Genomic DNA, 231210 nt, shown 5'->3' with positions numbered 1-231210 from the left:
GTAGGGGAGCATTTTATGAGTGACCTTAACTCCCTGAGCTTCAGCAAAGCTTATGGATAAGGATGAAAGGAGATAAAATGAGGAAGTGTTTAACTTAAGAAGGGCTAATTATGATGGGATAAGGCAGGAACTAGCGAGAGTAAATTGGAAACTGATGTTCAAGGGTGAAAGTGCAGAACTAATGTGGAGGAAGTTTAGGGAGCACTTGTATTAGTTTCAAGGGTAAGTTAAAAAAATAAATAAATGCAGAGTTGTGGGTATCTGGAATACTTTGCCAGGGATGATGGTGGAGGCTGCAACATTAGGGGCATTTAAGAGACTCTTAGTCAGGCACGTGGAAGAAAAATAGAGGGTTACGGAGTAGGGAGAGTTTAATACTTTTTAAGGAATATATGGGTTGGCACAACATTGAAAACCAAAGGGGTAGTACTGTGTTGCAGTGTTCTATTACTCTACTCATGAGACTCCTGGCTATTACAATCCAATGCTGAAGAGAGATCTACTATCTCTTAGCCAAATACAATCCACTGAAGGAACTCAGCAGGCCCAGTCACATCAGGGGGATAAAAGGAATGATATTGGGCAGGGCTGTTTCGTCAAGCTGCAAATGCAGAGAGAAGGCAGTGCAAAGAGGACAGGTTGGGAAGAGCAGGACAGGGGCGCATGTGGGATTAGTGTACCCACAGGAGAAGCAAAACATGATTGAGAGAAGCAGAGGATTGGCAGATGCCAGAGAGGAAAGGGAAACAAAAGGGGTCAGATGGAGGAAGATGGGTCATTCAGCATGGAATGGATGATTAGACGACAAAGGCTACCAGTGTTGGAATCTGAGAAGAAGGGAAGGTGATAGTGGTAATAAAGAGGAACTAGATAGACCTGGGAATGGGGGGGGGGGGGGAATAAGAAAGAGGGAAAGCAGAAGAATCCAGTGGGGAATTGGGGAAAGTGGATGGGAATGGATTGGTGAGGGGGTGTCTGGGTGGGAGAGGGGACAAAAAGAAGGAAGAACAGAAAGGGGTACCAGAGGTTAGGGGTGGATATAATCACAACATTTAATAAGACAGTTGGATAGGTGCATCGATGGGAAAGATTTGGAGGAACGCAAGCCATAGACAAGCACGATAAGCTAAGGGAGACAACTTGGTGGACATTGGGTCAAAGGAATTAATTTCCTCAGATTATATGGCTGGTCTAGCATTGAGCTTCTTTAATGTTGATAAAACAATGCTCATCCAAGCAAGTGAAGAGTATCCCATCACACTTGTTGGGGCTTGCAGAGATGGCTGACTGGCTTTGGGGATCAAGTGTTAGCATAATTTTCCATTCAGATTTTCAATGCCTGCAATTTTTAAATTCTCACAGTTCATGCTGCAGCAGACTGGAACTCTGTGACAACTTTTGTTTGACGCAGGGAAAGACTTCAATGCAATGATAAAAATGCTCCTGGGAATTTTCTGGCTCACAAATGCTCAAAGTGGAGAAGGAACTTTCAGAATGGAGCTGAGAACCTTTGGAATACATTGGCAGCAAGTAGATGCTCAGGGTAAATGGCAGAAGTGTACACCTCACAAACTGCACATCCCAGTTAGTCACCTTCTGTGATGAGCCCTAATGTGGGACCTGCAGACATCATCAGTCATCTCAGAACCCACTAAACGATGGCACTGTATAAGAATTAAAACATCTACCACAGTACATGCTAACATTTTAAATTGATTTTTTGGTGCTGATTGCCTTTTTTTTTCCAGTGTGTGTTGAAAATGTTGAGAAATTATCTCATAACTTCAGCAGATCAAAAACCCACTTTTGCACAAATGCAATTATCATTTGCAATGAGAGGCATAGAAATAAAAAAGAGGAATTGTCAAACAAATTTGGTTATTGCATTAGCCAGTTTAAAACAAAATCAGATTAGTTTGGTGTCTCTGTGGAATTAAAGACTAATTTATTTTAAGGAAAATTATTTGAACATTTAAAAATTTAATCTATCACTTTTAGAAGGACAGGGAAAGACAGATTAGGTATTTTTTTCCCCCATTAGGGGGAATTAGGTAATGGTGAGTGTTCATTTTCCAATTAGTGAGAAAGTGTGATATCACATGATGCACTGTCACATAACCAGGGACAGGCTGGTTGAAAGCTGGATGACAATCCCTGCATGTTGGACCAATAGGCAGAATAGTCTTTACACCATTTGACCTCATTTATTTATAACACAGGAAGCTCCTTGGTTTCAAGCTCCTGACATAGACATCCTGCGCATATAAACAGTCTCTTATAATATTAAATGAAAAAGTCTAGTACATGTTCATTCCTTCGAACCTTTTCTCTCTTTTTTTCGTTCTTATCTGCTCTATTGCTTTTGATGCCATTTGTTACAAATCTATGGTGGTATGGCGACCACGTTAAGCAACTTTTGTGCATTTTCTGACCTGTGGACAAAATGTGCACATCTGTGCAAACAGTACCCATTTGTTACTTGCAGACAGCATGTGAAAGAAACAGAAAATGATGGAAATGGTCAGTAAGTTGAGCAGTACCTAAAAATAAACTGTTAGTTCCAGATTGGTAAACTTAATTTTAATGCAGAAACATTTATAGCAGTGGTTCTCAACCTTTCTCTTTCCACTCACCTACCACCTTAAGTATTCCCTATGCCATTGGTGCTCTGTGATTAGTAAGGGATTACTTAAGGTGGTAGGTGGGTGGAAAGAAAATGGTTGAAAACCACTGTTCTTTCGTCCCTAATTGACTCATTATGTGCACGGTTTCATAACTCCAAAGGAAATGGGCCAATGACAATTTTTCTCAAGCAAAATATTTCAGTAATAATTGGGTCTAGAGCAGTGATTCTCAATCTTACCTTCCCAAGCACATACTACCTTAAGCAATCCCTTACTAATCACAGAGCACTTATGGCATAGGGATTTCTTTAAGTGGTATGTGAATGGAAAGAAAAAAGTTGAGAACCACTGATTTATGGGATTTAAAAAACAGTTTTAGAGATACAGTGTGGTCATTGGCCCTTCCAACCCAGGAGTCTCCATCACCTAAATAACCCCATGTGGCTAATTAACCTACAGGCTGGGAGGAAACCAGAGCACCCAAAGAAAATCCACACAAGAACGTACAACACTGGATTCAAACTCAGAGTGTTGGTGCTGTAATAGTATCCAGCTAGCTGTACTGCTTAAATATTCCTTCTTTTAAACTAACGAAAAAGTGCAGACAGGAGGAGGTAAACAAGCAGGTTTTCTCGTCCAGTTTAACAGGATGCCAAAGCAGTTTATGGGATCCAGTCAATATTGAGCACTCGCAGGGCAGATCCTTCCTCACCATAAACTGCTGTGCGACCGTCTCTGCTGGGTCTGACAAGCTGGGGGGGGGGGGGGGTGGGGCAGGAAAACCATGATATACCTAGTGATGGAGATGATGGTGACTGTGGTGTAAAGTAAGATCCTGAGTAGGACTAATGCACCATCAATTACCACAAAAGACTGAGCTTGTGAAACTGATAGGCTTTTACTGACTATGGACTGGAACAACAACCAACCTCATTGAAGGCTATGCTCAGGCACTCGAAGGAGCAAGTAGCCTTGATTAGGTGAGCCTTGATAAAAGATGGCAGAAGTATGGTTCGCACTTGGCGCAGACCTGGCAGAATTTGGTCATTGTCCTGATTTCCTCAGAGGAGTATGGTAGGTTCTGTGGTTTAATGAAATGGAAGAACCTAGTCCAATCTGGGAAGGCAGAGGTTGTTATGGAGGGTCCGCATCTTGTCCATTTGGATACTGGCACAAGTCCTGCGGAATAGGGCATCTAAGGGCTCGTTAAATTTGGGAGGCCAGTTTAGGATACTGTAATTATACGTGGACAGTTCGATTCTCCACCTGAGGATTTTAACCCTCTGCTTATTATTCCTCCATGAGGAGGGTGAAACGTTTGCCAGTGAATTAGTGCCTCCAGTGTATTCCACCACCATGATGGCCGGGGCCTCCCTTTTGACTGAGAAGTGGTGGATTTCAGGGCCTTGGAGAAGAAGGTGACAGGTCTGCCTGCTTGGTTGAGTGTGGCAGCCAGGGTGAAGTCACATGCATCAGTCTCCACCTGGAAAGGCATCTACCGCATGCATCGCTGCCTTGGCAATGTTGTCCTTGATATGGCCGAAGGCTTTGCAGGCTCTGCCAACAGGGGAAAAGAGGTGGCTTTTATTAATGGACAAGCCTTGCTAACAAATTTGGGGACCCACTGAGTGTGGTACTAGAAGAAATCCAGGCATCACTTCAGGGGTTTGAAGGTGTGAGGGAGGGGCAGCTCCAGTAGAAGGTGCATATGGTTGGGATTGGGGGCCAATAATACCATTTTTGACCATGCAGACAAGAATGGCTAGTTGGTGGAACACCCATTTCTCCCTGTTATAAGTAAGATTCAGGAACTCTGTGGCCCAGAGGAATTTTTGAAGGTTGGTCTTGCAGGTCATAGCTGTAGATGGTCACATTGACAAGATATGGAAAAGTGGCCTGCAGTTTATAATGGCCTACCATATGGTGAATCTCCCGCTGGAAAACGGATACCCCATTGGTGATTCCGAATGGGACATGGAGGAAGTAATAGAGCTGGCCATCCACCTCGAATGCAGTATACTGGTGGTCCTTCTGGTGGAAGGCCAACTTGAGGTAGATTGTTGAGAATACCCGATATTGTGCAATCTGGTTAACCATATCAGATATGCGGGGGAGGGCGTACACATCAAGCTGCGTATACTGGTTGATGGTCTGGCTATAGTCTATGACTATCTATTGCTAATCTCAATGATGCCCTTGCCCAACAAATGCTGAACCTCTGACTTGATGAATGCTCTGTCTGCAGTGCATTCTTGCCAACTCCTGGTGGCCTCTGGCTTGTAGTCGGGGGTGAGGTTCGCGACACCGGTGGAGGGGCGATCTTGAGGGTTGAGAACCCACAGGTCATGCATAGAGGGCCGTCTAGGAATCATTTGTTGTAAATGGTGAGGGGGGTGGAAATGGGGGCCATCGAACTCCAATGTAACACTCTTAAGTTGGCACACTGTAAGTCTAGCTCCAGGAGCAGGGCCGCAGAGCTGTGGCATGACGAGGAGCCTGAAGTGTTTGTAAACTATGCCTCCAACTGTCAAGATCACCGTGCAGGACCCATGGGCACCTGCCATATGGGATTTTGATGCGAGTGATATCTTATGACTGATTGGAAAGGCGTTTAGCAATATCAAGGTGAATAAAGCTTTCCATACTTCCTCTATCAAACAAGCAGTTTACTTGGACATCCATCATGGACCCAGTGAGTTCACGTGGTCCTTCTTGGTTCAGAGGGATGGAGGCCAATATGGACCATTGTCTGAGTTCAGTAAGGGCCCAAGTTCCCAAGATGGCCACCTTCACTGTACCCCCACAGTGCTGCAGGCCTGAGAAGATGATGCCGGCCACAAGGTTCAAAGTGGCGCCCCTATGACTTGCACATTGTGTGGCTGGTCTGCAGAGGGGATGGCATCCATTGCACTGCCTGGGGTGGTGGCTGTTAACACATGGCGCAGGGAAGTTTCGTCGGCGGTTTAGACTGGTGGACTTTTGTGTAATGTCCTCATTTCCCGCCTCTTTGGGAGGGCAACGTTTCCTCGGGTGTTTGCCCTAACCTCAGAAGTAGCATTTTGGGCAATCTCCCATCACCGCTGCTGAGGTCAGGTCACTAGAGGATTGCGACCATTCACTCACAACGCAAGACAGTCCCCTGTCCCTAGATAACAGCGCCTGCGACAGCCAAGAGGTCGTCCAAGCTTTGGAGGGCCACCTCCCATGTCTCTGTTAATTCAACTGCCCCTTGCGAGTATCTTCTGTTCCAGGAGTTGGTGTCTTATGTATCCGGAGCAGATGCTGGTCACATAGGTGTCCCAGATGAGGTCCTCCACGTTCTGGGCAGCCATCATGGCTTTGCAGTTGCACAGACTGCAGAGGGCCCTGTAGGTACTCAGTGCTTGACTCATCAGGTCACTGCTTTCTGGTGGCCAAGAGATGCCATGCATTGATCTCATTCACCCTTCTGCAGTACTGGACCTTCATTGTACCCATGGCCTCCACATACAATTTGGCATCTTTGATCATTGGGAAGACCAGGGGTCCTACTCATGAGAAGAGGAGCTTCAGTCTGTCCTCATCTGTGTTAACAATGTTCACGTCCACTGTCAGAAAGTCCTCAAAGCAACATTGCCAGAGTTCGAACATGTTCGGGTTATCAGAGGATCGGGTGTCTATATTGAATCTCTCTGGTTTCAGGTATTGCTCCATTTTCTTTGAAAAATATAGTCAATAAAATTTAAACACTATCAATTACCACACAAGACTGAGTTTGTGAAACTAATGGGCTTTTATTGACTATAGTCGGGAGCAACATCAAAACCTCATTGACTCATCATGGCAGGAAGACTGGGGAGCATGCAAAGGGGTCAAGGGTAGGATCAGTCTTGGGAAGCATGTCCAGCCAGCCAGCAGCAGCCAAGTCACAGTATATCAGTGGTTTTACCACAGGACTATATCAGGTTGCTTGGCTATGTAGTGTTAGACAGTTCTCCAAATTTTGGCACAAGCTTCCTGATGTCATTGCATTGACATGAAGGCTCCAGGAGAGATCCTTGGAGATATTAACACCCAGGAATTTGAAGTTCCTGACCCTCTCCACTACTGAGCCCTCAATAAGGACTGGGTCATGTTTACTGGCCACAATTACCTCCTTGGTTTTGTTAATGTTGAGCGGAAGATTTTTGGCATGACACCACTCAACAAGTTCATCTATCTCCCTCCTGTGTGCTTTCTCATTGTCATTTGTTATTCTGTTGTCAACTGTGGTGTCATCGGCAAACATGTAGATAGTATTGGAAATGTACCCGACGACGCAGTCGTATAATGAGTAGAGAAGTGGGATCTATCTCCCTCCTGTGTGCTTTCTCAATGTCATTTGTTATTCTGTTGTCAACTGTGGTGTCATCGGCAAACATGTAGATGGTATTGGAATTGTACCCGACGACGCAGTCGTATAATGAGTAGAGAAGTGGGCTAAGCACGCATCCTTGAGAAGTGCCTGTGTTAATAATCAGTGTGGGGGAGACAGTTTCCAATTCATACTGACTGCGGACTTTCAATGAGGAAGTCAAGGATCCAGTTGCAGAGGGGGGTGCAGAGGTCCAAAGTTTGAAGCTTCTTGACTACCACTCAGGGAATAATGGTATTGAAGGCTGAGCTGTCATCTATGAAGAACAGCTGTATGTATGTTCGAGGTGATCCAAAGCTGAGGGGAGAACCAATGATATTGCATCTGCTGTGGAACGATTGTGACAATAGGCGAATTGCAGTGGGTCCAGACCTTTCCTTAGGTCCATGTTAATTCTGGCCATGACCAGCCTCTCAGGGGCTGGGACACAGCTGACACTATGCTTCTCTGTACTTGATGAATTTGGTATATCTGTTTTATAGGCTTGAAGAGAGTGAGTAGTATCTCTGTGATTCCACATATTAAACTGCAAAGTGTATGAGTCACTGTTTTGAGTTCTATCGTATCTCCCACTCCAATCAATCCATTTGTTCTATTCCAACTCCAGAGAAAGTTAGAAATCACTGCTACAAACTTCCTCCTTGTTCTGCAATAGACTTTGGCCAGCTTGTGTTGACTGGAAGTATTTTAACACAAAATTATTACAATTTGAACAGGCTTAAAAAGGCCCAGTTTCGGAGTAAGGCCGCATTTACACAAGCTACAATTGCACACTGCTCAAATGTTGTCTCTCCTCCTCTCACACACCTGTCTTCAGACTCCAAATACTCTGTACTTCTATGACTTTACCAGGTAAGGTCAGGGTGTAAAAGTGAACAGAACAGTTCCATTGCTATTTTAATACTCAACTTCCCAAATATTCTGAGTGGTTTCTGACTCTTCAAACAGCAACTCATTTACATTTTAAACAAACACGTCATACATCTCCAATCCACCAAAGGTGGTACAAATCAATTTTAAGACTCTTCTCTTACATTATATTTAAATCTTTCCATGACCTTGCTCTCCCAATCTTCAGTCATAAACACCTACAATCCTTCCACTGAAAATACTGACAGAATTGGTTGGAAGTTAATTTTACACAGCACAAGTTCCACCCTTGTTACTATGTTGTTCCTGTAGTCATGCAGGAACTTGTCGAACAGAAGTGTTCTTGGAGTACAAATCTGAAGGTTTCTGATCAATGCAGAACAAAATTGGTGTATTACATGTAAAAGAATGTTTAGGTAGGGTCCATGTGGTGTTGGATTGGTGCTGGGGTGTGGGGTGCTTATTGTTGACAGGAGCTAGAAACGTTGGTTTCAAAAGTGCAACTTAGCTGCAGGTGATAGTTCCTGACCCATACAGAAGTAACACACAAAGATATGTAGTGGTTAAAGATGTGTTTGTAAACTTAATCAATAGAAATGGGTTCAGGAAAATATTTCATTAACACTAATGGGTTATTGATGTTGTGGAAGGCAATCGCCCTATAAAGAGACCATAATACCTCCAACCAACATTCTGAGTATCACTGGGATGGAAGTAATGTGTTGCTAGGTTTTATACATATATAAAATATAGTGATCATCAGACCTATTGAAAGCAGATCTTCCAAATTCAAGGTAGAGTTTATTCCAGAATAATTGTAATAACATTCAAAGGTGAAAATAAAAACAAAGTTCAGGTCAGGCAGCATCTACAGAGAGAAAAAGCAGTTCAGGTCAATGACTAGTTCAAGCCACCGACTTGCCATGTTAATGGTTTCTTTCTTTGTGGATTTTGCCTGACATAAGTTTTTACGCATTTTGTGTTTTTCAGATTTCCAGCATTCACAACTATTCACATTTTAGAACAATGATTCATCTTGCAAAACAAAATTAGAAACCAAATTGGGAGGAAAGTCAAATTGATACAAATATGCCATAACTGTTGAATTGGACTTAAAAAAAATCTTTTAGGAAATTTGAGACCAAATATGATCAGTTCATTTGGAAAGTTAACAGCAATGGTTTCAATATTTAATTCTGCATTGAAATACTAAAAAAAAATCATGTTAAATTTGTGAAATGAACACATTTAGTGAGTTTTATTTCTCATGTATCTTGTTTAAGTTCAGAGCAAATTTGAATTACAAAAGATATTCAGTTGAAAGATTACCGCAGTCTTTCATTAAAGTGAATCGTTAAATCAAAATGGTTACATATCACTGAGGAATTAATGAGTTGAGGCACAAAAATTGGCAACACCACAAGAATCATTCAGTAATAGGCAAAGATGACTTTTCTTCAACAAAGTTTGACTTATTACAATTATCAATATATGTATGCAAAACTATACAGTCCATTATATTCCCTGAAGTAAATGACTGAGACTAAATGCACCCATTTAACACAAAATTAGAAGCAATGGACCTCAATTAGACTTGGGGAAGAGAATTGCAATGAAAGAGACGTGGTCATGAAACAACTCTTGTTATGGGGAAAAAAACCAACCGAAACATTGTACCTTGAAGATGACATTTTGACCACTTGCAATACCGATCAATGTAATTAGCTTTGCGGCCAACTGCTTTTTGTCTAAGTGGTCACAAATGGAATTAAGTTGTCAGCAAAACCAGAGCATTACAAGCCATGGAAGCACCAACCTAATTACAGAAAGTGCATGTATGTCTTTCAAAGTGATGTTTAAAGAAAATCTGAATGTCAGAGTGCAAATGTGAAAATAAAGTCATATTTATACATTCTGGTTAATTTTAATGCTATCAAAACGTTCAGATTTAGAAAAATTACATCATTACATCCTTTTCATTAATATTTGAATAATCTGATTTTTAAAAAATCAATATAAATTGAAATATTTAATTCTTTTTTCAATAGCAGAAAGTGAAAGCACATTTTCGCAGTAAACCAACTTAACCAGAACTAAATCTGAAAGGTTTTATTGCAGCATTGAACTGCAGGCCTATTGTAGAGAAGGATTACTTTTTACTTTTCTGTGACTGCTCTCTTTTCAAATCTTATCCATGAGTTATCTATAGCTGCACTTTCATTTGTAATTCTAATTTTCCTCCAATACCTGCACAAGGTACTTTATTTACCTGAAGAACATTGGCAGGATTTTAAGTAATGTATAATTGTAGGATCATCTTCCACTGTACAAAAGGAACATTTCAAAAAGCATTTGGAAATAAAACCAACATGGGTTTGCTAATTAGCCAGCTTTGTGTCCATGAGATACTTGAATATAGGAAAATGTAATCAGTCAATTCCAATCATTTAAACGATTGTAGAAATAAGATTTTAAGATGTAGTGCCAAGGTTAGTAACAATTATGGCCAAGGTTTTGAATCCAGTTTTTTTTCAAATGTTGCCATAATATCACTCTGCAGATTCATGTCAAAGGTTGTTGTCATCTGTAAAAGGACGGGAATACATTTGTGAATAACATTAATCTCCAACAACTCTAATTCCTAAATTTCCCATGGTGAAAAGCATTCCTGGTGGAAAGGTGTTATCTTCAAGCAAAGTAATTATTTGGGAATAAAAGGAACAATTTGAAATGTCTCCAACTGCTACAAAATTCAGATTGAATTTCCAAATGATGGTTTAAATTATTGGTTAAAAACGTTTTGGAGGATATTTATGAAGAATTTTTACTGTTGTTATTTTAGTATTCTCGTAATACTAGACAGTTAATGTCTATCTATCACTCAGGTTTTAATCAGGTGTTTGCCTTCTGTAAAATTAAAATTGCTCCATGTTTTAAATAGCTAAATCAATGTCATACAAGCTAGAAATAGAGGGTTTATTAGTTTAGTTTTGCTGGTCAGTTCATGACAGTTTAAAGGTAAACAGTTATTCAGATAAAGTTATGGAGAGTCTAGTCTGACCAAGGATCAGACAAGGTCCTGGAGCATCTAACTAATGGCAAGGAGGAGGTATTGGCAGTCTTGGAGTGCATTATTGTGGACAACAGTCCACGACATGGTTAAATACATCCTCTGAAGCTGCAGAAAGCTAGGAAAGAAATTGCTGAAATATTTACATAATCTTTAGTCTCCAGTGAAGTGTCAGAAGACTGGAAGGTAGCCAAAGTTCTATCTTTATCTTAAAAGGACAGCAAGGACAAGACTGAAAAATACAGGCCACAATGACCTTGACGTCAGTGGTTAGAAAATTGGTGGAGGGGAACCATTTGGATAGGGAGGAAATCATGTTTCATGAATTTGAGAAGAGTTTTTTTTTAAAGAGGAGATGGAGAGGATTGAGGAGGACAGTAGCAGAAGAATGTTTTTCTGATTGGTGACCAGAGATCAGTGCTGGGTCCACTGTTGTTTGGGGTAAAATCAAAAGTCTGCAGACACTGTGACTGAAGTAAAAACACAATGCTGGAGAAACTCAGCAGGTCGCAGCTTGAAGATTATTATTAATGATTTAAATGTCAGTGTAGTTAACACAATTATAATACAATTTCAGTTCTGTGTCACACTCCCATTCTCATGTCTGTCCATGGCCTTGTGTACTGTCCCACCAGGACCTCCTGTAAATTGGAGGAATGACACCTGATTTCCAGTCTTGGCACTCTCCAGCCAGATGGCATTAACATCGATTTTTCTGATTTTTGCTAACATGCTCTCCTCTTCCTCCCTTCCCTTTCTATTCAAGCAGTGCCATTAGTTAGATATCAGTGGGATGATATCGCCTCTTGGCATCTTGGTGCCTCACAGTTCAGCGGGCAGCAACCTCCTTTGAAGAAGACCGCAGAGCCTACCTCACTGACAAAAGACAAAGGAGGAAAAACCCAACACCCAATGCCAACCAACCAATTTTCACTTGCAACCGCTGCAACCGTGTCTGCCTGTCCCGCATCGGACTTGTCAGCCACAAACGAGCCTGCAGCTGACGTGGACTTTTACCCCCTCCATAAATCTTCATCTGCAAAGCCAAGCCAAAGAGATAAGTGACACTGTTTGACCTGTTGAGTTTCTCCAGCATTGTGTTTTTACTTCAACCAGTGTCTACAGACTTTTGTGTTTTACCCCTTTTAAATTAACACGAGTACATTTGCAGATGACACCGAAATTGGTAATGCAATGAACAGTGAGAAAATATATCTAAATTTGCAACAGGATCCAGATAGGTTTGGAAGGTGGGTCAAGTACTGGCAAATGAAATTCAGCTCTGACAAGTATTAGGTCCTGCACTTTTGTAAGTCAAACCAGGGTTTGGTCAATGGTAGTACTGTGGAGAGTGTTGCAGATATAGTGACTTAGGGGTTCAAGTGCATCATTCTGAAAGTGGCAACTCAGGTGGCCAATGTGGTGAAGGCAAACTTGCCACACTTGAGAAAATTGGGCAGTGTACTCAGTGCCAAAAGTTTGGAACTTGGTGATTCAACTGTTCAAGATTTTGGTGAGATTGCACTTGTAGTACTGTGTGCCATTCTGGTTGTCAGAAGGACATCAATAAATTGGAAGAGGTGCAGACGAGATTCATCAGAGCCTTGCTGGGACTGGAGGGGTTGAGTTATGGAATGAAGTTGTTTAAAAGGCTGAGTCTTTATTCTGTAGAACGCAGTAGACTTGGAGGTGACTAAGGTTTATAAAAATAAATACACATTCTTACCCCAAGGGTAGATTGATCTTAGAACTAGTGGGCAGAAGTTAAAGTGAATGAGGAAGGGTTTAGGATGAACTTGAGGGAAACCCTTTTCACTTAGAGGATGTACTGTATCTGGAACAAGCTGTCATAAGAAACTATTGGAGCCAGCAAAATTTTGACTTTCAAAAAACATTTGGACAGATTTATAGATAGGAAGGGATTGGAAGGATATGCAAACAAATTAAACTAGCTAGAATGCCAACTTGGTCAACAAGGGTAAGTTGGGCCAAAAAGCCTGTTGCATGCTGTATGATTCTGATTGTAGTTTAATATTCAAGACCAAATCAATACACCATGAAAATAAGAACTTAAGAGAAAGAGAGACGGGGGGGGGGGGGGGGGGGGAAGAGAGAGAGAGAGAGAGAGAGAGAGAGAGAGAGAGAGAGAGAGAGAGAGAGAGAAAGCCATCTGGCCCATCAAGCCATGACATCATAACTAAAAGCAGACAAAAAAAAATCTGGTCTGAATGAAAGCCACCACATTGGCAAGTGGTGACCATGGAGCTGGTCACATGTTTAGTCCTTGGTGGTCTCTTGGAACTTTTGTGCAAGAGACACAAAAGGTCACCATTGTAGCAGAAATCACAGATCCATAGCAAATATGGACAGAATCAAATGGGACACCAAAATGAAAATTGTTGGAAACATTAGGCAGGTCAGGCAGCCTCTGTGAAAAGAGAAATAAAGTTTCAAGCTGAAAATCCAATTCTGACAAATGGTCATGAACCCAAAATGTTAAAGTATTTATTTCCACAGAGGCTGCCTGACTTTTTATGCCCTTTCTGTCTTTTCTTTTATTTGAGATTTCCAATATCTGCAACTTATTACTTTCAAATTAAAACCTAATCAAGCTAAAGAGCACAAGTTGGTTGAACAGTCACTGCTACTCACTGCTTGCTTCCTCCTCCGCTCTTGCTCCAGTTTCTTGGCCAGCTTTCTGTCTTGTCCCCCAGACTCTTTTTGCATTTTCTCCTTGGCTAGTTTCTCACAGAGGCCATCTTGATCTCTTGGAGTGGGCTCGAGGACAATTTCCTTTTCATGTTCTCTGCAAATCAAGTGTCTCTTCAGTGTGACTTCGAAAGGAATGTAACATTGGTGCACAAAAGGAGGGGGCTATTCAGCCCTTAAAGCCGGATCAGCATTCAATATGCTTATCGCCAATTATTTATCCCAATTCCCTCTCTCAACCTATATCCCCATCCTTCAATAGCTTTTGTATTGAGATATCTATCCATATCCTTTTTGACTATATTCATTAACTGAAGCTCCATCGTCTTCTGTGGTAGAAATTCACAAGTTCATGACCCTTTAAATTTTTTGTCTCTTTATTCAAGACTGACCTCTCATTTAGATCCCCAAGCCTCAGGATACATCCTCCATACATCCAGTCTATTGACCATCATAATTTTATTTTATATTTCACCAAAATCCCCTTTATTTTTCTGAACTAGTCCAGCAGTAAGAGAATCCTGCATCTGGTCTGGAGAACCTTTGTAGTGTTCCCCCCATGACAATATATTCTTTCAAATACAAGCAGATAAAACTGCAGACAGTATTCCATGTGTGTTCTCATTAGGGCCCTGTAGAATTGTAGCAAAAGATTCTTGCTTCTGCGCTCAAACTCTTGCAAAGACTACCATACCTTTCGTCTTCTCAACTCTTTGATAGCACTGTAGGTTTGTTTTCTATGACATTGTGCATTATGATCTATGAGTCACCATGTCATCTGTCCTTTTTGCTTTTCATATAGATATACATACCTGTCCCGCATTGGACTCGTCAGCCACAAACGAGCCTGCAGCTGACGTGGACATTACCCCTCCATAAATCTTCGTCCGCGAAGCCAAGCCAAAGAAATAAACATTTTGAATAGCTGGGCCCAAACATTGATTTTGCAGCACTTAACTGTTCCCTCCATCTACTTTTAAATTCACATGGGTATATTCCCACTAATCACAAATTAACTGTGTCTCAATCTCATGTAGTTTCTTTCACTTCCCTTATTGTTAGATGATCAATATTGATGAGCTGGGAAGATGCTGTCCCTCCTACTCAATGGTTATATGATATGATGGCATGTCTAACTTTGGGGGAAAAAAAATCAGATGTTTCTCTGATAGAACAGATTTAAATTTTTTTAAGTTTATGGGGTCCTTTATGAATTTTTTGCATAATTTACAAGATCATTTAGATCTTGTCTTGTGAGTTTATATATAAATATATATATAAATAAAAGGTAGTGAAATTGTATATAATTATGAAATAACCAGAAGAGAAGGGGTTAGAATTTGTAGTATAGTATCAACTTATCTATTTAAATTTTTTTTTTCAATTAGCCATGTTATAACTGATTACTTGATTATTTTCCTTTTTTGTTTGATTGTTATATCTAGTTTATATGTAACAGCTTTTCTTATGTCCTTTTTCATATTACCTCTTTATATTTAGATAAATATGGCTTCCATTTTTGTATTATAATTGCAAAATTTAATGAAACATTGAAATAAGGACTCTGCTCAAAGTTATTGAGCCCCATTCCCTTTGAAGCAGTCAAGTTTATTTGGTTTCGTCCATACTTCTCTCCCAGTGACTACATAAAAAACAAAATCTTATGAATTCAGTTTGAGAACCTCCTTAAAGGAGCTGTGGGCTGCAGGTGAGCCATACAGTCCCCCTTGAGAATGGCTGTTCTCGAATAATCTACTCAACAATATGGGTCCAAATAAAGAATTTCTCAAGGAACTCAGCAGGTCAGACAGCATCGATGGGCAGAATGGTCAATGTTTCAGGTCGGAACCCTTTATCAAGAATATTACATAAAAGGGGAAAGAAGCTGGGGTTGGTCTGAGAGGTGATAAGAGAATAGGATAGAAGGTATGAGAGGTGGAGAGACAGGTGGAGGGAGAAACCATAAGGATGGGAGTGGAGAAAAACAAGAGAGAGAAAAAAAAACAAGTACAGGAGAAGAACAGAGGGAACAGTAGTATCAGATAGGGAGGGGGTTAATAAAAATTAGAAAAATCAGTGTCCATGCCATTAGGTTTAAGGCTGTCTAGGAGGAATATAATGAGCTGTTCCTCAAAGTTCATATTTAGCCTAACCCTGACCTTGGATGAGGCCATAAACAAATGGGCAGCACAGTTAGCGCAACACTATTACCCCTCCATGAATCTTCGTCCGCGAAGCCAAGCCAAAGAAGAAAAGAAAAGATTACACCACCAGCAACTGGGTTCGAATCAGGAGCTGTCTACAAGGAGTTTGTACGATCCCTGTGTCTTTGTGGGTTTTCTCTGGATACCCTGGATTCCTCCCACCCTTGAAAACATATGGAAGTTGTAGGTCAATTGAGCAATTGGGTGGTACAGGCTCCTGGGCTAGAAAAACTTGTTACTGTGCTGTATGCCTGAAAGAAAATGTCATTATAGGAATAGTGAAGGGTAGGTGGGGAGGAGTCAAAATGATTGGCTACAGGAAGTTCAAGTTTAGACCCACAAATGGAGAATGACCAACATTTTGGGCCTGGGCCCTGTGTCAGGGCTCTGTTTTGTGTCCCTTTGATGTGAACAATGGAAGGCTGGGTACCTGTAATCAAATGGTTTAGTAGGAGCCCAAATACATAAGAAATGGATCCCAGAAGCAAAAAAGTTAGAAATGTTTCAACAGAACTTAACTGTTAAACCTGAAGAACTGGAGAGTATGGACACATTTAATTAGGTTGACCTCTATAACCAGTATAATGGGCAAATCAAGGCTTTGTGTTCTGAAAGTGTATCAATGAATTAAGTATGATTCACTGTCTTGAAGGCACTGACACAAGAATATACTTGGGAATAGTGTAAAGAGTGTTCTTATCCACTTAACTGTACTATTGGTGCTGTCAAAGGAAGATGACTTTTACCAGTTTACAACTTATTCATTGGGTAGAACATTACCTTTTTCGCTCTGTTGCTTCATTTTTTCTTTTGCTCTCAGTGAGCTTGAGGGGCTTTCTTGTCATTTCTGCCTGCTCTTTTGAAGCTTTTTCACAGACTTCTTTTGGGAGTGCTTCTTTCCTGAATGACTTGAAGCTTTCACTGGAAGATTTTATCACCGATGTGGGTGCCGCTACTTTGCCCAAACTTGGCCCGGAATTCACAATCTTGATCTCGACTTTCTAGTGTATTGAAATTAAATATTTTGTGAAATTGAAAGGGAAAAAACAACCCCAAATATTTTGAAATTTTCAATATGTTAATTAATTGTTTGCATTCTGAGTCACCAGGACATCTTGTCATGCACTGAAATCAAGAAATAAAATCTGACTTTAGCAAACACAAGTTAGCCACCATTTGTAAAATGAGAATTTTAAAGAAGTAGTGACCAATGCCAGATGGCAGGAGGACTGGTGTGACAGATGCGTCATGTCAAAAGGGAGCTACATTCAATTAATAAAAATTGAGGGAAATTATTAATTTGCAGTCCAGATCAAACTACCAACTTGTTATTAAAACTCAATTCCATACTGAACAGATAAAACAGGTAAACTATTTTATTTCTGTCTTAATTCGATAATTTTGAAACAAAGAGATCCAACCTTCTTTGGTTCAAGTGAAGCTTTCGACTTGGACACCACTTTAAAGTTACTGATTGTTTTTGTTTCATCCGGACGGACATGCTCCATATCTGAAATATTTAAAGTGTTAAAATTATCATACTAAAATAATAACATGCAATAGACAATCATAATAAAGCAAGCAACATTTGAACATTCATCCGAATCCTTTATCGATACCATTGACAAGCATCCATTCTCAACAGGGACTAAACTCCCCCTGGGGGTCATGGACTGAAATCCTTAGTAAAGGTGGGGGGGGGGGGGGAGGGTGGGGAGGCAATGTGTAGTAGGTAGCATGGAAACTATGAATTAAGTATTTTTTGGGAAAGGAAGGACTTTGCTGTATAGTTGCCAAACAATGCAAGATATTTTTCTGAAGTTGAAGGCATTTGGAGACAGCCTAGATAGATGTGGAAAATTAATGTTTTCAGTGTGTTCCTTGCTTTGATATGATTGTTCTTGACAGACGTGGAACTAGCTTTGGCTATGAATTTCCTTCCGCGTAGTTTTCCGCTTTTGTTCTATTGCCTTTGATTCAAGGAAATGAGCATGCAGGCTGAAAGGTTTTGCTCCATATTTCATGGCTGCAAGTTTTCATGATGGGTCATGAACACTGTGCCTACCAAGCTGTGTGCATGCGTGCACGCACATTTAGCCACCAGCACACAAAGGAAATGAATGTGCACACAAAAGGGAGTTACCTAAAAATAATGTGGTCATTAATAATTATAATTATAGAAAATAATCTCTTAGCTAACTGTTTCTGTTAACTCGTTAGTCAATTTTTCAAATATGATATTTGCATATCACTAATTTAAGCCACCTCACCTTTCCTGTTCTGGTTTGAACAGTTGCAGCATGGCTATAGCCATGTTTGATGGATAGTCAGGAAAATATGAACTATTTTATAACCGTGCAAGACTACACCCTTCTCACTGTAGTAACTGTAGAGCATCACTGTGGGGTGTATGTATATGTACAGAGTGTGTGTGAACACTTTCCTTAAATTGTGGAAGGTATCAGTAAGTAAAGTCTCTTTTGTTCTTTGAATCTTGCACCTCTAAGTTATTTAAGAAGTCTCCCAAGTAACACAGAGACATAAAAAAGTGGCAGCGGTACAGAGAACAAGAATAAAGCTATACAATTGATTGTAAGTCACTGAAATAAGAAGGGGAAGAAGAGAAAAAACATTTCTGGAAAAAAAATGGCTGGAGTTACAGCAGTTCACCCAGTGATGCACTGGGAGGCTTAAGACTTTGTTGAATTGTTTAAAATGTTTCTGCAGAAGTGAAATTTATCATTCAAAAGCTATTTTAAAAACGCAACAGCAGAAGAGAAGGTCAGTTATCTACTTCTCTGGACAGGGGAGCGAGGCCTTAATAGCTGGAAGCTTTCAGAGGTGGAGAAAAATAATTCAGAACAGATATTTGCCAAGTGTGCTTCTCACCTTGAACCCAGGTCTAATCATAGAATTAAACACCATGAATTTCAAGGATTAATGCAAGAGACTGATGAAACGGTTGATAACTTTCTCACTAGACTAAAAATTGTTGCTGCAAAATGCAGATTTAAGGATATAGAGGAAAGATTAGTTGATCAACTAATATAGGGGAGTGCCCATCCTGAAGTGCAGAATTCTTTTATAGGGAAGGCTAGCTGGCCGAAGCTATAGACACAGTCAGAGCCTTCGAAGCCACAAGGACGCAAGTGAAATCCCTATCTATGTAGACCCACTACAGCAAAGAGAAGGAAGAGTTGATGCTGTAAAGAACAGAATCAGGAAAGTGCAAACCCCCCAAGATCTGCAGGAAGTGTGGCAGACAACTCCCCCCCCCCCCCCCCCCCATGACCGAAACAAATGCCCTCCATATGGTTCTGAATGTAGGGCCTGTGGTAAAGCAAACCACTGGGCGAAGATGTGCAAGTTTGGTATGAAGAAAACAGTAATATCAGTGGAAAAAAAATACAAGGAGAAGATCCACCACATAAAAGGAAACAACAATGAGGACTCCAACAACCAGATACTGGACATAAAATCCATACACCTTCATGAGATGTTGGGTGAGATGAAAGGAGGAAGCAAGTTGCACACAAGGATCAAAATACAGAGAACAATCCAGAACAAGACTATGATATTTAACCTAAACGTGAAGCTGGATACTGGATCACAAAGCAATGTCCTTCTACTCAGATTCTAATGCCAGATGTTCCCAGAGAACATAATAAAAGGGTATCCAAAAGATGGTACATTGGAAAGAGCAAATGTCACATTAACGGCCTATGGTGGACCCATGATCAAGCAGATTGGGAGAGCTAAGATCAATGGCTGCCATAAGGGAAAGAACATCCTCTGTAGGCTCTATGTGGTAGACGCAGATATAACCATATAACCATTTAACCACTTAAAGCACAGAACAGGCCAGTTCGGCCCTACTACTCCATGCCGTAGCAAATCCCCACCCTCCTAGTCCCACTGACCAGCACCCGGTCCATACCCCTCTAGTCCCCTCCTATCCATGTAACGATCTAGTCTTCCCTTAAATGTAACCAATGATCCCGTCTCGACCACGTCTGCCGGAAGCTCATTCCACATCCCCACCACCCTCTGCGTAAAGAAATTTCCCCTCATGTTCCCCTTATAATTTTCCCCCTTCAATCTTAAACCATGTCCTCTAGTTTGAATCTCCCCCTTTCTTAATTGAAAAAGCCTATCCACGTTTACTCTGTCTGTCCCTTTTAAAATCGTAAACACCTCTATCAAGTCCCCTCTCAATCTTCTACGCTCCAAAGAAAAAAGCCCCAGTCTGCACAACCTTTCCCTGTAACTCAGACCCTGAAATCCTGTCAACATTCTCGTGAACCTTCTCTGCACTCTCTCTATTTTCTTTATATCCTTCCTATAATTTGGTGACCAAAACTGTACACAGTACTCCAAATTTGGCCTCACCAATGCCTTGTACAAGGCATTCTAGGTCTGGATAGCTGCTGAGAGTTGCAGTTGATCTCTTTCAATTATGAGATCCAGATGAAGAAAATATGCCAAAAGTACACAACAAAAAAAAGGAAATGATTTCCACAGAAGTATCTACTAGGTCATGGCACACAGTGGAATCAGACTTGTTCACTGAGATTCAAGACTGGTATTTAATTGCGGCCTGTAACTACTCTTATTCGTCGAAAGGGTGAAAGACTTGAGAGCATCAAATCAGAAATGAGAGTGCTCCTTGCTGAACAAGGAATACCCAAGCAAGTAATATGTGACAATGGAACACAGTTCACGTCACAAGAATTCAGAAAGCTGCCTGCAGACTATTGGTTTGTTATCACTATATCATCCCCATACTACCCCAAAGGTCATGGGTTAATTGAAAGACAAGTGCAAACTGTGAAATGCACGCTAGTTAAGTGTCACGAAACAAAAGAAGACCCATACGTCGCTCTTCTATCATTACGAGCAACATCTTTTGGGGCTGACGTGAAGTCCCTGGCAGAACTTCTAAATGGCAGGAGATATAAAATAACTCTGCCAAGCAAAATACACCCTCCAGAAGACCAGGAGAAAACCAGAAGACTGGCTGACACACAAAGACACCAGTATTATAACAAACATGCCCAAATATTACCAGAACTCTTCAGACAAAATCTTCAGACAAATCATTTAGAACTGAGATGAGGAGGAATTTCTATACCCAGAGGGTGGTGAATCTGTGGAATTCATTGCCACAGAGGGCAGTGGAGGCAGGTTCATTAAATATATTTAAGAGGGAATTAGATCTATTTCTTCAGTATAAGGGTATTAAAGGTTTCGGAGAGAAGGCGGGGACGGGGTACTGAACTTTAAGATCAGCCATGATCTCGTTGAATGGCGGAGCAGGCTCGAAGGGTCGAATGACCTACTCCTGCTCCTATCCTCTATGTTTCTATGTAGAGGGTAGCATGTGCATATTCAAGAGCCAATGTTGAAAACATGGACCTCAACAGAGGTCATCAGAGAAGCTGAGACACCAAGATCATATATTGATTTCTGGCAATCAGCTGAGGAGGAACAGAATTCACATCCAACCGACAAAAGATGTGATGAAGCAGAAAGCTTTAATACCAGCAAAGCCTGCAACATCAATAGCAAGTGAGGTATCGTGAAGAGATCACAACCACAAATGCCAAAATATCGACACAGCAGTCGTTAGGTGAAGCACAACAAGCTCCATCACCTACACGGGGACCAGCGACACAGAGCCCAATGGTCGCAGCCAAATCCACAAGATGGCAAAGCAAAATACTGCTGCCAGTACGATATCAATAAGAACTATTTAAAATAGTTGTGTAAATAAACTAGTGTACAATTTCAGTTCCTTAAGTTTCACTGAAAGAATGTGATAAAGAACATTAAATTTTTTTCTTTATCTTGAGGAGGTATGTTATATAATCAGGATAATGTGAACTATTTTGTAACCATGCAAGAATACACCCTTCTCACTGTAGTAACTGTAGTGCACCACTGTGAGTCATATGTCTTGGAGTGCGTGTGTGAACAGGTTCCTGTGATGGTGGAAGGCATCAGCAAGTAAAGTTTCTTTTGTTATTTGAATCTTGCATATCTAATTTATTTAAGAAGCCTCCCAAGTAAAACAGAGACATAACTGTTCATCTTGTAAAGTTTACAAAGATTGGTTTTAAATTCTGTAGATAGTGTGCTGAGTTTTTATTGAAAATATTAATTCCCTATGTTGAATTCAAAAGAACCAAAGGATGTGAAGCACAAAACAATTGCAAGCTTCAAACTTACATTTGCTCAAACATTTTTTTGTCACAAGAACAAAATTTGCACAAGGTTTTTTGTGCATACTGACTACTACAAATTAAGGGGAACATGGGTTGTGAATGTATGTCTCCTTCTGCTATCTTTTATTCATTCTTTTCATAAAATTTCTGCCACCTTTTGAGTTAACACTTATAAGAAGTGCTTTTGTTCTATAACAGTTAATTTTTGTTACTTTCAGAAATAATCTTACCTGTGAACTCCTTGGCAAAAAAGTGTCACCAGTTTTTAGTGGAATAATTACCATATGGTTTCATTACATCACCACAAAACCCTTCTCTGCCCATAGATTTGAATTGTTTGAATATATTTTCAAATGAAAGGATGAGCTCAAGAAAGCTGAAACAACATATGGAGACCGTGTACAAAAAGAAAGACAAACCCTCTGATTACTTTAAAACCCTTGGAGATAATTTCAGAAGGCCAAAACTCCATATGATTACGGAGACATAACAGAAATTAGAAAAGGGTCTTCTTGCATCATTCAAGATGAGCGAATTGATTGCTAAAAGTGGAAATCTCCCAACATCACTGAGTCACTAATTTTGTCTTTAGTGTTCATGATAATATCTGACATCATGGATATAAACGCCATAGAAACTATTCAAGCAATTTCTTTGAGTAATTCCACTATTTCTAAAAGAACCGAGAAAGTAAGGGACATTAAAAAACAATTAGTCATAGTCATTTCAGTAGAATCCAAGAAATTTTCTTTACAATTAGATATATCCACTCTGCAAGGAAACAAAACTTTTCTCGTGGCTTATGCCAGATTCTGGAATGGAAACAAGCTGATGAAAAAGATCTTGTTTTCCACGAAGATTAAAACTGATACTAAGAGACTATTTTCGAAGTTAAGAATTACATAAACAAGAACAGTATTCCACTCAAGAGCACATTTCCCTGTGCAACTGATGGTGGCACTTCAATGGTTGGATGACAAAGAGGGTTCAACAGACTCTTGAAAAATGTTATAGCTTCAGTATTTACGATTCATTGCGTCATTCATGGGGAACACTTTGTGGCTAAAAACCTGAGGACATTTAAAATCTTCAATTTCAATTTTCACAAAGACTATAAACTTTCTAAAATCATATCCCTTTCAAGACAGTCTATTTGGGCAACTGTATGAAGAAAATGACAAACTTTTCCAGATGCTGTTTCTGCATTATTGAGGTGAGGTGTCTGTCCAAAAGCAATAGTCTTCGTCATTTTGTTATACTCTGGGATACGATGGTTTCCTTTCTTTCTCATAACAAGCATGGAGTAAACTCATTGATGCAAAGGTGGTGTGACAGATTGTTATATTTTATATTGTATATAGAAATGTTTTAAAGGAGATAAATTGTGGGTTTTTTTTAGTGTTGGTCACAAACAAACACTTCACAACACAGATCTCATTTAAAATGCCAGAGCTCTGCTCAAACCAGTCCAGGCTCCCAGTGCCTTTGTAAAGACTATGGAAACTGCTTTGCTGAAGGACTTCACAATAGGTGTTAATTGGACATGCTGTGGAGTAATGGATTATTATTTTGGAAAGCAACAGATGAATGGACTCAGAAGATTGGGTCTGGTGCCACAATCTGTCTAAATGCAGTTTGCTGTTCTAAGGAGATCAGGTGGTTTTGCAAGCAGAGAAAGAGGAGACCAAACACAGAGAGAGAGAGAGAGAGAGAGAGAGAGAGAGAGAGAGAGAGAGAGAGAGAGAGAGAGAGAGAGAAACAGATTGACTGCTGGTTTTCTGCAGTGGCTTTTGGAAGCTTGTTTGAAACCGCATTTTGAAGATGGTTGCGAGTTCTTAGTTCAGCCTGTTCAAAGCCCTTGTGGTCCATACAAGAGGAGATGCCTGGCTGTATAATGTTTTGCCTGAGATATAGGAAACAGAAAAGGAACTCTGTGGTGACCTGAAAGACCTTGATGGGTCAAGTTTCTTTACCAAGACACTGAAGTGGCTGATCGGAAGGAATCAATTTGTGTGTGTCCAATGAGCAACAAATCTCTCCCTGAAAACCGACAAGAACCTTCCTGAGCGGTAACCATTTACCTTTCAAGCACCAAAGCCTTGTGAAGATTCATAATGTTAAAATCTGTGTACAGTATAAGAATTGTCTGATATTGGTGAATTTGGAGGAGTGAGAAGTGAGATTGGACTGTGAATCAAAGAACCTTTCTGAACTTGCACACACATTACATACATGTGTGGTTAGAATTAGTAGGGGGTCAAGTTAGGTTAAGTTAATAGTAATAAGTTTGATCCTGTTTCTATGTTTAAAGAAAATTCAAAGTAACTTTTGTTAAAGTAACCTTTTGTCTTGGTGAATTTCTATTGCTGCTGGGGTTTGGGGTCCTCTGGACCCATAACATTGAACATATTTTATCTGGCCGATACTGTGAGAAACTCAATTTATAGAACAAGATCTCACAGGGGAAACATAACAACCTCACAGAGTAAGGAAGTCAATCCTTCTCTCCTCAAAAAAATCAAAGTCAGCAATGTCAGACATAGGAATTTTTAAAACCTCCAAATCTGAACAGGAATGCAGAGTCCCTGAAGGATGATGACATTACTGTTCAAGTCAAACACCTAAAGCAAATAAGCACAGATCTGCAGGAAACATTTAATGTCCTGTGAAACCTCAATATCCCATACTGGAAATTAGATCCATTTGAGGACAAACCCACCAATGTTGACATAGAAATTCAAGAGAGGTTGATGTAATTGCCTGCTGCAAGTTCAATCAATTTAAAAAAGATTCTTGGGTTGAGTGATTTGCCAAATAGATTTTGAAAACTATGGGAAAAGGCATAAATATCGTTCATTGCCATTCCCTCAACATACTTATTTTTGTGTGGATTCAAAAAGGTGGGCAAAATCCAGGAATAGACTTGATATCACAATAAGACTATCCAACTTGAAGCCGGTCATCGAAAGATTTGCACAGGAACATCAAGCTCCAATATCGCATTAAAATTTTCATATTATAAAAATTAGATTTTAAAGTTTTTTTTCATTACGTTTTCACATCAAGTTTCACACCAAGGTTCTCTAATGACTCCTTATGTACCAACCATTTGAAGAATCTTTATATATTTTTGAAAATGCATGTCCATGTTTTCCTCTTGGCTGGACTAAAGGCAGGAATCATACTGACTGCAGATTAAATAATCGATTGCAGTCTATAATAATGTTCAAAATAAGATGAGGCAAAAAATTATTTCTTTACAGTGTTTAATACTGGTTTTAGGCAATTATTATATTTCACGCATGGGAACTATTAGCAAACTCAAAATTTATTGTTCATCTGTAATCATATTTGAGGTGATGTTTGGGAGTGGTTTTCTCTTCTGGCCCAGTGACAATGTTGGAATGGAACTATTCTGCCAGCTGAAAAATAGTGCACAACTTGCAAATTCCAGTTGATAATGTTTCTGTGAACTTCCTGCTCTAAATGGTAGAGATGACCAGATTTGCAATGGTGTCAAAACAGTCTTGAGGATTTGCTGCAGTATGTTTGCATATGGTATATGCTGTAGATAATGTCTGTGGGTACAAGAGAGCTAATATTGAGACTGCAGCTTGGGGTGCCAATCAAACAAACTGCATCGACTACCCTGCAATTTATTGAATGTGGCTCTGAATGCAGTCGTTTGGATATTCAGTACTAAAATAATAATCTGCAATTACCACCTTCTGGACTCGCACCTTGTAGTTCATGGAAACAAAATGAATACAGTAAAGCATCAAGTCCAAGTTTCACTCATTGCCATGGTATTTGTGTCCCTAAATCAGGACATTAAATATGGGAGAACTATGGAAATCTTGGTGTCCCTCAAGACACCTGAGGAGGTTTGTTTCCGGTTGGAGAGCACTAATTCTATTTGTAACTCCTCAGTTAATGCCACACCTTTAAGTTGGTTATAATCATTTCATCATTAGGTGCAACAACTGATTATTGCTTTCTCCAGTTTAGTGGGTTGGATGAATTATGTCTTGAAGACTTTTTCAACAACCAGTATGTTCCTCTATTTCCAAGTTTATAACCTTTCAATAACTTAGATTAGGATATTCTATTTCTGGATGCAGAAGCAACTTAACATCACTATATACCTTTGAGTTAGCAAGGCTGTTTCTGTGGCAAGGCATTTGGAAATGATTGAGTATAATCTGATAGCCTGCAGGATTTACTAGCACTGTCTGATGCAACAGGCCCTCATGGTGAATCTTCTTTGGCTGCCTGTATACAATTTTCTTGCCCATAACTATTCTCTTCAAAAATATTCAGGAGTGTTCTGATCAATGTTTTTGGAGTTATTGTTTTAATTTGCTCAATTTCTTTCTCTCTCTCTCCCCTCCACACCACCATTAATCTGAATTAATGGATTGCATTCAGGCTTCAAACAGATGTCATTGCCTGTTGATTATAATTATACTGTTACCATATTCTGTTGGTTTCATAATATTAGTTTTATGAAATAAGGCCTTGCTATCTTCAATTTCTTACCTTTGATTATAATGCAAGGTCCATTCTAACAATGCAAAGGATTGTTTGGCCATGAGTGATAAAATGGATTCTATCATTTCAACATTTTTGTGTTTTGTATCTGGCATAATAATGAAATGATTGTTTAAATGATTTCAGTGGATTTTGGGTGAAGAACTAGGAATTGCTAATAACTGAGGCTTTCCTTGGCTTGAGGCTTTGAGTGTAAAAATTTAATAGAATATTACAGCTCATGATGTTGTGTCAGCTCATGTAAACGTACTCTACAAAAATCTAATCATTCCTTATTTTACACCCACAACCCTACATTTTGCTTGCATTTATGTACCTATCTAAGAGCCTTTTGAATTTCCCCTATTGTACTAGCCTTCACCATCACCCCCAGCAATGTATTCCAGGCATCAACCAACCACTCTCTGTGTAAAAACATAGCTCTGATATCTCCCCAAACCTTCCTCCACTCATCTTAAATAGATGTCCTCTGGTATCATCATCCCAGGAAAAATGTGCTGGCTGTCCGCCTATCCAAGCCCCTCAATCTTGTATACCTCTATGGTAATCTCTCATCTTTAGTCACTCAAAGAGAAAATCCCTGATTGTCAACCTTGCTTCACAAGTCATTCTCTAATCTAGGCAACATCCTGGTGAAGCTGCTCTGCACCTCCTCTTGAGATTCTGCATCCTTCCATAATCAGGCAACCAGAACCAAATGCAATGCTTCAAGTGTGATTTAACCAGAATTTTTTGAGCTGCAACATTACCTCACAACTTTTGAACTCAATCCCCCAACAAATGAAGGCCACCATACCATATGCCTTCTTAACCACCCCATCAACTTATGTCGCAACCTTGAGGGATCTATAGACATGGAGCCCAAAATCTCATTGTTCCTCCATGCTGTTAAGAATCCTGCCATTCACCCTTTCAAATTCAACCTTCCAAAGTGCATGACTTCACACTTTTCCAGATTAAACTCTTCATCTTGTCAATATGCTGTTGTAATCTATGTCAACATTCTACACTATCCACAATACCTCCAACCTTTGTATCATTTGGTCCCTCCACAGAAAATGGCAAAGTAATATAATGAAAGAAGTGCATCAATAATGATTTCTTTATATAAATTGAATCTTTTGGAGACAAGTAATGAAAATCACTGGATGAAAAATGGCACATTAACACATTAAAATTACTTTATTGAGGTGTATAAAGTCAAGAAAGGTATCAGAGTTGTGGAGCATTTAATTTGTGACTCCCAAAGAAGACTTTTCAGTGCAATGACAACAGCAAAGACCCATTTGAAAAAATTCAAACTGGAGGAAACACTAAAGATGAAGTTGGGAAGTGGCAAGCTGAAAAAAAACAAGGTAATTCAAACTGTGTTAGTAATTGGCATGAAGCTAGATGTGCGAACAAAATTTGGCAAAAAGGGAACAACTTTTCAAAAAGGAGTTGCAATGCGACAGGGAAACAGAGTCAAAAGTAACAGATAAAGGGCTAAAAGTTTTGTGTTTGAATGCATACTGTACAAAAAATAAAGTGGATGACACACATTGGCAGGAATGATGTGTGGTCATCATGGAGTTGTGGCTAAAGGATGGATGTGATGGAGAGTTCCTGTCCAAGGATATACAATGTATCAAAAGGATAGGTAGGTAAGCAGAGGCTTTGGCACTGCTCTGTTGGTAAAGAACAACAATAAATCATTAGAAAGAGGTGACAATGGATCAGAAGATATAGAATAATTGTAAGTTGAGTTAAATGGCAAGGGAACAAAAAAAATTGTTGTCAATTATATACAGACATCCAAACATGGACACTAAATTACAACAGCAAATAGAAAAGGCACATCAGAAGGGCAATGTCATGGTAGTTAAAATTTTAAGATGTAAATAGTCTAGAAAAACCAGGTTGAGAATTTGTAGAAAGCCTGTAAGATGGCTTTTTAGAGCAACTTGATGATAAGCCCACTAGAGAATCGGCTGTACTGGATTGGTTGTTGAAAGGTGATTGGAGAGCTTAGAGCAGTGGCTTTCAAACTTTTTCTTTCTGATCACAGTAATCCCTTACTAATCACAGAGCACCTATGGCATAGAGATTATTTAAGATGGCATGTGAGTAGAAAGAAAAAGTTTGAAAACCATTAGCTTGGAGTAAAGGAACTGTAAGGGCGCAGTGATCAGAATATGATAAAGTTCAATTTGAGATTTAACAAAGAGAACCTCAAGTCAGTGAGGTTTGGGTTAAACGTGAAAAAGTAAAAATTTAGGGAGATCATTATGGGGAACTTCTTCACACAGTAGTGGGACTGTGGGACAAGCTGCCAGCTGAAGTGGTGAATGCAGGCTCAATGTTAAGATTTAAGAAAAACTTGGACAGGTGCATGGATGGGAGGGGTATGGAGGGCTATGGACTGGGTGCAGATCCGTGGGACGAGGCTAGTGCTTTTAAAACTTTTTATATGCCATAGATGCTCTGTGATTAGTAAGGGATTGCTTAAGGTGGTATGTGAGTGGAAAGAAAAAGTTGAAAACCACTGTCTTAATCGTACCTAATTGACTTGTTATGTGCATGGTTTCATAACTCCAAAGGAAATGGGTCAATGACAATTTTTCTCAAGCAAAATATTTCAGTGGTTTTCATCTCACTCCTCCAAAACAATATCAACGATTACATCGGGACTGCCTCATGCACCTGCAATGAGCTTGTCAACTTCATCCACTTCGCGTCCAACTTCCACCCTGATCTCAAATTCACCTGGTCCCTCTCCAATAACACTGGATAATCCTGGATCTCTGCCTCCATCTCAGGAAACAAGTTCTATACTACAAACCCACTAACTCCCACAACTATTTGGACCATATAAAGATACCCTGTCCCCTGCAAGGATTCCATCCCTTCTTTCATTTTCTCCATCTCTGCTGCATCTCTACCCAAGATGAGGTCTTCCAGTTCAGATCTTCAAAAATGTCTGCCTTCTTCCACAAACATGCTTCCCCTCCATCACAATCAACTCAGCCTTCATCCGCATCTTCTCCATTTCCTGCTCATCTGCCCTGGCCCCCTCTGCCCCCAGATACAACAAACATTGAATCCCCCCTCACCCTCACCTACCACCCTGCATCCAACACATTATCCGCTGGAATTTCCAGCGCTTACAACAGGATCCCACCATAAGACACATTTTCCTTCTCCTCCCCTCTTGACTGTCTGCAGGGACCATTCACTTCGTGATTCCCTCATGCACTCATCCCTCCCCACCTATTGCATCCCCTCAGCACCTTCCCCTATGTCCGCAGGAGGTGCATCATTTGCACCAACACCTCCTCCCTCACCAAGGTCTGCGGCCTCAAACAGGCCTTTCAAGTGAAGCAACACTTCACTTGCGTATCCACAGGACTTATTTACTGCATTCGGTGCTCCTTTTGTGACATACTCTCCATCGGAGAGACTGGTCGCAGATCAGGAGATCGCTTCTTTGAGCACCTCCTCTCCGTCCACAACAACAGTGACCTCCGAGTAGCCAACGATTTCAATCCTGAGTCATACTCCCAGACTCACATGTCTGTCCATACTATCCCGCCCAGACCACCCGCAGACTGGAGGAGCAACACCTTATTTTCCATCTGAGCACTCTCCAGCCAGATAGCATTAACATTGACTTATCTCTTTCTACTAAACCTGCTTACTTTTTCTTTCCCCTCCCTCTTTCCTGTTCTCCCCTCCCTTCCCCCTTACCCTCCCAGCCATCCCTCCTCCCCTCATTGCTGCAGTCATCTCCCTCCTTTCTCCACCCATCATCTCCTGCCTTTGCCACCCTCCTTCCCCCCCCACTCTTTTGTTTGGATGCCTGTCGGCATTTTCTCATACCTTGATGAAGGGCTCAAGCCCAAAATGTAGGTTACTTACCTTTCCCTTTGCTGCATAGAGGACCCTGTTTGACCTGCTGAGCTTCTCCAGCATTTTGTGTTTTTACTTCAAGCACTGTGCTTACCGATTTTCGTGATTTACTCCAGTGGTTCTCAACCTTTTTACCCACTCACATACCACCTTAAGTAATCCCTTATTAGTCATAGAGTACCTATGGCTAATAAAGAAAAAGTTTGAAAACCATTGGTCTAGGCACAAAAAGAGTTCTGCACAGACGAGAAGGACTTGTTTTTTGTGCTGTATTGTTCTGTGTGTCGGTATTTAAGTGGAATAAAGGGAATTACAGTGACATGAGATGGGAACTGGCCAAGGAAGGGGGCACTAATAGGGAAGACAGCATAGAAGCAATGGGTGAAGTTTCTGCAAGAAAGGAGGAAGATGCAGGATAAATACATACCAAAAAAGAGGAAATATTCAAATGGAAAAATGTCACAACTATGGCTCACTATAGAAGTCAAAGACAATGCAAGAGCAAAAAAAGAGGGCATTGAAGGAAGCAAAAAATTAGTGGGAAGATAAGGAAGTTCTTAAAAAGTAAAAAAACTCACAAGGAGGAAAAAAGATTAAGTATGAAAATAGGCTATCAAATAATATCAAAGAGGACACAAAATGTAAGAGAGAGAGTAGATATAGGACTATTAGAAAATGATGCAGGAGAAATAATAATGAGTGGGAGACAAAGAAATGGCAAATGAAGTCAATGAGTATTTTGCATCAATTTTCATTGTGGAAGACATTAGCAGTGTGCCAGATGTTAAAGGGAGTGCAGTTATTTTAAGGGAGAAAGTGCTCAGAAAGCTGAATAGTCAAGTTTCCTGGACCAAATGGATTGCACCTTTGGGTTCTGAAAGTAGCAGTGGTAGCGATTGTGGAGGCATTAGTATTGAACTTTCATGAATCAATAGATTCTGATATGGTCCTGGAGGACTGTAAAATCACAAATGTCACCCACTATTTAAGAAAAGAGGGAGGCAGCAGGAAGGAAATTATAGATTGGTTGGCCTGATGTCTGTGGTTGGAAATATGTTGGAATCAATTGTCAAGGATGGGGTTATGGAGTATCGGGAGGCACATGACAGGATAGGCCAAAGGGAAAAATCTTGCATGACACACCAATTAGAATTCTTTGAAGTGACAAGTAGGCTTGATAAAGGAGATGCTGTGGATGTTGTGTATTTGGATTTTCAGAAGGCCTTTGGCAAGATGCTGCACATGAAGCTTCTTGACAAGATAAGAGCCCATTGAACACAAGGAACATACTAATGTGGGTAGTGCATTAGCTGTTTGGTAGGATGCACGGAGTCGGAATACAAGGATCCATTCTGGATGACTGCCAATTTCTTGTGGTGTTCCATAAGAGTCAGTGTTGAGGCGGTTTCTTTTTATGTTGTATATTAATTATTTAGATTATGGAATCAATAGCTTTAATGCCAAGCTTGCAGATAGGAAGGTAGTTGGAGAAACAGGTAGTGTCAAGGAAACGGAGGGTGCAGAAGGACTTAGACAAATTAAGAGAATGGGCAGAGAAGTGGCAAATGTAATGAAATGCTTGGCCTGTATTTGGAGGAATTCAGGAGAAGGAGGTGGGATATCAATGAAACATTCTGAAAGTTGAAAAGCGTTAACAGAATAGATGTAGAAAAGTTGTTGCACATGGTGGGAGGGTCTAGGACAAGAGGGCCTAGGAGAAGAGGGCACAACTTCAGGATTGAAGGGTGTCTACTTAGAACCGAGATGCAAAGGAATTTGTTCAGCAAGAGGGTTGTGAATCCGTGGAATTTGTTGCCATGAGCAGTTGCGGAGGCCAGATCATTGGGTGTATTTATGGCAGAGATTGATAGGTCCTTGATTAGTCAGGGAATCAAAGGTTATGGGGAGAAGGATGGGCAGTGGGACCGAGTGAGAAAATGGATCAGCTCACGATTAAATGGCGGGGCAGGCGCGAACGTGCTGATAAAGCCTGTTTCTGCTCCTATGTCTTTAACTTATTTATTTTTGACACTGGTGCATAATTTGGTACTTCATGCTGATGTTGAGGTTAATAAAAAAATTTCTGGCTGAAATAGTTATCTCAGGAAAATAATCAAATTGAATAGTTTGTGATTTTTTTCATATACGACTTACATAAATTATTTGGCATTTGCTTATGTAATGATTATTTATTCAAATAAATTGAATTAGCTTAATTCAACTCATATTTTGTTATTATATAAATGCAGTAATATTATAATTCAACAGCAGGTGATGATTATCTAGATTATAATGCTGCACCAAACTTGTACCAAATGTCTTCGATGGATGCCTACCTTGGAGAAGTTTTCTTTCTCTCTTCAAAGGGACTTCGGAGAGAGTCTCTGCTATTGCCACTGCTCTCAAGCTCTATGACCTGTCAGCCTGTGTTCCTCCCACTTCCAAATCACCCCCTTCCCCTTGTTTCTCAGCACTCCAGAAGCAGCACACAGGCCTGAAATTTTGATTGCCTCTACTTGCTATGGGTGTGGTTTGACCTGGTGAGTTTCTCCAGCACTTTTGTGTACTGCACTAAACCTCACCATCTACAGACGTTCATTTGCCATGAGGAAAGATTAATCGAGCCAGCAACATCTCTGAATGTACTTTCAAGATTTCTATTTCTCTACATTAAAACAATTGAACATTCAAAAATGATGAATATCTAAAGCAGAAAACTTACTTTTCTGTTGTGTAATTGACATCAGATCATTGCTTTTTTCAGGAGTCAGCATGGTCTGATTAATTGGAGAACATTTAGCTTCCTCTTCTATATTACATAATGAATTTGGTTCCTGGAAAACAACACTCAGTAAACCACATTTAAGAATTAAAGATTTCAACTTGCATTAATTTTGTAAGGTTCAGAATTGATTTTCTTTACTTCAGGGTGAATGGATTGAAGAGAATAATTGACTGATGAACGTGCAACTTTCAAAAGAGGTGGTGACTGCAGTGGTGATACGACTGGAGAAAGTCCTTAAAAAGAAAAAAACAAATTGAATGTTAATTCAAACCTGGCCAGAACATCTCCTAAAATTTCAAACTGAGTAGGTTTATATTGGTTATGGCTAGGATAAGTTTCCCAGAGTCCCTATCAATAAATTAACCTGGAATTATGAACTAGGAGGATTAAAGCTCCCAGACTTTCAAAAATATTATTGGGCAACCCTATGAAGTTTGTCTCCTCCCTCTTTGATGGAGGAGACAAGTTATCTCAGGTAAAGTTGGAACTGCATAAAGTTGGTGAGAAGATAGTAGAAAATTTTATTTATAAATGGAATTCTAAATTATTATTTGGTCCTAAGGAAACCCCCTTACTAAATCATTATTACAATTTAGAGTAAACTCAATGGTCAAATTGGTGTTCACCCAAAACACCCCCAGCTCAAAATAAATAAATTCTGTTAACAATTGATAATAAAATTCTTGAAACTTGGTCTCAGAGTGGGATCAAATATTTCAAAGATTGTTTAGAGCAGGGACAATTTATGACATTTGAACAAATCAGGAATAAATTTGGAGATTTAAAAACACCCTTTTCCTCCCATCTTCACTCAAGATCTTATTTAAGGGATAAGTTAGGTCCAGCACCGACTTTACTTCAATGTACTGAAATAGAGACTGGTTCGAAAGGGGATAACAAAGAAATTTATCTCAAAAATGTATTTCTTACTTCAGGCAGAAGCCCTAAACAAAGGCTAGATACGTCAAGAGAGAGAGATGGGAATCAGATTTGGATATAGAAATTGATGTATTTTGCTGGTCTGACCTGTGTCTTCAGCATTAATGTAAAGTACAATAAATTTTTTTTTGCATTAGCTCCATCTTACTTTGCAAAAATTAAATAAATTGATATCTGAATTATCCAATTTATGCTTTTGATGTGGTCAAGATATAGGGACCTTTTAGCATTTGATCTGATCATACCCTAAAGTGAGATCCTTCTGGGAAGATTTGGGGAATCTCTTGGATCAAATGACTGGAAATCAATACCCTCAGGTGCCCAAATTGTTTTTATTGGGGGAATGAGCAAATAAGACCTAAAATGAGGTTGCTGAAATATTAATTGAAATTTGTTAAGCATGTTTTAGCAGTAGCCAGATAATGCATAGCCATTACTTGGAAATCTGATTCCCAAATGAGTCTGACCTGTTGGAAGTCAGAAATCCATAATTGTGTTTCTCTGGAGTACATTATTACAACCTCAGAAATTATTAAATGTTTTTAAGAATATGGAACCAGTATTTAAGATATACAGGGGTAAACCTTTGATCATTTGCCCCCTCCAATACCAAATATCTCCAGTATTCCTAGTGTTGTCAATTCTGCAACATTTATCCCTTAAGGGAGGAAATAAGCTCTGGATGAATCACGTAATGTTTCATCTGAACATAATTAATGCTTTTGGAAAACAGATGATTTTAATCGCATTATATGGGATAATTACCTATTTCTTTTTTTCCTTTTCCTTTGGGCGGTGGGGGGGGGGGGTCTTTCTCTTTTTCTGTTTCCTACTTTTCTTTTAAGGATCAGCATGATGTGTAATTTTGTATTCATAAACAATAGTGCAGAGTTTGATGATTATGATCATGTGTTGATTCTTCTTTCTTTGCATATCAACATGTAGTTTGTTTTTGGTATTTTATTGTATGTTTCTTTGATTTTGTTTGTTTTGTAACTTCATGTTGATTGGAAATTAAATAAAGGAAAAATATTAGTTATGGCTACATCATTGCAACTTGTTTAAAGAAAACTTGTCAAGTGAGTTTTTTCTTTTTAAAATCATTTTATTGAGTTTAATATAATAATCCATATGCAAGTTATTAATAAAGCAAAGCAACATATACAGAGCATATAATTAAAGTAAATGCACAGTGAGTTTTCTGTAGAATCCATTTTCCTCCTTTACTTTATAATAATACCTTCCCTTGCGTCTTGTGATACCACTATTCTATTATTTTTCAATATGCATATTAGAAAAGATATCCAACTGAAGAAAATATACTATAGTATTTGCAAAGAGTAACATTTCTTTGCCAAGGAAAGTAACCCCCTTCAGTAATCATCTTGTAGCCAACACAGGAAAGAAATTCAGAATCTAGTGGTAGGGTGCCATGATAACAACCTTGCTCTCAAAATTTCAATAAGACAAAGAAGATGATCATCGACTTCAGGAGAGGAATCCGAGACCCTCTCCATATTCAGTCAAAAATGTAGGTAGCTTCAAGTTCTCAAGAATAAATATCTCTAATGACCTGACCAGGTCATATGCATCTTGACAATGATCAAGAAAGCGGACCAATCCAGCTTATTTCTTAGGAGGAAGTTTGGCACGTCCTCCTCAACCTTCACAACCTCTATAATTGCAGCATACTTGCTGGATGCATCACATCATGATACAAGAGGGTCACTGGAAGAAACAACAGGAGTGAATTCAGCTCAGAACAAAACAAAAAACCTTCCTCCTTTCCATGGACTCCACATCTCCTGCTGCCTAGGAAAGGCAGGCAATACTGAAAGACTTATCATACCCAGTCACACTCTCTTTTCCTTCCTCCCAATGGGGAGAAAGATTAAGAGCATGAAAACAGACACCAACAGTTTCATCCCTGCAGCAATCAGGCTCCTGAATGAACCCCATAGTAAAGTCTGTGTGCTGGTGCTAATTGATTTTCCTTTCCTTTCATTGTAATTCTATATTCTGTAAATTCTACTGGAAATAACCTGGTTTGTTGTAGAAGAAGCCCTCCCACTGCACTAGGTTTTTTTGTGACAAAGAAACAATCAGCATCATGTTCCATCTATAAATTAAATTGATAGTTAGAGTGTAAGTTAACTTGTACACATCCAATTTCTGACAGGAATGGGAGAATAATATTCTAATCTTAGATTTACTCAAGGTGTGGACTTGCTTTAAAACAGACAAAGTTGAGAATTCAAAAATCAACATAGCTGATCTTTAGGTTCAGTTCGACAGGTTTATATTTGTATTTAGTCAAGTCATAAAACAAACTTTAAAATGATACAATTATTACTACATATATGTTCCCAAGATCACAAGATTCTCAGAACCAAAAATGAATAATGCAAGAACTGAACTGGAGCGCAAGATGGAAAAAATAGCATTGTTCCTGTATCAAAAGCTATTTCCATTTACATAGACACAACCAATGTGGTTGGAGTACTCCTTTAACATTAGACTTGTTAGTGGTGGTATCAGAATCATGAGACAAGTACATTTAAAACATCGTCTTTTCCAACATTATCTCAGTTCATCCTTTCAAACAATCGTATTCTACAAGGCAAGACTTCAATTTTGAATTATGAGAGAACAGAGAATTTGGAGGATCAAACAGCATCCACGAAGAGAAATAGTTAGTCAGCAGTTTGATTTGGGATCCTTTATCAAGATGCGATAAAGGGTATTGACTATAAATGCCGACTAACCATTTCTTGCCAATGGATGCTGTCTGACCCACTGAGTACCTCCAGTTTCTCTTTATTAACGAGATTCTAACATTTACAGTTTTTGTATTTCCTGAATTTTTAATTACTTAATTTCATGCAAGAAAACGAATTTGCCTTGAAATGGGAAAATCACTTGTTGAAGAAATAAGAATAGAGGGATCCTGCAACTATGCAGATCAAGATTTGCAAGACCAGCCTCAGAGTTTTATGAAAAAACAAACCATGATCTCAAAATAAAAATCAAGTAGTACAAAATACTAAATAATATTATTCAGTTATTTAATCACAACAAATAATTGTGATATCTGTCTCTGAAGGTGACATTATTCAAAAGGACGAAACCTTCCAAGGGCAAAACCTGATGGTGGACCGGATAGGGTACTGAAAAATTTGCACCAAACAATGAGTCGGAGTGTTCATGGACATTTTTAACCTCTCATTGCGGTAGTCAGAGGTTCCCACCTCCTTCAAAAGGGCATCAGTCATCCCAGTACTCAAGAAGAGTAGTGGGAACTGCCTCAACGACTACTGCTCAGTAACATTAACTGTGATGAAATGCTTTAAGAAGCTGGTCATGGCCAGAATTAACATGCAAAGGTCTGGACCCACTGCAATTCGTCTACTGTAACAATCACTCCACAGCATATGCAATATCGCTGGCTCTCCACTCAGCTCTGGATCTCCTCGAAAACAGCAAAATTCATACACATGGTTGCTTTTCATCGTCTACAGCTCAGCCTTCAATACCATTATTCCCTCAGTGCTGGACAAGATGCTACAAACTCTTGTAGGCTTCCTCATTGCTGTTTGTGATTCTGCCGACAACTGTGGTGTCGTCGGCAAACTTGTAGATGGCATTGGAATTGTGCCTGGCCACACAGTCATGGGTGTATAATGAGTAGATCAATGGGCTAAGCATGTCTTCTTGGGATCCGCCTGTGTTGATAATCAGTGAAGAAAAGACCTAGAGTTTGTAGCTTCTTGTCCAGCACTGAGGGAATAATGGTATTGAAGGCTGAGCAGTAGTCAATGAAGAGCAGCCATGTGTATAAATTTTGCTGTTTTTGAGGGAGATAGATCAGCTCATTGAATGGTGTCACAACAACAAATTTGCTCTCAACATCAGCAAAATCAAGGAGATGACTGTGGACTTCAGGAGGTGTTCGGGGAATGGGACCCAGTCCTCATCAAAGGCTCAGTAGTGGAGAGAGTCCAGAACATCAAATTTCTGGGTGTCAACAACCCCGAGGATCTGCCCTGGAGCCTCCACGTTGATGCAATCACAAAGAAGGCTCACCAGCGGCTATACTTTGTGAGGTGTCTGAAGAGATTTAGTATGTCACCAAAGATTCTCGTAAACTTCCTCAGGTGTACCGTAGAGAGCATTCTGGCTGGATGCATCACTGCCTGGTACGGAGGCACCAACTCTCAGGTCAAGAATAAAATCCAAAGGGTTGTTAACTCGGCCTGTGACATCACTTCACTCCATAAAGGACATCTACATGAGGCAGTGTCTTTAAAAAAGCAGCCTCTATCCTCAATAACCCCCACCACCCTCTTCACTCTGCTACCATCAGGATAAAGGTACAGGAGCCTGAAGATGAGGCACAAGATCAACTTCTTCCCTGCTGCCATCAGAATCCTGAATAATCAATAAACCAAAGACACTGCCTTACTGTTAGTGAACTATTATTTTATAGTATTGTTGTAAGATATGAATGTCTGCTCTATGATGCTTCCATAAACACCGAATTTCGTGACTTGTTCATGACAAATTCTGAATCTGATATAGTATTAAATAGAATTACTTACATATTCAATAAAAGCTAGAGTACAATGTCGTTCAAAACTTTTGCAGTGACCTCACTGATATTCTAACAGAAGTTAGTGATGGACAGACTCTTAAATTCAAGACTCAAATCATCTGAAGACAGTTGAATTGATTATGGATGTTATCCATTGGAGAAGAGGTTTAATGGTGTAATCCTAATGATAACATGGATGATGTCGATTGAGAAATAAATCTACAAAAGGCTATCAGATTGACATTAAAAACTTTCCGGGAAAGGGAATTTACCAATTCTACCCAAAAATATTTTTTCCATAATTGGTTTTTTAATACCAATGACAGATCAAGTTATTAAAATAAATTAAATATTAATTAATCTTGCTTTAAGCAAATCACAAGGAGAATTAAATACAGTTTATAAGCCTTAAAATTGGGAATATGATTGTCACAACTGATTATATGATGACCATATTTTTTTCAATCATAGCTCTCAGGTCCATAATTAATGCACTGTAGCTGGAGAATAGCAGTGCAACAGGATTCACCTCAAGTGCGAGGAGGATGAATTCTGATTAAAGATTTGAAGGTGGTAACTTGATTTAATGAGAAGGACAGAATGTTGAAATGCATAGGAAAAAGTAAAATATATTGGCCCAAAATTTGCTGCCAAAGAGTCCATGACACTTGCCATTATTGTGCAAATAAGTAAGGCAATTTGTAGCAAAAATGCACCAGGAATTGTAGTTGATGAACTTCCCTGTGCTCCATTGGTTCGTCCAAGAGCCTTTAATTTTGAAATGTTAACAATTATTAATAAATTATTCTGTTTGTGAAGCATAAAGAGCATAAAGCACACCAGCAGGAATGCCAGCTAAATTGTGGAATTATAGAAGGTGGTGAAAATGTCCATTATGGAATATACGCAAATTATAAAATTGAAAGCAAACAAAGAACACAGATAAGTTAACCAGGTCACTATCCTTCATTAAGGTCTCTATCAATATGCCAGCAACTGGTGATGTAAAATTAATTAGACTAATAAAAAAACCCAACCTGACTCACTGCGTTACCAGGAGACAAGCAACTTCAGCAAATCTGGCACCAAGATTTCAAATAGCAAAATAATTGTGGCTTCATTTAACCATTGGCCTGAAAATGTTTGGTGACCTCAAGTTATAAAATGATTAGATAGATAGATAGACATTTTCTTTTTCTGGGATGTGGGGAGAATTAAAAAAAAAAGTTAAACAACTTGAACCGAATGTTTAATGTTCCTTCAGCTGTGAACAGAGCAGAAAAGGATTACTGAAAACCAAAATTTTTCTGTACACCAACCAAATATTGAACAGACCTTGGCTTTGACGGTTTGAAATGAGATTCGGATGTTAAGCAGCAAGGATAGCATTTTGAAACAACCTCCAAAACATTTCTTTCATGAAAAAAAACAAGGTAAACATTTCTTTCAAATAATTTCAATGAGGATGCTCTCTAATATTATAGTGAAAACTCAAAAATACTGGAGGCACTCAGCAGGTCACGCAGAGTCCATAGGAGGTTCATTCAGGTGCCTTGCCGTTTGGCGTGGGTGATCATGTCTCTCCATCCATCACAGTCCCTAACCCTCCAAATTGTAGTTTTGCCTCCCCTGTTTCTAACCACGGTGTTAATCCATCTCTCATTTTCATTCTCTGTCTGCCTCGGCTTCTTTTGCCTTCCAGCTTTCCCGTTGTAACTAAATGTTCTAATGTATCTCTTCGCATGATGTGTCCAAAGAATTTTGATTGCTGTTTTCTGATTCTTTTAAGTAATATATGTATGTTTTGTTTTTGTTCTTGGTAGAACTTCTTAGTTTATTATCTTGTCAGTATATGATATGGATAACATTCTTCTGAGAAATCACATCTCTGCTGCATTGATTCTTTTTCCATTGCATTTGTGATGGTCCATGACTCACAGCCATACAGCAATATAGGAAGAATGGAGTAGCTGAGTGTTCTAAGGCAGATGTCAGTTGGTATATTCTTGCTTGTTGGGATGTTTCTCATTTCTATAAATGGTGTTCTTGCCATCATAGAAACTGTGTTGCAGTGCGAAAAGATCAGATGTAGTCGAGTCGAAGATCAGTAAAAGTTGTTTAGTCAAACAGCCACACACAGCTTTTTAAAACATTTGAAGTTTCAAATGACGTCACTGCATTGTGACATCCCAACGTCATCCAGAACCTCCCAAGCCGGTTCGATTAAGCCTCCGGTGAGCCACGATACCTTGCTTTTATGTCTATAATCGCATTTGCCATCAGATGTTACCCATGATCCAGGGTACTTGAAGTTGTGAACTTGTTTCAGGATTTCATTTCCCAATACGATCCTACAGTTTGGAATATCAGGTTTTACCATAGGAGGTAAAGATGTATAACCAATGTTTTTGGCCTGAGCTTTTTCAAGGTAGGGTTTTGTCAATTTTTTTTAAGGATTCATGTTACGGCAAAGAGCAATCCATACAGTTTTCCAGGAATGCAATACCTCTTTAACAGAAGTCTACTGTAATTACAAGCCAGGCTAATTTGAAGTAATTACCCATCCTCCCAATCCCTTCAATAGTTCACTTCACCATTTCAATAGTCACCCCACTCCCATGACCCCTCTCCGTGCCATTCCAAGGAAATGGGAATCAGCATTAGATGGAATCTATAGGAATCAGTATTCCTGTTGCGATAAAGTAGTTATGATTATGAGTTTGTCATAAGCATTGTTATTGCAACCTAGACCAGCAGCAATAGAAATTCACCAAGACAATGGTATCTTCAAAACAATTTTATTAATAGCATAACACTTTTTACTTACCTCTAAACTTGACCCCACTGTGTCTGTGAGGGTGTAAAAAAAAAACACAAACTAAGTTTAGGCATAATTCTAAAGAGAAAGCTTTTGTGTTGAAACTCGGTCTTTTCTGCTGTTCAAAAATTCTTAAACTCAAATTCTTGTAGGTTTGTTTTCAGAGAATTGTTTCCTCCTTTGCATTGGAGGTTTCAGAACTTGTGTTTTATTCCACGATGATTTCAGAAACCTGGAAGGGGTTATATGAAATGGTCATGTAAAAATGGACACAGTGAAGCTGTCTTCTTTTCAAAGAGATGGCTCTTCCTTGCCACTGATTTGTATACCTCCCATGGTAAAGAGAATACAATAAGAACAATACCTCTTTCCCTAGAGGTTACTACATTTCTGACTTCAGATGTTTCTTGATGCCTTTCTGAAATGTCTTTATCACATGACATCACTGCTGTCTTATGTTTCTTCAAACCACTTCAAGAAGTATAATTCAAAAGCAAAGGACTCCTCTTGGACTACTGGTCACTGAATCAAAAGTCCTCTGTGTACACAGATGTTTCTCTGAGTAAACATCATTGTCTTCAACATTTCAATGGACAATCACTCCAGCTTCCACAGCTTCCACTAAAGAATGATCCAAGCTTGTTTACAGCTGGACATAGGAGACATTTCAACTCCCAGAATGGTATTCTATGTGTAGGTGTCTGTGTGTCCATGAATCCAACCCCCAAAAATAACTTTACTAAAATATAGTTTATACTAAAGATTAATAATAACACAATTTTGTCACAATTGTACAATGCACTGAAATTCTTGCTTGCTGCAGCTGAACTGGTATTTTGCTTAAAAAACTACAAGTATGTACTTAATTGAATTTAAAAGAAACAATAAATACAAAAAGAGATAAATATTCAGATATCCTAGTGAAAAAATGAATTATTCAATGAGGATTCTCCTCTAGCATATCTGTGGTAAATATTAATGCTTTGGGAAATGTGGAATTCATTGGCACAGACGGCTCTGGAGGCCAAGTTGTTGGATAGATTTAAAGTGGATGTTGCTAGTTTCATGATTAGCAAGGATATCAAAGGTTATGGAAGAAAGAAGGAAAATGGAGTTAAGGAATTATACAACAAATTCAAATGGCAGAGCAAACTCAATGGGCTGAATGAGCTGCTTCTATTTTTAATGGTCTTGTGGTGTTTCCTTTCCATGATAAGGAGGTAGGAAATATTTAATCTTGATCCAAATTTGTAGAAAAAGCCAAGTGTTAGGTAAGTATAGCAAATGGTTAGCATGGAATAACCTGCATCCTTGTAAAAGGATGTTAATTATCTTTTGCCATCTTAATATGCAGTAATATATTTGTGTTTGCACCACAATGCATTCACAAATACAAATCAATCTTTCAAAAATTTAAAATCAAATTGAAGAATCCAGTTCAAAATTACTGTTGTACCCAAGTAAAATAATTACCTGGTGGTGAAATAATAATCCTTCCCGGTCCAAATAATGGAACAAATTGTTGTGACTGAGAAAGCTGCATTTTTGATTGGTGGCTATCTAACAAAATAGGATGACTACATATTTGTGGTGATTCAGGTTCTTTTCTGACGTGTAACGCATGGACTTGAGGAACAGAATTCAATGCCGGTTGATGCATACAGCAGTTCAACTTGTAATTTCGATAGCTGTACTTTGGGAAGGGAAAAGACAAGTTTAGAAACCCAAAGCAGATCTGATAATTCCCATGATGTTACTGTTTCAAAATTACCATTTCTTCCTCATTAGTGAAAATATTGTTACTGTTGGTCCTCTTCTGCTTTGGTTTGCTTTCTGTAGAAATGAAATGTTAAACACAGAACATTAAAAACCATGAAATAATGAAGCGATATGAGTTACATTGTAAATGGTAATTTCTAAATGGAGACTGAACCCGATAGTCTTTCAGATTAAACACTATTTTGTACAGATACTGGGACTGTTTACAGGTTATCTGGTTAAATCATGATACAAATCCAGAAGACGTGGCTTGATATCAGGCTTCATTCATTGAGGGCTATATAACAAGACAACTGCTTAGTACCAAATTATGCCAGAACTCTGAAATTGACCCAATGCCTTCTGGGGTACAGAAAGAGCAAAAATGAGTGAGGAATAAAAAAATTAACATGCACTTTACAACCAATGCTTTTCCACAGTGTTGGAGGCATATTCATACTTTTTAAAAGCATATTCATAACTTCGGATTTCTTCAGGTTAAAGATAGAAAAAATACATGTATAGAAAGAGTGATTCTAGAGTTATAAATTTGTTATTTTAGGATAATCTCCCATCATGGAAATAAAACAAGTTATAGTAATATTCTGCCACATTTTAGGTACTAAAACGGTTTCTTTGATATCATACTATGAATGTAAATGGAGTCACACATCACATTTAACCATTTTTAACTCATACCACAAGTTACGGCAGCATTGCTGCTTTATAAAAAGTGTAGATTTAAGACACCAATGTTTGTTTACAAATACAGCACCAAATAGTTCTAAGCTATTATTATGCATTCATTAATGCAGACAAGCAATCATCAAATGTTATTGTCCAACTTTTGGATTTAAACTGGAACATGGATAGCATACAGAGGACAGCCTCATTATCCTCATTGATACATACAGTAATAAAATTGTTATGTTTTTCATTATCCCCTTTTCAAAGTGTAGATTAATGCTGGAACTTTTCCCTTTAATTTCCTTATCACTGACTTTAGATTCACATCCCTGCAATTACACAGCTTATCACGAAACCATTCAATGATAAATGGATTACATTTGCTATCCTACAGTCATGTGGTACCTCCCCTCTGGCCAGTGAAGATTTATAGACCTACCAGGGCCTGTTGAGTTGCATAATCTGCCTGAGGTGCATCAGGCCTTGGGACTTGCTCAGCTTTAAACTTCCTGCAGCGGCAGCCAGGCTTCACGTTCGAATCGTCCCTGTAATGCCGGCCAACCATAAATCCCAATGAGATGGCACTGGACCCCTTCCACCTTGGGGACAAAGCCCGCGGGCTAAGAAATGGCTGAACCAGAAGTGTCTTAAAAGTGGTCTTAAAAAAAAGAGATTAAAACACTGCTGATTATAACACGAGTCAGCGTTTTCCTTAAAAGGCATCACATTGGTGACCCCAATGGTTCAGTCGTCTCTGAATCCAACACAATGGCCGACGAACCAGTGCTGAGTGCAGTTGCCATTGAGCTGTCAACATTCTGGCCAAACAGACCATGTGCGTGGTTCATTCAGGCAAAGGTACAATTCAACCTCTGCAGTATCACCAGCGAGGCTACAAAATTTTGGCACCTTGTCGCATCACTAGATGAGGAGTTGGCCACTAAAGTTGAAATTTTCCTAAGCAATCCTTCGGCAGAAAGTCAGTACAAGGCTTTCAAGGCCCACCTCCTATGAAATTTCACCATGACCGAGCTGGAGAGAGGAACGTGTCTCCTACATCTTGACAAACTTGGGGACAGGACCCCTCCGAGCTAATGACCAAAATGCTCACACTAGCCGACGCACACTCCAAGTGCCTAATGTTCAAGGCCACATTCTTAGAACGCTTCCCCCGTGATATCACCTTGTTCCTGCCCAACCCAGACTTTTCTGATCCTCAGGCTGTGGCAAACGAAGCGGACAGACTATACAGAGTTCCCAAAAATTCTGTTGCAACAGTCCATCAGGCAATCGCGTCCAGCAGCACGACTACCTTGTCCATTTCAATAACTGCCACAACCTCAAGACAGGCAGGAGGGTCCAAAGGCAAGCAGCAGGACTGGTGGTGTTTCTACCACAGAAGGTAGGGCCGGAACGCTTGCCGCTGCATCCCACTAGGCACTTACTCAGTTGATACCAAGGGAAACGGCACCACCAGCTGCCAGTAATGGTCACCGCGGTTGGCAAACACACAGGCCTCTTCTGCGCTGTTGACCAAATCTCTGGTTGAAGGTTTTTAGTCGACACAGGAATTGAATGGAGAATCCTATCACCGAATGCCTTTTAACGAGAAGCCCAGACTAAGCAGTCCAACCTACTTGTGGCAAACAAGACACCGATACCCAGATCAGTCCATTTGCTACTAGGAGACTAGGCTTGCACGATGATGATGGTGGTCATGCCGATATTGTTGGGATGGACCAGGATTTTATGGTAATTCCATACCAGGTTGACATTCAAGAACACTCAGGTGCCATGCAAGTTGGCCGTAAAGTCCTGTATATGAGGGATGGGGTATCGGTCCAGCATGGTCACATCATTGAGGTGACTGTAGTCCCCGCATTGGCATCAACCCCCGGAAGCCTTCAGGACTATGTGGTGGGGGGGGGGGGGGGGGGGAGGCCCAAGGGCTATCTGACCTGCGGATGATTCCCAGCTCCTGTATTTGGGAGAACTCCTCCTTTGCCAGTTGTAGCTTCTCGGGGGGAAAACGTCTGGCTTTGGTGTAGAGGGGGGCCCTGGGCCGAAATGTGGTGGCGGACACCACGTTGGGGCATGGTGGAAGTGAACTGTGGCTGCAGGATGGCAGGGAATTCATTGAGTATGCGAGAGTACTCATCCTTGGGGGCGCTGATGGAAACTATTCCTGGGCCGCACATATTTCTGGAATTGAGCAGGACGCATTGAAGTGTGCGGGCATGTACCAACTGCTTTGATGTCCATCAACAGGCTGTGCGCCTGGAGGAAATCGGCTCCTAGCAGTTCTGTGCCCACCATGGCCAGTACGATCTTCCAGCAAAACCTGTCCTTGCCAATCTGGATCTGGGCGCTGCGTGTACTGAAAGTCTTGATAGAGGATCCATTGATGTTGGGCCTCGTGCTCGGGTGCAGTTCTCGAAGGCGGTCGGGGGCAGCACACTCAGCCTTGCTCTGGTGTCTACCAGGAAACATCAGACACTGGTCTTATCGATCACGTGCAGGAGGCTGTTGATGCGGCCAGCCATCCCAGCCATCAATGGCGGCTGGCCGGGTAATTTCCCTGAAACGAACAGGGCTACCTACACTTGTGGGCTTGGGCCCACCAGTATCGGTGGTAGAAACACCAGGTGGAGTGGGGCTCTTCTGGTTTGTGTTTGGGGGGTGCCTGTGTCCGGCTGGGACCAGGGCAGGTGAGCTGGCTGAGGGCTGCCTCATTTTCTTGTTTGGTCGACCAGAGCACGTCCGTGCGGGCTGCGACTCTCCGTGGATTTGAGAAACCCTCATCTGCCAGCAGGAGTTGGATGTCCTCCGGCATCTGCTCAAGGAAAGCCTGTTCAAACATTAGGCAGGGTCTGTGGCCCTCTGCCAGCATGAGCATCTCGTCCATGAGAGCAGAAGGGGTTCTGTCGCCCAGGCCATCCATGTGTAGGAAGAGCCTAAGTGGTGTGCTGCCGATGGGAGAGGCCAAAGGTCCTGAGGAGGAGGCTTTTGAGAGCGAAGTATTTACCTTCCTCCGGTGGGTTGTGGATAAGGTCTTCACCCTGGCCGTGGTTTCTTCATTGAGCACACTCATGACGTGGTAGAACATCGTGGTGTCTGAGGTGAAACTGCACCTGCCCGAACCAAGTGCATGGCGATGTGTCCAGAAGGTTGGGGGGGGGGGGGGGGGTGGGAAGTTTCTCTGTGACCGTTGCTGAATCCATGTTGGGAGGCCAGAAAACTGTCTGGTCTTGCTGTGGTCACCAATGTAGTGGCAGTTACTAACTTTGAAACACATCACAGGACAAAGGGGTTTCAGTCGAACCGATTTATTCAAACTTCGCGCACGCCCTTTAAGGGTGGCGTGAGCTTCGCCCCCGCACTGGTGGTGACTTCATCACATTCGTCTGAGGTACACATTTTGGCCTTAGCCACGAGGCACTGAGGTCCCCCAACGGTGCCATCTTCCCGCAGCTGCCCTGCCAGTACGGCGATACAAGTGGGGCCGGTTCGCCACGAGAGATGTGTGATGCAAAACTTCAATATTAATTAAATGTTTGAAATTTAATGATTGTGAAAAAGATTAAAGAGCTGCAGCAAAAAAAGTTAAGGAGAGAGAAAAGGAAAGCCACCGGAAGTTGAAGGTGAAACAATATTTTTTTATCCTGATATTAAGTGCTGCGTTAATGTCGCGTATAAGGGAATTTAATCCACTGAAGAACACCCTTTGGAAAAAAGGATACAAATTTGTACTGTGCCAACCAGCTAATTTGAAAATTATGATGCCAAATGGACAAAATAAGTATTTTAATGATTTCAAAACAGCAAAGAATTTTGTGAAAAATTACCAACTTTGAAGCTGAATTGAAAGAAAATGAGAGAACTTCTTTAAACTTGATTCTTTAATTCTGAATTATGATATTATTTCTTCCTGTGCATTTGTATTTGTTTAATATTAATCCTTTTGAAAGTTTAATTTTTTTTAAATTGTTTTGCCTGCAAGTTCAGGAGGTTAGCCTCCAGAATCCATGCATACGTGTTTATTAGTCGGTTTTCCCACTACCTGTAAAATAGAGGGGATGGAGAAATTTTTTGAAAAATTTACACTAAAGGGAGGGTTTCTCACTTTTTTCCTTACTTTATATTTGTTTTCTTGAGATTTCATACAATTTATTTGGGAAGTGTTGCTGATTTTGGGTACTATGTTCGAAAGAAGTGAAAATGGTTTTTGAAAGGAATGTGTTGGGGATAGAAGGGGTGAAAACATAGTAAGGCTTTTGTGTATGGAACATGATAACTAAAGATTTTACAAATGTTACAATTTTGCATTTTTAAAAATATTTTTGAAATTCAGAGATTTTTTTAGATCTGGTAAAGGGAAAAAAAATCCCTTTTGTCTTGATATTAGTCTTAAGATTTTTTATATTCTAAATAATAATATTTTTTTCTGCAAATTGTTGTTAGTAGTGGCCCTATTTTGAGAGAAGGTGAATTACTTATGAAAGGAGTAATGATTGGGGGCTGGGTAGAATAGATTTGGGTTTTAAAGTCAACATGTAATAGGGTTTATATGAATTTTTACAATGAATTTTGAATATAGATGAGCATTGTGACAGATTATAGATATGTTTTTGGGAGATAAATTGGGCAATTCTTTTTAGTGTAGGTCACATGCAAACAAAACAGATCTCATTTAAAATACTGGAGCTCAGCTCAAGTTAGACAGGCCAACTCCAAGAGCCTTTGCAAAAACTTTGGAGAATGCTCAAGACACTTCACTAATTGATTGTTGTTTTGAAAAACAACAGATGAAAGAACTTAGAGGTATAGATTAAGAGCCGCAAGCCGTTTGCTGTTCTAAGAGGCTCATGTGGTTTTTTGCAAGCAGAGACGGAGTCAAACAGGCTTTTCTCTGAGAGAGAGCGATAGCTCAGTTCTGCAGTTTTACAGTCAACAGAAGGCAAGTTTGTGGAAAAGAATCATTTGGAAGACGGCTTGTGAGTGCTTAGTTCAGCCTGGTCAAAGCCCTTGTGGTTCATGCAGGAGGAGAGGACTGGCTGTCTAATGTTTCACTTGAAATAAGAGAAACAAAAAGGAACTCTGTGGTGAGCTGAAGGAAGAGGTTATCATCTGGAAAACCCTAATGGGGCAAGTTTCTTCGGCAAGACACTGAAGTGGCTGATTAAAAAGGATCAGCTGTGGGTGTCTAGCGAACAACAAATCTCTCTCTGAAAACCAACAAGAACCTTCTTGAGGAATAACCATTTACCTTTCAAGCACCAAAGCCTGGTGAACTTCATAAATGTTAAATTCTGTGCACAGTATGAGAATTGCCTGCAACCAGTAAACTTGGAGGAATGAGAAGTGAGATTGGACTGTGAATCAAAGAACTTTTCTGAACTTACACACATGCACTTAGAATTAAAAGGGGGTTAAGTTAGGTTAGTTATGTACATAGTGATAAGTTAAAGTTTGATTCTGTTTTTATGTTTAAAGATAATTAAAAGCAACTTTTGTTTAATTAATCATTTGTCTTGGTGAATATCTATTGCTGCTGGGTTTTGGGGTCCTCTGGGCTCGTAACAATATGATTTGGAATTTATGATTTATATGATTACATTATACAATTAATTTTGAATATGGATGAATGTATGATTTAAAAACTTCAAAATAAAATTAAAAAACAGAAAGGCAGCAAACAACAGTGCCATCCACACTTTACGGTACTCAAACCATACCCCTGCAGTTTGGAGCCAATAAGTTCACTTGGACATTTATACTGGCTGTGGTATCCCAACCATTGCTTAGGGTGGATTTCCTCAGAGGCCACTCACTGCTAGTTGACTTGAAGGGGTGACAGTTAGTAGTTACCAGGACTTTTCAGACATTCTCCCTGGGGGAGGCCAAGTGACCTGCCCTGTACTTGGGTTCCATAATGTATTCGAGGAATGACTTCACAAGAGTTCTTGCGGAGTTTCCAGATATCATAACGGCACAGTTCTCTTCAGCAACACCAGAGCATGGCATTTTACACCACATCGTCATGCCTGGGCCCACAGACTGCTGCCTGACAAGCTCTGCCTTGCAAGAGGAGTTTCGGAAGTTGGAGATGGGAATTGTGTGCAGATCCGACAGCCCATGCATCTCCCCACCTAACATGGTGCCTAAATCACCAGGAGGATGGAGATCGTGTGGTGATTACAGAAGGCTGAAAGACGCCACCACCACAGACCACTACCCTGTGCCCCATATACAGAATTTCACTGCCAACCTGCATGGGGCTCGCATTTTCTCAAAGATAGAACTAGTACACGGGTACCACCAAACCCCAGTGCACCCAATGTACCAAAGACTTCTCTGATTATGCTGTTTGGACTTGGAGTTTCTTAGAATGCCATTTGGTCTGAAAAGCGCAGCACATACATTCCAATGGTTGATGGATGCGGTGGGGTGACACATGGAGTTCTTGTTCATTTACTTGGATGACATACTCATTGCCAGCCACTCCAGCTACAAAAACCTACAACACCTGCATCTGCTCTTCTGCTGCCTGCACAATTTCAGCCTCGCGATAAACCCTGCCAAGTGCCAATTTGGGTCATCTACCATCAAATTCCTGTGGCACCGCATCAACCGCCACAATACCATACCATAGCCGGCAAAGGTGGAAGCCATCCGCCAGTTCAGCAGACCCAACACAGTTGAGTGTCTGCAAGAATTTGTGGGGATGGTGAACCTTTATCGGTGCTTTTAACCTTCAGCAGACTGCATCATGAACCCTTATTTGAGCCCTCCCGGTTGCTGATGTCAACGGTTCACCCATGACTTTCAGAGCTGGTTCAAACTGCGCTTAGGTGAGCCGCCACATGCCCCCCCCCCCCATCCCTGGCCGCCCCCAGAGCCAGCAATTGGAGGCAAAACGTCTGGCGCCTGCGTTTGCTCTGGTTGTTTGGGTGGGCATCCTTGCCTTTGCAGTGCAGGCACTGTTACTGATCGGTCAAGGTCTAGGTGTGCTGGTTTGAAGCGGTCGATGTGGAACTGCGGGCACAAACTCTCCAGGCACCATGAGTGTGGTGCCATGTACCAGCTCTGCTGATGAACACCAGGTCCTCTTTGGTGCCTTTTGTATGCTGAGCAGCACCCAGGGTAGTTAATCTACCCAGTCTGGCCCATGGAGGTTTACCATCAGGGCAGCCTTGAAGTGCCTCTGGAAGGGCTTGACCAGGCCATTTGACTGTTCCTAGCAGGCATGACAGTGTGGTCCACAGTGCAGATGTGAATTGCGGACCCCTGTTTGAGGTGACATGGACCAGGAGGCCGAAACGTGTCACCCAGATGGAAAAGAGAAATATAAACAAAGAAAGATATATAAACAAACCAACTCTCCAATATGGGGGGAAGAAGTCCAGGAATAATGTACAAAATCCTTAACTGAGTTTCTAATTGAGTTTGTTGTTAAGGAGTCTGATAGTGGAGGGGTAGCAACAGTTCCTGAACCTGGTGATGTGAATTTTGTGGCACTTGTATTTCTTTCCTGTTTGTAGCAGCAAGAACAGAGCATGTCCTGGGTGGTGTGGATCTTTGATGATTGCCGTTTTTCTCTTAGCAAATGGATCTCATCATATCTATATAGTATTTATGTGGAAAAAATCTCAAATATTTAAGAAATAAAAAGATTCATTCATTTTTAAAAAAAATACATCAATTCTATTATTTTTCAGAAAAAATATATACTCCAGGAAGGATGTGGAGACTTTGGATACTGTGCAGAAGAGATTCAGCAAGATTTTACCTGGATTAAAGAGCATTAGCATGTAAAAGTTAGTCTAACTTGAATTGTTTTCTCTGGAGCACCAGAGAACAACGGGGCTAATGATATCATCATTAGTATTATCATTGATTGTCAGAACCTCACTACCCCCTCCCCCCAAAGGTGAAACTGTCAAATACTAGAGGACAGGTTTAAATATGAAGGAGATGCCCATGCAAGTGTTTTTTAAATATAGAGCTGTGGGTGCCTTGAAAGCCCTGCTGGGGAAGGTGGTAGGAGCAGATACAATAGAATGTTTGAGGTATTGAGACAGACCATGAATAGGCAGGGAACAGAGGTACAGATCACGTGCGAGCAGATGGGATCAGTTAGATTGGCATCATGCTGTAGCCACGGTGGGATAAAGGAAACCACAAGGCTAAACTGTGAGATTAAATATCAAAGAAAGTTGCCAACAACAGAAAACATTTATGTAAAAGCTTGGAGTTTTAAAATAATAATTGAAAAATCTCCACATAGCAAAAATAGATTTTCCAGGTACTGTTTTGCAATAATCACATCTTGCCATACTATTAGAAATTTATTGTCATTACTAACGTACAAAATTTAATAATGCAAAAATTCATCAACTTTTGCTTATCTTAAAGAAATGGCCCAAAAGTAAGTGTCCATGGATTTGTCCCCAGTGCTCCTTCAGGAGCAGGCCTCCTGTCCAATCCATCGGTGAACCTGAATTCCCAAATCTGAACCTCCAGTACAATCAGGAAGCTTTCAGCACCTGAGGCCCCTTCGGGAACCCTTCTTGTCTTTGACAGCTTCTTGAATCCCATTCCGACACTTGGTTCTCACAGAGCAGTTTTGACCGGCCCACAGCCTGATGCGAGTCCTTCAGTCCCCACCAGGCTGTGCAGGTTCTTCAGCCACTGAGCCTCTCACTGGTTCATTGCTGTGGTCACCTTCCCTCTATAATTGTCTTCCAGGATTCTCCTTCTGAGTGGGGGGGGGGGGGGTGTTCTCCCACTCTGGTTCTCTGCATCCACTGGAGTCTGCAACCCCTTGTTGTCCAATATCAAGCTTGAGCATCAAGAGTCAAGCTTGAGCATCAAGAGAACTTGAAAGGCAAATCCATGGAAGAGTAGAAAACTCTTAACTGCAGCTTTCCTTTCACTGAATTCAAATTACTCTTTTGTAGATTTCAGATCTTCTGGCACCATGAAAAAGAATGCTGATAATTTCACTGTTATTAAAAACACAAAATTCTAGACAATTGAACCACTGTCTTCAAATGGGAGCATCTGCATACCAAATTCTGAATCATCAATAGTCTAAAAATAGCTAAATGAGCAATGCTACATTATTGACCAGTGATAAATCATATCCAATAAAGAATCTATTGAAAATCTATATCCCTAACCCTCCCAAAAAAACCCAAAAAAATTATAATCCAAACCACTCTACAAAACACCAAAAACACTCCCCATACAAAAAATAGAATACAATCAAATGGCTTTGAGTTCATTATGTGTGGGAAATCTTGACCTGAGGAGTTAAGAGGAATTCAAGCAGCTCTCATTCTGCTCCCCAGCAAGGTTGAGGCAGAGAGAATTGTTATAACTTTACTGTCACCAACGGCAGATCTCCATTGACAAATGCCTGGGGGGGGGGGGGCTACTTTCTGAGGAAGGGAGGTGTTGACTTCTCGGCACATCAACCAAGATCGATCTGGAACTAGTATCACTGCTAAAGTAACCAACTTTGAAGAATGCAACAATGGGTTAGCACTTCCTTTCTCCAGGATGTATGGTTTTACAAGCACCATCATTATTCAGCTTGGCTTGAAGGTGAAATCACATGGTACTGCACTGCCCTGACCCCCAGCAACCTCTACGCCCAAGCTACTCGTATATTCAGCTACCTTTTTGCTCAGTATAAAATCGCAAGAACACAGCACGATTTCAAACATAAGCTTGCACTTTCATCAGTACAGCTTTAAATGGTGTCACAGTCATCAAAAGGAGAATTCGGTCTGTGAAGATTCATTGATCAGAAGGATAACATACAAATGGAATAAACTTCACTCAATATTGTCATCTGGCAGAATGCTTAAAAAAACACTCAACTCGAGCCAGTTTATACGCAAAGGAACTTGAGAAATAGCACCGACTGCCAGACTATCATTAGATTTAAATGCAGCTAGGAAGCAAGGGGTGATAGGCTTTCTTTTGCTTCCAACTGCATTTGAGGAAGCATAATTTTCATATATGCTTTTACATATAGAGACATAAAATTTGTGCAATTAATTGAAAATGAATTTTAAATAAAAATAGCATATTTTGTTTCTGTGGAGCAGTGCCATAACCTTATTCCACATCAAAAGGATAAAGGGATTTGATTCTTTCCTGACAGGCATCACATTCCCAACCAGGATGAATCTGATAGGTAATCATCCTTCGAAGCACCTTCAATTTATTACATTTTAATAGCATAGAGTATACTGTCAGTCCTGAGAATTGAGTTCATGCATGCAATTTGTTGTCTGTAACAATACCCCAAACTCAATTTTGTTGGAGCAATCTCACTGGATTTGATCAGAAACTCTTGTTTCAACCAGGAGTACAATGCACAAAAGATCTGGAGAAACCTCAGCAGGTCACACAGCATCTATAGGAAGCAAAGGGCAACCAATGTTTCAGCCCTGAACCCTTTGATGAAGTATGAGCAAAAAGTAGGCACATGGCCAAATTTTAAAAAGGGGAGGAGAGGACAGTACTGCGTAAATTCAATTGACTAGAAAATGCTTTTTGTTGCAAATCGTTGTACAAACTTACAGCTGACATTTGAGCTCATTCATCATCCAAACCTGATTTCTGGATTCAACCAAATTGCAGAAAATTAAACAGAATAAATGAAATTTGAGATGCCCAACAAACTATCCAGAATCAATAAAGGGATTTATCCAATGATTGCCATGCTGTCCTTAATTAACAATTTTAATGCAAATCCCCAAATTTCCAAAATCATTCCTGTCCTGATATTTTTTGCAAAGCACGGAGAGCGCAAAGTGAATTTGGATTTTATGCGTGTGTTATGTTTCACAGATGAGTCAGTACTGGTCGGCTGTATATAAAAAAAATTCCTGTAGATCACAGAATTTTATTTTCTGTAGTCTCCCTTTAAATGATGAGAAGAAAATGAGGATAATAAATTTCAAATTACTGTATTTGAACTGAGATCTTTGCTGAGGTGGCTCCAAAATGTCTGCAAATATATGGAGGACAAAAGGATGACACAGATAATAATAATATAGGACTAAATAACTTCTGTTCATAAGATAAGCTTTACCTCTGTTCATTCAGAGAGGAGGGAGAAGATCGTTATCAATTTCTATTGCTGTTCCAGCACAATTATAACATGCATCTATTTAATTTAACATGTCATAGAGCTAATTGGCAGGTTCACTAAACTTACTCAAGGGTAAGTGCTTAACTTGCATATATAAAATGCTTGTAAATCGATGTCTTCCCTTTTATTTCCTTCAATTAAAGGGAAGCAGAGTAAAAACTAACAAAAACAGTTAATGTTCCTACTGGTTTAAATAATGCAGGAATCTTTGAAGCTAATTCTATTTAGATATTGTGTGCTGTCACCCATGCATTGACAACTAATTTTCTTCAGTGATTCTGAAATTTATATCAGATCTAACACAAGATAAATGATTTGAATACATTTATTGCATAAACCATTAAATAAAATGTAAACGCCAAATGAAAAAAAATATCCTACATACTGAGTTGCACATTCATTAGACAAATATTAGCAAAACTGAAGCTTTCAGAATATATATGGGTACAAGGTAAGTTTGTCCAATACCTAGAATAATTCCATCCATAATTCCTCATTTATTTTGCAGTCTCCAAAGAGACAGCAAGCAGGATTTAAAGAAAAAGAATTTCAATCAAAATTTACTTTGTCATTAAGCAGGATTTGGATCACAGATTTTAACTTCAGTCTCCAGATGTAACAATAGAATCACAACTTCCATCAACACATCCAAGTTATAAAGAGTTCATCTTGCTGATCAAAGTTCTTGAAAATTTGTAACTATCGAATACAAGAAGAGAAAAAAGACTTGGAATCAGTCAAATGACCCTTGCAGAGGTTGAAAGAAATTAAAAAAAATATCAAAACAGCAGAATACAACCCTAATTTATAGCACTGACACACTGGTATTTCTCTCCCCCGCCCCCAAATTCTATTGAGGCGATAATAGTACAGATCAGGTGTGAATAACTATGGTGGTTGACCAACTACTAGAAACTTACAATTTGTTATCAGAGATAATAGTCAATATTTGCAGTAATCTAAGAATGCAAAGCAAGTGGATTGCTTGTATAGCTTTTTTGGTCAGACGGATGATACAATTGTATCAAAACATCATTTAAATCATTTCCCTGTCAAGCTTGCTGCCTAGACCATTCACTGTGGATTACAAGCGTACATGGAGATCAGGTCTTCGGCTTTCCGGTTGAGAAGTACAAATGACTTCTATACGCCTAGCACTGTATTAACTACAATAACTATTCAGCAATGTGGCAATGTTCTGGCAAAGTTGCCCCATTGACAACAAATCATAAAGAATCACTTATAAATGACATCACAATTTCTACATACATGGAATAACTCTCCTTTCATGCCATTATAGGCATACAGGCTACAAAAATTACAATTTACAAAAATAATATATTGAACATAAAAATGTTAATGGTGAACTCTAGTTAGTCACATAGCAAGTCATAAACATTTTGGCTTGAAGTTTTACTCAACGATGGTTGTTTGGATAGCTGGAGGGGAAAAAAAGCAAGCATTTTTGAAAATACCCAGCCTGTCATCCAAACGAGAAGAAATTACGAGATCTGAATAATAATTAAGTTTACATGATAGGTGAAGATTTTAAGTCTAACCTATCAACTCTTTAAAGATGGGAGCTTGATGTGCATTCTTAAAATTTTCACTTCTCTTTACACACAAATTTGTTTTCCACATTTACAATTGCTCAATTTCCCTTGTGTGAAAAAGCAGACACCTTAAATGTCATACATAATTTTAAAGATGACATGTTTAGATGGAGCGTCGATGGGTTTTTACCAAAATAAAAGACATTACAATGAAAGAAATACACTGATGGGAACAAGACCCTTTCTCCCCCCCCCCCACCCCTCACCCCCAATTCATTATGAAGATCATTTCCAGCCTCCAATATTGTGTCAAGCAGGAATGCAGTTAACCATCTCGGTTTTCTGTAATGACGTCATTAAAAATGCAGCAACACGAGTCATTTTTAGCATCAGAGGTGGGGGACGGTGGCATTGGAGGGATTAAATGTCTGACTGTATTAATGTACATAGAGGTTGCCATCTAACCTGGTTCAGAATCACTGCTAAACGAAGAACTAGATTCACTACTGCCGCTGTCACTTTCAGAGTCTGAGGTATTGCTGCTCTCACTCAATCGGGAAAATCCACTCATCCCTGCTACAGGATCATTCTTCTGAGCTGTTTTAAAAAAGTAGTTAAAGCAGACTCAATCCAAAGATGCAAAGACAGAATGGCACAAATTGCTGTTTTAGCATATCAAGTACAAACCCATTTTTGTTTGGTTCTTTCCGCAATGCAGATGTCCACTCACATCTTGTAATCTCTTTTCCAGTTCTTGCTTTTTCTTCAGTTGAATTTCTTCTTTGGATCTTGGAACTCCATTAGCTACACAACGTGACACCATTAAAAAATAAAATAAAATGATCTATCATACTAAATGGAAAAAAAATTACATACAATTGAATGTCATACTCACCACTAAGCGTTTTATGTTTCTTTCTTAGACATGCCATAACATAGCTTTCCAGTTCTCTTAATGTAGAAGATTTCAAAGTTTCAAAGTCTATTTCTATTTCTTCTGGATTAGTGTCTTTTAAGGATGGCTCGCTTGACTGTATTATGTGGACAATACGCCCTAGTTTGTCACCAGGAAGCTTATTTATGTTAAGACTCAATTGCCTCTTTTCGTCATAAGTCATTGGCTTGGCATAATCGTCTTCTTCCGAATCACATACAACAGAAGCATGCCAGTTCTTTTCCTGTAATCTCCTGTATCATAACATACACTCATTGGCAATTATTATTAGCATTTAAACAGTCATCATGACAAGAATATGCTTGAATTATTTAACACAAATCATATACGGGCAGTGGTTGGTTGCAAACATGCCATTAAAATAGGGTAAATACACCGCTTCAAAAAAGGAAAGTGTCATATCTTGAGGATAATTGACCATCTTTTGGCCATCACTAAAAATTCCAAAGAAGTATTAGTTGCATTTAAGTGCTTAAGAAAAATGGTGGATCCCCCGTAACTGAAAGCAATGAAATCTGCAACAAAATTGATTTTAAAAAAAATCTCAGCAACGTAAAACATGAAATTACAAATCAGCTTATAATATAAATTCTGAAGATTGTTTTATTGTTTGACTGAGTTCCACATGCAGAATTTATTTAAATTAAAAGTGTCCTCAATTATTTATGGTCTCATACTTTTCCATGCAATTATTCTCCTATCCTGTCTGAAAATTAACATCTTGCCAGTCCTGAAAGATCCTGGAAATCCACCTAATTTTTCTGCGCATAATGTCCCAATTTGCCCGACTTTCTCAAACTTGCCTGTTTCTCTAGCAATAGATCAAATTGCATGGGTGATAATATGAACTCAATTCTCATTCAAAAACATTCTCCCTCAAATTCCCCATGTAGATGTGATCTTAATATGCAAAACAAAAAGGCAATCCACATGTAAAAGTGTTTGCAAGGGCAGATGACATTTCTTCTTTGGCAGTCATTCTTGATGGTGGATGACTTGCTTCACAGGTTTTGAGGTAGCTAAGGAGGCCAACGTGGGAAGTGCAGATTTTTGAACATAGAACATTACAGCAGAAGATCAGTCTTTCAGGCCTTGACATTTTGCTGACCTATATAATCTAACTACATAACAATTGAATCCTTCCCTCCCTCACATCCCAGAACATAGGAACATAGGAAGTAGGAACAGGAGTAGGCCAAAAATGGCCCATCGAGCCTGCTCCGCCATTCAATACAATCATGGCCGACCCTTCACTTTTCCTTCATTCATGAGTCCAAGAATCTTAAATATCTCCAATGTACCAATCTTTACCACCAACCCAGGCATCAATGACTGTGTATAAAAAAAAATCTACCTCAGACACCTCTCATAAACTTTCCTCCACTAACCTTAAACATGTGTCCTGTGGCATTGGCCATTGCCACTCATTATCCACCTTGTTTGCCTCTCATAATCATATATACCTCTATCAAGAAACCTCTTATTCCCCCATCTCTCTAAAGAGAAAAGTCCTGGTTCACTCAATTTTTCCCTCATGAGACATGTTTTTCAATCCTGGGATCATCTTGGTAAATCTCCTCTGCACCCTCTCTCATGCTTCCATATCTTTCTTATAATGAGGAAACCAGAACTGAACACAATATTCAAATGAAAATTTTATAGAGCTGCAACATTACCTTGCGGTTCTTGAACTTAATCCCTCAACTAATGAAGGCCAGCACACCATGCGCCTTCTTAACTAACATATCAAATTGGGAATCTTGAGGAATTTTTGGACTTGAACCCCAACATCCTTCTGTTGCTCCACACTGCTAAGAATCTTGCCATCAACTAAGTATGCCATTACACAGGTACTCCACCTTCAAAAATCAATCTCCAAAAGTGTATCACTTCAATTTTCCAGATTGAACTTGGTGCACCAAAGAAGAGGTACAAGGACTGCCTAAAGAAAGCTCTTGGTGCCTGCCCCATTTACCCCTGCCAGTGGGCTTATCTCGCCTCCAACCGTGCATCTTGGCGCCTCACAGTTCAGCGGGCAGCAAACTCCTTGGAAGAAGACCGCAGAGCCCACCTCACTGACAAAAGACAAAGGAGGAAAAACCCAACACCCAATCCCAACCAACCAATTTTCCCTTGCAACCGCTGCAACCGTGTCTGCCTGTGCCGCATCAGACTGGTCAGCCACAAACAAGCCTGAAGCTGACGTGGACATTACCCCTCCATTAATCTTCGTCCGCGAAGCCAAGCCAAAGAAGAAGACCTATGACAACCTTCTACATTATTCACAACTCCAACCTTTGTGTCCACTATAAAATTGTGTCAACTCTTGTGCAAAATGGGGAGGTGTCTGATGAGGCAGGCATAGTTTGGGTGTTTGAGTTCTCCTTCCTCTGCTGTATAGGCTCCTCCCGCAAGAGAGTCTATGCATAGTAAGCCCACAATGCTCTCAGCTTCATACTGAATGCTCTTTTGGTACTTTCAGCAGTAACTGAGTATATCAATGTTGGGGATGTTAACTGTGAAAGGCTTTGCTTATCCATCCACTGAAGCTGAAGAGAGGCAGAATTATTTTTTTTAACATTAGCAGGTAACATAATGGAATCTACCTTGACTGGCAAGCTTTTTCTTGGTAAGGGAATATTTGTGAGGAGAGTTAATGCATTGACGAAGAGGAAGCTGGTGTCAGTCATGAGGCTTTAGAAAAGCTTTTAAGAGTTGGTTGGAAAAGCATTCCTGCTGAGTGGCACTCAAACATGAGGTAAACAATTCATCCAGAAGTACTCATCTCCAATTAGCTGTCAATTTTTCCAAGAACTAGTAAATCCAATCACAATCAAGTTTGGAAGACAAAATCAGGTTTGACAATTCTTGATTACAAAAACACTTTTGTGACTTCTGGTGATGTCATGAAAGCGACAGCTGTGGAGCTGACTTGCTCATTGAGAAACCCTCTTTAAACCAGCCATATATAAAAATAAATACAGAGGCATATGGTATAATTCAAGTATTAATGATTGAGTGTAAGGAGCTGATGCAAGGCTAATGAGGGCAGAGAAAGGGAAGGGAATGACAAACAGGGGCAGATGGAGAAGGCATTTCACCATCACCCACATGACGGTGGCGAGTCTGATAAGAAAGAATCATTAATTCTCTGAGATCCGTGAACTGAGAAAATAACACGGAAGTGGCCTGAGAAGATATTAAATAGAGGCGAGCAAGAAGGAGGATAATATGAAAGATTTAACTTCTGGAATTGAAAAGCAGGAGGGGAAACTGAAGGAAGATAACGGAGAAATGTTCAGTCCCGAAAAATAGGGTGAGGCACAAGAATCTGCGAAATTACGGAGTTGCAGAGGGAAAAGAAAAAGAATTACGAGATGGTATGTAGCTGAACTTTTAAAGAAAACACTTGAATTGCCAGAAGACCTAAATATCTACAGAGAGAGAGAGCACATAGGTCCCTTGCAGACAAGCCGACAGTGGAGCAAGCTCTACCACGATCGATCATAATCATATTTTTTTTGACTATTACATGAAAAATGTTATGTTGCAGCAAGCTTGGAAACAGCAGCAGACAACATGAGGGGGACAGAATGCATTTTGACCAAGACTACTCTCGAGAAATCAAGAGAAAGTGTAAGGAGGTACAGTAGGGGATTAAAAAGCTGCAGGAGTAAAACATCACAGCCAAGTCTCCATTCCCAGCAGAGATCAGGACTCTGGTGTCAAGGCTTTCAAGAGACTGGCCAAAGAAATGCTCACACTGGAGAAGATAGGGATCCTCATCGGAACAGATCCTCGAGAGAAGCTGAGAAGAGAACTGGTCAGTTGACAGCAGAGGAACTAGGGGGCAGAAAGGACCCTCACTCCGTCAAAGGAAGATGTTTGCGTTTTCCTTGGCACCACAGGAAAAGAACTATAGACAGGTATGAAACAAATACAGAAACAAATACAGAAACTAGGGTCAAATGGAAAATGAAAGAAAGGATATTGTCATTATTGAGCAGACAAGGAAAATTATATATATGTTGGTATTTACCATGTTTAAACAATACAAAAAAAGGCTGGTTTTGTGTTTTACTTAAAAGTAAAATCTAAGAGAGGGACTGGAGAGGGTTTTCTCAGAGCAGGGAGTTATACCTGTTAGGATTCCCAAAGAGGGATTTTGAGTAACTTCATTTAGTTGCAACCACACAAAAAGTGGGCTCACCCAGGAGAGATCTCGTCGCATCTCTTCTCCTCTGTACAAGAAGCTGGCACACCAATTTGTTCTGGGTGTCCAGTTGGGTCAGTTAAGTAGGAAGTACCCTTTTTACTCTTCTTTTCTTGCATTAGCTTTGTGGTGGTACACCACCGGCCTATTGCAGGGGGGGACTACCTGTACCTGCAGGAGTGTACCTCTGGCCTACTGCAGGGGGAAACCTCTGTACCTGCAGGAGTGTAAGGGGACAGGACAACACCTGGCCGGCTGACAATCAGTCAGCCTGAAGGGACCAAGCCCCACCCGGTCGGGTGTCAATCACCCTCCGGGATATAAGCCTGCGCCGGCCTCCCGAAGTCTCACTCAGCTACAGCCAGCCTGGCTCTGTTGAAGTCTTTGTGTCTGATTCTGGCTCACAGCACACCACAAGTTTGTTTTGCAAATGTTTTCTTATATATGGAGCAGTATCACAGCAACAGTCCTACAATTTTTTTCTGAGGTTTCACAGTCATATACAGGTCAACCAAATCAAAAAACATAAATGGCACATAAAGTAAATTTTAGGATACACAATGTTGGATAATAACTAATTTAATGTTCACAGACTAAATCATTCAATAACCATATATATAACTATATAACAATTACAGAATGGAAACAGGCCATCTCGGCCCCTCTAGTCCATACCGATTTAATCGATCTCCTCTAGTCCCATTTACCTGCTCCCTGCCCATAACCCTCCAATCCCATCACATCCATGCACTTATCCAACCTTTTCTTAAATGACAACATTGACCTTGCTGCAACCACCTCTTCTGGAAGGTCATTCCACTTAGCCACCACGCTCTGAGTGAAGAAGCTCCCTCTCATGTTACTTCTAAACTTTTGCCCCCAACCCTTAACTTATGACCCCTCATTCCAATCTCACCTACCTCAAGGGGAAGAGCCTATTCACATCTCCTCTATCTATCCGCCTCATAATTTTATATACCTCTATCAAATCCCCCCTCAGCTTTCTTCGCTCCAATGAATAAAGACCCAGTCTACTCAATCTTTCTTTGTGTTCTAGATACTCCAATCCAGGCAACATTTTACTAAATCTTCTCTGCACCCTCTCTACCTTATTGATATCCTTCCTATAATTTGGGGACCAGAACTGCACACAGTATTCCAAATTCGGCCTCACCAATGCCTTGAATAGTCTCAACATCACCTCCAAACTCCTATATTCTAAGCTTTGATTTATAAAGGCCAGCATACCGAAAGTCTTCTTCACTACCCTATCCACATGAGATTGCACTTTCAAAGAACAATGAACCATTATTCCAAGATCTCTCTGTTCCTCTGCATTCCCCAATGTCCTCCCCTTCACTGCATGTGTCCTATTTTGGTTATTCTTCCCAAAATGAAGCATTTCACACTTCTCTACATTAAACTCCACCTGCCACCTTTCAGCCCTATTTTTGTATCATCCGCATATTTACCACTCCATCATCCAAATCATTAATGTAAATGACAAACAGCAAGGGACCCATCACCAAGCCCTGAGGCCCACTGCTTGTCACTGGCCACCATCCTGACAGAGAGTTATCCACCATGACTCTCTGGCATCTACCCTCTGGCAGCCACCATTGAACCCATCTGACTATCTCAACATAAATATCTAGCGCCTGAACCTTCCTTACCAATCTTCCATGTGGAACCTTATCGAAGGCCTTCCTGAAATCCATATAGGCTACATCTACTGCTCTACCCTCATCAAACTTCCAAATCACCTCCTCAAAAAAATCAACAAGATCTGTCAAACATGACCTTCCCCACACAAACCCATGTTAGGTTTTCCTGATCAGTCCTTGCCTCTCTAGATACTTATACATATTATCTCTAAGAATATTTTCCATTAGTTTAAGGACTACCAACGTCATACTTACTGGCCTATAATTGCTGGGCCTACATCTGGAGCCCTTTTTAAATAGAGGAACAACATTTGCAATATACCAATCCTGTAGCACCACGCCCCCCTCTAGTGACTGTTGAAAAATCACTGTCAGAGCCTCCACTATTTCCTCCCTGACTTCCCTCAAGGTCCTGGGGGAATGTTGGATCTCGTCGGGATCCGGAGACTTAGCCACCTTTATATGCCTCAAAAGTTCTAATACCCCCCTCTTTCCTAATCCTTACATTTTCCATAATCAACCCTTTTGCTTCTCTTATTCTACACGATTCCATATCCTTTCCCTTAGTGAATACCGAAGAGAAGAATTCATTCAACATCTCCCCCATCTCATTTGGCTCCGCACACATTTGTCCGCTCTGATTCTCTCAGGGACCAATTTTATCTTTCACTCTCCTTTTGCTATTTACATATTGGTAAAAACCCTCCAGATTTACTTTAACCAGAGGAGAAAAATTCTTAGCCCACAAAAATCTTGGATGAGGAGTTGCAATGATACAGGAAACCCATTTGGTTGACATTGAGCATATAAAGCTCAAGAGAGAATAGGTGGGCCAGGTATTTAATGCCTCCTGTGGGAAAAGGAGAGGGGTGGCCATTTTATTCAATAAGAGTGTAGTCTGCTCTGCAGAAAAAGTGATCCAACACACACTGGGGAGATAGATCATGGTAACTGGTACAATAAGTGGAAAAGATATTTCAATACCGAATAGTTATGCTCCAACAGAAGATGATTCCTCTTTCTTTGGAGACATTGCGAATATAATTGCAAATAATGTTAAAGGTATGATCATTGTCGGTGGTGACTTTAATGCTCCATTAAAGGCATATGAGAGGCTGAATAGATCACCAATAGTACACAAGCATTCAAAAAATCTAAAACAAGAGCTGGGGTTAGTATACCTATGAAGACACAGAAACTCAAAGGGGAGAGACTTTAGTTTCTTCTCAAATGTACATGGGAATTATTCATGCATAGATATGTTTTGTGTTCTTAAACAAAGTATGTATGAAGTTCTGGCTGTCCAGTTAAAATAGACTCAATAACAATCAGTGAGCACGTACTTATAATCCTCACCCTGGTTTTATAAATAGAAAAGTGTTTTAAATATTGGGGAGCAAACATTTCTCTATTGACTGACACTTTACTGACTCAGGAAATTAAACTGTGTATGGAGGAAATTTTTGATATCAATGAGAATGGTAAAGTTACACCATCCATCTCGTGGGATGCCGCTAAAGCAATAATAATGGATAAAATGATTGAAATATGAATAAGAAAGAACAGGTCAAAGTAATCAGACCTGGAAGGTACTAATAAAGAACTCCTAAATGTGTTCCCAGGAGGGAGCAGTAAAAATGATAGCATGTAGAGAAGAACAGAAAATAAAGGGAGTTATTAATAAACTAAAGAATAATGTCCCCAGGGATCGATGGAATTCCAGAAGAATTCTACACATGTTATAGGGAGGAGCTCACTTATACAGATTGCTCAAATAACAATTATTATAGGAGAAGAGAAGAAAAAAAGAATTGCAAATCTTTTTTTTAAAAAAGGAAATTATAACTTAATTGAAAATAAATTACAATTTCTTTCCCTTTATCCTTTTTGGATTGGAGTTTTGTAAATGTTATGCTTTGAGATACTATTAATAATGTGCTTTGGAATTTTGAATTGTGTTCATATTTGATATAATTTCTTTTTTTGACATTTTTACTACGTTGCACATTGTATAATTGTATATTATATATGAAGATCCAGCTGCGATGGGTGGGTTACGTCTCCAGAATGGAGGACCATCGCCTTCCCAAGATCGTGTTCTATGGTGAGCTCTCCACTGGCCACCGTGACAGAGGTGCACCAAAGAAAAGGTACAAGGACTGCCTAAAGAAATCTCTTGGTGCCTGCCACATTGACCACCGCCAGTGGGCTGATATCACCTCAAACCGTGCATCTTGGCGCCTCACAGTTTGGCGGGCAGCAACCTCCTTTGAAGAAGACCGCAGAGCCCACCTCACTGACAAAAGGCAAAGGAGGAAAAACCCAACACCCAACCCCAACCCCAACCCACCAATTTTCCCTTGCAACCGCTGCAACCGTGTCTGCCTGTCCCGCATCGGACTTGTCAGCCACCAACGAGCCTGCAGCTGACGTGGACTTTTACCCCCTCCATAAATCTTCGTCCGCGAAGCAAAGCCAAAGAAGAGAATATGAATAATGGATATGATTTACAATTTGTATGTTAACGACATGCAGAATATCTTATTTACTTCTTGTAACTGTCCATACCATCTTATTTAATTGTACCCTTTGTACAAGTTCTTTATTAAAATCAATAAAAATATTTTAAAAAGATAACATAATAGGAAACACTATGGACATAAAACAGAAATGAGAATTAGAAATCAACATTTGTATTATAGATGAAGTGTGGGAAAAGACATGCCTTAATGGTCACAAGTTAACAAGTAGCCCTATGTGGAGGGAGTTTGAATGGAAAATTAAAATTAGAGTATTTAAGACTCCTCATGTGTTGGCAAGATAGAGTAGCACCTCAGAATTATGCTGGAGAGAATGCGGGAAGATACCTTGGTGATCATACCTGTTGTGTTGGGTTCAAACGCACTCGTAATAAAAACTACCTTGAGCCTAGAGTCACGTTTGAAGCTTGCTTTATTTGACCATACTCTTAGTGAACACTGACATGCGCAAGCTTTTCCCTCCTCCACAAGCCTCTCTCTCCACAATGCGGAAGTCGCGTCCCGTGACGTCATCAGCCCACTTGACACCGCAGCCCCTTTACTTTGCATTTGAAGCCCCCTTTTCCTGTGGCTTCGCCCGCTACAATTACCTTTACGCGTTCAGGTACAAAAATACACAAAACATTTACATAAAAATCCTTCTTGACTGGGTGTTTCATAGTCTCTAGCAGTCTCTTCTCGGTCTGACCTCGTTTTTATTATTTCAGGCAGACTTTAGGTTTCAATCGGTGGAGTCTTTGGACCTGCCTTTGCAGGAGTGTCCATTTCTGGCCAGAGCTCTTGTCGCTTTTCACCTCGAGATTCTGGCATGGGAACAAGATGATGGCGATTCCATCTCAGTGTCCCTTGTGGTCTGCTAACGATGTATGATTGTGGGCTGTGAAGCATGGAAGTCGCTGTACCTTGCGGACTTGTCTTGCTCTCTGCTCTGCACCATTGTTTTAACTTATTGCTGTTCTGCTGTCTTCCTCTCTTAAGTTGCACTGCATCTACGACCAGTTTTCTCATTTCTCGCAAGTCAGTTTGCAGTTGCTTTATCACCTCTGACCGCCTAGCTAATGTGACTGATTTCATGAGGGTGAGGTCTTTGTCGAGTTGCATTCTCTCCGACAGTGACGAATCTCTTCGACCCACTACTCTTTCTTCTTTGGCTTGGCTTCGTGAACGAAGATTTATGGAGGGGTAAAGTCCACGTCAGCTGCAGGCTCGTTGGTGGCTGACAAGTCCGATGCGGGACAGGCAGACACGGTTGCAGCGGTTGCAAGGGAAAATTGGTGGGTTGGGGTTGGGTGTTGGGTTTTTTCTCCTTTGTCTTTTGACAGTGAGGTGGGCTCTGCGGTCTTCTTCAAAGGAGGTTGCTGCCCGCCGAACTGTGAGGTGCCAAGATGCACAGTTTGAGGCGATATCAGCCCACTGGCGGTGGTCAATGTGGCAGGCACCAAGAGATTTCTTTAGGCAGTCCTTGTACCTCTTCTTTGGTGCACCTCTGTCTTGGTGGCCAGTGGAGAGCTCGCCATATAACACGATCTTGGGAAGGCAATGGTCCTCCATTCTGGAGACGTGATCTACCCAGCGCAGTTTGATCTTCAGCAGCGTGGATTCGACGCTGTCAGCCTCTTCCATCTCGAGTACTTCGATGTTGGTGATGAAGTCACTCCAATGAATGTTGAGGATGGAGCGGAGACAACGCTGGTGGAAGCGTTCTAGGAGCTGTAGGTGATGCCGGTAAAGGACCCATGATTCAGAGCCGAACAGGAGTGTGGGTATGACAACAGCTCTGTATACGCTAATCTTTGTGAGGTTTTTCAGTTGGTTGTTTTTCCAGACTCTTTTATGTCGTCTTCCAAAGGCGCTATTTGCCTTGGTGAGTCTGTTGTCTATCTCGTTGTCAATTCTTGCATCCGACGAAATGGTGCAGCTGAGATAGGTAAACTGGTTGACCGTTTTGAGTTTTGTGTACCCGATGGAGATGTGGGGGGGCTGGTAGTCATGGTGGGGAGCTGGCTGATGGAGGACCCACTACTAGTCTATCGTGTAAAAGATCAACATGCAGATCCCCATATTCGCAGGGCTGTAATGAACGTGTCTACTGTGTCTGCAGGCTGCTGCACTTTCTTGGTGAATTTTGCCTGTTCGTAAATTACATTCTTCTTCGTAACAAAATAATAATCGAACCCTCGCCGTACTGCATCATCCTGCTGCCGCTGTATGCTCATTAAGTCTAGGCCCCGTAGCACGTCATCAGCCTCGTTCCCCCGCCCCTCCCCATGCAGTATACCAGCATTTTCACCTGGCTAGCTTCAGAGGAATTATTTAAATGACTTGCCAGTCTGAAGCGCTCAAATCTTTTTATCCACCTCTCCCACTCCTGTGGCTTTGAGAAATCTAAGGGTTCTGGAGGTTTTATCGTGAAAGTTGCCTTGGAGGTGCCTCCACATGTTCAGGCCCATCCTCCATCTTAGCTCATCTCTTTCATTTTTACTCTTTCGCTGCTCCACTTCTGACACCATGTCGTGTTTGGTTCAAACACACTCGTAATAAAAACTAACTTGAGCCTGGAGGTGTGTTTGTAGCTTGCTTTATTTGACCATACTCTTAGTGAACATCTACATGCACAAGCTTTCCATGCTCATCCCCAGCCCCTCTCTCCACGATGAGGAAGTCCCGCCCCGCAATGCCATCGGCCCGCCCGACATCCCACCAATAGTGTTTCACCACAATACCCATACACCGGCCGACTGCAGGGGGCAACCTCTGCACCTGCAGGATTGTTAGGGGACAGGACAACACCTGGCCGGCTGTCAATCAGTCGATCTGAATGGATTAAGCCCCACCCGGTCGGATGTCAATCACCCTCCGGGTTATAAGCCTGCGCCAGCCTCCCGAAGTCTCATTCAGAGTTGTTGTTGGCTCTGTGGAAGTCTTTGTGGATTAAAGCCTGTTGTACAGTCTTTACTTTGTGTGTGTCTGATTCTGGCTAACTGCGCACCACAATTTAATCCACAAAAGGACTTTTTTCTCATGGCTGCATGGGAAAAACTCCTGAGCGCAGGAAGCCTCGAAGTCAACCCATGCCATCTGGAAGCCCAGACACGCTTCGAGATCTGGTGGCATGCAGTCAAAGCAATCGTTGAGGCACACACAGGAGGCATCCTGGACTCAGATCAGAAGAGACTGGTCCTACTCCAGTCAAAGCTGGGTCCCCACACCTTCCAGACAACCAAAGGCTGCTCCACATAGAAGGACACAATGGACACTCTCGTGAACTTGTACAAGCCCCCCATGAATGCTGTCTTTGCAAGTACCTCCTCAATACCTGAGCCCAGCAACCCGGGGAGACAGCTGAGTCTTACCTGGGACACCTGCGAGAGTTGGCCCGACCATGTCTGGCTGAATCCGGGGTAGGCGCAGAGGAAGTCGAGAGGCTGATTCGGGATGCCTTCATCTGAGGGCTAGACTCGAGGGCTATCTGGCAGAAGCTGCTGGAAGATAGTATCGATACCCTGACCAAGACGGGGGAAGTGGACCAAATCCTGGAAGATGCAGCCCTACACATCGAAGCCTTCAGGTTCCCCCAGGCCCCCTCACACTGCAGCTCCAGACCAAGCAGGGGAAGAGAACATCGCTGCGGCAGGTGCCCGGCACCCCTGTAAGTACTGTGGGTCCTGGTGTGGGTCAGACCGACGATCGCACCAAAACTGCCCGGCTAGTGTTCCCGATGCGGCAAGAAAAGCCACTTTGCTAAAATGTGCCTCTCAAAACCAGCCAGCAGCTCAGTGGCCCACTCTGACCTCCCCACCTCCCCTGCGGACCCCTCCACAAGCGCATGCCGAGCGCCGCCTTTGTCCCCACTATGACTTCTGCCTTCCCCGACCCTGACGGTGCAGCATCTGGCCCCGCTAGTGACAATCACAGCGTGTCCCTCGTGCACTTGGACCAGCCCCCGCCCTCGCCAGCGCCGTTCATAGAAAACTACAATGACACCACTTCCGGCTCATGGTGTGATATTACTTCCAGCTGACATAATGACATCACCTCTGCCAGCCGTGATGACATCACTTCCCCCGGCGCAACGAACACAGCTAGGGAAGGAGGCCAGCCATGCTGCGGGCACCTGCGTGCCGCTGCCATCTTGGGCTGGTCAGAGGCCGACATGGAGGGCCCCCGATGATGACGGGGACGATGTGGTCAACACAGGCGATGACCAGGCTGCCCCACCGATGCTCCCCACACCTCCAAACGTCATTATTTGCCACACACCACACCCCACGATGACGTGGTCAACATGAGCGATGACCAGGCCGCTCTACCGACGCTCCCCATGCCTCAAATCGCCGCACACAGCCGGAGAGTGACAACCCTGATCCCGAGATGGTCCTGGCTGCCACCATTCTAACCAGAACATCCCTCATGACCTCGGGTGCTCTATAATGGACGTGCAAGTCAACAGGCAGGTAACAAAGTGCCTGTTCGACAGTGGCAGCACTGAGAGCTTCTTTCACCCGAGTGTGGGCCACTCCTTGAGATTAAAAGTCCACCCTACCACCTTCTCAATCACCCTCGCCACCAAGGATAAGACTGCAGAGTGTCACCCTTGCCTTCGGGGGGCCCCAACCTCAACAGTGCACCAACCTACCAGCCCCGGCCAACTGCGGCCTCTCCACTCTACGCATCAATTCTCGACGCTCTTGGCACATCTTACCCTAGGCTGCAAGCCAATCGCCGCAAGAAGTAGGTGCTATTGCGCCACAGACAGAGACTTTATCAAGGCAGTGCAGCAACTCCTGGCAAAGGTGTCATAGAGCCCAATAACAACCGTTGAAGAGACCAAGTCCTGGTGGTCAAAGGGGGAAGTAAGCAGAGGATGGTCATGGATTACAGCCAGACCATAAACTGGTACACCCAACTGGATGCCTACCCCCTGTCGAGGATAGCCAACATGGTCAACGAGATAGCCCGCTACTGGGTTTTCTCCACAATTGACCTGAAGTCGGCGTATCACCAAATTCCCATCCACCTGAAGGACAAGCCCTACACTGCCTTCGAGGTGGACGGGCGCATGTACCAGTTCCACCGAGTTTCCTTTAGGGTCACGAATGGGGTCTCTGTCTTCCATTGGGAGATAGATCGCATGGTAGACCAGCACAAGCCAAAGGCGAGGTTCCCGTATCTGGATAACGTTATTATCTGCGGCCGTGTCCAGCAGGACCATGATGCAAACCTGGAAAAATTCCTCCAGATGACCGGGGAGCTGAACCTCACTTACAACAAGGAGAAGTGTGTGTTCAGCACCATCCGCCTCACCATCCTGGGGTACATCATGGCCCAGATCCAGAAAGGATGCACCCATTAATGGAGCTATCTCTTTCCCCCCCCCCCCCCCCTCACACTAAAGGCTCACCATAGGTACCTTGGCCTATTTTCCTATTACTCGCAGTGTGTCCCTCGCTTCTCGGACAAGGTCCGCCCACTGGCCCAAGCTACAACTTTTCCCCTCCCACCCGAAGCGCAGACAGCCTTCATCCACAACAGGCAGGACATCACGGATGCCACGATGCAGGCCGTGGATGAGGACACCTCCTTCCAGGTGGAGAGCGATGCCTCCAAGTTAGCCCTGGCCACTACCCTCAACCAAGGGGGGGGGGGGTGTCCTGTCGCCTTCTTCTCTAGGACCCTCCGCGGCTCCGAGCTAGGGCATTCCGCCATTGAAAAGGAGGCCCAGGTGATTGTGGAAGAAGTCTGCCACTGGCACCACTACCTGGCCAGCAGGAGATTGACCCTCCTCACGGACCAGCGGGCCATGGCGTTCATGTTTAACACTACCCACAAGAGCAAGATCAAGAATGACAAGATCCTGGGCTGGAGAATTGAGCTGGCAACCTACAGCTACAACATCCAGTACCACCCTGGAAAGTTTAATGACTCCCCCGATGTCCTCTCTTGGACAATGACAGGCTGCAGGCACTGCATGAGTCCCTCTGCCATCTGGATGTCACAAGGTTGTTCTTTTCTTTGGCTTGGCTTCGCGGACGAAGATTTATGGAGGGGGTAAAAAGTCCACGTGAGCTGCAGGCTCGTTTGTGGCTGACAAGTCCGATGCGGGACAGGCAGACATGGTTGCAGCGGTTGCAGGGGAAAATTGGTTGGTTGGGGTTGGGTGTTGGGTTTTTCCACCTTTGCCTTTTGTCAGTGAGGTGGGCTCTGCGGTCTTCTTCAAAGGAGGTTGCTGCCCGCCAAACTGTGAGGCGCCAAGATGCACGGTTTGAGGCGTTATCAGCCCACTGGCGGTGGTCAATGTGGCAGGCACCAAGAGATTTCTTTAGGCAGTCCTTGTACCTTTTCTTTGGTGCACCTCTGTCACGGTGGCCAGTGGAGAGCTCGCCATATAACACGATCTTGGGAAGGCGATGGTCCTCCATTCTGGAGACGTGACCCATCCAGCGCAGCTGGATCTTCAGCAGCGTGGACTCGATGCTGTCGACCTCTGCCATCTCGAGTACTTCGAGACGGCGGCCCCGGCCTCGGTCGAGTGAGGCAGGCGGAGGCCCCGATCCGGGCAGAGAGTTGGAGGCGGCGGCCCCAGTCCGGGCACAGGGAGAGCAGCAGCGGACCAGGTTGTACCACTTCATTAAGTCCCAGAACCTGCCATATACCATCAGGGACATGACCGAGGCCTGCCGGGTCTGCGAGGAGTGTAAACCTAGTTTCTTCTGCCTGCCCCAGGCCCATGTCGTAAAGGCCACTCAGCCCTTCGAGCGTCTTGGCATGGATTTCATGGTCGTGGACGAGTACTCACGCCTTCCTTTTCATTATCTCTTCACCATGTTTGGCTACCCTGTTTTCATCCACAGCGACCGGGGGTCTAGTTTCATGAGTGATGAGCTGCACCAGTACCTGACTGTGAGGGGCATCGCAACTAGCCGCACGACGAGTTATAACCCGAGAGGCAATGGGCAAGTGGAATGCGAAAACGGGGTGGTCTGGAAGGCAGTCCTCCTGGCTCTTAAATCAAAAGTGTGGGCTGTTGAGTACTGGCAGGACGCCCTGCCAAGGTGCTCCATGCCATTCGGTCGCTTCTGTGTACTGCTACCAATGAGACCCCTCAAGAACATCTGTTCTCATTTCCCAGGAAGTCAGCGACTGGAATGTCCTTCCCAGCATGGTTGGCGTCCCCGGGACCAGTGCTCCTGTGTAAGCACATATGGACACACAAGGCCAAACCCCTGGTTGAGCAGGCTTTCTTCCTACATGCGAACCACAACTACGCCTATGTTAGGTTTGGCAGTGGCAGGGAGGACACCGTCTCAACCAGGGACGTGGCACCAGCAGAAGCACCCACCATTTTACAGTATCCTTCAGCCCAGGATGATGCCGACCAGGTATACATCCCTGTCCTCCACCAGGGGCCCGCTTCAGCCATGGGAGATGAACCTGCCCCCCCACCAAACCAATACGACTCTCACACATCGACCCTGGCCCCCTTGGCCACCCCTCCTTGCGGCACCACACCAGTCACTCAGACTCCTGCCGCCAACCCCCCTACTTCCCCTCCAACCAGTGACCAGAAGCCAGTCCTATGATGGTCACAGAGACTCCGGCGGCTGCCGGATCGTCTCAATCTATAAATATTGTATTTTGTATAGTGGGTACAATTCTTTGTTACTGCCCCCCCCGGGACAATTTTAAAAAAGGGGGTTAATGTGGTGGTATACCCCCAGCCTACTGCAGGGGGCAACATCTGCATCTGCAGGAGTGTAAGGGGACAGAACAACACCTGGCCGGCTGTCAATCAGTCGACCTGAATGGATCAAGCCCCACCCAGTCTGGTGTCAATCACCCTCTGGGATATAAGCCTGCGCCAGCCTCCCGAAGTCTCACTCAGAGTTACTGCAGCTACAGCCAGCCTGGCTCTATGGAAGTCTTTGTGGATTTAAGCCTGTTGTACAGTCTTTACCTTGTGTGTGTCTGATTCTGGCTAACAGCGCACCACAGAGAGATATTCTTTTCTTTTTAAAATATTTGTATTGATTTTCAGTAAAAGTTTGTTAAATACAATTATGGGATGTGCTACAGAAAAAAAGAGACAAAGAAAAGTACTGCAAGAATAATCATACATATGAATTCCCAAAGTACAACTATAATAATAAAAAATTGACACAATACATTTAAATTTTCCAAACCCCTAACCTTAAACAAGATTGAAAGTTTATGTTGATGAAACAAAGTACCTCACTCTGAAGTGGGACAACATGAGCCAAAATTCTGCATTAACACTGAACCTAGAGATTATTGGAAGGATATTCAGGTGGAAAGTGAGCAAATCATTGAGATAGGCCTACTTTTGGAGCCAGCATATTTTATATTGGGAGTGACTCCAAAGGATATAGATACCAAAAACCAGGCATGTTTACTTGGGGTGTCGCTGTTGATCACAGAGAAGATGATTACAGTATTATGGAGAAATGTAAAGCCACCAACTGTCCAACAATGGAGGGAAAGATTAAAAAGTGTATATTTGATGGAAAGCATGAGCCCTAAACTCCAACTAAGGACTGATGTTTTCAACATCAAGTGGACACCGGTAATACTGTACTACAGTTAACAAGATTGATTAAGGACATAACCTCTCTGCAATCTCAATAGTGGGAAGGAGTTCGACTGACGCACTCTACAAGTAATTGGAGTAATGTAGTCAGATGAGATTGTTATTGTGTACAAGTACATAAAAAAGTACATATATAGGGATGACAGTATAAATTCACTAAGATTTATTCTGACCCTCTCCTCTTTAAGCTTGAAAATGTCACAATGGGCATATGGTTAAATATATAGGTGACTGCATATTAGTTAGAATGAGGTTAATTGGGTACCTAAATCTGTGATGCCTCCAGGAACCAAATTCAATAAAGATTGATGTGCTGTTATATGATTTAATATTTTGTTTGTGAGTTCACATGATATGATTGCATATGGAAATAAAAGTTCAAAAAAATACCCACTTTTGCAGGATGTGCAAGGATTGGTGTTAAGTCTGGCAGATTCAAAAATGTGTATACTCAATCCAACAAAATCATCCAGTTTTGAAGGGTTAAAATCCCAGATACAGACAGACTAGTATCAATCTTACTTGATAAGAGGATTAAGTTTATAATCTTAAATTTTATAATCTACTAGCATTCTGTAGCACATCAAAATTTTCACAGTACATTATTAAAAATGTATGAATGCATATACCTGAAACACGTGCAGCACGGATGGCATAGCAGTTAACGCAATGCCTTTTCAGCACCTGCGATTTGAATCCTGCGGTGTCTGTAAGGAGTTTGTATGCTCTCCCCATGTCTGTGTAGGTTTACCCTGGGGGCTGCAGATTCCTAACACCATTCAAAACGTACTGGGGATTTTAGGTTAATTTGGCGGCACGGACTTGGGGGCCAAAATGGCCTATTACCATGCTATATGTCTAAATGTAAAAAAAATAATTTTGGCTACGTCAACAAGAATAGGTTCAATGGCTACCATCTTCTAGACTCCAGAATGTTGGTTTCAGCAACAACTAATGATGGCAGGCAATGTCAGTATAAATTTTGATACCATCCAGTTTACGACACCTTTTGTAATCACATTTATCAGCAAGATTATATCATTCAACTCCTTATAATCAAGTTTCTAAATTGAGTGCTTTATTTGGCATTTTATCTTTATAAAAGTGCATTCAATTTGACAGCATCTTTCAGGTTATTTATTCTCATTTTAACTTGTACTCTACTGGAAATAAATTGGCCTAATCGTTGCACCATCTGTCTTTCCACTTGAGCCAAGAATTTTTCAACTGTAATTTACATTATAATAGATACTACATGGTCTTCCTGCACCCCCCTCCAATGGTAAATGTGCAATGTTATTTTTGATCATTAAAAGAAATTAAAATGCTTAAATTTTAAAGTTGCTTTTCATCTTCCATAAGAAAATTAAACATCTGATGACTTCAACTGTAGGTTAAATTAAGCACTTTGACATAATTAATATGAGCTTTTATTTAGTTCTTTTAAAAATAGAAATCTAATCCCAACATAATTAAATAATTTTCTTCCCAAGCCACGATTTTTGAAAAATTACTGAAGTGGGTGAATCGAACAAGTTACTTGTCCCGATGTAGGTTCCACAAACATTTTAAAAGGTATTGGATAAGAGATATATTTTGGTAAGTTCTTACATTATAATATCCATCTCTCATCAGTTTCCATAATTGCCTTGGAATTTATTAACCAATTAAAAAAACAATTCAACAATAATCAACCATTGTATTTTCACCCCCCCAAGTCACAATTTATTCAAATGACACACAGTGTTACCCACAATGTCAGAATTGATCAGGCAACAAGTTTGCCAAGCAAAACAGAGTTAATGTTTCAGGTCAAAATCCCTCTTCAGAATTGGAAGGGAGAGAAAACAATATAATTATGCATTGGGAATTGAGAAAATAAAGTGAATATCTTTGAGAAGTCAAGACCAGGGTTATCACAGGGATTGAGATATAGAGAGGTAATCCAGATGATGGATTATGGGATGTAATAGATTTGTGTTAATCTTTAGTTATAAAATATACACTTCTTAGTAAAGTTAGCTTGTGGCTGGATACAGGGTCATGTTCAGGTCATAGTGCAATGGTGTATCTGGAAATGTGTTAAGGGAGTTCAGTTTTGAGTTGTAGCATCCGAAAAATAGAAGCATAATGGAACTGAAATGTTCTTAATTGAAACTCAAGAACTATGTGTGGTTCTTAAAAGCATTTTTGTGTACATTCAGCATTATGCTGGCAGCTGTTTAAAAACTCAAGTACTGTTAGAATGACCCGTGTAAATTTTCCAGAGTCATAACCACTTAAACAGATATGAGGTCATTAGATTTTGTGAATGTGAGGTGACAAGTTGTGTTTTGGACAGAAATGAACTGAAACAGTAGTGATGTTGTGTCACATGATTTCATAGAAACATGTCTGGAAGAGAGAGAGAGACATTTTGAAACCAGTTGGAAGAAACACTACCACCTGTGAATACAGGATTGCTTTCCCTGTCAAGAGAAGAAGTTTCAAAAGCAGTGTTATTCTTATTAAAAGAAGAAACACCCAGTGGTATTTTAAAAGAAAATAGCCACTCTGACTGCTCTTTTAAAAGAGAGGCAGCCTCATGTGTGTCCAGAGGAATGGTCACTTTTGATTAAGTTCAAAACCATCGTGAAAGATATAGACTCAGTAATTCTCAAGGAAAATAGGAGGTGGTTTGTGGAAAATCAATCAAATGGAGGATTGAAGAATTTAGTTCGTATGAAGGAATTTAGTTCATATGAAGGAACACTGTTTTCAAAACAACTCTACAAAAGGAATTTGTGAGTTTTAAAGAAGTCTGATGATTTTATGTTTCAAAATACTTAATTATTGCTTTTAAGCAACAATTTAAAGATGCTTCACTCTTGCTTCATAATTACTTCTGAAGCACAATTTAAAAAGATGCTCACATTCAACAAGATGCTTGAAACTGGACTTTAAAAATGATTTTCAGAATCAAGCTTAAACTTTAATAGTTTGGGATTTAATCACATATACATAAATATACGCATTTATAATAGTTTTATTTTTGTTTGTCCTTCGTAGTCAAAGATGACTTCAAAGTCAAATGGGAGATTGGCGGCTGTGGGTCTGGAGGTGATTGGTGAGGCCAATCTGGGCCCTGAAGGCTCGCCCACATGTGGGACACAAGTGGATGGGTGCTGTCGTGGCAGTGGATGCTGCTCGGGCCTTGCACACAGCGTGCTTTCGTTGCGTCTCGATGATGCACCTGACTTCTGGCCCTCGACTAAGCACTTGCCCTGACACAGTTTCCGTACAGCAGCTGCTTAGGCAATCAGCTGTCTGGCATTCTGACCATATGCCCAGCCCATCTGGCTTGGGCTTTCAGCAGGAGGGGGTAGATGCTGCAGAGCCCAGCTCGTTCCAGGATTTCCGTGTCAGGGACTTTGTCCTGCCACCTGATGTGGAGGAGTCTGCGGAGACACCTCAGGTGAAAGTGGTTGAGCTGTTTGGCGTGTCCAGGTCTCACTGGTGTAAAAGAGAGTGGTAAGGACCACTGCACAGTAGACCTTCAGCTTGGTGGTAAGGCTGAGTCCTCTCTGCTCCCAGACGTTCTCATGGAGTTTCCCAAAGGTGGCGCTGGCCTTGGCAATCCTGTTGTTGACCTCAGCGTCTATGTTCACTGCGCAAGAGAGTATGCTGTCCAGGTAGGTGAAGTTATCGACTGCCTGGAGGTTCTGGCCCTTCACCGTGATGTGCGGCTCCTGGTATGGCTTTCCTGGGGTAGGCCGGTACATAACTTCAGTCTTTTTGGTGCTGATAGTGAGACGAAAGTTGTCGCAGGCTTGTGAGAAGAAATCCATTTCATGCTGCATCTTCTGCTCTGTGTTGGCGTTGAGTGCGCAGTCATCAGCAAATAAGAAGTCTCTGATAACCATCTCTTGCACTTTTGTAACTGCCTGTAGGTGCCTGAAGTCGAACAACCTGCCGTCAATCTTGTACTTGATGTGGATTCCTTCTTCGTAGTTACAGCTTTGTTTGACACCATTTGTCACAGGGAAGGCCTCTGACTCTTCGCCGTCACCCAGAACTTTCACCATTATACCATCGTGGGAACTGCCGGACGATTGTGATGAACTTTCTGGGGGAGCAGAACTTCTCCATAATCTTCCACAAGCCTTCTCTGCTGACCATATCGAAAGCCTTGGTTAGATCGACAAAGGTCACGAAGAGGTAGCTGTCTTGCTCCTGGCATTTTTCCTGGATTTGGCGCGCAGCAAAAATCATGTCCGCGGTTCTACGTTCAGCACAGAAGCTGCACTGGCTTTCTGGGAGCAGACCTTGCTCAAGGTGTTGGAGAAGGCGGTTGAGCAGGACACGGGCCAGAATCTTCCCAGCAATGGACAAGAGGGAGATGCCTCAGTGGTGGATGACTTTCCTCTTGTTTATGTGGACTAAATTTATATATATTTAGAGAGAGAGAGAGACACACACACACATTATATAATGTGTATATTATATAATGTATATAAATATAATGTTATATATATTACATGTACACACATTATATATACATTATATATTGTATACACGCACACATATAAGAATTGTTATGTTATTGATAGTTTAATAAAAACTATTATTTTGAATTTGTCTGGTGAATTTTCCACTGCTGTTCCTTTGTTAGTACTAATAAAATTTTATTAGTTCATAACAGGGAGCTATTATTAAGTGCTATAAATTCAGGTAAATTTCCCCTTCCACATCAGAAATGCCCATTTCAGCTGCAAATCATCAATCTTGTGAGAGTGACGCAGGCCCAACACTAGGACTGTCACAACTCACACAACCTGACCAGCTGGACACATTCAGAACACATGCATTTTACATTTTTCCACATTTTTGTCTATCCACAAGCTCCAATTCGTCTCATTTCATTGCTTTTGTTCCATTTCTTCTTTAACTGTCCTCATTAGCCATCGACTGAACGACTTCTGCAACTTTATCAGTGACATTTCCTTTTAAAACAATCTCTCTTCAACATAAATATAGCTTTCTTTCCCCCTTTCCCAGATTTGAAGAAGGGTTTTTGTCCAGAGTAACCTGACCTGATGAGTATTCCCAGAGCTTTCTGTTTATATCTTCACCTTTACAACATCTGTATTTTTTGATTTTCAATCATTAGCCAAATTCAATTGGGGAAAACATATAAAGTAATTTTGTAAAGTTTGTGTTTAAGAACAAACATTGCCACGAGTTAAAAAAGCAAGACTTATGCTCATAATTATCTAACTTTTTTTCTTAGCCTCCCCAACCTTGTTGCATTCTGCATTAAATTAATTGGCACTGCATTCAGTGCCTGTAACACAAAGTGGAAAAAAAAATCAAAATCTGTTGCACCTGCTTTCCAAAGAGCCTTTCTTTGATTTTTTTCTCTGCGATTGCTTGGATTTTATTTTATTCTGGTCAAAATGCTTTGATTTCTTTTTTTCTTTTTTCTTCTTTTCCTTTCTGACTCTGTTTCTTCTCTTCAACTTAGAGAGTGGACCACGTGTTAATGCTGTGAGTTGTTCATGTACTGCTTTCAACTGGTAGGAATAGAGGAATAATTATATAATATTGATGGAAATTTAACTAATTTCATATTTCATAAGAACATACGAAATAGGAGCATGAGTCGGCCATCCGGCCCATTGAGCCTGCTCCGCCATTCAATAAGATCATGGTTGACTCAACTTCACCTACCTGCCTTTTCCCCATATTCCTTAATTTCTTTTTTTTTAATGTAAAAATATATCTAACTGAACTTAAATAAGTTTAATGAAGTAGCCTCAGCTACTGTCCTGGGCAGATAATTTCACAGATCCACTACTCTGGGAAAAACAGTTTTTCCTCATCTCTGTCTTAAATCTTCTCCCCTGAATCTTGAGGCTGTGTTCCCTAGTTCTGGTCTCACTTACCAGTGAAAACAATTTTCCTGCCTCTATCTTAATCTATCTCTTTCATAATTTTATTTTTTCTAGAAGATCTCCTTTCATTCTTCTGAATTCGAGTGAGTAAAATCCCAGGCGATTTAGTCTCTCCTCATAGGTCAACCCCCTCATTTCTGGGATCACTTCTCTGGACTGCTTCCAAAGCCAGAATATCCTTCATCAAGTATGGAGACCAGATCTGCACACAATACTCCAGGTGTAGTCTCACCAGCACCTTGTATAGTTGCAGCATGACCTCCCTGCTCTTGAATTTAATTCCTCTAGCAATGACAGCCAACATTCCATTTGCCTTCTTAATAACCTGCTGTACCTGCAACCAAACATTTTGTGATTCATGCACAAACACTCCCACATCCTTCTGCACTTCAGCATGCTGCAGTTTTTCACTATTTAAATAATAATCTGCTCTTCTATTTTTCCTATCAAAGTGGATGACCTCACATTTACTAACATTGTATTCCATCTGTCAGACCATTGCCCACTCACCGAACTTAATTTTATACTCTGCAGCCTATCCACATCCTCTGAACAATTAGCTCTCCCACTCAACTTTGTATCTGATGCACCATCAATCACTCAGAAAACTACTATGGAGAAACCAATAGGCTTTAATAGACTTGAGAACATAGCATATGCTTACTGTTCAGTTGTCCAGCACTGAGTTGCAGTGGGCTGTGGAACAGCCACCTTTTTGCAGAAGCCTGTGGGGAGGGGCCAATAGGTATGCTTGACAAGATAATTATTTCTTCTTTGGCTTGGCTTCGCGGACGAAGATTTATGGAGGGGGTAAATGTCCACGTCAGCTGCAGGCTCGTTTGTGGCTGACAAGTCCGATGCGGGACAGGCAGACACGGTTGCAGCAGTTGCAGGGGAAAATTGGTTGGTTGGGGTTGGGTATTGGGTTTTTCCTCCTTTGCCTTTTATCAGTGAGGTGGGCTCTGCGGTCTTCTTTAAAGGAGGTTGCTGCCCGCCAAACTGTGAGGTGCCAAGATGCACGGTTTGAGGCGATATCAGCCCACTGGCGGTGGTCAATGTGGCAGGCACCAAGAGATTTCTTTAGGCAGTCCTTGTACCTTTTCTTTGGTGCACCTCTGTCACGGTGGCCAGTGGAGAGCTCGCCATATAACACGATCTTGGGAAGGCGATGGTCCTCCATTCTGGAGACGTGACCCACCCAGTGCAGCTGGATCTTCAGCAGCGTGGACTCGATGCTGTCGACCTCTGCCATCTCGAGTACTTCGACTTTAGGGATGAAAGCGCTCCAATGAATGTTGAGGATGGAGCGGAGACAACGCTGGTGGAAGCGTTCTAGGAGCTGTAGGTGATGCCGGTAGAGGACCCATGATTCGGAGCCGAACAAGAGTGTGGGTATGACAACGGCTCTGTATACGCTTATCTTTGTGAGGTTTTTCAGTTGGTTGTTTTTCCAGACTCTTTTGTGTAGTCTTCAAAAGGCGCTATTTGCCTTGGCGAATCTGTTGTCTATCTCGTTGTCGATCCTTGCATCTGATAAAATGGTGCAGCCGAGATAGGTAAACTGGTTGACCATTTTGAGTTTTGTGTGCCCGATGGAGATGTGGGGGGGGGGGGGGGGGCTGGTAGTCATGGTGGGGAGCTGGCTGATGGAGAACCTCAGTTTTCTTCAGGCTGACTTCCAGGCCAAGCATTTTGGCAGTTTCCGCAAAACAGGACGTCAAGCGCTGAAGAGCTGGCTCTGAATGGGCAACTAAAGCGGCATCGTCTGCAAAGAGTAGTTCACGGACAAGTTGCTCTTGTGTCTTGGTGTGAGCTTGCAGGCGCCTCAGATTGAAGAGACTGCCATCCGTGCGATACCGGATGTAAACAGCATCTTCATTGTTGAGGTCTTTCATGGCTTGGTTCAGCATCATGCTGAAGAAGATTGAAAAGAGGGTTGGTGCGAGAACGCAGCCTTGCTTCACGCCATTGTTCATGGAGAAGGGTTCAGAGAGCTCATTGCTGTATCTGACCCGACCTTGTTGGTTTTCGTGCAGTTGGATAATCATGTTGAGGAACTTTGGGGGGCATCCGATGCGCTCTAGTATTTGCCAAAGCCCTTTCCTGCTCACGGTGTCGAAGGCTTTGGTGAAGTCAACAAAGGTGATGTAGAGTCCTTTGTTTTGTTCTCTGCACTTTTCTTGGAGCTGTCTGAGGGCAAAGACCATGTCAGTAGTTCCTCTGTTTGCGCGAAAGCCGCACTGTGATACATTACAATGATATACCATATTCACCCCTTGTTTTTAAAGAGTCCTGCGGGGTGAAGTGGAACTTACAAAGTTACACGCTTACAGTTTAAAGTCATAAGTTCAGCTGGGACTGTCGTAGAACTGGTTGTGGCTGCACTGCAGCAGCAGAGTCCTGGACGGTCTCAGGCACCTGTTCATATCTATCAGTATTGTGCTGATGGGTAGTCACCGTGCCTGGTTTACTCTCCCACGGGGCAGAGGCAGGATACCAGAGGTAGGGTGCGTCGTGTGTGTTCAACTGTAAGGAGGGTGTGGGGTTATTTGCAGCAGTCTCCAGGGCCCCTGAGTGAGCCAAGTCCCCGATGGAAACAGTGTCCTTGTGTCCATCCAGAAATGCCATGTAAGCATATTGAGAGTTGGCATGGAGGAGGTGGACCCTTTTGACCAATGGGTCAGACTTATGGTTCCTCTCACATGCCTCCAGAGCAAGATGGCCCCCAGGGATGTCAGCCATTCCAGTAGTGTGGTTCCTGTCACAGATTTCCTGGGGGAGGAAAACATATATTTGTGTGGTGTAGCATTAGTGGCAGTGCACAGCAGGGACCTGATAAAATGGAGGGCCTCCGGGAGAACCTCCTGCCAGCAGGAGACTAGGAGCCTATTTGACTGCAAGGCCAAAAGGACAGTCTTCCAGACTGTAGCATTCTCCCTCTCCACTTGCCTATTGCCCCAGGGGTTGTAACTGGTGGTTCTGCTCGTAGCAATGCCTCTGACCAACAGTACTGGTGGAGCTTGTCACTCAAAGGAAGGCCCCTGGTCGCCGTGGATGTAACTAGGGAAACCAAATAGAGTGAAGAGGGTACGCCAGGCCTTGGTGACTGTGGCAGCAGTCATGTGTGACCAGGGGATGGCAAATGGAAAGCAGCAGTATTCGTCAATGATGTCAAGGAATTACCTGTTACAGTCAGTGGAGGACAGGGGTCCTTCAAAGCTGACACTGAGCTGTTTTAAGGGGCAAGTGACTTTAATAAGTTGTTCCCCATCTGGCCGGTAGAAAGGTGGCTTGCACTCAGCATAGACCTGGCAGTTCTTTGTCATGCTTCTGATCTCATTAATGGAATACGGCAGGTTGAGTGCTTTGACAAAATGAAAGAACCTGGTGACTCTGGGGTGACACATCATTATGGAGGTTTCGATCTGGGTGCTGGCACAAGTACCACAAGATGGCATCTGGTGTCTCATTAAGTTTCCCCAGCTGGAACAGGATGTCATTGTTATAAGTGGTTAATTCTATTCTCCACCGCAGTATTTTATAGTTTTTGATTTTTCCCCGCTGTAGATTGTTCAACATGAACGCGACAGCATATTGATCAGTAAGCAAGGTGAATCTCTTACCAGCCAGGTAATGGCACCAGTGCCGCACTGCCTCAATAATGGTTTGGGCCTCTTTTTTGACTGAGGAGTATCGAATCTCAGGGCCCTGCAGGGTGTGCAGAAAATAAATGCGACAGGCCTGACAGCCTGATTAAGGGTGGCTGTCAGGGCGAAATCTGATGAGTTGCTTTCCACATGAAAAGAGGTGGATTCATCCACTGCATGCATCGTGGCCTTGGTTATGTTAGATTTGATGTGGTTGAAGGCTACACAAGCCTCCTCAGCTGGGGGAAAGACGTAGCTTGATAAGGGGGCAGGCTTTGCATTGTATAATTGGAGATCCACTGAGTATAATAGGACCTTGAGGCTGTGTGGAAGGGGAAGCTCCAGGACTGGTCACATGCAGTCTGGGTCCAGGCCAGTGATGTCATTCTCATGTCACAGCCAAGGATGACCAGGCGAGTTGTGCGGAACATGCACGTGGCCTTGTTGTACGTCAGATTAAGGAGCTTGACTGTCTTGAGAAATCTGGAGATTGGCATCATGGTCCTGCGTGTCATGGCAGCAGATGGTGACGTTTTCAAGATATAGGAAAGTGAGCTGTAACTTGTACTGATCCCATCATATAGTCCATATCCCGCTGGAAGACCGAGACACTGTTCATGACGCCAAAGGGGACCCTGCAGGAAGTGGTAGAGGCAGCCATCCACCTCAAACGCTGTATACCAGCAGTCTTCTGAGTGGATGGGTAGCTGGTGATACGCGACTTTAGATTGATGGTCATGAAGACCTCATACTGAGCAATTTGGTTAACCATGTCGGTGATTCGCGGAAGGGTGTAAATGTCCAATTGAGTGTATCTATTGACGGTCTGACTGTAGTCGATGACCATTCTATTCTTTTTCCTATTTCACAGTTTTGGGGTTCCCAGAACACTGCAGCTGTTGTTGAGTTGTTACTAGAGCTAGTTGAGAGTGTCAGAAAGTTTTCGTGGAGCACCGATGCTGTAGTCCTGTCGTTAGTGGAAGGAGTGGTGACGCATCCCAGGATGGCTGTGACTGGGGTGACTATGAGGTGCCCACATTGTCAATCGAGTAAGCTTCCATATTCTGGAGCCACTTCCAGCATACCTGCCAGCTCATCTGCTCTCCGCAGGCTGAGTTCCCCTCGCTCTAAAAGTCTCTGTCATACGTCATTCAACCTGATCCCCATGACATAGATGCCCCAGATCAGGTCCTCTGAATACTCCGTGGCAGACACGGCTTTGCATTCACAGGCCCTGCTGAGTGCTCACAGGGCCTGGAGATATTTGGTATTTGACTTACTAGGTTGTTGCTTTCTGTTCACCAGAAGGTGTCTAACATAAACAACATTGATCTTATGCAGGTAGTGGCCTTTGAGGGTGTCCATGGCTTCTTGGTACATTGTGGCATCCCTGATCATGGTGTACACCCAGGTGCTGACCCAGGAGTACAGTACTTGCAGTTTGTCAGTTTCTGATCGCACAATGGTAGATGAGGCCTGCAGGAATTCCTCAAAACAGCCAGAGTTCAAAGCTGGTATATGCCTCAGGTGATTGAGGATCGATTTCCAGTTTTTCTGGTTTGAGGATCTGCTCCATTGTAGAAAACTTCAAGTGAATTAAAGTTTGAACCATCAATCACTCAGGAGACTATTGTAGAGAAACCAAAAGGCTTTAATTCACTTGAGAACATAGCATATGCTATGTTCAGTTGTGTTGCACTGAGTTGAAGGGGGGTGTGGAACAACTACCTTTATATAAGAATGGGGAGGGGCCACAGGTACAACTGGCCAATAGGCATGCTTGACCAGATAATTATACATTACAGTAGTTTACCACAGTATCATTTGCAAACTTGGCTACACGACACTCTGTCCCCTCTTCCATTTCATCAATGTAAATGATGAACAGCTGCGGGCCCAGCACCCACCCCGTGGCCCCCCCCCACTTACCACTGTCTGCCAATCAGAAAACACCCATTTATCCCGATTCTCTGCCTTCTGTCAGTTCACCAATCCTCAATCCATGCCAATATACTTCCCCCAACTCCTTTCATCTGTATCTTATTGATAAGTCTCTTGTGTGGCATCTTATCAAATGCCCTCTGGAAATCCAAATATACAACATCAATCAGTTCCCCTCTATCTACTACACCCATTATATCCTCAAAGAACTCCAGCAAGTTTGTCAAATAAGATCTGTCCTTTCTGAATCCATGCTGCATCTGCCTGATGGAACCCCTTTGTTCTAAATGTCTCACTATTTCATTCTTAATGACAGCTTCATGCATTTTTCTGACTACAGATGTTAAGCTAACTGGCTGATAGTTACCCGTCTTCTGCCTACATCCCTTATTAAAAAGTGGTGTGACATTTGCTGTCTTCCAATCTGCCAGGACATGCCCAGAATCCAGAGAATTTTGGAAAATGACTACCAACACATCGACGATAACTCCCGCCATTTCCCTCAGTACCCTGGGATGCATCCCATCAGGACCAGGGAATTTGTCCGCTTTCAGTCCCATTACTTTGCTCATCACCATCTCTTTCGTAACAATTATTTATTTATTTTTTAAATCGAAGCCCTCACCTCCCTTCGCATCCTTATCACCACTCTTTGTCATGCTGGACGTGTCTTCCACCAGTGAAGACTGACAAAATATCTATTCAATGCCTAAGAATATCAATTTCCCTTTCTCATCTTCCAAGGGACCTATGTTGACTCTAGCCACCCTCTTCTGTTTTATATATTTATAACATCTTTTGCTATCTGCTTTTTATATTTTGTGCCAATTTACCTTCATAATAGTTCTTCCCTTTCCTCATTTCTCATTTCGTGGTCCTTTGTTGTCTTTTAAAGTTTTCCCAATCTTTCAGTTTCTCACTAACCTTGGCTACTTTGTACATGAGCTTTTAATTTTATACTTAACTTTATTTCCTTAGTTAACCATAGAAACATAGAAGATAGGAGCAGGAGTAGGTCATTCGACCCTTCGGGCCTGCTCCGCCATTCAACGAGATCATGGCTGATCTTAAAGTTCAGTACCCCGTCCCCGCCTTCTCTCCGTAACCTTTAATACCCTTATACTGAAGAAATAGATCTAATTCCCTCTTAAATATATTTAATGAACCTGCCTCTACTGCCCTGTGTCAATGAATTCCACAGATTCACCACCCTCTGGGTAAAGAAATTCCTCCTCATCTCGGTCCTAAATGGTTTGCCTATTATCCTCAAACCATGGCCCCGGGTTCTGGATTTTCCCATCCTTGGAAACATCCCATCTGCATCCATTCTGTCCAGTCCTGCCAGAATTTTATAGGTCTCTATGAGATCCCCTCTCAATCTTCTAAACTCCAGCGAGTACAATCCCAATTTGCACAATCTTTCCTCATAAGTCATTCCTGCCATTCCAGGTATCAGCCTGGTGAATCGCCTCTGCACTCCCTCCATTGCAAGAACATCCTTCCTTAGATAAGGTGACCAAAACTGCACACAATACTCCAGGTGTGGTCTCACCAAGGCCCTGTACAGCTGCAGTAAGATATCCTTGTTCCTATACTCAAACCCTCTTGATATGAAGGCCAACATACCATTTGCCTTATTAACCGCCTGCTGTACCTGCATGCTTGCCTTCAGAGACTGGTGTACAAGTACCCCTAGGTCTCTCTGCACTTCCCCATCTCTTAATCTTTGCCATTCAAATAGTAATCTGCCCTCCGGTTTGTATTACCAAAGTGGATAACCTCACATTTATCCACATTGTAGTGCATTTGCCATGTATCTGCCCAGTCTCTCAATTTATCCAAATCACACTGGAGCTTCCTGACCTCCTCTTCCATGCACACAATCCCTCCTAGCTTAGTGTCATCTGCAAATTTGGAGATATTACATCCAATCCCCTCATCCAGATCACTAATGTAAATTGTGAACAGCTGGGGTTCCAGTACAGATCCCTGTGGCACCCCACTGGTCACCGCCTGCCACTCAGAAAACGAGCCATTTATCCCAACTCTCGGTCTTCTACCTGCCAGCCAGTTCTCAATCCACATCAATACTTTGCCCCCAATCCCATGAGCCTTGACTTTGGAAGCCAGTCATTTATGCGGGACCTTATCGAAGGCCTTTTGGAAGTCCAGGTACACCACATCCACTGGGTCTCCCCCATCTATTTTACCTGTCACCATCTCAAAGAATTCCAATAGATTTGTCAAGCACGATTTACCTTTTGTAAATCCTTGTTGACTCCGTCCGATCCCTTCTCTGCTAGTCATATGCTCCGCTATTACATCCTTAATAATGGATTCCATCATTTTGCCCACTACTGATGTAAGGCTCACCGGCCTATAATTCCCCGCTTTTTCTCTACCCCCCTTTTTAAATAGTGGGGTAACATTAGCTACCCTCCAATCCATGGGTACTGATCCTGAGTCTATCGAGTTCTGGAAAATAATTCTTAAACCATCTGCTATCTGAATGGCCACTTCCTTAAGTACCCTAGGATGTAGATTATCAGGCCCTTGGGATTTATCTTCCTTCAATCCCATCAATTTCCCCAAGACCATATCCTTAGAGATACTGATTTCTTTCAGTTCCTCCCTTGCATTAGTCTCTGTGCATTAGTCAACCAAGGTTGACTCTTCCCTCTCTTCCTGCCCTTTTTTTTTTAAATCTGGGAATATATTTTTGTTGGGCACTGTGAAAAATCTCTTTGAAAGTCTTCACTGTCCCACCAACTAGTTTGTGCTCCCAGTCCATGCTGCCCAATTCCTCTCTTATCTTGTTCATACAATTTTTGTGAAAAAAAAGACAAAATCTTATTTTTATTTGTTACCATACTTCAATCTCGGCACAATTGATGCAGTTTTTTTTACAGGTAGCCACACTAATAAATCCTTGCTTCAGCCTCCAAAGTTTTGACAGGTCCAAGATATTCCAGTCTGGTGGCCACAATTTTTCAATCCTACCAAACCCCATACATGAGATGGCTTTGGAAGACAAACTGGACTATTCACCATTTCCATACTCACTTCAACAACCCAGGATAAACCTCATCCAGACCTAGTTACAGACTGTGAGCAGAAATATTACATCCATTTTCCTTTTGTTTGAACCAGGTCACCATTGTTACCACAGATTTCACCTAGCTATTTTTGCCTGCTATGTATGATGCCAAATATATATTAAACCCATTCCAGTCAGTCTCCCTTTCTCAACAGTCTGATCTCTTGATCTTTCCAATTTCTCTCAATTCCAATAGCGAACACATTGCAGTTCTCTGTATCTACGCTCCAAAGCTTTATCATAGTTCTTTTGTCCTGCCAAATTAAATTTAGTTATTTGAAAGGGAAGAAAAGGTCCATAAAAAAGGCCAGAAAAGTTATAACGCAGTTTCAGGGCAATCCCTAACCTCGTACCTAGTGACTAAAAAAAAATCTAGTGATTGTGGTGCGCTATCGAACAGAAGCAAAGACTCAAAAAAAGTCTGTTCTACAGGCTTTATTCAACATAAACTTCCTTAGAGCTGGCTGTGAGAATGCTGTTGCAAGGTCTGAGACCGTCTTCAAAGGGCTGGATCTGGCTTACATCCCGGAAGGTGATTGACAGTTGGCCAGGTGTTGCTTTGGCCTCTCGTGCTCTTCTGCAGGTACAGAGGTTTCCCCCTGCAGTAGACTGGTGGTGTACCACCACAGTGATGAGTTTTGATTTACAAATATAGATAGATAATATAATTGATAAAGTAAAAATAGCAAAATTGCTTTTTCCTCTATTACAATAAAGCAAATAGGAGAATAGCAAGGAAAAAGATTAGAGATCTCTATGCACTTATTTCTTAAAATTCTTTGATAACAATTCTATCAAAGTCTTAAAGCTTCTACTTATTTTGCCAGGAGATACAATGCTATTCATCATCTGAAAAGAATTTCCAAGACGTGATTTAAAAAAAAATAAACAGGAAATACACTATTCAAACTGCAAGATTAGTTACACTACCACTTAATATTACTGGAACAAAAAACAGAGTCCTAACTAGGCAGACCATTTTAGTCACAATTGTTCAGCTCTAGCTTACATTTGTCAGAGAGAGAAATCAATGGGTCTTCCAGATGATTAACTGTGTCTTTTGTCTTATACTACACTCATGTTGGCCACTTTACATACATCCACACTCACGTTCCAAAACTTATCATTGCTTATATATTCAATGGGATCAGAGTTGTTTTGACCTCTCCTGTGTTAAAATACATTCAATTTCACACATCCACAATCACATTTCTGCTATCTTGAAGAAAGTGACAAAATTAAAGATGCAATAAGACATTTTCCATCCAAAAATAGGGGGGGGGGGGGGGCTAGAGAGGTGAACTAAGGCAGTAAATGGAATTTGATAATGTACATTTTCGATGTTAGATACCAGAAAGAGATTTAACAATCCAAATATCAAATTAATAAAGATAACTCCAGAATTTACAGCTGTGTCATCAGGCCACTAAAAGGTTAGAGCAAGTAACATTCTGATTTTCTTTCGGGGGGGGGGGTGTGGAGGAGAGAAGGCAAAACAAAAAAAAAAGTTCTTAGTTGACAAAAATAAGAATCATCGGCATCCCAGGAGTGTGGTGAGCTAAATCTCAAAACCAAGAAGGTGGAGTGCAGTACAGAAAAGTGGAGGAAAGAACAAGTTGAGATAAAGGGTACAAAAATGAAATAAATTAAAAAGGGAATCAATTAAACAATATTCAAACCAGTTCTTTCCTTACCTGGACCTGAAGCTGGGCAAGGCACCTCTTTTGCTCTTTTCCTGAGCTTTCAGAGCTACTTTCAGCACAGGAGCTCTCCCAACTATTTTCACTTGATGATTCAGTGATTCGGGTTGCAGATTGGGCCAAAATTGAACTTTTTACAGGATCCTTACATAGTTTTGCAAAACGCATCTCAAATACACCCTGTGTATGATTATGCATGAATTTACATTCACACAAGAGGAAGAGAAAGAAAGACAATATAGTAAGAGGTTAAGCAATGAAGCTCTAAATGGGAATTAATCTACTTGCGCCAGACAAATGAGGAAATTTGAAATAACAATGAAATAATCAATTTCGGACTCTATCCTTTCCCAAGACTGAAACATCGCAAAATGCAAATTAATTCAAAATAATTCAGCTTATATGAACCAAAATCTATTTGGTGCTTGTTTTGAAATCAATTTTTAATAAGTGAACTACACATTTCAGATCAATAGGGTTCTTATTTGTTCTGTGTAAATGTTGTAACATTTAATGTTATTGGTTAGTCTCTCTTTAACATAAATGGTGTGATCAAATTCAGATTCAAATTCATAATTGATCTTGGTACATGTGGAAGGGAAATATCAAATAATCATTGCACCAAAAGATACAGAAAGGAAGCAAACACATTTCTTTTTCTATCATGTTCTCAGTTTAGAAGTTTTAATAAGCTTGGAAGAAAAATTTATCAATCTGGTTTTACTCAGAGGAGAAACAATTGGGAACTTTTGTTCCAGACCTCCTCATCAACCCTGAATCTGTTTTCAGCTAATGGGAATGGATGAATTGAGGGCAGATGGTCAGAGAAAATGGTGAGTATCGATCTGTGGGTGTAGAAGTGTGAAGTGAGACTTGGCTTCTGCAACTTGAGGAAAGATTGCAGATCCCACCTCATGCTTTCCCCAAAGAGGGAAGTTGAATCAAGAAGACAGGTTGACTTTGACAAACATGTATGCCCATATTCATTTTGGATGAATGTGCAAACAAGGAAGTAGAAGACTGCAAGAAAAATCCATACAAATCTGTGTAGTGGTTAAATTTCACCCCTTTTGTAGAGTTCAATATGTTTACCTGTCAATGGGAATGGATTTAAAAAAACAATAATGGAGCTTAAACTAAGATCACACAGAAAGAACTCTCTCCAGCAAGGAGGATGACATCCAAGACAGATAAATACTAAACATACTGAATGAATATTTTAAATTTTTGAATAATATATCTGACAGTCCTACTGCTCAAGACCTACTGTCAAATCTAATTGCCTGAAAAAAATAACAAAAAAACAAAGGAGCTAAAAATATTGTGCCAATACGATATTGGCTTAGACTTTCTCATTTAAAAAAAAAACTGTTGGCTGTATCTTCACAACAATGGAGAAATGTGTGAGCAAAGACTTGCAAGTCCAGAACTTTAGAATGTGCTCCAGTGTTCGGCTGCTCTTCAAGTGGAGAGGCAAGCTCTGCAGTTTCCCAGAAGAGATACTAGGAAGTCTGCCTGCTAAACCACATTAGAGATCGTGCATCAGATATGTTTATTTTTATTCAGTTCTGACTACCATGGAATCAGAGCATTACAGTTTAGATACAAGCCCTCCAGCCCTTTTAGTGAGGGACTATTAACCATATGGAGCGGAAACAGGCCATGTTGGCCTTTCGAGTCCGCACCGGTTCACTGAATGAATATTTCAAATTTTGTGGTACCACCAATTTACTTGCAGAGTGACTATGATTCAGGCCAAAAATCAATTCTCAATTTTCTGTTTACAGTGGCAGCTGCAATCAGTGAGATTGTAACTTCCTAATTAAGTATATAAAAAAAATCTGAAATAAAAACAAAATACTCGAAACAAATCAACAGGCCAGGCAGTGTCTGTGGAAAGAGAAACCCATGTCGTTTCAGATTCTGTACTCTGTCAGAACTGGGAAAAGGAAAATCAAATTAGCAGAGGTTGAGGGAAGGATGAAACAACAACAAAAATACTTCTGATGGGGTGAAGTAAATGCAGCAGTCAGAGTTGGCGTCAATTATGCATTTTTGGTTATGTAAAGTTGCCAATAGCAACACTGTAGGACATGCCCAGATTATAAATTCAAAGAACGCAAGCAGAGTGCTCTCACCTGCAGTTTTTGGCCCATTGCTGTTACTTCATGGTCTGGTGGATTGTACTTGTAACAGTTCGAAAACATTAATCTCACATCTGCAGCAAACCCTTCTCTATCTTTGTACTCTTGGTTGTGTAATTTTCTCTTCCAAGAAAAGATGAAAAAAAAACTATCAGAATCAAGTGCATTAAATCTTAACCCATGACAATTTTAGATGATCATTAAGGTTTGAATTTCCATCCCTGAAAATGTTGGTTACTGATACTGATCAAATTAAAAAAATACTTCCAATGCTCTAAAATGAATTCACTTCAATGTTTATAATGATCAAATTGCAGACCACAATACACATTTTTTCACATGAATGAAGAAAAAATACAGTAAAACAAGAAGCAGGTCCCACAGTGGGAAAAGATATATAGCCCACATTTTGGACCCTAGCCCTTCAGGAATGTATGAGCAAAGAGCAGGCAGGCAACCAGACTAAAAAGGTAGGGGGAGGAGGGAAGAAGGGGCGGGGGGGGGGGGGATGAGGCACATGGCCGTGGAAGCAAGTCTGGGTGAGTACATGGTCATAAAGCTTGAGAGCAGCAGGCAGTGCAGATGGGGAGCAGTGAGAGAGATCTGCTCCACTATTAAATCTCTTTGGTGAATGTGAAGAAGTTTAGTTGCTTTTGTGGTGATATGTAATTACACTACTAGGTCACCAGGGGTCATCCCGGTGACCTTGTATATAAAGCCATCCAGAGCTACAGTCCTGCCTTCCAGGTTCGTCTTGCAGAGAGACAAGACCTCTTAGTGTACATATTAGTTTATTAAAGCTGTCTTATACTCACACTGCTGGTGTGGTTATTGTCAGTACAGGTTACTTCCATACTTTCTCCTATTGACTACATTAAAAAATATATGATTTCAGTCTGTGGCCCCCAGGATACCATATGGTTCCCATTAAGAATGGCTAGTTTAGATTATTGATGACCAAATAGTTAAATGCATAAAAATATACTTTAGCTGGTGTCAGAAAATTTTTTAACATTCGTTTGTGTCCTGCTGTCATTTCTGACAGTGCCAGTATTTATTATCCTAAAGAAGACAATCAAGAGTCAACTGCTTTTATGAATTTGGAGTCACCTGAAGGCAAAAAATGGAGATGCATGGCCGAAATCCTTTTCATGGCAGACAGAAATAAATCAGACAGGTTTTTAATAACAATCTGACAGCCAGACTTGGGAACAGATTCCAAAGTGTAACCCCCCCTGAAAAAAACTGATTTAATCAAAAACATTTACATTTTATAGCTGCCAAAATGAGATTTTAGCTCAAGCCTGAATCAAAGGTCTAGATTTCAGGACTCTGACTGCCAGTCTAATTTCTTATTGACGATACAATTGTAACTGAAATCAAGGCATAAGTAAGAGTTTGGCTGCTTTTTTTCAGACAAACTACAGCTTTATTTGAATATAAATTGATCAGCAAGACACATTTTCAACAACTTATGAAGCAAAGTATTTACTGTTGACTCATGAACAATTCCATCTTGAACAGGATGCATTTGGATCTCAGATTCAAAATGAATCACATTGGGTGAACAATTCTAGAGTAGGAGCAGTCATAGCATTCAAACAACATTTGTTCACATATCAGATAATTTACTTGATCGCACAATTAAATCAAAATCAATAATAAAGACAATATAGATGACACTTTCCAGGTTCTAGTATTTCCTAATTTCAAAACGTGCCATCTTCAAGGTAAAGTGGGCACAATATTCCAAATTACTATTTTATTAATTCAATAAACCAAACTTTGTAGATGCAGCTTTATGTAGCTTTAATTCGTTGATAAAATGCTTAAACATTTTGCATTAAGATTTTCATAACAGTGAGTAAACAAAGCATATACTGTATTTTGGCATAACGATATTCAACTTTAAAGAGATATACAAGACGAAATAAGATGAAAATTATCTCAAGCTTACATTCCCTTCATAATTTGTCGAATAATGAGTTGCAAGATCTTCATCTGCATGGATATATGACATATTACATCATAGTCACTATGGTAACACTGGAAACAATACTCCTTTCAGAGATAGGCACAAGATTAACTATGAATCAAAACTACAAGATTTTAACCTTTACAGACAAAGTTATTAACATTAGACTGTGGCCACTGGAATCCCAGTTAACATGATGAAATAACCACACAAGGCATTTCTAGAGTGAATCAAATGGATTTATCACCTGCACAACCTTTTAAAAGCCAGAATCACGCATTCAACACACGCTGACGTCATCACGCACTGATGTCACATGGCCGGTTCGAAGCCTCCTGGGAGTTGTAGTGCTGGCAGAGCACCACTACATCCCACCCTCCCCCCTCCAGACTGGCAGAAAGGTTTGTCTGTCTATTAGGTGTCAACCTCCATGACAGACGGCTGCTGCAGTGGGGAAGACTTGCCCACATGAGCTGGTTTAAGCCTGTCAATAGTGAAAGACTGTGGCTTCCCTCCAATGTCCAAAATACAGGTCAACCTAGTTTGTCTAAGTATCCTATAAGTTCCTTCATAGGGTGCCCATAAGGGTTGACCAAGTGTTGCCCTTCAGACGAAGACATATTTGCAGGATTTGAGGTCTTCAAGCACTTCTAGTACTTGGTGATAGCCACACACCGTCCATCTATTTTGGAGAATATCTTCACTCCATGCAAATTAACCGGGAAATCCTGAATTTGAAGTATTGGATAATGATCCGGGATGGTGTTATCGTTAAGCCACCTGTAATCTCCACAAGGTCGCTAAGCTCCATGGTGTTTTCGGACCATACGTAATGGAGAGGGACTGTTAGACCTATAAATTATGCCTACTTCCTCCATCTTGGCAAACTCTTCCTTAGCTAAACGAGGCTTCTCTGGAGACAAGCAATGCGCTTTAGCATGGATAGGAGGGACCTTAGTACAAATGCGATGAGCAACTCTGTGCTTTGCAGTGGAAGCAGAAAATTGTAGAGTAGTAATCTCAGGGAAATCTTCCAACAGCTTGGAGAATTCATCCACTGGTTTACTTAACGTTTGAAGGCGCAAAGCAGGGGTGTAGACATTTATCAGAGGAATAATCTGAAAAGTAGCTCCATTAGCCAACACGCTTTTAGGTTGACGAGGAATGAATGAGCCCAAAGAAAATCTGCACCAAGCGAAGGTTGGGATACTACTGCTATAATAACTGGCCAAATGTAGAGATGATTCTTGAACTTGACATTTATCTTCCTGGTGCCAAAGGTCAGAATGTTGTGTTATTATGGTTATGGATAAATATGTCTTTAAAAGAGATAGATTGAGGTGGTTTAGTTTAGTCACACTTCACAAACAGACTAACAATTCACAAAAGAAATATCATTTAAAATGCAAGAGCTTTGCTGAAGCTAGACATTGAAGCTCTAAGGGATTTTGCAGATCTTTCAAAAATTGGGTCTGGAGCCTTGGGAGAGTTTTTTTTATAAGCAGAGAAAGGAAAACACAAACAAGATTCTTCTGACAGAGAGTGAGAAAGAGAGTGAGAGAGAGAAGAGTCAGTTCTGCAGTAGCAGTTGAGGCTGTCAGGCTTGTTGAAAACCTCATTTTGAAGACAGGTTGTGAGTTCTGAGTTCAGCCTGTTTAAAACCCTTGTAGTCCTTACAAGAGGAAATTTCTGGCTAGAGTGTTTCTCCTGAAATAAGGGAATCAAGAGAAACACTCTGGCAACTTGGAAGATGTTATCATTTGGAAAACCCATGATGGGGCAAGATTTTTCAACAAAACACTGAAATGACTGATTGGAGGAAATCAGTTGATGTGTGTCCAACGAGCAACAAATCACTCTCTGAAACCAACAAGAACTGAACGGTAACCATTTAACTTTAAGCACCAGAGTCTGGTAAAGATTCATAAATGTTAAATTCTGTGCACACTGTAAGAATTGACTGATACCAGTGAACTTGGAGAAGTGATAAGTGAATGAATAGACTGTGAAACAAAGAACTTTCCTGAACATATGCACATTACATACACGTGCGTTTTGAGTTAGAAGGGGGTTAAGTTAATAGTGTTAAGTTTAAGATCAATCTTGTTATTATGTTTAAAGAAAATTAAAAGTAACTTTTGTTTAAGTAACCATTGTCTTGGTGGATTTTTATTGTTGCTGGGATTTGGAGTCCTCTGGGCTCATAACAGTTGGAACTGTTAACTGCTTGTAGTTGCAGGTCTAAGGTAGGAGAGCATGTGTCAAAACCAGTGGGTGGAAATGCACCAACTTCTGAACCTGTGTTCATTGGGACAACTGGTCCCATACAAACTGTAGGCTTGTAGGTTTCTTGCCAACCGCCGCAGCCCTTACTGGCGGTTGGCCTGGGCATTTCCTGCAAATGGACAGAGTGGAAGACACTTGCAGGCATTTACTTCCCAATACCTGTGGTAATAACACCAAGACTAGGTGTCCATAAGCTGCTTGGGAGTGATGTGCTAAGAGCGCTAGAGTATGACATGGGGTCAATATCAGGGGGGTTGGTTGTGCAGACTTGTCTTTCCTTGCTGTGCTTTTTAGCCAGTCATAGAATGTTTGCCTCTGTCGTAACAGCCCTTGGGTTTTCAAATGAACTCTTGGATAACAAGAGCCGAATATCATCTGATATTCACTCTGGAAAAAAAAGAGCTGCTAGAGAAACATATTCGGCTGACAGGAACTGCATTTCATCCATTAGTTCTGATGGGACACAGTCTCCCAACCCATCAAAATATAGTAGTTTGGCTGCCCTTTCCCTACAGGACGTACCATACACGTAATAAGTGCTTTTAAAGCATCATACTTGCTGGTATGTGGTGGATCCTGTAGGAAGTCACTGACCCTCTTTGCGACAGCCTGGTCCAGGGCACTGACAAGATGGTAATAACCAGTGGTGTCCAATTTGACTTAGCGAAGGTGAAATTGTGCTTCAGCCTGTTGGAACCACAGTTCAGGCTCAGCTGTTCAGGAGGATGGTAGCTTCACAGCAACAGCTGCAGGGTCCATGATTGTCCAAAAATACGTTTTTGGACTCATCGGGGTCACCAATTGTAGCCACTGAAATCGCGGTGGACATGACAAAATAAACACACAAAGCATTTCTGGAGTAAATCAAATGGATTTACTCTACATCACGCACTAACGGCACATGGTCGGTTCGATGCCTTCTGTGAATTGTAGTGCCATCTTAGTGCTGCCTCAAAACTTAATTATTTCTTGTGTATTGGCATTTTCTACATAAAAACAAATGATTAAAAATACACAAGAATGCAAATATAAAAGCTGCATCTGAGTGCATATTCACATTTAAGATTCAGAAAATGCATTTCTATGAATTTTTAAAAGAATATTTGGAGAAATTGATTTAAAAGTTATTGGACGAATCAGGAAGAGTGCTTCAGATTCATGTAGGCTCTATACACTGCCAACTTCAAAACAAGAGGCTCAATCTGGCCAGTATGAACTTGTCCTTAGCTGTATGGTGGAGTTACAATTCATAAATTTGCAGGGACTAGAGTGAACAAGAATTCATGAGCTATGTTTGAAAACCACAGAGATGACTGTGGACTTCAGAAGGGTGCCAGGGGAACGTGACCCAGATCTCATCCCGGGTATCAACATCTCCGAGGATCTGTCCTAGAGCCTCCATGTTGATGCAATCATGAAGAAGGCCCATTGGTGGCTATATTTTGTGAGGTGCTTGAGGAGATTCGTTATGTCACTGAAGATTCCCGAAAACTTCTACAGGTGTACTGTAGAGAGCATACTGGGTGGTTGCATCTCTGTTTGATTATGGATGTGCCAAATCTCAGGACAAGGAAAAACTCCAGAGGGTTGTTAACTTGGCCTGTGACATCATAGGCACCAGATGCCACCCCACTGAGGACATCCACCTGAGGTGGTGTCTTAAAAAAGCAGCCTCTATCTTCAAAGACCCCCACCACCCAGGCGGAAACAGAGGAAAGACCATCTCCTACCCTCACTTGATTCCACAGAGGATGTATTGAGAGCATCCTGTGGAAATGTATCACCGCCTAGTTTGGAAGCTGTACCCTGCAGAGGATAGTGAAGTCAGCAGAAAAAAAATAATTGGAGAATCTCTTCTCAGCATGAAGGACCTCTACCACACTAGATTCAGGTGGAAAGCCATAAACATTGTGAAAGACTCCACATGTACCATATTTAAACTGTTCTCCCTGCTGCCATCTGGCAGGAGGTTCCGTAGCACGTGGGCCCTCATGCCCAGAGTGAGAAACAGCTTTCTCCCCCCCACCCCCCAAACCATCTGAACTTCCAGTACAGATGTAGATAGTGTACCGTGGATACATCTTAATGAATGTGTTAAGTGTTTTCCTCCTATCTATGCAAATATGGTCCTGGAGAAACATTATCTGGTCCTACCATGTGAGCATGGAATGAACAATAAATAAAGCTGACTTGACTTTGCTACCATTGGGAAAAAAGTACAGGAGCCTAAAAACAAGCACTCAGTGCACAAGGTTAGCTACTTCCCTGCTGCCATCAGATCCTGAATTACACTTCCTTATTTTTCGTGCACCACTATTTTTATTTTTAATATTATTGTAAGATGGTTATAATTCTGAATGTTTGCTTTATGACGCTGCTGCAAAACAATGAATTTCGTGACTTGTTCATGACAATAAATTCTGATCATCTCTTGACTTTTTTTTAATGTTGTTGGGTGAATTCATAATCTTCTAATGGTGCCAGAATAACAATCTTGCTCTTGATGTCAGCAAGATCAAAGAGCTTAATTGTGGGCTTTAGGAAGGAGAGGTGAAAAGACCACACACACCTGTCTTCATTGAAGAGGCAACAGTGGAGAGGGTTAGCATCTTCATCTATGCGACCCTCCACTGATGCAGCATCAATGATTCCAAAAAACGGAAGTTGAGCAAAAGTGAGAGGCTTTTATTCGCAATAGAATGGAGGAACATCCATGCTGGTCAACTGTCCCGAACTGAGGAGGGTGGCTGAGGAACATTCCCCTTTATTCAGGAGTCTGTTTGGCAGTTTGGAAGAATTTTTGAAGATTGGCAAAATGATCCTGCAGGTCATGGACCCAGATGGTGACGTTGTCGAGATACAGGAATGTGGCCTGCAGCTCATACTGATCTACAATGCAATCCATTTCTCATTGGAAGGCCAAGATCCCATTGATGATGTTGAAGCAGACTCTCAGGAAATGACAGAGGTGCCCATCCGACTCAAACCCAATGCATTGGCTGTTCTCCGGGCGGATGGGAAGCTGATGGTATGCCAATTTTAGGTTGATGATAGAGAAGACCCAATATTGTGCAATTTGGTTCACCATAGTGGAAAGATGGGGAAAAGGGTACGTGTCGAGTTATGTGTACTTATGAATGGTCTGACTGTAGTCAATAACCATCCTGCTTTTCTCCACATTTCTTACTACCACTACTTGTGCTTTCCGAGGACTGGTGCTAGCCTCAATGACCCCCCTCGTTGAGGAATTGCAGCACCTCCGTCTTAATAAAGGCCCTGCCCCCAGCACAGCATTGCCTACTTTTTGTGGTGACAGGTTTACAGTCAGGGGTGAGGTTGGCAGTGATGGAGGGATGATTTTGAGGGTAGAGAGTCTGCAGGTCATGCACAATGGGCAATCAGGTGGTTGGCTGTGTGTGGTGGGGGAGGAGGCTGAAAGGTAGGTGAAGCGTAGTGGGCAATTTAAAAATGGATGGTGACAGACAATGAAGGGTGGATGGGGCCCATCGTACTCTATCGTTACGCTTTTAAGGTGACATTGAAAGTCCAGTCCGAGGGGAAGTCATGTGATGGAGTAGTGACCGGTAAGAAAATACCAGCCCTCTCAAGAAAAGTAAAAATAAAGTAAAGAAAAAACAAAGCCACAAACACAGAAACCATAACAAATTAAAAATAAAAGTGTGGAGAAAATGGCAGCAAAGAAAGAAAAACCAAAAACGGGAAGAAAAGAAGAAGGAAGGACGTCGGAAGAGAAAGGTGAAGGCCTTACCTGTATGAGGAGACCCGCCACGGAGAGAGAAGCCCGCTCCCTGAGATCAGTGGAAACCCCGAACTCAGGACTACAAAGATGGTTCACGGAGCCAAACAAAAGTGCGAAGTCAAAAACAACACCGATGGGAGGGGGGGACTATCTGAGGAGTAAATCTCCACAGCTTCAACAGACAAGTATAACACGACAGCAAGACTCCCAACAGGAAAACATAGAAAATAACGAGAACAAGAAGGAAGAGAATAAAAATAGGAAATCAGAGAAACAACAGATGACCAACCCAGAGGAAGAAGACCAACACCAAGACACTTTTAATAAAAATAAGAAGAACAAGAATACCCAACAAAATAAAATAAACAACCCAACAAGAAAACCAGAAGAGACAGAGGTAAAGGACACAGATCCTGGAGTGGACCCAGAAGAAGAGGGATAACATCAAACTCTACACAGAGAAATGGAAAATGAAGGGAAGGGACAGTACAGGAATAATTTTTTTTTAAAGAATATATGGAAACATTAAAAGAATGGCTGACACAAGAATTCAGTGAAATAAAAGGAAGAATAAAAGGTACAGAAGAAAAAGTGAGTAGATTAGAGATGATCATGACAGAAATAGGAAAAAGAGTAGACAAGGTGGAAGAACGAGAAACAGCCATAGAAATGGAGGTAGATGACTTAAAAAAGAAATTGGAAGAATCTGATAAAAAAGTTAAAGAAACACAGGAGCTGTTAGCTCAGAAGATGGATATAATGGAAAATTATAATAGGAGAAACAATATAAAGATAGTGGGCCTTAAGGAAGATGAAGAAGGCAAAAGAGAAATATATTAATTGGATTAAAGCATTATATAAGGGACCATTGGCGAAAGTGACAGTAAATGGATATATATCAAACCAATTTAAATTAAGCAGATCAACAAGGCAGGGATGTCCACTATCTCCCTCACTGTTCGCGTTAGCTATAGAACCACTAGCAGAACTGATAAAAACAGAAAATAAAATAAGAGGGATAAAAATAAAAGAGAAGGAATATAAAATCAGTCTATTTGCAGATGACGTTATAATATACTTAACAGAACCAGAAATATCAATAAAAGAATTACATAAGAAATTGAAGGAAAATGGAAAAGTATCGGGGTACAAGATCAACACAAATAAAAGTGAAGCAATGCCAATGAATAATGCGGATTTCACTAAGTTTAAGAAAGAATCACCATTTAGATGGCAAACACATGCAATTCGATACCTACATATACAACTAAATAATAATTTCGGCCATCTATACAAACTAAATTATCAGCCATTAATGAAAAAAATTACAAGACGACTTAGAGCACTAACTTACCACTAACACTGATAGGAAGGATAAACTGTATTAAAATGAACATCTTCCCAAGGATACAATACCTATTTCAATCATTACCAATTCACCTAACAGAGAAATTCTTCAAGGAACTAAAGAAAATAATAAGGAAATTCTTATGGAAAGGGGGAAACCGAGAATAGCACTAGATAAATTAACAGAATGGTACAAACAAGGAGACCAAACTTTAAGAATTATAGAGCAGCATAATTAAGATACCTATCAGATTTTTATCAAACAAGGGAAAAACCAGATTGGACCAGATTAGAGCTAGATAAAATAGGGGAGAAGATACCTGAACATATACTATATAAGTGGGATGAAAAATTGGTGCAACATAGGAATTCACTAGTATTGCACCATCTGCTCAACATTAGGAAGAAGATTCACGTAGAAAGGAATAAAATAAATTACCAACTACCAAAATTAATAATGACACAAAATCAACTAATCCCTTTCACAATAGATAACATTTCCTTCAGAGAGTGGGAGAAAAAGGGATCAAAAGAATAGAAAATTGTTTTTCAGGAAATAAATTATTATCTTTTGAACAAATGAAGGACAAATATAATATAACTCACGATACAATGTTTGCATACCACCAACTGAAAACCTACTTGAAGGACAAATTGGGAAACAGTCTGAGGTTACCAGAAGGAAGCAATTTTGAATATGTGATTACAAACACAATGATAATTTAAAAATTTATAACAAACATGTACATCAAACTGCAAGAAAAGGAGAATGAGAAAACAAACTGTAAACCTAAACAAAAATGGGAACAAGATCTAAACATAAAGATAAAGAATGAAAAATGGGAAAAGCTATGCTCCAGAACTATGAGAAATACAATAAACATGAGGTTACGCATGATACAATTATAATTGGTTACACAGGCTATACATCACACACTAAAAGTTAAATAAATGGGACAGATGTTTTCAGACAGATGTTTTCAGACAGTATCAGACAGATGTTTTCACTGCAAAAAGGAAACGGGAACAACAATACATGCAATTTGGGCATGTGAGAAAGTGAAAAAATTTTGGGAAGATCTAAACCAGATATTAAATAAAATCACAAAAAGCAATATACCAAAAAACCCAGAGATCTTCCTTCTAAGTAATATAAGAAATAAAGAATTTGGACTCGATTTGGATGGAGCACAAAAAAGATTTGTTATGATAGCCCTAGTTGTAGCAAAAAAATGTATTATGTCAACCTGGAAATTAGAAGACAACTTGAGAATACAACAATGGTACATAGAAATGAATAAATGTATTCCATTAGAAAAAATAACATATAATTTAAGAAATAACATCACAATATTCGAACAAATATAGGAACCGTACATGAAACACAATAGAGAAATCCTACCACGGACCTCCACCACCTAAAATAACAGAAGGAGAAGACAACGTAATGAACTGACTCAGTATGTAAAAGTAGAAGACAAAAATTACTTGTTTATTTTTATTAAGTGACAACATTGTTTAATGGGTTTAATGTATCTTATAGATTGAACTTTGAATAAATGGGAAGGGGGTGAGGGAGAGAGGGAAAGGAGGGGGAAAAGGGGAGAAAATGACTGTATATATTTGAGAGAAAAATGTCTGTATATATTTTGGTCAGTATGGTTCATAGTGTGAAAAATAAAAAATTAAAAAAAAAGTCCACTCCCAGTAGCACGGCAGCGCAGAGCTGTGGCATCACCAGGATTTTAAAATTTTTGCTGTCTATGCCCCGCATGGTCAGAGTCACTGCACAGTATCTGCAGACATCTGCTGTATGTGACCTTGTGGCCAAGGAGACTTTTTAGCTCAATGGCCTTACCACAAGGGAGTAGCGCTGCCCCATGTCAAGGTGGATGAAGTTCTCCATGGTCCCACTATCGAACAGGCAACTCGTCATATCTATCATTGATCTGGCAAGTTGATGGGAACTGCCCTGGTCCAGTGTTATAGAAGCCAGTGTCAGATCGCTGAGTCGGAGAGTTCAGTGTTGAGTCAGGAGATGGCATCATCTAAGATGGCAGCCTGCACACAGCATTCTTAGATCTTGAAGATGGTGCCCAGGATGGCAGCCCTCACGACTCACAAGTGGTGCTGCTGGGTCTCGAGGATGGCGCATCCCAAGTTGGCAGTAACTGGTGGAGCCACAAGGTCAGTTGAGTAGGCCTCCATATTCTGAAGGGCCACCTCCAGAATGCCTGCCAATTCGAACACCCTCCGCAGTCTGAGCTCACCTTGCTCCAATAGTCTTTGGCAGATGTAATTTGACCTGATGCTTCCATCATAGGCATCTCTAATCAAGTCCTCCGTCGCCATCATGGCCTTGCATCCACTAGTGGGGGAGGGGGCAGGGACCGGAGGTACTCAGCACTCGACTCCCTGTGTCTGGTGTAGACCTTTCTCAGGTACTGGCCTTTTAATATTTCCATTGCCTCTGGTTACATGGCGTTCCTGATGGGGCCCAACTTGGGTGTGCAGTACCTGTAGTTTGTCATTCTCCAACTGAACGATGGCTGATAACGTCTGCAAGAATGCTTTAAAACAGCACAGCCAGAGTTCAAAGTTGGTAAAGGCCTTGGGCGATTGAGGGTCTATCTCCAGTTTCAGTATCTGCTCCATTGTCAAGACTATTGCGAGTACAATTGATGCATCATCAATGACTCCAAATGATTGAAGTTGAACAAAACTGATCGGCTTTTATTTGCCATAGAATGAAGGCACGTCCATGCTGGTTGGCTGTCCCGAACTGAGGGGGGGATGCTGAGGAACAGTCATCTTTATTCAGGAGTCTGTGGGAGGAGCCACAGCTTCAGTTGACCAGTGGGTGTGCCCAGACAGATAAATATATACATATAGTGGTTTACCACATCTACTCTTTTCAGGAGCCAGAGGTACAATTCCACGTCTACTTGCCAAGAAGTTGGAGGGGATTTGGTAAGTTATCCAATGATTTATTAAACTTTTAACACTTACTGTGGGAAAATATACTGACTGGTTGCATCACAGTTTAGTTTGGAAACTCAATTGCCCAGGAATTCAGAACTTGGACAAGCTGATCATGGGCACTGACCTTCCGTTGTAGACATCTACGTGAGACACTGTCTCAAGAAAGCAGCCAACATCATAAAAGATGCCCATCATCCCTGTTACAATCTCTTTTTGCTGCTCCCTTCAGGCACAAGGTACAACAGCTTGATGTCCAGTAACTCTAGGTTTTAGAAGAATTTTTTTCCCACCCTGAATTGCTTCAGGCTCTTGAACCTTTGCATAGTACCTTAAAAATAAACTTCTCTGGGACCACCAAATGACTTTTCCCTTGCACTAACTGCAACTAAATATTTATCTATCCTTTGATATTGTATTTTTGTCTTGGCATATTGCAATAATTTCATTCATACTCTTGTAGGTGAATGTTATGCTAGAGCAAACAAGAATTTTGGTGCATCTGTACCCATTGATACTTAGAAAATAACAAATTTTCAATTCTTCCCTTGCAAATAGTTAATTACAATCAAAGCTTTGAGAAAGTTATGATTATGAAGAGGGTCAATAACTTGCATATTCACCCAAAATGACTCATCACCCTGACACTGAAAGCTTCTCTCACAAGCACTCAGCTATGGCTTGCTACTTGGAGAATATTGGATGCAAGAAAGGCTGGAGATGCTTCAGATCCTGTAAATGCATTGAATGGTTGAGAGTACAACAGATCGCAGGTTTTATGTCCACAATTGTTAACGACTTCTCCAGATTTTTAACTGAAGTGAGGCTTTAAATCTCAAACCATTGATATTTGATAACCTGTAGAACGTGAGGCAATTGATATCCATGGCATTAAGTTGAGGAATTAGTCACAAATTCAAGCTGTCAAAATTGTATCAATACTGATCAAGCTGTTCAGTCTGAAATTATAGAACTTAAAAGGACAAGAGATTTTTTTTTGGAATCATCTCCAATTTTCAACCGAGAGGCGAACAGCTTCCGCAAAAGATGGTAAATTCAGGTTCATTTTCAACGTGCAACCCATTTTCTTGCACATTGCAAAACAGGCGTCCTCCATCTCGTGAAGGGTTTCAATCCGAAACTGCCACCTTTTCCCCCTCTGGTGTGGCACAACCTGTAGCAGATAGTTTAATTGCTCAAGATTCCAGCATGTACAATCTCTTGCATCTTCCTTCATTTCCCATGTGCAAATAAGTAATGCAGAACCATGAAATCAGAAAATCCACTGATTTCTACATGTAAAGGAAATGTGGCCAGCCGGTATCAGCAAGGACCCAAGTACATTCTGAGATATGAAATAGTATGCAAATTCCAGAAAAATGATCAGCCAATAATTTTTGAAATGGTTTCTGAACTATTTCAAGCAATGTGTACAAAGGGGTAGAGAACTGGTCATGATTTCCATGTCAACCATTGCAATATTTCTCCTATGTTAATTCTTGTGATTCTTCTTTGGCTTGGCTTCGCGGACGAAGATTTATGGAGGGGGTAAATGTCCACGTCAGCTGCAGGCTCGTTTGTGGCTGACAAGTCCGATGCGGGACAGGCAGACACGGTTGCAGGGGAAAATTGGTGGGTTGGGGTTGGGTGTTGGGTTTTTCCTCCTTTGTCTTTTGTTAGTGAGGTGGGCTCTGCGGTCTTCTTCAAAGGAGGTTGCTGCCCGCCGAACTGTGAGGTGCCAAGATGCACGGATGGAGGCAAGATCAGCCCACTGGCGGTGGTCAATGTGGCAGGCACCAAGAGATTTCTTTAGGCAGTCCTTGTACCTCTTCTTTGGTGCACCTCTGTCACGGTGGCCAGTGGAGAGCTTGCCATAGAACACGATACAAAAATGCACTTGCAGGTATTGTCATGTATTTCTGGCTGTCCAATAATGATAGATAATTTTCTTAATTCCCCACCACGTTTTTCAAGCTATTTTCAAAAACTTCTAGCAAATACAGGATGGAGATAGAGAACCTGGTTAGGTGAGACCAGAACAACATCTCCAGGATCCATATACTTATCCACACACCGGCTTGAATTGATGTGGAGAACCTTCCAAATTTCTCAGAGTCCATATTTTATAAGACAAATCAGGGCAACTGTGAAGAAATATAAACACAAACGCTGGATGAACTCAGCCAGTCTTGCAGAGTCCATAGGAAGTAAAGATATATCGTTGACATTTTGGGCCCGAGTCTGAGGAGGATTTGGTACATCGTTGAATGCTCCATCAAATTTGTACAGTTGCATTGTGGAAAGCATAGCGATTGGTTTGCAAAATTCAAGTATCCAGGGATGCAAAAGGCTGTAGAAGGTAGCAAACATAGTCGGATCAATCACAGATTTTGATCCATTATCCACTGATGCCCCTCCTGGAAGTAATCAACCAGATTGATAAAACACAAAGCTTACCAGATTCATGTAAAACAGCAATAATTACAGTAATACTAAAGCAAGGGAAAGATCCACTCACACCAGCGTCATATAGACCAATATCTTTACTTAACACAGATTATAAGATAATAGCTAAACTATTAGCAAACAGATTAGCAGAGTATGTACCGAAAATGGTAAATTTAGACCAAACTAGATTTATCAAAAAAAGACGCACAACAGACAATATTTGTAAATTTATTAACTTAATTCATGCAGTAGAAGGGAATAAAGCACCTACAGTAGCAGTTGCTTTAGACGCAGAGAAGGCCTTTGACAGAGTAGAATGGAATTATTTGTTCAAAGTATTGCAAAAATTCAGTTTACCGGAGAAGTATATTAATTGGATTAAAGCATTATATAAGGGACCGTTAGCGAAAGTGACAGTAAATGGACATGTATCAAAGCAATTTAACTTAAGCAGGTCAACACGGCAGGGATGCCCACTATCACCTTTATTGTTTGCGTTAGCTATAGAACCACTAGCAGAATTGATAAGAACAGAAAATAATATAAAAGGAATAAAAATAAAAGACAAGGAATATAAAATCAGTTTATTTGCGGATGATGTTATAGTGTACTTAACAGAACCAGAACTATCAATAAAAGAATTATATAAGAAATTGAAGGAATATGGAGAAGTGTCGGGTTACAAGATAAACGTAAATAAAAGTGAAGCAATGCCTATGAATAATGCGGATTTCTCAAAATTTAAGAAGGAATCACCATTTAGATGGCAAATGCAAGCAATAAGATACCTAGGTGTACAAATAAACAAAAATCTCGCCCAACTATATAAACTCAATTATTATCCACTAATGAAAAAATTACAGGACGATTTAGAGCATTGGAAAGATTTACCACTAACACTAATAGAAAGGATAAACTGTATTAAAATGAACATTTTCCCAAGGATATTATACTTATTTCAGGCATTGCCAATACAACTGACAGAGAAATTCTTCAAGGAGTTAAAGAAAATAATAAGGAAATTTTTATGGAGAGGGGGAAACCGAGGATAGCACTAGATAAATTAACAGAATGGTATAAACAAGGAGGCTTACAAACTTTAAAAATTATTATAGAGCCGCACAATTAAGATACCTATCAGATTTTTATCAAACAAGGGAAAAGCCAGATTGGACGAGATTAGAATTAGTTAAAATAGGGGAAAAGATACCTGAACACATATTATATAAATGGGATGAAAAATTGGTACAACATAGAAGTTCTCCAGTATTACATCATCTCCTCAATATTTGGAAGAAGATTCATGTAGAAAGAAATAAAACAAATTATCAATTATCAAAACTAATATTGACGCAAAACAAGTTACTCCCTTTTACAATAGATAACCTTTCCTTTAGAGAATGGGAAAAAAAAGGATTAAAAGAATAGAAAATTGTTTTTCAGGAAATAGATTCTTATCCTTTGAACAAATGAAAGATAAGTACAATATAACTCAAGATACAGCACTGGCATATTACCAATTGAGATCCTACTTGAAGGATAAATTAGGAAGCAGTTTGAGTTTGCCAGAGGGAAGTAACCTTGAATATGTGATTACAGATACAATGATAATCAAAAGATTTATAACAAATATGTATATTAAACTGCAAGAAAAGGAGAATGAGGAAACAAATGGTAAAACTAAACAAAAATGGGAACAAGATTTAAATATAAAGATAAAAAAGGAAACATGGGAGAAGTTATGCTCCGGAATGATGAGAAATACAATAAATACGAGGTTACGCATGATACAATATAACTGGATACACAGGCTATACATTACACCTCAAAAGTTAAATAAATGGGACCCAACAGTATCTGATAGATGTTTTTGATGTAAAAAAGAAATGGGAACAACAATTCATGCAATCTGGACATGTGAGAAAGTAGAAAAATTTTGGGAAGATCTAAATCAGATATTAAATAAAATAACAGAAAACAATATACCAAAGAATCCAGAGATCTTCCTCCTAAGTAACATAAAAAATAAAGAATTTGGAATTGATTTGGAGGGTGCACAAAAAAGATTTGTTAAGATAGCTCTAGCCGTAGCAAAAAAATGTATTATGTCAACCTGGAAATTGGAAGATAATTTGAAAATACAACAATGGTATATAGAAATGAATAAATGTATTCCATTAGAAAAAATAACATATAGTTTAAGAAATAATATTGAAATATTCGAACAAATATGGGAGCCTTACATTAAATACAATAGCGAAAACCTACCGGGGACAATCATTACCTAAGTTAACGGAAGGAAAAGGAAATGAAAAGAATGGACTCAGTAGAATTTCTGGTGTATTTTTATTGAATGACAACATTATCTGACTGGCTTAATGTATCCTAGATTTTATACCTTAAATGGACGGAGGGGGGAGGTAGGGAGGGTGGGATGGGAGGGGGGGGGGGGAAGAAAATGGCACTGTATATGTGTGAAAAGGAAAAAGTGTGTACCATGGTTAATGTGATTTTTGGTGTGAAAAAAAAAGAAAAAAAAAAAAAAAGAATGCAACCAAAAGGTGCTCCGTTCCATCAGGGCTCTTCTATGAAAGGTCATCAATGCCACATTGCATGAACGTATCTTTTCCTTTGCCAAGAAATCAGCAGCAGAGACCACGCCTCCCCAGGGCCAGTCCTACTCCGGAAACATGAGAGGAGTCACAAGTCTGACCCACTGGTTGAAAGGGTCCACTTTCCCCACACCAACCCCCAATACACCTATGTGGCATACCCCAATAGGCATGAGGTCACCATCTCCATTAGGAACCTGGCATTCTCATGGTCTCCACAGACATCCCCAAACCCTTAACCACTCCTAATGCGCCAGACCCATGGCACATTCCCCCAGCCCCAGCAATTGACACGTAGATGGAATATTTGGGAATGTTTTTGTTAAAATTAGAGTAGGTTACATAGACGCACTTTAAAACAGATCTTATTTAAAATACCGAAGAGCTCGGATTTAGTGACTTTACAGAATCTATGGAGAATGCTATGCACATTTCACAAGCAGGTGCTAATTGAAACAATGCCATGAAATGAATAGACAATTGTCTTAGAAGAACAACCAGTGTCAGATTTTCTTGTTTTGGACCTTTTTGCAAGGCTTTTGACCTCTTTGCAAAGTGCTCACTCAAAGGTCATTGAGACGTTATTGTTTACCTAAAACAACAGATCGATCAAAAAGACGACTCCTATTGTTTGCTGGAGAAGGAGTGGTTTTGCAAGTGAGAGAGAGAAGGACATGCTGCTGGCAGTTTGTGTGTGTGACACACATAGCTGTAACAAGCCAGGAGAAGCTTGTTGGAGCTGAAACAGAAGCTCCAGAGTGGCAGATGGCTGGAAGTGCTATCTGTCTGATGTTTCTCTTAGAATAAGTGGAACAGAAAGGAACTCTATGGTAGCCTGAAGAAAGAGGTTACCATCTGGAGAACCCTGATAGGGCAAGTTTCATCAGCAAGACATTGAGGTGACTAATGGTGGTACCTCAGTTGTGGAAATCCTGGAACAACAAATCTCTCTCTCTGCAAACTTACAAAGAACCTTCCTGAGCGGTAAACATTTACCTTTCGAGCACCAAAGCCTGGTGAACTTTATACATGTTAAATTCTGTGCACAGTATAAGAATTGCCTGCAACCAATGAACTTGGAAGAATGAGAAGTGAGATTGAACTGTGAACCAAAGAACTTTTCTTAAATTTACACACATATTACATACACATGCGCTTAGAATTAGAAGGGGGTTAAATTGGGTTAGTTAAGTTAATAGTGATAAGTTAAAGTTTGATTCAGTTTTCATGTCTAAAGATAATTAAAAACAACTTTTGTTTAAGTAATTACTTGTCATGGTGAATATCTATTGCTGCTGGGTTTTGGGGTCCTTTGGGCTCGAAATACACAAGACTCATCACTGCGCACCCACCAGCTCAATGTCGACAACTGCATACAGGCACCCCAGACTGACCAGGACCCCATCACTGCACCACAGTCACAGCCGGTACTACAACGATCACAGCGCAAAACCAAACTGCCCAAAAGACTTAATTTATTATTTTATCATCAACACTTCACCTCGTCAGACTCTTTTTTAAAAAAACAACGGGCAAATCTGGTAAACCACTGTATTTATCTATCTGGGCACATCCATTGGCTGACACTGTATTTATCTATCTGGACACACCTGACAAATTCAGCCCCATTCATCCCTCTTGCAGTTAGGATGTGCCAGTCAATATTAGGGAAGTTGAAATCACCCGTAGCTACAACCCTGTATTTCCTGCACCATTCCAAAATCTGTCTGCTTATCCACTCCTCGGTGTCCCAGGGGCTATTTGGGGGCCTATAAACTACTCACAGCACAGTGATTTCTCCCTTTCTATTTCTGACTTCCACCCACTTTGATTCAGTGGACACTACCTCTACAGCCTCCCCCCCCCCCTTTCTAAAGTCATGATACAATCCCTGAACAGTAATGTTACTCCACCCCCCATCTCTTACCTCCCATCCTATTCCTTTTAAAACACCTAAACCCCAGTACCTACATCATCCAGTCCTGCCCTTCTTACAGCCAAGTCTCTGTAATGGCCACAACATAGTTCTAAATACTGATCCATGCCGCAAGTTGATCCCCTTTATTCCTAATATTCTTTGCATTGAGATGGACACATTACAACCACTATCTGGCTACATTCATGTTTTGTCCCCTGCTTGGTCCTTCCTCACAAACTCAGAACATCATGCTTTTGTCCATGTGCCTTATTTCTGCACTCACATCCTGGTTCCCACCCTCTGCCAAACTAGTTTAAACCTTTCCCAATAGCTCTAGCAAATTTGCCTGCCAGGATATTGGTCTCTTTCCAGTTTAAGTGCAGACTGTCCTTTTTGTCGGGGTCAGACCTTCCCCAGAAGAGATCCCAATGATCCACAAATCTGAACCCCTGCCCCCTATACAAACTCTTCAGCCACACATTCTTCCACCACAACTTCCTATTCCTACCCTCTCTAGCATGTGGTACAGGCAGCAATCCCAAAATTACCACCCTTGAGATCCTGCTTTTTAACTTCTTACCTGACTCCCTATATTTCCTCTTCAGATCTTCATCGCTACTCCAATCTACGTCATTGGTCCCCATGTGGACGACAACATCTGGCTGCTCACCCTCCCTGTCCAGGATGCTGTGTAGTCAATCAGACATCCCTGACCATGCTACCTGGGAGGCAACATATCATCCGGGAGCATCAATTTCATTCACAGAACCTCCTATCCACTCATCTAACCAACGAGTCCCCAATCACAATAGCTCTCCTCTTCTCCCTTTGAGCCAAGGGGCCAGTCTCTGTGCCAGTGACATGAACACCACAACTTGTCCCCAGTAGATCATTCCCCCAAAAGTATCTAAAACAGTACATTGTTGAGGGGAACAGCCACAGGGGTGCTCGGCACTATCTGCTATTTGCCCTTCCCTCTTCTAACAGTCACCCAGTTACTTGCCTCCTGACTTTCAAGGGTGACTGTCTCCCTGAAGCTACTCTCTATCACTGCCTCTGCCTCCTGAATGATCTAGAGTTCATCTAGTTCCCTAACTCCGTCTCCAAGGAGCTGCAGCTGGATGCACCTCTTGCAGGTGTTATCATCAGGAACAATTGTGCTGTCTCAGATTTCCCAAATCCTGGAATCAGAGCATCCCACTGGCCTTATCTCACTGGAATTAAGCTTGTCCTCAGCTCTCCAAAGCCTCTAGTCCCACTGGGTCATTCACACACTGGCCACTCCGCTTGATCTACCCCTCTTTTTGTCACTGCCCCTCATCATTTTTACTCCTCCCTCTGTTTAACTTGCCCTCCCGGTCCTTTTTAAACTGCACTCAGCTCCAGCTGGTTCTCACTCACAGTTCTAATGAGTCCCTTGTTCCCCCCCCTTTCAATGATGACCCTGAAATTATAGATAAATGTACCTGACTGACAAAGTTCCAGGTGGATTTAACAATTCTTGTTACAAACTGTACAGGCTACAAAAACCTGGTTAAAATTCGTAAGACACAAGTCCAGAAATAGGTTAATCAGCCCAATAAGTCTGCCCCACCATTGATTCATGAGCTGATCAGTTTTCCCACGCAGCCCTACTGCCTGGCCTCCTCTCTGCAACCTTTGACAAATGCCACAATGAATCAGGAACTTATCAATCTCGGCCTTTTTTCGCCAGATGATACTTCTCTATGCAAACTTTTCTTTTCTTCTTCCTTTTATACTTGTAGATTTATAGTATCTATATTATATTTTTTTGAGGAAGAGGTTGAGTAGGGTGTGGTAAAAACCACCATGTTCAACTATTTTGATTTTTTGAATTTTATATTATATAAATATTATTACTACATGAAATTTTTAATAATCAAAAAAATCTCTGCTTTAACTACAATATATTTTGACCACTTACCTTTAAAATAAAAGCAGTTTTCAAAACTTACTAGCCAACTAAACCAGAAGCTTTGTGTAACATTGAAAAGATGCAATTATTAGTATTTGCTCAACTGTAAACTGGGCACAAAACAACATATCAGGCAGCATTAAGACACAGTAAAATTTCAATAACTGCAATAGTGTCAGACTAATGAATTTTTCAGTCTTCTGGATCTTATTTCTATTCATATCCAAACCCACTTTATAAAAGTTTCACTTGTAATCCTAGTGATTTTAAAGAAATCAGGGAAACCAGCCTTAGCTCTGGCTGCAGACTCAGCCACATTCTTGACACCACCTGCCTCCCCTTGGTCTTCTGAACCCTACCCCTACTTGCACGCTCGGCCCACGATCCAGATTGGAGCTCTGTCTTACTCTGGACCACTGAGCTTGCATTCTGCACCCTAAGGTCACATTCCTGAATAATGAGCAAGCTTGGTTGCTGGACTATCACAATTGCTCATCAGGGTGCCATTTTATCAAAGTTTTACAATATCTGCTAAAGACAACTCCAAAAACTATAATGAAATAAAGTAGTGCATACAACCTGAAACTTCTTGGGCAAAGAATTTTGCAACCCAAAATCAATTACACCCAACTGTCCTGTTTCCTTTCTGAATCCCATGCAACAGGCATTCAACTCATTCTTAAACTAATAATATGTAGCAGTCTGTGCACGGTGACACAGACTGGCCCACAAAATGGCCGACGAACACAGCGACCACATGGGTGGGGGTGACATTGGCTATCATCCCAGGTGACCTCCTGCATGGCAGGAAGTTAGTGAGCTGTGGCGGAAATGCCGGCTAATTCCAGGCCGGCGACCTGATGACGTGGCACTCTAACGTTAGTGACCAGAGCCCATATAAACGCGACAGCTAGTGCAATAAACCAGTCTAAATTTCAAGGCTTTGGTGTGTGAGTCATTCGTCTCCACACTCACATAGCACAAACACTATATTGGCGACCCTGATAGTTGGGCCCGAAGATGACAGACCAGGTGGAGCAAGCAACCATCTATGTGGTCTCACTCAGGCTCCTAATGTTTTGGGTGTTGCAGCCACACGTGTGGTTTGAGCAGGTCTCGGCTCAGTTCCCGGTTGACACTGACATCGAGATAAGCATCCTGCCCCCCCCCCCCCCCCTCAGGGCTCGACACCCACAATAGCAACCTGGACCCAGCACTGAGGGCTACTAACAGCTCCTCCATCCGAACTTTTGGTACCCGCACCATTCCCCTTCGGTTCAGCAACAGCTGGTTTACGTGGCCTTTAACCTTCGCGGCAGTGGCGTAACTACTCCTGGGGGGGGCGACTTCCTTCGTGCCCACTGCCTGCTCTTGGACCTCAAGGGACAGCACTTGTTGCATGCCAGAACTTTTCAAACTCTACCTCTGGGGAAAGCCACACTACCCACCCCTCATCTTAACTCTATAACGCTTTCTGACAAGTTTGCCCGCATCCTGACAGACTTCCCCTCAAAAGTGACACCACAGTTCTCCGTGGTCAAGCCAAAACACAGCATAGGGCACCACATTCTGACTGAGGGGCCCCCGCTCCCTGCCAGGGCATGCCAGCTCCCTCCTCAGAATATCAGCCTCACTAAGGAGGAGTTCAAGAAAATTGAAGAGCTAGGGATAGTGTGGTGCTCCGTCAATCCCAGGGCCTCCACCTTCCATGTGGAGTTAAAAACAGCAGGGGGTGGAGGCCATGTGGTGACAAATGCCGCCTCAACGTGGCCACCATGCCTAACAGATCCCTGTGCCCCGCATCCAAGACTTCGCTGCTAACCTGCACAGGTGTTTTCCTAGGTGGACCTCATCCAGTTCACCCCAGGGTATCCTCAAGACTGCAATTATAACCCTCTTTGGTCTGTTCAAATTCCTATGCATGCCCTTCAGGCTGAAAAATGCGGCATAAACTTTCCGGCCAGGACCATTCATCTATTTGGACGATATCCTCATTGCTAGCCGCAAAGACCATACCGCCCACATAAGACAACTGTCCACCCAGTTGAGTGAATTCAGCTTAACCATTAATCCCGTGAAGTGCCAATGCGGCGTGGACACTATTCTATGCCCCAGGAAATCAATAAACAAACATGGGGCAACACCCCTCCCCAAAAGGTCAAGGTGGTCCAGCACTTCACCAAGTCACGAGCAGAAAAGAGGCTACAGGAATTTGCCGGTATGAAAATCTTTTATCACAGATTCATACCGGCAGCGGCCTGCATCATGCACCCCCTCTTCACGCTAATGTAGAGAAAGTCAAAGGACATTACCTTGGACAATGAGCCAAAGATGCACTGGCCAACGCCACCCTCCTGGAACAACCCTGACCAGAGGGACCTACCGCTTTGACAGTTGACACCTCCAGCACAGCGGTAGGAGACATAATGGAACAGCTCATTGCAGGCCAGTGGCAAGCCCTGGGATTTTTCAGCAGACACCTCCCGCCCCCCCTGCCCCCCACCCAGAGCTCAAATACAGCGCCTTTGACCAGGAGCTATTGGCACTATACCTGGCGGTCAGACACTTTGGTTACTTTTTGGAAAGTCAACAATTCAAGGTCTTCACTGATCACAAGCCATTGACCTTTACCTTCCATAAGGTATTAGACCTGTGGTCAGTCTGACAGCAGAGTCCTACGTGTCTGAATTTACCATGGACGTAGAACATATCGAAGGAAAAAGAAATGTGGTAGTCGACACTCTGTTACACTCCATGATCGAGTCAGTCCATGCCCTATCCCAGGGAGTCGACGATGTGGCCCTTGCCAAAGGGCAGCAGCAGGACCCTGAGATCCTTGCATATAAGACAGCCATCTCCGGCCTCAGGGTGGAAGGCACCCCTGTCAGCCCAGGTAACCTGAAACCCCTGTGCAATGTCTCCACCGGCAGCCCTCGTTCCATCATCCCAGCCGCATAGAGGTGCCAGATTTTTGATGTCATACAAAACATGGCGCATCTGGATATATGAGCCACTGTCAAGATGGTGGCTAGCAGGTTGGTTTTGCATGGCCTCTGGAAGCAGGTCATCTCGTGGGCCAAGACCTGCACACATTGCCAGTCCTCAAAAATGCAGACTCACACAAAGGTGCCCTCACAGACCTTTGAAACAGCACGGCACAGGTTCAGCCATATACATATCAATATAGTGGAGCCACTACCAGTTTCCTGTGGGGCAAGATACCTATTAACCATGACTGACCACTCCACGAGGTGGACCGAGGTGGTCCCGCTGAATGATACCACCACAGAAACCTGTGGTGAGTATCCAGATTTGGGGACCCAGAGAATCTAACCTCAGTCAGGAGGGCACAATTAAATTCCATACCATGGCATACCACCTCAGGCCAACGGGTTGGTGGAGCTGTTTCACAGGCACCTGAAGGTAGCCTTGATGGCCCGGCTCAAGGGTCCCAACTGGGTGGATGAACTGCACTGGGTCCTGCTGGGGATTTGCACCACGCCAAAAAAAGAATTCAACATCTCTACAGCTGAGATGGTCTACATCACACCTTTAATCATACCGGGGGAGATCCTAGCCCCCACAAACGCCCGGAAGATCCTGCAGCCACCTTTGAGAACTTGCTGCAAAAACTGGGGTCCCTGGTCTGCAACAACCTCCACCACACAGCCAGCACAAACAGAACACCTCCAGGGACTTAAAAGATTTGCCAACATGTGTTTGTGTGAAGTGGCCCTACAGGGTCATCAGGGACAATGGCTCCACTTTCGTCTTCGACATCAGCAGTAAGGGCTCCATACTTAACAAAATGTATGATATTTATCTCTTAAATTGTAAGTAATTTTCTCAAGTGGAATACAACTCCAAACTTCTGCATGCCATCTATCCATTCCCAGATCAGTATCCAACTTCCAAGTTATGGCAATACATTTTCTAGCTACTGCCAAAGCAACTTGAACAAATTTTACTTGATACATATTCAGTTTTAATCCCTCTATCATATCCCAGTTAAAAATAACATTGGATCCTGTGGTGAATCTTCCTCCAATTATTCTTTCTAATAAATTGCACATTTCAAGACAAAAAGGTTTAGACTTGCCCTAAATCCTGATCAATGTATTATGATCTTATATTTGAACAAAATTAATCATCCCTAATTATAACATAATTAAGCTTTATGTACAGCACCTGTTGTTATGGTGCATTTTATAGGGTGGGAAAGTCGGGAGCGTTATCGCACACATTTTATAGGGTGGGAAAGTCGGGAGCGTTATTGCACACATTTTATAGGGTGGGAAAATCAGTTATCGCGCACAATTTATTCAGCGTGGGCAAGATGTAGTGCTATTGTGTACAATTTATAAATACTGTGGGGGGGGGGGTGAAGCGATGGCAGACATTTCCTCCCAGAAGGCCATGTGGCAGAGAAAGGGGTGTATACCCAGCTACAGAGCATTCATGGAGCTGTTTCTCTGTGTTTGGCATTCTGGGAAGTCAGGTTCGCCATTGCTTCCCCCCACTGTCTTTCTAAATTGTGCGTTATAGCGCTATCAATTTTCCCCAGCTGTTTAAAAATTATCTGCTATTGCTATTTATTTCCTCTCTCTCCTGCTGCGACTTTCTCAAGGAAAACTTTATACCTTCATTTTAATCTTTTCCTTCATCACGTTCCTGCACTTACAAAAAAGGGTCATTTCAATCCCACAATGCAATTGCTTGTTTCATATTTGTCTGATTGTAATACCGGCATCTGCAGACTCCAGGAATTGTACTAGGGGTCGAGGCCATCATTCCCCAGCCTGAGATGATGTCATCTGACTCCGGCGTGGAGCTGATTTTCCTTTCACATTAGACACTTTAAAGGCTGATTGGTGGTTAATTCCTGGGATCACTTCCAAGTGTGAAAGGGGCTGCAGACACAGTGAGCCAGTTGATTTGAACTAAGCCTACTTCCTGGAATCATCTCCTGCCATCTTAGACTGCATGACACAAACATAGGCTGAATGCAGAGCACCCAACTTGCTGGTCCTCTCTAAACAAGTCCAATAACTGATCTGGATGACTAGGCCACAAGTAACAAAAGATGGAAACACACAGACCAGGCTTTAGCAGAACGAAATGTTAGTAGCATCAGTGATTTGCATAATGAAAGATGTTACTGATGAAGTTCCTAAATATTTAGGACATTGGGACAATTATAATAACTAAAATTTAGAAAATGGACATTTTTATATCAGTCAGGTAAATTCTGTAAATAATATGAACACGTTATAAACAGAATACAGTTAATAATGAGATGAATTTATGATAGTGAAATCATCTTGGTGAAGATTTTTTTAAGTTTAAGGTGAGTGGAGGAGAGTTTAGTGAAGATGTCAGAGCTAGATTTTTTTAAAAAGTTAATGGGTACCTGGAATGCAATGCCAGGGTATTGCTGAAGGTTGCTATAATAGGGACATCTAAAAGTCTCTTAGATAGGAACCTCGATGCAAGACAAATAGGGAGTTCTTGACAGTGCAGGAAAGGGTTCGATTGATCATGTTGCAGATTTATACGGGTGGGCATAAAATTGTGGGCCAAAAGACTTGTTCAATGTTCAATGCTGTAACAGAATTTAAAAGAGTAATTAATGCAACACAAGGATAATTGGAGTTAGTTAGCCCTACTCTTCCCAGTCATAGTTTGTTGGATAGTTGCATCTCTTCCCATGCTGCTGTTTAAAAAAAAATCACTCAGAATTTTTTTTGCCTGCCTTCAAGATGAAACCAGGGTTTCTTCCCATTCTGCTCCCAATGCATAAATAGAAATGTTTGACCTCATCTGAAGCTGGGGAAAGTGTATGTGCCCTTCTTGCATTTCCTTATGATATTGAATAACTTTTGGCTCATAAAATCTGTATCATTTCTTGTACATCAATTCCATTTCTCTACTTATTTTCTGAAACTTACTCTATTTGACATGATCAATAAAATTTTGCCATTTCTCCCAGTGGTCAGGTTCAAATTATTATATCGAATTAACTCAAGAACCAGCATATCTTTAGGATGTCAGAGGAAACCAGAGCACCCAGGGGAAACTTGTACAGGAGAATGTGCAAACTCCACATGCTTGACAAAATTCTTGGCGGATGGCCCAAACACAAGGAATATCTTGTGTTGTGAAAGAGAGATATGTGGTATCCCCTCATTCAACTCTTCCATCCTTTCTGTACCAGCACCTACAACAAATTCATCAGGTCACTCAGCATTTATGGAAGCAATAGGGTGGTTGAAATTTATCATTGAGAACTTGAATCACTATATATTGAGGGAATATAGCCATTGTCAAGAAGTAGAAGGGAGGGATGACTCAGTGGTTGAAAGCTGATGGGTGAAAGCAAGCAAGGTGGGGATGGAGGGTGAGGAGGGTAGAGAAAAAGGCTGGAAGGTCATGAATGGAACCAGTTAAGGGAAGGGATAAGGGAGAAGAAACCCAAATAAACAGGTGTGCACACAGTGGGCAGATGGAACAAGTTGGGGGAAGACAAAATGAAAAAGGTGAACAAAGGGTAGAGGGCAGAAGTAGAAAAAGAATACTGGAGATATTGAATACCTGACTGAAAATTAAACATTCATACCAGTCAGGTATGGACTGCCCAAGTGGAATACTCAAGATTAAATTGTTATCCAAGTTCAGGACCACAAATAGATGTGCATCACCTGCACCAATTGTGGGTACTGATGATTACTGAACTGACCACCACCTAATCTGCTCAGTCATCTCTATAAAGTTGGATCTATCAACGTAACTGCTGCAAGAGAGAGCAATGTTGAAGGTTCCAAAGATACCACACAATTCTTCTCAGGGATCATTACAAGCTTCAGTCCCAACCAGTAGAAGAAGCAAAGTGACCATCTGAAGACTGCCATAATCAGGTTCTATGACATGAATCTCATCTAACATATCAAGGAATGACAGAACATCCAGATGAGCTAAATAAATGAAAAAACAAGACATGCTCAGAATGCAAGCTCCATATTTCCATAAAAGAAAATTGCAGCTTTATCAGTACCCGATGGCCTTGGTCCAGCAGAAAACATGAAACGTAAAATAAAAGGTAATGGCAACTCTTCTTCATCCATGGATTATTGTGCTATAAAAGCTAAACATGACCCTAACATTCAAGCTTCCACCTTGCTGAGCTAGGAACTCCTCAGGGACAAAAGCAGTTTACACCCTCTAGAACACTTTAAAAAAAAATGTAATACTTCACCATGAACCATGTCAATAATATATACAAATATTCATCCTTAAAATATACACATTTTGCCGCCTTTCTCCCACCCCTATGATGTAAAGCAAGAAAGAAGAAAAATAAATAATAAAAAAACACAAAAGAAAGAAGAAATTGTGTCATCCAAGATTCCATATTTAAGTAGTTTCGTACTTGTATCATTTTAAGAGATGGAGGTCTGAAATTGGCAGTTTCTAATAAACTATGTATGGTTCCCAAATTTGTTCAAATAAAGTATATTTATCTTTTAGATCGTAGGTAATTTTTTTCTAATGGAATACACGTGTTCATTACTATGTACCATGATTGTATTTTTAAGGTTGCTTCCATTTTCAAAGTTATCATTCTGCACTTTTTTTGCTCCTGCGAGCGCCATCATAATAAATCTTTTTTGAGCTCGGTCTAATTTTAGACCTAATTCTTTGTCTTTTTTGTTGTTTAACAGGAAGATTTTTGGATTGTTTGGTAACACCCTATAGAACACTTTGAAGAACCATTTCACAATGACTTTGTCCTCTACTCGATTCCATCTCACAGCCACTTATTTGGACCAGCTTTTATGTTACTCTCATCAAGACGGCCATTACCCAACTCAAACAAAACATCACAGTTACAATCCTCAGTCACAAATCTACAAATTTCCAACCACATGTGAAAATTATGATATTTAAGATGCTCTAACCATGTCCAGCTTCAAAAAGTCATACATAATTGTGATAACAATAGAGGATTCTCGCAGAGCATGATGTTGTGAGGGACCTCCGCTAAACCCCCTCTTTGTGACCCATGAGCTACTTCACAAATCATAGCATGAATTTCATCCATCCAGAGGAAGAGTGGAAATGAGCATCAACAAGGAGTAGCGCTAGTTATTCTACACTTCAGCCTAAAAAAATCCTACGACTCCACTCATTGGAATGGACTGTGGAATGCCCTCCTCAAATGTGATTGCTCACAGAAATAGCCTTAATCTTATACTTGCTCCATGACAGCAAGCAACCTGTGAAACAACTGAAGATCTGCCTCTGAACCAGTCCAAAACAAAGTGGCACCATTGCCCCAATAATTTTATAAAGTTTTCTCACCTTTAACAATTCAGTGAAGTGCAACTAATTATCAGAACCATTAGGAAGCTGTTCAATTAATGGCAGTTACACCCAAGAACAAGGGTTACCCAAATCTCATCGACTGCATCACTGAAGCATGAAATTAGCCTTAAACTCAATATTCATAGGTCAAAACTCTCAATCTGCCTGCAACACCACACAGCTTTTGAACAATATTCATTGTAAGATACTGGAAGACATTGACCATTTCTTTCAAGTTAGTTGGACATTGAAAAAATTCATGAATGCCTTAAATGCACCAGTACCTTTTGTCGATTGAAGAAAGTGACATTCGAAGATCAAGACTTCACACTTGGGTCAAAACACGATCGATTGGGCAACAGTGATTCAGCAACAGGAAGGAGGTCTTTAAGATGGGAAGGTTGCAGAAAAGTTTCAAAAGGATGCTACCAGAACTGATGTGCTTGTGTTACAATTAAAAATTGGATACACCAGGGCATTTTCCCTGGAACATTGGAGGCTGAGATGTTCATGAGGAGGGTCATCGATAAGATGATTGGACACAGGCCTTTGTCCAGGGTGGGGGTGCCTAAAACCTAGAAGGCATAGATTTGAGTTGAGTGGGGAAAAGATTGAAAAGAAACATGCAAGGCAACATTTCTTCCCCTCCCCCCTCACAAAGGACTGGGAATGTGAATTGAGTTTCCAGATGTTGTAATCACTAAGACAGACATTTAGACAGGCACACAGATAGGAAAGGTTAAGAGGAATATGGGAAAGTGCAAACAAATGGAATAATCTCAGACAGACAACTTGGCTGGTGCAGTCAAGTTTGGCTGAAGGAACTGTGATTGTTGAAAAATAAAGAGAAGGACAAAAATGTTGATATGGCACATTCAGACTTTCAGGGGCTCTTCATTAATGTGTAAAGTTTAAATGGGACAGGAAAATTTTAGAATAAGGAATTCATTTTCCCACATTTTCAGTATCTAGATTGATGATTTGGGAGGGGAAAATTAAAGGTAATTATCTAAATTTGCTGAGGATTAAAAGCTGAATGGCAGTATGCACTGCAAGGATGACAGAGGGACTTCAGGAGGGGAGGAGGAAATAGATTCATTAGGTTAATAGATGAGAACATGGCAGCATTAAATTGGATATTGTGGGATCATGGTTCGAAAGAAATAACATCAAATATATTTAAAATAGTGAATGATTGAAAGATGATGTTCAGTGTGATCCAAGTTCCCTTGTCGATGTAGTCTCTCCCAAATAAAGAGGTTTGGCAACAACTGTAGAGTTCTTCTGTCTTCAAGGATGACCTAACCTTGCAGCTATCAGTCCTTCATTCTTCATTCCAAACTCACCCACAACAAGCCATTAAAATCTGAACAATGTTACAGATTATTTACAAGGGAAATTGAATGCGTAAGGCTTAAAATTAAGATAGAGTTATTTAGGTGAGATAACACTGTTGAGTAAAACAGACCAAGGTTAAAACAGGGCCTAGATCAATTGGGAAAGTGGGCAAGAAATAGCAGATGAAATCAGATAGACATCTAGAACAATGAAGCATCACATACAAGTCAACAGGAACATTATAGACAGCTCTAACTTTTCATAATTTGTTTAAAACCAACCTTCCGCCAACAGCAGAATAGTTTTGTTTTAATTTGCCTGATTCAGTACTCGTGCAAGTTGTATTAATCATCTCTGATGGGGTTTCTGTTTTTTTTTTCTTGTCCATTGGTCCAATTCCTTAACAATCCATTACCTGCTTTAGTGGCTCCACACCAACTCCTTTTCCAGAAATCTCCCAAATGAAAAAAAAAGTATTAAAAGTGAGAGAATAAAAACCCTCCAATTTCAAAGCAACATTTAATGAAGGAATTAATGAATGTACCAACCTGCCTCGTAGAGAATCAGACATTAAAAAGCAGAATGTTTAAAAACGTTTGATTCTCATTTTAGGATTGGGTTACAAAAAGAAAGACGGCATAGAAAATGGGTTAACTCAAGAAATAGCTCAAAAACCACCACTTTTCAATTTTATTGAGTGTTTTGCATTTGGGCAGAAGGGGCCAAGGGAGATGAAGTCAACTTACTTTCACCGCACTAAGGTCCATAGGGTGTTTAATAATATCATGGTAATCATGAAGTCCCAAAGCTTCAGTATCCACAGGGTCATAGAAGGGCCAAGCATACGCAGCATGTTTCTTTGCAAACATTTCTTTGAGAATGCTATTACAATCTTGGAAATATTCCATTATTTTTTCTTTCTTTCCAGCTTGCTGCTGTTGAGAATCTGGTAGATCTTTTGCTGGTGACTTGATGGACTGACTTGTTACTTTCCAAGAACAGATTTTTGAAGGCTTTCTTGACATGGATTCACTCCCTTCATTTGAAATTGAAGTAGTGGGTGTAGTAGTATCTGCCTTCCTTTTTACTCCTTTCTTTACCTTAAACAAAAATAATCAATTAAAGTGGGCAATAGTTTTGAGAAGGAAACATCAAACCTAAACAAGTAGAAATAGGCATCTTAAAAAAAAATTCAGTCAATTCAAAATTATTTAAATGTTTCCCTTCCCTTAATTTCAGTTTCTTGAAATACCATGGCAAAGGAACAATCAACATAAAAGTATTTACAATTTTAAATAAATGGGAATCCATCCTTAAGTAGAGCAGTTAAATTATGTCTGTTCTGAATTATTCCTCAATTTAAAACAAAATGATTTATAATTTTCCACAGCACAAAAATTCGATCTCCTAACAAATCCCTTGGCATTAACCAAGGATGAGTTTCTAAGGGATGCTTTTTGCTCGCACTAATGATAATAACACTGCTGCTGGTTCACAGGGAGATTGTGGCAGGCCAGTTAAGAGATTTTGTTCTGCCAGTTTCCAGACCAAATCTCTCAAATGACCAACAGCCACCTTTGGAATTATGTGCCACTGCAGTTATAATCTGGAGCAAAAAAACAAATGGAAACCTGATAGGTAGAGACAGAACTGGCAGCTCAACGTTATAAGGTAAAGGTGCTTCAGGAGGGACAGAGGTGGGTTTAAAAGAAGAGGGGATGTAGCATTACTGGTTAAAAAAGATGTTACAGCAATGATCAAAGGTGGCATTAGAAATGGATCAGCCAATGAGTCATTATGGATTGATTGGAGGAATAAGGCACACTTGATCACCAAGTTGGGAGTGAACTACAGTCTCCCAGATAGTCAACTGGAATCAGAAAATCAGATATGCCAGAACATTGCTTCAGTTGTAGGTCAATTATGGTTGCCATAGGAGAGGATTTTAACTTTCCAAATGTTGATAATGAAATTCATAGCACAAAATGTTTAGATAGGATGAAAGTTCTCAAATGTGTTCAGGAAAGTTTCATTATCAGTAGGTGGAGGATCCCACAAGGGAGAGGTCAACATTTGATCCTACTTAAAAATTAGGAAGGGCATATGGATAAAGTATGTGTGGGTGTGCCTTTGGGGACCAGCAACCATTGTTCTACCAGGTTTAAAAAACTCAAAGAGAGACTGGGGAGGACCAAGAATTAAAATTCAGAATTGGGGCAAGGTCAATTTTGAAATTACAAGCAAAGGATTAGCTTATTAATTGAAACAGGCTGTTTGAAGGAGGAAGAATGTGAGGAAAATAGGATAATTTTTAAAAAAGTATGTCAACAAGAGTCCAGGACATCCACCTACATCTTGAAGTGAAGGATGAGATATGCAGGTGTATGAGGAAAATACAAGCTCTGGTCATGATTCAAAAGTATGCATGGGGCAGATATGAGCAGCTGGGATTGTGTGTAGTTGGAGGAGTTTTGGGAATGGAGGAGGGTAAAAATGGGACAGGAGATAGCTCTAGCAAATAATATTAAGGATGATTCTAAGAGATTTTCTAAGTGCACAAAGGGAAAAAGGGTAACCAAATATATAGGAATCAATGATGTCAATTTTGTGTGGAGCAACACAAGATGGGCAAAGTCTTAAATGACTTAAATTCTCCTCTGTTTATACTGTGAAGAAATGTCAAATGAGTAGAAAAAAACACCATGTACCAGAAGAGTAAAAGAAAAAGAAAAAACTTCAGAGAAAGAAAATATGAACTCTTATTATTGTTAATGTCCATGCCATTTTATTTATCTAACAAAGCATTAAAACTACATAGATCTTTAACATCATACAATGAATATATTTTTGATACACACTCTTTGTTTTAGACATACCCTCAATTTTAATTTTTTATTTTGATGGATATTTTCATATAATTTTGTCTTTTTCCTAATGTTGAATCTTCAGTATGCCAAAAGCATCTCATCTTTCCTTACTCCATGGATGTCTTGATTCTTAGTTGCCCTTTTCGTCAAGTATCATTACTCTCTTCTTCATTAATGCTTCCAGTGTTTTGTCACATATTTAGCTTTAAATTTCTGTTACACTCTGGTAAAATTGGTTTAACTCAATTTAAGATAATCTCCTAATCCTTTCCTGCAACTATGCCAAACTTAGTAGAATTCTGGCGATTGCTCTCAACTGCTCTCCCACTGCCACCCTTTTAACTTGGCCAGGTTCATTATAAAACTACAAATCAGTGTTACCCCCTCTTATTGGGATTTCTACATGTCAAGAATTCTACACTTTTCAAAGGGGTGTGGCTATGCGAAGGATCTAGACAGATGGGTCTTGGATGACCTCTCCGTGAAGAGTATTAAAAAGATGGTTTAAAAGTAAGTTTTTTTCACTGAATGAACAAAATGAACTCGAAGAAGCAAAGACAGCAAAAAAAACAAAATCAGAAACGTCAAGTGAAAGCCCGAAAGGGAGCGGAACAAGAGTGGCCTTTGGACCAGCTGAACGCAGCAGTGCTCGGCGCGAGACTTGAACATAATCCTGGATAAGGAGACTATATGCAATTGTTTCACGAGTGTTGAATCCACAATGAGAGATATGTCAGAGAAGATCTCTGAATTTAAAGAGGCTTTTGATGATTTAATGCAACAAAAGAGCCAAGTGGAAGTTGACTTGGTTAAAATGCAAGAAAAGCTGAAAGAGGATATGAAGAAGTGGGACTTGGATAAACAAGCTCTGCTGGATAAGCTCAAGCACATGGAGAATTTTAGCAGATGCAATAGTGTTCAGATTATTGGTTTGAAAAAAAGGGATTGACTTGGTAAGCTTGTTTGAAACTTGGATTCCAGGACTATTGGGGAAAAAATAAATTCAATGGAAAACTACAAATAGAAAGGGCTTATTGGACCTTCGGACCCAGAATATCTGACAAGCAACAACTACAGCCAGTCCTGGTAAGACTTTTGAGTTACTGGAAATGGGAAGCAGCTTTGGGAGCATAATTTGATTGCTCCAAGCAACACAATGTCCCGCTTAAGATCGACAGCAGAAAGGAATTATTCTTTCAAGGCTTTAGTCCAACTTTGATTAAGCAAAGGAAAGGCAACTGCCATCAAATAATATAAAATATTCAATGATATATCCCGTGATTCGGGCTGTCAAGTAACGGATGGTAATTGATGCTTTATCATGACCAAGGAAGATTATGAAAAGATTAAATATATTAAACAAAAAGATTAAGAAGAATGCTTACAATGGGAACAAGTAAAAAAAAGTTTAAAACAAAAAGTCATGCATTTATTGTTAACTGTTCCTGAAATTTGCACGAGGAGTTCAAGAAAGAGAGAACTAAGTAAAAATAGTAGCAGGGTGCAGACTCCAGCCTAAGGGGAATAACAGTGCTGGAAGAGGAGCAGTTTTGCAAGATGCCGCCAAAGGGAGGGGTTCTTTCTCAGAAGATTTTGCAGGTTTCCAGGAATTTTTGTTTACGTCACCGTCAAAGCAGGGCCACTATGTTTTTTTCAAAAAGGGGAAGATCACTATATTACTTGAATAATCAAAACAATATTTGTTTCAGAACTCATATGAATAAAACATGAAAGTTTATTAGTCTGAATGATAATAGGCTGGTGAAGAAAAGGATCTTGGTACACTTAAAAAACTAAAGGCAGATGTAGTTTTCTTGCATGAAACACCTTTCTAAATTGGAATATGTTATATTAAAAAGAAGATGGGTGGGGCAAGTAATATCGTCTTCTTTCGGTCCAAAGGCAAGAGGAGTAGCAATTTTAATTAATAAAATTATCAGTGATAATAGAAGATATATCATTAATCAAGCCAAAAGGTTCATAATGGCGCATTGTAAATGTATGCAGAATCCTAGATGTTTATGAATATTAACACTCCAAATTATGACAATGAAGCCTTTATGAAGGATACATTTTTTAAAAGCAGCCAAGGGTTCACAAACTATATTAGTCAGTGTTGTGGGGGGGGGGGGGGGGAGAAAATCTGATTGATATTTGGAGGCAGCTCAATCCCTCAGAGAGACTACTCATTCTACTCAAGGATTCATGACTCTCATACAAAGATTGATTTATTTTTAATGTCTGCACAGTTTAAAAAAAAGTGGCTAAAAACAAAATATTTGGTGAGGCTATTATCAGACCACTAACCTTAACTATTGCAATAGAGGAAAAACAAGAAAATGTGTACAGACACCACTTTGCCACTGGTTTTCAAGAAAAATATAGACTCTTAGAAAATGGGAAAAAAAATTAAAAACTAAACAAAAATATTATAAATTAGGAGAACAAGCACATAAGGTTTTGTTCTGGCAAATGAAGTTGGAGGAGTTAGAGGATGATAAATGCAATTAAAACAGAAGCCAACATTCTAACATACAACCAGAAAGAGATTAATGATATTTTTAGACAATATTACACAAAGCTATACAAATCTGAATTATTAGGAGATGATAATGATATGGACGAGTTTCTAGTAAACGTTGAGCTTCTTAAATTAGTGGTGAGAAAACAAATGGAGTTAGATGTCCTTTTGACAAGAGAAGAAATTGAGAAGGCTCTGTACACTCTCCTAGCTAACAAGTCTCTGGGAGAGGATGGGTTCCTGTCCGGGTTCTATAGACAATTTAAGGCTCTGTTGATGCCTCTTGTAATGGATATGGCATTGGAGATGGACTCTCTAGGACTCTTTTTCAACAGCTATTATTACACAGGTATAATTACAGTGTTGCCAAAAAAAAACAAGTACCCATTAAAAACCTCATCATATCGACCTATCTTGGTTTTGAATGCTGATTATAAAATACTGCAATAGCATTAGTTAATAGACTGAGACAATATTTACCTAAATTGATACATACAGATCAGGTGGGATTTGTTAAAGGAAAACACTCTTCAAATAGTCTGGGTAGGCTATTTAATAGATAAATATCAAAACTGAATCTCTTGATGCAGAAAAGGCATTGAACCGCTTAGAATAGCTTTTAAAAAAAATTAAAACATTGGAGAAATTTGGATTAGGTAGAATATTCATAAATTGGATAAAAACTTCATCATAAACCACAAGCCAATATTATAACTGATAGTTAAATGTCAGTGGTTTTCCCTGAGTTGATCGAATAGACAGGGATGTCCCCTGTCCCCAGCACTTTTCATCCTTGCGATTGAACAGCTGGCAGAGATTATAAGGAGAAATCTGGAGACTAAAGGCTTCAAAGTTGGACAAGAACATAAAATCAGCCTATTTGTTGACGATGAGGCTCCTATATTTATCTGACCCAGCAGAGTCTCTGGAGAAATTACAAACAACACTAGAAAATGAGTGGATAAAAGTGAGATAATGCCATTGACAAACTTTGATTATGAAGGATATTAAAAAGCAAGTCAATTTAAATGGAAAGTAGATGAAATTAAATACATGAAGAATGACTGACAATAACATACAGAATTTGTACAAATTATACTTCCCTGTTAGGGAAGGAGGAGAAGGATTTGCAGAAATGGAAAGACTTGCTGATTGCTTTGATGAAGAGTTAATTGTGTTAAAATGAAAGTGATGACAATATCTTTTCCAATCGCTGTCTATTTCTTTAAATTATTAAATAAGTGTATCAGGCAATTCCTATGAAACAATAAGGTGCCTAGAAATATCGCTGAAAAAATTAACATGGGATTGCAAGAAAGGAAGACTTAGGCTACTAGATTTTAGAAAGTATTATTTGTCAGTACAAGCCAGATTTCTTTCATCTTTCTTTGAGGAAGGCAGCAACCCCCCCCCCCCCACCCCCATCAATTCAAATGGGATTATACTCAATGAAAGAGGGGGCAGCAAAGGATTTTATTTACAAATTGAGTGTTAAGTCAATAACAGAAGACAGATCATCCTACATTAATACATATGAGTAGAGTATTGGCAAGAAATCAATGAGTGTATTGGGGGAAAAAGCAGGGATATCATGAAGAGCATAATTATGTAAGAATGTCCTGTTGCCTCTTAATGTAGGTAACAGGATATTAAACTCCTGGAATAAGATACATTGAAGACCTGTATGCAGAGGGAATTCTTGTCTTTTGATTAACTAAAACAGAAATCTGGAGTAGTTAATGGGACCTTCTTCTGTTTCCTCCAGCAAGATCGTTCCTGAGAGAAAGATGGAGGCCCCACCTGAAATTAGTGAAATGGAACGAATGATCAGGCTGGGGAATTCACCCAAATTCATAACCAAAATATACTATGCTCTCCAGAGTGAAAGTGCAAAACCAGGTTCACAGAGGTCAAGAGAGATGGATTTAGGTGTTGTAATATCAGAAAGATGCTGGTCTGATTGGTGTTTGGATAGAATGACATCAATTATAAATGCAAGATATGGACTGGTTTAGTATCAACTCCCTTCACCAATTGTATCTTGTGCCACAGTCGCCACATAGGTCAAATTCTAAAATATCGGAGATGTGTGATTGAAACAAGAATGTTTTTACGTGCTACGTGGCTGTGTGTGAAAGTGAGGTCTCTTTGGCAGAATATTGCGGAAATATTAACAAGGATAACAGGAGTGGGCTTTGCAGACAACCAAGAACTTTATCTTTTGGGTAATTTTATTGAAATAAGTAATAAATTAACTCAATTCCAAATTTATTTCATAAAACTAGCTTTAGCAGTGGCTAAGTATATTGCAACTACTTGGAAGTCCAACTCTCCATTACTCATCGCACGATCGGCTGCAGAGATGAATGGTTGTATACCTATAGATAAAATTACATATAATCTAGAAAATAAGTATGATATATTTGCAAAGATATGGCAGCCATATTTGGACCATATAGAGGCCCAATTATAATAATGATAATAACATGTTGTTACAATATTAGCAGATGTGATTGCCCTTCATAATTTTTTTTTAGATTTTTATTATGGATAGTATAGGTGTGAGGTTTTATATTTTGAAGGAGGAGGGTTTTTCTTTTGAATGAAAATGTTTAATATATTGTGAAATTGAAAATTTAACTACATTTATAAAAAAGGAAAATAAAATTCTATTTTTTTTTACTCTACGACTGTTACAGTTAACATTAGAGATGTTGAAATATACCATCATCTTTTATTGGAGACTTCACAGAAACAGCTTACATATTTACTGTAATTTTTTTTCCTGATTTCTTCCCACAGCACGCTTCCAAAGTTATTACGTGTTTTATTCATTAGTTCAATCCAGGTGAACTCATATTAATCTTGATAACACTGATAATAGATCTATCCACATTACTGTTAATTATTTCCTTAATCTATATCACTATAAATGGTAGGAGGTTTACACACTGCCCTCTGACGAGAATCAATGGGCTCCCATCCCTGCCTCACTTCAGATTTGGCCGTAATATCATCAGTGCCCTCAATTCATTTCTTTTATTTCTGAGATTCCTTGCCCTAAAGTATGCATTAATTGTGGCCAAGTTTGAAAGGCCTAAATACTGAATGACTTTTCAGTTTGTCAGAAATTACCAGTACACAAAACAAAAAAAGAACCATAGAGTCATAGAGAATATTTTTAAAAATCCTTTGATTTTGAAACATTTCAAGTTCCTTTTCAAAAATAGAAACACTTACTTTAGTCACAAATTGGCTTGCTGAAATAAGAGGAGGAACTGGAGTTACTGGCAAAGACGTCTGGATTGATTGCACTGGTTTTTGAATTGCAATTTCAGACGGTGGGCAGAACTTTGACTGGGAAGTCGAAGACACTGCTGGCAGAAAGTAGAAAGGGCATCACCATGCTGAAAGAGTAGTAGAAAAAAAACCTAACTTTACAATTGTCGGCCAGATTAATATTAATAATAGCCCAAGACAATTATGCCATGCAAGTAGAAGCATCACAAGGCAAGTACTTTTGCTAAGATGATAGTTTCAAGCATAAATACACAGCCATAAGCTAATCTTGTATTAAATCTAATGCCTAATTATACTTTTCTTTCTTTCAAATTTACGATTTCACAGAAAACAAAAAAAAAGTATGTTATACATAAATGGGGAACCTCGTTATTTGATTACCTGATCCTGTTCCTTTTTCATGTGTTCCTCTTTTATTGACAACTGGAAGTTCTATTTCCACTTGTGGCATTTTTGCTACCTTCTGTAGAAAAAGCTTCTCTAGAGTTTGCGCCATTAGTACTACATCATCACCTGGCTTTAAACAGACATTTATTATGTTATTGAGTAATTAACCACAAAAGGTGCAAAACAAAGCAAAATGAAAAGACATACTCGATTATACACATAGCAGTTGGTAAACATTGTATTTAGATCTTCAATACACTCCATGGCTTTAAAATAATATTTATTTTCCAGGCGATTTTTTATTGTACCCAAATCCATTGGCTTCTTTGTTATTTGATAATAATCCTGTGTGAAAGAAAACATTGATGTTTAGATCAGAATTTGGCTGTAAAATTTAATAACTGCTTTCCCCCCCCCCCCTTAATATTGTAGTATTTTAAAATGTAACTAAATCTATACTTTAAAAACAGTGGTTCTCAACTTTTCCTTTCCACTCACATACCCCTTTAAGTGGTCCCTACACGATCAGTGGTCTGTGATTACTAAGGGATTGCTTAAGGGGATATGTGAGTGGGAAGGGAAAATTGAGAATCACTGCTCTGGACCCAATTGTTACTGAAATATTTTGCTTGAGAAAAATGATCACTTGCCCATTTTCTTTGGAGTTATGAAACTGTGCACAAAACAAGTCAATTAGGTACAATTAATACAGTGATTTTCAAACTTTTTCTTTCCACCCTCATACCACCTTAAGCAATCCCTTACTAATCACAGAGAACCTATGGCATAGGGAATACTTAAAGTGATACGTGAGTGGAAAGAGGACAGTTGAGAAACACTGCTTTAAAACAATCCTGCACATATTAAACAAATCCTTTCCCTTCCAAACTTGATTTTATTAGCTCAAATGTAAAATATGAACTTCAGTCAACTTAAGATTATTTGACTCCTCCATGTGAACAAATCTGGCTTTTTTTTAAAGAAGGAGAATTTGTTAATTAAACAGAATACAATACTCATCTGGAAAATTCAGTGTGAGGAATACTTTGGATCGGTGCATGTTCATATATCAGCAAGATTATATGAATGGCAACATTATGAACCATAGCCTGAACATTTGCAAATGGTATAATAGTGGGTCTTGATTAAGAAAACAAGTGCAAAATACTGAGAAAAAAATGTGACAACATAAGGTTAAGAGAACACATTGGTCAGGAAAAATAACACTCAGTGGAAAAATTAAGATCTGAAATGATAACTATTCATCTCTTCTTTCCATCTCCTTTCAGCAACTGCCTGACCTACAGAATTTTTATTTTGGATTTCTAGCACCCATAGCATTTTGCCTTGGTACTGGATGACAGGGTTCAAATAAAATTATTTTCTGAAGTATAAAATCAAAAAGTGGCCCAGAAATTTGGGTTTAGAGGAATAAACTAGTGAAACAATTTTGAACAAAAGAGTGGCTAATCCATATCTATGTTGGAGGTTAAGACCAATACCAGAGGACACAACCTTATAATTCAACCAAGACAGTCTGAGAGAAATTTACTTTTTAAAATATACAAAAATGTTGAAAGTGTTATCAAATAAATGTTATAAAATTATCAGACTGCTCACAAAACTCCAAATAATTTACTAATCTCTTCAGAATATTCAAATCTAGCACTTTGTCTGGTTTAATCTTCCAATGCCTCTTGCTGTAAATAAGACATACCAGCAACAGATCAAGAGCTACCACCATCTTCTTAAGAAGAGAGTACTTACCCATGAAACTCACAGCAAGAATAACATTAAAAATGTTTTAGAAAATTTATACTACAAATGAATTCAAGTGATATCATGTAAACTAAAATTGAAAGTACTTAAAAAGGTGGTGTTTTTTCCATTAAAACTAGTCAAAAGATCTTTGTTATGTTATAATGTTATGCTAACTTGTGATAGGCCATGTAGAAAAGAGTATATAGGAAAGGGCTTTCTTTGGTTAGTAAGTTAATAAGAGTATATTTAAAATAGTAGCTTGGAGTGATAAGGAGAAAATGCTGTTAAAGAACAATGGAGCACAAGTTCCTTCTAGGTTTCTGTCACAAAAAAAGCTGCTATAGATAATACTCAATAGTTTTCTCACCTTCAGAGCAGCCATTCTCAACCTTTTCAAGGCTATGCCCCCCCACCCCCAGAGGAGCCCCCTTTCTTGTGAAGCAGTCTAGTTTGTATCTTCCATACTTTTCTCCCATCAACTACATAAAATACAAAAAGAAATTATGATTTAATGACCCCTCACCCCTTCCCCAAAAATGTGTTGTGGCCCCAAGAGGGGACAGAATGGGCCCTGTTAAGAAAGGTTGCTTGAGAACCCTGGTGATAGATAATATGGCACAATGCCAAAAGGTCTGTCAATTAGGTTTCCACTCTTTTGTCATACCATAACATGGAACCTTTTGCTTTGGTTTCTTTTTTTTCCCTTAGTTCTGGTTGTATACTTTTCCAAAGATCAAAACAAGGTAATAAACATGAAGCCTTCCAACATTTGAATTGCTCTACCTTCATTGGACAACAATCAATCATGCCATTCAGAGAAAGTAAACGCAATCTCTCCACTTAGACAAGCACCAAGCATAATGGACAATATTGTAAAATGATGACCAGCTGAAATTGGTCATCTTGAAGTGAAAAATGCTCACGTCACCAGCATTTATGATATTCACTCTGTTGGCCTCTTCTGCCTGTGTTACATGTAATTGCTACAAAGCTAGCCTGTTCACACATTCAACTTATTTTTTAAATTTAGACAGACAGTATGGTAACAGTCTCTTTCGGCCCACGAGCCCATGCCGCCCAATTGACCTACAATTTCCGGTGCGTTATATATTATAAACCTCATGAACCCCTTGGATTAAATAAGCAAAATTGAAATAAAGTTTAGAATTGAGTGAAAAGCAACCAAATCTGCTTCTTTTTCCTTTCTTTACTAATTGTATTCTTTTCTATCCCTATTGAGGTTATTTGGGGGGGAGTGGGGTTTTTATAAAACCATCAGGTATAAGGATTTGATAGTATTACATTATTATATTTTGAATTTCAACATGATTATGTATGGAAAATTTAAATATTAAAAACCTCTGGTACGTTTTTGAACGCCTCACTATTTCTGCAGCTATGAAATGTTAAATCTCCAGTCTCATGGCTGTGATGCCAAGCACTTTGTTAATTACTGCTGAATAAAGCACAACAGTGCAAATGTGTTGTAAACAGACAAAAATATACTTACAGGCAAGTTTAGCTTCACGGCATCAACAGGTTGCTGAAATGGCCAAGCAAAATGGTGCTTCCACAAAGCTTTAACCACCACTTTCTGTAAATATTGTAGCTGGTTTGTCATGCGGCCAGGTTTATTTGGATTACAGTATTCTGGCGGCTCCGGGTTCACAAATGTATATTCATGCAAAGCCCTTTTATCTTCTGTTGATGTCATAATGAACTCAAGTTTTTCCAGAGGCAATGGCTTTTTTTTTACATTTCCATTCAACGATCTCAGCAATTTACTAAACCCATTATATCTGCTGAATGTGAACAACATAATTCAGAATCAGATTTAAAAATAATCATTTTATAAACTTAAATGCAAAGACAGACAGTACATTAAAAATTTATATTCTCAAATTGCATTGAGATAGTGGTCCAATATATAGTAACGTGCCAGAAATACCACTTCATGCAAAACAGATAAACAAAAATTAAATGGTGAAATGCTTAAACATAATACAGTAAACTATTTTTTTAATATAACATTTTGGCTTGATGCCCCCACACCCATTGCTGCCCATGTGGACCGCTGCCATGCTGCAACTGGGTAACTCCTGCCAGTGCAGTTCAAGCATGAGGTCACTTGCTCACAGCTCCCTGCCACCATATGGGTGTCCCTAAATGCAACTGTGTGCTGATGACCACTCCACTAGACCCTGCACTCCCTCCCCATCTTGCTCCGTTGGACTCTCCACTCCACCTGAAAGAAATCAGGGACAGGATTAATAATCACTTAAAAGACAAGGGCTTTAACTGAATACCTGAAAAGGGTGCATTGTGACCAACTAATCTAATTTTTTATTTTAAAAGGCAATGAGCTGAGTATATTAATGATGGTAGTGCAATAGATGTGGTTTACATGGACTTCAGTACAGCCTTTGACAAGGCCCCATGTGTGAAATTGGTTCAAAAGGTTAGGTCTCATGGGATCCAAAGCAAATTGCATCCAAACCTAGCTTAGTAATAGGAGACAGTGTTTTTGTGCTTGATGTCTGTGACCTACAAATATGGTTTCTGGGACCCATGCTGTTTGTAATGCTTTCGACGTGGATGTAGAAACCAATACAAGTTGAAGATAACATGAAGACTGATTGAGATGTTGAGAGTGTGAATATATAGAGGATACATTAATGGGCTGGTGAAATTATCTGAAAATTGCAGATGCATCTCAATGCAAATGATTGCAAGGTGATTTATTTTGGGATTAACAATGAGATCATGAACTGCAGGGTCCTCAGGATGATAGAAAAACACTCATGTATAAATCTAAACACTCTTGGAATGTACCAGTAGATACTGGCATGTTTTTGGCCAGGGAATTGACTTAATAGCACAGAGATGTTATTTTCCAACTCATGAAAAAAAAATCATCCCTTTGCTGGAGTACTAAATGCAGTTCAGATCTTCACAGTACAAGAAAGATGTGATTGCACTGGAGAGGGTAAAGGAGATTAATCACATTACACTATAGGAAAAAAGGTGGTGGAAGCAGATTCAGTAACCTTCAAGAGTATGGTAATTTTTTTTCTAAAACAATGTTCACAGGACTGCATTGTGAAGCCCATTCCAACCATTCTGTGTGGCAATATTTGATACATTGAAAGCCCACTTTAAAGTGTCCAAACAAGTCTTGAGGAACCACCATTCTTTTTACTTGAGAATTCAGAAGATTTTCCTTTCAGCTCACCTTCACACTAATCAATAGCCCTGGTCACCATGTTATCTCCAACATCATGTGGATTTGAAAAAATTCTCCATGAAATAATCTGAAATGTTTTGTATGATTACATATATGCACATTTATTTATATCACGTTTGCAACTTCCTCAAAGATTTCAGATGTGACATACTATTCAGGGCAGGTGGGATGTGTCCGAGGTTGCTGAGAGAGGGGAATATTGCTGGGGCTTTGATGAAGACCTTCAGCCACAGTTCAGATTTCAGAGGTCATAGTGAACATGCAGGAGAGAGAATGAAAACTTGGCCAAATGGTGCACTAAATGTCACCAGAAAGGTAATCCAGAGGGATATCATCCAGTGATCATTGGGGGACCAGAGATGGAGAGGGTGAGCAATTTTAAGTTCTTGGGAGTCACCATCTCAGAGGATCTTTCCTGGAGCTAACACACTAATGGCATCATGAAGAAAACACCTCAGTGCCTCTACTTCCTCAGGATTTTGCAGAGGTTCGGTATGACAGCAGAAACCCTGGGAAATTTCAACAGATGTATGGTGGGAAGTGTGCTGACTGACGACATCACACTGTCTGGTATGGGGACACCAATACCCATGAGCATTACAAGAGGAAGTGGACACAGCCCAAGACATCACAGGCAAACCCCTTCCCACTATTAAGAACATCTACAGGGAACCCTGCCATCAGAGAGCAGCATCAATCATCAAGGATTAACACCACCTAGCACATATTCTGTTTTTCCTGCTGCCATTAGGAAAGAGATATAGGTGCCATAAGACTCCCATCATCAGGTTCATGAAAAGCTGCTCCCCCTCCACCATCAGACTCCTCAACAACAAACCTAAGGAGGGATTCATTTAAGTTCTTGGGAACTTTTGCACTTCGATTGTTTTTCTCCTATATTGCCAGTCACTTCACATTTCTTTACGTGCACAAGTTTTTTTCAACTACCAATAATTGGCAATGCTGCACAGTCATCATGAAAAAGAATCTCAGGATGGTATTTGTATGTACTCTGACAATAAATCTGAAATCTGACCCCAAGGGATAGGATTTACTCACATTACAAAAGCATGAACTTGATGAGGGTAGTCAGCATGACTTTTCAAGTTTGCAAGACATAACCTGTCTTTGAGTTTTGTTTGAGGTGGTAGCAAAGATGATTGAGGTGGGTAGGGCAGTGGATATCGTCTCCAAGAAAGTATTTAGCAGGTTCCTCATTGTAGGTTGATGGTGAAGATCAAGGCTCATGGATCCATAGAGAATTGGTGAACTAGATTTAAAATTGGCTTGGTCAAAGAAGACAGAGGGCAGTGGTAAAGTGGCATTATTCTGAATGGGAGGTCTGTGACTGGTGGAACTTCTCTTGTTTGTGATGTTTATAAAGGATTTGGATCAAAAAAGTAGGTAAGCAAGTGAGGAAGAGTATACAAAAATTGGAAATATCAGCAGATATGGCAGATGGAGTTCAATCCAGGTAAGTGTAAGGTTTTGCACTTTGGAAGGACAAACGCAAAAAGAAAATGTGCAGTCGCGGGATCTTTGAGCACTGATGCGTATTAAGGTGCAAGTCCGTAGCTCCCGAAAAGTGGCAAAATATATGGATAGGGTAGTATGGCATACTTATTGGTCTGGGCATTAATTATACATCAACAAATCCTACTGCAGTTCCTTAAAACTGGTCAAGCCACATTTGGAGTCTTGTGTGCAATTCTGGTCACCCAGGATCAACGTGGAGGCTTTGGAGAGGTCCAAAGAGATTCACAAGAGTTTTGCCCGGATTAGAGAAAATATTAGCTCTAAAAGAGGGTGGATGAACTTGGATTGTTTTCACTGCATTGCAAGATACTGAGAGAGCAACCTAATAAGAGTACACAACATCATGAGAAGCACAGGTGAGGTGGACACGATTCTTTCCCAGGGAGGAAATGCAAAATCATAGAGAGCATAGATTTAAAGCAAGAAAGTGAAAGTTTAAAAGAGATTTGTAAACAAGTTGATTTTTTTTCTGAAAAGGAAAAAATTCTATAAACACAGAAATGCTGGAGGAACTCAGCAGATCTCTCATCACCCATAGGAGACAATGATATAAACTGACATTTCAGGCCTGAGGCCTTCTCAGTGTTCAACTAAGGGAGGTGGTAGGAGCAGATGACAGCAACATTTATAAAGCATTCAGACCGACAGGAACAGGCAGTAAATAGATGGTTATAGACTATAAGCAGGCAGATTAAATTCTCATCATTATGGGCTGAAGGGCCAGATCCTGTGCTTTAGTTCCTGTGCTTTACTGATCCATGTTCACAAATGCTTGCCAATTTTCTTTGATCAGTACTTCTAAATTGCTCACTGCTACCGACAACAAATTACACATCCCATAAATAATGTTAAAATGTTGTAAATTAGTTTCTCTCCCTCTCTAAATAATCAAATATTTCAATTGAATTTTACAATTGAAAACAAATCTTGATACTTAATGTCTGAAAATTACTTGTGTTTTTAAATAAAAAGCCAATGGAAAAAAAATAATTGGAACTTGTTTTTAGCAATATTATGTGCCTCATGACCATTTTAAAAATTACTTCAAACATTACATTTATTAACAATCTATTAAATTTTTGATTCCATTATTTCTCCTGTATTTGTTCATGGAAAAGATACTCACAGATAATGATCAAGAACTGCAAAAGACCTCACATTCAAATTATTGAGAAGGAGGAGGATTTGTGATTGTGTCACAAAGGACATCTTTTCAGTAACAATTAACAGCCCATTACATCATTTCTTACATTCCACAAATGGAATAGTTCAGCAAATTTAGAGTTACACTCTAGGTGCATAAAAGATTTTAGGATGTTACATAGCTTGTTTTAATCTCTCACATGCACAAAAATATAAATAAAGCCATCTGACAGATATCTACAAGGTCAGAACAAGGCAAATAAAAGCATTTACCTCCTACAAGGTCAGAACCACTAAAATAAAAACAAATATCATTGATTTCTCTGTTCCTACATAGGCTCTGGAAGTTCCTGACTGGACATTTCCCCAGATTCTGGAGAATCAAGACAAAATGGATTCTTTATTTCAAATGATTCTAGTTTTATTTTGTAGTTAATTGTCTGGACTTTTATTTTTGTAAACTTTTCATTTAACTTGACATCTCTTACCTCATTTGCTGATTATGGCTGCCTCACCAAACAAGTGAAGCTCTAGTCTTCTCAGATTTTGTATTCAGGCATTATACGAATATTTGCCATTTATTTATTAATTTATGGTAAATTTATTAATTCACATTTAGCCCATCTTACTGTGGTCAATTTCTAATATTTTCAAACCACATTTTTGGAATTAAGTGTTAAAACTTTGACACAGAATCATGGGTCCTCTACCGGCATCACCTACGGCTCTTAGAACGCTTCCACCAGCGTTGTCTCCGCTCCATCCTCAACATTCATTGGAGCGCTTTCATCCCTAACGTCGAAATACTCGAGATGGCAGAGGTCGACAGCATCGAGTCCACGCTGCTGAAGATCCAGCTGCGCTGGGTGGGTCACGTCTCCAGAATGGAGGACCATCGCCTTCCCAAGATCGTGTTATATGGCGAGCTCTCCACTGGCCATCGTGACAGAGGTGCACCAAAGAAAAGGTACAAGGACTGCCTAAAGAAATCTCTTGGTGCCTGCCACATTGACCACTGCCAGTGGGCTGATATCGCCTCAAACCGTGCATCTTGGTGCCTCACAGTTCGGCGGGCAGCAACCTCCTTTGAAGAAGACCGCAGAGCCCACCTCACTGACAAAAGGAGGAAAAACCCAACACCCAACCCCAACCAACCAATTTTCCCCTGCAACCGCTGCAACCGTGTCTGCCTGTCCCGCATCGGACTTGTCAGCCACAAACGAGCCTGCAGCTGACGTGGACATTTACCCCCTCCATAAATCTTCGTCCGCGAAGCCAAGCCAAAGAAAGAATTCACATTTAGCCCATCTTACTGTGGTCAATTTCTAATATTTTCAAACCACATTTTTGAAATTAAGTGTTAAAACTTTGACACAGATTGTTAACCAAATTTTTGTTCTTCTAGAATTTGTCAGAATTACAAGCCCCAAATAGTCTTAAATATTCATTTTTTTCCCCTGCTGGAACAGTATTGTTTCCCCAAAATGGAAATGTAATAATAAAAATACAATTTTGCTTTAAAAATCCAAGAGGGGCATTAGTATGCCAAGGCCAAAGAGTGGCTGATTAAATTCAAGAAATTGCATACATTGGAACTCTAAAACATTAACAGTTTCTCTTTCCACAGACCTGCTGAATATTTCCACCATTTTCTGATTTTATTTCAGACCTAGCAGCTGCCTCCTTCCAGCAGCACATTAGTATGTGACCATATCTGCAGGTTAGCTCCAAAATTTACTTCAAGACAAAGTGGAAAACAAATAACTAGTTCAGGAATGAGAATGACCGGGAAAAAGGTGTGCCTATTCTCAGCCTGGACTGTGTTTAGTTAAAGAGTAGAGTTAGTCCTGTTATGCTGTGATTGGCTGCTGCCAGCTGGACATGCTTCCTGAGACCAATCCTCTCCATAGCCCTTTGCATGCTCCCTATTTCACTCTGCCTTGATCAGTTAATGAGGTTGACGGCTGTTCCAGTCAATAGTTAATAAAAGCCTATCAGTTTCACAACTTCAGTCTTTTGTGGTAATTGATGGTGCATCAATTTTATTAACTATAAATTTTTAAGAATGATAGAGGAGTACATGAAACCCAAGAAGCTCAACATAGACCCTCAATCATCTGACACCCTAAACACGTTGAACTCTGACGACTCAGTTTTGAAGACTTCTTAACAGCGGCTGCGGACATTATCGCCACGGATGATAACCAACTGAGGCTCTTCGGAGTTGGAGCCCTGGTATTCCCGATGATCAACAATGCCAGGTCTTATATGGACACCAAGGAGATACTAAAGGCCCTGTATCATGGGAGGGTTAATGAAGTCTATGCCAGACACCTTCTTGCCACCAGAAAGCAGCGACCCAGTGAGTCAAGTGCTCCGGAACCTATGCAGAGCTTGTGACTGTAAGGCCATGACAGCTGCCCAGAACACTTGAGATGCTTATGTGGCCAGCTTCTGCTCTATGTACATAAGGCAGAGACTCCTAGAACAAAAAGATACTTGGTCAATAGAGGGCAGTTGAACTGACAGAGATGCTGGAGGTGGCCCTCCAAAACTCGGATGATTACTTGGCCACTGTGGGTGCCGGTATCTTGGGATGGGAGAAATTGTCCCATCCCATGAGCTGCTGGTTGCTGATGCTAACTTCTAGTGACCTCAGCTTGGCTGCAGTTGCGGGGGAGAACCCCAAATGGTACTTCTGCTGGCAGCGCAAGCATCTGAGGAAACACTGCCCTGCCAAGGAGGCGGTCTGCACTAGGTGCAGAAAAAAAGACATATTATGCTAAAGTCTGGGGGGGGGGGGCGTGGCAAGATGGCGTAGAGTCTAGACGTGTAATCTCGACCTCTCTGGCCAGACTTTTAAGAACCCGTTTTTAACTCTTTGTTTTCAGGTTTAATTTTTTTTAAAACTTAGTTTAAAGTATAAAGGAATTGTTATTGCTTTTAATGGTAAAAAGATTAAACCTCAAGTACAGAAGAAACTACATTTTCGGAGTGTTGAAGATTTAGAGCCTAAACAGTCTGCGACAACTTCAGGTTTGCTTTCTTTCAAGTCTAAACCACAAAGGTTGCCTGTGGGAGCTGAAAAAATGACTACTACTCACCAGGAGAAGGACATCGCTGGAATTACCCGTTCTCAGGAGGAAGGTGTGTGTGCCCCCGATGTGGATCCTGATTCTGGCAGCCTGCCAATTTTAACGGAGGGGGCATGCAAGAAGGTGACTCCATTGCTTGAAATACCCCAGGATATACTCCAATCTGAATATTTTGGTCTTTTTTGTGAATTTTTGAAGCAACAACGGGTTGCGGGGGAGAACAGCGTCGGCCCCGTGAGGAAGTCGGGGTGCCATCGCTGGGAGTCCAGACCTGCAGTAAAACTGTTAAACTGCCTGTTGTTGAGTGAGGATTTTAAACAATTTCAGGCTGCTTTTTTGAAATGTCAACAACAAGTGGCTTCTAATACATAAAAAGTGTTGGAGGTGGAAAAATCCATTAAAGAATTGTGAGAACGTGAGAGGGAGTTAGAGAGGAAAGTAGATTATTTGGAGAATCAAAGTAGAAGGAATAATGTGAAGATTGTTGGTTTGCCAGAAGGTATGGAAGATCCTCTTAGTTTTTTTTAAACCGAATGAATTCCACAAATACTGGGGCAGGAATTTTTCTCTGGAGGTCTGGTATTGGAGAGCTCATAGAGCCTTAAGAAGAAGACCTCTGCCTGGTCAACCACCGAGACCCGTGATAATTCGATGTTTGAATTATTTGGACAGAGAAACGATACTTCGTTTAGCAGTGCAAAACACGAGTCAATGACAAGCTCAGTTAATGATTCAGAAGAGTAGAGTTTTTTTCTATCCCGATTTGAGTCAAGAGGTTATTCAGCGTCAGCGTCGATTTAATCCAGTTAAAGAAGTTTTGTGGCGTAAAGGTTATAAGTCTACTTTTCGCTATCCGGCAGTGTTGAAGGTGTTTTGTGGAGACTTTCAATCTCGGTGTTTTGAGAATGAGTGTGAAGCAATGAGTTTTGCTGACTCGTTGCCAGATGTAAGAGGACAACGATGTCGTCCACCATTGTCTCCTAAAGAAAAATCTGGTTGTTCTGGAAACGGAAGAAATGGCAGAAATGGGAATGGAAAGAGTCCATTTCCTTGAAATGGGGTCACCGAGTCTGGAATTTCTTGGATGAATAGAACTTTTTTATTTTTATTTTCTTTTTATATCATTATGATATCTTGTTGTTATTCTTTGTTTGGCTGGAGAGGGAGAAATTTCCTCTATGTTCTACTAGTCATCAGCCACTGGTGGGTGATCCACACCCAACTTTTGTTTAGGGATTACTACCTTTTGGTAGTTTTTTTGGGGGGGGGGTTTCTTTTTATCTTTTTTTTATTTTCATTTTATTTAGACTTTAATTTGTGGTTTCTTTTTCTCCTATTGGAGGGCCTATTTACGTTGATCTGAGTCTTTATATATTGATATTATTAGTTTTTAGTAATATTAGTGGATATGTTAAAGTTGAAGTTTGCTACTTTTAATGTTCGGTGTTTAAGCAGTCCAATTAAGCGTAAGCGTATTTTTATCAAGTTCGATCTTTGGTAAAACATGTTTTCGGTAGAGATATGATTTTACCTGAAATGATTAAATTTGAAACTTTTGGCATAATGAGATGAAATATTGTTTAACAATGGAAAAAAAATTACGTGTTTTGCGGATAACTATAGTTTTTTTTAATTAATAGGTGGTTGTTATATTCAGAATATTTACATTTTGATTTATATTGGCTAGATTTTAATATGCATGTTTTACTTTATTTTTTTTCTTTATGGCTCTCCTTAGGAGAGTTGGCTGAAGGGGGGGGTCTTTCCTTTTTTTTTCTTTCTTTTTTTAAAATATATATAAAATATAACATTCATGCTTTGTTTATTGTTATATATGTTACTTATTATCTGTATTTTGAATGAATAAATAAAGTTTAATAAAAATTATGCTAAAGTCTGCCAGTCCAAACCATTTATGAAACCTAGCAGTACCACATGCAGACAGTCACCACTCTGAACAACACGACTGGCACTATCTCTTCAGTGAATCAGCGATGCCATGTGCGAGTCACGGGCTGCTATTTTGGACTGCGCAGCAAATGCCATCTTCTCAGGCCTACGACATCATGGAGGAACAGCAAGGGCAACCATCTTTGGATCATGAGGACCAATTGGGGTCGGACAGTGAGTCTATACTGGCCTCCATAACTCTGAACCAAGAGAGACCACATGAACTCACCAGATCCATGATGAACATCCAGGTAAACAGGCACATTACAAACTATTTATTTGATAGCAGGAGTATAGAAAGTTTTATTCACCCTGATACCATTAAGCGCCTATATCTCAAGATATGGCCCGCCAAACACAAGATATCATTCGCATCCAAATCCCATACCACAGCTACCCAACAGTAACTTTGACCATTGGAGGCAGTTTACAACCATTTCAAGCTACTTGTCATGCCACAACTCTGTGCCCCCTTGCTACTGCAGCTGGACTTCCAGTGACAACTTCAGAAAGTTGCATTGAAATTCGACGGGTCCAATCCCCCCCTCACCTTTTGCAATGTAGTTTACAGAAAGCCCTCTGCAAGCAACCTGTGGCCTCTTGACTCTCAAGATCGACCCTCTCTGCTGTTTTCCAACCTCACCCCCTACTGCAAGCCAGTGACACCAGGAACAGACGATACTATGCCACAAACAAGGTATTCATTATGTTGGAGATTCACCGTTTGTTGGGCGAGGGCATCATTGAGACCAGCAAAAGTCCTTGGAGGGCCCAGGTGGTTATGGTTAAGAACAGGGAAAAGAATACGATGGTCATAGATTACAGCCAGACTATTAATCAGTACACAGTTCGATGCACATCCCCTTCCCCACATTTCTAATATGGTCAACTAGATTGCGCAATATTGGGAATTCCATTCCAAGAGTGGATCAGGTGATCTACCCTCTGCAGCAGAGAAGCTTATTATTGCAGAATGTGTGGTTTTTAAGTTTAACATCATCTGACTGGACATAAACAATCAAATGAAACAACATTTCTCAGGGCAAAAGTGCACACATATACACAGTACATAGCCATATATATAGATTGTGGCAATACAACCACTACACTGGCTGCACTACTGCAGGGAGCAACCTGGGTGGCTGGCCCCACCTGCTGGCTGTCAATCACCAGCCCATATAAAGACTTGAGTCAGGCTCTTTGGGGGACAGTCAGACATGGAGCTAGCAAAGATACTAAGACTGGTGTACAAAGTTTAAGCTAATTAAAGCCTGTTGTATAGTCTGTGGACTTTGTGTCAGAATCAATCACAGCGCTCACAATTAAATTAGCTTAAAGTTAAAAGGACCATGGAGAAGTTCCTCAGCATCGAGAGGCTGGGTATCGACCCTCAACACCCAGACACTCCAGCATACTTAGAAATCTAGAAACATGCGATTGAGACAAACATCCACACACAGGCTGAGGTCATCAATACTAACCAAGCTGGGCCCACGCATTCCAGGCTATCCAAGACTGCACAGATTTTGAACCAGCGATGGATGTCCTGGAAGGCATGTACTAGCCCCTGACAAATGTACTCTATGCCCGGTACCTGTTCAGCATCAGGTGAGACGGCAGATGCTTACCTGGGGGCACTGCGAGAACTAGCACGCCCATGTACGATCGAAACTGGGGTGACTGCTGGGGAGGTGGAGTGACTCATCCGAGATACCTGTGTCCGAAGGTTGCAGTGGAGGGCAACACAACAGACTGTTTAAGGAGAATAATGCCTCCCTTACCAGGACCATGGAGGTGGTTTGCTCCCTAGAAGCTGCAGTTCACCATGTAGAGGCCTTTGATGCTCGCCTCCCCCAACCTCCGGCCTAGCTGATGTCAGCAGTTGCTGAGGGGCCCCACGGGAAAGAGACAATAGCTGCCATCAACACAGTCTGCCGCTGTGAGTACTGCAGGTCCCGGTGTGGGTCGGACAGACGCTCCTGAAAGAACTGCCCTGCAAGGAACTCTCATTGCTCCCGATGCAGCAAGAAAGGCCATTTCGCTAAAGTGTGCCTCTCCAAACCCATCAGGAGTGCTGCAGCCCTCTGCGACAAACGAGGAGCCCCTTCCGACTCTCTGGATGCCCCCACGTGCGGATGCCGGGTAGCGCCATTACTCCACCCACACCGACAAAGACACTTCTGGATCGGCTGTCCAACCACGCCAACGCCATTTGCTCACCACGGCCACCGGCATCTTTAATTGCCCAACTTTCGTCTGCACTGTATCTTCTAGGCACTGCCATCATGGCCACCCCAACTCACTGTCATGGTCAACACGCGGATGTGCAAAACCACACACTCACCGCACCCCGCACTCTGAAAGGCACCTAGTGGCTGCTACTTGTCACAACTGTCGGGGAGCAGTGACTCAGATCCCAAGCAGTCCTAGCATCCACCACACTAACAGGACATTCCCCATGGACATCACTGTCAATGGGAAGGTAATAAAATGCCTGTTTATTAGCAGTAGTACTGAGACCTCTATGCACCCGAATGTGGCCTGTACGCTGAAACCCAGCAAACTTTGCTATCACTTTCACGGCACTAGAGTGCTGCTCAGTGAACTTTACAGTGGGGGTGGGGGGGGGGGGTGAAAACATATCATGGGTTCAGGCTCCTGGTCATGCCCAAGCTCTGTGCCCCAGTTATCCTGGGACTAGACTTCCACTGTCACGTCCACAGCCTCACCCTCACCTTCCATGACCCATTGCCCCCATTCACCATCCACATCACAAAGTCCAGCGTCCACCTCCAGTCCACCTTCAGGTTTTCCACTCCATCCCTCTTCAATTACCTGACACCAAGAGCAGGCACTATTGTGCGGCCAACTAGACCTTCATCAAGGCAGAGGTGAGACAGCTTCTGGCAGAAGGAGTTATGGAGCCCAACACCAGGCCCTGGAGAGCTCACGTCCTTGTTGTAAAAAGTGGGGCAGCAAACAGAGAATAGTCATCAACTCTATACATCCACCTGGACGCCTACCCACTGCCCCACATCACGGACATGGCTAACGAGATAGCACGGTACAGGGTTTTCTCCACGACTGACTGCAAGTTGGCCTACCATCAGCTCCTCATCCATGCCTGGGATAAACCTTGTACCACCTTTGAGGCAGATGGGCGCCTCTACCAGTTCTGCCAGGTCCCGTTTGGGGTCACAAATGGAATCTCTGTATTTCAGTGAGAGATGAATCACGTGGTAGACTGACACAATCTAAGAGTGACCTTCCCACACCTGGACAATGTCACCATCTGGGGCCACAACTAGCAGGACCACAGTGCTAATCTGCAGAGATTTCTCCAGATGGCAGAGGCACTGAACCTCACTTACATCAGGGAGAAGTGTGTGTTCAGCACCACCCACTTCGCCATCCTTGGGTGCATCGTGGAACATGGTGTCATCATTCCCAACCCAAAATGCACATGCCCCCTAATGGAATTGCCCCTTCCCAATGCGCTCAAGGCCCTCCGCAGGTGCCTAGGGCTCTTCTCTCCCAGTGGGTTCCCCGTTTCTCAAACAAGGTCCGCCTACTGACACAAGCCACCACTTTCCCCCTCCCTGCCGAGGTGCAAGCAGCCTTTGCCCGCATCAGACAGGACATCGCCAATGTCCCAATGCAATGCCTCTGATGTTGCCCTTGCTTCCACCCTCAATCAAGGAGGCAGACCCACGGCCTTTTTCTCCAGGACCCTCCACGGTTCAGAGCTTGGACACTCTATCATCAAAAAGACGGTCCTTGTTATCATGGAAGCAGTCTGCCACTGGCGTCACTACCTGGCTGGCCTCACAGACCAGCACAAGGTGGCATTCATGTTCAGCACCACCCAGAAGCAAGATCAAAAAAAACAAAATCTTGCTCTGGAGAGTCGAGTTGGCCACTTTCATCTATAACATTCAGTATAGGCCGGGAAAGCTCAAGGACTCCCCTGATGCCCTTATGCAGACCTGTGCGAATGCACAATCTGAACAGCTTCATGTGCTGCACGACCCCCCCCCCCCCCCTTTGCCACCCGGGCATCACGCGCCTGTACCATTTCATTAAGTTCCAGAACCTTCCCTTCACCATCCAAGAAGTCCAGACCATGACTGAGTTTGCAGGGTCCGTGCAGAGTGCAAATCGCACTTCTTCCACCCGCCACAGGCTCATGTAGTGAAGGCCACTCGGTCCTTGAAGGGACCACTGCCTTCCATGAATAAGAAGGTCCATTTCCTCTCGTAGACAAATACTCCCATTTTTTCCTTCGCCATTCCTTGGCCTGACACCTCCCCCTCCATTATCAAGGCACTGGTGCAGATCTTCACCATGTTTGGATACCCAGCATTCATCCAAAGCGACTGGGGGCTCCAGCTTCATGAGTGAGGAGCTGCACCAATACCTGATGGTGCGAGGCATCATAGCTAGTCACATGACTAGCTGCAACCCCAAGGGCAATGGGCAGTGGAGCATGAAAACAGGGTAGTCTGGAAAGCAGTCCTCCTGGCCCCGAGGTCGAAAGGCTGATCCATCAACTATTGGCAATAGGTCCTTCCCAAGGCACTCCACACCAATATGGTCGCTCTTGTGCACGGTTACCAGACTCCTCACGAATGCCTTTTCTTCTTTCCTTGGAAATTGGCGACTGTCAGCATGGCTGACATCTCCAGGACCAGTACTCCTTCGCAAACACATGAAGGCACACATATCTGACAGCCTGGTCGACCAGTTGCACCTCCTTCACACAATCCCAAATTACGCATACAACGTAGAAGGCTGAGAGGGGATTTGATAGAGGTGTTTAAGATAATGAGAGGGATACATAAGAGTTGATGTGGAAAGGCTTTTCCCATTGAGAGTAGGAGATGGATACAAGAGGTCATGGGATGAGAATTGTCGGGCAAAGTTTTAGGAATAACATGAGGGGGAACTTCTTTACTCAGAGAGTGGTTACTGTGTGGAATGGGCTTCTGGAAAAGGTGGTGGAGCCAGGATCAATTTCGTCATTTAAGAAAGAGTTGGAATAAGTATATGGATGGGAGGGGGATGGAGGGATACGGGTAGAGTGCTGGCAAGTGGGATTAGAGGAGGGTACAGATCAGTGCGGACTAGTAGGGCCAAATTGGCCTGTTTTCATGGTGTAATTGTTATAGGTACCCCACTGGACATGAGGATGCCGTCTCAACCAGGGACCTGGCACCAGCAAGGGTCCAGCCCTTTTCCTTGGGCACCATACAGGACCCCATAGAGCCTCTCCAGAGGGCCCCATTGCCTGTGGACCCACCCCACACCTACATCCCCTCTCTGCCAGACATCATCCTGCCCACACCACCAGCCACCCCAGACCCAGGCAACCCTCAGGCAGCCCTGCACCTACTAACCATTGACTGGAGCCAGTCCTGCGACAGACGACCGCCTGAACTTGTAGATACTACCCAGCACTGAGGACACCACCCCCTTCCCTCCACCCACCCCACTCCCAGGACTCATTTTAAGAAGGGGGTGAATGTGGTGATACAACCACTACCCTGATGCACTCCTACCAGCCTACTGCAGGGGGCAACCACTGTATCTGCAGGTAGGCAACCTGGGAGGCTGGCACCACCTGCCAGCTGTCAATCATCGGCCCATATAAAGATTCAAGTTAGCTCCTTTGGGGGGGGGAGAGTCAGATGTAAAGCCAGCAAAGATACTAAAACTGGTGTACAAAGTTTAAGCTGATTAAAGCCTGTTGTACAATCTGTGGACTTTGCGTCAGAACATTCACACAGCAGTGCTCACATACATATAGATACAATTTAAAATATATAAATGTTTTGGAATGATTTACTGTTCTAGGATTCTGTTCATCAATCTCATAGCCTGTGGGAAGAAGCCATTTTCCAGCCTGGCAGCCCTGATTTTGATGCTCCTGTATGTTCTTGATGGTAGTAGGTCAAAGATTATGTGCTGGATGAAAAGGGCCCTCAGAAATTCATTGAGCTCTATTTAATCAACATTCCTGGTAAGTGTCATAGATGAAAGAAGGGGAAACCTCAGTGATCTTCTTGGCTTTTTAATGATTCTCTGTATTGACTTCCGGTCTGATACTTTTTAGCTATCATTACCAGACGATCACGTAGCCAGACAGGACACTTCATTGTGCTCCTATAAAATGGTGTCAAGATGAAGGGGGGGGGGGGGGGGGGTGGGTGTGGTGCGCTGTTCGCCAGAATCAGACACACACAAAGATAATCCACAGACTTCCACAGAGCCAGGCTGGCTGTGGCTGCAGCAACTCTGAGTGAGGCCTCAGGAGGCCGGCGCAGGCTTATATCCCGGAGGGTGATTGACACCCGACCGGGTGGGGCTTGATCCCTTCAGGCCGACTGACAGCCAGCCAGGTGTTGTCCTGTCCCCTTTCACTCCTTCAGGTACAGAGGTTGCCCCCTGCAGTAGGCCGGTGGTGGTACACTCTTGCAGGTACAGAGGTTGCCCCCTGCAGTAGGCCGGTGGTGGTACACTCTTGCAGGTACAGAGGTTTCCCCCTGCAGTAAGCCGGTGGTACACTCCTGCAGGTACAGAGGTTGCCCCCTGCAGTAAGCCGGTGGTGGTACACTCCTGCAGGTACAGAGGTTGCCCCCTGCAGTAGGCCGGTGGTGGTACACACTTGCAGGTACAGAGGTTGCCCCCTGCAGTAGGCCAGTGGTGGACCACCACAGGGCGCATTATCCTTGCCTTCCTCAGACACAGAAAGTGTAACATCTGCTGCACCTTCCTAATTTATGAGATTTTGAGAGTCGAGGATAGGTCTTTGTCTGTACACCAAACAGTGCCTACTAGAATCCCTGAAAAGGCTGAAGATCCTGTGATATCTGTCTCTAAGGGCAACATTAGAACATCATTCATGAGGGTAAACCCTCGCAAGGTGTTCAGCCCTGATGGCATACCTAGCAGGGTAATGAAAAATCTGCGCCAACCAACTATCCGGAGTGTTCATGGACATTTTCAACCTCTCATTGCTGCAGTCAGAAGTTCCCACCTGCTTCAAAAGGGTTATCAAGCAGCCTGGTACCCAAGAGCACTGTGAGCTGCTTCAACAATCACCCAGCAGCACTAACTTCTGCTGTGAAGAAATGATTTGAGAGGCTGGTCATAGCCAAATTAACAAGCACTATAATTTGCCTATCGTCACAATTGCACCACAGTGGACACAATATCACTGGCTCTCCACTCACCTCTGATCATCTCAAAAACAGCAATTCATACATACGGCTGCTCTTCATAGACTACAGCTCGGTCTTCAACACCATTAGTGCTGGTCAAGAAGCTACAAACTCTTGACCTCTGTATCCCCCTCTGCAACTGTATCCTTGACTTTCTCATCTGAAGACCACAGTCAGTATGAATTGGAAACATATCCCCCACACTGATTATCAAAACAGGCACACCCCAAAGATGCATGCTTAGCCCACTGCTCTTCTCATTATACACCCATGTCTGTGTGGCCAGGCAGAATTCCAATGCCATCTACATGTTTGCCGATGACACCACAGTTGTCAATAGAATCACAAATGGCAATGAGGAAGCACACAGGAGTGAGATAGATCAGCTCACTGAATGGTGTAATGACAACAACCTTATGCTCAAAGTCAGCAAAACAAAGGAGATGATTGTGGACTTCAGAAGAAAGTCAGGGGAACATGACCTAGTCTTCATTGAGGGCCCACTAGTGGAGAGGGTCAAGAACTTCAAATTCCTGGGTGTCAACATCTCAGAGGATCTGTCTTGGAGCCTCCAAGTTGATGCAATCACAAAGAAGGCTCACCAGCAGCTATATTTTGTGAGGTGTCTGAGGAGATAATGGTATGTACCATGGAGAGCATTCTGGCTGGTTGAATCAATGCCTGGTAAGGAGGTGCCAAGTCTCAGGACAAGAATAAACTCCAGAGGGTTGGTAATTCAGCCTGCAACATCACAGGCACCAGATTTCACTCCATCGAGGACATCTACAGAAGGCTGTCTTAAAAAACCAACCTCTATCCTCAAATACCCCCACCACCCAGCCTATGCCCTCTTCACTCTGCTATCATCAGGAAAAAAGTACAAGAGCCTAATGGGTACTCAGTGGTAAAAAGACAGCCTCTTCCCTGCTGCCACCAGATTCCTGAATAAAGCATGAACCTTAATTTTTGTGCACTATTATTTTTACTTTATTTATAGTAAAGTTGTAAGATGGTTATAATATGTATGTTTGTTCTATGATGCTACTGCAATACACCAAATTTCATGATGTGCTCATGATAATAAATTCTGATAGATCAATGAACATTGTAGTGAAATGGTCAAACTTCTTTCTCTTCGAGTCTACAATCATCTCCTTTTGTCTTGTCCACATTGAAACTCAGGTGGTTTGCTCTTGCATCATTTTAATGAGTTGCCCTGTCTGTAATCATACTTATCTTTGTTGCCTATGAGGCAAACTACTGTTGTATCATCCACAAACTTGATGATTCAGTTTGAATTTACTCTGGGAGTACAGTCATGTACCAGGAGTGTGAATAGTAGTGGAATGAGCACACAGCCCTGAGGTGCATCATTATAATCACAATTTAGAAAACACCTTTCTAATATTTAACATTATTTTTTATCTTGATTTTTCAAAAAGTAAAGTTTTCAAGTGAAAATTGGGACCAATTACCATTTGGTCTTGTTATAGAATTATGTTATTATTAATCTTCATCTTTTAATATATTATAGAAAAGTACCTCGTGGGATGGAAACAGAGAAACACACACAAAGACACACCCAACATCATTTTGGAGAGACAATGAGTCTGCTATGTCCAGCTGCAAACAGAGCAATAAAATAAGAGTTGATTGTTCATTGAAATACTGAAAGCAATGGATGTTTATTCAGAAGGGTACTTGTGTACACAAACATATGCTTGTTGGCCTGTGTAGATAAACAAGAGACTATCTGATTCATACTTTTGGAGAAACTAGAAATTGAATCAGTAGTGTTTAAAGCAAGTCATGTGAAAGTCGGTTTAAAAGTTTAGTCTTATTAATCTTTTGTGTTGAAACTCTGAATCTTTAAACTGTTGTTCAAAAGTAATTATGGAGTAGGTGAGGTGCCATGTCATCAACCTGTGATGTTGCAGGCTGAATTACCAACCCTCTGGAGTTTATTCTTGTCCTGAGACTTGGCACCTCCTTACCAGGCATTGATTTGAAAAACAGCTTTTATTATCAAACCAGTTTCATTTGAAGTCAGAAATACAGTAATATTCTGTGAGAAATGACTGCTATTATGTTCTCCTTATCAAGGGAGAAACAGAATCCAAGTGGCTTCAGAAAAGATGGCTACTTTGACTGTCTCTCTTTGTTAAGAAAGCAGTGCTACTGTGACCATTGTAATAATGATTTTGTCTAAAGCCCTTACCTGGGTTTATGAAATCATCATGGAAATCACAAGTTCTGTAACCTCCACGCAAGAGAGAATTGTGGAAAAATCATTTGTAAGAAACAACATTTCTCTGAAAGCAACTACACAAGAATTCGTGAGTTTTGACACACACACACACACACACACACACACACACACACACCATAATGCGGTTAAGTTTAAAGTTAATTAAGAAATGTTATATTATTGTTAAGTACCGAGCAATGAATTTTAAAATACTAATTTTATTTCTCTTAAACTTGTCTGAACTTTTAAACTACTCTTAACACTAAATCTATCTCCAACCATGCACTAGTGTTCTAGTTTATGTGTGTGATATACCAAAACCATTACAAGTCCAAGCCAAAATCTAGAAAGTTACTTTAAAGTTCAATCTTTTAAATTCAGTGCTAAAGTGCAGGCCTTTGAATTTTTTTTTTCTTTTTTTTGGAAAAGTTTATTTAAAAGTTTTACAAGAAAAGAATATACATACTAAAACTACCCCATACTATACTACCCCCCCACCCCCTCACATCTATCCCATCCCGCACAAACCAATCCCCGCTTATAATAAAAAACATCAACATAAAATCATAATAGGTTGTTGTGTAATTTGTCATCTTTAACCCAAAAAAATTTACTTAACATCTATACTCATACATTCCAAATATAAAGTCCACATATCAACAAAAAAAATTATTTTGCAAATTATACGTTATCTTCTCTTAATAAAGACATGATTGAATTTCATTATTGCCATCTTTGTATACTCAACTCAACATCATTTTTCTAGCTACCGCCAATCCTAAACGTGTAAATACAACTTGAGGTATCTTCTCACAAATTAGCAGTAATAGCATTCATATAACCCAATAAACATACCTATGGATCAACATATAAATAATATTTTGAATAAATCTCGCAAAAATTTGATTACTTTTTCCCCCAAAAAGGTTTAACCTTTATACAATCCCACACCGAATGTAAAAAATTACCTGTCTGATCTCCAAATCGAAAACACAAATCTGACTCACTAAAACCAATTTTTCAGGGGTTAAATATAACTGATGCAAAAAATTATAGTTAACCAAACTATATCGTACATTAATTAATTTCATAACACTATCCAAACATGACAGACTACTCTTCCACAGAAATAGGAATAGATAAATCCTTCTCCCATTATCTCTCATCTTAAATATATCTCCCTTCTCCCTTTTCCTGTAAGTGAATAAATTTCTGAAACAAATCTTTTTTTCCCCTTATCAGCAATTAATTTCTCAAATTTCATTTGACCCGGGTAATATTAATTCTCAACCAAAACATTCTAATAATAAATCACATACTTGATAATAAGCAAATAAAGTATTTTGTAATATACCAAACTTCTCTCTAAGTCTATTAAATGAAAATGAACCTACCTCAAAACAATCTTCCACTCATTTTGATTCCCAATCCTTCAAATAGGGATTATTCATAGAAAATGAAATTACCTGATTGTGATATAATGGCGTTTTAGCTGAAATCTTACTTTTCAATCCTATAAGCTGATTCCACTTATGCCAAATCCCCATCAAATGTTTCAATACTGGCAATTTATACCGTTGTAAAAGTAAAGGATTCTATTTATATATAAAATGATGTTATCAATCTTTCTTGTATTTGATCCATTTCCACCTTCGCCCACATCGGAGGTTGGTCTATATCAAACAGTCTATTAATAAATTTTAATTGTGCTTGTTAATAATTTTGAAAATGTGGTCATTGAAGACCTCCCAAATCATACTTCCATGTCAACCTCGGCATAGATCTCCAGATAACTTACCTTTCCATTAAAAAACAAACTACTTTATTTAATTCCTGGCATAGCACTTGGAATCTATTGAAACAAATATTGAATACGAGGATATATATTCATCTTGATACAATTTACATGTCCATTCAATGTTAATGGTAACTTCTTCCATCTATTTAGATCAAACTTAATCTTATTTAATAACGGTATATAATTTAAACTATATAAATTTTGATTCTCCTTATCCACAATTACTCCCAAATATTTAATTTTATTTGACCATTTAAACTTCACAAGTTGTCTACAATCTGAATAATCATCTGATATTGGTAATATCTCACTCTTATCCCAATTTACTTTATAACCTGACATTACCCCATATTGTTTCAACAAATTTTGTAACGGTTTTAAAGAATTCTTAGGTTGAGACAAATATATCAACACATCGTCTGCAAACAGATTAATTTTATACTCTTGCCCATCAATTGTAATTCCTTTAATATTAATCTCCAGCCTAATTGCTTGGGCCAAAAGTTCAATAACTAATGCAAATAAGGCTGGCGACAACAGACAGCCCTGTCTAGTTGATCTAAACAGATTAAGTACCTGCAAAATCTGTCCATTTGTCATCACTCGAGCAGAAAGATTTCAACCAGTAAAGAGTGGTCCAAATTTATATCTTTCCAGTACCTTTTTTTTAAACTTTATTTAAGATTTTATAACATGAATAAGATATAAAATTACATTAAAAAAAATTTAAAAATGAAATAATGAAATTACAATACAACATCAGTAATCTAAACAAACTATACCCCCAATAATTATTACACAACATTAATAAACCGACTCAAATTAATCCAACCCCCCCTCCTTCTCCCCCCATAATAAAGAGTGAAGGATTAATAAGATTAGTAATATATGTAAGAGAAAAAAACCCACTTACAAAAAAAAACATTAAACAATAATCAATTCTTAAAAAAGAATTGTAGCATGAGAAAAAAAGATTAAAAAACTTTCTCTATAAAAATAAACCTTCACCAAATATCAACTAACTTCACATCTATCGTCATATTAGTCACATAAACCACCATCTTAAAACAAAATCCAAACCTCATTAAGCATTATACAATTCAATTTTAGTACTCTTCTACCATTTTTCCCTTTTGCTCTTGAATACTTATCCAATAAAAGCCCCAATACCACATTTAAATATCCCCAATCATTACTTTAAAATTCACATATCCAAATAATAAAAACACATCTACAACAAAAACTATATCTTCAACAAATGGAGCATAAACAACAAACAAAATTCAAGCCTTATTAAAAATTGTACAATTCAATTTATAACTTTCACCATTATTCCCTTCGTTCTGTAACTAAGATAATAAAATAATTTACACCAGAATTACCACTCCTTTCACCTTGAAGTTAAATAAAAAATAAAAAGCTTATCCATCCCATTCAGATTTAAATTTCAAATATTCCTTATCTACTAAATAAACTTTACAAAAAAACCACATCAACTTTTAATTTTTTAAACAAGCAAATACTTTCTTATACTTAATAAAATTATTAAAACCGTAAGTATTAAAAAAAACAAATTTAAATTTAAACATTACTTAAAAGAACACACAAAAAAGAGAAGGAAAAAAAAGGAAAAAAGAGAAAGAAAAAAAAACCCTCCCTCCCCTTATCCCCTGCTAAAACTACAAAAAAAATATATAAAAAAAAACCTTCACTCCTCAATCCAAAAATTAATAAGAAAAAAAAACAGGCAGGAGGCAACTGCTACCTCCTCCTGGGTCAACCGCTCATTGCGGTAACTCCCACACAATATCGGGTGTGAGATAACTCACACGTAGCTGATGACTTCTGGAAAATAGTGCCCACCCAGCTCCCTCTCCCAACTCACGTTTCACATAAACTATCATCATTATTTAAAATTTTCTCAAGAAGAGAAAAAAAAAATTCTTTTTAGTATTTTTTTTTTAATCAACTTTATCACTTTGACCACCATTATTTCCATTTCTCCTTGGAATTCGATTCCCATCTTGTATCTCCATTCTCTTTGGAGACCGTGGAGGACTACGTCTTTCCTGAAATTGTATAATTGGCAACGATTGAGCAAAATCCATAGCTTCCTTAGGATCATCAAAAAATTTTGATTGGTAACCATCTTGAAAAATCTTCAGTACCGCAGAATATCTAAATGTTGCTTTATAACCTTTTTTCCACAACACTTCTTTCACAGAATTAAATTCACATCGTTGAGACATAACTTCTTGACTCAAATCCGGATAAAAAAAAACACGATTATTCTGAACCATCAAAGGAGATCTTCTTTGTTGTGCACTTCTTATGGCCACACGCAAAATTGTCTCTCTATCATAATAATTTAAACAACGAACCAAAACAGGTCGTGGCTTTTTTCCAAAAGAAGGCTTTCTTCTCAAAGCTCTATGTGCACATTCCAGTATTAAGCCTTCCGGGAACTTATCTTGTCCTAATACTTGTGGAATCCACTCAGTAAAGAATTTTCTTGGATCTGATCCTTCCATATCTTCTGGTACACCAACAATTTTTATGTTATTCCGTCTAATAATCTCCAAATTATTCTCCAAATAATCAACCTTTTTCATTAAATTTTTATTCTGAATTTGTAAAGTTTTAATTGTTTTATTGACACCTTGTAATTCATCTTGTACCTCAACTTGGTCACAAAAATCAAGTCTTTCACTCATTTTAAGCTTAAAAGCTCCATAATCAGCCATCTGTTGAGTATTAATATCCACCAAGGTATTAAGTTTAGTATCAAGTTGATCTAAAGCTTTAACAAATTCTTTCAATATAGCAGTTAACTTAGATTCAAGATTCTTAAGAAACTTATCCACTGAAGTAGATTCAGACACAATAGGGTCCAGTTCTTTCTGAATAGCCAAAAGATCTTGTATTCCCTCTCTTAATTTAACTGCTTTTCTTGCAGTGTGACTTCGTGTAGAAACCCCCGCCATAACCTCCCCAGTAATATTTGGAGATTGATGGCGAGGGTTATCCCCAAGCCATATTCTCTCAAGCATCTCCGACACATTGAAGTCTGTAGAAATCTTCATTACAGGTGGTGTACTTCTCAGCGCCACCACTACATCAGTCAGTGGACGTCCCTTTAACTGCAAGCCTTCAGCTGGCAGCTTCCCAGCTGTTTCAGCTGTCAAAGGCTCTGTGACAGCGCTCATAGCGGGCATTGACTGAAATACACGCACCCGGCTAGCCCTTTGTTCTAAGGGCTGCCGGGTGCCATTTTTAAAGAGCCCTACCGGCAGAGAACGGAGCTCCGCTGCTGATTCCTGTACTTCTCCTCCTGGATCCATTCCACGCTGAGTCCTGGCTTCTTGTAAACAAGTAGGCTCTGATATCTTCGGAAAATGTAATTTCTTAACAATCTGTTGCCGTTTTTTCTTGCTTTTTTTCAACAATTGTACCATTGGAAACTAGTTTAACAGCTCTAACTATATCTAATGTTGAAAAGATTTTAACGGGCATTTAAAGACAAAACAACACCAAAGAGTCGGGAGAGGACTGGAAGGCACGTCTATTCCTTACGCCATCTTGCCACACCCCATCTTTCCAGTACCTTAAACAAAAAATTCCACTCTACACCGAGTCTAGCGCTAATATCATTGGTTGGTTGAGTTGTTGTCTTGAAGCATTAATTATTGTAATTAATTTGGTAATATTATCAGCTGAATACCTATTCTTAATAAATCCTGCTTGATCCACATGTACTAATTTTGGTAAAAAACCAGCCAATCTGTTTGCTAAAACTTTTACTACAATTTTATAATCTACATTCAAAAAAGATATTGATCTATACGATGCTACTTTTAATGGATCTCTGTCTTTCTTTGATATAACTGTTATTAATGCCCTCGAAACGACTCCGGAAATAAACCTGTGTCAGTAGCTTGTTTAAGCACATTCACATATACCGGAAATAACAAATCATAAAATTCTTTGTAAAATTCCGTCGTAAATCCATCTTCTCCAGGTGATTTTCCACTTGCCATAGATTGTAATGCCTCCTTAAGTTCCAAATCAGTAAATGAATTATCTAACGTCTTAATATCCTCTTCCTCTAATAAAGGTAAATCTAAATTTGATAAAAAAAAGAATCAATCTGCTCCTCAACAGAAGTCCCTTCAGATGTATTGTTACGAGCCCAAAGGACCCCAAAACCCAGCAGCAATAGACACTCACTACGACAAGTGGCTTTCAAAACAAAAGTTAGGAACATAGGAAGTAGGAACAGGAGTAGGCCAAAAATGGCCCATCGAGCCTGCTCCGCCATTCAATACGATCATGGCTGATCTAATTTATGAATCTTTAATCAACTTCAAACATGAAAATAGAATCAAATATTAACTTAACTCTATACTTAACTAACCCAAATTAACCCCCTTCTAATTCTAAGCATTCATGCATGCAATGTGTGTGTAAATTCAAGAAAAGTTCTTTGGTTCACAGTTCAATCTCACTACTTCTTCTTCCAAGTTCTCTGATTGCAGGCAATCACCATACTGTGCACAGAATTTAACAGGCATAAAGTTCACCAGGCTTTGTGCTTGAAAGGTAAATGTTTACCACTCAGGAAGGTCTTGTAGGGTTTGCAGAAAGAGATATTTGTTGCTCCAGGATTTCCACAACTGAGGTACCACCACTAGTCACCTCAGGATCTCGCTGATGAAACTTGCCCCATCAGGGTAACCTCTTTCTTCAGGCTACCACAGAGTTCCATTCCTTCCTCTATTTCATGAGAAACATCAGACAGATAGCACTTCCAGCCATCTACTGCTCTGGAACTTGTTTTCATCAGTTTCAAACAATTTTCCCTGGATTGCACTTTTCAGTTACTTGTCAGTGTCCCACACACTGGCTGACTGAGCTGTTAACTCAACTCTCTCTCTCTCCCAACTGAAACTTGAAAGAGAGCATGTGACTCATGTCTTGCAAACCCCCCACCTTCTCCAGCAAAACAACAGGAGTTATTTCTTCTTCTCAAGTTGTTATTTTAGGTAAATAATCCATGACTCCAAGACAATGGCCAAGCATTTTATGAAAGTCAGTTCAATTAACATCAACTTGTGAAAGGTGCTTCCATTCTCCAGAGATCTTGCAATGTGAATTCTTCAGTCTTTCAAATAAGATCTGTTTTAAAATGTGTGCATGTATGTGACCTACATTAAATCTTATAAATTCTCCTCAAATATTAATATTGTTGCAGTATATAAATCCAAATAAAATGTATGTTCATCATTAACATCCTGTGACTTATAAATTATCCCTGAATTTATCCTGTGTTAATCGTTCTAGAAACTTCTTCAGTTTTCAACTGCCATGCTAAGACCTTATGTGCTCCCTCTCCCAACTCGTAATAACGTTGTTTTGATCTTTGAATCATTTTTTCATAATTATAAGTTTGCTTTGTACTATAACGAAGCTTCAAATTAGATAACTGAATCTTATTCTCTTCTGTCGCATTTTTCTGAAATGTCTTCTCTAATGTTGCAATTTCTTTTTCTAAATCATGAATTTCTGCTTTATATTGCATCTTAACTTTCACTGTATAACTAATAATTTGACCCCTTAAATATGCTTTTAAAGCATCCCATAATGTAAACTTACTTTGAACTGATTCCTCATTCGTTTCTAAAAAAAAATCTAATTTAATCTCTTTCAAATAAAACAAAATCAGGATTTTTTAACAACATCTCATTAAATGTCCAACGATAATTCATTCCAGTCATCTCAGCTACACTACAAGAAATTAACAATGAGTGATCTGACAAAATCCTACTCTTATACTAAGCCTGTCCAATCCTACCCTGCAAATGTACTGATAGCAAAAAGAAATCTATTCTGAAAATGATTCATGACATACTGAGTAAAAAGCATCATTCTTAGTTGGATTCATTCGTCGCCATATTTCCACTAAATTGAAATCACCCATCAACTCAACTATTCTTTTCGCCATTTTAGTTTTCTTCACAATTTTTGGAGATTTATCCAACAATGGATCCAAACAACAATTAAAGTCCCCTCCAACAATGATATTCTCATTTGATTGATTCAAATGCAAAAATGCATCCGTAACAAACCGTACATCATCTTCATTTGGTGCATATAAATTCATCAAAGTCCAAGCTTCTGAAAATAATTTACAATTAACTTTCAAAGCACTTACTGAATTGTGAGAAAAAGGCACCTTTTTTATGTATCAAAATCGCTACTCCTTGAGCCTTGGAATTAAAGGAAGATGCTATCACATGTCCAACCCAGTCCCGTTTCAATTTCAAATGTTCTTTCTCCGTCAAATGAGTTTCTTGTAGAAATGCAATGTCCACTTTCATCTTTTTGATGTAATCCAGCACACATTTCCTTTTTAATTGGATGATTCATCATGTTGCAAATTTCAATTTACTCATTCTTCCTTTCTAAGTGGCAACTAACACAACAAACCTTACAAAAATATAAGCTCCAAGAAAAAAACCTTCTAAATCTACCAAAAAAATATAAAAAGTTAAAAAATTTTAAAAAAACACAATCCCCCTGTTATGTCCCTGGTTGTACCATCGGAGGTTTTAATAAACACTCAGAGAAGCCTGCAAGTTTTACACATCTCAGGCTGCTGGTCATGTATAAATACACTGTTGCATTGAGCATGCTCACCACTCAGTGTGATGTGGCTCTTACAATGTGTCTCACTGAGCCAGCATAAAATAGTCCCAAGTTTCCACTATATACAAAATTCCCCCCTTCTTTTAAAAAGTATAAAAATTAAAAGATTTATTAAGATTTAAATTTCTTAAAAATAAATTGTTACTGCTTCTTTACCTGCACTTGCCATTAAGAATTAATTATTCTAATTATACAATTGCAGTTCTATATTCTTGGCGGTATTGCACTGGTGGTAGGATGTTGCTTCTCCACCTCATAGACCTTGTTGTATCTGTTTACTTCAGTGGTGTTGATACAGTTGTGGATGGTGGTGTTGTTTGCCTCGGTTCTCCTGTTGCTCGCTGTTCAGTTGTTACGGTGTTATTGGTTGGGGTTTCTACTCACATTCCTTCACAAGTTTCTGGATTATTAGAAGCTGCTGGTGCTTCGGGTGCTTTCTGTGTCAGATCTGGGGTTGGATGAATGTGGATTTTGTTTCGTCTCAGCTGCCTACCAGATTCTGTCTCAATGATGTATGACCTTGGCATCTCAGCTTCTTCAACAATCTTTGCTGGTTTTTATCTCTGGCTCTTGAATATGCACATGCTGCCCTCGGAAGAGTTCTGGTAGTGTTTGTGCATGTTTATTATAATGTTGGCAACTTTCCTCTTGTATTTTAGTCAGCTTTCTTCTTGTTTCCTCTTGGTTGTCTGGTGAATGGATTTTGCTTGGCAGGGTTGTCTTGTACTTTCTGCCATTCAGAAGCTCTGCTGGGGATTTCATGTCGGCCTTCAAAGGCATGGCTCGCAGTGATAGAGGGCAAGATAGGGATCTTCCTTTGTCTCTCGACACTTTGTGAGAGTACGCTTGATTGTCTGTACATGCCTGTCAATGAATCCATGGCCTTTGGGGTAATGTGGTGATGAAGTAGTGATGGTGAACCCATATTCTGCAGCCATTTCTCTGAATTCACACGATGTGAATTGGGTCCCATTGTCACATATCACTTTTTTGGGTCTCTCCTGTTCTGTGAAGAGCGCACGTGCTGCTGCTGTGAGGGTCGATGCTTTCAGGTCCTTCACTTTCCTGATGAAGGGAAATTTGGAGTTATAGCAGGACACAATCAGATACCATTCTTGGTTTTCTGTGAACAGGTCTGCTCCCACTGTGTGCCATGGCCTGGTGGATATTTCCGCGGGTATCATCTCTTCTTTTTGTTGTGTATTTCTGGCATGCCAGACATGTAGCCATCATGTTTTCGATGTCCTTGTATATGCTTATCCAGTACATTGCTGACTTTGCTCGAAGTTTGCATTTCTCCATTCCCATGTGGCCTTGGTGTATTTTCTAGAGAATTTCTTTTTGCATTGTCTCTGGTATTATCAGCTGAGACGCTGCCAGCAGTACCCCATTCTCCAGGGATATGTCGTCCCTGATAGACCAATACTGGCGTATTGTAGGCTGTACCTGTTTTATCCTTTCTGGCCATCCCTGTTGGGAGAACAGCTGCAGCTCTTCATCCTTTGCTATTTCAGGCCGACACGGGACTAATATCCCAGTTTATCGGACAGCATCAATGAATTCATACAAATAGTTTTATCAAACTCAAGTGGTAAATTAACTAAGTCATAATTTTTTAAAAAACAGCGAGCTGGATTATGATGATTCCAAAAGGAAGTTGCAAAATTTAAAAAAGGAACATTTTAAAGAGAAATAAAATTATCCAATTATCGAAAATGGTCTGGACCAGGCCCATTTCAGATTGTTTATTTGGAGAACCGGTCTTTTAAAAAAAAGCCCAGTAGCAACAGCAAATCACTTGTAACAGTGTTTAAACATCAACAACAAACAAGGGAAGGCTTTTTAAGCATAGAAATAATGTTTAATTCTCACCAAAAAAAAATTGTTGGCCACCGCCGATCATCGTCACCTCCCTAACTGGCTCCCGTTCCTCCCGGCGCCGGGAGCCTGAGGTCCCCAGTCAGTTTGGCTCTTGAAAAATTTTGGAGAAATGAGAATTTGGATGTTCTCATTGATCCGAATTTTTTAAAATTTAGGATAATTGAGGATTTCAGAGAATCCCATTTCGGATAATCAGAGTTACACTATATTAAGGATGTTAGTGACTGACAATTGTCAGAGAGATATTTTAATTCACATTTTTTCCCAAGGAGATGGTAGGGCTGGGGCGGGGGGAGAGTGCCTCAAGAGGTTTGCAAGAAATTATCACAATTTTCAACATAATGTCTGAATAAAGCACTAGACACAAGAAGTCAAAAGAAGAAGCCAAAGGGAATGGGCAGGGGAAATGAAAGAGGGGAAAGAAAATTGAAGTTTTATAAATCAGAGATGGAGAGATAGTTAGACAAAATTATAAAGGAATGCCTATAAAAATGGAGATTGTAAGTGTAATAGTACAGACCTATCACCAATGTATATAGTGTATTTAGTTACAATATCTAGACTGGGCTTACAGCGATTGGCTGAGAGCTTAGCCACGCCTACTGTCTGGGCCTTAGAGGGTTGTGTCCCTCGCCAGGTCGGATCATTCCGGGCTGGTCGGCCACCTGTGAAGAGCTCCTGTCTTTTGCTAATAAAAGCCTTGGTTTGGATCAACAAGTCTTTGGTTCTTTTGACGAGCTCCACACAAAGTGATTCCCACAACAGCATTATCAAAGTTCAAATTAGTTGTCAGAGGACGTAAATTACATCACTGACAACCCGGAGATTCTTTTTCCATTGGGCCACACAGCATTTCTACTTGAGAAAAAGATACTTGTACAAAAGAAATTAAACAAACCGATTGTGCAAATACAGTCCTTAAATGAGCCTCTGAGTCTGACAAGTTTGAGCACACTATATTGTCATCAGTTATGGTTATCTCATTACAAGATGAGGAAGATTTGGAGAGGATACAGAGGAGATTTACCAAGTTGCTGCCTGGATTAGAGTAAATGTCTTATATGGACAGATTGAGTGAGCTGGGGCTTTTCCCTTTGGAGTGATCGAGGTTGAGACATGATTAAGTTAAATAGAGGTGTATAAGATTATGAAAGATGGAGGGAGCAGCTTTGTTCCAGGGTAGAAATGGCCAAAATTAGAGAACATCAGTTAAAGGCAAGTGGAGGAAGGTTTAGGGAAATGTCAGAGGTAGTTTTAGTTTACACCGAGTGGTGGGTGCCTTGAATGCATAGCCAGAGTGGTGATAGAGGCTGACACAGTAGATACATTTAAAACTCTTAAGATGAGCACATAGATGCAAAAAAAATAGAAGGTTATGAGCTGTGAGGTCAGATTGATTACAGAGTAGGTTAACATAGATCATCACACCACCATGGACTGAAGCACTATGTTCTTAAACAGCTATTCTCAACAGAGGGGGTTGTGGGTGTGACAGATTGTGTTGTGTTTTGTATTGAATATGGGTATGTTTTTGGAAGATAGATTGTGGGATTTTTAGTTAGTCACACACAGATACAAACACTTCAAAACTGATCTCATTTAAAATGCAAGAGTTTGGCTCAAGCCAGACAGTCCAGGCTCCAAGTGCCTTTGCAAAAACTTTGAAGAATGCCTAGAAGTAGGTGTTAAATGGATATGCTGTGGAGTAATGGATTATTGTTTTGGAAAGCAAGAGATGAACAGATTGGGAAGATTAGGTCCAGTGCCACAGCCTGTCTGAATGCAGTTCACTGTTCTAGGAAGGTCATGTGGTTTTGCAAGCAGAGAGTCAAACAGGTTTTTCTCAGAGAGAGAATTCAGTTCTGTAGTGTTACAGTCAGCAGCAGCTGGGACTGGAACTTGACAGGCTGGCAAGCTTGTGGAAAAACCACATTTTGAAGATGGGTTGTGAGTTCTTAATTCAGCCTGTTCAAAAACCTTGTGGTCCATACAAGAGGAGATGGCTGGCTGTATAATGTTTCACTTGAAATAAGGGAAACAAAAAGGTTGTCATCTGGAAAACTCTGATAGGGCAAGTTTCTTCAGCAAGACATTGAAGTGGCTAATCGGAAGGAATCAGTCTTTGTCCAACGAACAACAAATCTCTCTCTGAAAACCATTTACCTTTCAAGCACCAAATCCTGGTGAAATTTATAAATGTTAAATTCTGTGCACAGTATGTGAATTACCTGCAACCAGTGAACTTGGAGGAGTGAGAAGTGAGATTGGACTGAGAATTAAAGAACTTTTCTGAACTTATATAAACATTACATACATGTGTGCTTAGAATTAGAAGGGGGTTAAGTTAAGAGTAATAAGTTAAAGTTTGGTCCTGTTTTTATGTTTAAAGATAATTAAAAGTAAATTTTAAGTAACCATTTGTCTTGGTGTTGCTGGATTTTAGGGTCATCTGGGCCACATCACATTGAAAGGGGAGAGGGTGTCACAACTGAAATCATAAAACTTAAAAAAAATTTTTAAATGTAGTCAATTGTAGAGAAGTATGGAACAAACCAACAAACTTGGAGTGGAGTCTAGGGGGAATGGAGCAATAACAGAGAATGGCTGTCCTAAAATATTTAAGGCTGTGTCATCGAGTGCAAATTTTGTGAACCATGGCCTATCATCAATCAAGTAGCTTATTGCCTCAGTTAACAACAAAAAAAATTCTAGCAGATTGTACCAGAGGGTTCACATAAACATTCAAGCATATTTGATTAAAGAATCAATAATGGCAAAAATCAGCCATCAACTGTTAATGGTCCTGATCAGGATTAAAATTTGTTTTTGTCCAAATTTGTGATCACTATTGATATACATTATCAATGACTCCAAAGACTGAGCGAGGAATGATAGGCTTTAATACACATTAGATTTTAGCTGGCCCAACTCCATGTGTTTGAATGAATGGAAGGGGGTAGGGAGGTCAACCTTTATGGCCAGGTCACAGGGGATCGAGTCATCAACGGGCAGGCCAGCCACTTATACACAGGGCAGCACAGAACAGTATATACAAATACTGTACAAAAATGAAGCAAATTCTGCAAATATAAGCATCGCAAATACACAACACACTTTGTAACAAAAAGTGGCAAAACTGTTGACAATTCAGGCCTTCCATTGTAGACCAAATCTCACAATTAAAACATTACTCATCACAAGATTGGACCATCATTTCAACCAAATATATTTAAAAAATGCCTAGGTGATTTGCTTAAAAAGGGTAAAAATATTCCTTCACTGATTTTGTTTTTTAATTTCTTCAACATTAGTTAACAGTAGTTCTGTTAACTCATTTGAAGGAAATTCAAGAACTCACAAAATACAACCTGTAACATTAGTTACTTCCCTTTGAACTGAAACTGCCAGATCTATCAAGCACTTCCAATATTTTGCTTTAATTTCAAATTCTAATATGTACAGTATTTTGCTACAAATTACATCAAATTAGTTTTCACTCCATTTAAAAACAGGACCAAGGTACAAGTTCCTACCATCTGGGGAAGGGGAGGCAAGAGAAAGAAATTAAAATTGACAAGTGTTGATGAAATTAGATTGTCCTGCATTTCCACTGCCTCCCAGGGAAGACAAGTGACCAAGTGAAAGGGCAACAAATTTTACAGTACTCTTACAAATTAGACAGGTCAGAGTTGGACAGACGACTTTCGGCCCATCGAGTCCATGCCGACCTTCGTGTCTATCTCCAATAATCCGACTTGCCTGCGTTTAATTCGACTTTCATCTCTGCCCTACTCATCCTCAAAAGGTGCAAGTGTGTTAAAGTAAAAAAAAACTTCCGACGTCACACAAAGTGTGTCCCATTTATATCCCAGTCCCTCCACCTGCCATCACTTTACAGAGGGTGAGGGTGGGTGGGGTGAATGGGAAAACAATTCCGAGTTCACTTTTTAAATCATAAAAACAAAGTTGCTCGTCCTGTGATTCTGGGTTTTTTTTTGTTGCCGAGCCATGAACTTAGTTGTTGGTTGGACTGACCTTGGTGGAAAAAGGCGAGCGGAACTTGGAGGCGCGCGCGCGCGAAGCGGCCGTGAGCCAGGCGCGGCCGTGAGCCAGGCGCGGCCGGAAGTGAAGGACAGTGAGGCGGCCGGAAGTGGAGGACAGTGAAGCGACCGGAAGTGAAGGACAGTGAGGCGGCCGGAAGTGGAGGACAGTGAGGCGGCCGGAAGTGGAGGACAGTGAGGCGGCCGGAAGTGGAGGGCAGTGAGGCGGCCGGAAGTGAGGGACAATGATGTCGCCGGTGACCAGGTGTGTCGATGTTGGCACCGTCTTTCCCCGAGACCTGGTGAGATCTATCTCGTCACCGTTCGAACCCCTTGGTTTCCAAATTAATCATGGACATTAAAGTCGTGGAAACTCGGATAGAGAAACTAATGTCGAGCAGGTGGGGATGTTGACAACTCAGGACGAGCTGCAGGCCTGGTGACTTAATTTATTACGACTTCATTTAGAATGAAGCGATAAACTTTCGCGTCCGTTTACTACCCTTGAGCCTTAACTTCTCTTTAAAAAAATCTCATATTGATGAGTTCTTCGTCATACACATCGGTGCAATGTACACACACACTGAAGACGAGCACTCAGAAGCACAAGGACAGCTCCTTCCCCAGCTGACGTCAAATTCCTGATCAGATTCCTGAATAATCAATGAACCAAAGACACTGCCTTACTGTTAATGCACTACTATTATTTTATTTTTTAAATAGCAATGTCATGAGATGGTTATAATTGTAGTGGTCCACCACCGGCCTACTGCAGGGGGCAACCTCTGCACCTGCAGGTGTGTAAGGGGACAGGACAACACCTGGCCGGCTGTCAATCAGTCGACTTGAAGGGATCAAGCCCCACCTGATCGGGTGTCAATTGCCCTCCGGGATATAAGCCTGCGCTAGCCTCCCGAGGCCTCACTCAGAGTTGCTGCAGCCACAGCCAGCCTGGCTCTGGAAGTATTTGTGGATGAAAATCTGTTGTACAGTTGTGTATGTCTGATTCTGGCTAACAGCGCACCACAATAATATGTCTATTTTCACTCTGATGCTGCCACAAAACACCGAATTTCATGACTAATCCTGATTCTGAGTTCTGACTTGCTACAGCCAAACAGGTACTTGTGCAAAAGAAAACAACAACGGAAAGATAAGAAATATGAAACGATAAATAATAAGTATTCACGGTTGTGCAAGAAAAAAAAAGTAGTGTTTCAATCAGGCACACAAGTCTTTTACTGGTTCCGATGTAGTTCATGGTTTGAGGAGATTCAAGAGCCTGATGCGTTGAGGAATAAAAAAAGCTGTTGTTGAATGGAGAAGTGCTGGACTTAAGGCTTTGGTTGGGTTAAAGATCCAGTCAGAAGAGAAGAAACTGAATTTACTTGTTTAATTTTTCTTCTTTTTTTCTTTGGCTTGGCTTCGCGGACGAAGATTTATGGAGGGGGTTAAAAAGTCCACGTCAGCTGCAGGCTCGTTTGTGGCTGACTAGTCCGATGCGGGACAGGCAGACACGATTGCAGCGGTTGCAAGGGAAAATTGGTTGGTTGGGGTTGGGTGTTGGGTTTTTCCTCCTTTGCCTTTTGTCAGTGAGGTGGGCTCTGCGGTCTTCTTCAAAGGAGGCTGCTGCCCGCCAAACTGTGAGGCGCCAAGATGCACGGTTTGAGGCGTTATCAGCCCACTGGCGGTGGTCAATGTGGCAGGCACCAAGAGATTTCTTTAGGCAGTCCTTGTACCTTTTCTTTGGTGCACCTCTGTCACGGTGGCCAGTGGAGAGCTCGCCATATAATACGATCTTGGGAAGGCGATGGTCCTCCATTCTGGAGACGTGACCCATACAGCGTAGCTGGATCTTCAGCAGCGTGGACTCGATGCTGTCGACCTCTGCCATCTCGAGTACCTCGACGTTAGGGGTGTGAGCGCTCCAATGGATGTTGAGGATGGAGCGGAGACAACGCTGGTGGAAGCGTTCTAGGAGCCGTAGGTGGTGCCGGTAGAGGACCCATGATTCGGAGCCGAACAGGTGTGTGGGTATGACAACGGCTCTGTATACGCTTATCTTTGTGAGGTTTTTCAGTTGGTTGTTTTTCCAGACTCTTTTGTGTAGTCTTCCAAAGGCGCTATTTGCCTTGGCGAGTCTGTTGTCTATCTCATTGTCGATCCTTGCATCTGATGAAATGGTGCAGCCGTTTAATTTATTGAAAAGAGAAAAGGTTACAGTGTTAACTGACTGTGCCACCCTCAAATGATTGCACTACAAAAACATCAAGCTTGTTTGTGATCATTCAGGTCTGTGTCCTACTTCCTGACAGCAATATTGAGTAATTCAGCTGTTGTCTACAGAGTTTTTATTATCAAGAAGACAGTCAGATAAGTGATTTGTGAAGTGGCTTCCCTATACATTTTATCCCTCTTGGTTACAGCTTGCCATGTGGATGGTTTTAAATTTTATTTTGTTAGCCATGATGGGCAGCTTTCAACAGTTCTGGCTTTTAAAGTATAGCATTCTCTGCATAAGACCTGTTTGACCCAGTTGGCTGCATGGCATTAAGGAAAACATCAGGAAAAAATGGGTTAGGCAAGCAGGCTAATATCAGAGTCCTGATATTAGGTGGTTTTCCATATTTTCCACATTTATAATGAGAGAAAAGTACAAATCCAGGTATTTGTGTGAGGGGAGGGGAAGCAGAAAGATGGATCTGGTGAAATAACTACAATTTCTATGCAAAATGTGTGCAGTGAAATGAAACTACAGCATATAGTGAAATTAAACTGCAGCGTATGATAGAAATATTCAAGCTCAGCATCATCATTGATTCATAATGGATGCCATAGTTTCTTTCACAGGAAGAAGTTTATTATATACAGAGCCCTCCATAATGTTTGGGACAAAGACACTTTTTTCCTTTATTTCCCCTTGTGCTCCAGTTTTAAATTTGTAATAAAATGTTACGACCCCAGAGGACCCCAAAACCCTGCAGCAATAGATATTCACCAAGACAAATGGTTACTTAAACAAAAGTTGCTTTTAAATATCTTTAAACATGAAAACATAATCACACTTTAACTTATCACTATTGACTTAACTAACCTAATTTAACCCCCTCCTCATTCTAAGCGCACATGATTGTAATGTGTGTAAGTTCAGAAAAGTTCTTTGGTTCACAGTCCAATCTCACTTGTCATTCCTCCAAGTTCACTGGTTGCAGGCAATTCTTATACTGTGCACAGAATTTAACATTTATAAAGTTCACCAAACCTTTCAAGTACTCGAATCTTTCTTTCAAAACTTGAAAGGCTACCACTCAGGAAGGTTCTTATTGGTTTCCAGGACAACTATAACTGATGTACTTCCATCAGTCACTTGCTGACAAAACTTGCCCCCTCGGGGTTCTCCAGATGATAACCTCTTTCTTTCAGGTCACTACAGAATTCCTTTTTGTTTCTCTTATTCCAAGTAAAACATTAGACAACCTGTCCGTCTTGGTTCCAGCTTGTTCTGTTCCATTCCCAGCTGTTCTTGCTGGCTGTAACATTGTAGAATGATCTCTCTCTCTCTCTGAGAGAAAGCCTGCTTGAGTCTCTCTGCTTGCAAAACCACATGACCCTCTTAGAACAACAGTCAATCTGCAGCTCCAACGAGATCATTCATCTGTTGCCTTTTGTAAACAACAATCCATTAGTGAAGTCTCTTGAGCACTGTCCAAAGCTCTTGCAAAAGCTGTGGAGCCTATATGTCTAGCATGGGGCAGAGCTCCAGTATTTTAAATAAGATCTGTTTGTAAGTAACCTACTCTAACAAACCTTTCCCAATTTATCTCCCAAAAACATATCTATATACTCTGTCACACAAGCAATTCACGTGATTCCAGATTTTATTCAAGATTATGTATTTTCAGTTTGATCATGTAAAAATTATTGCACTTTTTATACATAGTCCCCTCATTTCAGGATACCACAATATTTGGTGTATGAAATGGTACATATTAAATTAGTCATGTTTATTATACTTGCATATCTCTTGCCTGCAATGATTGCTTGATGTATGTGATTCATGGACATCACCAGGTGTTGAATAGCTTCTCTGGTAATTCTCTGCCAGGCCTCTACTGAAGCTACATTCAGGTCCTGCTTGTTTTTGGGACTTGTCCCCTTAAGATTTCTCTTCAGCATATGGAAGGCATGTCAATTGGATTCTGATCGGGTGACTGACTTGGCCATTCAAGAATTTTCCAGTTTTTAACTTTGAAAAATGTTTTGTACCATTGCCTTTGCTGTAGGATTAAGTGCTGTCCAGTGAGTTGGAGGCATTTGCTCGAATGCAGATGAAATGTTTTCATACACCTCAGAATTCATTTTGCTACTGCCATCAGCAGTTACATCATCACTGAAGATAAGTGCGCCAGTACCTGTGGCAGCCGTACATGCACCAGACCATAACACCCTCTCCACCTAATATAGTTGAATATTTGCCAAAATTAATAAATTTAGATCAAACTGGTTTTATTAAAAATAGAAAAGCAGCAGATAATATAGTTAAATTTTTAAGTTTGGTAACTATAGCACAAAATAGGAAGATTCTCACAGTAGTGGTAGCATTAGATGGAGAGAAAGCATTTGATCAATTGGAATGGGATTTTTATTTGAGACACTTAATGCTTTTTGGATTCCAAATACTCTTATAAACTGATTAAAGGCTTTATATGATCTACCAAAAGCAAAAGTGATTATGAAATAAGCAAATCTCACAACTCTTTGCCTCAAAGGTCTTCCAGACAAGGTTGTCCATTATCACCCTTTTTGTTTGCATTAGCGATTGAACCATTGGCAGAAGTAATTAAAACTGATAATGAAATTAAAAGATTTGAATTAGGTAATAAAGAACATAAAATTAGATTATTTGCTGATGATGCTATAGTATATTTAACGAGACCAGAAATATTTTTAAAGAAGTTGAATGAGAGATTAAGAGAGTATGGATTAGTATTGGGTTATAAAGTGAATGTTGATAAAAGTGAAGTAATACCTATGGTGGATATGGATTACTCTCAATTTTTAAAAAATGACAAAATGAAGCAATTAAATACTTAGGAATTAAAATTAGTTGAAATATAAGTAATTTGTTTAAAATAAATTTTTGCCATTGTTAAAAAAAATTGGAAGAAGATTTGAAAAGATGGAAAGATTTACCTATAACCTTAATAGGACAAGTGAATTGTATTAAAATTAATATTTTTCCAAGAATACAATATTTGTTTCAATCATTGCCCATTCATGTACTGGAATCTTTCTTTCAAAACTTGAATATGTGAATTTCTTTGGAAAGGTAAGATGTCAAAAATTGGTTTAGAAAAATTAATGTGGAAATTTGATCAGGGTGGACTAAGACTACCAAATTTTAAGAATTAATTTAAAGCAGCTCAATTGAGGTTTTTGCCCTCCTGTTATCAAAGGGATGAAAAACCAGCTTGGATTCAAATAGAAATGAATAAAATTGGTGAAACTATTTCGGAGTTAATTTTGTATAAATGAGGTGCAAAATTGTAGACCTTTGGAAAAAATTGCATAAAGTTTAAGGAATCGAGTTGTAAATTTTTATAGTATTTGGAGACTATATATGGATTTTATGGATAATTTTCTGTCCACCTCTTCTATCTTATCCACTCCTCTTAATTAATATTTTAAAAAACATTTAATGATTGTATATGCTAATATTATGGTATATTAAATGGCGGGTGTTTCTTTTGGGTGGTAGGAGGGATGAAGAGAAAAATATAAAATTTTTTATATCATTGGCTATGAATATTTGGTTAATGTTTCATTCATTTTTTCCTGTAATGATGCAAACAATTAAATAAAAATGAAGGGCAAAGATCCGCTTTTGCCTTCTTCTTATAGACCAATTTCCCTGCTGAATACCTTTTATAAGATCCTTGCCAAGGCCCTGGCAAACATATTGGGATTGCATTTACCAAAATTAATAAACAAAGATCAGGCAGGCTTTGTGCAGGAGAGGCAAGCAGCAGATAACATTGGCAGACTGTTGAGTGTAATGCATCTGGCACAAATCAGAAATGAGAAGGGATTGGCTGTTTCCTTGGATGCAGAGAAAGCTTTTGATAGACTGGAGTGGGAATGTTTATTTAAAGTGTTGAAGAAGGTAGGGTTAGGGCCAACTTTTTAAAATTGGATTAGGGCGCGATACCATATGCCCAAGGCAAAGGTTACGACCAATGGACAAATCTCCAGTTTTCCCACTTAATGGACAAGGGTGCCCGCTATCACTAACACAGACTCTCTCTGTGTTAGTGATGGAGCCACTGGCTGAGGCCATTCGCCAGGATCCAGACATTAAAGGTTATAGAGTGGGCCAGGAGGAGCACAAAATCAACTTATTTGCTGATGACGTACTGATATATCTGATTGACCCTGTGACGACTTTGCCTCGACTACACACAGTATTGGAGGGCTATGGGAAACATTCCAGGTATAAGATCAATTGGGGAAAAAATGAGGTGATGCCACTCAACAAGGGGAATTATACCCAACATAAAGAAAATAGCAATTTAAAGTGGCCACAGGAGGGGAATGGTAAGGTAGCAAGGGTCTCTGGAAAAATTAACATGGGACAACAGTCTAGGCAGATTGAGGATGCCAGACTTTGAAAAATATTGAACAGCCCAGTCGAGATACATTACCTCTCTCTTCTAGAGAGGAGGAGTACCATCCTAGGCACAAATTGATTTGCACCTGGTGGGCGAGAGGATGGCAGAGGACTTTATTTATAAATCTGATGCGAAATTGCTGTCAGGAAAGAAGGGCAGCCCCATATTTTAAAAAAAGTGATTAATATCTGGAACAAAATTAACCAATATTTGAAAGTGGAGCTGTCCCCAAAAACACCCCTGACTCCTAATAAATTAATGCCATTAACGGTAGGTAACAAGATCCTGGACACTTGGCACCGTAAAGGCATCAGGTGCATCGAGGACTGTTACGAGCTATCTTTAAATAAGGTCTTTTCTATGGGACATATTGGGTCCAAGTATGGCCCTACCTCAGTGCCAGTGCAGTGCCATAGAGACATGATTTGAAGGGGTTGTGGAAAGAAATTCATTTCTGCAATATATTTCCTGCTCCAATCGGATGGACCCAAACTGGGCCTCCATAGATCGAGAGAAAGATGTGATATTGTAATTGATGAGGGATGCTGGTCCGACATGCCGGGACAGCATGACCACGGTCATCAATACAAGGTACAGGTTGGTGCAGTATAATTTCTTGCACCAGCTGTATCTAATGCTGCAGAAAATAAATGGGTCAAAACCATAAATCTCGGACCAATGTTTCAGATGAAGCATGGTGACTGGGACATTCATGCACGCAACCTGGTCATGTGCCTTTTGGGAAGAACTAGGCCAAATCCTAGAGAAAAGCATAGGCAAACGATTCCCGCAGGACCCAGAGTTGTTCCTGTTGGGAAACAATAGACATAAGGCTTACAATGAAGCTATTCAAATTTCAAATCCAATTTGTGTTAATCGTATTGGCTGTGGCCAGGAAGTGCATTGCAGCAACTTGGAAGTCCGACTCTAGCCTTAGTATCGAATGATGGAACAAGGAAATGCAGAGCTGCGTTCCCCTGGAGAAAATAATGTATAACCTGTGTAATGTAGATAAATATTTGGAGAGTTTAGTAAAATTAGAGTAGTTTACATAAATACACATTTTAAAACAGATCTTATTTGAAATACTGAAAAATTCATATTCAGTGAACTTTACAGAAACTATGGAGAATGCTATGCACATTTCACAAGTAGTTGCTAATTGAAATGATGTCATCAAATGAATCGACTGGAGGCAGGCCATCTGTATTGAAGATTTTTACAAGGCTTCTGACCTTTCAGCAAAGTGCATAGAAAGGTCACTCCTGAGAAGTTCGTTTAGCTAAGACAGGGGTCTGCAACCCACGGGTCCGTCTGCTGTGGCTCCCTGTGGCTTTGAAAAAATAATGTGAATACAGTAAATGGCTATTTAAATTATTTTTTATTTAGTTAGTTTTATAAATTTAATAATTATTATTTCAGAGATTAAGATGACCTTGTAACATTAAAATAAAACGTGTTGTAGTATTTTGTCGATCAAAATTTGCGTCACAGCACTGTAGTGGTTGATACCACTGTATGTGTCACCTGTCACCGCCCAGCAAGTGACTTGTTTTGAACTTTCAACCCCAGGTAAGCTAACCATGGATAAATAAAAAAAAAGGTTTCTGTTGAAAATAGAACATTTAATGCTTCATGGACAGATTCATTTGCTTTCACTGCTGACAAAGCTGGTTTACTTGTATGTGGCAAGAAATTAGCAAACAACAAAAAAATCAAATATTGAAAGACATTTCCAGAATAAACACACAGCTTTTGCTGAAAAATACCCATCTGGAGATTAAAGAAAAAGATCATTTTCGGAACTGCTGTAGAAAGCTGATCAGAGTAAAAATACTTTTAAATCTACAAATTCAAGTACTTCTGCTAGTTTTGTGGCAGCTTGGGAGATAGCCGGGCTCGGGAAGCCATTCACAGATGGGGAATATATAAAAGAATCGTTTATCAAGATTCATAACATCTATTCTCGGACTTCAAAAACAAGAGTGAAATTGTTCAGAAAATCGGAGATATGCCACTTTCTTCAGACTGTCAAGGACAGGACCATAAAAATGGCAGAAAATATCACCAGTCAACTAATTAGGGACATTAATTCAGCTCCAGCGTACCAAATCGCCTGTGACGAATCAAAATAAGTAAGTGATATTCAGCAAATAGTGCTATTATGCAGATATGTGAACTCGGCTGGGCCACAGGAAGAAATAATTGAGTTGATGCCACTTAAAGGCCAAACATGGGGGGAGGACATGTGTGAGGCTGTGTTAGATTGTTTAAAGACCAAAGAAGCAAACACCACCTACTTGGTGTTAGTGGCTACTGATGGGGCACCAAGTATGACAGGAGCACAGAAGGGGTTTGTGACTTTACTTCAGAAGTCGCTAGATAGAAAACTGCTGACGTTTCATTGCATTCTGCATCAAGAGGCATTGTGTGCACAAATGTTTCCTCCGGAATGCACAGAAGTGATGAATCTTGTCATACATATAGAGAATAAAATAATGGCAAAAGATTAAACCACCGACAGTTCCGTTCATTATTGAAAGAAGATGATAGCACATACTCTGATCTCCTGCTGCATAACAAAGTCTGGCGGCTGTCCAAAGGGGAGGTGCTGAAGCAGTTTGCTGCGTGTCTGGAGCTTGTAAAACTTTCCTGGAAAGCAAAGGGCTCATCTTTCCGTAGCTAAAAAAGCCAGATTGGCTGGAAAAGCTGCACTTTATGATGGATACAACAGTGTCCCTTAACATGCTGAACAAAACTCTTCAGGGGAAAGGATACTCAGCTCTGCAGATGCTGGAGGAGGTTTTGGTGTTTGAGTGCAAGATGACAGTGTTTGCTAGAGATGTACAGAGAGGTACGCTGTCTCACTTCCCCTCTTTGAGAGAGTTCAAAGAAACACACAATCAGATCAATTATGAGCATTTACAGCATGCGATCATTGCAATGCAAACTGTGTTTGGGGGAAAATTCTGTGAGTTCAGAGAGGAAAATTACTTTGTCCTTCCTTGTCACTCCCCTAAACATCGATATCCCTGTTGAATATGACTGCATTTACTGATGTAAGTCAACTTGATCTTGAGATCGAACTGGCCGATATAGCTGACAAAGATTTATGGGTGTCTAAGTTCAGAAACTTGACAGCTGATCTTGAAGATGTTGCTCATCAGAAGGCCATTCTTGCTCAGACGCAAAATGGAGTGAAATTGAAAACCTCCTTAAACTGGACAAACTTGTGTTCAAAACATGGAATTCAATTCCCGACACTTATATGAACATGAACAAATATGCAGTCAGAGTCCTGTCGATATTTAGATCCACATACTTATGCGAGCAGGTTTTCTCCAGCATGAACTACATAAAAAGCAAACATCGCTCGGGCCTACGGATAACAGCATGCAATCCTGCATGAAGTTCAAAATGACGTCTTACAGCCCTGATATTGATCAGCTGTGCAGTGAGGTTCAGGACCAGAAGTCACGTTAACCAGGTGAAAGAAATCATTTAATGAGTTATTATTTTGTAAATATTTTTTTTTATATTGGACCCTGAACTGATGTAATTGTGTTTTATATTTAGGTTGGCGGTTGACTGTTGTTGCTATGCGACTGAGGAAATCAACGGATGATGGCAATCTTCAGAACAAAATACAAATTGACATTTTTTTGTTGCTATTTTTAATTAAAGTGAATATTTCTTTTTTTTTTAAATTCCACAAATAAGGGATGGACCCAAACAGGCCTGCATTGTATATTTTATTTGAAACTTATGTGTGCCAGTGTCTTTTTTTTAAGAGTTCAAAAGAATTTGTTGTTTTTATTTGTTAGAAACAGAAATAAAATGTCAGTTGTTTTCTGTTTGTTGTTCCTTTATTTCATAAATGTAACAAATTATAGTCCTTATATAAATAGCATAAGTGTAATGAAACTATATATGCGGTGCTTTCTTCATTTTAGGGATCAAAATGGTTTTGTGGCTCCAGATGGGTTTTATTTGGTGGGAAACAGGCCCAAATGGCTCTTTTAATGCTGAAGGTTGCCAACCCCTGACCTAAGACAACAGATGGGAGCAAAAAACTAATTCCTTTTGTTTGCTGGAGAAGGTCACATGGGCTTTCTAGCAGTTGGAAGATGAAGAGAGAGAGAGAGAGAGAGAGACTGAACAGTGACAGATGAAGCAAGCAGGAAGCTTGTTGGAATTGAAACAGAAAGTTCCAGAGCGGCGGATGGCTGGAAGTGCTATGTGTCTGATGTTTCTCTTGGAATAAGTGGAACAGAAAGGAACTTTGTGCTAGCCTGAAAGAAAGAGGTTATCATCTGGAGAACCCTGATGGGGCAAGTTTCATCAGCAAGACATTGAGGTGACTAATGGTGGTTCCTCAGTTGTGGAAATCCTGTAATAACAAATCTCTCTCTGCAAACCCTACAAGAACTTTCCTGAATGATAAACATTTACCTTTTTAGCACCAAAGCCTGGTGAACTTTATACATGTTAAATTCTGTGCTCAGTATAAGAATTGCCTGCAGCCAGTGAACTTGGGGGAATGAGAGGTTAGATTGAACTGTGAACCAAAGAACTTTTCTTAAATTTACACACACATCAGACATGTGTGGTTAGAATTAGAAGGGGGTTAAGTTGGGTTTAGTTAAGTTAGTGGAGATAGATTGAAGTTTGATTCTGTTTTCATGTTTAAAGATTATTGGAAACAGCTTTTGTTTAAGTAACCATTTGTCATGGTGAATATCTATTGCTGCTGGGTTTTGGGGTCCTTTGGGCTCATAACACATGAGAAACAAATACGGTACCTTTCATAAGATATGGCAGCCATATATGCACTACATAGGCACATGGCGGTGATTGGTTTCCCTGTTCCTTGCTGCGGCTTTCTCTCCCTTTCACTGATCCAGATCAAGGAAAGCCAGGAATGAATATCAGCCCAGAGGGCCACCCACTGAGCTGTGATAATCCCTACCCCTGATTATTTATTTTCCTGGTATTAAAGGTTTGTTGTTGTTGGTTGAAGTTTGAGTGAGTAGTCTTGTTTTATGTGTGGGGGGGGTGGTTGGTAGACACACGGGCTTGTGTGTGTGTATATATATATATATATATATATATTCTTTTCTTTCTTTGGCTTGGCTTCGTGGACGAAGATTTATGGAGGGGGTAAATGTCCACGTCAGCTGCAGGCTCGTTTGTGGCTGACAAGTCCGATGCGGGACAGGCAGACACGGTTGCAACGGTTGCATGGGAAAATTGCTTGGTTGGGTGTTGGGTTTTTCCTCCTTTGTCTTTTGTCAGTGAGGTGGGCTCTGCGGTCTTCTTCAAAGGAGGTTGCTGCCCGCAGAACTGTGAGGCGCCAAGATGCACGGTTTGAGGCGATATCAGCCCACTGACGGTGGTCAATGTGGCAGGCACCAAGAGATTTCTTTAGGCAGTCCTTGTACCTCTTCTTTGGTGCACCTCTGTCACGGTGGCCAGTGGAGAGCTCGCCATATAACACGATCTTGGGAAGGCGATGGTCCTCCATTCTAGAGACGTGACCCACCCAGCACAGCTGGATCTTCAACAGCGTGGACTCAATGCTGTCGACCTCTGCCATCTCGAGTACTTAGACGTTAGGGATGAAGGCGCTCCAATGAATGTTGAGGATGGAGCGGAGACAACGCTGGTGGAAGCGTTCTAGGAGCCGTAGGTGATGCCGGTAGAGGACCCATGATTCGGAGCCGAACAGGAGTGTGGGTATGACGAAGGCTCTGTATACGCTTATCTTTGTGAGGTTTTTCAGTTGGTTGTTTTTCCAGACTCTTTTGTGTAGTCTTCCAAAGGTGCTATTTGCCTTGGCGAGTCTGTTGTCTATCTCGTTGTCGATCTTTGCATCTGATGAAATGGTGCAGCCGAGATAGGTAAACTGGTTGACCGTTTTGAGTTTTGTGTGCCCGATGGAGATGTGGGGGGGCTGGTAGTCATGGTGGGGAGCTGGCTGATGGAGGACCTCAGTTTTCTTCAGGCTGACTTCCAGGCCAAACATTTTGGCAGTTTCCGCAAAACAGGACGTCAAGCGCTGAAGAGCTGGCTCTGAATGGGCAACTAAAGCGGCATCGTCTGCAAAGAGTAGTTCACGTACAAGTTTCTCTTGTGTCTTGAATTGAACTGCCATTATTGGCATGACACTGTATATGGATGTATAAGCTTGTGTGAAAATATAAATAATATATTAAATAAAAAATGTGCTATATAAATAAACTAAACTAAACCAAAAGTACTCCATGACTTTTGACCTAAGCAACTTATGGCCATTCGCATATATGACTGAATTTTAAAAGAATATTTATAAGAAAAAATATAAAATTTATGCGGTGTATGTCATATTTGACAAACTATAACAGGGATACAGGGCATGTATGAGCCAAAATGTACGATCTTACCTCGTCGATCAATTCACAATTTTCCTCACAGGCAGGGAGCCAACGTGTTTCTCAACAATTCACATTTATAATGTGATTTGCTCATTGCTATTACAGTGCCAGCAATCAGGACTGGGATGGTTCGAATCCCACGGTGTCCATAAGAAGTGTGTACATTCTCCCAGTGTATGTATGGAGCTCCTCTGGGTTCTGGTTTCCTCCCACCGTTTGAAACATACAGGGGGTTGTTGGTTAATTGGGTGTAATTGGGCTGCATGGGCTCATGGGCCAAAATGGCCTGTTACCAAGCTGTATGTCTAAATTTAATTTTTTTAAAAAAGAAGCCCTCGTTAGCAGTAGGAGTGCACCACCTCACAAACTAACCCCTCCCCCTCAAACCACCAACCCTGTCAAATGTCTCCTGTTCCATCTCTGGAACAGTCCAAGATTCTCATGTTAGTCTCATCATCCACCTCAAAACGGCCAAAAATAGAGTGGAAGAAAGTAATCTTTGACCCTGAATGTCTACCCAAGAAGGAAAAGAAAGAGACAGAAAGGCTTGCAAAGAGAATTCCTATATAATTAAAGATCAGAATTGGATGAAATCAAGGAGAATTTTATTTGGATAAGGCTGAGATGGGCAAGTGAGAAACAATGACAGGGTGACTAGCATGAAAGAGAAATGGTTGCTGCGCTATTTACTTCCAACAGAATAAGTTTCAACCATTAATTTCAGTATCCCTTTAGCCAATGCTTGAACATTTTTTATTCTTTGCCATCTCCAGCTTTGGTCAAGGCTTACAGAACTTGATCTGATTTGTTGCTTGATCAAGCGAAATGAAATATTTGTTCTCATATGTTGAAATCCTGGCATTAATATTTAAGTACACGTGCCTCTAATTTTTGATTGGTTAGCCAGATATTCCAATAGCTCTATTGGGTTAGTTCCCTGAAGAGAAGCTCAGACGAGGTAATGAAGTTCATTATGAAACAGTTGGATGTAAGGTTTAGAGACTGGTACTGTGCCAACTAACATTTTGGATAAAAATCCTCAATCTTTCCAAAATAATCTCAATCAGATGGGAAAATTATAGATACATTGAACATTACAGCACAGTAAAGGCCCTTTGAGCTATGATGTTGTACTGACCTATATAAACCTACTCCACAACAATCTAATCTTCCCTCCCTCACTCTCATTACCCTCTATTTTTATTACATCCATGTGCCTATCTAAGAGCCTTTTAAATGTCCCCAAATTTACTAGTCCCCATCACCACTCCTGGCAAAGCATTCCAGGCACCCACTATGTTAAAAAGAAACTTACCTCTGATATCCCTAATCTCCTTCACGCACCTTAGATAGATGTTCTCTAATATTTGCTTTTGTCCCCCTGGAAAATAGGTACTGGCTGTTCACCCTATCTATGCATCTTATAATCTTATATATCTCTCTATTAAGTCACCTATCTTTCGTTGCTCCAAAGACAAAATCCCTAGCTCAGTCAAGCTTGCTTCATAAGACATGTATTCCAATCCAGGAAATGACCTGGTAAATCTCTGCTGCACCCTTTCTAAAGCTTCTTCATCCTTCCTGCAATGAGGCAACCAGTACTGAAATGCCATATTCCGTGCGGTCTGACCCCAAAATCCCTCTGTTCCTCCCCAATGTTAAAAATCCTGCCATTAACCACATAATCCACCTTCAAGTTTGACCTTCCAAAGTGCATCACTTCACACCCATCTATTCAATTAATTATCTGGCCAACTGCATCCTATCTATATCCTGTTGTAACCTACGATACACTTGCACAACACCTCCAACCTTCATCTCATCTGCAAACCTACTGGACCCCCCCCCCCCACTTATTTATCCAAGTCATTTATAAAAATCTCAAAGAGGAGTCCCAGAACAAATCTCTTCAGAATGCCATGAGTCACTGACCTCCAAGCAGAATATGTTCCATCTACTACCACGCTCTGCCTTCTGCAAGTGAACCAATTCTGAATCCAAGCAGCCAAGGTTCTAAGGATCCCATGCCTTATGACTTTCTGAATGATCCTTGCTTGAGGAACCTTGTTAAATGGCTTACTAATTTATTTTGTCACCACAAAAACTCAATTAGCCTCATGAGGCCTGACTGGTGCCTCACAAAACCATATTGACTATCCCTGATTGGGTTTGAATTGTAATTATAACACATTTGATTAAAATACTGGACCACATTTTTGCAAAGATTTTTGACTTTACACCTGTGCTAATCAAAGTATAGGGAAAATCACAAGTCTCAGATTGAAAATTGAAAGATTGCCTTTGTAATCTGAGCTGGGAGAAACTTATAAAAATAAAATTGAAAAATAACTTGGGTGCCAAGTGATTTTTTTTGCCACCTATGCCATGCCAAACAATAAAAACAATGCAAATAATAGGCTAAACACGATCAGATGGTGGAAGTTACCAGGTCAAGCAGCTTTAGTGGAAGAAAAAAATGGTTGACCTTTTGGGGTAGAGCCCTTCATTAAGATAGGTAATTCAGACAAGAGAAGCCGGTGCAAAGAGGACAGAGAGGGAGGAGCAGGGACCTATGGTGAACCCAGGAGAGGCAAAGCATGATGGACAGAAGCAGAAGATTGGGAGGTACTAGACAAAGGCAAGAAAAACAAAGGGGTAAGTGGAGGAAGGCTTTCTTATTCAAGATCATAAACAGTGTCTGATCTTGGATAAGAAAGCCTTCTTCCACTTTACAGTCTATCTCTTATCCAAGAACAACAAATAGGACTACCCTGGCAGGCCTTTTGTTTCCACCTGCTCTTTTGCCCCATCAAATTTATCACCTGATATTTTTCAAGAGCTGTTGATGTTTGAGATACTTGTCTGAGCATAGGGAAAAATGTTTGCTGAAAACCCTGCTAATTTCCATGTTCATTGTAATTAATTGAGGAATATATATTTGTTGAATTTCTAAACATCTGGATTCATCATGACTGATGTGCCTTGGTATTCATGGTTGTGAAAGTGGAGACATTCCTAATTAGTAGAAAAGTATTTCTTCCCACATTATGAAAATGTGCACATGAAGGCTTCTTGGCACACGCTTTTCTATAGTCAGCATATTCTTGCAGTAAGAGATATTACTCAGATCAACGAAGAAATTGTTTAAAGGAAAATTATTTTGCGTATTTGAGGTCTGAAAAATAATGGATGAATGCAAATTTGAGCTTTTTTATGCTCACTTCCTTTATATACTGTAGATCACTAAATGTCTAATTTGTAAAAGGTTTCACACTGTACGCAGCAGATTAAATTGTTGGTTATGTAGTCTCGTTTTGTGTTCCACCTGTGTTTAATTGGGTGTTGTGTAATATAATTTGAACGGTGCGGCTTCCATGGTTGATAAATGTTAGTGTTTGAAAGCTCCATGGTTTCTCTTTTTAATTTAATTCATTGATGGGATACTGATTTTGCAGGTAATACAAGCATTTATTACCCATCCCTAATTGCTCTTGAACTTGAGAGGCAGCGAAGTGTCAATCACAGTGGTGAACCTGGAGTTATCAGTTAAATGAGACAAGAACATTAGTGAGTTAGATGTTCTTTTTATGAAAATCTGAGAGTTTTACTTGGACTGAGAGTTACTTTTATTTGGTGCAAGGCATGTAAGTACATGAGAAAAAGCATATGTATATTATAAGTCCTGAATCAGAATGATTGAAGCCAGGTGAATGGTGGGTTTTTATAATTGAACAGTTTGGCAGGCAGTGTATTTCTTGCAATGTTGAATTTTAATGTATAGTTTTGACATTGACATTTCTGGTCTGGTCAATAGTAAACTTCTTCCTGCACTGCATTCAGATTCTTGGCAGAGCACTCCTGGTATTGACCTATCCTACATTCTGAGCACATGCCTGGAAAGTCTCCAGCTCCCTTGTGAATAGGAGACATTGTCCTTTCTTTTTACTACCACAGTACAGCCTTTTAAATCCTTCAGAGCACATTTTTTCCCTTGATCAGCCATGATCAAATCTTTCAATGCACAACATTTAAATTGTTTTCCACACAAACACTACACATTAAAAGATGCAAATAAGTTGTATGTAGTGCTCGCTAATTTTGCATACTGCTTTTGGCATTTCTGATTTTTAGGGCCCTGCCATTTACATAATGGAAGTTAACAGTGCACAAAGCACACATAATTGATGGAACTGACCAAGTGGCCTGCCTCCATGGAAATAGACATTGCAGACTCAGAAGGATGTCCATTAATGAATGAAATTATGAAGTTATTGCAGAACCTCATGGTTTGATATCTCCCCTGCTAACTTTAGAACTACAGGCCCTTCAGCCCATTATGTTGTGACACCCTATATAATAAACCTACCAAAAATATCACAACAATAAACCCTCCCTGCATCATAACCCTCCATTTTTCTTTCATCCATGTGTCTGTCTGAGAGTCTCTTAAATGGGGAAGGGTTTAGATGGAACATTAGGGGGAACTTCTTCACAAAGAGAGTGGTGGGAGTGTGGAACAAATTGCCAGCTGCAATGAATGCGTGGGCTCAATTTTAATTTTTTTTGAATATTTTATTTATGATTTTCACAGACTCACAAAGCTTAACAAATCGTTCAATTTTCCCAACATTCCTGCATATATACAGAATCTGTATTTATCCCCTCCCATTCCCATCCTCCTTCCCACATATAATTTAACATACCTTCAAGTAACTTATGTTAATACAGTAATACACACATCAATGGGGCCTTCAACCCCTACAAACCCTAAACAGGGAAGAAAAGAGGGAACGTCACCTGTGTCATATCCTGTTTCTTTAGTTACACTCCTTTTCCTAATTATTGCAGTATCTTTATTTCTCGGAAGGGGGGACTAGTCCATCTGGGTACCGATATATCTTAAATAAGATTGCCATACTCCAACGAATGAGTCATGTTTCTTCCTTGCGTTATTTGTGATTTTCTCCAAGGGAATGCAACACTGTATTTCCACATTCCATTGTGTGGTATTTAGTTGGGAGTCGGGCTTCCATTAAAGTGCTATACACTTCCTAGCTACTGCTAAGGTGACCTTCACAAACAAAATTTGGCATTTGGTCAGTCTAATCTCTACACCTCCAATATCTCCCAGGAGGTACAACCCCAGATCTGTGGAAAAGCCACTTTTGTAATTTTTTTCAGAATGTCCCCCAGGTCTTCCCAGAAGAGTCTCACCTTTGTACATAGCCAGGTGGAGTGGACAAAAGTTCCCACCTCCACACCACATGTAAAGCACATCTCTGAAATTTCCAGTTTTGATTTGTGTAATTTTTGTGGTGTAAGGTACAACTAATGCAAGAAATTTTACTGCACCAACCTGTATCTGGCATTGACGACCCCCATCACACTGTTCAAACACAGATCTTGCCACCACTCTTTGTTGATTGTTTTACCCAAGTCCAACTCCCATCTCTCCATTGACCTATGTAAACCTGGCTTTGGGCCCTCACTTTGGAATATTTACACACATTCCCCATTTGAATTAGAATCTCCATGTCGCTACATTTAGGTAGTGCCATAGCTGGTCCCAATTTTTCTCTTAAGAAGGAACTTATTTGAAGATAGCAGAAGAATGTTTTGTTAGATTATATTTGTTTCTCAACTGCTCAAATGACATTAACTGCCCCTTTTATAACAATCCTCAATACACCCGATCCCTTTCTGGCACTAGGTGTCCAAGATTTTATTATCCAGAGTCAAAGGTATCAACCTAATCTGAGTCGAGAGCATTTTGGGGGATATCCTCAGCTTCCAATCAATACATTGTTTTGCTCTTTTCCATATCCGAAGTACATGCTTTAGGATGGGACTATCCGTTTTCTTTGAAAATAGTTTGGTGTCCCATTTATATATAAATTCTTCAGCTATCCCTTTGCTTACCAAGTGTAGTTCAATTTTCAATTTGTGCCTATGAGGGGGACCCTTCCTCAAAAAGTGAGGTGACAAACCTTAGCTGGGACGCCCAATTTAAAATCAGGTAATTTTAACCCCCCTCCCTGTCTTGGGTAAACTTGTACCTCTCACTTTGTTCGTTTGAGATTGGTCACATTGTTTGAGCTACCGAAAGAAAATAGACACACACACACCGAGAGCAGTTCAGTTTATACAAATGTTTATTACAAATTCAAAAGCTGATTTCAAACTACAATATGCAAGCCCTTCCCAACTATACTTATCAACGCTTGGACTGGTCCCAACTGCCGAAGCGAGGCAACGACTGCACACTTGTAGTAGGTTGTCAGGGCGCCGGTAGCAGTTTCTCCACCTCCCCCGACCGGGACGTTGGGTGGACTCTAGAAGTTCTTCTTGCTGAGAGATGTGGCCACCTCTCGAAGAGTCTTAAACTTCAGCAGTGGGACCATGGCTTATATTACCCAAAAACTGCTTACCCAAGCACCTATTCCCAGCACAGCAAGAAAGATAAGCGAGCAAGCTACCATGCTAGGCTTCTATTGAATAATGTAATTTTCAGCTTATCACTTTGAATACAATGGTTTATTTTGCATCAAGGCTAGGCTTCTGACAGTCTGTGACCAAAGCAAGCAGGAAGATTAAATGTTCTTGGTACACAGATGTCCTTTCGTCAGATAACAGCATCTCTGGCCCCTCGGTGAAATTTAGCTTATGTCTGCTGATTCTAAAAAACAAGCAGGTTCTCAGCCTTGCAGAAGCAAAGGCTGTAAAAGTAAAAAACACAGTTAGAATCTTCCATTACACTCCCCCAAGTTGTAGTTCCATGTTAACTTTTCCAAGGAATTTCTAGCCACTTCTCCATTCCATAGAATCTTTCTGACACATTTGTTAAGTGCTTTGAAAAAAAACCTTGAGGCAATAAAATAGGCAATGAGTGGAAAAGATATTGGAGCCTTGGCATTATCTTCATTTTGACATAGTTGAGCCTGCCCATCAACGTTATGGGCAGAGTCCTCCACCAGATCAGGTCCTCCTCAATCTTCTGGAGCAAAGGGATATAGTTAAGTTTATATAAGTTGTGTGACCATTGCGACCATTGAACTTGCTTCCTTGTTGATATTGCCCATAATCCCTATTCGTCAAAGGCATTATCTCATTCATCCAAATTTACCCTATACCCCGAGACTTTCCCATAATCCTCCAATGTGGTCCTCAGCCTGGTCAATGACTACCCGGGGTCCGTCAAATATATCAACACATTGTCAGCAAAAAGGTTGATTTTGTGTTCTACCTGACCCATCTTAAACCCCTTTATGTCTGGATCCCACTGAATGGCTTCTGCTAGTAGCTTAATGGCTAATATGAACAACACTGGGGACAATGGACAAACTTGCCTACTTGACCTGCTCAGTGAAAATACTGGAGACATCTGCCCATTTTTTACATATTTCACTTGCGGCATCTGATAAAGTGCCTTGACCCAATTAATAAATGTTTGTCTCAATCCAAATTTATTCAGTACCTTGAACAGAAAGTCCCACTCCAATCTGTTGAAGGCCTTCTCCATATCTAAAGCTACGGCCTTCTCTGGTCTACCCCCGATTGTTCCAGGTGTACCAGACCTAAAAATCTAGCTATACAGTTTGCCAATTGCCTCTTTTTCTACAAAACATACTTGATCTGGGTTTTTTAATCTCAGCAAATATTCTGCCAACCTATTGTCCAGAGCTTTGGCAATAATTTTCTATTCTGTGTTCAATAATGAGATGGGCTTATATGAAGCAGGTTTCAAGTGATCCCTGGCTTTGTTTTTTAGGTATTACCATTATAATTGCTGTTGAGAAAGACTCTGGGAGGGCATGTGTCTCTGTCATCTGATCCACCACCTTCATAAGAAAGGGCAATAAGAGGTCCTTGAACTTGTAAAATATGGCAGGGAAACCATCCTCCCCTGTGGTCCTGCCCGCCTGCAGAGAGCTCAGAGAATGTTCCATTTCATTCTTAATAATAGTGGTATTCAGCCCCTCTCGCTCCTCCTGCCCCAAATTTGGCAAGTCCAATGGATGCAAGAAATCATCTATTATAGTAGGGTGCCCCCCCGTCACTAATTTATACAATTCTTTATAGAATCCTTTAAATGTGTCATTTATTTCCTTTGGTTTATATGAGATCTTGCCTTCCCCTGTCTGGATCACATTAATTGTTCTTGAGGCCTCCTCCACCCTCATCTGCCAAGACAAGACTTTATGAGCCCTCTCCCCTAGCTCAAAGTACGGCTGCCTAGATCTTAAAATCAACTTTTTGGTCATATATGTTTGCAGCGCATTGTACTTGAGCTTCTTATTCACCAAGTTTCTATATTTCTCTTCTGTGCATGACCTTTGATATTCCTTTTCCTATTAGGCTATTTCCAATTCCAAATCTTTGATCTTTTTCACATATTCTTTTTTAATGTTCTTGGTGTATCCAATTAACTGGCTCCTTAAATAAGCCTTCAATGTGTCCCATATTAGGAAGTTATCCTCAGTAGAGGGACAGTTTGTCTCACAGAACAATTCTAACAAAGCTACAAAATTCTGGTTTTCCCAACAGGGATGTATTCAGGTGTCATCTAGATACCAAGGCCTGCTTATCTGGCATTATAATGGATAAGGTCAAGGGTGAATGGTCGAACCATGGCTGAGCTGTATTCTCAGTTTCCACTATCCTATCCTTCAATTGGGCTGATGCCAGAAAAAAAATCAGTTCTAGTGTAGGAATCATGTCATCTTGAGTAAAAGGAATAATCCCTTTCCCTCAGATTCAGCCTTCTCCAGAGATCTATGAGATTCATCTTTTTTTAAAAAAACTTTATTTATTCGTTCAAAAAACAAATAATATGTGACATATACAATTAAACATGAATGAACATTTTATATATATATATATATATATTTATTTATGGCTTTCCTTCAGAGAGTTGGCTGAAGGGGGGCTTTCTTTTTCTTCTTTATATATATATATAAAAAAAAGAAAAAGAAAGCCCCCCTTCAGCCAACTCTCTGAAGGAAAGCCATAAAAAAAGAAAAAAGAAAGGATATTAAAAAAAAGTTAAATATACATATTAAAATCTAATCAATATAAATTGAAATGTAAATATTCTGAATATAACAGCCATTTATTAATTAAAAAAATATAATTATCATGCGAAACATACATAATTTTTTCCATTATTAAACAATATGTCATCTCATTATGCCATCTATTAATATCAAACATATTTGTATCTTTCCATGTACTAGCAATACATTTTTTTCACTACGGATAAAGCTAAATATACAAAAGCAAGTTGAAACTTATTTAATGCCAAGCCTTTCAGAGGTTGCAAACTACCCAATAAAAATACTGTTGGATCTAAAACTATTTTAATCTTATACAGATATTCTAAAAATGATTGAATTTTCTTCCAAAAAGATTGTATATGTATACATGACCAAACAGCATGAAAAAAAGTTCCAACCATATCACCACATCTAAAACACAAATCTGATTCATTAAAACCATATTTTTAAAAATATTTTCAAGTGTCAAATATAATTGATGTAAAAAATTGTAATTAATCATTGCATAATGTGCATTTATCAATCTAGTTACACTATCATAACAGATATCTAACCAATCCTCTCAAAAAAATAAAACCAATATCTGCTTCCCATTTAATTTTAGATCTATCCCAACCTTTTTTATTCATACCATCCTGTAATATTTGATACATAAATGAAATATAACCCTTCTCTGGTACCTTCATAAGAAAAGTCTTAAATTCTGTTATTTTAGGTAAAATCATCTCTCTACCAAACATACATTTTACCAAAGATTGAATTTGATAATAAAGAAATAAAGAATTCTTATCAATACCAAAATCTTCCCTCATCTAATTAAAAGATAAAAACTTACCCTCTTTAAAACAATCTCCCGAATTTTTCACACCTTTAAATCTCCAATGCAATAAACTTTGATTATGTGTTGAAAAAGAAATAAGTTGATTATTATACAATGGAGTCAAAGCCAATAATTCACCCCTAGAACCTATCATTATTTTTCTTTATCCATAACTTCATTAAATGTTTTAGTATAGTCACATTATATTGTTGTAACAAATTCATATTCCACCTAAACAAAAATTGATGTTTTCCAAATTCAGAAATACTTGCCATCTCAATTTTAGCCCAACTAGGAGGCCGTACCAAATCCATCAATGAACTAATAAATTTAAGTTGGGATGCCTCATAATAATTTTGAAAATGTGGTAAACGTAAACCCCCTAACTCATATTTCCAAGTTAATTTATTCAAATCTACTCACAAAAATTTACCCCTCCATAAAAACTCCCTAACCATTTTATTTAAATCTCAAAAAAAAATTATCAAGTAAATATGGAATATATTGAAACAAATATTGTATACGCAGAAAGATGTTCATCTTAATTGTATTTATCCTTCCCATTGAATTAATAGGTAAATCTTTCCATTTAATCAAAACAGTTTTAATTTTTTTCATTAACGGAGCATAATTTAATTTATATAAAGATTGATAATTAACATTCAAAATTATACCCAGATATTTAATTCGATCAGTCCACTTCAAATTAATAATATTCTTATAAACTGAATAATCTCCTTCACTTACCGGTAATATTTCACTTTTTTCCCAATTAACTTTATATCCAGAAAGAAATCCATATTGTATTAAACATTCCTTCAAATGCATTAGTGACTGAGCTGGGTTTATTAAATACACCAATACGTCATCAGCAAATAAATTAATTTTTTTATACTCCTCATCTAAAACTTTCATACCTTTGTATCTGTGTATTTTGTCTTATCAATGGTGCTAAAGGTTCAATCACTAATGCAAACAAAGCTGGTGATAAAGGACAACCTTGACGAGTTGATCGAGTTAACTTAAAAGATTCCGAAATCAAACCATTCGTCAATACTGCAGCTACCAGTTTACTATATAGAGCCCTAATCCAACCAATAAAAGAAGGACCAAACTTAAATTTCTCCAAAACTTTAAACAAAAAATTCCATTCAATTCTATCAAATGCTTTTTCTGCATCTAAGGATATCACCATCGGATGATCTAAAGATTGTCGAAATCTATTAATCAAAATAATCACGGGCAAAATATTATTTGAAGCATATCTATTCTTTATAAAACCTGTTTGATCAATATGAATCAACTTAGGTAAAAATTTAGCCAATCTATTCACTAATATTTTAGCTATTATTTTATAATCTACATTTAACAATGAGATTGGTCTATATGAAGATACCTTCAAAGGATCTCTATCTTTTTTAGGAATTACTGTAATTAAAGCACTAGAACAAGCCTCAGGTAAATCATAATGTTCTCCAACTTGACGGAATACATCCCCAAATACTATAGATAAATCATCATTAAAAATTTTATATAATTCAACCGAAAATCTATCATCACCAGGCGATTTACCATTCAGCATTTCCAGCATAGGAATTTTAATTTTTGAATCAGTAAATGGTTCTTCTAATTCCTGTATATCTGCATCCTCTAATATTGGTAAATTCAACTGAGATTTTTAAAAAAATCAATCGATCCAGTTTCCTATTTTCCTTCAGATGTATATAACTTTTTATAAAATGAATAAAATTCATCTTTAATCTCACAAGGTTTATAAGTAATAAGAGAATTCCGTCTAATAGCATTAATAGTCCTCGATATCGGTTCTTTCTTTAATTGCCACACCAATACCTTATGTGCTTCTCTCCCCATTTGTAATACTGTTGTTTAGTCCTAGTAATCACACATTCAAATTGATAAGATTCCAAAGTATTATATTTCAATTTCAGCCTATATAATTCTATTTTCTGATCTACTGTAGCATCTTTCCGAAATTCCTTTTCTAACTCATCGAACTGTTTCTCTAATTCAAGACTCTGATTTAATCGATTCTTTTTTATTTTAGAAGTGTAACTAATTATTTGTCCTCTCAAATAAGCTTTCATAGCATCCCATAATATGAACTTATTTTGAACAGATTTAGAATTTTCTGTAAAAAAAATTATTTTTTTTTCAAAAAAATCAATAAATTCCATATTTTTAACAACATTGTATTAAATCTCCAATGATAAGCTATTTGAATTTTCTCAGAAGTTTCATATGTAAAATAGAACAGAGAATGATCTGAAATCACCCTACTTTTATATTCCGCTTGTTGTACTTTTCCTTGTAAATGTGCCGATACTAAAAGAAGTCATTCCTTGAAAACGATTCATGTCTAGATGAATAAAAGGAAAACTCTTTCTCTGTCGGATTAAGACGTCTCCAAATATCTACTAAATTAAGATCTTTCATCAACGCTTGGACCTAGATTGCCATCTTGGATTTTTTAACTTTCTTCGGAGATATATCTAATAAAGGTTCCAAAACATAATTAAAATCACCACCAACTAAAATATTATCATTAGCTTGACCCAAACATAAAAATGCATCTGAAATAAATACTTCATCATCTGCATTTGGAGCATAAATATCAGGTAAAGTCCAAAATTCACTAAAAATCTTACAATTCAATTTAAGAATACATCCTGCCTTTTCCTCCATTGATTGTAATTTAAAAGATAAATTTTTATTTATCAAAATTGCTACACCTTTAGCTCTAGAATTAAATGAAGAAGAATATACATGCCCAACCCAATCCCTTTTTAATTTCACGCTTTCCTTCACATTCAAATGTGTTTCTTGTAAAAAGGCAATATCAATTTTCATTTTCTTAATATACGGCAAGACTCGCTTACGTTTAATCATACTATTTAATCCTCGAACATTAAAAGTAGCAAACCTCAACTTTGACATATCTACTATTATTACTAAATACCAATAATATCTTCATATAAAAACTGAAATCAATGTATATAGGCCCTCCAATAAAAAAAAATCACAAATTAAACACTAAGAAAAAAGTTAAAAAGAAAAAAGAAAAAAAAATCGCCCTCAAAAAAAAACTACCAAAAGGTAGTAACCCCCTAAACAAAAATTGGGTGGGGATCACCCACCAGTGGCTGATGAACTTAGTGCAAATCTCTCCCTCCCCAGCCAAACAATTAGTAACATCAAAGTACCATAATAACAAGAGAAAAAATAAAATAAGAAAATTCTTCTTTTCATCCAAAAGTCTCCAATCTCGAAGATCCCATTTCGGAAGAAGGTAGACTCCTTCCATTCCCATTTTTACCATTTCTGCCATTTCTTCCACTTCCAGAGCTACCAAATTTTTCTTTAGGAGATAATGGTGGACTACGTCTTTGTCCTCTTATATCTGGCAATGAGTCATCAAAAATCATTGCTTCACAATCAGTTTCAAAAAACCAAATATGATAGTATCCATAAAACACCTTCAACACTGCAGGGTAACGAAAAGTAGACTTATAACATTTACACCAAAAACTTCTTTAACTGGATTGAATCGATGGTGATGTTGAATGACATCTTGACTCAGATCAGGATAAAAAAAGATTCTGCTATTCTGAATCAATAATGGTGTTTGTCATTGTCTCGCATTTTGTACTGCAAGTCGAAGTATTGCTTCTCTATCCAAATAACTCAGACATCGAATTATTACCGGTCTCGGGGGTTGACCAGCGGAGGGTATTCTTCTTAAAGCTCTATGGGCTCTTTCCAGTGCCAATCCCCCAGGGAAAAATTCTTGCCCTAATATTTGTGGAATCCAGTCTTTAAAAAGACGAAGAGGATCTTGTCCTTCTATACCTTCTGGCAAACCAACAATTTTCACATTATTCCTTCTGCTTTGATTTTCCAAATAATCTATTTTTCGTTCTAGCTCCTTCTCACGATCTCCTAATTCTATGACTGATTTTTCCACTTTCAACACTTTTTCTGTGTTAGAAAAGTCCAAAGTCCAAAAAAGCAGTCTGAAATTTTTTAAAAACTTCATAAGATGCATCCCAACGTGCCTTAACCATATTTAATTCTGAACTTATACCAGCATTCATTTGAACCATTTCATTCATTAGAGATGTCAACAAAAGTTGAATAACTGCATTCAATTGCATGCACTGTGAATCAGTAAATCTCAGCTCTGCTCTCTCTGACATGGTGGCAGAACAAGGTAACCGCAGCTCCTGCTGCAATTCAACCATTCTAGCAAACCTGTCCACCAGGATATTGGTCCCTCACCTGTATTTTGTTCTGCCTTTGCTGGTGGTTTTGCTGCTCCTCTCCTCCTGTCATCACGTGACCTCCCCCACAATTTAAAATTTTAAGAAGAATTTGGTCAGGGACATGGATTGGAGGGGTATGGAAGGCTATGGTCAGGGCTCCTCAGTGTAACTAGAGAGAATAGTAGTTCAGCATGGACTAGAAGTGCCAAAGGGGCTTTTTCTGTGCTGTATGGTTCTATTGTTCCACCCTTCACCACCACCCCTGGCAATGCATTCCAGGCACCCACAATGCTCTGTAAAAACAAAAGGTGTACCCCTGATGTCTCTCCTAAATGTTCCTCTTTCACTTTGGACAGATGTCCTCCGGTGATTGCTGCTCCTACTCTGGGAAAAAGGTGCTGGCTGTCTACCTTATCTATGTCTCTCATAATCTTGTAGACCTCTAATAAGTCACGTCTCATCCTTCTTCGCTCCAAAGTGAAAAGTTCTTGCTTTGCTATCCTTGACTCATAAGATATATTTTCCAATCCAGGATACATCCTGGTAAATCTCCTCTGCACCCTCTCCAGTCATAATCAGAAATTTGCAGAGGTGCAACATCACCTCAAGACTCCTGAACTCAATGTCCTGACTAATGAAACTCAGCATACTATAGACCTTCTTATCCATCCTATCAACCTGTACGGCAACCTTGAGAGATACATGGATTTGGACCTCAAGGTCCCTCTGTTCTTCCACACTGTGAAGTATCCTACTATTAAACATATAGTTTGCCTGAAGGTGGAATCACCTTGACAACCTTCAACACTATCCACAACACCTCCAACCTTCGAATCATCCGCAAACTTGCTGACCCAACCATGCACTTCTTCGTCCAAATCATTCATAAAAATCGCAAAGAGCGGGGGTCCCAGAAGAGATCCCTGCAGGACTCCACTTGTCATTGACTGCCAGGCAGAATACTTTCTATCATTATTACTCTCTACTTTCTAAAGGCAAGTCCATTCTGAATCCACACAGCCAAGGTTCCATGGATCCCATGCCTTCTAACTTTCTGAATGAATCTCCCATGGAGGACCTTGTCATATGACTTACTAAATCCACGTACACCACATCTACAGCCCTACTTCCATCATTTTCTTTTGTTACCTCCTCAAAAACTTTAGGCTTGTGAAGCATTGCCTTTCCCTCAAATGCTGACTATCCTTGGGTATGTTGCATTTCTCTAAATGCTCGATAACCATGTCCTTTAGAATTCTCTCCAATAGCTTGCCCACCACTGATGTAAGACTCCCTATTACATTTTTTAAATATTCCCAAATCCTTTACTACCTCCTATCTTGGCCAGGATCATTGCCAGCAATCTCTTCCCTCCCTTCCAATATCTCGTCCCAGTGACTTATCAATCCAACTGTCTTTTAAGAAGATCTAGCACTTCCTTTTTCTTATTATCAACATGGTCCAGCACATTGCTCTATACTGACCTCACCTTGACCACGGTCCTTTTCTGTGGTGAATGCTGAAACAAAGTATTCATTTTGGTCCTCCCAAACATCTTCCAACTCCAGTATGTCTCCTTCATCATTAAGGAGCCCTTCCTTCACTCTCTTAATCTTTCTGTTCTTCATGTATGCATAGAATGCCTTTAGATTTTTCTTCGTCCTAATTGTCAAAGCCTTTTCATTGCCCCCTTCGAACTCTCCTTACTCCTTTCTCTTTTTTTAAAATTTTTTTATTTTTCACACTATAGATCACATTATTCAAGATATACACATTTCTCCTTTCAAATGTATACAGTGTCGTTTTCTCCCCCCCTCCCCCCCCCCACCTCCCCCTCCATCCATTCAAAACTCTGAGTCCAAGATACATCAAACCCATCAAACAATGTTGTCACTCAACATTAATGAACAAAAACTTCCACTGAGTCAATTCTTTCCAACTCCTTTCTCAAGTTCCTTCCTGGCTACCATATACTTCTCATGACCCCTTCCTGTTTTTTTTGCTTCCTAAATTTAACGTATGCTTCCTTCTTCCTTTTAACTTGCTTCCTCACCTGTTTCCTACCATCTTTTCCTTGTCTCACAGGGACAAATATATCCAGAACACTGCGCAAGTGATCCCTAAACATCCTCCGTATTACTTCTGTGCTTTCTTCCAAAAGCATCTGTTCTCTCTAATTTACTCTCTCTAGTTCCTGGCTCACCGAAATGCTCCCCCTCTGAGAGATCTATCACCTGACCAGGTTCATTACCCAATACTAGATCTTGTATGACCTCTTCTTTCAACAACTGGTTCACCTACTGTGTCAGGAATCCTTCTTGGACACACCTAACAAATTCTGCCCATTCTATCCGTTGTGCAGTAGGGAGGTGCCAGTCAATATTTGGGAAGTTGAAGTTTCCCATAACAACAATCCTGTTATTTCTGCACCATTCCAAAATCTGCTCAATTATTTGTGCTCCAGAGTCCTATTTGAGAGCAAAAAAGTACTCCCAATACACTGATTTCTTCTTTTCTATTTCTGACTTCCACCCACACCAACTCAGTAGACACTCCCTCCACAATGTCCTCCCTTTCTGCAGCTGTGATACTATCCCTGACCAGTAATGCTACTCATCCCCATCCCCACCTCCCTTTTACCTCCCATCCTATCCCTTTACAAACATTTAAACCATGGTATTTGCATCAGCTAATCCTGTACTTGCGCCAGCCAAGTCTCTGTAATGGCCACCACATTATAATTCAATATACTGATCCATTGTCTCAGCTCATCTCCTTTATTCCTAATGCCTCTTGCATTGAAATAACACATTGCAAACCCTCCAACTGAGTACATTTATGCTTCCTCCCCTACCTGTCCTTCCTCATAAACCCACAACTCATTACATCATTCTTTCCACCTTCTGCTCTATTCTCTACCCTCACATTCTGATTCCTACCCCCCTGCAAAATTAGTTTAAACTTTCCCCAACCATTCTAGCAAACCTGTCCACCAGGATATTGGTCCCTCACCTGTTCAGGTGCAGCCTGTACTTTTGTACATGTCATACCTTCCCCAGAAGAGATCCCAAGGATCCACAAATCTGAACCTCTGCGCCCAGCACCAAATCTTCAGCCATGCATTTATCTGCCACATCTTTCTATTCCTACCCTCACTGGTGTGTGGCACCGTTAGCAATCCTGAGATTACCTCCCTTGAGGTCCTGCTTTTTAGCTTCCTTCCTACTCCCTATATTCCCTCTTCTGGATTTCATCCCTATTCCTATCTACAACATGTCATTGATACCAATGTGGAACACGACATCTGGCTGATAACCTTCCTGCTTTAGAATGGTGTGGACATGATCTGAGACATCCATGACACTGGCATCTTGGAGGCAACATACCATCTAATAGTTCACAGGATCTCCTATCTATTCACTTACTGAATCCTCAATCACTCTCCTCTTCTCCCCCTACCTTCGCCAAAGAGCCAGACTCTGTGCCAGGGAGCTTCCCGCTGCAACTCTCGCCCCCCCCCCCCTCTTCTCATAGCCACCCAGTTACCTGCCTCTTGCCTTTTGGGTGTGACTACCTCCTTGTAACTTCAGTCTATCACCTCTCTGCCTCCCAAATGACCTGGAGTTTATCCAGCTCCAGTTCCCTAACATGGTCTCCAAGGAGCTGCAGTTGGATGCCCCTCTTGCAGGTGTAGTCATCAGGGACAATTTTGCTCCCTCAGATTTCCCTGCAATCGGAACATTCCATTGACCTAGTTGCCATCTTCACTGTGTACTCTTTGTGACTGTGCAAAAATCACCTGACCTTTCCTCACCCTCGTCCACCAAAGCCTCTCGAGGCAAAGCCTCTAAATCTCCACTCCTACACTAGGCCACACATACACATTGGCTGCTCTGCTTGAGCTTTCCTTTTTATATGCTGCAGGCTCTATCTGTTGGCAAGATTCCAGTCAATTGCCACTGCACTTACCTTTTCAACACTCCTGAATCAAAGCCCAGCTTCCAACACTTACCAGTTGCTGAGTCATGATTTATTATCATGAATGAAAATTTCTTTTACAAGTGGTAACACCCTCTTCATAAGGTCTACCTGCTATATTAGCGAAGTTACAAATATTGTTATTCTTCTCTGTACAGCCTCTCGCACATATTTATATGATGCATTTTTTTTAGTCTGACTTCCTCTGTGGTGATTTTGGCTCATACTTAGCCTCAAAACATCGAGTATAATCAAACGTCAAAGATTATTTTTATTGTCACATAATAATATATTAAAAATGTATCATACATAATATTGTTCAACTTTTGTTTAAGGCAGACAAAGAATCGCTATGAACATTGCCCAGCATCTCTAACAATAGCAGAAGGAGAAGCAAAAGAGAGTCTTTTACATAGTTGGCCTATTAAAATATTTTAAAGAAAGCAATATTTTGGTATCAGAATCTACCAAGACACGAATTTTCAACCTTCAAGCAATTCATTCAACTTGGAAAATGGAAACATCTTTGTACAGTGCTGGTATATAGAAATAGATAGCTGTATTCCATTAGAAAAATTACATATCATTTAAGAGATAATTTTGGACAATTAAAAAAAAATCTGGGAACCATATATAAAGTTCATGGACTCAAACCTCCAACTCTTAAAGGGATAGCATAAATATATGCCAGTGAATATAATATATATAATATTATTCATCGTCAATAAAACTTGGATAATAACCAGATGACATCTCTTTTTTATTATTCTTTTATTTGGGTTTAATTTTGGGGGAGGAGAGGGAGGAGGGAAAATGTCACTATATATATGAATTTATGTATGTAAAGCATATAGTTTTGAATTATTGTGATTTATTAAATAAAAATAGCAGTTCATTGTAGAAATAAGATGAAAGAGTTCAAGATTTCTCGGTGGTCTGATTTGAATATTTTATTTATGATTTTCCAAACTTAAACTCAGTTATCAATATTTTTTGATGTTGACAATATCAATATTGATTACAATTTACAATTATCAATTCTATACAGAATTTTCTGTAGAGTTCCAGCGTTTTGTGTTCCCTTCCCTCACCACTCCCCCCCTCCCCTTTGGACCCTCCACATTTAACACTTAATCTACCACAGTTAGACACCACGTTCACCACATTCATAACAAAAGTATGAAACATATATTGGGATTTATGGGGGTTTGTCATATCACAGCGGCCAGTGCTCAGGTTGCTTTCTTTTTCTTAACTTTTCCTGGTTGGGAAAAATTGCCCCCGCCAATTGATGGTAAACTGGGAAGGTAGGGTGGTGAGGTACAATGGTCCACACTATAATTGCACTCCTATGGAATTTTAAGTATGGTTGCCAAATTTTCAAGAAAGTGTTATTCTTTTTCCTTAAGTTGTAAGTAATTTTCTCCAAGGGAACACAATTTTGGATTTCTGCATTCCAGCATGCTATGCTCAGGCAGGAATCAGACTTCTTGGTAACCGCTATGCACTTCCTAGCCACTGCCAATGCGATAATTATGAATTGAATTTGAAATTTGGACAGAGTCATCATAAGTATTATGTTTCCCAACATAGAAATTCTTTACATGTGATTTTTTTTTTCAGGGCTTGGCCTAGTTCCACCCAGAAGGTTCTCACCTTGGTACATGTCCAGGTTGCATATACAAAGGTTCCTGTCACAATGCCACATCTGAAGCATTGGTCTGATAATATTGATTTACATCTGTTCAATTTTTGTGGCATCAGGTACAGCCGGTGTAGGAAATTGTATTGTACAGCACTGCTCATTAATAATTGCAGTCAGACACAGGCCAGACCAGCACCGCTCATCAATCATTATTCCTAAGTCCGACTCCTATCTCTGCCTTGATTTGTGAAAGCTTGGTTTAGGTCTTTCCGCTTGGAGCAAGAAATACTTCCAAGATGAACTTCCATGTGTTCCCTCTTTGAATCAAGGTCTCTATGTCACTACATGCTGGTAGGGCCATATTTGGATCTAATTTGTTCTGTAGAAAAGATCTTAACTGAAGGTGGCAGTGGAATGTCTTATTTGATAAATCATACTTATTTCTAAATTGTTCAAATGACATTAGCTGCCCCTACTCATAACAGTCCTCTAAGCACCTGATACCATTACAATGCGAGATGTCCAGGATTTTGTTATCCACTGTCAATGGTATTAATCTATTTGAAGTCAGGGGCGTTTCTGGGGACAGCCCCACTCTGATTCCTACATATTGTTTAATTTTATTCCAAATGGAGATTATTGTTTTATATTAGGGCTGCCTGTATTCCCAGACAACAATTTAGTGTCCCATTTATAAATAAGGATAGAGGCTGCTTTTTAAGACACCTCCTCAGGTAGATGTCCTTGATGGAGTGAAGACTGGTGCCTGTGATGTCGCAGGGTGAGTTAACAACCCTCTGGAGTTTATTCTTGTCCTGAGAATATTCAAGGATATGTTAAAAAAAAGAAAATTAAAAAAAAAACAATTATATATAATCCAAACCCTAAAGCATTCCAAAGTTGCATGGTAATATAAAGAAAAGTACACTAGTAGTAAAAATAAGAAGAAATGCAAATTCACAAAAATAACAAATCATATAATTATTATTCCATTAAAGGTTATGAAAGTAATTCAAAAAGGATCCCAAAAGATTAGAAAATTTTAAATTTAAACCAGTGGTTCTCAACCTTTTTCTTTCCACTCATATACTACTTTAAGTAATCCCCATGCCATAGGTGCTCTGCAATTAGTAAGGGATTGCTTAAGGTGGTATGTCGGTAGAAAGAAAAAGATTGAAAACCACTGTTTTAATTGTACCTGATTGATTCGTTGTGTGCACAGTTTCATAACTCCAAAAGAAATGGGCCAGTGGCAATTTTTCTCAAGCAAAATATTTCAGTAACAATTGGGTCTAGGGCAGTGATTCTCAACCTTCCCTTCCCACTCACACACCACCTTAAGCAATCCCTTACTGATCACAGAGCACCGATGGCATAAGGAATACTTAAAGTGGTTGTGAGTGGAAAGAAAAAGGTTGAGAACCACTGATTTAAACACTTGATCAACATATTGATTATATCATGGCTATGAGTGGGTGGGACAGCATCTTTCCATCTTATCAAAATGAGTCGGCTAGTATATGACGTTGAGATGAAGACAATTTCATTCTGTTCACCTGTCCCAAACAAGGCTATTAACAGATCTGGTAATAGGTTTCCATTAATAATTATTGATAAAGTACAGAAAACTTCCCAATAACAGAGAGTTGATATTAGGATAAATACGAGATAATTTAACTTTTGACATATAAACTCTATGCATAATTTTAAATTGTAGTAATCAGTGACAGAACATAAATTAATCAACTTAAAAATGGAATTCCAAGAATCTTCAAAAATTGAAATATGGATGTCCTGCTTCCATGTCTTTTTAATTTTTGTCCAATTAAGTTTGCCTTGATATTAACCTTTTCTGAGATGGTTGTAGATTGTAAGTTATTTCTATCAAATTCATAACAGGAACCTGAGAAAGGTTTGCTAGTTGAGAATGGAGAAAGTCCCTAATTTGCAAATAATTTAAATTTGGTATAAAGTTGCTCAAATGTAGTAAGATTATTATCAAAAAATAAATCATAACATTGTTTAATACCTAATCTAAACCATTCCTGAAAAGCAGAGTCCATCAGAGAAGGATCAAAAAAGTAGCTTGATAGAATAGGTCTAACAAGAAGAAACCTACGGAGTCCAAAATGTTTTCTAAACTGAAAACAAATCCTAATCATGTGTTTGACCACTAGATTATCAATCTTTTTATTAATAAGAAAGGAAAGAATGCACCAGGTAAAGAAACAATTGAAAATTTTGAGTCAAATTCAATTCCAAATCAACTCAGGCTGGGCTACCCATTTTATTATCATTGTATAATCAAATTATAATTTAACAAATATTAACAGCCCAATAATAGAATTTAAAATTGGGGAGAGCCAAACCTCCATTCATTTTGAGATTTTGGAGATAGATTTTATTTAAAGAGGACATTTATTTTTCCAAATATATGATGATATAACAGAAGCAAGTGAGTCAAAAAAGATTTAAAAACAAAAATTAGAATAGCTTGAAAAATATATGGAAATTTTAGTAAAATATTCATCTTAATAATATTAATTCATCTAGAGACATTGAAAGAGGAGATCACTGAAATAAAGATTTCTTCACCTGATTTAATAGAGCAAGAATTTTTTCCTTAAGCAAATGTTTATGATTCTTAGTAATTATTACACCAAGGTATGTAAATTGGCATTTAGCAGACTTGAAAGGAAAAGCAGCATGTAAAGGATATAAAGCATTAAAAACAAATTCACTCTTTTGTAAAGTTAATTTGTATCCAGAAAACTGACCAAGTTGATGGAGTAATGTTAGGATCAGATGCAAAAAGCAAAAGGTCATCCACGTAAAGAGAAACTTTGTGGACCAATCCCCTAATTATTCCATAAATATCTTGAGATTCTCTAAAGACAATAACCAAGAGTTCTAAAACTAAATTAAATAACAAGGGGCTAAGGGCAACCTTGTCTGGTCCTTCAATAAAGTTTAAAAGGTTTAGATTACAAAGAGTTGGTAAAGAATAGAAGCAACAGGGGATAAGTAGAGTAACTTAATCCATGAAATAAATGTGGAACCAAAATTAAACCTTTATAATATTGCAAATAAAATTCCCATTCAACACTATCAAAGGCCTTTTCAGCATCTAAAGAGATAACACATTCCAAGGAATAGACAGAGAAGGAATATATAATATTTAATATTAAAATGTGAATAATGGTCCTGGTCCTCTGAAATAATAAGAGGCAAAACATTTTCCAATCTACTGCCCAAGATTTTAGATAAAAAATTTTACATTGTCATTTAGAAAAGAAATTGGCCTGTAGGAGGAACAAACTGATAAATCTTTATTTTTTTTGGATGAGAGATATAATTGTATCATAAAAAGTGGTTGGCAAGTTCCCAGATTTAATAGCATACCAGCAAATGGGATAAAGTCTTATAAAACTCGACAGGAAATCCGTCAGGCTCTGGTGCTTTGCAAACTTGAAATAATTTAATAATCATTATTAACTTTTCCTGTGAAATAGATTTTTCTAACTGCGATTGTGCTTCAAAAGAAAGACCCTGTATTGTCAAACAGTACAAAAATAATCATAGGAGTTTGATCAATGGGAAAATCAGATTTATAAAGATCAACATAATATTGTCTAAATGTGTCATTAATTTCTGCATGGCCATTGGAAATTACCATCCTCCTTCTGAATCTCCGTAATAAGATGTTTAACAGCTTAGCCTTTTTGCTGATTTGCCCAAAATTTACCTGGCTTACCACTGTGAATATAAAATTGGCTCTTACTTTTCAAAAGTTCTGTTTCAATAGGATAAGTCAAAAGCAAATCATACTTAGTTTTAAGATCAATGTGTTTTTTTAAATATCTCAGATTATGGAGTAAGGGCATATTGTTGATCTAAAAGATTTATTTGATTAGTAAGTACAATCCTTTCAGCATTAACCTCTTTTTTTCATTTTTGCCATATCCAAAATAATTTGTCCCCAAATGTAAGCCTTAAAAGAATCCCAGACAATTAAGATAGAAACCTCCAAAGAATAGTTGTTATATAAAAAAATACAATCTATTCCTTCATAAATTAAAAAAAAATCTAACTCAGAGGGTATTATTGAATTAAAGCATCAGTGTCTAACCGATTGTGGTAAGTCAGAAAAGCTCAGTGATAAGTTACAATAGACTCATATTTACATGCACTAATGAATGGAATCAGTTGTTTCCTACTTTGCCTGAACTAGACAGAGCTCATAGATCATTTGCTGCTGAACCTGCCCCTTGTTCAATGATTCTCCATTTACATTATTTCAAGTAAATGATTTACTCATACATGAATCTTGCCGAAGAGGAATGTTAACACATTGTCAACAGAAAATCAGAATTGTTGAAGATTATCCCATGGAGTTGATGAAAGAACAGGTTGAATATACAGAAATTATGTCCAGGCTGTATAAAAGAACTCCGTTCTACTTCTGCCAATCAGTAATACCTTCTTTATTTCTGTTTTTTTTTAAACTCACAAGATGTACGACACTCAGATTGCTTAAGGATACTGTGTGATGACCCACTTACCAGCAAGCAAATCAGCTCCCAAAATGGTGAACATGCTGTGGAAAATGCAAAACACAGGCATCTAACACAAGCTTTAATCTGAGCGGATGGCATCACTTCTTGTCCATTTGACAGAAGTAGTAAAGTATATAAGACCAGCATGCAAGCTTGGAGGTGTCAATCTTGCACTGGACTCCACAGTGTGTACATTTACTTCCCCGCATATACATCAACTCAACAATGTTTACAGCGATTCCACAACGTATATCCCAACGTTTATAGTACCTCAGTATAGAATACTTTGCTATAACTGTATGAGTAATAAAGATGTTACAGTTATCTTTTTTTTATTGCTTTTATTATAAGGTTTTTTTTGTATTGCTCTTTGAGTTAAGGTTTGATTTTCTTCTTATTATTTTGTACTTTCACTTGCTATTCTTGAATACTTTAAGATATTTAAAATTTAATTGGCCTGTTACATCGAAGATGTATATTGTTAATTCATTATATAGTTCAGTAAGTAATTTTTTTTCTTATGACCATTTTCTGTTGAGCTGTCTCAATTGACCTTGCTATTTAGACATTAGTCACAACAAGTTCAGTTTAGTTGGAAGATTTAATGACGTTCACATTATATAAGGAGTGTTGCCTTCAAGGAAGAATTTGGGGGGGGGGGGGATGGATTGTTTGAGATCTAGCTTCCTATCACTTGGGATAGTTTTAGAGGGGAGGGAAGATTTGCTTTTGGATTCCATTTTGAAGTTGAAGGTGATTCATGGCTGCTTACATTCCTTCTTTTGTCGAGTTTTTCCAATCTCACAGTCAAATAGAGTTAATTGGTTTATGAATTTTATTTTCATTGCTTTTAATATCTTTGCTTTTAATTGAGTTAATATGAGTAAAGTTATTAATGTTGTGAGTTGGAATACCCGTGGTTTAAATCATCATATTAAGTGCAAGAAATTCTTTATGTGCAGCACGGATAAAGGAAGAGCTGCTGAAATAAATGCTGTCCACACCAAGCAAGTAAACCAGTAACTGCTGGTTATTCAAACCACGCATGTTCTTTTTTAGGGCAGGCAACAGATTCATGGGAATTATGTCATAATGTGGCTGTGAGGCCTGGCTGTTCCCCTGGCAATGCGCTCCTGCAGCCTGGAACTTCTGCGCGGTGGGGAGAAAGCCGCTGTGCCATGCTGTGCTGGCTGTTCACTATGGTGATTCGGCCCATCATGTACGGGGTTGACCCAGCGCACTACACACACCCCCCCCCACCAGAATCACAGTCTGTATGGGTGAGGTTTGGGAGATTGTCTTTGGGCAGGTGCCCCCACCCTCAGAGATCGTTGTCCTGGACAGTGTGTCAGATACGTGGCGGATGTCCGTTGTATATTCGGAGATGTACGAAAGGTGCCATTGTTGCCTCACTGACCAGGGATCTGAGACTGCCCAGTGCCTGCACCAGTAGCTTGTGGTCCATGTAGGCTGTGAACACTCGGCCTTCAAGGATGTACCGGAAATGGCATATGGGCAAGTACATTGCCAGCAGTTCGCGATCTAAAGCACTGTACTTCAGCTCGAGTGGTTGGAGGTGTTTGCTGAAGGAAGTGAGTGGCCACCACTGGTGATCCACCCACTGCTGCAGCACTGTGCCCACTGCCCAGTCTGAGGCATCTGACGTTAATAACGGGTAAGTCTGGATCCGGGTGTGCCAGGAATGTGTCTTTAGAAAGTGCTGTCTTGGTCTCCTCGAATGCCTGGAGTGCCTCCACAGACCAGCTGGGCTTTTTTGCTGGAGGTGTAGTGCCCAAGGAAGTCAATGGTGGACAAAACTAACTGGCACTTGGACGGGTTGATGGTTAGCCCAAAAGTCTGCAGCCGAGCAAACAGGCATTTTAAATGTACTCTGTGGGTCCTGGCATCTCGGCTGGCAATGAGGATGTCATCCAGGTACATGAAAATCCCCTCCAGGTCTCTTGCCACTACGTCCTTGAGGTGCTAGAATGTTTGGGCTGCATTTTTCAACCTGAATGGCATTCTCAGGAACTCGAAGAGGCCAAATGGGGTGAATATGGCCATCTTCTGGAGGTCGTCCTGGTGCACTGGGATCTGGTAGTAGCCACTTTGGAAAAAATCTGGCATCTTGGAGTCATGCAGCAAAGTCCTGTATGTGTAGGATGGGGTATCTGTCCAATACCGTTGCATAATTGAACCTGCGGTAGTCTCCGCAGGGGCACCAGCCACCAGAGTTCTTTGGGACCATGTGTAGTGGAATGGCGGATGATTCCCCAATTTCTCCATCGTGGCAAACTCAGCCTTGGCTTGGAGGAGCTTATCTTGGGGCAGTCGCTGCACCCGCGTGTACACAGGTGGTCTGGTGGTCTCAATCTGGTGTTGCACGCCGAGTGCTGGTTCCGCATCATAAAAGTTGGGGGCCAGTAGAGTGGGGAAGTTGACAAGCAGTGTGGTGTACTCACTTTGTTTGAGAGCATGGACTCCCAAAGGTTGGAAAGTACGTTGGCGAAATTTGAGGTTGACCATGAGTTCATTTGCCTAGAGGAAATCTGCTCTGAGGAGAGCTTGGCCTACTGAGGCGACAGTACAGTCCCACCTGAAAACAGTGTTCCTGGTGTGAATGGTCACGCAATGTGTCCCATAGGTGGGAACGGTTGAACTGTTGGCAGCCTGTAGAGGTAGGTCTCTGGCATTGTTCTTCTACTCAAAGAACATGGGTGAGACTAGGCTGTGCCTGTGTCCATCAGGAATTCTCGCTGGACCTTCTGGTTGCAAAGGTAAAGCAGGCCTTTTCTGGTGTCAACCGCCGAGGCCACTAATGACATCCGGCTTGCTCATTTCCCTGCATCGGACTGGCTTTGCTGCCTGAAAAGGTGCAGGGCCGTATGCACTGCTGGGCATTGTGTCCCCACCGATAGTGATACTAGCAGTACCCTGCTGTTTTGTCACCGTGTTGTGGCTGGACTGCTGCAATGGCCGCCATGGGGGCACATGAGGTTGCCAAGGTTTGTGCTGTTGCTCCCACTGCGCAAATGGGCTGCACGTGAATGGAGTCAGGTTGCGGAGTGCAGAAGAGCCAGTCTGCTGCTCTCGCCTCAAGGTGCAGTTCGGCACTGTCTATGTTGGAGATGGCGGTGGCAACGTGGACCAACAACTTGGAAAGGAACAGGGCCTCAAACTGGAAGTACTTTGTGTGTCCGTCTGTGAGGGCCACTAGCTCCTGCATCAGTACTGAGGGGTTGCGATCACCTAGGCCCTGCATGTTAAGCATGCAAATGGCCCTTTCATGCCAGCTAAGTTCAAATGACTCAAGCAAAAACCATTTAAAGATTGTGTACTTGCCGTCCACGAGTGGGTTGTTGACAAACAGGGTGACCTTTGCTGCTGTGGCAGGGTCCAGGCCCTGACCACTTGCCAGAACTTTATGTCCTCGGCTGTTATTCCTCGCAGAGCGAACTGTCTTTCTGCAAGTTGAAGCCAGCTATGAGCCTGACTTGTCCAGAATGGTGGCAAGTGGACATTTAGGCATAAACTGCCGCGGGAGATCCATTGGTTGCAGCCATTTAGGCTATGGACGAGTCAGGAGGATTCATCTTGCTGCGAGTTGTGGGTTCTAAAAATGTTAGAACCTGTTCGGGGTCACCATTGTAGCCCTGCTAAAGGCAAAGCTGCTGAAATAAATGCTGTGAACACCAAAAAAGTAAACCAGTAATTGCCGTTTATTCAAACCACGCGCGTTCCTTTTTAGGAGAGGCGATAGGCTCATGGAAGTGATGTCATAATGCTGCTGTGAGGCCTGGCAATGCGCTCCTGCAGCCTGGAACTTCTGGGACGTGGCGGGTGAAGCCCCTGTGCCCTGCCGCACGGGCTGTTCGCTACGGTGATTTGGCCCATCGTGTGCAGAGTTGACCCAGTCCGCTACATATGCACATTAAAAAAAAAATTAAAGCTGATATATATTTACAAGAAATGCATATCTGTTTGAATGACACCTCGTGTCTTTTTCGATGTTGGAAGGGCAGCTCTTTCATGCTTCTTCTATGGCAAAAGCCAGAGGGGTATCAATTTTAATTGACCAGTTTATTCCATTTATTCAACATATGGTCATTTTCTTCTTGTTTATGGAAAGCAATATAACTGAAGTATTGCTTTTGCTAATGTTTATAGTCCTAATGTTGATGATCCATGTTTTTTTGAACATTTCTTCCTTACCAAACTTCTATTTTCTGGTAATGGGTGGAGACTTCAACTGTAGGTTAGACCATGTCTTAGACCGTTGTCTTCTAAAACAGCTACACTAAATAAGTCTGCCTTATTCATTCATTCTTTCTTGCTAAAATGTGGCATTTTAGATGTACGATATTTTCTCATAATCTAATGATAACGAATACTCCTTTTTTTCTGGTGTCCATTATACATATTCATGGATTGATTACAATAAATACTTAAAAAAATGTAAAGTACAGCAGATAGGGCAGAATTATGTAGGGAGAGAAATAGAGTTAACAATTTGGCTTAATACATGTGCTCCTCAACTTACATTGGTGTTATGTTCCAGAAAACCCATCGTAAGTCGAAAAAGAATATTGCACCTACTATTTTTTATCATTAAATTTTTAATACCTTTGTTCCATGCTGAAAAAAAACCATTAAGGTACACAGCTGAAAGCACACTGGGCGTGAAGAATGTTTGAAGCATTGAACTAAAATTAATTGCTGGATGTATTCCGAAGATATGCCGAGAAACAAAGGGAGGGATTGTAGTTTTCCTTATACAGCCTGGACATAACTTCTGTACATTCGGCCTGTTCTTTAATATCCTCCATGGGATAATTTTCAACAATTCTGATTTTCTGTCGATGATCTGTTTACATTCCTCTTTGACAAGATTCATCTATGCGTCAGCATCGCAAGAGAGTATGCTGTACTGCATGTTCCAAGCGCGGGAACACATCAGAATTTGAAAATTAAAGTACAGATTCGAACCATTGTAACTTCAAAAAATCGAAAGTCAGACTGGACTCTTTTTGTGACATATATAACCAGATTTAGTGGCAAAGAGCAACAAAATGTTTCTGGGGTCACAAAGAAAGTGATGGTGTAAACTTCAGGAGTTAGTTACACTCAGCCTCAAAATCAAGTTTGCAGATCCGTCAGATGCTTAGGTTCAAATTAACACTTTTAAATAAAGGAATGTTGCAAGACAAGAAGTCTCAATTTATGAATGGCAGATTCAAGACCCTTGCTGGAAAAGTATTTTTACTAAGGCTTATCAACAACCGCATCGATGACCAAAAGGATGTCTGAGACCAGAACATGATGTTGTACTAAGAAAATTATGATATTAATGTCATACAGCACAGAAATATGCCCTTCAGCCCATTGTATCTATCAATATCTAGCTATGTATACCAATATTTATTCATACCAATCCCATTTACCAGCTCTTGGCCCGTAGCTTCTATGCATTGGTATTTTATGAAATTAAATACTTCTTAAATCTTGCAAGGCTACCACCTCCACCAATCTCTCAGGCAGTGCATTCCAGATTGCAATCCGACTCTGGGTGAAAAAAGATCTTCCTCCTGTCTCTCACCATAAACTTATGCTATCTAGCTTCAGATGCCACTTCTAAGGTAGGAGTGTCTTAAATTTATTTTTTTAATAAAATTTAGACATGTGGCCCTTTCAGCCCACAAACCTGTGCCATCCAATCACACCCAATTGACCTACAACCCCAGAAGAGGGTGGGAGGAAACTGGAGCCCCCTGGGAAAACCCAATGTACAAACTCCTTACAGATAATGCAGGATTTGAACCCAAGTCCTGATTGCTGGCACAGTAATAGTGTTGAACTAATTGCAATGCTAATCGTGCCACCTTGCTTACTGTCTTAGCACCTCATAATTCTGAAAGGATGAAATAAAATGTGCTGAAAGAACCATCTTTGTAGTCAAAAACTTGATTTGTTTGTGTCGATCAAATTAAAATATAGAATTGAATTGCATCAACAAATAATATGAAAACATTTGGAAATATTCAGATCTTTTTGCTCTCTTAGCTGGACAGTTAATCACTGGGAAGAGTGAACCCACTGCCTTTATATTCTGCTACAAATCCTATTTTACTGTCCATATCCAAAGTGTATATTTTGTTCATCTGGAATACTGTATCACATTTTAGTTTCTGGAACTTAGGAAATATCCATTGGCCTTGCAAGACATGGAGCTCATATGCTCCAGAATTATATCAGACCTTAAAAAGTTAAATTAAGAAGGCAAATTACAAAGCCATACTTTGTTTTCCTTTGTGTTTAAACAGTTGAGGGGGGTGAGGTAATTGAGGTATTTAAAATAATGGAGATTAGAGACTGTAGGTATTTCCTCCTGTGGGGGAAATTTAGAACAAAGGATTATAATTTTAAAATTAGATCTAAGCTATTTTGGAATGAAATCAGGATGCACATTTGAAGAAGTAGGACTCTATACCTGGAATTTTAATTTTAAAAAAACTATTGGCTTGACATTTTCAAAACTGTACTCAAAAGATATGGAAAACAAGGGACTAACTTGGTTTGAAGCTCTGATCACCCATGATCTATTTAAATGCCTGAAATAGTGTGAAATTTTGAATGGTCCATTCCTTTTTCCATCTTCTCATGTGTCCATCATAGAATGGCACAAAATAGAAACAGGTCCCTTGTCCCACTGTGTCAAAACAAACCATCATAACAATCCATATGAATCTCACTGACCTACATATTCCTCAGATAGCCTGCAAAATTAATTATTTGATGTTTGACTCTCAAATTCAAAGTTTAGATATATTGTCAGAGCACCTATATCGCATCACATACAACCCTGAGATTCTTTTTCCTGTGGGCCAGGCAGAATTTCTACCTTTGGTTGTACACAAGAAAAGATATGTACATAAAAGAGAAAAATGTCAACCAGAAGGAAACACAAACAAACTACGCAATAGAGAAAATAAATATTTAGAATCAATAATATGCAAAGTAAGTGTCCTTAAATGAGTCTCTGACTGAGTTTACTGTTTAGAAGTGAGGAGTAGCGACTGCTCCTGAACCTAATGGTATGTGTCTTGTGGCAGCTATACCTTTTTCCTGATGGCAGCAGTGAGAACAAAGCATCCTTGGTGGTGATGATTGCTGTTGCTCTCCGTCCACGTGCCCGGTGGATGCACGTGGCATCGGTGTGGTCGGGCGTACCGACCGGAAGTGAAGCAGGCTGAAATGACATCTTTGGTGGAGGTCACCTGGAGGAAGATGGCAGCACCTGAGGTGAGCACACTGCGGCAGGTGGCTGGACCGGAAGTGACGTCGGTGTTTTGGTGGAAGTGGTGGGGCGAGTAATTGTGCTGTCTGTTCCTTGCACGTGGTGGTGTCTGAACAGGCTCCTGGCTGATCACGGAGGGCCATAGCGCTCCCGGTGGGTCTGGAAAGGCACACCTTAGTGAAGTGGCCTTTCTTACTGCATTGGAAACAATGTGAGTTCCTCACTGGACAGCCTTTTCAGGAGCGCCTGTCTGAACCACATCGGAACCCACAGTACTTACAGGTGAGGGCTCTGTCAGCAGCAGCGATAATCTCCTCCACGTAGGGACCCTCAATGATGGGGGTCATCTGCATCAGCCAGGCAAGAGGTTGGGGGAGTCGGGCATCAAAACCTTCCACATGATGTGCTGCAACCTCCAGGGAATGGACTGTCTCCATTGTTCTGGTAAGTGAGGCAATGTTCTCTCCCAGCAGCCTCAGTCGGGGGCCCTTGATTGTAGCCCTCGCATGGAGGCATCCCTGATCAGTCGCTCCACCTCCCCTTCGGTCACCCCAGTCTCAGTTAGGTAAAGGTGAGCAAACTCACGCAGAGCCCCCAGATAGGTGTCTGCCATCTCACCTGACTGCTGCACCCTGATGCTGAGCAGGTACCAGGCATAGACCATGTTCGTCGGGGGCCTGTACATGGTCTCCAGAATGCCCATCGCAGGTTCATAGTCCATGCAGTCTTGGAGGCTTGGAATGCGCGGGGGCTCAGCTCGGTGCGGAATACCATGAGTCGCTTATGGTTCGTGTTGATCACCTTGGACTTCATCTGGATGATCGCTTCAACCGTGTGCTTCCAGATCTCGAAGCATGCCAGGGCGTCTGGGTATTGATGGTCGATTTCCAGGCTTCCGACAGAAACTTCTCCATGGTCTCTCTTTTAAAATTTTTAATGGATTTAATTGTGGTGCGCTGTAGTACAGCAAGCAGACACGAAAACACAGAAAAGAATGTACTACAGGCTTTAATCTATTTAAAGTCTTGTACACCAGTTTCAGTCCCGATGGCTCCATGAGTGACTGGCCCAGGAGTGGCTGGCTCAGGTTTATATCCAGGTCGGTTGATTGACAGCCGGCCAGGTGGAGTCAACCTCCTAGGTGGTCTTCATGCAGTAGGTAAGAAAAATTTAAATCTGAACTGATTTCGAACTTTGCTCAAATGGTGTCATTTGTAATGAACAATTTTGTGATCTTGCAAAGTTGGTGGACATTGGGGGAACCTTTCTTGCATCAAGTGCGGACTGTGAGTGAGATTTTAACTTCATGAATCAACTCGAAAACAAGCCAAGAAACCATTTAGGTGAATGTCATTTGGATATGCTAATGAGAACAAAAGCTATATTAATCTAGATAGAGTTTACAAAGAATGGGTAAGTACCAAAGACAAGAAAGGTGAAAAAAAATAACTGAGTGACTTGTATGTTATTCTGTGCAGTTTTAAGTCAAATATTTTATAAACCTATATAAACTGTTTTGATTTAACAATTTCCAGAAACTTTAATAATAATAATCTCTTAATTGATGGGAGTTATTGTTATAAATTTATTTAGACATTGCATCACATAAAAATAAGAAATACGCATTAAATTTTATTTAATGAAACAACAAACTGAACAAAGTAGTTCAAAGTATAGAATAAAATCTTAACTAAATATGTTACTTCATAGAATGCAATCATACTTGTATTTTATTAAAACATACCAATACAGTTTTATTGGCCATGAGAGAGAGGCTGAGCCAAAGTTTTCTTGAAAAAATTTCAAGTTTACATTTGCACAAGCATTCAGTGCACATATAGTTTTGTCACTGATTTTTGTACACTTTGACTAGTAAAAACAGTGGCACTGATCTGCTTTCTTCTCAATGATATTTGTGCTTTGGGTCCAGAAAGATCCCCTGAAATAGTGAATCCCAGGAATTTAAATTTCCTCACTCTCTCCACCTCTGATCACCCAGTGATCACTGGATTGTAATCAATCAGCTCGTTGGTTTTGGTGACATTGAGTGTGAGTTTGTTGTTAGTACACCATTAAGCCACGTTTTCTACCCTCCTCCTGTATGCTGACACGTCGCCCCTTTTTATACAACGTACTACCACATTGACCACCGCCAGTGGGCTGATATCGCCTCCAACCGTGCATCTTGGCGCCTCGCAGTTCGGCGGGCAGCAACCTCCTTTGAAGAAGACCGCAGAGCCCACCTCACTGACAAAAGACAAAAGAGGAAAAACCCAACACCCAACCCCAACCCACCAATTTTCCCTTGCAACCGCTGCAACCGTGCCTGCCTGTCCCACATCGGACTTGTCAGTCACCAACGAGCCTGCAGCAGACGTGGACATATCCCTCCATAAATCTTCGTCCGTGAAGCCAAGCCAAAGAAGAAGAGACTACCACAATAACATCAGTAAAATTGTCACACTGAGCCACATGGACTTAGGAGTAAAGTGAATAGAGCAGAGGGCTAAGAACATAGCCCTGTGGTGCTCCGGTATTAATGGAGATTGTGGGGATGTTCTCACCAATCCTCACTGATTGTTGTCTTAGGTGAGGAAATCCAGGATCCAATTATACATTGGGGTATTGAGGCCCAGGACTTGAACTTTGTTGATCAGTTTTGAGGGGATGATAGTGTTGAATGCCAAACTGTGATTGATAAAGAGCATCCAGAATTTTCTAGGGCTTTGTGTAGAGCCAGTGAGATGACATCTGGTGTAGACCTGATGCTGCAGTAGGCAAATTGAATGTATTTATATCGCTACTCACACAGGAACTGATATGTTTCAACTGTCCTCTTGAAACATCTAATCACTGTGGATGTGACTTCTGAGAGGCAGGTTACCACATTCTTCTTGGGCACAGGTACAATTGAGACTTGTTTGTGTGGTGATATGTAATTACACCACTAAGTCACCAGGGGGTGACCTTGTATATAAAACAGTCAGGCTACAGTCTAGCCTTCCAGGTTTGTCTTGCAGAGAGACAAGGCATCTTAGTCTACATATTAGTTTATTAAAGCTGTCTTATATTCGCACTGCTGGTGTGGTTATTGTCAGTATAATTTAATAAACTAATATGATAGCTACAAGGATGGAAGCTGCTTCTGCTCCAATGCACATTCCCGACCACCTGGAGACTCTTCCTGAGGAATGGAATCCGGGGATGACCAGCACGCACATGCATCCGAGGACAGAGATGGCGAGGGACCACTGTACTGGAATCGTGGTGAAATGCGGGGAAGACCACAGAAGTATGATAGGGCTGGTAAGAAATGGCCAAGAGCCCTGCCTGCCCATTGGGTTCACCTGAACAGGCGCTGCTGACCCTAAACCCCAGTCCGATCAGAAAGGGGCCACTACAAGCGCGGATGGAAGGATCTCCACAAGTCGTGCTCCCGATTGCCACATATGTGCAGAATTCCCAACCACTCCAGAGCCAGGGAAAGCAGACACTGCTACCATCACTCCCCCAGCAGCAGTTTCCCCAATACCATGGAGACCTGACGCTACCGCTGGGATCTCCCGTAAGCCCGCTGCAAACGTCCCAAAGCCAGAGACTCAGCCAACAACTCCAAGTACCCAGGTTACTCCTCTAGCAGACACAAGCCCCACAGAGGCACTACCAGCAGCTCCCAGTGCACCCTTGCTACACCTAGACTCAGAGACCACGTGGAGACCGAGAATAACCCCCCCAGAGTTCCCCCACATTACCTAAGGGACCAGAGACTGCAGCTTAGCCATGTGCTGCGACCAGACAGGCTGGAGCTCGACCCCAGAAATCCCGGTGCCGGCACACACTTAGGCCGCTGGCAGAGATGCTTTCTGAATTATGTGGAAGGTGCTGAGGCATTGGATAAAGAGCTGTTAATGCTGCTGTTAGCTCAGCTGGGAGACCACCCTTACTCCCTTATGCAGGATGCCAGGTCCTACCAAGAGGCAATGAGCACTTTACAGAGGCATTACAGTGAGGGGCATAGTGAACTCAACTCCCGGTACAGGCTCATGACCAGGTCACAAGTAGGGGAGTCTGCCAGAGACTTTATACTCTCTCTGAAAGACCTGGCGAGAAGCTGTAACTTTAAAGCAGTATCAGCCCAGGAGTTTGAGGAGGACCTTATTAGGGACAGAACAGTTGCGGGCATACGGTCCACTGAGACGAGTCATCAATTGCTGGAGAAAGATATAGTGGGGCTAGATGAGGCAGAGCTATTGCAGAAGCTTTAGAAAGCACCAGGAAAGAATTGGAGGAGTACTCACAGGACCCTGGGGCTGGGACAAACGTCACACTGCTGGACCCTCTAGCCCCACGAAAAGAAAAGTATGCTGCCTCACAGGAATTCACAGCAGCAGCACACCTTGAGGGTCCCAAGTGCTTTTTTTGTGGACAAAGAAAGCACCCCAGAGCCCTCTCCCTGCCAGAGAAAATGTCTGTTCCAACTGTGAAAAACGTGGACATTATGCAAAAGTCTGCAGAAGCCCCAAGTCCACAGCCAAGGCTCATTCTCATGCTAATGAGAGGCGGGAAAGCTCTTCTTTCTCCACAGACAAACAGAAGAAGAAGAATGCCATGTGCAGCCGGCCATCTTGGACAAATGCTACAGAGCTGAGGACACAGTCTTCAGGAGATTAATATGACACCGAGTTCTATCAGATGGAAGGACACGAAGGACACACCAGATTTGCTTCCCTCTGCATGAATCAGGCGAGTCCACACAATTTATCTGATGCCACTGTGTGCATCAAAATTAATGATGTGAGGGTAAATTGCTTAATAGATAGTGGAAGCACTGAAAGTTTTATTGACCAGGGGTTAGTCAACCACCTTGCCCTCCCCACACGCCCGAGTTACCACCGGATCCTGTTAGCAGCCAGCAGCCTTGCGGCTGAGGTTAACAGTTTTGCAGGGTTACTCTAGAAATCCAAGGCACAAAATACGAAGGGTTCAAATTACTAGTACTCCCTCACCTCTGTGCCCCGGGTACTATTGGTGTTAGATTTTCAGAGCCAGTTAGAAAGCATTACAATAGTGCACAACGGGCCTCACCCCCCACTCTGCCTTACGAAGAAACAACACTGCAGCCTGTCTGTCCCGAACACAGAATCCCCTCCACTGTTCACACACCTGACCCCAGAATGCACACCAATAGCCATAAAGAGCAGGAAGTACAGCCCGAGGGACAGAACCTTCATAAGGACAGAGGTCCACAGACTACTACAGGAGGCCATCATAGAGCAGAGCACCAGCCCCTGGAGAGCCCAGGTGGTTGTAGTAAAGTCAGGAGAAAAACTGTGCATGGTGGCGGATTACAGCCAGACAATCAATAAATTTACACAACTAGATGCCTATCCCCTGCCAATCATAGCAGATATGGTCAACAACATTGGGCAGTATAAGGTGTTCTCCACCATAGACCTGAAGGCAGCATACCAACAACTACCCATTAGAAACAGCGATCGTATTTACACGGCATTTGAGGCAGACAGCAGGGTGTATCAATTTCTGCGACTCCCCTTCGGTGTCACCAATGGAGTGTCCCTGTTTCAGAGAGAAATGGACCAAATAGTAGATGAGTTCCAACTGAAAGTGGTATTCCCCTACTTAGACAACGTGACAAACTGTGGCCACACTCAGGAGGATCATGACACGAATTTAAAATGCTTCTTCTAGGCAGCCGAAGAAAGGAACCTAACATCTTTGGCTTGGCTTCGCGGACGAAGATTTATGGAGGGGGTAAAAAGTCCACATCAGCTGCAGGCTCGTTTGTGGCTGACAAGTCCGATGCGGGACAGGCAGACACGGTTGCAGTGGTTGCAGGGGAAAATTGGTTGGTTGGGGTTGGGTGTTGGGTTTTTCCTCCTTTGCCTTTTGTCAGTGAGGTGGGCTCTGCGGTCTTCTTCAAAGGAGGTTGCTGCCCGCCAAACTGTGAGGCGCCAAGATGCACGGTTTGAGGCGTTATCAGCCCACTGGCGGTGGTCAATGTGGCAGGCACCAAGAGATTTCTTTAGGCAGTCCTTGTACCTTTTCTTTGGTGCACCTCTGTCACGGTGGCCAGTGGAGAGCTCGCCATATAACACGATCTTGGGAAGGCGATGGTCCTCCATTCTGGAGACGTGACACATCCAGCGCAGCTGGATCTTCAGCAGCGTGGACTCGATGCTGTCGACCTCTGCTAACATACAACAGAGACAAATACATCTTTAGCACCAGGAAGTTGCCAATCCTGGGCTACATAGTGCAGAATGGGGAAATCAGCCCAGACCCAGCCCGTATGCACCCTCTCCTAGACCTCCCAGTGCCACACACACTGAAAGCACTAAAAAGGTGTTTGGGACTGTTCGCTTACTATGCCCAATGGGTCCCCAACTACACCAACAGGGCCCGTCCATTTATAAAAGTCTCAGTTTTCCCACTGTGCCCAGCAGCCACAAGAGCATTCAGGGACATTAGGGACCATATCACTAAAGCTACCATGCGGTCCATAGATGAGTCGATCCCATTTCAAGTAGAAACGGATGCATCCGATGTGGCTCTAGCAGCCACCCTAAACCAAGATGGACGACTGGTGGCCTTTTTCTCGCAAACACTACAGGGGTCAGAGGTAAGACACTCAGCAGTAGAGAAGGAGGCCCTAGCCATTGTGGAAGCAGTAAGGCACTGGCGACATTATCTGGCGTGCAAACACTTCACCCTTGTCACGGACCAACGGTCTGTGGTTTTTATGCTAGATAACCAGAACAGGGGGAGAATTAAGAATGACAAAATCCTGTGCTGGCGGATAGGATTGTCTACATTTAACTACGACATTCTATACCGACCCGGGAGACTCAACGAGCCCTCGGATGCGTTGTCCAGAGGCATTTGTGCCATCCTTAACCGCACGTCCCAGTTGCAGAGCTTGCACAATGAGCTGGGCCACCCGGGGGTCACTAGACTGTTTTGCTTCATTAAAACCCAAAACCTCCCATTTTCGGTAGATGAAGTGAGGTCAGTGAACAAGAGCTGCTCCATCTGTGCGGAATGCAAACCGCAATTTTACCGGCCAGACGAAGCCACCCTGATAAAAGCTACCAAACCTTTTGAGCACCTCAGCCTCGATTTTAAAGACCTGCTCCCGTCCAATAATAGAAATGACTATTTCCTAAACTTAATAGATGAATATTCCCATTTCCCCTTCGCAATCCCGTGTTCTGATGTATCAGCACCCACTGTTATAAAATGCCTCCAACCCATCTTCAGCATATTTGGGTACCCGAACTACATACACATAGTCAGGGGAGCTGCATTCATAAGCGCAGTACACCAGTACCTGCACGAGATAGGGATTGCTACCAGCCGCACTACAAGTTACAATCCCAGGGGGAATGGACAAGTCGAAAGGGAAAATGCCACTATCTGGAAAACGGTCCTCTTGACCTTAAAAGCAAAAGACCTGCCTGTTACTAGATGGCAAGAAGTGTTGCCAGAGGCCCTACACTCTATACGGTCTTTGTTGTGTACTGGCACTAACATGACCCCACATGACCATATCTTTTCTTTCACAAGAAAAGCCAGACGGGCACAGTGCTACTTAAATGGATGATGACACTGGGATCTGTTCTCCTCCGGAAGCACTGCAGACCCCACAGAGCGGAACCACTGGTGGATCAAGTGGAGTTGAGGCACGCAAACCCTCAGTACGCCTTCGTCACATTCCCAGATGGAAGAGAAGACTCAGTGGCCACCAGGGATCTCACGCCGGCCGGATGTGTGAACAACGCAGAGGAAACATGGATGTCTACGGATCAATAAGGAGCGCAGCAGCAGTCACTAGAACAGTCGTCCATTGAGTCACCCCAGAGGACTAGACCACCCACCCCTGAAATCAGGACCCTGGGTATGCCCGCCCCACAAAATATCACCACCCTAGACTTGATGGCAGGACCTCATCCCATACAAGAGGATCCCCAGCCCACACGGCCACATGGCCATCTAGTACTTCCCACTCCCACACCTCCACCAAGAAAGGCAGACCGCACGCCCCACCGCTCTACCACTACCGAGGAGGTCCAGAAGGGAATGGAAGCCATGAAAAATTTTGGACTTATGAACTTACAAACAAGGGAAGGAGGGCGGGGTTGGGGGGGGGGTGGAAATAACATTTTTTTAAGGGGAGGGTGAATGTGGTGATATGTAATTACACCACTAGGTCACCAGGGGTCGCCTGTGAGGAGAGGTTGAGTCTCCTGGGACAATGCTTGCTGGAGAAGAATGAAAGGGAATTTATAGAAACATATACAAACATGAAAGAGATAGATAAGAGAGAGGCATGAAAGTTGTTTTCACTGTAGGTGATACCAGAACTAAGGAGCATAGCCTCTAGATTTGAGGTGGTTGATTTAGGACTGAGATGAGGTGGACCTGCTTTTCCCAGATTAGTGGAATTCTCTGCTCAAAGAAATAGTAGAGACTGCCTCATTAAGTATATTTACAACAGAGTTAGATAGATTTTTTTCATAGTAGGGGAATTAATGATTATGCGAAAAAAGACATTCAAATTTATTTTTAAAAATGTTAACTTAGACATTTTGCACAATAACAGGCCCTTTCAGCCCACAACCCTATGCCGCCTAATTACACCCAATTAGCCTACAAACCCCAGTACATTTTTGAACACTGGAAGGAAACCATAGCTCCTGGAGGAAACCCACACAGACACAGGAAGAATGTACAAACTCTTTATAGATAGTGCTGGATTCAAACCCAGTTGCTGGTGCTATAACAGTGTGCTAACCACTATACTAACCGGGCCGCAAATAGGTTGAGCTGAGTTCATAGCCAGATTAGACATGATCTTATTGAATGGTAGAGCAGGCTCAACAGGCCAGATCAGATGGCCTAGTCCTACTCCTATTTGATATCCTGCAGTTGCCTCCACTGCAGAAAAAAAAACCGACTATGTAATTGCTTCTGTTGGATTCACTGGTGATTTGTTGGATGTCATGTTATGTGGATGTCGGAAGATATTACACTTTCAGCTGACACCAAGACTGTTTGGCTGGAGGTGAGGGAGATCCTTTTTAACTGTGACGGAGTATTTAGAGGTGGTTTGGGAGTAATTGTTAGAGCAGATTGCACACACACATTTTAAAACACAGAATATTTGCAGGACTTTTGCAGAATGCTTTTTGCAGGGAGCAACAAAATATCGACAGCAGCTTGCCTGGGAGAACATGTGATCTTTGCAGGCAGAGGAGAAGAGTTTTGCTCTCAGAGAGGGAGGTTGTGAAATAGAGAGGCGAGACACAGAAATCAGTTCCTGAAAGACAAGCTGGCAAACTTTGGAAGGCGGATTAGAATGTCGTAGTTAAATGTAGACAATCCTATTTGCCAGCGCAGGATTTTGTCATTCTTAATTCTCCCCCTGTTCTGGTTATCAAACATAAAAACCACAGACCGTTGGTCCGTGACAAGGGTGAAGACTGGCGGTCTGAAAGGAGACCTGAAAGAAAGAGGATCAGGCTGACTGGGCTCACTGGTGGCAACCTGTCCCTGCTCGGGCTGACAGGGCTCACTGGTGGCAACCTGTCCCTGCTTGGGCTGACAGGGCTCACTGGTGGCAACCTGTCCCTGCTCGGGCTGACTGGGCTGACTGGTGGCAACCTGTCCCTGTTTGGGCTGACTGGGCTCACTGGTGGCAACCTGTCCCTGCTCAGGTTGACTGGGCTCATTGGTGGCAACCTGTCCCTGCTCGGGCTGACAGGGCTCACTGGTGGCAACCTGTCCCTGCTCGGGCTGACTGGGCTGACTGGTGGCAACCTGTCCCTGTTTGGGCTGACTGGGCTCACTGGTGGCAACCTGTCCCTGCTCAGGTTGACTGGGCTCATTGGTGGCAACCTGTCCCTGCTCGGGCTGACTGGGCCCACTGCTGGCAACCTGTCCCTGCTCGGGCTGACTGGGCCCACTGCTGGCAACCTGTCCCTGCTAGGGCTGACTGGGCCCACTGGTGGCAATGTTGCTGACAGACAAACAAGCAGCTGGGAAAATAACTAATTTACAAGCAGCTGAGTACAAAAACCTACAAGGAGCCCTGGTAAGACCCCACATCGCAGAGACTGAGGGCTGTGATCACCTTCAAAGCCAAACGGGAGAGTTCATCGACTAACAAAACTTGGCCGGATTTCTTAAAATAGTTGGCGTCAACTTTCCTTCGTGCGTCAATGGATGGTAACCACCCCGGTGGGGCTAACGTTGCATTGCGTTTTGTGTTCCAGTAGATGGCAGGTAAACACCAGAGTATCTGACCTAAAACACTTCCAAGATCTTAGCAGCTGAGTTCAATGCTCTTAGATTGTACTGATTTGTCCAAACCACAAATGACATCAACTGTGGGATGTGTTTTCATCGAGCTTTTGTATAAAGAGCTGCTCAAACGAAAACATAAATATAGGCTTAATGACTTCAACCGAGATTTTGCAACTATTTGCAGGTAATGGATACCATTAAAAAAAAGTAGCAGGGATAAACTTGACTGTTGCAGAATTTATTATAAGTTTGTTTTAAGGACAATATATAATTGTGATATTTGTTTTGTTTTCAATCGTGTTGGATTTTCAATATTAGATCCGTGTTATCTTAATGCAGTATTTATTTGATAAGGAAATGTTTGTGGGGTTAACCAGATTGACAACCACAATTATAAATTTCAGATTTTTTTCCAATTAATGTATCACTCGGCCGTTAGGAAAACACTACAAAGTATTGTGCAAAAATTGAGGCATATTTTTGTTCTTTCCCATTACTTCAGATAACGTATTCCTTGAAGAAAATGTTTATCTGTCTTGTAACTGTTCTCCACTGGCGTAATTTTATTTAAGTCGCACTCCGTGTCGCGTTTGTTTGGGCTTGTTCGGTTCATTTATGAATTGTATCCTACAATCCGAAACAAAAATACTTTAGTTAACGTGAATGCATTTCGCAAAGAAAGTTCAGCGTCGATTACTTCTGTTTTCCACTCTTTTTGTTCTTAATAAATATTTCCTTTGTGGTGGTTGTAGTTTAATATTGCTTGGTAATTATTCTGAAACGTTTGGCATCAAGTACTTGAAACTAAAGTACTTAACTTGGGCGCTTACTACAAGCTAGTTAACTTTAAGCTCCATCCATGGATTAACCCGAAAAGTTAACAACAAACGTTTCACAGCGCAATGCGGGTCCTGAAGTATTCTGGACAGTTTGTTTGTGTACTCTGGGGCCACTTTCGTATCTAGAAGTGAAGCATATCAGATAAACTCAACACTAGATGTCTATATAATACTCGACTCGTGACTTTTGGATACTTGGAAACCTGTTCTTCTCCATTTCTGCTTAAGAATTAGAATAATATTTGCTCTGGTCATCCATGTTGCAGCAACCTCTTCATTTACTCTAAATGGGTATCCGCTACCTTATCTCCTTTTCGGAGTAGAATGGATTTCCTTTCAATTCTTCGTTAACAGAATCACCTAGCGGAAGGGGCTTCGCCAATCCCAACTGTGTATACGTGTAGTGAAGTAAACTAGATTTTTTTGGGGGGGGGGGGAGAAACATAACTTTTTATTTCCATTGATGTTAGAATGAAGTGGTTGAGTTTTGCACCACGGAAACTGGACCTTGGGATCAACCCGCTGCCCGTGCCGATCAAGTTCTCTTCCCAAGCTAACCCGTCAGCCTGTGTTCCCTTCAAATCTGTCCTATCCATGCCCTCGTCTAAATGTGAGAAAGTGCTGACTAAATCAGTAACCAGTTCTGCCTTCTCCTCATTTTCAGTAAAAACCAAGAACATTTGGAAAGGTTGAAAACACTACTCCATTCCATAAGTTCCATTGATTAAAAGGAGATGAATCTTTTTTTTCCCAGTATTGTTCAGGCATAGTGTGGATGGTTGGGATGTGGGGTGGGAGGTATGGAAGTAGTGGCGAGAGTGTGAAAGCTGCAGAAGAGGTGACTGGGGGCTCGATTTCTACATTTTAAGAAAAAGTTGATGGATATGTGGATAGGAGAGATGTGGAGGGCTATTGTCTGGGTGCAGGTCAATGGGACAAGGCTGAATAATGGTTTGGCACAGACTAGGTGGGTTGAAGGGTCTGTTTCCTTCGGAATTGGGTCTGATCACTTGCTTCAACTTGTGAGTTTTAACCTTGTAATCATTCCCATTGTATCCTTGTTATTTTTCTTCCATTAATTCTAAATGAAAGTGCTCCACTGAATAGAAGCATCAAACTCAGTGAGTAATATTTCTCACTTTCATAACTTCTTGGTCAGCATGTAGTTTTCACTATCACTTGATCAAAAGGGCAGAGAGCACGAAAAGAGACACAAAGATAAAATGCAGTGGTGACGATCTCTTTCAGAACCTCCACTGAAGAACAGAGAAGGCATTACTTGGAGATGTGGTTGAACAAAAATAAGGTTAGATTGTGAATGTGATTTGTAGAAAGAAAAACTTCCATGAGAAGTACCTTTCATGATCACTACTCCATGCCCCTTTACTGCAATGTCCAATACATGCATATGCAAAGTCAGCCTCCACAAAGCAATGAGACTTTGAAAAGGGCAAAAATTAACGTGTAAAAAATAATTAAATCAATTGGGAGGAATAAACAATTTTCTCAATCAACAGTTATCAATGGGGATTTGGAAGTAAAATGCTTCACCTTACTTGCCTTTATTCACTGCAGATTTAATGTTTTTGAAACATACTATAGAAATATTTAAGATGTTGTACACACGAATCTCCAATACACATTTTAAAAAGTGAAAGCATAGAACAGTACAGGTCTTCAGCCCAGATGTTGTGCTGACTTATTAAGTAAATTCCTACCAAAAAAAAAACCCTTCTCCCTCATAACCTGCTATTTCTCCTTCATCCAGGTGCCTGTCTAAGAGTCTCTTAAATGCATCTAATGTTTCAGCGACCATCAGCCAGGCAATCCATTCCATAGCTTTTTTAAAAAAAAAAAAATCCCTGATGTCTTCCCTAAACTTTCCTCCCTTTGTACAAATGTCCTCTGGTGTTTGCTACTCCCACCCTGAGGAAAAATGCGCTGGCTGTCTATCTATGCCTCTCAGAATCCTATAGATCTCGAAGTCACCCTTCATTCTTCTTCACTGCAAAGAGAAAAGTTCTAGCTCTGCTAACCTTGCTCCATAAGATGTATTTTCCAATCCTGGTAAATCTCCTCTGCATCATCTCCATAGTGTTCACATCCTTCCTATAATGAGGTAACCAAAAGTGAACACACTATTCCAAATGTGGTGTTACCAGAGATTTGTAGAGCTCCAACGTGACCAGTCGCCTCCTGAATTCAATTCCCTGACTTGTGAAGCCCAGTATACCATGGGCCTTCTTAACTATCCTATCAACCTGCACGGTAACCTTGAGAGATGTATTGGATACACAGATGTTATTAAATCAGTTATCGTAATCAAGACAAACTCTAAAGATTCATGGGAAGCTTGGTACAGGTTCTTGTTAAAGTTGAAAGAATGTGAAAGGGAAATTGTGTGCTGAAAGAGAGGAGCTGCAAGTTGGTGAAGCTAGAATGTGGAATGTGAGCCCAGAAATGACAGCTCTTGAAATAAATAAGTGGACTGAACCATAAAACATAACATTTATTCCCATAAGATGTTCCATTCATTTCAATCACTTTGGTACATATTCCCCATGGAATCTTATTTTAAATGCTGTCAAAATCAACCAACCTCACATTAAAGTAAGAAAACAAATAGCAAGCATTTGCTCAATTAAACTCCTTACACCCAATCTTACAAATAAGATCTCGCCCTGATCTTTATTTGTGGTAAAGAGAAAGATGAATGTACTTGATGCTCTTTCTCTGAGACCCAAGCACCGCATGCTACTGGTACAAGATTTTTTTCCTCCATATAATGTCATGCCTTTTCTGAAATATCAAACTTGCAGAAGGGGAGCCCCCACAGAACCATCAAGAACATCAAAGCGGGCTGTACGCTTCCATATGAGTTCTAATTCATTATCTCTGCTACAGAATAGGGCATCCTGTCCCAGTGAAGAACAAACCATTAAGCTGTGGACTTTTTACTGCCCATGCTTATTTCCAAAGATTCCTCCACCCTGCCCATGGGATCTATTTCTCCTTATTTTTTCCCTTCCAACCGAACTATCTTTAGAAAACCTCAAATCCTTCCCTTGAACTTGACTTTCCAACCTTCGAATTCCTGCTAAAACGATCCAATCTGTAGCACCACGTTCTCAATTAAAGTTAAAACTCAATGCTGGGAGAAACTCAGTTGGTCAAACGGTGTACTTTATATAGCAAAGATAAATATACAGAAGCAATGTTTCAGGCTTGAGCCTTTCATCAAGGTATAGTCTCAATCGGTCAACCAGTTTACCTATCTCGGCTGCACCATTTCATCAGATGCAAGGATCGACAATGAGATAGACAACAGACTCGCCAAGGCAAATAGCGCCTTTGGAAGACTACACAAAAGAGTCTGGAAAAACAACCAACTGAAAAACCTCACAAAGATAAGCGTATACAGAGCCGTTGTCATACCCACACTCCTGTTCGGCTCCGAATCATGGGTCCTCTACCGGCACCACCTACGGCTCCTAGAACGCTTCCACCAGCGTTGTCTCCGCTCCATCCTCAACATCCATTGGAGCGCTCACACCCCTAACGTCGAGGTACTCGAGATGGCAGAGGTCGACAGCATCGAGTCCACGCTGCTGAAGATCCAGCTGCGCTGGATGGGTCACGTCTCCAGAATGGAGGACCATCGCCTTCCCAAGATCGTATTATATGGCGAGTTCTCCACTGGCCACCGTGACAGAGGTGCACCAAAGAAAAGGTACAAGGACTGCCTAAAGAAATCTCTTGGTGCCTGCCACATTGACCACCGCCAGTGGGCTGATAACGCCTCAAACCGTGCATCTTGGCGCCTCACAGTTTGGCGGGCAGCAGCCTCCTTTGAAGAAGACCGCAGAGCCCACCTCACTGACAAAAGGCAAAGGAGGAAAAACCCAACACCCAACCCCAACCAACCAATTTTCCCTTGCAACCGCTGCAATCGTGTCTGCCTGTCCCGCATCGGACTGGTCAGCCACAAACGAGCCTGCAGCTGACGTGGACTTTTTACCCCCTCCATAAATCTTCGTCCGCGAAGCCAAGCCAAAGAAAGAAAAAAGAAGAAAGAAAAAAAGTCTCAATCGACATCCACATTCTTAATTCCTTGATGAAGGGCTCAAGCCCGAAACATTGCTTCTGTATATTTTTAAAATCTCTCTCTCCGTGTTGATGCAATCGTGAAGAAGGGTCGCCTGGTGAGGAGAGAGTTGGCATGTCACCAAAGACTTTTGGAAACTTCTTCAGGAGACCATTCTGTCTGGCACAAAACTTTGAAACTCCAGATGGTTATTAACTCGCCCGCCACATCACAGGCACCAGACTTCACTCCATCTAGAACATCTCCATAAGAGGTGGTCTCTTGATAAAGCAGCCTCTCTCCTCAAAGGAAAAAGAAGACCGGGATGGCTTCTTCCCCTTCTCCATCAGATTCCTGAATGACCAATACTGGTGAACAGATTGCCCTATTTTGACCCCCCCCCCCCCCCCCATTTTTATTTTGGAACTTGGTTTTATCTATAAATGTTTGCAATGTGATGCAACTGCAAAGCAACGAATTTGGTGACCATAAAGTTTGAAGAAGCGCACTGCCTGATCTGCAGAGTGGCTTCTCTGCTGGCAAACGCGCGGTCCTCCCGCCCCCAATGACTGGTTCGGCCAATCAGCGGCTCGAGCCTGAGTGACGCCACGGCTCAAGGGGGAAGCGGCGGTGAGAGGTTGGGGTGCCCGCGGAGAGGGAGGGGCATGCGCACTGACGCTGTGGGGCTGCTCGCCTCGCAGAGCGGGACGGGTCGGTGCGGCGTGCAGGGCGGCAGAAGTTGGCTGCGTCGCTGCGTGCGAGGGACGGCCGGCAGCCGCCTCCACTCCTATTGCTTCAGCCTGTCAGCGCCCGAGTCGAGGGTGAGCGTGCAAACCTGGGCCTGCGGGTGTGCATCTGACTGCCCCCGTTTTGACAGCCCCAGCAACCTGCTGCATGTCGACCAGCCTTGAACAGCGGAGCTCGGGCTCGATTTGATCCAAAGTGGCGTCGGAAACTGCGGCAACAACTTCTTGAAAGGAGTTGCCACTCGTGGAAACTCTTGGGGATCGTGTGAAGTTTTGCTTTGGTGAGTGCCCTTATTCACGTGGCTCGTCTGATATAACGAGAAGCACTGAAAAATAATGGCATGCATGCTCTCTCTCTCTCTCTCTCTTTCTCTCCTTCCTCTCTTTCTCTCCTTCCTCTCTTTCTCTCCTTCCTCTCTTTCTCTCCTTCCTCTCTTTCTCTCCTTCCTCTCTTTCTCTCCTCCCTCTCTTTCTCTCCTCCCTCTCTTTCTCTCCTTCCTCTCTTTCTCTCCTTCCTCTCTTTCTCTCCTTCCTCTCTTTCTCTCCTTCCTCTCTTTCTCTCCTTCCTCTCTTTCTCTCCTT

At 40.7% G+C, this 231210-nt stretch overlaps 2 protein-coding genes and 1 long non-coding RNA gene across 12 annotated transcripts in view; 2 read left to right on the top strand and 1 right to left on the bottom strand.

The window, feature by feature from the left end:
* Window positions 1-9839: 9839 nt before the first annotated feature.
* Window positions 9840-170164, bottom strand: LOC138764011 (bromodomain-containing protein 3-like). Of its 7 annotated transcripts, none has more exons than XM_069939194.1 (20): window positions 169925-170164; window positions 136580-136871; window positions 133516-133653; window positions 133303-133438; window positions 132862-132998; window positions 124980-125333; window positions 93268-93396; window positions 91124-91309; window positions 80176-80363; window positions 57730-58022; window positions 57522-57638; window positions 57300-57431; window positions 43438-43499; window positions 43140-43359; window positions 33457-33551; window positions 33256-33367; window positions 17292-17380; window positions 16651-16871; window positions 13610-13763; window positions 9840-10471 (listed from the first exon to the last, which is right to left on the bottom strand). In XM_069939194.1, the coding sequence occupies exons 2-20, from the start codon at window positions 136781-136783 to the stop codon at window positions 10388-10390; spliced, it is 3051 nt and encodes a 1016-aa protein (XP_069795295.1). In that variant the 5' UTR covers window positions 136784-136871; window positions 169925-170164; the 3' UTR covers window positions 9840-10387. The 7 variants fall into 7 exon arrangements, with proteins under 7 accessions (XP_069795295.1, XP_069795298.1, XP_069795297.1 ...); XM_069939197.1 differs by having other exon boundaries at window positions 136580-136868; XM_069939196.1 differs by lacking the exon at window positions 169925-170164 and adding an exon at window positions 140976-141039 and having other exon boundaries at window positions 9984-10471; window positions 136580-136868.
* LOC138764012 (uncharacterized) lies at window positions 169819-207640 on the top strand. Its single transcript, XR_011357959.1, has 4 exons — window positions 169819-170368; window positions 201481-201680; window positions 202765-202905; window positions 207300-207640. It is a non-coding gene; the product is annotated as an uncharacterized lncRNA (long non-coding RNA).
* Window positions 207641-224704: 17064 nt separating this feature from the next.
* Window positions 224705-231210, top strand: part of tgfbr3 (transforming growth factor, beta receptor III) — a 213839-nt gene continuing 207333 nt past the window's right edge. The window contains exon 1 of one of the 4 annotated variants that reach the window (XM_069939189.1): window positions 224705-225143. The gene's annotated coding sequence lies outside the window, so the exon portion shown is untranslated. Of the gene's footprint in view, window positions 225144-230534; window positions 230910-231210 lie in introns of those variants that run through there. The other 3 variants (XM_069939191.1, XM_069939190.1, XM_069939188.1) reach the window with 3 other exon arrangements.

This window comes from Narcine bancroftii, chromosome 5 (genome assembly GCF_036971445.1).
Source record: "Narcine bancroftii isolate sNarBan1 chromosome 5, sNarBan1.hap1, whole genome shotgun sequence".
NCBI lineage: Eukaryota > Metazoa > Chordata > Chondrichthyes > Torpediniformes > Narcinidae > Narcine > Narcine bancroftii.
Note: the sequence above shows the minus strand (reverse complement) of the source record. Positions and strands in the feature narration are given on the sequence as shown.

What these genes read in the sequence shown, in the direction of transcription:
- LOC138764011 (XM_069939194.1), bottom strand. Translation starts at nt 136,783, where the DNA reads ATGACATCAACAGAAGATAAAAGGGCTTTGCATGAATATACATTTGTG. An exon ending in TGAAAAAGGAACAGGATCAG is followed by an intron (nt 132,999 to 133,302) that starts GTAATCAAATAA and finishes ACTTTCTGCCAG; the next exon opens with CAGTGTCTTCGACTTCCCAG. An exon ending in GTCAATTACACAACAGAAAA is followed by an intron (nt 17,381 to 33,255) that starts GTAAGTTTTCTG and finishes TAAATATTTCAG; the next exon opens with ATATGGAGCATGTCCGTCCG.